Genomic DNA, 288,358 nt, shown 5'->3' on the forward strand with positions numbered 1-288,358 from the left:
TAGTTTATGATATTTGACACTGTTTAATATGATAATGGCTGACACTGTTCTGATATCTGTGTGTTAGGGACAGGAATAGGGACAGTCAGTGGCAGTGGTAGGTCTGCATTGGTAAAGGTACCTTCACACTGAACGATATCGCTAGCGATCCGTGATGTTGCAGCGTCCTGGATAGCGATATCGTTCAGTTTGACAGGCAGCAGCGATCAGGATCCTGCTGTGCCATCGTTGGTCGGCGCAGAAAGTCCAGAACTTTATTTCATCGCTGGACCTCCCGCAGACATCGCTGAATCGGCGTGTGTGACGCCAATTCAGCGATGTCTTCACTGGTAACCAGGGTAAACATCGGGTTACTAAGCGCAGGGCCGCGCTTAGTAACCCGATGTTTACCCTGGTTACCAGTGTAAATGTAAGAAAAAACAAAAACTACATACTTACATTCCGGCGTCTGTCCTCTTCGGCGTTCTGCTTCTCTGCACTGTGTAAGCGCAGCGGCCGGAAAGCACAGCGGTGACGTCACCGCAGTGCTCTGCTTTCCGGCCGGCGCTCACAGTGCAGAGAAGCACAGCGCCGGGGGACAGACACCGGAATGTAAGTATGTAGTGTTTGTTTTTTTTACGTTTACGCTGGTAACCAGGGTAAACATCGGGTTACTAAGCGCGGCCCTGCGCTTAGTAACCCGATGTTTACCCTGGTTACCAGGGGACTTCGGCATTGTTGGTCGCTGGATAGCTGTCTGTGTGACAGCTCTCCAGCGACCACACAGCGACGCTGCAGCGATCGGGATCGTTGTCTAGATCGCTGCAGCGTCGCTTAATGTGACGGTACCTTAAGGGTTATGGCAGTGTAGTTGTGGGTTAGTGTTAAGGGGGAACTGTAGAGTAGGAGATTAGATTGTGTTGAGAACTGGTTTCAGTCAGAGTAGTGACAGCTGAGAAAGGGGGCGGAGCCAGTGTAGTTGCAGGGAGAGTGTCTTTCTGAGGTAATTTCCAGGTAGTGGGAGGAGCTAAAGCTGTGTGAGGAGAATTGTTCTAGAAGGAATTGTGAGAGAAAGCTGAACAGAGCAACAGTGTAGAGTTAAGAGAGCGAGGCAGCCTGGAAGAATCAGAGGCTAGTCTGTGGCTTACCTCCCGTGACGTCCGAGACTTATGGTCCGAACAGGAATTGCGGAAGCAACCTGAATTTTCACCCAAGATGGGGAAAGTGGACGGGGAGCACTCAGTATCAGCTAGCTGGATGGTTCAGGAAGCTGCGGGCCTGGGAGCCATGGTGCAGGAAGAAAAGCTGAGGGAGCAGACCAGGGAAAACGCAAGAGATGGATTACTCATCTATTGGGAAAATGGATGGACTGTAACTGTTATGAAGATGCACGAGTTAAGTAAAGTTTTATTGAAAATGAATCAGGACTTTGATAACATTTGTGTGTGTCTGCGACGGATTGGAGCCCTGTATGCAGTGAAAGAAGGGGGGCTGTAATGGGCGCAGCTGGATGAAAGCCCCCACATGACTGCGTTGCCAAGAAGGGAGTTTTAGAGTTTTGAATAAAAAAAGGGATCTTATAGGTGATTGGTGGAAATTTTTGAATAAGGGGTGGACCTAGTGGGGAAAGGAGGCAGGGGCTGGAGAAGTGCGGGAAGGATCACTTGTGAGGTGAATCATCAGGAGAGAAGAAGTGTGCAGCTACTCACCATGGCCTCCATAGACAGCCTCGTGGAGCAGCTGCGCAGGGAATCCAGGTCCAGGAGCGATGGATGGCTGGAAGAGCAGCTCACCAGGCTGCTGGGCGACTGCGGGAGCCGGGGCAGCAGGACCAGGAGAACCCGGCCCCCAGAAAGATTGTCCCCCGACATGTCACCGCGCGGCAGGCGCAGGCCGCGGAGCCCCTCCGGGGACCCTGCGGGGGCTGCGGGACGCGGCGCGACCATCCTGCCCGTCCCCCCCTCCGGCAGGAATCCACCCGACGGCTCTGCCGGCGCGAGGCGGCGACGTGGAGCGGCGACCAGCCAGGCACGGCCCGATGCCAGGGCCGCAGCGGAAGCCAGGGCCGCAACGGAAGTGCGGCCTAGTCCGGGAGCGAGCGGCGGTGCGGCGCCCTCTAGCGGTGCCAGAAGCAGCCGGAGCACAGCGCGGGCAGCGGCGGCAGAGTCAGGAGGAGAAGGGAGCACAGCGACGTCAGCGGTGAGGGCCGCACAGGTAGTGCGGCCTAGTCCGGGATCGAGGGGAAGTGCGGCGCCCCCCAGCGGCGCCAGGAACAGCAGACTTACAGCACAGTTAGCGGCGGCGACAACAGGAGGAGCCAGGAGTCCAGCGACGGCAGCAGTGAGGGGGAGCTATGGAGCAGCGGTGACAGCGGCGGGCTCACCTCCCCTAGGTGGGCCTGGCAGCGGCACGAGACGACAGAGTAGGGCGACGGGCAGGCTGGCATCGGTGGTTCAGCTGGGCCCGGGACGCGTTGGTCGTGGGGCAGGTGCCGGTCGGGCAAGTAGGCCAGGAGGCCGAGGTGGATTGCAAACAGCCGTCAGGTCAAGATCCGCCAGGAGGTCCAGCGACAGGAGTGTATCGCCAGTCTCGGTCCCCCCTGGTGACGTGGAGGCCAGGGGCGCGGGCCTGGGGCAATTCAGCGGCAGCGACGACCCCGGATCTGAGAGCGAACATCCAGAAGATGGCGAACAGCGGGATTCCGGAGACACGGCTGGTGGGGACACAGCACCTGCGCAGCCTCGTGAGTACATGTCTATTCCTATTTCGGTGCCGGGTACGGTGGGGTTAGTGGAGGGGGTAGGGGACGCTGGTTCTGGGCTTCCTGGCGTTAGAGAGCTTTTGGCAGGTATGTCGCATATTTTGAGGCGATTGGACGCGGGGCCAGCAAGTAATATGGGAGGGTCACCTGCTGGGGCTTGGTTGGTGGATCCTGTTAGTACAGCCGGGGGAGGGGGCTCCGGTGAATTAGTGAGGTCTGGGGCGGCCGCGTCGGCCCAGGCAGCTGGGGTGTCAGTGTCGGTTCAAACGGAGACGGGTAAGAAGGATGAGATAAAGTTGGATGATCGGGCAAAAGGGGAGGTCTTTGTGTGCTTTGAGGGTCCCCTCGGTGCCCATTTAAAGAAGGAGGTGAAGGAGAAGATCTGGAAGGATGAATTTGTCGAGATTTTCTCCCTCCTCCCTTTGGAAAAATTTAATCTGGACAAAGGGAAAAAAGATGATAGCAAAAAGGAAGAGGAGGAAAAAAGGCGTTGGCGCCTGATTCCGCAAACGTTTGTTAATTGGCAACAGGCTTTTGCTATCTTGGCCAGTGTGATAGGAGAAAAATTCCCGGAAAATTGCTCGGGTCTTTTCTGTTACTTTGATTCTATTGGTGAGGCACATCGTACGTATGGGGGCCAGGCTTGGCAGCGTTACGATGAACAATTCAGGCAGCGGAAGGCGGTTAGGCCTGAGATAAAATGGGAGCATAAGGACATTGGATTGTGGCTGAAGGTGATGGCCCCTGTGAGGTACGGGCAGTCCTTTCAAGGGGGCGCGGGGAGTAGTAGTCAGCAATCAGGACAAGGGGGAGGAGGAGGACAGGGGTATCAAGGGGCGAAGGAAAAAACGGGAACGTGCTGGCAGTTCAACGACGGCCAGTGCAAGTATGGCAATACCTGCAGGTTTAAGCACGTGTGTTCCCATTGTAGCGGAGCTTCACACGGGGCTTCAAAATGTTTCAGAAAAGCAAGGGGCAAGCCAGCAGGGGGTAGCGGTCATGGGGGTGACGCCGGTGAGGCTTCAAAAGATGGCCCCTTATCTAAGTAGATATCCGGACCGGTTGAAGGCGGTGGTGATTAGGGACGGTTTTGCTGAAGGTTTTAGGATTCCTCACCCGAATCATACGGTCCCCTTTTCTACAAAAAATCTGAGGTCAGCAAGTTTACATGCGGATGTTGTTTCGAGTAAGTTAGCAAAAGAGGTGGAGTTAGGAAGAATGGCGGGCCCGTTTAGTTCGCTGCCTATGGAAGGGGTGATCGTTTCTCCATTGGGGGTGGTGCCCAAGAAGGAGCCAAATAAGTTTCGTTTAATCCAGCACCTATCGTACCCAAAAGGTTGTTCTGTTAACGATGGCATTGCGGAGGAATTATGCTCGGTTGTATACACGTCGTTCGATGCGGCAGTGCAATGGGTTCGTATGTACGGAGCGGGGGCCTTGATGGCGAAGACAGACATCGAGTCTGCCTTTCGGCTTCTGCCGGTACATCCGGAGAGCATTCCGTTACTAGGTTGTTTTTGGAATGGAGAATTTTATTTAGACAGGTGTTTGCCGATGGGCTGTTCCATTTCTTGCTCGTTGTTTGAAACTTTCAGTACTTTTTTGGAATGGGTTGTTAGAGACGTTTCTGATGTTGCTTCGGTCATTCATTATTTGGATGACTTCATGTTTGTGGGCCCCCCGGACTCTGCGGTTTGCGGTAATTTATTGGCCACCATGGAATGGGTGTCCGGGCATTTCGGGGTCCCTTTGGCGCAGGAGAAAACAGAGGGTCCCTGTACGGTCTTAAGTTTTCTCGGGATTCTTATCGATTCTAGAAAGATGGAATGCAGGTTGCCCGACGACAAATTGTTGTTGCTGAAGCAGGAGGTGTCCAGAATCGGAAAATTGAGGAAAGTGACGTTGAAGGAGTTACAGTCGTTGCTAGGGCGCTTAAATTTTGCGTGCCGGATCATGCCTATGGGCCGGATTTTTTGCCGAAGGTTGTCCAGAGCTACGGCGGGAGTCCGTGCAGCTCATCATTTCATACGTTTGAGCCGGGAGCACAAGGACGATCTGTTGGTTTGGCAGCGTTTCTTGGAAAATTATAATGGCAGATCATTGATTCAGCAGGAGGATTTGAACGCCTTTGATTGTGAAATTTATACGGACGCAGCAGGGGGAGCCGGTTATGGCGCCTACTGTGCAGGCAAATGGAGTGTCGGAGTGTGGCCGGAAGAATGGCGGCAAAACGGGCTAACCAAAAATTTGGCATTGTTGGAGTTGTTCCCAATTGTAGTGGCAGCGTTTATTTGGGGCGAGAATTTTAAGGATCGTCGGGTACGATTCCATTGTGATAACTTGAGTGTCGTGTCAGTTATCAACAGTTTATCTTCCTCTTCTCCCCCCGTGATTAGGTTGGTTAGGGAATTGGTGTTGAGGTGTTTGGAATTGAATTCGTGGATTTCGGCGGTGCATGTACCAGGTGTCCAAAACAATATAGCTGATGCTTTATCTCGTTTTCAGTGGGACCGATTCCGGGAACTGGCGCCAGATTCGGAACCTACAGGAGCGGGATGTCCTTCGCATCTGTGGCAGATTGTTGCGGAAGGGGAGGTCGCTTGATACAGGCCTCACTGTCGAGCAGGACATGGTCGGATTATGCAGCGGCGTGGGAGATGTGGGAAGGTTGGTTGGTCCAATGCGGCCCAGTGGAATCCGACGGCGATAAGATTATGGCTCTGCTGGCTTTGATGGGTAAGGCGGCCGAATGGGGATGGTCCGTTTCGAGGTTAAACAAAGTTGTTGCGGGTCTGGCCTTTGGTTTTCGGTTGCAAGGTTCAGCTGATCTGACAAAAGATTTTTTGATAAGGCAGGCTTTGAAGGGTTTTCGGAAGGGCAATGTGTCTTTTGATAAGCGTAGGCCGATTTCTTTTGGTATGCTGGAACGGCTTGGGGAGGCTTTGGGCGGTATTTGTAGTTCGCAGTTTGAGGTTGTATTGTTTAGGTTAGCCTTCTCTTTAGCGTTCTTTGGCGCTTTGCGCCTGGGGGAGCTGGTGTCCCCAAATAAAAATAAGGTGGGTGGTCTGTTAGCGGAAGATGTTGACTTTTGGGCAGGAGGTATTGTATTTTGGATCAGGCGTTCTAAGACTGATCAGCTTGGTAGGGGTAGGCGAGTGGTGCTGGGGAGAGTTGACGGTAGCGGGATGTGCCCGCAGCACTGTTTGGAATCTTATTGGCGTCTGTCGGCACTGAGGGCAGGCCCTTTGTTACGACATCAGAACGGGGAATTTTTGTCGCGCTACCAATTTACGGCGCTGTTGAAGAGGGGTTTGGGATCGTTGGGTGTTGACCCGAAGAATTTCGGGTCGCATTCATTTCGAATTGGTGCTGCGTCCGAGGCGGATGGTCTGGGCCTAGGCGTTGATGTTATCAAAAGAATAGGCAGATGGAGTTCGGATCGATATCTGTCTTATATTAGGAATTAGGTCTGTGGGGGAGAGAGCCTTGTTATGGTGTTAATCATTGTTGTGTTTTTTCAGGTCGAACCTCCCTCCTGGCATGGATTATCGGACATTCATTTGTTCATTGGGGTGCGCTTCGTGCGGATGTCAGGCGAAATGGTAGGCAATTAGGCTTTGTAAGGGATTCGGTGGTTATTAGATGGTTGGGATTTCGGGGTATGTTATGGCGGAGTTTGTTGCCGGCAGTTGCCAACGCCGCTAGATTGGATCGACCCCCGGACATTTTGGTGGTTCACCTTGGAGGAAATGATTTGGGAGTTAGGCCAGTGAGGGAGTTGATCAGAGACATTCGTTTTGATTTTTTACGGTTGTGGGTATCTTTCCCGGGTGTTGTGACGGTGTGGTCGGACATTGTACCAAGGCGGAAGTGGCGTGATGTACGGTCCCATAGAGGGATCAATAGAGCCCGGGTGAAGCTGAATAGGGCGGTGGCAGGATTTGTGTCTCGGAACGGGGGTATTGCCGTTAGACATTTGGAGCTGGAGGATGGGATTGGCAATTATTGGAGGGATGATGGAGTGCATCTTAATGATGTTGGTATGGATTTATGGGCACTCGGGCTACAGGAAGGAGTCGAGAGAGCTTTGGTGGCGGTGGGGCACTCACGAGCCTGAGGTGGTCAGGGCTGTTCGTGTGTGGCGGGGGGTGGGGTTCTTGGAGGTGGTGATGACGTTTTTACGGGGTTGATCTGGCTTTTGTTTACGGGCTCTGGACGGGGAATTTACCTCGGGAGCTTTGGGGTTTTGGTTTGCCCGAAATGGGTTACATGGTGCCCTTGAGCTGGTGGTCACGGCTGAGGGTAAAGAAGTGTTTGGTTTTAAAGTTGGTGGTGGCTTTATGCCTATTTTTGAGCCAGATTTCTTACCCCCAAGAACCCTCCCCTCCAGGTTTTTACATATGGTATATATGTTGTTATTTATGTTATTGTTTGTTTAATAAAATGGCCGCTGTGGCCAAAATTATCCAAAGAAATTTACGTGTTGGTGTTTAATTTAAATTTACAGGAGAAGGGGAGAATGGCCCCCTGGGGATGGGGTGGGGGTCAGGAAGATTGAGTACGGGAAAGACCCTGTTTTGGCGATACGCGGTCAAGAAGGGGGGCTGTAATGGGCGCAGCTGGATGAAAGCCCCCACATGACTGCGTTGCCAAGAAGGGAGTTTTAGAGTTTTGAATAAAAAAAGGGATCTTATAGGTGATTGGTGGAAATTTTTGAATAAGGGGTGGACCTAGTGGGGAAAGGAGGCAGGGGCTGGAGAAGTGCGGGAAGGATCACTTGTGAGGTGAATCATCAGGAGAGAAGCCCACCCTCCCTCCCTTTATTGTGGATTAGTTTAAGTGAACAGTTTGATGGAGGGGTAGCCGGGGAGTTGGGTTTTTTCTCATCTCGGTTTTTTAATCAGTTATTGCCAGAGGGGAGTTTTCGTTATCATTGTCACAGTGGCAGTTTTGGCGGGGGGTGGGGTTCTTGGAGGTGGTGATGACGTTTTTACGGGGTTGATCTGGCTTTTGTTTACGGGCTCTGGACGGGGAATTTACCTCGGGAGCTTTGGGGTTTTGGTTTGCCCGAAATGGGTTACATGGTGCCCTTGAGCTGGTGGTCACGGCTGAGGGTAAAGAAGTGTTTGGTTTTAAAGTTGGTGGTGGCTTTATGCCTATTTTTGAGCCAGATTTCTTACCCCCAAGAACCCTCCCCTCCAGGTTTTTACATATGGTATATATGTTGTTATTTATGTTATTGTTTGTTTAATAAAATGGCCGCTGTGGCCAAAATTATCCAAAGAAATTTACGTGTTGGTGTTTAATTTAAATTTACAGGAGAAGGGGAGAATGGCCCCCTGGGGATGGGGTGGGGGTCAGGAAGATTGAGTACGGGAAAGACCCTGTTTTGGCGATACGCGGTCAGGATTCTGACTCACAGGCGGGTGAACTACTTGACACACAGCACACCACAAAATGGACATGATATTTCTGTAGCGGAGCGTCAGGGTGTGATGAGGAAGCAGCAGCAATCCCTCGGTACGGCTACCACCCTGGCCCCCGTTACAGGCACATGAGTGGTTAATGCATCTGGCCACTAATCAGTGTTTTCCTGGAGGAGGTCATGCAGGTATCCTCTGCAGGACCAGGTGTCCATTCATTATGTGTTGGAGACCCTGACCTTTGTGATCTGCAGCTCTCTTCGCAGCCGGCCAGAACTGGAAGCAAAGCGCGAGGCCACAGCCGCAGCTCCATCTATTAGCGAGCGCGCGTCGGGTACAGCACTAACTAGGAAAATTAAATCAAACACCATTGCTTATGGAGCATTAGAAAACCAGGAATTATTCAACTTGAGCTTCGTTGCTCCATGTTCTGCGCTGGCAAAATCTGATTTCACAAATTACCATTTTCATTTGCCTCATTTTAGAAAAAAAGCTTTAATAGGTGAAAATCTCCAGTAAAACAAGCGAAAAAAATGGCATTTCCGCTTATTGCTACATCTTGCGTAAACGACGGCTGTTTCTCAGGCCGCTTGTTAAAATTAAAGCACGCGAGGTGAGCGCCAGCTAAATTACTGCTACAGAAACATATGCCGGGTCCTGGATCTGCAACAACCTGCTCCGATTAATGGGACCCATTCCATTAAGCGTGTAGCGTGCCTGCTGTTTTCAATTCATTGCTCAATAAATAGATTAGATTTTTATAGGAACCGCTCACGGGTGCATTTACTTATTCCAAATTATTTACATAGTGCAAACATATACTGTAGCATTGTACAGAGAACGCACTCGCAGCAGCTCCCGTCCTGATAAGAGCGCACTGACTAACAGTAAAACAGATATAATACAACTTTACCGCACCAATGTAGAGCAGAATCCATGTAATCTGGAATCCTCCGTCTGTCATACTTCCAGTGTGTTCATCAAATGATATTATTGATCAGCCGCGACCAGCAGTTCCACAAGCGTTCATCACCAACAATACGGTCATGATTTTCTAAAAATTCTATTAAAAAATATTTTAAACATGCCATATGCCAGCTTCTACCCGACTCTGGGTTTCACCTGTTTACCTCTTCAGAAGCTTACCCCAGGTAGAAGCCGACGGGCGAAACTTAGGGCAGAGTAGAAGCTGGCAAGTTCCGTGTTTGATATACGATTTGTGTTGTATTTGACCTCTTTTTACTGCGAAGCATCATGGATCGCTTTATTGATCTTTGCCTTGCTCTTATTTCTCTGTTGTCCTTGAGGTCTGTTGTCTCTCGTCTTCCTCTTGACAATACTCCATAGATTCTCTATGGGGTTAAGGTCAGGTGAGTTTGCTGCCAATCAAGCCCAGTGATACTGTTGTTTTTACACCAGGTATTGGTACTTTTGGCAGTGTGGACAGGGACCAAGTCCTGCTGGAGAATAACATTTCCATCTCCATAAAGCTTATTGTCAGAGGGAAGCATGAAGTGCTGTAAAATCTCCTGGTAGACGGCTGCGCTGACTTTGGTCTTGATAAAACACAGTGGACCTACACCAGCAGATGACATGGCCCCCAAACCATCACTGATTGTGGAGACTTCACACCAGACCTCCAGCAGCTTGGATTGTGGCCTCTCCACTCTTCCTCCAGACTCTGGGACCTGGATTTCCAAATGAAATGCAGAATTTACTTTCATCTGAACACAACACCTTGGACCACTGACAGCAGTCCGGTTCTTTTCCTCCTTGGCCCAGGTAAGACGCTTCTAGTGTTGTCTATTGGTCATGAGTGGCCGGACACAAGGAATGTGACACTTGTAGCCCATGTCCTGGAGACGTCTGTGTGTGGTGAAGCAATGACTCCAGCAGCAGTCCGCTCCTTGTGAATCTCCCCCACATTATTGAATGGCCTTTTCTTACCAATCCTTTCCAGGCTGCGGTTATCCCGGTTGCTTGTGCACTTTTTTCTACCACACTTTTTCCTCCTATTCCACTTTCCATTCCATTAATATTCTTGGATACAGCACTCTGTGAACAGCCAGATTCTTTACCAATGACCTTTTGTGGCTTCCCCTCCTCGTGGAGTGTTTCAATGACGCCTTCTGGACATTTCTCTGGTCAGCAGTCTTCCCCATGATTGTGGAGCTACTGAAAGAGACTAAGGGACCTTTATAAACACTTAGGAGCCTTTACAGGTGTTTTTCTTAATTATTCTAATTTACTGAGATTATGACTTTTGGGTTTTCATTGGGTGTAAGCCATAATCATCAACATTAACAGAAATAAACACGTGAAATAGATCACTCTGTGTGTAATGACTCTATAGAACATATGTGTTTCACCTTTTGTATTGAAGAACTGAAATAAATTAACCTTTTGATGATATTCTAATTTTATGAGAAGCCCCTGTAACAGTGCAGCCACAATGCCCCAGAGCAGTGCCAGAATCTACCCCATAACAGAGCAGCCACATACCTCCATAGCGATGCCAGAATTTTTCCACACACCTGAGCAGCCACAAAGCTTAATGACAAGCAGTCACATGCACCATAAGTGACAGAATTTCACCCCATCTCAGCGCAGCTACATCTCAATAATAGTCCCTGAATCTTTCTACTTAACAGTTTAGCCTCATCTCTCAATAAAAGTGCAATGTCTTTACGCATAAGAGAAACGTTACCCCTTAGATCTCAGTCCAGAGCTTTTCACCTAGCCAAATCAGTTCTCATACTTTGCACTGAAGAGGGGAAACAGCCTGAAACACTATCTGCACAAGTTGAGATTCTGATTTGGCCTTTATCCTAAGTCAAATTACAAGACTCGTTAAAGGGTCAATAGTGAATTGTAGGATCGCTGCTTCCAACAAGTGGCGCTATAGAGTTCTGGTCCTCTTCCTCTCTGAAGTGTCACTTTGCATATTTAATTTCCCAGAGGAGCATTGCACAGCGAATAAGCCTCCTTACATTGTCATGCCAGAGCTGGTATGTCCCTCTCCACAAGTAGAAATGTTACCCCTTAGATCTCAGTCCAGAGCCTCTCACCTAGCCAAATCAGTTCTCATACTTTGCACTGATGAGGGGCAACAGCCTGAAACACCATCTGTACAAATTGAGATTCTGATTTGGCCTTTATCCCAAGTCATATTACAAGACTCGTGAAAGGGTCAATAGTGAATTGTAGGATTGCTGCTTCCAACAAGTGCTATAGAGTTCTGGTCCTCTTCCTCTCTGAAGAGTCATTTTGCATATTTAATTTCCCAGAGGAGCATTGCACAGTGAATAAGCCTCCTTACATTGTCATGCCAGAGCTGGTATGTCCCTCTCCACAAGGAGACACGTTACCCCTAAGATCTCAGTCCAGAGCTTTTCACCTAGCCAAATCAGTTCTCATACTTTACACTGATGAGGGGCAAAAGCCTGAAACAACGTGCTGCAAATTGAGATTCTGATTTGGCTTTTATTCTAATTCATATTATAAGGTTTGTTCAAGGGTCGATAGTGACTTGTTGGATTGATTCTTTCAGGTGGCGCTATAGAGTTCTGGTCCTCTTCCTCTCTGATGAGGTAATTTGCATATTTACGCCTAATGGCGCTGTCACAAGACTTAATGCAGTCATATCACTCAATACCAGTGTCAGAATCTTTCCCTTTAATAGCGCAGCCATATGACCTATTCACGCACACCCTGCATTTATTCCGAGTGCTGCTCTTCCCCTCTGGTCCTAGTAGGCGGCAGGGATGCTTTAACGTCATTTGTTTAGGTAGAGTACTTGGCTTAGAAGATTCTTAATCACAACTTTACAGCTGTTATTCCTCCCCCTGCTGATTCTGCCCCAGACGATACAGCAAAGCAGGAAACATAAAGCGTTAATCCAGTGTGTGTTCCTTTACTTCCACTGTACAAATTACAGTATGTCGCCTATTTTCATGCGTTGATAGCTAAATACAATTGAAAAAACAACTAACAAACAATAATGATACATTCCCATTACTCGGGTCACTTTGTTTTCTTGCTTTCTTCCACGAATTACATTGTGTCTGAAATGCAGAAATATAAATATTTTTCCAAGGTGTTAATTATAACGAGTTCCCTTCTTTTTGCATAAATGAATCTGTGAATTTTTCTGCAGGTCGTGAAAGTAAATAGCAACAGAAAGTATCAGTACTTGATTCCGGCATAGAAGACAATTAGCTTTTTTTTTTGTTTTTGTTTTGTTTTTTGTTTTTTTACCAGAAATAATTAGCTTTTTTCCTCAAAAGGTGCGGAATCATTTGTTTCACTGCAACATATTTGTAGGTGGATATTAAAAAAAAAAATGGAAAAGTTTAGAATGAATCACTGGGGATTTTGTGCCGGGGCATCTGCTGGATCTGCAAGTTTTAATTAGAAAACCTGGCGACTGATTTACATGGCCGCCATCGAACATCATAAAAATAATGGAAAGTTGACAATGAGACAAAACAATTAGCAAGAGGAAAATGGTTCGGTTAATAATAACGTAAATGCAACAATCCAGACACTGAGACATCGCTCGGAATATTAATGGATTTGATCCCCTCCGAGTGTTTGGTTGACATCAGTACATGCACTATATAATTATCCCAATTGGTGCCCCCAGATCTTGATTTTGTGGTCCTGATGTTTGCCACGGCAATTCATGACCAAATAGCGGCCTCAGAGTCTGACGGCTGTTGTAACCTGTTCAGAAGTTAGCGGCATTTAGGTGGTGTAACGGGGTCTAACTAGCTGGGGTACCTCTTTCAGTACCACCCCGTGTTTCAGGAGGTCCACTCTGCTTTTGCTGGATTCTGAATGAAGGACGCTGGCTGGAATTCCTTGATTACGTGAGAGCATATAAAAGCTGACTGCTACCCCATGTATTTCCAGTCTAAAAGAACTCACTTTATTTACAGCACACAGAATATATAACACAGATACACAGGGCAGGCCAATAGAAAAAGCAGGCCAGACATACATTACAATAGCCGCAGGGGGCCGGAGCCTGCTGATATTTACTGGGGGAATTACAAAGGTGGAGGAGGACAGAAGGGGGATATCTTGTCCTCTCTGCCCAGGGGCGCAGCCTGTGGAATGATGCATTTCACATGGAACCTATTATACATAATATATACTGCATAACATATTCTTCGTGCTGGGGGTTCTGTAACAGGTGGTAAAAATACACATTTTCATTCTTATCATGCCACTTTGCATTAATTCCTGAAAATAACCTGAAGGGTTAATAAACGACCTGACTGCAGTTTTCAATATGTCAGGGGGGTGCTGTTTTTAAAATGGTATAACTTTTTTGGGGTTTACCAATATATAGGACCCCTAAAGTCACTTCAAACATGGATAGGTCCCTAAAAAAAAAAAAATATTGTAAATTTCCATGAAAAAAAATGAAAAAATGAGGCTACATTATTAAACCTCCTAAAATGCTAACAAAATAAAATAACATTTTACAAATGGCGCTGATATAAAGCAGACACGAGGAAAATGTTATTTATTAATGCTTTTCTGTGGTATGACTATCTGGATTAAAGGGATAGTCATTCAAAGTTTTGAAAATTGCTAATTTTTTAACATTTTTCTCAAATTTTTTATATTTTTTTTTTTTAGAAATAAACAAAACATAATCGACCTAAATTTATCATTATCATAAAGTATAATGTGTCATGAAAAAAACATTCTCAAAATCACTGGGATTTGTTGAAGCGTTCCAGAGTTATTACCACATAAAGTGACACTGGTCAGATTTTCAAAATTTGGCTCTGTCACTAAGGGGTTAAAGCTTTACACCACTCCATCCGACGCTCGGCATTGTGCTTGGTGATGTATGGCTGCACGCAGCTGCTCGGCCAGGAAGGTCTTGGCAGGAGCATAGTTTTTGGCTTTTGTTGAGTCCAGCAGATAATGATTTGATTAAACTGAAACGCCCTTTTAATAGAATTCCCAAATGAAGAGCTTCCTCCAATAAACAGATCAGGGAGCGATTGCGGAGAACAGATATTAGTCAGTAGAAGTGATGGGGTCCATGTATTACTGGACGCCCATTGAATTTACTGTGCACCATCTGAGAACATGCAGAGAAGACCCCTACAAGTGTAGAAAATGGAACAAAAGTAGACGAGCCCTTTAGGGTATGTGCACACGTCAGGATTTGCAGAAATTTTCCTGACAAAAACCGGACATTTCTGCCAGAAATCCGCATGCGTTTTTTTTGCGTTTTTTATGCATTTTTGGTGCGTTTTTTTGTGCGTCTTTTCCAAATGCATAGAATAGCGGGAAAAACGCAGAAAATCTGCAAAATTAATGAACATGCTGTTTTTTTTTTTTTACCGCAATGCGTTTTTTTTTCGCAGAAAAAAACGCATCATGTGCACAAAACATGCAGAATGCATTCTAAATGATAGGATGCATAATGTATGCGTTTTTAATGAGTTTTTATAGCGTTTTTATTGCAAAAAAAAGGCAAAATAAAACTGAACGTGTGCACATGGCCTTCATCTGCACATGACACGTCTCATGGATGAGATTTCTACTTGCTTTATTAGAAGATCTGCCGCGCTGCCTACATCTCCGAAGATCTAAGCCTCCTTCAGACAGAACGACTCATTAAATGACTAGTTGTGAGCGTCGTCTCCACAGCCGCGGTCCTTGGCTAAAAATACCCACTGAGCCGACGAACTGAACACACACTTAAAAATATTTCATCTGCACTTACCGACCTCTCTGCGGATGAGCTGCGACACGACAAAAATGAAAAAAAAAAAAACAACACAAAAATGAGCAGTTTTCGGAGCCGGCAGTATAGAATTTTCCACGTCTTTCCTCTGCTGCAGAAGTGTCTCTTGACTTCCATATACTCTTATTACTAGATATCCATGGGAGGTTTCGTCAGTGTTCACAGCGGTCGCCCATGAGGAGCAATTTGTAACTTGCTTTTTACTCACCGCCGGCAATGCCTTTCCTGAAATCATCCTACAGCAAGAGAGGCCACTTGGGCCTGGATGTGGCTAGCGTTTTCGTAGGGGAAGCCAGCGGCTCAGGGCACTAATCCTACCAGCCAACTTCCATTGCAAAGCACCAGGAAGTAGTGTCCTTCTACCGGAAGATTGCAATTATAGCCACGCCCATTTGGAGGCCACGCCCTTCCACAACCATTCCACGCCCCCTTGACAAAAGAATACGCAGAACAGCTGTTTTTGTTGGCGAGGTGCCGGAGATTTTCTGGGAGTTCAGGACACTTTACTTATTGCAGGAAAATCTCCAGAGGAGAGCGGCCGATGAGATCTCAACAAGCACACAAACAGTCTCTCCCTTCCACTAAGATAATTGAAAGCTAAAAAAAAAGTGGATTTACTGTTTATTAAAGAAAAAGTGAATCCTTGTGATGTCCCAATGACAACACTTGCTGTCGTACATTCTGCCTGGAAGTTCAGCCAGATCTTTACACATTCTAGCTAGGGGGCCTGTACATACTGTAGGTTTTGGACTATAAGACATACGATATAGCAGTAAACAAAGTGTGCATGAGTCTGTTGGTGTAAAAACCTGTGTGTGAGGATGTAGCAGAGCAGTATGTGTGCATGTAGCAGAGCTGCATGCCTGTAGTACAGTTGTTTGTCTTTATAGCAGAGCTGTGTGTTTGTGTGTATGTGTCAGAGCTGTGGGTGTATGTAGTATAGCTGTGTTAGTGTATCAGAGCTGTAGGTGTATGGATCAGTGCTGTGTGTATGTGTGTATGTACCTGAGCTATAGGTGTATGTAGTATGAGCGCTGTGTGTATGTAGCAGAACTGTGGGTATGGATCAGAGCTGTGCGTGTATGTAGTATAGCTGTGTTAGTGTATCAAAGCTGTATGTATATGTAGCAGAGCTGTGTGTTTGTGTGTATGTGTCAGAGCTGTGGGTGTACGTAGTATAGCTGTGTTAGTGTATCAGAGCTGTAGGTGTATGGATCAGTGCTGTGTGTTTGTGTGTATGTACCTGAGCTGTAGGTGTATGTAGTATGAGCGCTGTGTGTGTATGTAGCAGGACTGTGGGTATGGATCAGAGCTGTATGTATATGTAGCAGAGCTGTGTGTTTTTTACCAAAGCCAAGAAGTAATGTTTCTCCTTGCGGAGAGTGACATGTTAAGTATGCCAAGATGAAAAGACTTAAAGCCGCAATGCTCCTCTGGGAAAGATGCAAATTGTCTCTCCAGAGAGGAAGAGGACTAGAACTCTAGTGCCACCTATTGGAAGTAGCAATCCTAAAAGTCAATGTTGACCCTTTAATGCAGGGGTCCCCAACTCCAGTCCTCAAGGCCCACCAACAGGTCATGTTTTCAGGATTTCCTTTGCATTGCACAGGTGATGCAATTATTACCTGGGCAAGACTAAGGAAATCCTGAAAACATGACATGTTGGTGGGCCTTGAGGACCCCTGCTTTAATGAGTCTTGTCACATGACTTAGGATAAACGCCAAAACCAGAATCTCCATTTCCAGACACTGTGTTTCGGGGTACTGCCCATCAGTGCAGACTTAAGAGATCTGGTTTGGGTGTGTGAGAGGCATCTAACCAGGATCCAAGAAGTATCATTTCTCCATGCGGAAACTGACATGTTAGGCATGCTGAGATGAGGAGACTTAAAGCCGCAATGCTCCTCTGGGGAATATGCAAATTCCCAATTTCCACCTAGCTACACCCAGTTTTAGGGCTCATACTCACTTGCGAGAAACTCGTATGAGTCTCGCATGGCAATACCCCGCACTGCATGTATTCCTATGCGGCCGCACGCTCCGATGTGAGTGCCGGGTGCAGTGCGTATTGCTGTGCGAGACTCATCCGAGTTTCTCACAAGTGAGTATGAGCCCTTTCTCTTTAAGCCTTACATGCATCATCCATGTCGTATAATGCACAACCCATAGTCATCCATGTAGTATAATACACATACCATAGCCATGCATGCAGTATAATGCACAGCCCATAGTCATCCATGTAGTATAATGCACAGCCCATAGTCATCCATGTAGTATAATGCACAGCCCATAGTCATCCATGTAGTATAATGCACAGCCCATAGTCACCCATGTAGTATAATGCACAGCCCATAGTCATCCATGTAGTATAACGCACAGCCCATAGTCATCCATGTAGTATAATGCACAGCCCATAGTCATCCATGTAGTATAATGCACAGCCCATAGTCATCCATATATAATAATGTACAGCCCATAGTCCTCCATGTAGTATAATGCAGGGGTCCCCAACTCCAGTCCTCAAGGCCCACCAACATGTCATGTTTTCAGGATTTCCTTAGTCTTGCCCAGGTAATAATTGCATCACCTGTGCAATGCAAAGGAAATCCTGAAAACATGACCTGTTGGTGGGCCTTGAGGACTGGAGTTGGGGACCCCTGGTATAATGCACAGCCCATAATCATCCATATAGTATAATTCACAGCTCACAGTCATCGATGAAGTATAATGCACAACTCATGGTCATCCATGTAGAATAATGCACAGCCCATAGTCATCTATGTAGTATAACGCATAGCTCATAGTCATCCATATAGTATAATGCACAGCCCATAGTCATCCATGTAGTATAATGCACAGCCCATAGTCATTCATGTAGTATAATGTACAACCAATAGTTATCCATATAGTATAATTCACAGCTCATAGTCATCCATATAGAATAATGCACAGCTTATAGTCATCTATGTAGTATAATGCACAGCCCATAGTCATCCATGTAGTATAATGCACAGCCCATGGTCATCCATGTAGTATAATGTACAACCAATAGTTATCCATATAGTATAATTCACAGCTCATAGTCATCCATATAGAATAATCCACAGCTTATAGTCATCTATGTAGTATAATGCACAGCCCATAGTCATCCATGTAGTATAATGCACAGCCCATAGTCATCCATGTAGTATAATGCACAGCTTATAGTCATCTATGTAGTATAATGCACAGCCCATAGTCATCCATGTAGTTTAATGCACAGCCCATGGTCATCCATGTAGTATAATGTACAGCTTATAGTCATCTATGTAGTATAATGTACAGCTTATAGTCATCTATGTAGAATAATTCACAGCCCATAGTCATCCATAAAGTATAATGTACAGCCCATAATCATCTATGTAGTAGTGGCCACCATGTTCCCCCTTTTTTAAAAAAAAAAAAATAAATACTCACCTTCTTTATGCTCCTGAAGTTAACAGCTGCCTTCAGTGTGCAAGCGTTGGGAGCACATGATGTCACTGCCATGAGTCCCCGGTCACGTGTGTGTCGTCAGAGGACGCACATCCAGCTGAAACATTTGCTGGCATCGGCAGACCCCACACCCGCCGGGCCTGGTCGCAATGGCGAGTGGGCCCTCAGTTTGTCCAGGGCCCTGGCACTTGCCCAGGTGTGCCAAGTGGTGATGCCGGACCTGATGTATTATTTGTTATTTTTATTTTTTAGACCTTCTTTTTCTTACTTTTTTTCCTGGAGAGAACTCATGAATGAGGCGCCGGTGATAAGAGGACAGGCTCTTTCATCTGTGATGCATTTGTATCTGAGATATTTAATAAAAAGCGATGTCACTTCAAGCAAGAAAATGGTTTAGATGCAGAAAACTAATATCTGAGGAATGAGCCCGGGCCTGACTCACCTCACACCTCGGTCTTTTCAATCTCAATCAGATCAGTGATCTCTGCTCTTGCCAGACGGTAAAAATGTGCATCCGGGGAGCCGGCGATCACTGCAAGTACCAGGCATGAAATTGGTGAGAAAATAGCAAAAGTACAAGCCTCAGTCCCTGGGTCGTAAGCACTTATGTCTCATGCCCTGGGCGCTAATCTGACCACGGCCTTGTGTACACAGCTGGAGGTTGTGTGGGGTCCCTACAGCTCTGTACTACGATGTCAAGACCCAGCGTGGCGGCTCTCAGAGCTAAAGAGGAGCCCAATAGTGAGGATCAGAGGCTACGTCTTACTTTTAAGAAGGGCTCTTAAAGAGGACAGAACAGTGTTTGGTGTAAGTCTGAGGGAAAGATAGAGGTTTTTTTCTTTTCTTAGCAGTTCGGGTATACTTTATTTTCAATGGGGTTTGGGTAAAAGTTTAGATACCAGAACGGAACTTTCAAAAAAGTTTGGGTCAGGTCCCAGAACTCGAACTTCCATGTGCCCTCCCATTCCTACTTATAAACAATATATTCTAATTTTCTCTTCAACCAAGGGGGCTTTATCAGAAATTCATCTCTGGGGGTGTGGACTTCTTCCCCTGCATGACATTGCACAATCATAACAGGAGGTGTCCTACAGGAGAAAAAAAAGAAGCCACCTATAGTGAAGTTTAGGGCAGGTTTTGTCCTGTGAGACATGTAATGAATGACACACAGCCCTGCACTCATCTGTGATCTCTGCACTTACTGTGTAGAGAAGAGCAGAGCTATGAGTCATTATAAACACCTCAAGCTTTCATCTCAAGGCAGTCAGTGTGGGAGAAGAGAGGACAGCAGAACTGATAGTGCTGTCAGAGGACAGCTGCAATAGGTGTTTATAATGACAATGTACTACCCTTACTCTCACACTGACTGCTGTGATATAAAAGCTGGCAGTGTTTGTAATCACACTCAGCTCTGCTTTACACAGTAGATACAGAGATCAGGGCTGAAAGCTGGACTGTGTGTTGTTACATCTCACTAGAGAAAGCACATTCTTCTGATCTTCTAGGGACATGTTCTTTTTTTCCACCTGCATGACGCTTCCTGCTTATTATTGGTCAATAATACGCAGGGAAAAATTACATGCCCCCATTTCTGAATCTAATATGGGGAAGCATTTGGCCATTATTTTTCGAGACACTCTTTAGATCGTATTATTGACTTTAGGAGTGCTGTCTTTGTGGCATTATATTTTAGAGGATAAATATCATAATGGCACCAATATATCTAGGGGTAATGGCAGAACGGTGAATTGGGAATTGGTTAGGAATTGGATGGGTTGCTTCTGGAAATCTGATAAGTGGAATGAGTCTTGAGTTGTAAACTTTGCAGACCAGTCATGGCTGTAAGAAGAAGTCATTATGGATGAGTCCCCTCCCATGCGGACCTACCAGCTTCTGGTGAAGAGCGGTGTTATTATTGCCTATTGGATACGCTGCCTTTCTCTCCAGTATTGTCCCCTTCCCACCTCTTCAGCTATTGGCAGCTACATTCTCCCCCATTGGAAGCTGCACCAACGTCTCTACCCACATCTCATCGATTGCCTTTAGTATTTTTCCCCAAGCCAGCAGAATTCGAGGGCATACTGGCTTAGCGGAGGGAGAGGATCAGCAGAGCTCTCCTGGCTCCTCTCTTACAGCTGAGTCCTTTCTTACCTTTCCTCTTGGCTTGACATATAAGTAATGCATGAAAAAAACATGACTTAATGATGCCCTTTGGGATGTATTTATCCTATATATGTGTATAAATTGGATTTGCCAGCTTAGTTTTTTCCAATCGCTAATGCAATATTCTGCTTTGTGACAAATGGAAGCGGACATTTTTTTGCTGATCCATGATCGACTGACACATTTTTCGGATTCACCAGGTCTAGCAAATGTCATTAAACTCGATACAAATTCGATTCGCATCAAGTCGATTTGCTAATACCTAGCGTCAGGATTTAGCCACCCAGTGGTTGTGATGTCGATTGCAGCCTGTTGAAGATGTTGCTGTCACGTCGCCATCATGTGTCTTTCTTTATGTGTTGAGAAATTGGATTTTAAATGGAAATTAGCAAATGACGAGTGTGAACACACCTGTACTCCCTCTGCCGTGGGCTGATATTCTAAAAAGGACTCGATACCTCAATAATTGACATACCCGCTTTTCTTCGTTTTTCATCCGTAACGATACATCCTAGAAACATAAATGACTAAAGCTTAGATACATTGAGGATTCTTTACTAAGCTAAATGCACAAGAGCTATGGCACAATTTATACAAAACCAACGCGCTTTTATATGTTTTAGAACATTTTTCAGAGTGTGGTTTAACAGATAAGGGTTGTAGTTTTGCAAGAAAGGATGTGGATTAAGATACATTGAAATTGTGCCAAGAGTTTAACAATTTATCAGTGTCATTATCCAGCGCAGGCTACAATGTGCATTTCAGGACTGTATCTTTTAAACTCTAAAAGTTTATGTTATTTGCCATAAATATGTAACTTTTGTCTTGATGCAAATGCCGCTGTTTTCCTGATTCCGGCGAAGTTTTTCTTTTGTTTTTGCGCCTCTCTGTTCATGAGATACGGCCCCTTCTTCCCTGTATATAAATCTAGTCTTGTTAGAAAACTAGGCGTGGCTATAAAGAAGACGCCCACAGACAAAAGTTGTGGACCACACCCACTTAGATAAAAACACTAGATTTACATACAGGGAAGAAGGGGACATATATCAGGAACGGAAAGGAGTAGAAACAAAAGAAAAACATCGTCGGATTCAGGAGAACAGCGGGAATTACACCAGGTTAAAAAAAAACATATTTATGGCAAGTGACAAATCCCCTTTAACTAACCTTCTGTTTTAAAAAATAATCCCATTTAGCTCTGCTTTCACTCCTCCATGCTTTGCTCTGCTTTTTCAGATTTGCTTATGAACGCATGTACAAGCTCAGTGTAAGCAAAGCTGATTTCTATTACAACAAGGACTAAATTATTCTACATTGCAAGCTACTAGACTCCTTGAAAGGAAAAAAAACGTCAAGGAACAGACTAAGACTAAAGGGAGGAGCATTAATAATGAGGAGGAGCTTGGAGAATAACAGGATATCCCACTAGTAACCCAACAATCAGCATTACAGCCACGTCATCCACAGGTCAGAGTCTTGGAGGTTGGATCTCCACCAATTGGCAAGCAATGTCATATCCCTTATAGGATGGGAACACCCCTATAATAATAGGTACAGGAGGCGAACTATTGAAATACTCAAAATTTTTAAAGGCGGTTGTGTGTAGATGATCCAATTCACCTCTCTGACATTGAAGGTGGAGAATAACCGGGGTCGTAGCCAGAAAGGGGCAATTGGGGCAAGTGCACTCATTGTTGCGTTCCACAGGGGGGCAAACAAGCCACTTTGCTTTATAGAGGATATTTAGATTCAGGGCTATGCCCTGAGTAGGAGAAGCTGAGCCATGGCTCGGGGAAACCTCTACTTTGTACCTTCTTTCCATATATCAAGCCTAGAAATACATGAAATCCTCCCCACGGTTCTGTCACAATCTTTCTGCCTTCAGGAGGGAAATTTTCCAAGTTGTTCGCCGCCATCAGTGATCTCTTTGGGAGACGTCGCAGTCGTGATCCACAAAACGCCGGCGTCTCTCTCGCTCCATTAATATTTCCCGGCATGAATAATAGATTTATTACATTTATATGGGACACAATAAAAGTCCGGTGCTTACTGCCGGCTGACTGATGTGTGAAACGTGCGGCCCGAAAAAACATTTACCGCTTAGGATTATTTATATTTGGCGCAGTTGTTTTATTGATGGATCGGCGCGGTTTTCTAGAAATATTCATGCAGAATCTCAGAGATTACAAGGAATTGATGTAAACATTAATGTGCCGCATTATTTCACGTTTCCGCCGTCGTCAGAGTCGCGTGACTTGCCTCTTTATAAAAGCCCCCTGGGCTATTACCCCCTAAGGACCAGCCATATCAGTCACAAAACATGCGGAGATTGCCCAGCCTTCTCAGAATCCCCATATGTTGTGTTGTTGTCTAACAGCTGCAGAACATGCGGCCGCGCGGGACACGAACATCTCACTCAAGACCCTGCAATACTCAGTGCAGACCCCAGAATCCTCGACAAACTCTAGTAACCAGCACTTGTGCTCATCACTGGTAATCGCATCCTGTCAGTATCCTAGATTTGTGTCTCCACCTCCTGTAAAACCCCTTAGCTGATGTGGTCGATATTGGAAGCAGCATCTAAATGGTTTAATGGCTGAGATCGAGGAGTCATAGGTATAGGAGTTGTGTACAGTATTGGACTGGGGTGCCAAGGGCCCACCAGTAACATTGACTTTGAGGGGCCACTTTTCACCTGCATGCAAATATTACACTTTCCTCTATCTCTATATAATAATAAATTGGACAGTTTGGGTAATGAATGATGAGATGCTGCTTTTTTGCACAGAGTAAATCAAATGAATTATGCCAAGTGCTGCCCATACAGTGAGGTTGGGGGTCCATATTTGCACAAGGGCCCACCAGGGGTTTCCCCTATTCTCCTATGGGCCAGTCCGAGACTGGTTGCATATCACATACTCTCCATAGAGTCTGTGCAAGAAAGTGGTTAAAGAGGGCAGGTACAATTAAAATCATAGATCCTTGAGTCCTTAAAGGGATTGTCTTCTTCTTAACAACCCCATTTGAATTAGACTGAGGTTGGGGGCCACAACACACTGGAGGTCTCTCAAGGATACAGGGACTGTCTTTCCATGTTCAGACAACCCCTTCCCAATCCGAATATTTCACTCTTTTAAATCAACAACCCTTATGTTCACTTCCGGTCAGGGCCGTATTTAGAGTTTCTGCTGCCCTAGGCACTTTTAGTGCTGCCTCCCCCTTTGGTGAGTATAACACTATCGGCAGTGACTTTGGCAAAAATCGCTGATGTGAAAGTCGCCTTTTGCAGCAGATCCGACAGTTTTTCCGCATCTGCCGCGTAATGGATCACTTAGGGCAACACTGCGTTCGGCCTCATTCATTCCCTATGGGACTTACAGACATGTGCGGCTCTTGCGGTTTTGCCGCCATCCGGCAAATGCGGTACTTGCAGCAATGAGAAAAAACACTACTAGCAGTGTTTTATGTATCATCGTAAGTGCAAAACCGCAATTGCCGCACATGTTCGCAAGTAGCCATCATTACCTGTCCCTGCACCTTGCTAGCTCATCCCTATCCAACCCTCCCTGACCTAAAACTACACTATAAAGCTTCAGAAAAGCAATTTATTAACTGCCATATTCCTATGATAATGAGGGCTCTAGGCTACGGCGTAGACTGGGACGGGCAGTCTCCGGGTCTCCATCCTCTCTGTGCACACCCTCAGTCCCTGCCTCACTGCCTGTGCACAGACCTCCCTCCACCGCACCCGGTAATCGCCGCTCGCAGTAGCATACCAGCAGAGGTGTATCTAGGGTTTCTGGCACCCGGGGAAAGAATTCATTTTGGTGCCCCCCCTCCGCCAAGGACATATGTGATTTGCACACTCAGTCATGTGCCCACGAGCTCCTCTCCCTAATGCTCTCAATGTTCAGTGAAAAACTAAGAGAAGCAGAAGAGAAGCTCGTTGTCGCAGGACCATAAGAGTATGTGTCCACGTTCAGGATTGCATCAGGATTTGGTCATGATTTTTCATCAGTATTTGTAGCCAAAACCAGGAGTGGAACAATTAGAGGAAAACTATAATAGAACCATATGCTCCACTTCTGTATTTATCACCCACTCCTGGTTTTGGCTTACAAATACTGATGAAAAATCCTGACCAAATCCTGATGCAATCCTGAACGTGGACACACACCCTAAGTCTGAAAATCACATATGAGTGACGTGTCCATGTGACGACTACTGGAACTTGCAGAGCTGAATCCTGACATCGCAGCTTCTGAATTCTCACAACGCATGCACTGCACTTTTAGGATTCTCCCTTGCCGGTGGACGGTCATGTCAGCACAAGTATGTGATTTGTAGACTTCTGACCACATTCTGACTAGATGTGCCCGGCCTCGCTCAGTTCATTTTCATTGACGGAGGTCACGCATGTCTAGTCAGCACGTGATCGCATTAATGTAAATCCCCAGCATGAGAGAATCCTGACAGCGTGCAGTGTGCACTGTGAGAATTCAGAAGTCTGCAGTCACAAAGAATGACTGCAGACTCATCACAAGCCTGGACATCCCCTTTAAAAGGGACTCTGTCACCTGAATTTGGAGGGAACAATTTTCAGCCATAGGGGCGGGGCTTTCGGGTGTTTGATTCACCCTTTCCTTACCCGCTGGCTGCATGCTGGCTGCAATATTGGATTGAAGCTCATTCTCTGTCCTCCATAGTACACGCCTGCGCAAGGCAAGATTGCAGATTGTGCAGGTACAGTATGTACTACGGAGGACAGAGAATGAGCTTCAATCCAATATTGCAGCCAGCATGCAGCCAGCGGGTATGGAAAGGGTGAATCAAACACCCGAAAACCCCACCCCTATGGCTGAAAATTGTTCCCTCCAAATTCAGGTGACAGTGTCCCTTTAAATCTCCTAACATATATAAAAACATGAGAGTTAGCATCACAAATAACATTTACATCCAGGTACCTGATAGATGACGTCGCCTCTGGAGCCGTTCTCCTTTTCTTCATCTTGTCCAGATCCCATGATGAGTTTTCTCATCCACAGCCGTCTCTGCAGACTTCCATCTTCGCCGCTCTTTTGCAGAAAGTCTCCACATGACGCCCTTAAAGATACAAGTGTCATTATAATGCTCCCAAATAAAAAATTGCCCCTCACTATATTGTCTGCACAAAGTATGACCCCCACACTGTCCCTCTTATGGTACATGCTCTTCACACTGTCCTCTCCTTTCTATACCAGTCCCCTCTTCACACTGTCCTCTCACACTGTGTCCCCCTTATAGGGCCCAGTATTTATACTCCATATTTATACTCCATCCTCCCACACTGCGTTCATGGCTCCCCCATCCTTCTCCCCTGCAAGCATGGCTCCCCCATCCTCCCACTCTGCGTTCATGGCTCCCCATCCTTCTCCCCTGCGTTCATGGCTCCCCCATCCTTCTCCCCTGCGTTCATGGCTCCCCCATCCTCCCACTCTGCGTTCATGGCTCCCCCATCCTCCCACTCTGCGTTCATGGCTCCCCCATCCTCCCACTCTGCGTTCATGGCTCCCCATCCTTCTCCCCTGCGTTCATGGCTCCCCATCCTTCTCCCCTGTATGCACGGCTCCCCATCCTTCTCCCCTGTATGCACGGCTCCCCATCCTTCTCCCCTGTATGCACGGCTCCCCATCCTTCTCCCCTGTGTGCACGGCTCCCCATCCTTCTCCCCTGTGTGCACGGCTCCCCATCCTTCTCCCCTGTGTACATGGCTCCCCATCCTTCTCCCCTGTGTGCACGGCTCCCCATCCTTCTCCCCTGTGTGCACGGCTCCCCAACCTTCTCCCCTGTGTGCACGGCTCCCCATCCTTCTCCCCTGTGTACATGGCTCCCCATCCTTCTCCCCTGTGTGCACGGCTCCCCATCCTTCTCCCCTGTATGCACGACTCCCCATCCTCCCCTGTATGCACGGCTCCCCATCCTTCTCCCCTGTATGCACGGCTCCCCATCCTTCTCCCCTGTGTGCACGGCTCCCCATCATTCTCCCCTGTATGCACGACTCCCCATCCTTCTCCCCTATATGCACGGCTCCCCATCCTTCTCCCCTGTATGCATGGCTCCCCATCCTCCTCCCCTGTGTGCACGGCACCCCACTTTTTTCCCTGTCATACTTACCTCTCACCGGCGCGCAGCACAGAACTTCCTGGCATCTCAGCGTCTTCCTTCCTGTCTTCAGCGGTCACATGGTAGCGCTAATTAAGGGTGATGAATATGCGCATATTCATCACCCTTAATGATCGGTACCATGTGACCGCTGAAGACAGGACGGCGCTGAGACGCAGTTGCAGCCACCGCTGGAGGAAGGTGAGTATTACGTCTTCAGGGAGGGAGGGAGGGGGGCGGGAAGGAGGGAGGAGGGGGGGCGGGAAGGGGGGAGGGAGGAGGGGGGGCGGAAACTTGACCCCGGAGTTTTATAAAATAAAAAAAATAAAAAAAAGGAAAAAACCTAGCTCAAGGGCGCCCCCCCGCATCCCGCCGCCCTAGGCACGTGCCCTCAAGTGCCTAGTGGCAAATACGGCCCTGCTTCCGGTGGCGGCGCCATTCCAGCGGTGTCGACACTGTATCTCCGTGGTCACGTAACCGGTAATTGAGTGATGAACTCTGTGTCCGCATCACTTTCCCCACCCTCAGACGTATCACTTACACCCGGAGGAAGAGAGAGAGTTGTAGCGCTCATTTAATCCGGATACAAGCGTTTTGTCCGAAGGCGGGGAGTGTGAAGAAGCCGCTGATTGTCCGCAGGGTTCACGTGACGTCACACTGTTACATGATTGCTGGATCTGCGCCGGCACCGGAGGGGAGTGTAAGTGCTATTATTTTACAAGAGGGAGACTTACGGATTGAGAAGAGGTTGCCCAAGAAGTGGACAACCCCTTTTATGGGCAGCACGGTGGCTATGGGCAGCACGGTGGCTTAGTGGTTAGCCTTACAGTGTTGGGGCCCTGGGTTCAAATCCCACCAAGGACAACATCTGCAAGGAGTTTGTATGTTCTCCCTGTGTTTGCGTGGGTTTCCTCCGGGTACTCCGGTTTCCTCCCACATTCCAAAAACATACTGATAGGGATTCTTGATTGTGAGCCCCATCAGGGACAGTGATGATGATAATATGTGCAAACTGTAAAGCGTTGCGGAATATGTTCGCGCTATATAAAAAGAAAGATTATTATTTAAAGGAAAAAGTGCGAAATATGGCTACGTTCACATTAGCATTATGCTAGTTTGCGTCGGGTTTGCGTCGGGCGACGCAGCGGCGACGCATGCGTCATGCGCCCCTATATTTAACATGGGGGACGCATGTGTTTTTGTTTGTTGCGTTGTGCGACGCATGCGTCTTTTTTGCCGCAAGCATCGGACCAAGAAAATGCAACAAGTTGCATTTTTCTTGCGTCCAAATTTCGGCAAAAAACGACGCATGCGTCGCAAAACGCAGCGCTTTTGCGTGCGTTTTGGTGCGTTTTTATTTGCGTTGTGCGTTGCATCGCAGAAGCAGCGGCGCACAACGCAAATGTGAACGTAGCCTATCACATGATTTGAAGAAACATATTTTATAGGCTGTTCACTGTCATTTCCAGCTGATTTTAAAACATAAAGGGTTAATTGTTAATCCTATCTGTCCGGTCATAGTCAGAGCCTGCACAGAGAGTTTGGGGAGGTCCAATCCAAAAACTGCAGGAACAATTGCGCAAAAATTGTTTGAAAAACTATTCCTATTCATTTAATAAAACCTCTTTGCCGTTTAGATGATCAGACTTTTGACTTTTTTTTTTCCTCTTCAGGTTTTGAAGAATTATGCAAAAAAGAGAGAGTACAGTTACTCCTTTGATGCAGGATCTGATGGAATCCATTCGAATCTAGAACTGTCCAATCAAAAAGTTGCAACGAACACTTTAGGTATAAAGAAAACTCTTCCAAAAATGCTGTGAAAACTTTATAAAACTTCTCCAAAAACTCCCGAAAGACGAAGCATTTCCTTAAGCAACTTCCACAAGAAAACTATGGGCTTCTAGAGGAGTTGGGAGTCACAACCATCGGACTAATCGCCCTGTGCGGTGAGGATCACTTTGAAAGTAGCACAAGAATCCTTTAAAGTATCGACTCGAGGAGTTGATTTCATCTTAATGGACTTTCTGTGTAACTTCCTTTTGCAGGGACGAGAAATGTCTCATTAATGAAAGACCAGCAGCTCAAAGAAAGGAAAAAAAGAGTAAAAAAAAATCCAATTCTTCTTGACGGATGTTCTCAATTCACTGAAGTTACAATATTTCCCTTTAAACTTTACAAGGTCTATTGAGTTAGGCAGAATGAGTGCGAACGGTTGCCAGTGACAGGCGGCATCATCTGCCGGGGAACAGAGGAGAAAAACGAGTCTATCTGCAGATACAAGGTATCAACGTGAAATAAAGGGGAGATACATTGTAACAGATAATGTCATTTATTATCTCGCCTCCGAGGATTTACCGCCGTGGCTTTCTAGGAAAACTTAATGGAACTTTAAACATGTAAAATATATGAATTGAGAGAAGGAAAGCAGCGCGGCGGCAAATATGTCAGGACGCTGATGGGAAAAATCCATTAGAGAATTTATTTTGCTGGTTGATATGACGTGTGAAAAAGGGAATCTGCTGAGGGAACGGTTCACGAAGCGCAACCCGGGGCAAGGACAAATTGGAGCATTTTCTGCTGTCGTGTGGAATAGCTGTAGATTTATCTCACCGGGAAGAACAGTACGACATGCGGCGCTCTGCAAGTAAAAACTATCATACATATCATTGACATAAACACTGGAGTCGTTATACTTCAGAGCTGCGCTCACAAGACTTCATCATGCTCCTGAGCTGTGTCTTGGAAACTCTTCCTTTTCCGCAAGTAAGGACTCATCACTGACGGCCATATTGGCTTGCATGGACCTGTTGGTCACTTAAAAGCTCCTTCCTGTTCCCCCAGCTAGCACTTTCTGGAACTTAAATTATAGATCTTTGTTCCACTTTCCTCTCCCAGTGACAAGATCAGATAAAATTATGAAGAAAGAGTAGATTAAAATGCAGTTTAATGGTGACATCATTGATGAAGGAAGTAGCTAACGTCTCACCCTGCTCGAATCTCCGTGCATTTCAAGACATCATTGTAAGGTTCGATGAGAGGGTAAGAGTTTATTGGCAAGTTCGGTTCTGGCTGAGATCCAGGGGAGGTTGAAGTAGCTGGAGATACAAAGCAGAGGTAGCAGGCAAGGGTGGCAGAGATGACATTGGAAATGAAATGTGCCATGGACTCGATAATGCTGCTGACCACATGTGTTGAGTTAAGGTAGACGGCAGAGTGGAGTCCATGGATGCCAGAAGGGTCTCGGCAGGTGCACAAGGATTCAAGCTCAAATCCAGGGGATCCACATTCAGGTTTTGGGGTACAAGGAACAAGAACAGTAAACAGAGTTTGATTTTTTTTCTCTGTTCCAGATTTCTGCTATCAGCAAAATCATCAGCAGTCAGAAATTGCTTCATAACGAACTGTTTTACTTGGGATGTACAGCAACCATTATATTCATCTTCACAACATGGAGGGTACAGTAAAGAATTGACTAAAAAGCACTGATGGGTCATACAATACGGACTAAAGAGGGCCCACACTCATATCAACAAACTGTAATAGTTAACACACTTCCATTTGCTTTCTGCTTAACACGTCTCCTCAGCATAAGCCTGCAGCTGCTGCATAGTCTAGCAACCCCATGGGCCATGTCCCTTTTCTGTAAGCCTAAAGGGTTTCTGGATATAGGCAAAGACCAGGAATTATTTATACATACTTTGGTCTAAGGAATAAGGATTCAGCATACAGACTGGGTCAAGGGTTTGAGTCTGGCAACTAGCAGGGTCTCAGCAGACTCGTAAGGATGAAAGGACTTAAACCCAGGTGTCCCACTTTCAGCATTTAAGTGGCCATACACATTGGCTGATCATTTGTCCAATGGCAAATTCTCATGACACTCTTTCTTGTGAAGGCTCAGATTGGCAAAACTTTAGTGTGTTCTCTATTAGAGAGCAGCTGCCAGACTCCTCTGTCCTCTCCAGACTCATCTCAAGACACCTCTGTCCTCTCCAGACTCTTCTATACCCTTCAGACTCCTCTGTCCTCTCCAGACTCCTCTCAAGACACCTCTGTCCTCTCCAGACTCTTCTATACCCTTCAGACTCCTCTGTCCTCTCCAGACTCTTCTATACCCGGCAGACTAATCTGTCCTCTCCTGACTCATATGTCCTCTTCCACATTTCTCTGCCTCCTCCAGATTCCTCTGTTCTACATATTCCTCTGTTCTCCGCCAGGCTACTGTGTCCTCTCCAGACATTTCTGTCCTCCTCCAGAATCTTCAGACACTCCTCTGAGTTCTTCCAAAATCCTCTGTCTCCTGTTGTGAATTCTGTGGCAGAGCTCCCTCCTGTGGTCACAAGTGGTACTTCGGCTGATTCTCTCTGTGAGCTTCTGTTGGTGGAGGGAAGTGGTACTGCGGCTTCTGAGTTTCCTCCCTCAGGTGATCTGGTGAGGTCGTTAGGTGCTTCTCTACTTAACTCCACCTAATGCTTTGATCCTGGCTTCCTGTCAATGTTCCAGTGTTGGACTTGCTTTTTCCTGGATCATTCCTGTGGCCTGCTGCTCTGCATAGCTAAGTTCTTCTTTGCTATTTGTTTGCTATTTTTTCTGTCCAGCTTGTCTATTTTGTTGCTGGAAGCTCTGGGACGCAAAGGGTGTACCTCCGTGCCGTTAGTTCGGTACGGAGGGTCTTTTTGCCCCCTTTGCGTGGTTTTCTTTAGGGTTTTGTGTAGACCGCAAAGTTACCTTTTCTATCCTCGATCTGTTAAGAAAGTCGGGCCTCACTTTGCTGAATCTATTTCATCTCTACGTTTGTCTTTTCATCTTAACTCACAGTCATTATATGTGGGGGGCTGCCTTTTCCTTTGGGGTATTTCTCTGAGGCAAGGTAGGCTTATTTTCTATCTTCAGGCTAGTTAGTTTCTCAGGCTGTGCCGAGTTGCATAGGCAGAGTTAGGCGCAATCCACGGCTGCCTCTAGTGTTGTTTGGAGAGGATTAGGGATTGCGGTCTGCAGAGTTCCCACGTCTCAGAGCTCGTTCTATGATTTTGGGTTATTGTCAGATCACTGTATGTGCTCTGACCGCTATGTCCATTGTAGTACTGAATTGCCTTTCATAACAGTACAGGAAGCCCAAAGTACTAATGATTCTCAATAGAGGGAAAGGAGAAGTTCTGAGACCATTTTTTTTTCTTTGCACTGTGTTTTGCCTTTTTTTTCCCCTAGACATTTGGGTGGTTCAGTACACAGGTGTAGCGATGGACATTAGAAGTCTGTCTTCATCTGTGGATCAGCTCTCGGCAAGAGTACAAAAGATTCAAGACACTATTGATCAGAAAGCTATGTTGGAACCAAGAATTCCTATTCCTGATTTGTTTTTTGGAGATAGAACTAAGTTTCTGAGTTTCAAAAATAATTGTAAATTATTTCTGGCCTTGAAACCTCGCTCCTCTGATGATCCAGTTCAACAGGTTTTGATTGTTATTTCTTTTTTGCGCGGCGACCCTCAGGACTGGGCATTTTCTCTTGCGCCAGGAGATCCTGCATTGAGTAATATCGATGCGTTTTTCCTGGCGCTCGGATTGCTGTACGATGAACCTAATTCAGTGGATCAGGCAGAGAAAAATTTGCTGGCTCTTTGTCAGGGTCAGGATGAGATAGAGGTATATTGTCAGAAATTTAGAAAGTGGTCCGTGCTCACTCAATGGAAGGAATATGCGCTGGCAGCTATGTTCAGAAAGGGTCTCTCTGAAGCCCTTAAGGATGTCATGGTGGGATTTCCTATGCCTGCTGGTTTGAATGAGTCTATGTCTTTGGCCATTCAGATCGGTCGACGCTTGCGTGAGCGTAAATCTGTGCACCATTTGGCGGTATTACCTGAGCTTAAAACTGAGCCTATGCAGTGCGATAGGACTTTGACCAGAGTTAAACGGCAAGAACACAGACGTCTGAATGGGCTGTGTTTCTACTGTGGTGATTCCACTCATGCTATCTCTGATTGTCCTAAGCGCACTAAGCGGTTCGCTAGGTCTGCCACCATTGGTACGGTACAGTCAAAATTTCTTCTGTCCGTTACCTTGATCTGCTCTTTGTCATCGTATTCTGTCATGGCATTTGTGGATTCAGGCGCTGCCCTGAATTTGATGGACTTGGAGTATGCTAAGCGTTGTGGGTTTCTCTTAGAGCCCTTGCAGTGTCCTATTCCATTGAGAGGAATTGATGCTACGCCTTTGGCCAAGAATAAGCCTCAATACTGGACCCAGCTGACCATGTGCATGGCTCCTGCACATCAGGAGCTTATTCGCTTTCTGGTGTTGCATAATCTGCATGATGTGGTCGTGTTGGGGTTGCCATGGCTACAAGCCCATAATCCAGTATTAGATTGGAAATCCATGTCGGTGTCCAGCTGGGGTTGTCAGGGGGTACATGGTGATGTTCCATTTCTGTCAACTTCGTCATCCACCCCTTCTGAGGTTCCAGAGTTCTTGTCTGATTACCGGGATGTATTTGATGAGCCCAAGTCCGATGCCCTACCTCCGCATAGGGATTGTGATTGTGCTATCAATTTGATTCCTGGTAGTAAATTCCCAAAAGGTCGACTGTTTAATTTATCCGTGCCTGAGCACGCCGCTATGCGCAGTTATGTGAAGGAATCCCTGGAGAAGGGGCACATTCGCCCGTCATCGTCACCATTAGGAGCAGGGTTCTTTTTTGTAGCCAAGAAGGATGGTTCGCTGAGACCTTGTATAGATTACCGCCTTCTAAATAAGATCACGGTTAAATTTCAGTACCCCTTGCCATTGTTATCTGATTTGTTTGCTCGGATTAAGGGGGCTAGTTGGTTCACCAAGATAGATCTTCGTGGTGCGTATAATCTGGTGCGAATCAGGCGAGGAGATGAATGGAAAACTGCATTTAATACGCCCGATGATCATTTTGAGTATCTAGTGATGCCATTCGGACTTGCCAATGCTCCATCAGTGTTTCAGTCCTTTATGCATGACATCTTCCGAGAGTACCTGGATAAATTCCTGATTGTGTACTTGGATGACATTTTGATCTTCTCGGATGATTGGGAGTCTCATGTGAAGCAGGTCAGAACAGTTTTTCAGGTCCTGCGTGCTAATTCTTTGTTTGTGAAGGGATCAAAGTGTCTCTTTGGTGTGCAGAAGGTTTCATTTTTGGGGTTCATCTTTTCCCCTTCTACTATCGAGATGGATCCTGTTAAGGTCCAAGCCATCCATGATTGGACTCAGCCGACATCTCTGAAAAGCCTGCAAAAGTTCCTGGGCTTTGCTAATTTTTATCGTCGCTTCATCTGCAATTTTTCTAGTATTGCCAAACCATTGACCGATTTGACCAAGAAGGGTGCTGATTTGGTCAATTGGTCTTCTGCTGCTGTGGAAGCTTTTCAAGACTTGAAGCGTCGTTTTTCTTCTGCCCCTGTGTTGTGTCAACCAGATGTTTCTCTTCCGTTCCAGGTCGAGGTTGATGCTTCTGAGATTGGAGCAGGGGCTGTTTTGTCGCAGAGAGGTTCTGATTGCTCAGTGATGAAACCATGCGCTTTTTTTTCCAGGAAGTTTTTGCCTGCTGAGCGAAATTATGATGTGGGCAACCGAGAGTTACTGGCCATGAAGTGGGCATTCGAGGAGTGGCGTCATTGGCTTGAAGGAGCTAAGCATCGCGTGGTGGTATTGACTGATCATAAGAACTTGACTTATCTTGAGTCTGCTAAGCGGTTGAATCCTAGACAGGCTCGTTGGTCGCTGTTTTTTGCCCGTTTTGACTTTGTGATTTCGAACCTTCCGGGCTTTAAAAATGTGAAGGCGGATGATCTGTTTAGGAGTTTTGTGCCCGACTCTCCGGGTTTGTCTGAGCCGGCGGGTATCCTCAAGGAAGGAGTAATTGTGTCTGCCATCTCCCCTGATTTGCGGCGGGTGCTGCAAAAATTTCAGGCTAATAAACCTGATCGTTGTCCAGCGGAGAGACTGTTTGTCCCTGATAGGTGGACCAATAAAGTTATCTCTGAGGTTCATTGTTCGGTGTTGGCTGGTCATCCTGGAATCTTTGGTACCAGAGAGTTGGTGGCTAGATCCTTTTGGTGGCTGTCTCTGTCGCGGGATGTGCGTGTTTTTGTGCAGTCCTGTGGGATTTGTGCTCGGGCTAAGCCCTGCTGTTCTCATGCCAGTGGGTTGCTTTTGCCCTTGCCGGTCCCGAAGAGGCCTTGGACACATATCTCTATGGATTTTATTTCTGATCTTCCCGTTTCTCAAAAGATGTCAGTCATTTGGGTGGTCTGTGATCGCTTTTCTAAGATGGTCCATCTGGTACCCTTGTCTAAATTGCCTTCCTCCTCTGATTTGGTGCCATTGTTCTTCCAGCATGTGGTTCGTTTACATGGCATTCCAGAGAATATCGTTTCTGACAGAGGTTCCCAGTTTGTTTCAAGGTTTTGGCGAGCCTTTTGTGGTAGGATGGGCATTGACTTGTCTTTTTCCTCGGCTTTCCATCCTCAGACTAATGGCCAGACCGAACGAACCAATCAGACCTTGGAAACATATCTGAGATGCTTTGTTTCTGCCGATCAGGATGACTGGGTGTCCTTTTTGCCTTTGGCTGAGTTCGCCCTTAATAATCGGGCCAGCTCGGCTACCTTGGTTTCGCCATTTTTCTGCAATTCTGGGTTCCATCCTCGTTTCTCTTCAGGACAGGTTGAGTCTTCGGACTGTCCTGGTGTGGATACTGTGGTGGACAGGTTGCAGCAGATTTGGACTCATGTAGTGGACAATTTGACCTTGTCCCAGGAGAAGGCTCAACGTTTCGCTAATCGCAGATGCCGTGTGGGTCCCGGACTTCGTGTTGGGGATCTGGTTTGGTTATCTTCTTGTCATATTCCTATGAAGGTTTCCTCTCCTAAGTTTAAACCTCGTTTCATTGGTCCATATAGGATTTCTGAGGTTCTTAATCCTGTGTCTTTTCGTCTGACCCTTCCAGATTCTTTTTCCATACATAACGTATTCCATAGGTCATTGTTGCGGAGATACGTGGCACCTATGGTTCCATCTGTTGATCCTCCTGCCCCGCTGTTGGTGGAGGGGGAATTGGAGTATATTGTGGAGAAGATTTTGGATTCTCGTGTTTCTAGACGGAAACTCCAGTATCTGGTTAAATGGAAGGGTTATGCTCAGGAAGATAATTCCTGGGTTTTTGCCTCTGATGTCCATGCTCCCGATCTTGTTCGTGCCTTTCATGTGGCTCATCCTGGTCGGCCTGGGGGCTCTGGTGAGGGTTCGGTGACCCCTCCTCAAGGGGGGGTACTGTTGTGAATTCTGTGGCAGAGCTCCCTCCTTTGGTCACAAGTGGTACATTGGCTGATTCTCTCTGTGAGCTTCTGTTGGTGGAGGGAAGTGGTACTGCGGCTTCTGAGTTTCCTCCCTCAGGTGATCTGGTGAGGTTGTTAGGTGCTTCTCTACTTAACTCCACCTAATGCTTTGATCCTGGCTTCCTGTCAATGTTCCAGTGTTGGACTTGCTTTTTCCTGGATCATTCCTGTGGCCTGCTGCTCTGCATAGCTAAGTACTTCTTTGCTGTTTGTTTGGTATTTTTTCTGTCCAGCTTGTCTATTTTGTTGCTGGAAGCTCTGGGACGCAAAGGGTGTACCTCCGTGCCGTTAGTTCAGTACGGAGGGTCTTTTTGCCCCCTTTGCGTGGTTTTCTTTAGGGTTTTGTGTAGACCGCAAAGTTACCTTTTCTATCCTCGATCTGTTAAGAAAGTCGGGCCTCACTTTGCTGAATCTATTTCATCTCTACGTTTGTCTTTTCATCTTAACTCACAGTCATTATATGTGGGGGGCTGCCTTTTCCTTTGGGGTATTTCTCTGAAGCAAGGTAGGCTTATTTTCTATCTTCAGGCTAGTTAGTTTCTCAGGCTGTGCCGAGTTGCCTAGGCAGAGTTAGGCGCAATCCACGGCTGCCTCTAGTGTTGTTTGGAGAGGATTAGGGATTGCGGTCTGCTGAGTTCCCACGTCTCAGAGCTCGTTCTATGATTTTGGGTTATTGTCAGATCACTGTATGTGCTCTGACCGCTATGTCCATTGTAGTACTGAATTGCCTTTCATAACAGTCTCCTTCAGATTCCCCTGTACCCTCCAGACTCTCTAGTCCCCTCCACACTTTCCTGTTCCCCTCTAGACTCTCCTGTCATCCTCCAGAGTTTTCTTGCCTATCCTCCAGATTCCTGTTTCCGCACCATACTCCCCTCCAGACTGTTTTGTCTCCTCGAGATTTTTCTGTCCTCTGAACTCCTCTTCCCCTCCAGATTCCCCTCTCTTGTTCAGACTTCTCCACACTGTGATGTTGATAGATTTGGCCATTTTTTGTCCAATCTGTATGGGGGCCTTTTGAGGTATAGACTTCAGGCACATATCTCAGACTTAGCCTTATTCCCCCATGGCACCTTTCCTGATGTGTACAGGGCTCAGGATACATACTAAGGTATACAAAGACAATGAGAATGACAGTGGAGCTGATCGCGGTAAACAACAAAATCCCTGCATGCTCATCCTTACGATACAAGGACACAAGATCAGTCTGAGTGGTTTCGGATATATTAGGAAGATATTGGAGAAGACTCCAAGAAGTTGACCAAGGCATCAATGTTCTGCAGCCAATCTCTGCAGGATCGTATTAAAATGTTGGCCAAAGGCAAAAGTTAAGAATAAGACGCAGCCCAGATCCAACGCGTTTAGCTCCAGGATGTGGGTACAAATTCACAGCTTTATACCCCAAGGTTTCCCTTCTAGTAGAACTGAGCAGTCTTCTAGTAACGTCCTGTACTAGGAATGAGCTTGATGATCCCAGCACATTGCAGCAAGGTAAGATACGGGCAAAGTCGTAAAGGTCAACAGCAAGAGTTGGAGAATGACAATACTGACAGTGGGGACCCTTTAAACTTGGTTATTGTCACTTTGAAGCTCCTAAACTCCCAAATCTCACATGCGTCCTCAAAACTGAATCAACTTTGCAATTGTACATGTTCACAAAGAGAATTTTGGAGGTGGAATTTCTAAGAGGAATCTATTTTAGAAAATGCTGTTTTTTTTAATTATCGAAAACTTTTCGGTTTCTTTTTTTTTAAGAAGAAGAAGAAGAAGAAGTATTGGAAAAAAAATGTTTCTTTTTCCCATATTTGTCAACTCTGGAGCAGATTCCGTTAGAAATCTGCCTCAAAAAAGTAGGACATGGCTTCCTACTCATTCCACAGTAATTAGGAAAAAAGTGTGTGGAAAACTCCTTACAGGAAAAGCAAACTTATTTTTTGGGTGGAAAAGGTGACAACTGGTAGAGGGAGGTCCATGAGCTTCATGGTGGTAAAATACCATAGTCTACCACTGACGTAGAGGTTAACCAGCAAAATATAGACACATAGAAGTGTTGATTGTCGAGGCTCGTATAATATTAATGCTCTGGAATGTTTTATGTATCGGCTTAGGCTGTTGGGAATATTTAGAGTAATTAGTTTTGACTTTCCCTTCCGTTCCCATGTAGACAACGTTGGTGAAACTGTCGGCACATTTGCATACGGGTGTACGGTCCCATCAGCTGCATTCTGAGAGGCGGCTTCCAGTGGAAGTGACGGTAATTGTGACCGACAGGAGCGGCAAGACGTTTAGTCAGTGACATGACACCGCGCGTTACGATCACGCTAACGAGGATTTGCTCTTTTAGGTTTCCGGCAAGAAACAAGAAAATTTTACCTTTTAAATATCCCCCAAAACTAAAACAAAATATTTATGGCGTCACTTGGTTTCAATACGTTTTGCAACTCTTGGGAATATTTTAAAACAACGTTTCATACATTTTTCTAAGGTCGACCAGAAGGAAAGGGATCAATGCACAAACATTTAAGCTGAGAGCAACAGCAGAAGAGACGTGTCGTAGTGATCCATCGCGTTTACCCAGCAATAAATTTGTAACAAAATCTGCATCATAGGTTTCAAAGCAAAATCCGTACATTATATTCCAAACATTAAACTACGGAAAATCTCTGAGAAGGTGGATGGGGAGCACGGAAACTCAGACAGGGAAAGTCCTGTGTACTGTTTGATCATAGAGTACGGAGTAGCAGATGAAAGCAGCTTCTAAAGGACCATAAAATGGACCTTGAAACAAAACTGCAACATCGTGTTTGGGAGAAAAGGAAGAAAAAGAAGTAAACAATGTCATATGCGTTAGATTTTTACATATTCCTCACTAATAATGTTAGAAGTGTCTGTCTGTAAAATTTAGGAGCTGTAGGTGTTAAATTAAACGGTTAATGCACGGAAAAAACTGTCGTGGGCTCCCGCGCAACTTTCTCCTCCAGAGAGGGAAAGCCAGTGACTGAGGGCAGATATTAATAGCTTAGAGAGGGACTATGGTTATTGCCCCCCCCCCCCCCCTCCCGGCTAAAGACATCTACCCCCAGCCACCCCAGAAAAGGCACATCTGGAAGATGTGCCTATTCTAGCACTAAGAATCTCTCCCCCCATTGCCCTGTGGCTTTGGCATAAGGGGCAATAAGGGGTTAATGTCACCTTGCTATTGTAAGGTGACATTAAGCCTGGTTAATATTGGAGAGGTGTCAATAGCAAGGCGACATTAACCCCTTATTGCCACATATGCCAAAGCCACAGGGCAATGGGAGGAGAGATTCTTAGTGCCAGAATAGGCGCATCTTCCAGATGTGCCTTTTCTGGGGTGGCTGGGGGCACATGTTTTAGCCAGGGGGGGACCAATAAACATGGACCCTCTCCAGGCTATTAATATCTGCCCTCAGTCACTGGCTTTCCCTCTCTGGCGGAGAAAATTGCACGGGAGCCCACGCCAATTTTTTCCGTGAATTAACCCTTTAATTTAACACCTACAGCTCCAAAATGTTATACACAAACAGTTCTAACATTATTAGTGAGGAATATGTAAAAATCTAACGAATGTGAAATGGTTTACTGTATGTAATCATGTCTCATATCCTGTCGGGTTTGATAGTGATTTAGCAAAAGCAGACAATTGAGTTATCTGCTTTTCTGCTATCTAGCTCTGTATTAAATATAAATATATATATACATATATATATATATATCACCTACTGTATCCTCACCCATCCCTTGTAGATTGTGAGCCTTCGCGGGCAGGGTCCTCATTCCTCCTGTACCAGTTATGACTTGTATTGTTTAAGATTATTGTACTTGTTTTTATTATGTATACCCCTCCTCACATGTAAAGCGCCATGGAATAAATGGCGCTATAACAATAAATAATAATAATAATATATGTGTCTCACTGACATATATACAGTATATATATATAGACTATATATGTTTTCAAGAATATTTGAGCCCATGGATCCATTATATGTCCATTTTGCAAGCCATCGAGAAAATTTCGCCATACAGATGTCATATGGATATTTTTTTGGGAGAAAAAAAATCGCATACTCGCACTACACACGGATCACTGTTCAGGAAACATTTGTGCGATACTCGTCCGTGTAAAACGGACCGATTTTTTATACGTTGTGTGTGACGCCGGCCTAAGACAGCTTGTTTGATGATTATCAGATTTAACGTAGGACCCCTTAGCCCCCTGAAATACTGGGTCTTCTAGCAGCTGCCATGTTCTAGATAAAGAAACAATCTGCCAAGCCTTTCTCTGTCCTCGGTGACAGGCAGAAGCTTTAATTGAAACCCAATGTTTCCATTCTGAGTCATTGACGATGGATATGTCACTACATGATGACACAATCGTGCCAGTGTGAACAAGACGCAGCGGCTGCCAGCCCCGTCCTCCATAGACCAGTGCGAAATCACGATTAGCCTTTTTTTGTCTGAGCCCGGAGAAGGCAAATAAATCATTGATCGCAGCGATTACTTATCCTGTTCCTTTTTTAATTTCCACAATCATGTTTTATTCTTATTCCGTACGGAGCTGCCAAGTCAAACTTTTACTCTGCCATTTCGCCCGGGGCTCCAGGATTAGCATTAGGTTTGCTTTTTCTATTATCCATTAGATTCCTTTGACTCCGGCAGTTTCCAGGACCCAGAACTCTTTTAATGACCCTCACAATTGTTGTAACAGACTACTTTTATTTCTTGGGCGAGTGATTGATAAAGACATCAGTCCGTCTGCTCCGTGGGGTACTCGGGCCGGGTCCGATGGTTCTTAAGGGGGTCGTCACGACAGCAGCGACCCGATCCGTGCCCCTGGGCGTCCAATAAAATGGAAATTAAAGGTGAGTAAAGTTTATGGGGGATTAGTTCGTGATGCCACCCGTGGTATTCGGCAATAAGTAGATGGCCGACGCTGCGGTTCAGGTCCACCGGGGCAGTTGGTGACGCAGCAGACATGTTACCGCTCTCCATGGGTAGAGCTAGGCCCCGGGGCAGTTAAAGTGTTAAAGTCAGTGGTGATGACAGTTGTAGTGCAGGGCAGGTGATGCAGCAATAATTCGAAGGACACAGCAGGGTGCAGTTTCCACACTTTACTCACAGTTCTTATATGCAATCCCCAGTCGGGTGCTGTGTCCTCCAGGTGTGTGGTCCAGTCATCTCTCAGGTAATTTGGGGTACATTTTGCCAGAACCCCCTCCTTATGTTCCTTCTCTGGCCGTCTCACTGTGCTGGCTCCTGCCTCTCCAGCCCTGCACCTTCACACACAGTGTCCCAAGCCAGCAGCCTCAGGTCCTGTCGGGCGACTCTTTCTCTTGATCTCCTTTATCCTATGTGGCTGCCTTTTCAGGAAAAGCATGTGGATGTGGCTGTGGCACATACAGATGCCACAGCCTCCGGTTTGCTAGCTGAGTCTTGTAGTTCTCCTCTAGTCTGGGGCCGTTCCCCTACTGCGACCTGGTCCTTCCACCCAACTACAGTCGGCATGGATTCGGGCCCCACGGGTGGATTTCTCTCTACCCGTGCCCCTGGGACCCCTTCTTCCTCTCTCCCGATCTGGAACTTCTCTCTATCTTTCTTGTTCTCTCTCTCTGTCCTCTGGTGCTGGGACGAGCTCCTCACTGCTCAAGTCCCCAGCTCCAACTGACTAACTCCCTAACCAACTCCTCCCTCTTGTTTCCATGACAAATCCTCACCACTGACACTCTCTCCACCCACACCTTCTACTTAGTTCCTCCTTGGCCTGGAGAGGTCTAATGTTGGGTGCTAATGAGTGGGTCCTGGGTAGTGTCCCCTCCTTACCCGAGAGTGGGGTACCACACCTCTGGCTGAGGTGCCGTACCTCTGTGGGACAGGACCCTCAGGGGCGCCACATCTCAACTTGCTCACTGTCCCGATATTTATCTTTATTCCCCCTCTACATCCCAAGTGCAATGGCCATTTATTTCGACTTGGCTCTGTATCTTGGGAGGTGACATAATCGGTGCAGCCTCCATCATATAAGACTGATCCTGCCGTTACGGATCTGAAACACAGGACTAAGGTAGAAAGGGGAAAACTGACCCTGCACTATGACTAGGCTGAAACCCTACGATGGATTCCTTGTGAATAGACCCACCAACGATCCTAGGTTAATCTCAAACGAAGAGTTACTGTATAGATAAGGGGAAGGAGTTCCCTAAAAGAACTAAGGACTGGGTACATAAACTGGTCACCTCCTAATAGAAAACACAGAAAAGGCTGCAGAAACCAATAGAAAACAGAAATTAAGGCTAGCAGAACCAGAGTTACCAGCACTGCACAAATAACACACACAGAAAACAAAGCAAAGCACCAAGCTAGAGCTCAAGCAGATTAACACTGTTGTCCAGCAAGGACTGGGAGGCAAGTGCTGGTTAATAGAGTGAAACAAACACCTGACCCAAGACAAACCCAGCACCAGAGGAAAATGACCAGCAGCCAGAACTCCACAAGAAAATGTCGGATAGTCACAAACTAAACAGATTCTAACAGTACCTCCCCTTTAACGAGGATCCCCCGGATCTTCTAGGCCGGGCCTTATTCGGAAATGTCCTGTGAAAAGCCTTAAATAACCTTGAAGCTGAGACGTCCACAGCTTTCACCCAGGAATTGTCCTAGGACCGAAACCATTCCAGGACACAAGATACTGTAACCCTCTTCTATGCCACCTGGAATCAAGAATGCATGAAATCTCAAACTAACAATCCTCATCAATTGGAGGAGCAGACAGCATAGCCACCTTACCTGGTGTGTCAACCTTCTTCAGCAAAAATACATGAAAAACTAAATTAATTTTCCAGGACGAAGGAATGTCTAATCTCTCCGCTGCCGAGTTGACAATGTGAACCACTTTGAAAGGTCCTACAAACTTCAGCCCCAACTTTTTAGAAGGGATCTTCAAACGCAGATTCCTAGAGGACAACCAAACCATGTCCCCAACAACAAACCTCGCTTCTCTTCTTCTCTTGTCAAAATATTTCTTAGATCTCCTATTAGCCTGTTTAAGATTATGTTACACACTGGTCCAAACCCTTTCCAAATTTCCAGAAAAACTCTCCTCCTCGGGCACCACCGCCCCAATCCTAGAAAAAGGACAGAAAGATGGATTCTTCCCAGTACAACAAAAGAAAGGAGAACACCCAGCTGAAGAAGACGTATGATTATTGAGAGCAAACTCAGCTAATGGTAGATATTCCGACCACATCTCCTGATTGTCCACTACAAAACATCTCAAAAACTGCTCAACATCCTGGTGCTTCCTCTCAGTCTGTCCATTGGACTGCGGATGATAGCCCGACGAAAGTGACAAATGAACCTTAAGTCTGTCACAAAAGGCACGTCAAAAGCGAGCCACAAACTGTGGTCCCCTATCGGAGACAATGTCCGTGGGAACACCATGGAGTCTGACAATCTCTTTCACAAATGCCCTGGCAAGTGTCTTAGCGCAGGGTAATTTATTGAACGGGACCAGATGACACATCTTGCTAAACCAGTCCACAACAACCCAGATAACAGAAAAAACCCCAGAGACCAGCAGATGCAAGATGCGTCCATGGAGAACTAGTAACCTCTAATGGGCAAAGCAACCCTGCCACCGGAGCATGAGAAGCCTTAGACCTAGCGCACACCATACACTGACGCACCTACTTGACAATTTCTCTTAGCCACCCCGGCCACAAGAAACTCCAACCGATCGACTTTCTTGTTTCGGCAATCCCTGGATGACCCGCCAAACAAGACTCATGACATTCCGTAAACAAAGCTCTCCTCAGGGCTTTAGGCACAAATAATTTCCCATACGGAGTGTTAGTTGGTGCCGCATCCTGGGCTTTAAGAATGCTATTTTCCAACTCAGAACTTAATGCTGCCACCACCACCCCTCTCTGTAGAATAGATTCTTCCTTTTCAGTATTAACCGCTGAGGAGATTCTTTGAGACAAAGCATCAGCTTTAACATTTATTGTCACAGGGATATATATCACAGAGAAATGGAACCAGGCAAAAAACAATGCGCACCTAGCTTGATGGGCATTCAAACATTTAGCAGCATCCACATAGATCAGGTTCTTATGATCAGTAAAGACTTGTATGGGATGTCTAGTGCCCTCCAAAAAAATGTTGCCAAAGCTCAAACGCGAGTTTAATGGCCGGCAATTCTCGGTTCCCAACATCGTAGTTGAGCTCCGCCTCTGAAAATTTCTTAGAAAAGAAAGCACAGGGATGCACCCCATCCTCTCCCTCCTGGGACAGAACAGCCCCCTCTCCTACTGATGAGGCGTCTACCTCTACCAGAAAGGGCTTAGTCTCACCTGTCTGGATTAAAGCAGGAGCAGAGATAAACCTCTCCTTGAGATGCTCAAAAGCCTTAACAGCCTCAGGGGACCATTGGACAGTATTGGAACCCTTCCTAGTAAGATCAGTAAATTCTTTATGAATTTTCTACAATAATTAGCAAACCCCAAAAATCTCTGAATCGACTTCAAGCATTCAGGTCTAGACCACTCCAATACCGCCTGAACCTTCACCGGGTCCATCTCAAAACCCTACGATGGAGTGGGCGACCCATTCCCTGCGAATAGATCCACCGACGATACTTGGTTAATGTCAACGAAGACCTATAGATAAGGGGAAGGGGTTCCCTAAAAGAACTAAGGACTGAATACAAAAACGGGTCACCTCCTAATAGAAAACACAGAGAAGGCTGCAGAAACCAATAGAAAACAGAAACTAAGGCTAGCAGAACCACTGCACAAATAACACACACAGAACACAAAGCAAAGCATCAAGCTAGAGCGCAAGCAGATTAACACTGTTGCCCAGCAAGGACTGGGAGGCAGGTGCTGGTTAATAAAGAGTGAAACAAACACCTGACCCAAGACAAACCCAACACCAGAGGAAAAAGTCCAGCAGCCAAAACTCCCCTCTTTTGCTTTGATATTGGTACGTGGCTGACCACCACTGTTGCCGTGCGCGCCGGGTTACGTGCGCCATTCTTTCTGTGTTTCTATGATTGATAGGCTGCTGTACACACATACAGCAGCCCTGCCCTGCCCTAGGCTTTGTTTAATTATGCACCTGTGTCTCAGCCTGTCTCACTCTTTATCTGTGGTGCTGGATGGGCAGTGTGGAGGTTGGACCTGAAATGTCTATGCTTGGACCTGGTCAACCTTTGTCCTCACTTGCCCCTCTGGCACCATGGGAGTGATTCAGTAATGCTCCAGGTACAGCTTGCATTTAATGTGGTCTTGCTTTTAACTCGTTTAGGAGGCCTTTATGGCACAGCAAATATAAAAAACGTAGAGTAGGACTGCCCCAATATGAGAATGCCGTGAAGTGGCGGGGTGGCTCAAAGAATTGATCAATTGTTTGCTAAATGTCTCATTTTGAAAATACAGTTAGAAATTAATATGTGCATTTGCACTTTGTATATTGCGTTTTAACCATAGGCAGCGCTGGCTTCTCCCCTCTTTTGCTATCTTATTTTTGAAGTGCGTGGCAAAGTCCTCGGCAACGATTAGGGAACTCAGAGGTGGCAGTGGTGGATGGAGGAAGGAGTTAAAAGTGTTGAACAACTATTTGGGGTGGTGGGATAAAGAAGATATGAGGGATGTAAAGTAGGCCTATTTAGCAGAGGTGAGATCTGATTTGAATGCGAGTGTTGCTTGTTTGAGTGCAGTGAAATCATCTTGCGATCAGCGGGTCCACGAAGTCTGCGGTGCAGAGCCTTGTGGAGAATAGCTGCAGGTGCATCTAGAGGTTCTGCAGCAGCTGCAGTGGCAGCAGCAGCGGCTTGTGATTGGCAGCCGGAGGTTTGTAACTGCAGCAGGAGCTGTGGCAGTACCAGCAGGAGCTGGTGAGGTGTCAAAAAGACATTGTTGGTTCAGGTCATGCAGACTCTTAAAGGGCCAGTGCAAGTCCAGAGACATATTAGAGTACTGTGCGAACTGGGGCCTGAGCGTACCGTGGGGGAGTCCACGGGGTGTACCCCAGGGAAAGGGTGGTGTCCCTAAAAGGGGTGGTGTCGCTAACAAGGGTAGTGTCCCTAAAAGTGGGCGGTGACCCAAACAGGGATTGTTGCCCAAAAAAGGATGGAGTCCCAAAAAGAGGTGGTAGCCCAAACAGGGATGGTTGCCCAAAGAGAGGTAGACTCCCAAAAGGGGGTGGTAACCCGAAAAGGGATAGTTGCCCAAAAGGGGGTGGAGATCCCAAAGGGGGTGGTGTCCAAACACAGAGCAGTTGCCCAAATGGGGCGGAGTCCAAAAAGGGGCAGTAACCCAAATTGGGGTAGTGGCAAAAAATGAGGTGGCGGCGAATGCGCCATTGGACTGTAGCCAGGAGCAGCGAAGTTCCTATGCAGGACCATGCTATACAGTGGATTGCTCGGTCAGTGAACTGACACAACACTGTCCCTTCTGGCTAGATGGGGAAATTGTGATGGCTGATAGACCCTGGGAGTAGAGTGTCTTTGCTGATGATCTCTCCTGAACAATCTGTGTCACCTGGAATGGGGTCAAGAGTGAATGGCTATGGTGGGGACATTAAAGGACAAAGTCTACCTCTACATGGAAAAATGCAAAGTATTACAGCTGGGCAATAAAAATGAAAAAAGCATATACAGAATGGGAGGAATAGGGCTAAGCAACAGCACATGTGAAAAAGACTTGGGTATACTAATAGATCACAGACTGAAAAAGAGTCAACAGTGTGATGCAGCAGCAAAAAGGGCAAATGCAATTCTGGGATGTATTAACAGAAGCATACAGTCTAGATTACGCGAAGTCATTATTGCCCCCTACTCCTCTTTGGTCAGACCTCATCTGGAATACTGTGTCCAGTTTTGGGCACCACATTTTAAAAAAGACATCAACAAACTGGAGCAAGTTCAGAGAAGAGTGACCAGAATGGTGACTGGTCTGAAAACCATGTCCTATGAGGAACGTTTACAGGATTTAGGAATGCTTAGCTTGCAAAAAAGAAGACAGAGAGGAGACTTAATAGCTGTCTACAAATATCTCCAGGGCTGTCACATTGTAGAAGGATCATCTTTATTCTCATTTGCACAAGTAAAGACTAGAAGCAATGGGATGAAACTGAATGTTAGAAGACACAGATTAGATATTGGAAAAAACTTTTTGACAGTTAGGGTGATCAATGAGTGGAACAGGCTGCCACGAGATGTGGTGAGTTCTCCTTCGATGGAAGTCTTCAAACAGAGGCTGGACAGACATCTGTCTGAGATGATTTAGTGAATCCTGCTTTGAGCAGGGGATTGGACCAGATGACACAGGAGGTCCCTTCCAACTGTAACATTCTATGATTCTATGATGCTATGATATATTGATGCGACAGAGGGGTCTATGTGCCAGGAAGTGATGGTAGTCCCGGACTTACTATACAGGATGGTAATAGGGTGGGACTTGGAAGCCCTATGGGATTGGTGGATAAAAGGGAAAGTCTCTGTAGAAATAATGTGTATGGGAGGTAGTAAGGTGGAGAATGCGCCCTCTAGGGTTCAGAGTCCTAAGGTAGGCATGACCAAGGAAAATGGTGGACGGGCCCAACTTAGTGACACGACGGTGGCAGTAACACCTCCCAAAACTGATGGGTCAGATATACTGGTGACCAGAGGAAAAGATGCGTCTGCCCAACTTACTGACCTGAGGTCCCCTGAAGTGTACCACAATGTGACTGATAATGATGTGGTAGATAAAACGAGTGGAGTTGACAACCCAGATAGAGAGTGACTTGGGGGTTCACCATGCTGTGGGGTGTGACACAGACTGCGGGGGTGACTGTGACTGTGAGGAAGTAAGGGAGTACAGTAAAGAAGAGCCCCACAAGAAGGGCAAGTCCTCCCGGCACCAGAGACGTAAAGGGCGCAAAGAAGTTGAACCAGTTGCACATGGTGAAGAAAGGAATAAAGGAAAAACAGTGTCTTGCGCTTTTGTTCAAGATGTGAATTCTGTTCCAGACTGTACAAGGAAGATAGATGCGTTTATGTTGCCCCTAGCAACCGCTAGGTTGGAGTCAGATGACTGGCCAGTTGATGGCGCTGTAGGAGAAGAAAACCTGGAGAGCACTGGTGGAGTGAGAATCCACGGAGGTAATGAGGAACTGACCTGTTGTAGACCCAGTCTGCGGTGACAGAGAGGGGTAAAATAGCGGAGTGTGGTGAATGCTCCATAGTACCAGATGCAGAAGAGCTGGGGTACCCGCATACCCAAGAGAGGGCTGAAGATGCCATTGCTGAATCCCAGGTGAAGACCGAGGGTGCAGAAGTGGAGGAGGCCACCAAAGAAGTTCGGCCTGAAGCAGATACCTCCTCAAGTGATGAAAGCTCAACCAATCCAGAGGATGGAGGAAGCGAGCTAAGGACGGTCCAGGAGACTGTAGAAGCCCGGTTAAAGCAAGAGGACCTTCAGAGACAGGCTGCTGAGTGCCCTGTGGGTGCCTTAGAGAAAGAGGTGGCAGAGCTCAGAGGTCGCCTGGCAGAAAGCCAGTCGATGAATGTAACAGCCTTGAAGAAGATGGAACGGCAGGTGCCCTAGCCAAACTTCTGGAAGCAGGTGACATTTAGAGGAAGATGGCCCTGAGAACGGAACAAGATGGGTGTCTAATGACTACAGGAGAGAAAGAGACTTCTCTGTTTACATGCTTGATAGACGTACCTGAAGAGAGGCATGTGCCAGGGAGTCTATGCATGAATGAGTTCAAGAAGGCTGTGGGGGCGTGTAAGGTGAACTGGACCCTGGAAACTAGTCAGTTAGTGATACTGTCCACAACTGATGCAACAGCGAAGAGAGTAGCTACCCTGAGTGACATGCACTTGAGATATGTGCGTACAAAGTGGATAGTCCAATTGAGGAATGAAGATGCTGCTAGGCGGCTGGAGCATGTGAGAAAAGCGCAGAATCTTCTGGAAGGTGTAATACAGGTGCCCATCTCTATGGTGAAGAAAGTCATTGGAAGGAATGGTCAAGCCATGCAAGAGATGGTGGATAAGTCTGGAGTGGTGAGGTTGAGAATTCCAGGTGTCCATGAAGAACAGTTATCCCGGGAAAAGGGTATGGTCCCCATTTTCGTTGTGGGAACAGAGGAGAGTCTTGGAAATGTACAGACTCTGCTGGAGTACCGTGTGGCATATCTAAGAGAGAAAGAGCAGTTAAGGCTTGACAGACGGCACCTTACAGGACTGCTGCACCCAATTGATCAAAGATGGCAGCCACCTTCAACCCAAGTTACAGGGAACGGAAGGAGCTTCCAAATAATGGAATGGCTTACAGCTAAAGACGCTCAGCGATACTAGGAGGCCGAGAATCTGCAAGTGTCAGTTCTATTCCCGTTACGAGGCTGAGAGACCTGGACAGTAGCCCCTGTCAATTGTTAGATGGGTCAGACTCAGACCCAGACCAGACAGCAGGCTTGACTGTAAGTGGGTCTCATGACCACACCAACCGTGGGTGGCAGCCATGAAGATAAAGGTCGGGTAAAGGAGCGTACGGGAAAAATGTGGTGACTAAAGGTCTAGTGACACAGACAGACTGTGACTTAAGGGCCAAAGCTCAAGACTTCAATACTGACTGCTGGGGGCAGGGAAGGCCTAACAAAGGTATGATGATGAAGGATGCCCAAAACCGACTGAGATGGTCCTCTCTACTGGTAGGGCAAGGTGACTTGGGTACCCGGTCTCAAGATCCCTGGTGTGTGACAAATGTTCAACCCCACAGGATTGAACAGAGGGGGAAGATATGTGATGCAGTGACCCCTGTTACAGGTAGGGGGTGCTGCATGGTCTCCCCCAGAATACGCATGGAGGGTATTGATGCCATAGGAATGCATGGCAGTCGAAGGCATAACTATGGTGATGAGACAAAGTCCGGCATTATTGTGAATGATCGGTATGTGTGTCTCAGAGGAAGATACTCTGCGCTGTAAGCCTGAAGTAAGGTTGTTCTGGGACCTGTAGTCAGTCACACAAGTAATTGTGTTGTTTTAGAGGGAGGCTGGCAGGGCTAGTTTGAGAGCTGGGCAGGTTGAACTAGCCACACACACACACACCACCCATCTATGGGAGTGGTTACAAGTATGTAATGTGACCAGGGTGGGGGTGACATGGTTCCTGTGTATGGACCTGAATGGTTCTGGGCTGGAAGGTCCTGTGAGAGGAAAGGCCTGGGTGTTGGGAGTCCTGTGTGTGGACCGAATCCCTGAAGAGTACCTGGTGAGGCCATGATCCTGAGTGGCCTAGGTGTTGGGAAGTGTGGACGTGATTTCTGAAGAGCACCTAGTGAGGCCGTGATCCTGAGTGGCCTGAGTGTTGGGAGGTACTGTGTGTGGACCAGATCCCTGAAGAGCAGCTGGTGAGGCCGTGGTCCTGAGTGGCCTTAGTGTTGGGAGGTCCTGTGTGTAGACCGGATCCCTGAAGAGCACGAGGTGAAGCCAAGGACCTGCAGAGCTGGTGATGGCTACTGTGTTGGGGAAGACACAGTCCTTCGGTGGGTCTGGAACCGACTGGTGTATGCCTGTCAGGCAAGTTGGTGATCCCCGAAAGGCAGTTTTTCCAGGGAGAGAGGACTGACAAGGAGTCAGCAGGTGGAGCAGGAGCTCCCGTAAGGTACCTCCATAGGCTGTTGGTGCTTATTGTGTCTATGAACTAATGAACTGTGCGGCATGCGGTCACCAATGGCAACTGGACAAAGTAAGGTCCAGCATGTTTAGTGTCTGCGAGATGAAGCCGTATGTGAAGTGATGTACTGAACTGTTCGTGGTTGCAGTTTATGATACCTGAATAAACCGGATAGACTGTTTTGTGTTAAAAACCTTGCCCGTGTGCATTTATCCCGTTGCCAAGCGAGTATTCCCCAACACGTTAGTGAGTGCTATCCACAGCTGTTTTACGAGTGAGAGGCATATGACAGCCCTTGTAACACCCTTAAACCAGCACCCAGTATGCAGGACAGGAGAAGCTGAATACTGCCTCCTCTCCAGTAGCTACAAGACTGGTAAAGCCCTTTTCTGTCCCCCATGACTGTGTCCAGTGCACAAGGTACATACAAATATGGGGGTGGTAAACATGACTGGCCGCACAGAGCTCGGACCCCACCTCCATCCAACATCGGACATGGAGACCATGAACCCGGCCGTCTGGTCCAGCACCCAGTATACAGGATAGGAGAAGTGGTACTCTGCCTTCCTCCTGTAGATACAACACTAGTAAGACTTTTTTCTGTCCCCCATGACTGTGGCCAGTGCACAAGATCCATACAGACATGTCGTTAGGGACATGAGTGGCCGCACAAAGCCTGGACCTCAGTCGCACTCAACATCTATAATGTAGATGGTGAGCCTGGTCCTCTAGTCAAGCACCAAGTATAAAGGACATGGGAAGTGGGACTCTTCCTCCTCTTCCGGTAGCTACACTTCTTCCCTTTTGTGGCTCCCATGACTGTGCAAAGTGCACAAAATCCATACCAACCTGGTTGAGGGAGTTTGGTGGAAAAGCATGGCTGGCCGAATGATGCCCGGTCCTCAGCCCCATCCAACACCATTGGGATGAATTAGACCAGAGATTGTGATCCTGACCTCTCCCCAATACCAGCATGTGACCCCACAAATGCTCTTTTTTGGATGAAGGGGCAAAACCCCCCATGGATAGAATTCATGAGTACACAATGCCATCCAAACATGATCCATGTGCTGGCTATGGCACACGTGCACAGGTCCTAGGTGGCAACGTCCAGCCTGGCAATCTCTAAGAAAAATTAAAACATTTTTGATTTGTACATATGAAATCCTCAGGTCACTAAACAATATATCTTACAGAAAAAATGGAAAATAGCCTACTTGGCTTTATCAAGTTATATTCCGCGAGGCGGAGGAGTTACGAGGAGCGCTCTAAAAATGTAATTACATAATATTTCAGTTTAATGTCCTCTTAAGCATCAGCCAGACCAAGGTTCAGACATATTGTTCACTCCTGCTGATAATGAGAGGCTTCATCACACAACACGACTAATCTCAGGAACAAATGACTAATTAGCCGCGGTGTAAAGTACAATTCCACATCTACCACGCAACACTCGGGCTCCGCAATCTGATTGCAATTAGTGCTGTGTTGACCTCGTCTTCAACGCCAATGTTACATATAAATCTCTAATATCTACGTTAATGTGCTCCAGTCATCTGCAGATGGCTTCTATCATTTCTTGTCTCACAGTTGTTCTTGATGGTTTCTGATTTTACACCGTGTCACATCACAACATCAAGAAGTTCTCATCACCAACACTAAGAAGTGGCGCTCCACCCAAAACACTCTTCTCGCTCGCTTCTATTTATCACTTTCCTTTAAACCTTGGTGACTTCAGGTCAGGTACTTCAGTACACGGCGCCATATTGTTCTGCATCTACAGGGATTATTCCCACATGAATTTCCTCTGGCTTCTCATAATCCACTCCTGGACGTCTGCACCATCACGTCGGCATCAGCCATGGATCCTATGTGATGCCACCTCTGCGCCAAACCCTGTGCATGGCTTATTAATGGAACTAGAATATCTGGAAATTGAGCAACAAGACATTCTTGTGTTTCTGTAAATTATTTTGTGCGTACCTCGCTTGCATTAACACAATCCGCCATGATGGACACTCACACATCACTACTGCCCTCTGAAGAGAAACACTGAACATAGGAAGGAGACAATGGCCTCCGTCATCACTTGTAAAGCTGAAAACTCATCTCTGGTTGCTCTGGTTTTCCTATAAGATTGTTCTTATGAATCGAAGCATGCCTAATGTCAACATATACAAACCACCCTCCGCCTTGACCATACTTTCCTAACCACACTCTATCAAGTGGCCATTTTTTCCTTTTCACTGACTATTTTTGTGATAGCCATGCCTTGTTCAGTGAAACATCCAAATAGCTTCACTCAAGTCTACCTCAAAAACAGGCTACCTACCACATAGCTTCTTTCCAGGCCCTTGTCCCATCTTAGTAACATAGTAACATAGTTAGTAAGGCCGAAAAAAGACATTTGTCCATCCAGTTCAGCCTATATTCCATCATAATAAATACCCAGATCTACGTCCTTCTACAGAACCTAATAATTGTATGATACAATATTGTTCTGCTCCAGGAAGACATCCAGGCCTCTCTTGAACCCCTCGACTGAGTTCGCCATCACCACCTCCTCAGGCAAGCAATTCCAGATTCTCACTGCCCTAACAGTAAAGAATTCTCTTCTATGTTGGTGGAAAAACCTTCTCTCCTCCAGACGCAAAGAATGCCCCCTTGTGCCCGTCACCTTCCTTGGTATAAACAGATCCTCAGCGAGATATTTGTATTGTCCCCTTATATACTTATACATGGTTATTAGATCGCCCCTCAGTCGTCTTTTTTCTAGACTAAATAATCCTAATTTCGCTAATCTATCTGGGTATTGTAGTTCTCCCATCCCCTTTATTAATTTTGTTGCCCTCCTTTGTACTCTCTCTAGTTCCATTATATCCTTCCTGAGCACCGGTGCCCAAAACTGGACACAGTACTCCATGTGCGGTCTAACTAGGGATTTGTACAGAGGCAGTATAATGCTCTCATCATGTGTATCCAGACCTCTTTTAATGCACCCCATGATCCTGTTTGCCTTGGCAGCTGCTGCCTGGCACTGGCTGCTCCAGGTAAGTTTATCATTAATCTTCTGGCCTCCAGGCCACTGACAACTAAACTTCATCTTCTCCTGACCCTACACTGCTACTCTAGCTTCCGGGAGGCAAAAATGTGCTATAAGCTTTCCACAGGTTCTCCAAGAACTTCTCACACACCTCTTTAGCCTAACACCACTTCCATCTATTACAACATTAATGCGCCACTTATGCACCATGTGTTACTGCATCAGGACCACATGCCACGACTTGGGTCAGCATCAGACTCTGACAAAACCATGCTGCCAAAAACACCCACACCTAAAAGGAAAGTATGGGACCGTATGAAAGCACCACTGATTACTGTGCTTGGAAATTGTTATATGCCTTTGGCCAAGTTTCTTGCTTTTTTTTTCAGCACAGGGGACTTCATCCCACCATGTGGCTTCAGCCACACTTTTGCCTCACTTCCTGGAAAACAGCTCTTTATATAATCTCCCGGTTTCTGCTACAGCAGGAACATCTAGTGACATCTAGTGACAGCAGTTTTACGTTATTACATTTTACACATTAGATTACAGTACAACACAGTATATACTGTATGTACAGCGCCATAACAGATACCCTGCCGTTTTTTTTACTATAGGAAGCCAATGTATGAAGTTTATCACCCTTACAAGCACTCCATGCTGATATAGACTCATCTTATAACAATATGTACCGCAAGTTAATAAAAACTGAATTAACTAAACCAGCATGGACTCCCAAAAAATAATGACACAAATCTACTGTATGTCGGATACAGAGAGCTGAATTTAATCAAGCTAAATGATATAAATACCACTGAAATAATATGTCTTCCTAATGAAGCCGGCTCTCTAATAAGGTAAATGTCACTCCATACGGAGAGAAGAGATGGAGCCGCGCTGCTCTAATGAGCTTCATTTATGGCTTTAAACAATAATGTTTATTGAAGAAATTACAAGACACATCTGACGAAGGACGCTTCATTCACTTAAGACAATAGGATTAACGGCGCGCTAATTAATGCTCCGAATGCACGCTCTTCACATTCATCGGTAATGTGCTGCAGATCTCTGATAATCGTCTATGTACCGGGCACCGGTTACACTGTATTATGCATACACTTCTTCCTCTTTCATACAAGGTGTATAATGTGCATTCTTCTAGTGGAGAAGAACACATCAAATAGCAAGAAATCACATTTGTTGCGAATTTCCGGAATCCAAATATTTGGGCTTTGATTCACATGAGCACGGAAAAATGGCCTCTTGCCTGTCGTGACGATGAAGCTCCCCGCCCAATTATCCGATCACTCACTTTAATGTTTGTTCTTTGGATCTTGATCAGGACCCATGTGGTCAATCAGAGAAAACTAAAAGTTTTTCAGGGAACTTTTGGTTCGGATTGAAATTCATTCTGACCAAATCGAATCTGCCAGAAGCAAATTTTTGGACATTCACTCATCTGTGCCTCTTAGTCCCACACTGCCTTCATGCCCTATATACATGCAATATACAGCTCTGGCAAAAATTAAGAGATCACTGCACAGTTTTATAAAATTCAGCTTCTCTACATGTCTGACAGCCATTCCATTCCAGTGTCAGTTGAATTCCAACCAGAGGACACCTCATTCTACTTACTGTGCATCTGATTAGGTGATCACCTGAACCAAATCTTATATAACGAAGGAAAGTATAAATAACCCTGCTGTGGTGTTCACAATTCTCTAGCAATAGGACAAGTTGGATGACAAAACAAGTGCTAGAAATATCCCAAAAGTAGTAGGAATGAAAAAATAACTTTTAACCATGTCAAAGGAGTTGAAAAGAAAAGTCTTGAGTGAGGAAAAGAAGGGCTCAATTCTGGCACATGGAACCAGTGAGCGTCATGTTGCCTCCATCCTTAAAATTTGTAAGATGGCAGTCCATTACAACAAGGTCAAGCAGCAGACATTGGGGACAACAAAGCTACAGACCAGCAGAGGACGAAAACGACTCTCCACTGACCGGGATGGCCATCATATTATTCGAATATCACTCAGCAACCGCAGGATGACTACAAGTGACCTACAAAAGGAATGGCAAATGGCAGCTGGGGTGAAGTGCACGGCAAGAACAGTTCGTAACATGCTCCTAGCGGCAGGAGTCAAGTCATGTAAAGGTAGAAAAAAGCCTTTCATCAATGAGAAGCAAAGGAGAGCCAGGCTGAAGTTTGCCAAAGACCATAAGGATTGGACTATAGAGGACAGGAGTAAGGTAATCTTCTCTGATGAGTCTAATTTTCAGCTTTGCCCAACACCCTGGTCGTCTAATGGTTAGACGGAGACCTGGAGAGGCGTACAAGCCATAGTGTCTTGCATTTCAGCAAGGCTGGAATTGGGCAGGTTGTTCTTTGTGAAGGACGTATGAATCAAGTTGCATACAAGGTTATCCTGGAAAAACAGTTGATCTCTTCTGCTGAGGCAATGTTCTCCAGCTCTGAGGACTGTTTTTTTCAGCAGGACAATGCGCCATGTCGCACAGCTAGGTCAATCAAGGTGTGGAAGAAAGACCAGCACATCAAATCCCTGTCATGGCCGCCCAATCTCCAGACCTGAACCCCATTGAAAACCTCTGGAATGTAGTTAAGAGGAAGGATAGTCACAAGCCATCAAAGACAGAAGAACTGCTTAAATATTTGTACCAGGAGCGGCATAAAGTCACCCAAAAGCAGTGTGAAAGACTGGTGGAAAGCATGCCAAGACGGATGAAATCTGTGATTAACAATCATGGCTATTCCACAAAATATTGATTTCAGAACTCTTCCTGAGTTAAAACACTAGTATTGTTGTTTCTAAATGATTATGAACTTGTTTTTTTTTTTTTGCATTATTTGAAGTCTACAAGCAATTTTCTTGTTATTTTCACCATTTCTCATTTTCAGAAAATAAATACAAAATTTAATGCTTGGAAATTCAGAGACATGTTGTCAGTAGTTTATAAAATAAAAGAACAATTTATATTTTACTCAAAAATATACCTATAAAGAGAAAAATCAGACAAACTGAACATTTTGCAGTGGTCTCTTATTTTTTTGCCAGTGCTGTATACCGGTACAGGAACATACAATGCCCATTGGCTCCTATGCAAAATAAACTAGTAGTACTTTTGCAAGATGCCACCAAATAGAATCGCGCTGTCTACCCTGCCCTTCTATACAGCAAAGGAAAGATTACCAGTCCGATAAAAGCCAGGTAGACACTTTTATGACATTCATCAGATGCCCTATAGACATACCATGGAGCTTTCCCGCCACATATATCAAACATATTACTGAAACGTGATGTCAACAGAGTCAGGGAGGAACAACTGAATATGTAGTAAAAATGTGGAGTTTAGTCTGTTGTTTGGTAATTTAGGGGTTTGGTCCGAAGACTGATAATTTTTGGGTCTATTCCATGGTCTGATGATTTAGAGATCTGGTCTTTGACCTAATGACTCAGGGGTTTGGTCAGGAATCTAATAATTTTTGAGTCTGGTATCTGATAATTTAAGGATCTAATTTGTGGCTTTATACTTTTTTTCATTTGGAAAAGGAACTGATCACTCAAGAGTTTTCTTCCTCTGGTTTTCTAATTAAGGTGGACAGATATGAGGTCTTTTTCTTTTTAAGAATCATATAGTTTTTGGCTCTGATCTCGGGGCCGATAATTTGGGAGTCTGGTCTGAAGTCTGACAATTTAGGGTTCAGTGGTTTAATAATTAGTCTGTCTTGATTGGGGTCTAAAAATTATTGGGACTGGTCTGGGGTGTGTTAATTTGGAGGTTTGGTCTGAGGTCTGATAATTTAGGGTTCTGGTCTGGGGTCAGAGTTAAATTAGAGATCTGGACTGGGGTAACAAAACATATCAGAGTTTGACTGTTATTTTCATTATTCTTACACTTGGTGGTCTAGAACCAAAAACACATGGGCTACTTGCACGCTGCTTTTTCTCTTGTTTTTACAAGACTGGGGAGTCCACCACTCTTATGTGGGTCATTTGCATTGTAGCTGTTCCACCCAGGATGTCCACATGGATATTCCCTCTCTGAACCCTGTTCATACAGGTACTATACAGATGATCAGGTTTTTAAATACATCAAATAGGGATTATATACATTAGATAGGACTGCTCTATTATGGGTATACCTTGACGATTGGTGGAGCAGCTTAATATACATTTTTTTTGCAAAAAACGTATTAACTAAATACCCTGTATTTTTTTCATTTTTTGACTAGCACTTGCTCATTTACTGTGACTTCTTTACAACAGAGTAGTTTTGACCTCGCTCTGCTCCATTTGGTGGTCTAGTAGTATTTTATCTTTATGTCACTCGTTAGGAAAGTGCGCTCTTGCCTTAAATTTCACATGGATGATGATTGTTCATACAGCTTCCAATAATACTCTGCTACAGTATATGGACCAGCCATTTCTAGTTTCTGTATAGCAGTGGAGAGTGAGTGACCAAAAGAGCAGTCTCCATGGGAGCCAACATGGCCGACAGGAAGAGCTGTAAGTGTTACTTCCTCTTCCGGGCAGAGGTGCGGCCAGTGCCTCGCTGATAACCCGCAGTCCGGCATTCTTCACCAATGATATGATGATGGGCTATCGATGTCTGGACTAATTTACTTCTGGGAATATTCATTTAATTGCAGCTACTTGAACCTTAAGAGTCACCCGACCAGCAGAAAGCGGGCGGTAATGGTTTCCAATGCTGTCATCTATAATTAGCCGACACTTCCAGTAAGAGCGATTGTTATCCAGCAACAACCCATAGACTCAGGAAAGGTGATTGTCACCGCAGGAAGCAAATACATCGCCCATGTCGAAGCAGAGCCTTAATCACTGCAACTCGGGAAGATTATTGTATCTATGAAAGGCGAGAATCTACAAAGGATGTAAAGTAACAGAAGCGGAATCATTCTCACAAAGTTAGAAGTAAAGTGGCTGCATGAGGAGGACGACAGAGGGAACAGGAAGAGGGACAGAGATCGGGGCCAAAAAATCAGCATTATTCGGATCCAGCATTTACAGAGAAAGCCTGTAAGCCCTACCCCTCACCCACATATAGGAAAAGACTGTGAGTCCTGCCCTCGTCCACATATAGGAAAAGCCTGTGAGTCCTGCCCTCGCTCACATATAGGAAAAGCCTGTGAGTCCTGCCCTCATCCACATATAGGAAAAGCCTGTGAGTCCTGCCCTCATCCACATATAGGAAAAGACTGTGAGTCCTGCCCTCATCCACATATAGGAAAAGCCTGTGAGTCCTGCCCTCATCCACATATAGGAAAAGACTGTGAGTCCTGCCCTCGCTCACATATAGGAAAAGACTGTGAGTCCTGCCCTCATCCACATATAGGAAAAGACTGTGAGTCCTGCCCTCGCTCACATATAGGAAAAGACTGTGAGTCCTGGCCTCGTCCAAATATAGGAAAAGCCTGTGAGTCCTGCTCCACCGTCTACATATTGAAAAGCCTGTGAGTCCTGCCCTCGCCCACATATAGGAAAAGACTGTGAGTCCTGCCCTCGTCCGCATATAGAAAAGCCTGTGAGTCCTGCCCTCGCCCACATATAGGAAAAGCGTGTGAGTCCTGCCATCGTCCACATATAGGAAAAGCCTGTGAGTCCTGCCCTCGCCCACATATAGGAAAAGTCTGTGAGTCCTGCCCTCGCCCACATATAGGAAAAGCGTGTGAGTCCTGCCATTTTCCACATATAGGAAAAGAGTGTGAATCCTGCTCCACAATCTACATATAGAAAAGCCTGTGAGTCCTGCCCTCGCTCACATACAGGAAAAGCTTGTGAGTCCTGCCCTCATCCACATATAGCAAAAGCCTGTGAGTCCTGCCCTCATCGACATATAGGAAAAGACTGTGAGTCCTGGCCTCGTCCAAATATAGGAAAAGCCTGTGAGTCCTGCTCCACCGTCTACATATAGAAAAGCCTGTGAGTCATGCCCTCGCCCACATATAGGAAAAGTGTGTGAGTCCTGCCCTCGCTCACATATAGGAAAAGCCTGTGAGTCATGCCCTTGCCCACATATAGGAAAAGCGTGTGAGTCCTGCCATCATCCGCATATAGGAAAAGCCTGTGAGTCCTGCCCTCGCTCACATATAGGAAAAGCCTGTGAGTCCTGCCCTCGTCCGCATACAGGAAAAGCCTGTGAGTCCTGCCCTCATCTACATATAGGAAAAGACTGTGAGTCCTGCCCTCGCTCACATATAGGAAAAGACTGTGAGTCCTGCCCTCGCTCACATATAGGAAAAGACTGTGAGTTCTGACCTCGCTCACATATAGGAAAAGACTGTGAGTCCTGCCCTCGCTCACATATAGGAAAAGACTGTGAGTCCTGCCCTCGCTCACATATAGGAAAAGCCTGTGAATCCTGCCCTTATCCACATATAGAAAAAACCTGTGAGTCCTGCCCTCATCTACATATAGGAAAAGCCTGTGAGTCTTGCCCTCATCTACATATAGGAAAAGCCTGTGAGTCTTGCCCTCATCTACATATAGGAAAAGCCTGTGAGTCTTGCCCTCATCTACATATAGGAAAAGCCTGTGAGTCCTGCCCTCATCCACATATAGGAAAAGCCTGTGAGTCCTGTCCGCGCCCACATGTGGGAAAAGACTGTGAGTCTTGCCCTCATCTACCAATAGGAAAAGCCTGTGAGTCCTGCCCTCATCCACATATAGGAAAAGCCTGTGAGTCCTGCTCCACTGTCCACATATAGAAAAGCCTGTGAGTCCTTCCTCTTGGCAACATATAGGAAAAACCTGTGAGTCCTGCCCTTGTCCACATATAGGAAAAGCCTGTGAGCCTTTTTCCATCGTCAACATATAGAAAAGCCTGTGAGTCCTACTTCTCACCCACATATGGGAAAAGCCTGTGACACCTGCCCACTTCCACATATAGGAAAAGCCTGTGAGTCCTGCTCCACCACCCACATATAGAAAAGCCTGTGAGTCCTTCCCCTTGGCAACAGATAGGAAAAACCTGTGGGTCCTACCCCTCCCATATAGGAAAAGCCTGTGAGCCCTTCTCCACTGTCCACATATAGAAAAGCCTGTGAGTCCTACTTCTCACCCACATATAGGAAAAGGCTGTGAGCCCTCCTCCACCGTCCACATATAGAAAAACCTGTGAGTTCTGCCCCACGTCCACATATGGGAAGAGCCTTTGAGTCCTACTCCATATATAGAAAAGTCTGTGAGTCCTGCTCCACTGTCAAAATAATGGGAAAGCCTGTGAGTCCTGCTCCTCTATCTACATATAGGAAGAATCTGTGAGTCCTTCTCCCTCATCCATATATAGGAAAAGCATGTGAGTCCTTATCCCCTATCTACATATAGGAAAAGCCTGTGAGTCATTCTCCATCATCCACACATAGGTAGAGCCTGTAAGTCGTGCTCCACTGTCCATATAAAGAAAAAGCCTGTGAGTCCTACTTGCCCTCACAGACAGCTTTTTATGGCTATGCCAATAAATGCCCCATACTTCCCTGTATTATCTCTATATGACCAATCCCTTTAATTCCTGGACATAGTGTTCCCTTATTAACACTGCAGCAGATGTTACAATGTATGGAGTGGGGGATACTTGTGATTACATGTGACCTTTCCTTGATTGGACTCCATTGTTGATGTAAATTACCCACTTACATTAGATCGTTAATACTGAGTGTAATCAGCCGCGTCCTGCTTGGTGCATGAGATCAGTCATCACTTTCCTCTCTGAAGCCTCATTAATATTTTATAGATGGTGTTTACACAGCGTTGTTTATCCAACATGATACCACCATTAATCTGAAAAAAGGACACATCTGCAGGCTAAACTGAGAAAGCTGGACGCCATTGCATCGACTTTCAGGTCAGTGTTGTCCATGCAACCACCACTAGGGGGAGCTCACTCAATCTAAGGTTTAGTTCAGTAGAATCTGTGAAAATCCACATTACAGAGAGCTCCCCCTAGTGATGGCTACAGGTAAAAAGAAATCAACATTTACCACATTGCTAAATATAAAGAAAGTAATTTGGAAATTTTCACACAGTAAAAGGCGTCATCTGAGGGCACAGAACTGCTGAAAAAGCAGGTATAGATAAAACTCAAGGATTTACCGAAGCATTCAGTATCCATGCTGCATTATATCTAGTACATTTATAGCTGGAGATTAGAGATTTTGACATTTTTTGACACTTTTTGGTTTAGGCAAGACCCAAGAACACTGAGTGAGTCTGGTTGGAAGAAACTATGTCTAACAATTGAATAAGTGGTGACCTATACGTCTGACAGCTGCTTATCCCCATACTGAAATAAAAAAATAAAGATGAAAACTCAACTTAAAAACTGCCCAGTTTCCTTCAAACACGGATTTTTTTTCAGCATTTTTTGTGTGATTAATAATAATAATAATAATACTTTAAACAGTACATATTAAACAATATCACTCCATGACAGTATGCTAGACTCATCAGGTGAGGCGGATCCTCCAATGTCAAGGTATGGATGGCTACATGGACCTCCGGGGTCTGCACAGCAGGAGGGCAAGGGAAATGGATAGCCAAGGAACAGGGGACCATAGGCAGGTAGGCGGGAGACATCAGGAAACTGCAGACAGATTTAGAATGTCAAGAAACCGCAGCCAGGCAGAGGATGTCAGGAAACCGCAGGAAAGCACAAGACATCAGGAAACAGCAGACAGGTGAAGAACATCAGGAAACTGCAGGCAGGCGATGGACGTTAGGAAACCGCAGGCAGATGTCAGGAAACCTCGGGCAGGCGGAGAACATATGGAAGCCACAGCCAGGCAGGGGATGTCAGGAAACCGCAGGAAAGCACAAGACATCAGAAACCACAAGCAGGTGAAGGACATCAGGAAACTGCAGGCAGGCGAAGGACGTTAGGAAACCACAGGCAGGCAAAGGATGTCAGGAAACCTCGGACAGGCAGAGAACATATGGAAACCGCAGCCAAGCAGAGGATGTCATGAAACCAAAGGCAGGCGGAGAACATAATGAAACTGCAGGCAGGCGGAGAACATAAGGAAACTACAGGAAGACAGAAGACATCAGGAAACCAAATGCAGATGGAGAATGTCAGGAAACTACAGGCAGGCAGAGGTTGTCAGGAATCTGCAGGCAGGTGGAGGACATCTGAAACCGCAGGCAGGCGGTGGATGTCAGGAAATTTCAGGCAGGTGTAGGATGTCAGGAAACTGCAGGCAGGTGGAGAACGTCAGGAAAACACAGGCAGGCAGAGGATGTCAAGGAATGTCAGGTAGATGGAGGATGTCAGGAAACTGCAGGCAGGTGGAAGACATCTGAAACTGCAGGCAGGCGGAGGATGTCAAGAAACCTCAGGCAGGTGGAGGATGTCAGGAAACTGCAGGCAGGTGGAGGACATCTGAAACCGCAGGCAGGCGGAGGATGTGAAGAAACCTCAGGCAGGTGGAGGATGTCAGGAAACTGCAGGCAGGTGAAGGACATCTGAAACCGCAGGCAGGCAGTGGATGTCAGGAAATTTCAGGCAGGTGTAGGATGTCAGGAAACTGCAGGCAGGTGGAGAGCATCTGGAACTGCAGGCAGGGGGTGTATGTCAGGAAAATGCCGGCAGGCGGAGGACATCTGAAACAACAGTCAGATGTAGAACATCAGGAAACCGCAGGCAAGCATAAAATGTGAGGAAACCACAGGTACTAAAGATGGCCCAGCGAAGAATACACCAACGACCAGAACAATAAAGACAGGAGAAACTTTGGGCGAGTATTAATTTTTTTAACCTCTTTCCAGACCTTTACGTATCCAGCAATAGGGTGGATTTTATTTGCCCATTTTGTGGACAAAGTACAGGGACATAAAAGGATTCATCGGTGCTCTAATGATCAATTACGGCCTGGATCATTTCCCTTTTTCGTACTCGGTTAATGTTGGGAGGTTTTTTATTTATGTTGAACCAACTTAGTATCCAAACATAAAGAAAAAGGCTTTATAAACTTCAACCATGAACCTTTTGACTTGATTTTTTAAGCTTTTGCAAATTCTTTAAACTATAAAACTTTAAGCTCTTATTTGTTTTGTTTCATTTTTTATTTGCAATCTACTGTATTATGGGGAAAATAAATTCATGAGGGTGCAAAATATTTCAAAGGACAAGATCCGAACCTGACACTGAAATCCAGGTGCTTCATTTTATAAAACAAGTGCAAAGATTGACGGCAATTTTCCTCCATTTATAAACACCCACGCGAAGACTAAAAAATCTTCCGATGCTGTGAGCGCTATTAGATGTGTCAGCTCAGAGGGTGAAAGGGAAATGAGCAGACAATATAACAATCCCCAACCAGGAAAGTTTATTGTTTTCATTTTTGGATTTGTTTTCTAAATGTCACATATTACAAAGTCATAAAAATATTCATCAAAGAAAACGATGGCCTAAAAACTCAGAATTAATTTTCATCTCTTAAAGTATTTTATTAAAGAATTAAAGAGAATCTGAAAGATTTACACAATATTTACATTTTATGCTCTATTTGTTATTCTCCAAATAAAAAAGAAAAGATATAATAAATGTCAAAATAACCACAAGATCACACTGACACATCTTCTTTTTTCCTTCCCTATTGCACAAGACACAACGACATGTATAAATTATGAGTTCTATAAGTTGCACATACATAATTACAGTGCCTACAAATAGTATTCAACCCCCTGCAGATTTAGCAGGTTTACACATTTGGAATTAACTTGGCATTGTGACATTTGGACTGTAGATCAGCCTGGAAGTGTGAAATGCACTGCAGCAAAAAAGAATGTTATTTCTTTGTTTATTTTTTTTTTTTAAATTGTGAAAAGTCTTTTCAGAGGGTCATTTATTATTCAACCCCTCAACCCACCAGAATTCTGTTTGGGTCCCCTAAAGTATTAAGAAGTAGTTCAGGCACAAAGAACAATGAGCTTCACATGTTTGGATTAATTATCTCTTTTTCCAGCCTTTTCTGACTATTTAAGACCCTCCCCAAACTTGTGAACAGCACTCAAACATGGTCGACATGGGAAAGACAAAGGAGCATTCCAAGGCCATCAGAGACAAGATCGTGGAGGGTCACAAGGCTGGCAAGGGGTACAAAACCCTTTCCAAGCAGTTGGGCCTACCTGTCTCCACTGTTGGGAGCATCATCCGGAAGTGGAAGGCTTATGGAACTACTGTTAGCCTTCCACGGCCTGGACAGCCTTTGAAAGTTTCCTCCCGTGCCGAGGCCAGGCTTGTCCGAAGAGTCAAGGCTAACCCAAGGACAACAAGGAAGGAGCTCCGGGAAGATCTCATGGCAGTGGGGACATTGGTTTCAGTCAATACCATAAGTAACGTACTCCACCGCAATGGTCTCCGTTCCAGACGAGCCCGTAAGGTACCTTTACTTTCAAAGCGTCATGTCAAGGCTCGTCTACAGTTTGCTCATGATCACTTGGAGGACTCTGAGACTGACTGGTTCAAGGTTCTCTGGTCTGATGAGACCAAGATCGAAATCTTTGGTGCCAACCACACACATGACGTTTGGAGACCGGATGGCACTGCATACGACCCCAAGAATACCATCCCTACAGTCAAGCATGGTGGTGGCAGCATCATGCTGTGGGGCTGTTTCTCAGCCAAGGGGCCTGGTCATCTGGTCCGCATCCATGGGAAGATGGATAGCACGGCCTACCTGGAGATTTTGGCCAAGAACCTCTGCTCCTCCATCAAGGATCTTAAGATGGGTCGTCATTTCATCTTCCAACAAGACAACGACCCAAAGCACACAGCCAAGAAAACCAAGGCCTGGTTCAAGAGGCAAAAAATCAAGGTGTTGCAGTGGAGTCAGTCTCCTGACCTTAACCCAATTGAAAACTTGTGGAAGGAGCTCAAGATTAAAGTCCACATGAGACACCCAAAGAACCTAGATAACTTGGAGAAGATCTGCATGGAGGAGTGGGCCAAGATAACTCCAGAGACCTGTGCCGGCCTGATCAGGTCTTATAAAAGACGATTATTAGCTGTAATTGCAAACAAAGGTTATTCCACAAAATATTAAACCTAGGGGTTGAATAATAATTGACCCACACTTTTATGTTTAAAATTGATAAAAATTTAACTGAGCAACAAAACTTTTTGGTTTGTAAGATTTATGCATCTGTTAATAAATCCTGCTCTTGTTTGAAGTTTGAAGGCTCTAACTTATTTGCATCTTATTAAACCTGCTAAATCTGCAGGGGGTTGAATACTACTTGTAGGCACTGTATATATAGGAGATGCCCAGGTTATACCAGCTGTACATATATAATTATATACAGGAGATGCCCAGGTTATACCGGCTGTACATATATAATTATATACAGGAGATGCCCAGGTTATATCAGCTGTACATATATAATTATATACAGGAGATGCCCAGGTTATACCAGCTGTACATATATAATTATATACAGGAGATGCCCAGGTTATACCGGCTGTACATATATAATTACAGTGGGGCAAAAAAGTATTTAGTCAGTCAGCAATAGTGCAAGTTCCACCACTTAAAAAGATGAGAGGCGTCTGTAATTTACATCATAGGTAGACCTCAACTATGAGAGACAAACTGAGAAAAAAAAATCCAGAAAATCACATTGTCTGTTTTTTTATCATTTTTTTTGCATATTATGGTGGAAAATAGGTATTTGGTCAGAAACAAACAATCAAGATTTCTGGCTCTCACAGACCTGTAACTTCTTCTTTAAGAGTCTCCTCTTTCCTCCACTCATTACCTGTAGTAATGGCACCTGTTTAAACTTGTTATCAGTATAAAAAGACACCTGTGCACACCCTCAAACAGTCTGACTCCAAACTCCACTATGGTAAAGACCAAAGAGCTGTCAAAGGACACCAGAAACAAAATTGTAGCCCTGCACCAGGCTGGGAAGACTGAATCTGCAATAGCCAACCAGCTTGGAGTGAAGAAATCAACAGTGGGAGCAATAATTAGAAAATGGAAGACATACAAGACCACTGATAATCTCCCTCGATCTGGGGCTCCACGCAAAATCCCACCCCGAGGGGTCAGAATGATCACAAGAACAGTGAGCAAAAATCCCAGAACCACGCGGGGGGACCTAGTGAATGAACTGCAGAGAGCTGGGACCAATGTAACAAGGCCTACCATAAGTAACACACTACGCCACCATGGACTCAGATCCTGCAGTGCCAGACGTGTCCCACTGCTTAAGCCAGTACATGTCCGGGCCCGTCTGAAGTTTGCTAGAGAGCATTTGGATGATCCAGAGGAGTTTTGGGAGAATGTCCTATGGTCTGATGAAACCAAACTGGAACTGTTTGGTAGAAACACAACTTGTCGTGTTTGGAGGAAAAAGAATACTGAGTTGCATCCATCAAACACCATACCTACTGTAAAGCATGGTGGTGGAAACATCATGCTTTGGGGCTGTTTCTCTGCAAAGGGGCCAGGACGACTGATCCGGGTACATGAAAGAATGAATGGGGCCATGTATCGTGAGATTTTGAGTGCAAACCTCCTTCCATCAGCAAGGGCATTGAAGATGAAACGTGGCTGGGTCTTTCAACATGACAATGATCCAAAGCACACCGCCAGGGCAACGAAGGAGTGGCTTCGTAAGAAGCATTTCAAGGTCCTGGAGTGGCCTAGCCAGTCTCCAGATCTCAACCCTATAGAAAACCTTTGGAGGGAGTTGAAAGTCCGTGTTGCCAAGCGAAAAGCCAAAAACATCACAGCTCTAGAGGAGATCTGCATGGAGGAATGGGCCAACATACCAACAACAGTGTGTGAAAACCTTGTGAAGACTTACAGAAAACGTTTGACCTCTGTCATTGCCAACAAAGGATATATTACAAAGTATTGAGATGAAATTTTGTTTCTGACCAAATACTTATTTTCCACCATAATTTGCAACTAAAATGTTAAAAAAACAGACATTGTGATTTTCTGGATTTTTTTTCTCAGTTTGCCTCCCATAGTTGAGGTCTACCTATGATGTAAATTACAGACGCCTCTCATCTTTTTAAGTGGTGGAACTTGCACTATTGCTGACTGACTAAATACTTTTTTGCCCCACTGTATATACAGGAGATGCCCAGGTTATACCGGCTGTACATATATAATTATAAACAGGAGATGCTCAGGTTATAGCAGCTGTACATATATAATTATATACAGGAGATGCCCAGGTTATACCGGCTGTACATATATAATTATATACAGGAGATGACCAGGTTATACCGGCTGTACATATATAATTATATACAGGAGATGCCCAGGTTATACCGGCCATACATATATAATTATATACAGGAGATGCACAGGTTATAGCAGCTGTACATATATAATTATATACAGGAGATGCACAGGTTATAGCAGCTGTACATATATAATTATATACAGGAGATGCCCAGGCTATACCGGCTGTACATATATAATTATATACAGGAGATGCCCAGGTTATACCGGCTGTACATATATAATTATATACAGGAGATGACCAGGTTATACCGGCTGTACATATATAATTATATACAGGAGATGACCAGGTTATACCGGCTGTACATATATAATTATATACAGGAGATACCCAGGTTATGCCAGCTGTGCATATATAATTATATACAGGAGATGCCCAGGTTATACCGGCTGTACATATATAATTATATACAGGAGATGACCAGGTTATACCGGCTGTACATATATAATTATATACAGGAGATACCCAGGTTATGCCAGCTGTGCATATATAATTATATACAGGAGATGCCCAGGTTATACCGGCTGTGCATATATAATTATACACAGGAGATGCTCAGGTTATAGCAGCTGTACATATATAATTATATACAGGAGATGCACAGGTTATACCGGCTGTACATATATAATTATATACAGGAGATGACCAGGTTATACCGGCTGTACATATATAATTATATACAGGAGATGCCCAGGTTATACCGGCTGTACATATATAATTATATACAGGAGATGCCCAGGTTATACCGGCTGTACATATATAATTATATACAGGAGATGCCCAGGTTATACCGGCTGTACATATATAATTATATACAGAAGATACCCAGGTTATGCCAGCTGTACATATATAATTATATATAGGAGATGCCCAGGTTATACCGGCTGTACATATATAATTATATACAGGAGATGCCCAGGTTATACCAGCTGTACATATATAATTATATATAGGAGATGCCCAGGTTATGCCAGCTATACATATATAATTATACATAGGAGATGCCCAGGTTATGCCAGCTGTACATATATAATTATATACAGGAGATGCCCAGGTTATACCAGCTGTACATATATAATTATATATAGGAGATGCCCAGGTTATGCCAGCTGTGCATATATAATTATATACAGGAGATGCCCATGTTATATCAGCTGTACATATATAATTATATACAGGAGATGCCCAGGTTATACCAGCCGTACATGTATAATTATATACAGGAGATGTCCAGGTTATACCAGCTGTACATATATAATTATATACAAGAGAGGCCCAGGTTATACCAGCTGTACATATATAATTATATATAGGAGATACCCAGGTTATGCCAGCTGTACATATATAATTATATACAGGAGATGCCCAGGTTATACCAGCTATACATATATAATTATATACAGGAGATGCCCAGGTTATACCAGCTGTACATATATAATTATATACAGGAGATGCCCAGGTTATACCAGCTGTACATATATAATCATATATAGGAGATGCCCAGGTTATGCCAGCTGTACATATATAATTATATACAGGAGATGCACAGGTTACACCAGCTGTACATATATAATTATATACATGCCCAGGTTATACCAGCTGTACATATATAATTATATACATGCCCAGGTTATACCAGCTGTACATATATTTTATAATTACATAAGTTCGTATGACATATCCTCTTTGCTGTCAGGCTGTGATATCAATCATTGCAGTCACTTTTTGCTCTATAATAAGTACAATCATAATTGGAAGAGAAAACAGATTTTCGTTGAATTATGCGTCCGGTTCTCAGGGTTATTTTATATTTCCGCTGTAATTGAAAAGCTGAGCACCAGAGCGCGGCCAATTATGAGCCCAACATTAGGAGCACTGCGCAGGACACTACTCTCCATATACCTCGCCTGTGGACACTTGTCATCTCCGCGGGCATCGGATAATCGGCGATTTATCAGAAAATACAAATCTATTTTTTTCTAAATAAATATTTATTCAAAGACATCGATCAGTTTTATATGGAAATTCTGAAAATTCATTGTAGGTGGAAGAACAAGAAATGAGAATATATGACCACAACATAAGAAAAATCAAAATGAATCATTCTCCTATGTCGTATACTCCAGACTGTAGCAACATTCATATTAATATTACCATGTGTAACTGCTACTATGTATGAGTGCAGCTCTGGAGTATAATACAGGAGGTCACTCAGGATCAGTAATGTAATGTATGTACACAGTGACAGCACCAGCAGAATGGTGAGTGCAGCTCTGGAGTATAATACAGGATGTAACTCAGGATCAATAATGTAATGTATGTACACAGTGACTGCACCAGCAGAATAGCGAGTGCAGCTCTGGAGTATAATACAGGATGTAACTCAGGATCAGTAATGTAATGTATGTACACGGTGACTGCACCAGCAGAATAGTGAGTGCAGCTCTGGGGTATAATACAGGGTGTAACTCAGGATCAGTAATGTAATGTATGTACACAGTGACTGCACCAGCAGAATAGTGAGTGCAGCTCTGGGGTATAATACAGATGTAACTCAGGATCAGTAATGTAATGTATGTACACAGTGACTGCACCAGCAGAATAGTGAGTGCAGCTCTGGGGTATAATACAGGGTGTAACTCAGGATCAGTAATGTAATGTATGTACACAGGGAATGCACCAGCAGAATAGTGAGTGCAGCTCTGGGGTATAATACAGGATGTAACTCAGGGTCAGTAATGTGATGTATGTGCACAGTGACTGCACCAGCAGAATAGTGAGTGCAGCTCTGGAGTATAATACAGGATGTAACTCAGGATCAGTAATGTAATGTATGTACACAGGGAATGCACCAGCAGAATAGTGAGTGCAGCTCTGGGGTATAATACAGGATGTAACTCAGGATCAGTAATGTAATGTATGTACACAGTGACTGCACCAGCAGAATAGTGAGTGCAGCTCTGGGGTATAATACAGGGTGTAACTCAGGATCAGTAATGTAATGTATGTACACAGGGAATGCACCAGCAGAATAGTGAGTGCAGCTCTGGGGTATAATACAGGATGTAACTCAGGGTCAGTAATGTGATGTATGTACACAGTGACTGCACCAGCAGAATAGTGAGTACAGCTCTGGGGTATAATACAGGGTGTAACTCAGGATCAGTAATGTAATGTATGTACACAGTGACTGCACCAGCAGAATAGTGAGTGCAGCTCTGGGGTATAATACAGGAGGTCACTCAGGATCAGTGATGTAATGTATGTACACAGTGACTGCACCAGCAGAATAGTGAGTGCAGCTCTGGAGTATAATACAGGATGTAACTCAGGATCAGTAATGTGATGTATGTACACAATGACTGCACCAGCAGAATAGTGAGTGCAGCTCTGGAGAATAATACAGGATGTAATTCAGGATTAGTAATGTAATGTATGTACACAGTGACTGCACCAGCAGAATAGTGAGTGCAGCTCTGGAGTATAATACAGGATGTAACTCAGGATCAGTAATGTACGTACACAGTGACTGCACCAGCAGAATAGTGAGTGCATCTCTGGGGTATAATACAGGATATAATTCAGGATCAGTAATGTGATGTATGTACACAGTGACTGCACCAGCAGAATAGTGCGTCCAGCTCTGGAGTATAATACAGGGTGTAACTCAGGATCAGTAATGTAATGTGTGGACACAGTGACTGCACCAGCACAATAGTGAGTGCAGCTCTGGAGTAAAATAAAGGATGTAATTTAGGATCAGTAATGTAATGTATGTACACAGTGACTGCACCAGCAGAATAGTGAGTGCAGCTCTGGAGTATAATACAAGATGTAACTCAGGATCAGTAATGTAATGTAAGTACACAGTGACTGCACCAGCAGAATAGTGAGTGCAGCTCTGGGGTATAATACAGGTTGTAACTCAGGATCAGTAATGTGATGTATGTACACAGTGACTGCACCAGCAGAATAGTGCGTCCAGCTCTGGAGTATAATACAGGGTGTAACTCAGGATCAGTAATGTAATGTATGTACACAGGGAATGCACCAGCAGAATAGTGACTGCAGCTCTGGAGGATAATACAGGATGTAACTCAGGGTCAGTAATGTGATGTATGTACACAGTGACTGCACCAGCAGAATAGTGAGTACAGCTCTGGGGTATAATACAGGGTGTAACTCAGGATCAGTAATGTAATGTATGTACACAGTGACTGCACCAGCAGAATAGTGAGTGCAGCTCTGGGGTATAATACTGGAGGTCACTCAGGATCAGTAATATAATGCATGTACACAGTGACTGCACCAGCAGAATAGTGAGTGCAGCTCTGGGGTATATTACAGGAGGTAACTCAGGATCAGTAATGTAATGTATGCACACAGTGACTGCACCAGTAGAATAGTGAGTGTAGCTCTGGAGTATAATACAGGATGTAACTCGGGATCAGTGATGTAATGTATGTACACAGTGACTGCACCAGCAGAATAGTGAGTGCAGCTCTGGAGTATAATACAGGATGTAACTCAGGATCAGTAATGTGATGTATGTACACAATGACTGCACCAGCAGAATAGTGAGTGCAGCTCTGGAGAATAATACAGGATGTAATTCAGGATCAGTAATGTAATGTATGTACACAGTGACTGCACCATCAGAATAGTGAGTGCAGCTCTGGAGTATAATACAGGATGTAACTCAGGATCAGTAATGTAATGTATGTACACAGTGACTGCACCAGCAGAATAGTGAGTGCATCTCTGGGGTATAATACAGGATATAATTCAGGATCAGTAATGTGATGTATGTACACAGTGACTGCATCAGCAGAATAGTGCGTCCAGCTCTGGACTATAATACAGGATGTAACTCAGGATCAGTAATGTAATGTGTGGACACAGTGACTGTACCAGCACAATAGTGAGTGCAGCTCTGGAGTAAAATAAAGGATGTAATTTAGGATCAGTAATGTAATGTATGTACACAGTGACTGCACCAGCAGAATAGTGAGTGCAGCTCTGGAGTATAATACAGGAGGTCACTCAGGATCAGTAATGTAATGTATGTACACAGTGAATGCACCAGCAGAATAGTGAGTGCAGCTCTGGATTATAATACAAGAGGTCACTCAGGATCAGTAATTTAATATATTTACAGTGATTGCACCAGCAGAATAGTGAATGCAGCTCTGGAGTATAATACAGGATGTAATTTAGGATCAGTAATGTCATGTATGTACACAGTGATTGCACCAGCAGAATAGTGAGTGCAGCTCTGGAGTATAATACAGGATGTAACTCAGGATCAGTAATGTAATATATGTACAAAGTGACTGCACCAGCAGAATAGTGAGCGCAGGTCTGGAGTATAATACAGGATGTAACTCAGGATCAGTATCACAATGTACGTACACAGTGACAACACCTGCAGAATAGTGAGTGCAACTCTGGAGTATAATACAGGATGTAACTCAGGATCAGTAATGCAATGCATGTACACAGTGACTGCACCAGCAGAATAGTGAGTGCAGATCTGGGGTATAGTACAGGATGTAACTCAGGATCAGTAATGTAATGTATGTACACAGTGACAACACCTGCAGAATAGTGAGTGCAACTCAGGAGTATAATACAGGATGTAAGTCAGGATCAGTAATGTAATGCATGTACACAGTGATTGCACCAGCAGAATAGTGAGTGCAGCTCTGGGGTATAATACAGGATGTAACTCAGGATCAGTAATGTAATGTATGTACAAAGTGACTGCACCAGCAGAATAGTGAGTGCAGCTCTGGAGTATAATACAGGAGGTCACTCAGGATCAGTAATGTAATGTATGTACACAGTGAATGCACCAGCAGAATAGTGAGTGCAGCTTTGGAGTATAATGCAGGAGGTAACTCAGAATCAGTAATGCAATGTATGTAAACAGTGACAACACCTGCAGAATAGTGAGTGCAGCTCTGGAATATAATACAGGATGCAACTCAGAATCAGTAATGCAATGTACGTACACAGTGACAACACCTGCAGAATAGTGAGTGCAGCTCTGCTCAGCTGCTGCTCATTGTGCTAATTGTGGGTGCGGTCGCTGCTGATCCTGCTGTGTGCTCCTGAGCTCCTGGGAACCACCTCTCCACCCAGGGACCTGCTCTCTCTCTTGCCCAGGGAGGGAGTGGGTTTTCTGGCATGAGTGAGGGAGCCAAGTCCCAGGCTTCTGCTTCCCGAACAAGGCTGGTGGGGGGCAGAAGGAACCAGCCTGCACATCAGAGGACTCGGGGGTGAGACGCTCCACCAGGAGTCGCAGCAATGTGGCTCCTACTCCCCCCAGGTCTGCAGAGACCCAGAGAAGCCGCAAGACTTCCAGCATGGAGGAGAAGCCTGCTAGTGTGCAAGATGGCGGCCCTTCCGGAGGAAAGCTGAGTGCTCATGGAGGTGACGCCGACCTCACTGAGGAGGGTGGGGCGCTGCAGAGACCTCGGGAGTCTGTGTCCACCTATGCCTCCCAGGTCATGAGCCACCTCCGTGAGGATGAAGAGGCGAGTAAGACCCTGAGGAGGCTCCGGAAGGAGCTGCGCTGCACAAGCGCTAAGGCTGCAGGTGCCTCCAGGCCCAGGAAGACGCAATTCCAGGTGGAGGAACAGAGGCTGAAGCTTGAAATTAATGATCTGGAGGTAAGAAAAGCGTTTATTCAAGAAAAAAGTGGACCATTTAAAGAAAAATTGCCAAATGAAGACAGATTCAGAGAAATGGCTGATAACAGAGCAAAGGCAGATGGGGCTGCAGCCTGAGAGCCAGGTGGATGATGATGATGAGGAGGAGGATGACCAGCAGAAAGCCCCACCTGGCAGCCTCCATAGTCACTCACAGGCCACGTGCAGCGAGCTCCCTGCAGGAAAGGCAATAATGACATCTCGTCACAGTTCTGCTGGCTCTGGGGAGGACAGTGACAACAGCGGCCAGAGAGGGGCGCTAATGGCAGAGATCAAGCTGCTGTAGTCCCCAGTGTGCCTTCAGAACTTCCATCTTGGTGATGATTTACCAGAGGAGGCACCTAGGGGCAAGAAGAAAAAGGTAAAGAAGATCAAACCTAAGCTGCAGGAAGTGGTAAGCTATGTGTATGCTCCCCTCCCTGTACCTTCTGAGTTGGCTGCAGGGTCAGCTCGCTGTATAAGCCCCATTGCCCAGCCCAGCCCGGGATCTGCTGTGGATCCGGTGCAAAGGCACGGGGAGATTACAGAGCATGGTAATGAGGTGCAGAGCTCCATCTCTGCTTGTAGTAGCGGTAGCAGATGCATCAGACGATAGGCTGGACAGTGAGGGCGGCCCGGAGGCGGGCATACGGTCAGGCTACGATGCTGTGGTGCACTCCTCAGTGGGAGGGGGGAGCGGCCCAGTGTCGAGGGCAGGTCCAGTAGCTTCGGTGCCCCTGAATGCTGTTGACGCTGATCACTTAGCTGAGAAGCGGCAGCAGTGTGAGGGGGTTGCTGGGGCTGGGAGTTCCGGTCCTCCCAAAGTTCTATTTTGTGTTGGCGCCGCTGGTCAACAAGATCCTGATACTAAGGATCAGTGGTGCCTCACAGCAGCTAAAGAACAACGGCACCTGGTAACATCCATGAATCAGCAGAAAATGTCAACTGATGATGCGGAAGGCACACATAAAACCAGGGGTGAGGTCACTTCCAGTTCTGTGGAGGAGACTCAGCCCCTTGTACCTGATGATGCGGAGGTCAAAATGTCACCCCCTATTGTCACTGGTCCAGCAGGAGTGAATGTGGTGGTGGGTATGGATGAAAATTCTTTGTCTAGTGGTGTGGTTGCTGGTTTGGTAGAGGGTGACGGAGTTATGGAGGTGGGTAATAGTGATGCTGCTGGTGTGGATGTGGTCACTGGTCCAGCTCCCCCCCCCCCAGTGGTGGCAGCACCTATCAGGAGTTTTGCCCCTGTCACCTCCGGTGGAAATAGGGCATCCTCCTCATCTCCGGGCTCTGGGGACAGCATGTTGCAACGGCATCTCCTGGAGGCTCTAAAGAAGGAAGAGAGTTCACTAATGGTAGAGGGTCGAGAGGTTGATCTATCCTTCTGGATAGAGAGGCATGGCCTTGGGGCCTTCCGAGAACAAAGAGGGGGGATACAGTGTGGTCCCTCCCAACAGCTGGGCCGGGTAGTGTGCATAGGAATGTGGTCCGTTTTCGGTGGAGGGGCAGTGATGCGTATCCTCCAAGGTGTAAAGTTGTGGAGCTCCTGCTGAGGATGGGCTTCAAGGCGATTGACATCTATGCCATGATACATCCCTATTCCAAACCGGAGATTGATGTCGGCTTTGTTCGGCCAGAGGGGCTTGAGATCTTCTGGTCGAACTATGAGTTGGCAAAAAATGAGCCTGGCTGGCGAGACTTTCCCGTTCAAGTGGTGTCTCGCCAAAACAAAGTCAAGAAAGTGACCATGATGACTTGTAACAAGTCGCTTTCTTGTTATGACATCATGACGTGGCTTGGCCGGTATGGAGAGGTGGTAGAAATGCCAAAGAAAAACCGTGACGAGTTTGGTATCTGGTCAGTGGCCTGGACGTTTATGGTAAAACTTAAGTGTTCAGGTGGTACAGTTGCCCACATACCATCGTCTGCCTTCCTGGGTAGGGATCGTATCCTTGTCTTCTACCAGGGGCAACTGAAGCTCTGTCACAGGTGCGGCAACCCCACACACTTCAGCGCAAACTGCACTGTGCAGAAATGTGCATTGTGTGGGGATATCGGCCATCTTGCTGCATCTTGTGTGGAGATTAGGTGCCACCTGTGTGGTGAGTTAGGTCACCTATTCAGCCTTTGTCCTCACTCCTTCGCTAATGCAGTTGTGACCCCAGTGGGAGAAAGCCGTGAGGCTGATTCTGCTGGGGACGGGACTAGCAGGGGTGAGGGAGCTGAAGGGCCAAGGAAGAAAAGCAATAAAAAGACTCCTGCCCTGCTAAGGCGTCTAGACAAGCGCAGACAGGATAGGGAACTGGGCAAGCCTCGGGCTACTGGGGCAGCCTCTGTTCTGGACGCCAGTCTTGATGTTGAGGCCCCGAGGGATGATGAGTTGGATGAGGAGGTCAGGACGATCCACAGGGAGGAAAGTGCCACTGCCTTAGAGTCCTCCCATTATGAGGATTATAGGCAGTGGCTAGAGGACAAGCGTAAGCTCGGCACCAAAAAGAAGAGAAAGAAGAGAGATAAAAAATCTTGTCCCACTCTGACCAAGGTACCTAAGGAAGGAAATACCGACTCCCCTCTGGTTGGTCGTTCTAACCGGTTCCCAGCCCTTGAAAACATTTCTTCCTATGAGGATGAAGCTGAGGGTGAGGTTCTGGCTTCGGCGGGGCTCACAGGAGACGCCGAGTCTCCTTCTTCTGGGAATGTAAGATCTTTGGAGGGAGGGACTGGCCCAGAGTCCGGAGACGAGAACGATAAAAATAAAAAACACGTGGGAATGGATACCTCATTGTCATTAAAGAGGGGGAAGGATTCCTCCTCTGAGGCAGAGGATAAGGGGAGTGGGAAAACGAAAGCCATCTAACTCAATCACCAATGATGGCGGAACCCACTCCGTTGATGCTGGCGTCCATTAATGTCGCCAGCATAAAGTCAAATACAGCTAGATTTGCTGCCTTTGATTTTCTCAGCCGGGTTGAAGCTGACATTTTCTTTTTGCAAGAGACCTGGCTGCCAAACATGGCAGACGTGTTTAAAGCGAAGAGGGAGTGGAGACTCGGGCCCTCCTATTGGTCTCTTGCGGCCGAGCCGTATAGAGGAGAGGCGGTCCTTTTTACCGCATCGGTGGAATGCCGATGGGTTATTGAGTTAGAAATGGTGAGGTGCCTGATCTTTGATGTCCTCATGAAGGGACAAGAGCTCCGGCTCATCAACATCTATGGTCCCCAATCTAAGTGGGACTGGAAGTGTCACTTTATGAGGATCAAGCCCTACCTTTTTACAAGTCAGCAGGTTGTCTTTGGAAGGGACTTCAATGCTGTCACGAGGCCCCGAGATAGAGGAGGTTCCAGAGACAAGCTGACTTATGATAGCGTCGCCCTTAATAGTATAGTTAGTGAGGCTCGCCTGATAGATGTCCACATTCGGCACACCCCAGGCCACGAGGGGTTCAGCTATCATAGATGTAATTGTAGGTCTAGGATAGATAGGTTTTATTTAAAGGAGGAAGCTGTCTCTTCAGCAGTGTCTGTTGTTGAGGTGGAGTTCTCCGACCACTGTTTAAAAGGGTGGCGAGATTCTTCCACCAGCTCTCGAGCCTCAGGAGTCTGAGCAGGTTCCGCCTGTATCAGGGTCTGAGGAGGAAACTCGAGCATCTTGTCTCATCTGGAGGTAGCCGCGAGGAGATCTCCAGAGTGAAATCTTTGCTTATGAGGTGTCAGTACGATAGACACGCATCTTTGGTTATTGAGAGGGATTACGGGAAGTACCGCTAGCCCGACCCTTACAGAAACTGCAAGATGTCAGTGAATAGTAAAGTAGTTACAGGACTGGTCGACACTACGGGGTTCCTGAGGCGATCCAGATCAGGGATCTTGGAGGTTATCAGATCCTTCTACTCGCACCTCTTGGGGAAAAGGGATCTTGATTGGGATGAGATGTCGGCTTTCCTGGCTGAAGCCATCCCCGAACCAGGGGTAGACCCCTCTCTTGACGTTTTGACAGAAATGATCAGGGAAGAGGAAGTTCAGTTAGCGATTGAAGGGCTTGCCCCCCAAAAATCGCCTGGTCCAGATGGCTTAACATCTGAATTCTATTAGACCTTTAAGGACATTTTGGTTCCCCTCTTGGCTGAGGTATTCAATGAGTGTCTTTCCTCGGGCACTCTGCCGAAGTCAATGAGGAGGTCTGCTCTGATCATCTTGTCAAAGGGTAAGGACCCGTCTTGCATTGAGAATTGGCATCCCATAGCGCTTCTCAATGCAGACAGGAAGGTTCTGGCAAAGGTGCTGTTTAATCGGCTGGTTAAATTTGCGCCCCTACTCTTTTCGGAGGCCCAGCATTGCTCTGTACCAGGCCGCAGCACATTTAGTGCTGTGCTCTGTGTCCGAGAGGCAGTGGAGCAGGGTAGGGCTGGTGTTGTGAATTCTGTTGTCGAACTCCCTCCTGTGGTCGTGAATGGTACTTCGGCGAGTTCTGACAATGGACTCCCTCTGGTGGCTGTGAGTGAAGCTGCTGCTTCTGAGGTTCCTTACAAAGGTGACATGGTTTATCCTTTGGTTGGCTGCTCTATTTAACTCCACTCAGATCGTTACTCCATGCCAGCTGTCAATGTTCCTGCATTGGTTCAGTTCGCTCTTGGATCTTTCTGGTGACCTGTCTTCTCCAGCAGAAGCTAAGTTCCTGATAGTTATTATTTGTTCTTTGTTTCCTTGTCCAGCTGGTTATCATGATTTTGTCTTGCTAGCTGGAAGCTCTGGGATGCAGAGTGGCACCTCCGCACCGTGAGTCAGTGCGGAGGTCTTTTTGCACACTCTGCGTGGTCTTTTGTAGTTTTTGTGCTGACCGCAAAGATACCTTTCCTATCCTCTGTCTGTTTAGTAAGTCTGGCCTCCCTTTGCTGAAACCTGTTTCATTTCTGCGTTTGTGACTTTCATCTTTACTCACAGTCAATATATGTGGGGGGCTGCCTTTTCCTTTGGGGAATTTCTCTGAGGCAAGGTAGGCTATATTTTCTATCTCTAGGGCTAGCTAGCTCTTAGGCTGTGAAGAGGCGTCTAGGGAGTGTCAGGAACGCTCCACGGCTATTTCTAGTTGTTGTGATAGGATTAGGGCTTGCGGTCAGCAGAGCTCCCACATCCCAGAGCTTGTCCTGTGTGAGTTTAACTATCAGGTCGTGCCGGGTGCTCCTAACCACCAGGTCCATAACAGTACAGCTGGCCCAAAGTATTAATGCATCTCAATAGAGGGATAAGAGAAGTTCTGAGACCATTTTTTTTCTTTGCACTGTGTTTTGTCTTTCTTTTCCCCTAAACCTTTGGGTGGTTCAGGACACAGGTGTAGATATGGACATTCAAGGTCTGTCCTCTTGTGTGGATCATCTCACTGCAAGGGTACAAAACATTCAAGATTTTGTGGTTCAGAATCCTATGTCAGAGCCTAGAATTCCTATTCCTGATTTATTTTCTGGGGATAGATCTAAGTTCTTGAATTTCAAAAATAATTGTAAACTATTTCTAGCTTTGAAACCCCGCTCCTCTGGTGACCCCGTTCAACAAGTAAAAATCATTATTTCTTTGTTGTGTGGTGACCTTCAAGACTGGGCATTTTCCCTTGCGCCAGGAGATCCTGCATTGCGTGATGTTGATGCGTTTTTTCTGGCGCTTTGATTGCTTTATGATGAACCAAATTCAGTGGATCAGGCAGAGAAAATCTTGCTGGCTTTGTGTCAGGGTCAGGATGAAGCGGAGGTGTATTGTCAGAAGTTTAGAAAGTGGTCTGTGCTTACTCAGTGGAATGAGTGTGCCCTGGCGGCAATTTTCAGAAAGGGTCTTTCTGAAGCCCTTAAGGATGTCATGGTGGGATTTCCCACGCCTGCTGGTCTGAATGAGTCTATGTCCTTGGCCATTCAGATCGATCGGCGCTTGCGTGAGCGCAAAGCTGTGCACCATCTGGCGGTATTCTCTGAGCATAGGCCTGAGCCTATGCAGTGTGATAGGACTTTGACCAGAGCTGAACGGCAAGAACACAGACGTCGGAATGGGCTGTGTTTTTACTGTGGTGAATCCACTCATGCTATCTCCGACTGTCCTAAGCGCACTAAGCGGTTCGCTAGGTCTGCCACCATTGGTACGGTACAGTCTAAATTTCTTTTGTCCGTTACTCTGATTTGCTCTCTATCGTCCTATTCTGTTATGGCATTTGTGGATTCAGGCGCTGCCCTGAATTTGATGGACTTGGAGTTTGCCAGGCGCTGTGGTTTTTTCTTGGAGCCCTTGCAGTATCCTATTCCATTGAGAGGAATTGATGCTACGCCGTTGGCCAAGAATAAGCCTCAGTACTGGACACAATTGACCATGTGCATGGCTCCTGCACATCAGGAGGATATTCGCTTTTTGGTGTTGCATAATCTGCATGATGTGGTCGTTTTGGGGTTGTCATGGCTACAGGTCCATAATCCAGTGTTGGATTGGAAATCTATGTCTGTGTCCGGCTGGGGTTGTCAGGGGTTACATGGTGATGTTCCATTATTGTCAATTTCGCCTTCCACTCCTTCTGAAGTCCCTGAGTTTTTATCAGATTACCGGGATGTATTTGAAGAGCCCAAATCCGGTGCCCTACCTCCTCATAGGGATTGCGATTGTGCTATTAATTTGATTCCTGGTAGTAAGTTTCCTAAGGGCCGTCTGTTTAATTTATCTGTGCCAGAGCACGCCGCTATGCGGAGTTATATAAAGGAATCCTTGGAGAAGGGTCATATTTGCCCGTCGTCATCACCGTTGGGAGCAGGGTTCTTTTTTGTGGCCAAGAAGGATGGCTCTTTGAGACCTTGTATTGATTACCGCCTTCTTAATAAGATCACAGTCAAATTTCAGTATCCTTTGCCGCTGCTGTCTGATTTGTTTGCTCGGATTAAGGGGGCTAGTTGGTTCACCAAGATAGATCTTCGAGGGGCGTATAATCTTGTGCAAATTAAAATGGACGATGAATGAAAAACAGCATTTAATACGCCCGAGGGCCATTTTGAGTACCTGGTTATGCCATTCGGGCTTTCTAATGCTCCATCTGTGTTTCAGTCCTTTATGCATGACATCTTCCGAGAGTCCCTGGATAGATTCATGATTGTATATTTGGATGACATTTTCGTCTTTTCGGATGATTGGGAGTCTCATGTGAAGCAGGTCAGAATGGTGTTCCAGGTCCTTCGTGCGAATTCCTTGTTTGTGAAAAGGTCAAAGTGTCTCTTTGGAGTTCTGAGGGTTTCATTTTTGGGTTTCATTTTTTCCCCTTCTACTATCGAGATGGACCCTGTTAAAGTTCAGGCCTATGATTGGACTCAGCCGACATCTGTGAAGAGCCTGCAGAAGTTCCTGGGCTTTGCTAATTTTTACCGTCGCTTCATCGCTAATTTTTCTAGTATTGCTAAACCGTTGACTGATTTGACCAAGAAAGGTGCTGATGTGGTCAATTGGTCCTCTGCGGCTGTAGAGGTTTTTCAGGAGTTGAAGCGTCGTTTTTCTTCTGCCCCTGTGTTGTGCCAGCCAGATGTTTCGCTTCCGTTTCAGGTCGAGGTTGATGCTTCTGAGATTGGAGCAGGGGCTGTTTTGTCGCAAAGAAGTTCTGATGGCTCGGTGATGAAACCATGTGCCTTCTTTTCTAGAAAATTCTCGCCTGCTGAGCGCAATTATGATGTTGGCAATCGAGAGTTGTTGGCCATGAAGTGGGCATTCGAGGAGTGGCGACATTGGCTTGAAGGAGCTAAACATCGCGTGGTGGTCTTGACGGATCACAAGAATTTGACTTATCTTGAGTCTGCCAAACGGTTGAATCCTAGACAGGCTCGATGGTCGCTCTTTTTCTCCCGTTTTGATTTTGTGGTTTCATACCTTCCGGGATCTAAGAATGTGAAGGCTGATGCCCTGTCAAGGAGTTTTGTGCCTGATTCTCCGGGTGTTCCGGAGCCGGCGGGTATTCTTAAAGAGGGGGTAATTTTGTCTGCAATCTCCCCTGATTTGCGGCGCGTGCTGCAGAAGTTTCAGGCTGATAGACCTGACCGTTGTCCTACGGAGAAACTGTTTGTCCCTGATAGATGGACTAGTAGAGTTATCTCTGAGGTTTATTGTTCGGTGTTGGCTGGTCATCCTGGAATCTTTGGTACCAGAGATTTGGTGGCTAGATCCTTTTGGTGGCCTTCTTTGTCGCGGGATGTGCGTTCTTTTGTGCAGTCCTGTGGGACTTGTGCTCGGGCTAAGCCCTGCTGTTCTCGTGCCAGTGGGTTGCTTTTGCCCTTGCCGGTCCCGAAGAGGCCCTGGATGCATATTTCCATGGATTTTATTTCTGATCTCCCTGTTTCTCAAAGGATGTCGGTCATTTGGGTGGTTTGTGATCGCTTCTCTAAGATGGTCCATTTGGTACCCTTGTCTAAATTGCCTTCCTCCTCTGATTTGGTGCCATTGTTTTTCCAGCATGTGGTTCGTTTGCATGGCATTCCAGAGAACATCGTCTCGGACAGAGGTTCCCAGTTTGTTTCGAGGTTTTGGCGGTCCTTTTGTGCTAAGATGGGCATTGATTTGTCTTTTTCTTCGGCTTTCCATCCTCAGACTAATGGCCAAACCGAACGAACTAATCAGACTTTGGAAACATCTGAGATGCTTTGTTTCTGCTGATTAGGATGATTGGGTGTCCTTCTTGCCTTTGGCTGAGTTCGCCCTTAATAATCGAGCCAGCTCGGCTACTTTAGTTTCTCCTTTTTTCTGTAATTCTGGTTTCCATCCTCGTTTCTCTTCAGGGCAGGTTGAGCCTTCGGACTGTCCTGGTGTGGATACGGTGGTGGACAGGTTGCAGCAGATTTGGACTCATGTGGTGGACAATTTGACATTGTCCCAGGAGAAGGCTCAACGTTTCACTAACCGCCGGCGCTGTGTTGGTCCCCGACTTCGTGTTGGGGATTTGGTTTGGTTGTCATCTCGTCATGTTCCTATGAAGGTTTCCTCTCCTAAGTTTAAGCCTCGTTTCATTGGGCCATATAAGATTTCTGAAGTTCTTAATCCTGTGTCATTTCGTTTGGACCTTCCAGCTTCTTTTGCCATCCATAATGTGTTCCATAGGTCGTTGTTGCGGAGATACGTGGCGCCTATGGTTCCCTCCGTTGATCCTCCTGCCCCGGTGTTGGTCGAGGGGGAGTTGGAGTATGTGGTGGAGAAGATTTTGGATTCTCGTGTTTCGAGACGGAAACTCCAGTACCTGGTCAAGTGGAAGGGTTATGGTCAGGAAGATAATTCCTGGGTTTTTGCCTCTGATGTTCATGCTGCCGATCTAGTTCGTGCCTTTCATTTGGCTCATCCTGATCGGCCTGGGGGCTCTGGTGAGGGTTCGGTGACCCCTCCTCAAGGGGGGGGTACTGTTGTGAATTCTGTTGTCGAACTCCCTCCTGTGGTCGTGAATGGTACTTCGGCGAGTTCTGTCCATGGACTCCCTCTGGTGGCTGTGAGTGAAGCTGCTGCTTCTGAGGTTCCTTACACAGGTGACGTGGTTTATCCTTTGGTTGGCTGCTCTATTTAACTCCACTCAGATCGTTACTCCATGCCAGCTGTCAATGTTCCTGCATTGGTTCAGTTCGCTCTTGGATCTTTCTGGTGACCTGTCTTCTCCAGCAGAAGCTAAGTTCCTGATAGTTATTATTTGTTCTTTGTTTCCTTGTCCAGCTGGTTATCATGATTTTGTCTTGCTAGCTGGAAGCTCTGGGATGCAGAGTGGCACCTCCGCACCGTGAGTCGGTACGGAGGTCTTTTTGCACACTCTGTGTGGTCTTTTGTAGTTTTTGTGCTGACCGCAAAGATACCTTTCCTATCCTCTGTCTGTTTAGTAAGTCTGGCCTCCCTTTGCTGAAACCTGTTTCATTTCTGCGTTTGTGACTTTCATCTTTACTCACAGTCAATATATGTGGGGGGCTACCTTTTCCTTTGGGGAATTTCTCTGAGGCAAGGTAGGCTATATTTTCTATCTCTAGGGCTAGCTAGCTCTTAGGCTGTGAAGAGGCATCTAGGGAGTGTCAGGAACGCTCCACGGCTATTTCTAGTTGTTGTGATAGGATTAGGGCTTGCGGTCAGCAGAGCTCCCACATCCCAGAGCTTGTCCTGTGTGAGTTTAACTATCAGGTCGTGCCGGGTGCTCCTAACCACCAGGTCCATAACAGGCTGGTCACTGGAAGGGGTACATGCTGTCACTGGACCAGGCAAAAGCGTTTGAACGGGTTAATCACGAGTACCTCTGGTCTGTCCTTCGGAGATATGGCATGCCGGGGGGTATGTTGATTGGCTTAAGACCTTGTACAGTGGGGCAGAGAGTTTCCCGCTTGTGAATGGTTGGATTGGCTGGCAGCTCTTTTGAGGTTGGGTCCGGTGTTCACCAGGGTTGTCCCTTGATCCCGCTGCTGTACGTGTTTGCGATTGACCCTCTTCTTAGGAGGGTTTAGCGAGGACCGTTGGCCGGGATCGGGATGGACCAGGCAGCACCCGAAGCCACTCTGAGGGTGGTGGCGTATGCCAATGATGTCAATGTGTTTGTTTCCTCTCAGGAGGAGGCAGGGTGGCTGATGTCAGAGGTAGATCGCTACTCGGAGGCATTCGGGTCCAATATCAACCGGGATAAGTGTGAGAGTGTCTGGCTGGGAGGAGGAGATCCTGGTTTTGATCTCCCAGACACCCTTCCAGGACCCAATGTCTCTGCAAAAGTCCTTGGCATCGAATTTGGCCAGGGGGATTACCCCAAACAAAATTGGTAAAGCAGGCTAGAGATCGCCACTCAGAAGGTGAACCAATGGTTGGTCTTTGACCTTAAGAGAAAGGGTAAACCTGATCAAAACTTACCTGCTCCCTTTACTGATTTATCTGGGCAGTGTGTGCATCTTGCCGGAATCTCTCTGGACTTGGGTCTACAGTTTGTTCTTCCAACTTTTATGGGGGAATAGACTGAACCTGGTCAACAGGGAGGTTACTTACCGTACGAGGAGACTAGGAGGGTTGGTATTCCTTGTGGATACCTTCATTAAGATCAATATTGCAAACCTCTAGAAAGAGAGGGCTCCTCCGTGGGTATTCTACTGTAGGGGATCGTTTCAGCCTTTCTTCCAGGAATGGGAGACAGGAGGGCAAGTGTAGGATCTTTGTACACCGCATGGACATCTTCTGGTTTACGTTACCTTGGTTCTGAAGGTAATCCGTTGGTGGGGTCTGGGAATGTGGGAGATCAGGACTCTGCCAAGGAAACTCCTTGACAATAGGGTTCTGTTGACCCATTTCCAGAGGCCTCTGGCGCTCAGGGATTGCCCAAGTCAGGATCTTGGGGTGGGTTTGCACCTTTTGAATTCTATCAGGATCCCCTTGAAGTTTTTGGACTTGGCTTGGTGCTGCTTCCATGGGAAACTGTGTGTGAGGGACAATCTGAAGTGTAGGAGCTCTGAAGACAGGAATTGGCCTCGGGAGCATTGTGGTACCTTGCTTGAAAGCATGGACCACTTCCTGCTTCATTGTCCGTTCAGAACATAGGTGTACAATAGGGTGGGCGCCTTCATTGGCTGATCTCTCCTATGCGGAATGGGCCTGTGGGGCATTCGGAGACCATGGTGGTTAGGACCGCTGCACCTTATTTCTAGTTAGCGCAGTGGTTAGGTATCACACATGGAACGCACGGTGCTTAGTATCGACGCAACGAAAAATCCTCCCAGTGGAAGATGTGTTTAGGACCATACTCGGTGACCTGGTGAAGGTGCGCTCTCTGGAGTATGGGAGACTGGGCGCACGGAGGGCCGCTCTCCTCTGGAGGAACTTTCCTTTTAGTGTGCCCTAGTCTGGTCATCTCCTTTCCTGGTGGTGGGCTGCTGCTGACACTGTAGATTTTTGTTTTGTTTGATCATTACACAGTGATGTAGGGCTGCAGGCGCCGAACTTGGGCTTTGTGTTTTGTGATTATTGTAGTGTTTGCTGCTGTATATAATGTATATATTGTATATAGGGTATAGATTTGGGTGTAGGTGTTAGGTTGGGTGGTGAAAAAAGGGGGGAGGTGGGATTATCTTGTGGGACTATGGAACACTGGGGTGTTAGGGGGAAAAACTGGCACTGCCTGATCTGGCCTATGGATGTTGGACATGGACTGAGGCATGAGATGCAGGACCAGCTCTCAGGTCAGTGCGGGGGGTTGGGAATGGAGGATAGATTTGTATTGTATACATTTGTTTAATTTGTGGTTATTTTATTTAAAACTAAAAAAATATATAAAAAAATAAAAAAGTTTAAGTATATAGTTTTTGTTTGCCATTGTTTATTTGTTTGCTATTATTATTTTGTTTGGCAACCGGACCAGAAGGTCAAAGTAGTTATTATTCTGTATATATAATATGTGTGAGAGGAGAGAATGAGCGGACCAGTGTTCAGTATACTGATTCTGGCTGATATTTTTGTTATGTTTCTGTTACTATTATTGTTATGTTTTTCATTTTTATAATAAAAGATCTACAGGATGAGCAGATTCCCTTTCTCTGTACCACATTGTTTACCAGTTAAGACCCTATTGTGCTTTTTTCTCCCAGTCTACATACCCTGATAAGCTCCAGAATTGGCGCATCGAGTGAATGTGCCATTTCTGGGATGGCTCAGAGCCGGTCTTATTAGGTTGGGAAGGGGACAATATCCATTGACCTTCCCAGTCTATAAATATCAGTCCACAGCAGTTTGCTTAGCCTTTGCTGGTTATTAAAAATAGAAGGACCCCACACCATTTTTCTTGGGTCTCCCCTTTTTCATAACCAGTAAAGGCCAAGCAGATAGCTGTGAGCTGATATTAATAGGCTGGGAAGGTGCATGGAGATTGGTCCCTTGCCAGCATAATAAGACCAGCTCACATCTGTAGGGGAAACCTACACTATTTTTTAATTTATTGTCTAAATGCATGTACAATAAACTACACATGCACGGCACTAATTATGTATCTCACTGACATCTCTCTATTTATTTTATCTATCTATATCTGTATATAAGATTACTTTATTAGTTTGTAAACTAGCTTTAAATTACATAGAAATGTTATCATGTAAAAGATGATGTTAAAAACACATTGCATACGGATGTCAGTTCTGGAAAATTGCACTATAATCGCATGACACTCGTCCTACTTTTACGGATCAACATCGGACTCAGTTTTTGCACGCTAGTGTGACTCCAGTCTGATAGAGTGCGGGACCAATGGAGGGTGCGGAACTGATGGGAGAGTGCGGGACTTATGGGAGAGTGCAGAACCGATGGAGGGTGCGGGACCGGTGTCGGGTGCGGGACTTATAGGAGAGTGCAGAACCGATGGAGGGTGCGGGACCGGTGTCGGGTGCGGGACTTATAGGAGAGTTCAGAACCGATGGAGGGTGCAGAACTGATTGAGAGTGCGGGACTGATGGAGGGTGTGGGACCAATGGGAGAGTGTGGGACCGATTGAGAGTGTGGGACCAATGGATGGTGTGGGACCGATGGAGGGTGCGGGATTGATGGAGGGTGGGGAAACGATTGAGAGTGTGGAACTGATTGAGAGTGCAGGACCAATGGAGGGTGCAGGATGGATGGAGGGTGTGGGTCCAATGGGAGAGTGTGGGACCGATGGAGGGTGCGGGACCAATGGGAGAGTGTCGGACTGATGGAGTGTGCGGGACCAATGGAGTGTGCGGAACCGACTGAGAGTGTGGGACCGATGGAGGGTGTGGAACAACTTGAGAGTGCGGGACCGATGGAGGGCGTGGGACCAATTGCTAGAGTGCAGGACCGATTGAGAGTGTGGGACCGATTGAGAGTGCGGGACCGATGGAGGGTGTGGGACCAATGGGAAAGTGTGGGACCGATTGAGAGTGTGGGACCAATGGAGGGTGTGGGACTGATGGGAGAGTGTGGGACTGATGGAGGGTACGGGACCGATGGAGGGTGCGGAACCGATTGAGAGTGCGGGACTGATGGAGGGTGTGGAACCGATGGGAGAGTGTGGGACTGATTGAGAGTGTGGGACCAATGGAGGGTGTGGGGCCGATGGGAGAGTGCGGGACCGATGGGAGAGCATGGGACCGATTGAGGGTGCGGGACCAATGGGAGAGTGCGGGACCAATTGAGAGTGTGGGACTGATGGAGGGTGCGGAACCGATTGAGAGTGTGGGACTGATGGAGGGTGTGGAACCGATGGGAGAGTGTGGGACTGATGGAGGGTGCGGGACCGATGGAGGGTGCGGAACCGATTGAGAGTGCGGGACTGATGGAGGGTGTGGAACTGATGGGAGAGTGTGGGACTGATTGAGAGTCTGGGACCAATTGAGGGTGTGGGACCGATGGGAGAGTGCGGGACCGATGGGAGAGCATGGGACCGATGGAGGGTGCGGGACCAATGGGAGAGTGCGGGACCAATTGAGAGTGTGGGACCGATGGAGGGTGCGGGACCTATTGAGAGTGTGGGACCGATGGAGGGTACAGGACCGATGGGAGAGCATGGAACCGATGGAGGGTGCAGGACCAATGGAGGGTGCGGAACCAATTGAGAGTGTGGGACCGATGGAGGGTGCGGGACCTATTGAGAGTGTGGGACCGATGGAGGGTACAGGACCGATGGGAGAGCATGGGACCGATGGAGGGTGCGGGACCAATGGGAGAGTGCGGGACCAATTGAGAGTGTGGGACCGATGGAGGGTGTGGGACCAATGGGAGAGTGTCGGACTGATGGAGTGTGCGGGACCAATGGAGTGTGCGGAACCGACTGAGAGTGTGGGACCGATGGAGGGTGTGGAACAACTTGAGAGTGCGGGACCGATGGAGGGCGTGGGACCAATTGCTAGAGTGCAGGACCGATTGAGAGTGTGGGACCGATTGAGAGTGCGGGACCGATGGAGGGTGTGGGACCAATGGGAAAGTGTGGGACCGATTGAGAGTGTGGGACCAATGGAGGGTGTGGGACTGATGGGAGAGTGTGGGACTGATGGAGGGTGCGGGACCGATGGAGGGTGCGGAACTGATTGAGAGTGCGGGACTGATGGAGGGTGTGGAACCGATGGGAGAGTGTGGGACTGATTGAGAGTGTGGGACCAATGGAGGGTGTGGGGCCGATGGGAGAGTGCGGGACCGATGGGAGAGCATGGGACCGATGGAGGGTGCGGGACCAATGGGAGAGTGCGGGACCAATTAAGAGTGTGGGACCGATGGAGGGTGCGGAACCGATTGAGAGTGTGGGACTGATGGAGGGTGTGGAACTGATGGGAGAGTGTGGGACTGATGGAGGGTGCGGGACCGATGGAGGGTGCGGAACCGATTGAGAGTGCGGGACTGATGGAGGGTGTGGAACCGATGGGAGAGTGTGGGACTGATTGAGAGTGTGGGACCAATGGAGGGTGTGGGACCGATGGGAGAGTGCGGGACCGATGGGAGAGCATGGGACCGATGGAGGGTGCGGGACCAATGGGAGAGTGCGGGACCAATTGAGAGTGTGGGACCGATGGAGGGTGCGGGACCTATTGAGAGTGTGGGACCGATGGAGGGTACAGGACCGATGGGAGAGCATGGGACCAATGGAGGGTGCGGGACCAATGGGAGAGTGCGGGACCAATTGAGAGTGTGGGACCGATGGAGGGTGCGGGACCTTTTGAGAGTGTGGGACCGATGGAGGGTACAGGACCGATGGGAGAGCATGGGACCGATGGAGGGTGCGGGACCAATGGGAGAGTGCGGGACCAATTGAGAGTGTGGGACCGATGGAGGGTGCGGGACCGATAGAAGAGTGCCTGACTGATTGAGAGTGTGGGACCGATGGGGAGCGCGAGACCTATGGGAGAGCGTGGGACTGATTTAGGGTACCGGACTATTGGCGATGACTGAGCATTTGTGGCTGTGCAGGTCATATTGGCTGATTGGAGGGACTGTCTTAGAGATTTGACATTTGTCCAAGTGAGATTGAAATGTGACATCTGATGATCGCTCTTTGGTCGCTGGTGGACGAGTTCAGCCTCCGATTGTAGACGCAGACAGCAAGCAGAGAGGTGGAGGAGATGAAACACAAAGAGTGATGGAAAGCTGCAGACATTTCTCCGGTTTGGGTCACTTTGCTGCTGCACATCGATGTGTTTTGTGAGCGCTGGATCGGAGGCGGTAATAAAGCGAGTGCTTCGCTGCCGATTCCCGTCCGGGCGCAGATGAAGCGACTACAAGTGTCTCATTAGCGTCGTGCAGACAGCGCTGCGGCTCATTCACAGGTAATTGCTTCTGAGGGGCATTCTGTGACTACTTTCCGCAGTTTGTCAGACTTTGGAGCTCGTCTCTGTGATACGTGACGTTTGATCAGCGAGATCCCCCCGGACTCCCACCTGCTCCCAGGACTAAAAAAGACGAAAGCAGAAGAAAGAAATAATTAAGAGGAAACTTCACAGAGAGAAGACGTCAGATCTCACCCAGGAAAGAAGTCCCAGCGTTATCTGCACAGAATCAGCCGCATAATGGAAGTCTCCTCCTCATCCTCCGAAAGATTCATCAGGACGGCAGAATCCTGGGGACCGGACACAAGAGGGAGGGATCTGATGTATCTAATCCTCTCCTGTGTGATACTGACTGCTGAGCCGTGTATCTAATCCTATCCTGTGTTATACTGACTGCTGAGCTGTGTATCTAATCCTCTCCTGTGTGATACTGACTGCTGAGCTGTGTATCTAATCCTATCCTGTGTTATACTGACTGCTGAGCCGTGTATCTAATCCTCTCCTGTGTGATACTGACTGCTGAGCCGTGTATCTAATCCTCTCCTGTGTGATACTGTCTGCTAAGCTATGTATCTAATCCTCTCCTGTGTGATACTGTCTGCTGAGCCGTGTATCTAATCCTCTCCTGTGTGATACTGACTGCTGAGCCGTGTATCTAATCCTCTCCTGTGTGATACTGACTGCTGAGCTGTATATCTAATCCTCTCCTGTGTGATACTGACTGCTGAGCTCTGTATCTAATCCTATCCTGTGTGATACTGTCTGCTGAGCTGTGTATCTAATCCTCTCCTCTGTGATACTGACTGCTGAGCCGTGTATCTAATCCTATCCTGTGTGATACTGACTGCTAAGCCGTGTATCTAATCCTCTCCTGTGTGATACTGTCTGCTAAGCTATGTATCTAATCCTAACCTGTGTGATACTGACTGCTGAGCCGTGTATCTAATCCTCTCCTGTGTGATACTGTCTGCTGAGCCGTGTATCTAATCCTCTCCTGTGTGATACTGTCTGCTGAGCCGTGTATCTAATCCTCTCCTGTGTGATACTGTCTGCTGAGCTGTGTATCTAATCCTCTCCTGTGTGATACTGACTGCTGAGCTGTGTATCTAATCCTCTCCTGTGTGATACTGATTGCTGAGCTGTGTATCTAATCCTCTCCTGTGTGATACTGTCTGCTGAGCCGTGTATCTAATCCTCTCCTGTGTGATACTGACTGCTGAGCCGTGTATCTAATCCTCTCCTGTGTGATACTGACTGCTGAGCCGTGTATCTAATCCTCTCCTGTGTGATACTGTCTGCTGAGCCGTGTATCTAATCCTCTCCTGTGTGATACTGACTGCTGAGCCGTGTATCTAATCCTCTCCTGTGTGATACTGTCTGCTGAGCCGTGTATCTAATCCTCTCCTGTGTGATACTGTCTGCTGAGCTGTGTATCTAATCCTCTCCTGTGTGATACTGACTGCTGAGCTGTGTATCTAATCCTCTCCTGTGTGATACTGATTGCTGAGCTGTGTATCTAATCCTCTCCTGTGTGATACTGTCTGCTGAGCCGTGTATCTAATCCTCTCCTGTGTGATACTGACTGCTGAGCCGTGTATCTAATCCTCTCCTGTGTGATACTGACTGCTGAGCCGTGTATCTAATCCTCTCCTGTGTGATACTGTCTGCTGAGCCGTGTATCTAATCCTCTCCTGTGTGATACTGACTGCTGAGCCGTGTATCTAATCCTCTCCTGTGTGATACTGTCTGCTGAGCCGTGTATCTAATCCTCTCCTGTGTGATACTGTCTGCTGAGCCATGTATCTAATCCTCTCCTGTGTGATACTGTCTGCTGAGCTGTGTATCTAATCCTCTCCTGTGTGATACTGACTGCTGAGCTGTGTATCTAATCCTCTCCTGTGTGATACTGATTGCTGAGCTGTGTATCTAATCCTCTCCTGTGTGATACTGATTGCTGAGCTGTGTATCTAATCCTCTCCTGTGTGATACTGTCTGCTGAGCTGTGTATCTAATCCTCTCCTGTGTGATACTGACTGCTGAGCTGTGTATCTAATCCTCTCCTATGTGATACTGATTGCTGAGCTGTGTATCTAATCCTCTCCTGTGTGATACTGTCTGCTGAGCTGTGTATCTAATCCTCTCCTGTGTGATACTGATTGCTGAGCTGTGTATCTAATCCTCTCCTGTGTGATACTGACTGCTGAGCTGTGCATCTAATCCTCTCCTGTGTGATACTGACTGCTGAGCCGTGTATCTAATCCTCTCCTGTGTGATACTGATTGCTGAGCTGTGTATCTAATCCTCTCCTGTGTGATACTGTCTGCTGAGCTGTGTATCTAATCCTCTCCTGTGTGATACTGACTGCTGAGCCGTGTATCTAATCCTCTCCTGTGTGATACTGACTGCTGAGCTGTGTATCTAATCCTCTCCTGTGTGATACTGACTGCTGAGCCGTGTATCTAATCCTCTCCTGTGTGATACTGACTGCTGAGCCGTGTATCTAATCCTCTCCTGTGTGATACTGACTGCTGAGCCGTGTATCTAATCCTATCCTGTGTGATACTGACTGCTAAGCCGTGTATCTAATCCTCTCCTGTGTGATACTGTCTGCTAAGCTATGTATCTAATCCTAACCTGTGTGATACTGACTGCTGAGCCGTGTATCTAATCCTCTCCTGTGTGATACTGTCTGCTGAGCCGTGTATCTAATCCTCTCCTGTGTGATACTGTCTGCTGAGCTGTGTATCTAATCCTCTCCTGTGTGATACTGACTGCTGAGCTGTGTATCTAATCCTCTCCTGTGTGATACTGATTGCTGAGCTGTGTATCTAATCCTCTCCTGTGTGATACTGTCTGCTGAGCCGTGTATCTAATCCTCTCCTGTGTGATACTGACTGCTGAGCCGTGTATCTAATCCTCTCCTGTGTGATACTGACTGCTGAGCCGTGTATCTAATCCTCTCCTGTGTGATACTGTCTGCTGAGCCGTGTATCTAATCCTCTCCTGTGTGATACTGACTGCTGAGCCGTGTATCTAATCCTCTCCTGTGTGATACTGTCTGCTGAGCCGTGTATCTAATCCTCTCCTGTGTGATACTGTCTGCTGAGCCATGTATCTAATCCTCTCCTGTGTGATACTGTCTGCTGAGCTGTGTATCTAATCCTCTCCTGTGTGATACTGACTGCTGAGCTGTGTATCTAATCCTCTCCTGTGTGATACTGATTGCTGAGCTGTGTATCTAATCCTCTCCTGTGTGATACTGATTGCTGAGCTGTGTATCTAATCCTCTCCTGTGTGATACTGTCTGCTGAGCTGTGTATCTAATCCTCTCCTGTGTGATACTGACTGCTGAGCTGTGTATCTAATCCTCTCCTGTGTGATACTGATTGCTGAGCTGTGTATCTAATCCTCTCCTGTGTGATACTGTCTGCTGAGCTGTGTATCTAATCCTCTCCTGTGTGATACTGATTGCTGAGCTGTGTATCTAATCCTCTCCTGTGTGATACTGACTGCTGAGCTGTGCATCTAATCCTCTCCTGTGTGATACTGACTGCTGAGCCGTGTATCTAATCCTCTCCTGTGTGATACTGATTGCTGAGCTGTGTATCTAATCCTCTCCTGTGTGATACTGATTGCTGAGCTGTGTATCTAATCCTCTCCTGTGTGATACTGATTGCTGAGCTGTGTATCTAATCCTCTCCTGTGTGATACTGACTGCTGAGCTGTGTATCTAATCCTCTCCTGTGTGATACTGACTGCTGAGCTGTGTATCTAATCCTCTCCTGTGTGATACTGACTGCTGAGCCGTGTATCTAATCCTATCCTGTGTGATACTGACTGCTGAGCTGTGTATCTAATCCTCTCCTGTGTGATACTGACTGCTGAGCCGTGTATCTAATCCTCTCCTGTGTGATACTGACTGCTGAGCCGTGTATCTAATCCTATCCTGTGTGATACTGACTGCTGAGCCGTGTATCTAATCCTCTCCTGTGTGATACTGACTGCTGAGCTGTGTATCTAATCCTCTCCTGTGTGATACTGTCTGCTGAGCCGTGTATCTAATCCTCTCCTGTGTGATACTGTCTGCTGAGCTGTGTATCTAATCCTCTCCTGTGTGATACTGACTGCTGAGCTGTGTATCTAATCCTCTCCTGTGTGATACTGATTGCTGAGCTGTGTATCTAATCCTCTCCTGTGTGATACTGTCTGCTGAGCTGTGTATCTAATCCTCTCCTGTGTGATACTGACTGCTGAGCTGTGTATCTAATCCTCTCCTGTGTGATACTGATTGCTGAGCTGTGTATCTAATCCTCTCCTGTGTGATACTGTCTGCTGAGCTGTGTATCTAATCCTCTCCTGTGTGATACTGATTGCTGAGCTGTGTATCTAATCCTCTCCTGTGTGATACTGACTGCTGAGCTGTGTATCTAATCCTCTCCTGTGTGATACTGACTGCTGAGCCGTGTATCTAATCCTCTCCTGTGTGATACTGATTGCTGAGCTGTGTATCTAATCCTCTCCTGTGTGATACTGATTGCTGAGCTGTGTATCTAATCCTCTCCTGTGTGATACTGACTGCTGAGCTGTGTATCTAATCCTCTCCTGTGTGATACTGACTGCTGAGCTGTGTATCTAATCCTCTCCTGTGTGATACTGACTGCTGAGCCGTGTATCTAATCCTATCCTGTGTGATACTGATTGCTGAGCTGTGTATCTAATCCTCTCCTGTGTGATACTGTCTGCTGAGCTGTGTATCTAATCCTCTCCTGTGTGATACTGATTGCTGAGCTGTGTATCTAATCCTCTCCTGTGTGATACTGACTGCTGAGCTGTGTATCTAATCCTCTCCTGTGTGATACTGACTGCTGAGCCGTGTATCTAATCCTCTCCTGTGTGATACTGACTGCTGAGCCGTGTATCTAATCCTCTCCTGTGTGATACTGACTGCTGAGCCGTGTATCTAATCCTCTCCTGTGTGATACTGACTGCTGAGCCGTGTATCTAATCCTCTCCTGTGTGATACTGACTGCTGAGCTGTGTATCTAATCCTATCCTGTGTGATACTGACTGCTAAGCCGTGTATCTAATCCTCTCCTGTGTGATACTGTCTGCTAAGCTATGTATCTAATCCTAACCTGTGTGATACTGACTGCTGAGCCGTGTATCTAATCCTCTCCTGTGTGATACTGTCTGCTGAGCCGTGTATCTAATCCTCTCCTGTGTGATACTGTCTGCTGAGCTGTGTATCTAATCCTCTCCTGTGTGATACTGTCTGCTGAGCTGTGTATCTAATCCTCTCCTGTGTGATACTGACTGCTGAGCTGTGTATCTAATCCTCTCCTGTGTGATACTGATTGCTGAGCTGTGTATCTAATCCTCTCCTGTGTGATACTGTCTGCTGAGCCGTGTATCTAATCCTCTCCTGTGTGATACTGACTGCTGAGCCGTGTATCTAATCCTCTCCTGTGTGATACTGACTGCTGAGCCGTGTATCTAATCCTCTCCTGTGTGATACTGTCTGCTGAGCCGTGTATCTAATCCTCTCCTGTGTGATACTGACTGCTGAGCTGTGTATCTAATCCTCTCCTGTGTGATACTGTCTGCTGAGCCGTGTATCTAATCCTCTCCTGTGTGATACTGTCTGCTGAGCTGTGTATCTAATCCTCTCCTGTGTGATACTGACTGCTGAGCTGTGTATCTAATCCTCTCCTGTGTGATACTGATTGCTGAGCTGTGTATCTAATCCTCTCCTGTGTGATACTGATTGCTGAGCTGTGTATCTAATCCTCTCCTGTGTGATACTGTCTGCTGAGCTGTGTATCTAATCCTCTCCTGTGTGATACTGACTGCTGAGCTGTGTATCTAATCCTCTCCTGTGTGATACTGATTGCTGAGCTGTGTATCTAATCCTCTCCTGTGTGATACTGTCTGCTGAGCTGTGTATCTAATCCTCTCCTGTGTGATACTGATTGCTGAGCTGTGTATCTAATCCTCTCCTGTGTGATACTGACTGCTGAGCTGTGCATCTAATCCTCTCCTGTGTGATACTGACTGCTGAGCCGTGTATCTAATCCTCTCCTGTGTGATACTGATTGCTGAGCTGTGTATCTAATCCTCTCCTGTGTGATACTGATTGCTGAGCTGTGTATCTAATCCTCTCCTGTGTGATACTGATTGCTGAGCTGTGTATCTAATCCTCTCCTGTGTGATACTGACTGCTGAGCTGTGTATCTAATCCTCTCCTCTGTGATACTGACTGCTGAGCTGTGTATCTAATCCTCTCCTGTGTGATACTGACTGCTGAGCCGTGTATCTAATCCTATCCTGTGTGATACTGACTGCTGAGCTGTGTATCTAATCCTCTCCTGTGTGATACTGACTGCTGAGCCGTGTATCTAATCCTCTCCTGTGTGATACTGACTGCTGAGCCGTGTATCTAATCCTATCCTGTGTGATACTGACTGCTGAGCCGTGTATCTAATCCTCTCCTGTGTGATACTGACTGCTGAGCCGTGTATCTAATCCTCTCCTGTGTGATACTGTCTGCTGAGCCGTGTATCTAATCCTCTCCTGTGTGATACTGTCTGCTGAGCTGTGTATCTAATCCTCTCCTGTGTGATACTGACTGCTGAGCTGTGTATCTAATCCTCTCCTGTGTGATACTGATTGCTGAGCTGTGTATCTAATCCTCTCCTGTGTGATACTGTCTGCTGAGCTGTGTATCTAATCCTCTCCTGTGTGATACTGACTGCTGAGCTGTATATCTAATCCTCTCCTGTGTGATACTGATTGCTGAGCTGTGTATCTAATCCTCTCCTGTGTGATACTGTCTGCTGAGCTGTGTATCTAATCCTCTCCTGTGTGATACTGATTGCTGAGCTGTGTATCTAATCCTCTCCTGTGTGATACTGACTGCTGAGCTGTGTATCTAATCCTCTCCTGTGTGATACTGACTGCTGAGCCGTGTATCTAATCCTCTCCTGTGTGATACTGATTGCTGAGCTGTGTATCTAATCCTCTCCTGTGTGATACTGATTGCTGAGCTGTGTATCTAATCCTCTCCTGTGTGATACTGACTGCTGAGCTGTGTATCTAATCCTCTCCTGTGTGATACTGACTGCTGAGCTGTGTATCTAATCCTCTCCTGTGTGATACTGACTGCTGAGCCGTGTATCTAATCCTATCCTGTGTGATACTGATTGCTGAGCTGTGTATCTAATCCTCTCCTGTGTGATACTGTCTGCTGAGCTGTGTATCTAATCCTCTCCTGTGTGATACTGATTGCTGAGCTGTGTATCTAATCCTCTCCTGTGTGATACTGACTGCTGAGCTGTGTATCTAATCCTCTCCTGTGTGATACTGACTGCTGAGCCGTGTATCTAATCCTCTCCTGTGTGATACTGACTGCTGAGCCGTGTATCTAATCCTCTCCTGTGTGATACTGACTGCTGAGCCGTGTATCTAATCCTCTCCTGTGTGATACTGACTGCTGAGCCGTGTATCTAATCCTCTCCTGTGTGATACTGACTGCTGAGCTGTGTATCTAATCCTATCCTGTGTGATACTGACTGCTAAGCCGTGTATCTAATCCTCTCCTGTGTGATACTGTCTGCTAAGCTATGTATCTAATCCTAACCTGTGTGATACTGACTGCTGAGCCGTGTATCTAATCCTCTCCTGTGTGATACTGTCTGCTGAGCCGTGTATCTAATCCTCTCCTGTGTGATACTGTCTGCTGAGCTGTGTATCTAATCCTCTCCTGTGTGATACTGTCTGCTGAGCTGTGTATCTAATCCTCTCCTGTGTGATACTGACTGCTGAGCTGTGTATCTAATCCTCTCCTGTGTGATACTGATTGCTGAGCTGTGTATCTAATCCTCTCCTGTGTGATACTGTCTGCTGAGCCGTGTATCTAATCCTCTCCTGTGTGATACTGACTGCTGAGCCGTGTATCTAATCCTCTCCTGTGTGATACTGACTGCTGAGCCGTGTATCTAATCCTCTCCTGTGTGATACTGTCTGCTGAGCCGTGTATCTAATCCTCTCCTGTGTGATACTGACTGCTGAGCTGTGTATCTAATCCTCTCCTGTGTGATACTGTCTGCTGAGCCGTGTATCTAATCCTCTCCTGTGTGATACTGTCTGCTGAGCCATGTATCTAATCCTCTCCTGTGTGATACTGTCTGCTGAGCTGTGTATCTAATCCTCTCCTGTGTGATACTGACTGCTGAGCTGTGTATCTAATCCTCTCCTGTGTGATACTGATTGCTGAGCTGTGTATCTAATCCTCTCCTGTGTGATACTGTCTGCTGAGCTGTGTATCTAATCCTCTCCTGTGTGATACTGACTGCTGAGCTGTGTATCTAATCCTCTCCTGTGTGATACTGATTGCTGAGCTGTGTATCTAATCCTCTCCTGTGTGATACTGTCTGCTGAGCTGTGTATCTAATCCTCTCCTGTGTGATACTGATTGCTGAGCTGTGTATCTAATCCTCTCCTGTGTGATACTGACTGCTGAGCTGTGCATCTAATCCTCTCCTGTGTGATACTGACTGCTGAGCCGTGTATCTAATCCTCTCCTGTGTGATACTGATTGCTGAGCTGTGTATCTAATCCTCTCCTGTGTGATACTGATTGCTGAGCTGTGTATCTAATCCTCTCCTGTGTGATACTGATTGCTGAGCTGTGTATCTAATCCTCTCCTGTGTGATACTGACTGCTGAGCTGTGTATCTAATCCTCTCCTGTGTGATACTGACTGCTGAGCTGTATATCTAATCCTCTCCTGTGTGATACTGACTGCTGAGCTGTGTATCTAATCCTATCCTGTGTGATACTGACTGCTGAGCTGTGTATCTAATCCTCTCCTGTGTGATACTGACTGCTGAGCCGTGTATCTAATCCTCTCCTGTGTGATACTGACTGCTGAGCTGTGTATCTAATCCTATCCTGTGTGATACTGACTGCTGAGCCGTGTATCTAATCCTCTCCTGTGTGATACTGACTGCTGAGCCGTGTATCTAATCCTCTCCTGTGTGATACTGTCTGCTGAGCCGTGTATCTAATCCTCTCCTGTGTGATACTGTCTGCTGAGCTGTGTATCTAATCCTCTCCTGTGTGATACTGACTGCTGAGCTGTGTATCTAATCCTCTCCTGTGTGATACTGATTGCTGAGCTGTGTATCTAATCCTCTCCTGTGTGATACTGTCTGCTGAGCTGTGTATCTAATCCTCTCCTGTGTGATACTGACTGCTGAGCTGTGTATCTAATCCTCTCCTGAGTGATACTGATTGCTGAGCTGTGTATCTAATCCTCTCCTGTGTGATACTGTCTGCTGAGCTGTGTATCTAATCCTCTCCTGTGTGATACTGATTGCTGAGCTGTGTATCTAATCCTCTCCTGTGTGATACTGACTGCTGAGCTGTGTATCTAATCCTCTCCTGTGTGATACTGACTGCTGAGCCGTGTATCTAATCCTCTCCTGTGTGATACTGATTGCTGAGCTGTGTATCTAATCCTCTCCTGTGTGATACTGATTGCTGAGCTGTGTATCTAATCCTCTCCTGTGTGATACTGACTGCTGAGCTGTGTATCTAATCCTCTCCTGTGTGATACTGACTGCTGAGCTGTGTATCTAATCCTCTCCTGTGTGATACTGACTGCTGAGCCGTGTATCTAATCCTATCCTGTGTGATACTGATTGCTGAGCTGTGTATCTAATCCTCTCCTGTGTGATACTGTCTGCTGAGCTGTGTATCTAATCCTCTCCTGTGTGATACTGATTGCTGAGCTGTGTATCTAATCCTCTCCTGTGTGATACTGACTGCTGAGCTGTGTATCTAATCCTCTCCTGTGTGATACTGACTGCTGAGCCGTGTATCTAATCCTCTCCTGTGTGATACTGATTGCTGAGCTGTGTATCTAATACTCTCCTGTGTGATACTGATTGCTGAGCTGTGTATCTAATCCTCTCCTGTGTGATACTGACTGCTGAGCTGTGTATCTAATCCTCTCCTGTGTGATACTGACTGCTGAGCTGTGTATCTAATCCTCTCCTGTGTGATACTGACTGCTGAGCCGTGTATCTAATCCTATCCTGTGTGATACTGATTGCTGAGCTGTGTATCTAATCCTCTCCTGTGTGATACTGACTGCTGAGCCGTGTATCTAATCCTATCTTGTGTGATACTGATTGCTGAGCTGTGTATCTAATCCTCTCCTGTGTGATACTGTCTGCTGAGCTGTGTATCTAATCCTCTCCTGGTGATACTGATTGCTGAGCTGTGTATCTAATCCTCTCCTGTGTGATACTGACTGCTGAGCCGTGTATCTAATCCTCTCCTGTGTGATACTGATTGCTGAGCTGTGTATCTAATCCTCTCCTGTGTGATACTGATTGCTGAGCTGTGTATCTAATCCTCTCCTGTGTGATACTGACTGCTGAGCTGTGTATCTAATCCTCTCCTGTGTGATACTGACTGCTGAGCTGTGTATCTAATCCTCTCCTGTGTGATACTGACTGCTGAGCCGTGTATCTAATCCTATCCTGTGTGATACTGATTGCTGAGCTGTGTATCTAATCCTCTCCTGTGTGATACTGACTGCTGAGCTGTGTATCTAATCCTCTCCTGTGTGATACTGATTGCTGAGCTGTGTATCTAATCCTCTCCTGTGTGATACTGACTGCTGAGCTGTGTATCTAATCCTCTCCTGTGTGATACTGATTGCTGAGCTGTGTATCTAATCCTCTCTTGTGTGATACTGTCTGCTGAGCTGTGTATCTAATCCTCTCCTGTGTGATACTGATTGCTGAGCTGTGTATCTAATCCTCTCCTGTGTGATACTGTCTGCTGAGCTGTGTATCTAATCCTCTCCTGTGTGATACTGTCTGCTGAGCTGTGTATCTAATCCTCTCCTGTGTGATACTGATTGCTGAGCTGTGTATCTAATCCTCTCCTGTGTGATACTGACTGCTGAGCTGTGTATCTAATCCTATCCTGTGTGATACTGATTTCTGAGCTGTGTATCTAATCCTATCCTGTGTGATACTGATTGCTGAGCTGTGTATCTAATCCTCTCCTGTGTGATACTGTCTGCTGAGCTGTGTATCTAATCCTCTCCTGTGTGATACTGATTGCTGAGCTGTGTATCTAATCCTCTCCTGTGTGATACTGTCTGCTGAGCTGTGTATCTAATCCTCTCCTGTGTGATACTGTCTGCTGAGCTGTGTATCTAATTCTCTCCTGTGTGATACTGATTGCTGAGCTGTGTATCTAATCCTCTCCTGTGTGATACTGTCTGCTGAGCTGTGTATCTAATCCTCTCCTGTGTGATACTGTCTGCTGAGCTGTGTATCTAATCCTCTCCTGTGTGATACTGACTGCTGAGCTGTGTATCTAATCCTCTCCTGTGTGATACTGATTGCTGAGCTGTGTATCTAATCCTCTCCTGTGTGATACTGTCTGCTGAGCTGTGTATCTAATCCTCTCCTGTGTGATACTGACTGCTGAGCCGTGTATCTAATCCTCTCCTGTGTGATACTGTCTGCTGAGCCGTGTATCTAATCCTCTCCTGTGTGATACTGTCTGCTGAGCTGTGTATCTAATCCTCTCCTGTGTGATACTGTCTGCTGAGCTGTGTATCTAATCCTCTCCTGTGTGATACTGACTGCTGAGCTGTGTATCTAATCCTCTCCTGTGTGATACTGATTGCTGAGCTGTGTATCTAATCCTCTCCTGTGTGATACTGTCTGCTGAGCTGTGTATCTAATCCTCTCCTGTGTGATACTGATTGCTGAGCTGTGTATCTAATCCTCTCCTGTGTGATACTGTCTGCTGAGCTGTGTATCTAATCCTCTCCTGTGTGATACTGATTGCTGAGCTGTGTATCTAATCCTCTCCTGTGTGATACTGACTGCTGAGCTGTGCATCTAATCCTCTCCTGTGTGATACTGACTGCTGAGCCGTGTATCTAATCCTCTCCTGTGTGATACTGATTGCTGAGCTGTGTATCTAATCCTCTCCTGTGTGATACTGATTGCTGAGCTGTGTATCTAATCCTTTCCTGTGTGATACTGACTGCTGAGCTGTGTATCTAATCCTCTCCTGTGTGATACTGACTGCTGAGCTGTGTATCTAATCCTCTCCTGTGTGATACTGACTGCTGAGCCGTGTATCTAATCCTATCCTGTGTGATACTGACTGCTCTGCTGTGTATCTAATCCTCTCCTGTGTGATACTGACTGCTGAGCCGTGTATCTAATCCTCTCCTGTGTGATACTGACTGCTGAGCTGTGTATATAATCCTATCCTGTGTGATACTGACTGCTGAGCCGTGTATCTAATCCTCTCCTGTGTGATACTGACTGCTGAGCCGTGTATCTAATCCTCTCCTGTGTGATACTGTCTGCTGAGCCGTGTATCTAATCCTCTCCTGTGTGATACTGTCTGCTGAGCTGTGTATCTAATCCTCTCCTGTGTGATACTGTCTGCTGAGCTGTGTATCTAATCCTCTCCTGTGTGATACTGACTGCTGAGCTGTGTATCTAATCCTCTCCTGTGTGATACTGATTGCTGAGCTGTGTATCTAATCCTCTCCTGTGTGATACTGTCTGCTGAGCTGTGTATCTAATCCTCTCCTGTGTGATACTGACTGCTGAGCTGTGTATCTAATCCTCTCCTGTGTGATACTGATTGCTGAGCTGTGTATCTAATCCTCTCCTGTGTGATACTGTCTGCTGAGCTGTGTATCTAATCCTCTCCTGTGTGATACTGATTGCTGAGCTGTGTATCTAATCCTCTCCTGTGTGATACTGACTGCTGAGCCGTGTATCTAATCCTCTCCTGTGTGATACTGACTGCTGAGCCGTGTATCTAATCCTCTCCTGTGTGATACTGATTGCTGAGCTGTGTATCTAATCCTCTCCTGTGTGATACTGACTGCTGAGCTGTGTATCTAATCCTCTCCTGTGTGATACTGACTGCTGAGCTGTGTATCTAATCCTCTCCTGTGTGATACTGACTGCTGAGCCGTGTATCTAATCCTATCCTGTGTGATACTGATTGCTGAGCTGTGTATCTAATCCTCTCCTGTGTGATACTGTCTGCTGAGCTGTGTATCTAATCCTCTCCTGTGTGATACTGATTGCTGAGCTGTGTATCTAATCCTCTCCTGTGTGATACTGACTGCTGAGCTGTGTATCTAATCCTCTCCTGTGTGATACTGACTGCTGAGCCGTGTATCTAATCCTCTCCTGTGTGATACTGATTGCTGAGCTGTGTATCTAATACTCTCCTGTGTGATACTGATTGCTGAGCTGTGTATCTAATCCTCTCCTGTGTGATACTGACTGCTGAGCTGTGTATCTAATCCTCTCCTGTGTGATACTGACTGCTGAGCTGTGTATCTAATCCTCTCCTGTGTGATACTGACTGCTGAGCCGTGTATCTAATCCTATCCTGTGTGATACTGATTGCTGAGCTGTGTATCTAATCCTCTCCTGTGTGATACTGACTGCTGAGCCGTGTATCTAATCCTATCCTGTGTGATACTGATTGCTGAGCTGTGTATCTAATCCTCTCCTGTGTGATACTGTCTGCTGAGCTGTGTATCTATTCCTCTCCTGTGTGATACTGATTGCTGAGCTGTGTATCTAATCCTCTCCTGTGTGATACTGACTGCTGAGCCGTGTATCTAATCCTCTCCTGTGTGATACTGATTGCTGAGCTGTGTATCTAATCCTCTCCTGTGTGATACTGATTGCTGAGCTGTGTATCTAATCCTCTCCTGTGTGATACTGACTGCTGAGCTGTGTATCTAATCCTCTCCTGTGTGATACTGACTGCTGAGCCGTGTATCTAATCCTCTCCTGTGTGATACTGACTGCTGAGCCGTGTATCTAATCCTATCCTGTGTGATACTGATTGCTGAGCTGTGTATCTAATCCTCTCCTGTGTGATACTGACTGCTGAGCTGTGTATCTAATCCTCTCCTTTGTGATACTGATTGCTGAGCTGTGTATCTAATCCTCTCCTGTGTGATACTGACTGCTGAGCTGTGTATCTAATCCTCTCCTGTGTGATACTGATTGCTGAGCTGTGTATCTAATCCTCTCCTGTGTGATACTGTCTGCTGAGCTGTGTATCTAATCCTCTCCTGTGTGATACTGATTGCTGAGCTGTGTATCTAATCCTCTCCTGTGTGATACTGTCTGCTGAGCTGTGTATCTAATCCTCTCCTGTGTGATACTGTCTGCTGAGCTGTGTATCTAATCCTCTCCTGTGTGATACTGATTGCTGAGCTGTGTATCTAATCCTCTCCTGTGTGATACTGACTGCTGAGCTGTGTATCTAATCCTATCCTGTGTGATACTGATTGCTGAGCTGTGTATCTAATCCTATCCTGTGTGATACTGATTGCTGAGCTGTGTATCTAATCATCTCCTGTGTGATACTGTCTGCTGAGCTGTGTATCCAATCCTCTACTGTGTGATACTGATTGCTGAGCTGTGTATCTAATCCTCTCCTGTGTGATACTGACTGCTGAGCCGTGTATCTAATCCTCTCCTGTGTGATACTGATTGCTGAGCTGTGTATCTAATCCTCTCCTGTGTGATACTGTCTGCTGAGCTGTGTATCTAATCCTCTCCTGTGTGATACTGATTGCTGAGCTGTGTATCTAATCCTCTCCTGTGTGATACTGTCTGCTGAGCTTTGTATCTAATCCTCTCCTGTGTGATACTGTCTGCTGAGCTGTGTATCTAATCCTCTCCTGTGTGATACTGATTGCTGAGCTGTGTATCTAATCCTCTCCTGTGTGATACTGACTGCTGAGCTGTGTATCTAATCCTATCCTGTGTGATACTGATTGCTGAGCTGTGTATCTAATCCTATCCTGTGTGATACTGATTGCTGAGCTGTGTATCTAATCCTATCCTGTGTGATACTGATTGCTGAGCTGTGTATCTAATCTTCTCCTGTGTGATACTGACTGCTGAGCTGTGTATCTAATCCTCTCCTGTATGATACTGACTGCTGAGCCGTGTATCTAATCCTCTCCTGTGTGATACTGATTGCTGAGCCGTGTATCTAATCCTATCCTGTGTGATACTGTCTGCTAAGCTATGTATCTAATCCTCTCATGTGTGATACTGTGCTGAGATGCGTATCTAATCCTCTCATGTGTGATACTGTGCTGAGATGTGTATCTAATCCTCTCATGTGTGATACTGTGCTGAGATGTGTATCTAATCCTCTCCTGTGTGATACTGACTTCTGCGCTGTGTATCTAATCCTATCCTGTGTGATGCTGTCTGCTAAGCTATGTATCTAATCCTCTCATGTGTGATACTGTGCTGAGACGTGTATCTAATCCTATCCTGTGATACTGACTGCTGAGCAGTGTATCTAATCCTATCCTGTGTGATACTGACTGCTGAGCTGTGTATCTAATCCTATCTTGTGTGATACTGTCTGCTGAGCTGTGTATCTAATCCTATCCTGTGTGATACTGTCTGCTGAGCTGTGTATCTATACCTACGGTATATTGTGGGATACTGACTGCTGAATTGTGTATCTAATCCTATCCTGTGTGATACTGTCTGCTGAACCGTGTATCTAATCCTATCCTGTGTGATACTGACTGCTAAACTGTGTATCCAATCCTATCCGGAGTGATACTGACTGCTGAGCTGTGTATCTAATCCTATCCTGTGTGATACTCTCTGCTGAGCCGTGTATCTAATCCTATCCTGTGTGATACTGTCTGCTGAGCTGTGTATCTAATCCTATCTTGTGTGATACTATCTGCTGAGCCGCGTATCTAATCCTCTCCTGTGTGATACTGTCTGCTGAGCTGTGTATCTAATCCTATCTTGTGTGATACCATCTGCTGAGCCGTGTATTTAATCCTCTCCTGTGTGATACTGATTGCTGAGCCGTGTATCTAATCCTCTCCTGTGTGATACTGACTGCTGAGCTGTGTATCTAATCCTATCCTGTGTGATACTGTCTGCTGAGCCGTGTATCTAATCCTATCCTGTGTGATACTGACTGCTGAGCTGTGTATCTAATCCTATCTTGTGTGATACTGACTGCTGAGCTGTGTATCTAATCCTATCCTGTGTGATACTGACTGCCGAGCTGTGTATTTAATCCTATCCTGTGTGATACTGTCTGCTGAGCTGTGTATCTAATCCTATCTTGTGTGATACTGACTGCTGAGCTGTGTATCTAATCCTATCCTGTGTGATACTGACTGCCGAGCTGTGTATCTAATCCTATCCTGTGTGATAGTGACTGCTGAGCTGTGTATCTAATCCTATCTTGTGTGATACTGACTGCTGAGCTGTGTATCTAATCCTATCCTGTGTGATACTGACTGCCGAGCTGTGTATTTAATCCTATCCTGTGTGATAGTGACTGCTGAGCTGTGTATCTAATCCTATCATGTATGATGCTGGCTCACACAGCGTCTCCTCATTACATCTGATCATTAGAAGATGATCTCACTTGCTCTCTTGTCCGTTCCATGCTTTTTGGTCAATAGAGGGGACGTCTTGGAGCTCTGACTTGGAGTCCATCAGCGTTCAGTGTGCGCCTTGTAGGCTCACCTGGGAGGGGGATCCTCCAGCTCAAGGTTCGGGTGGGCACAGGGACCATGGGCATCAATGCAGAAGTTGGGTGAGGCACACTGGAAACAGGTATCAGAGGTCCTGGAGAACACTGGCAGGCAGGAAATAAGGAAAAGGTAGCAGAGGTTCAGGTGACTTCAGACAGGAGACCAGGAACAGAAAGCAGAGATCCTTGAGACTGTATGCAGACATGAGAACGGGAACAGGTAGCAGATGTTCCAGGAGACTGCAGGCAGACATGAAAATGGGAACAGGTAGCAGATGACCTGGAGACTACAGGCAGACAGTAGACTGGGAACAGGTAGCAAACGTCCTGGAGACTGCAGGCAGACAGGAGACTGGGAACAGATAGCAGACGTCCTGGAGACTGCAGGCAGACAGGAGACCAGGAACAGGTAGCAGACGTCCTGGAGACTGCAGGCAGACAGGAGACCAGGAACAGATAGCAGACGTCCTGGAGACTGCAGGCAGACAGGAGACCAGGAACAGGTAGCAGAGATCCTGGAGACTGCAGGCAGGCAGAAGATCGAGAACAGGTAGCAGACTTCCTGAAGGCTGCAGGCAGACAGGAGACCAGGAACAGGTAGCAGACGTCCTGAAGGCTGCAGGCAGACAGGAGACCAGAAACAGGTAGCAGATGTCCTGGAGTCTGCTGGCATACAGGAGAACGGGAACAGGAGGCAGACGTCCTGGAGACTGCAGGCAGACAGGAGACCGGAACAGGTAGCAGAGTCATGGAGTCTGCAGGCAGACAGGAGACCGGGAACAGGTAGCAGAGATCCTGGAGACTGCTGGCAGATAGGGGACCGGGAACAGGAGCCAGACGTCCTGGAGACTGCAGGCAGACAGGAGACCGGGAACAGGTAGCAGACGTCCTGGAGACTGCAGACAGACAGGAAATCGCGAACAGGTAGCAGAGGTTCAGGTGACCTCTGGCAGGAGAATGAAAACAAGTAGCAGAGATCCTGGAGATTGTAGGCAGACAGGAGACCGGGAACAGGTAGCTGACATCCTGGAGACTGCAGGAAGACAGGAAATTGGGAACAGTATCCATGGCCCCTTCCAAGGCTATTAATGTCAGTCCGTAGCTGTCTGCATAGCCTTTGCTGATTATTAATTATAGGGGGACCCTACATTATTTATTTTAGGGTACCCTATTTTAGTAGCCAGTAAAGGCTAAGTATACAGCTGTGAGCTGATAATAATAGCCTGGGAAGCTCCATGGGTATTACCTTCTTCCCTGGCTATAAAAATTGGCCCCCAGCTATCCCTCTGCTGTTTAAGAAAATTACACGGGCCTACGCCATTTTTTAAAGAAAAATAATCTTTTATTAATTAAACACATGTACTGTACAGTAAGCTGCCCACACACTGCACTAATTGTTTTTGTCACAGTCATCTGTATATCTATCTATTCTATGTGTACTTACTGTATGTAATCCATCTCTTCTATCCTGTCGGCTCCTGCTGTGATTTTACTGTACACGGCACATGAATTGCCGGCTTTTCTTCTATCTACCTATGTAATATATATACATACATATATATATATATATGTGTGTGTGTGTGTGTGTGTGTGTGTGTGTGTGTGTGTGTGTGTCACTGACATCTATGTATTTATTATGATGCAGCGGTAGGACCATAAACAGTGAAACGGCAGCGACCCAAGCAAATTCAAACAAAACGTTCTTGCATTGTGTTACTTCACACAGTCAATATAGTATACGGCTTCTTCATACAGTCCATTAATAATGCATATGCTATATGATGCAGTCAATACACAGACCGAACTTCCCTCTGTCCAGTTTCCCTGGGTGACCGCACGCCGGTAACAAGTCTCTGTACTCACTCAGCGTACGGCACTCTTTATCCTCTGGAGTGCAGCGGGTACACATAAGACAGCCCAAGACGCAGGGTGTCTGTCTCTCTGGTTCCTTTAGCCTCTGTGTTGCTCCACACAGAGAGAGTTCTGCAGACAACTGCCCTGTCTGCTTCCAAGAACACACTGACACACCTCCCCCACTACTACAGGGCTTTTTAATCAATCACTGCTTCACTATTCTAATTACAGCCACACCTGTGTCTGTAGTACGCCCTCATGGCCTCATTACGCTTCCATGCACATTCTGGAGAGCACATACAGTGCCCCCAAGCTGTAACAGGGGTCATTGCCTCACATATCCTCCCCCCTGTTCATACCTGTGGGGTTGAACATTTGTTACCCCGTAAGGCTGAAAGACAGGGCATCGGTATGCCCCCCTGACATCCCCACTCGACACTACATTAAGAAACCAAAGTAGGGACCGGAACCATTGATCGGCACACGCATCCCTCCCCTTTGCGTTTCTCCTCAGTATTTCATTACGGGACCACACACCCGTATCTCCATTGCAGAAGACAAACCCTCTTTTCTGATTAACCGCAGATTTGGGCCTGTTTTGGGTGGTCTTTACTTTGTTTACTTCAGGTTCACTAACCCCACGGGTCATCCAGTCACCTAAGTATCTGCTTTTGGGCCCCTGGTACCGTTTCCTCTGTACCATTACCCGTGCCTCAGTGACTATATCACTCTAAAACGCTGTCGACCGCGCTGGCAACTCTGAGCATATATCTGTACTACGCCGCACCCAAACGTGAGCCTCCCAACACTGCTGTCTAGCGAGCGCTCTATCTAATATATCCTGAGCCCCGGCCCCATCCTTGACCGGTGCCAGAGGGTTCCTCGTGTGCACGTCCCCAGTCGCCTCTGCGACCATACACTCTCGGCTCTTCTCATACCTGCATCTTTTATATCTGCGTCTCCGAAAGGGACCCTGGATCTGAGCTGTCCCAATCTTACCAGGGAACACCTCCAGCTCAGGGTTCAATGGGATCCCCACAACCTCTACTGCCACAACCTCTAGAGAGAGCCTATCGTGATTACACTCTGTCCCTAGGTTGGCAACCCCTATGGCAGGTATCTCAATAACTTTGGGTTCTGCACCCGGTACAACACTTTCCTTGAGAGGGTTGACTCTGGTCTCCCACAGGGACAAATCTCTCCCCAACACAGCCCCATATGGAAGCGTCTTCACCACTCCCACCACATGTTTAATGTCCCCACATGGTGTGGAAAAATTAACCTCCATGGTCGGGTACTCTCCCGGATTTCCCCGTGGATACCCATCACCTCCACTTTCGGTCCTTTGGGGTTGTCAGCGGCCACAAGGGACCCATGAGCCAAGGTCACTATGCTCCCCAAGTCTAGGAGGACCTCTGTTTGGTACCCTTTCACAAGTACCTGGCACAGCTGGGGTTCGCTTTCGGCGGTGCCTGTAGTGGTGGTACCGACTGGCTGAGCATACAGGGAAATACGGTGACCATACCTGCAGTCCATGGGTTCAGACACCCACGGGCAGTTAGCAGCCACAAGGCCGGGCCCTTGGCAGCACCAACACCTGATCGTTGTGGCACGACTATGCCCAGGAGCCGTTTTAGTTTTCCCCAGCTCCTGGGCTGAGGAAACCTTACGTGACAGCCAAAATGAAGCAGTGTCCCGTATAAAGTCCTGAGTGGCAGTATATTGCTCTACCAGTCCCACCACTTCATCCAGAGTGCATGGGTCCCCTTGTCCCACCCAACACTGTATGGCTGCTGGCAGAGCCCTCACCAGGCGTTCAACCACCACACTCTCTACCATCTGGAACGGGGTTAATGTCTCAGGCTGAAGCCATTTTTTAACCAGTTGCAGCAAGTCATGTGCCTGAGATCAGGCAGGGCGAGTCTCGGAAAAAGACTACTGGAACACCCGTTGGGCTTGCACGTATGTATTAACTCCCAGTCTAGCAAGGATCTCACCTTTCAGCTTCCCATAGTCCAGGGCATCGTCCCGACTGAGGTCTATGAAGGCTTTCTGGGCATCACCCATCAAGAAATTGGACACCACCTCAGCCCACTGAGTCACCGGCAAGCTCTCCAGCTCCTCAGTACGTTCAAAGATGGTGAGAAAAGCCTCCATGTCATCCTGAGGCTACTTTCACACTTCCGTCTTCTGGGCTCCGTCGCAATCCATCGTTTTGGGCAAAAAACGCATCCTGCAAATGTGCTTGCAGGATGCGTTTTTTGCCCATAGACTTGTATTAGCGACAGATCGCGACGGATGGACACATGTCGCATTCATCGTGCGATGGATCCGTCGTGTTTTGGTGGATGCGACGCACAAAAAAAGTTCAATGTAACTTTTTTTGTGTGACGTGTCCGCCATTTCCGACCGCGCATGCGCGGCCGGAACTCCACTCCATCCTCCCCGCTCATCACAATGGGCAGCGGATGCGTTGTAAAACTGCATCCGCTGCCCACGTTGTGCTAAATTTAGCACAACGTCCGTCGGTACGCCGGACCGACGGTTTGCGAGGGCCCCGTACCGACGGAAGTGTGAAAGTAGCCTTAGGCTCCATCTTCCTCAGCGCTGACCGGACCTTGTACCGAGCCTCAGACCGGAATGCTGTCCCTGGTGGACCTGCCTCTCACATAGCCGCGATCTGCTGCATCAACAAATCAGTAGTCTGCTGCTGCTGCTTTCGTAGCTCCAACTGTTGCCACTGCAACTGCAGCGCCTCTTGCTGCTGCTGCTGTGATTGTGAAACTGCTTCAAAAGCTCCTCCATTTTATCAGCTGGCATAAACTGTAGCTTTGCAGGCTTAATCACTGACATGCAGCACTCTTTGGGTATGCCTCAGTTCACATTGCCCGCATTCTCCACCATATGTGATGCAGCGGTAGGACCATACACAGTGAAACGGCAGCGACCCAAGCAAGTTCAAACAAAACGTTCTTTTATTGTGTTACTTCACACAGTCAATATAGTATATGGCTTCTTCATACAGTCCATTAATAATGCATGGCTATATGATGCAGTCAATACACAGGCCAAACTTCCCTCTGTCCAGTTTCCCTGGGTGATTGCACGCCGGTAACAAGTCTCTGTACTTTCTCAGCGCACTGCACTCTTTATCCTCTGGAGTGCAGCCGGGTATACATTAGACAGCCCAAGACGCAGGGTGTCAGTCTCTCTGGTTCCTTTAGCCTCTGTGTTGCTCCACACAGAGAGAGTTCTGCAGACAACTGCCCTGTCTGCTTCCAAGAACACACTGACACACCTCCCCCACTACTATTGGGCTTTTTAATCAGTCACTGCTTCACTATTCTAATTACAGCCACAGTACGCCCTCTGTAGTACGCCCTCATGTCCTCACTACACTTCCATGCACATTCTGGAGAGCACATACAGCGCCCCCTAGCTGTAACAGTGGTCACTGCCTCACACTATGTATTCTATGTGTATATGCCTATTCCATCTATTCTAACCTGTCAGTTTGATATTACTGTACACGGCACATGAATTGACGGCTTTTATTCTATCTATCTATCTATCTATCTATCTATCTATCTATCTATCTATCTATCTATCTATCTATCTATCTATCTATTATATACAGTATATCTATGTGGGTGTGTATTTTGAAGAATGTTTCCTTTGAAAACGATGTGTAAATGACAGAGAATTGCTCTATGTAAAAGCTCATGTTCAAATCGCATTGCAATCGAATGTAAATTGGATGCTAGGTGTGAAAAATCAAATTGTACTCGCATTACAGTTGTGCGACTCTCGGCAGAGAGACTCGGATCGATTTTTCATACATTTAGTGTGACTCTGGCCTAAAGGTACCTTCACACTAAACGACGCTGCAGCGATCCAGACAACGATCCGGATCGCTGCAGCGTCGCTGATTTGTCGCTGGAGAGCTGTCACACAGACAGCTCTCCAGCGACCAACGATGCCAGTAACCAGGGTAAACATCGGGTTACTAAGCGCAGGGCCGCGCTTAGTAACCCGATGTTTACCCTGGATACCATCCTAAAAGTAAAAAAAACAAACACTACATACTTACCTTCGGCTGTCTGTCCCTCGGCGCTCTGCTTCTCTGTACTGGCTGTGAGCACAGCGGTGACGTCACCGCTCTGCTTTCCGGCCGCTGTGCTCACAGTGAGTACAGAGAAGCAGAGCGCCGGGGACAGACAGCCGAAGGTAAGTATGAAGCGTTTGTTTTTTTTACTTTTAGGATGGTATCCAGGGTAAACATCGGGTTACTAAGCGCGGCCCTGCGCTTAGTAACCCGATGTTTACCCTGGTTACCAGCGAAGACATCGCTGAATCGGTGTCATACACGCCGATTCAGCGATGTCAGCGGGAGAGCCAGCGACCAAAGAAAGTGCTGGCCCTCTAGCCCCGACCAACGACATCACAGCAGGATTCTGATCACTGCTGCGTGTCACACTGAACGATATCGCTAGCCAGGACGCTGCAACGTCACAGATCGCTAACGATATCGTTTAGTGTGAAGGTACCTTTACTCTGCTATCTGCTTGAGGTCTCCACGTGCTCAGTACTGGACACCGGCACGTGCTCAGTATTGGACACCGACACATGCTCAGTACTGGACACCGGCACGTGCTCAGTACTGGACACCGGCACGTGCTCAGTACTGGACACCGGCACATGCTCAGTACTGGACACCGACACATGCTCAGTACTGGACACCAGCACATGCTCAGTACTGGACGCCGGCACGTGCTCAGTACTGGACACCGGCACGTGCTCAGTACTGGACACCGGCACGTGCTCAGTATTGGACACCGAAATGCTCAGTACTGGACACCGGCACATGCTCAGTACTGGACACCAGCACGTGCTCAGTACTGGACACCGACACATGCTCAGTACTGGACACCGGCACGTGCTCAGTACTGGTCACCGGCACGTGCTCAGTACTGGACACCGGCACGTGCTCAGTACTGGACACCGGCATGTGCTCAGTATTGGACACCGGCATGTGCTCAGTACTGGACACCGGTACATGCTCAGTACTGGACACGGGAACATGCTCAGTACTGGACATCGGCCATGCTCAGTACTGGACACCAGCACGTGCTCAGTACTGGACACCGACACATGCTCAGTACTGGACACCGGCACGTGCTCAGTACTGGTCACCGGCACGTGCTCAGTACTGGACACCGGCACGTGCTCAGTACTGGACACCGGCATGTGCTCAGTATTGGACACCGGCATGTGCTCAGTACTGGACACCGGCACGTGCTCAGTACTGGACACGGGAACATGCTCAGTACTGGACACCGGCCATGCTCAGTACTGGACACCGGCACATGCTCAATGTTGGACACTGGCATATGCTCAGTAAAGCAAAGTACAGCTGAGCTCCTACAAGGGTCATCCCTGATGATGCTCTTTTTCAAGGTGAGGACAGTGACTGCAGCCCCAACTCCCCTATGACATTTCATTTGCAAATCCCCAGTACATGCCTGGAGACTCAAAGCAAAGATGCTGTAAGTAGAGGGAGAAGAAAAAAGCACAGGAAGTTAGAGTAAAGAGGAAGGGTAGGGATTGTTTTTTTATTGGAGTATGTTAGAAAACTGCTTAGTCTTTTACAATTAATAGTTTAGACTGTTAGGTTTCGGACTGTTCCTTTAATTTTCTGGACCACTCATTTGACAACCCAATAATATTAGTGACCAAGAGGAATAGGCTAAGATTGCTCAGGAACGCTGCCAGAAGATGATGTCTGGCTTTGCATCATGTTTGCAGCAGGTTATAACAGCCAGAGAGGTTCTACTAAGTGCTAAAGATGCTTGTAATGAAGGGGAAAATAATCCTAAAATTGCAGGAGACAGAAAAAGTTGTATTTTGTGTTGAGCCAAAGAATCCAGTTGTTCCATTAGTTTATGTTCAGCCAGTTACATTGTTCTTGTATCATTAGATTATTGCAACAAAAAAAAAAATGTACTAAGAACCCAAATTTGTAATGGGGGTGTTGGTACTTGTATGTGGCGGAGGAGCCTGTGGGTCCGGCATATTGTGAACCCACCATGAGTTTTCACTTATGAGGTTCAGCACATATACAGAAGGTGGTGGAAACTCTTCTCTGTGACACAAACCAACCTTCTATAAATGACCCCGTGTGACAGTGCACCTGAGCCCACAGGACCGTGGTGTGGCCGCGATGCCAGGGCCGGGTGTCACTTCTGTGTCTGGATTATCAGATAACTGGCTGATTCCATTTCGGAGCTGATTCCATCAGTGTCTGCATTTGGCAGATGCACAATTCACTTTCGACCTTGGCAGTGAATGGTTTTTGCTTTGGGAAATAAAGCTGCAGCAGATGTGTTTGGTGCCTGCACCGCTCTACAGGGAGGAGGTTATGACCAGTGACCGCAGCATATGTCAGCAGGCAGGCGGGTGATGAGGAGGCGGGTGATGAGGAGGCGGTGCAGTCACAGCTCTGCTTGTACAGTAAATCTTATTCACAAATTGCCATGAACTCATCTCCTCTAGAAGTAACTACACTGCAACATGAAAACTGGTAATGGGTTCCTCCAAAATCCTCCAGACCCAATCAGATTATAGAGTTCCCTATATACACGCAGCGTCCCCAAGTGGAGGCTGCAGACAGAATCTTATCATGTATCTCTGTATACAGGGAGCTCCCCCTAGTGGTGGCTGCAGACAGAATCTTATCATGTATCTCTGTATACAGGGAGCTCCCCCTAGTGGTGACTGCAGACAGGATCTTATCATGTATCTCTGTATACAGGGAGCTCCCCCTAGTGGTGGCTGCAGACAGAATCTTATCATGTATCTCTGTATACAGGGAGCTCCCCCTAGTGGTGGCTGCAGACAGGATCTTATCATATATCTCTGTATACAGGGAGCTCCCCCTAGTGGTGGCTGCAGACAGGATCTTATCATGTATCTCTGTATACAGGGAGCTCCCCCTAGTGGTGGCTGCAGACAGGATCTTATCATGTATCTCTGTATACAGGGAGCTCCCCCTAGTGGTGGCTGCAGACAGGATCTTATCATGTATCTCTGTATACAGGGAGCTCCCCCTAGTGGTGGCTGCAGACAGGATCTTATCATGTATCTCTGTATACAGGGAGCTCCCCCTAGTGGTGGCTGCAGACAGAATATTATCATGTATCTCTGTATACAGGGAGCTCCCCCTAGTGGTGACTGCAGACAGGATCTTATCATGTATCTCTGTATACAGGGAGCTCCCCCTAGTGGTGGCTGCAGACAGGATCTTATCATGTATCTCTGTATACAGGGAGCTCCCCCTAGTGGTGGCTGCAGACAGGATCTTATCATGTATCTCTGTATACAGGGAGCTCCCCCTAGTGGTGGCTGCAGACAGGATCTTATCATGTATCTCTGTATACAGGGAGCTCCCCCTAGTGGTGGCTGCAGACAGGATCTTATCATGTATCTCTGTATACAGGGAGCTCCCCCTAGTGGTGGCTGCAGACAGGATCTTATCATGTATCTCTGTATACAGGGAGCTCCCCCTAGTGGTGACTGCAGACAGAATCTTATCATATATCTCTGTATACAGGGAGCTCCCCCTAGTGGTGGCTGCAGACAGGATCTTATCATGTATCTCTATATACAGGGAGCTTCCCCTAGTGGTGACTGCAGACAGGATCTTATCATGTATCTCTGTATACAGGGAGCTCCCCCTAGTGGTGGCTGCAGACAGGATCTTATCATGTATCTCTGTATACAGTGAGCTCCCCCTAGTGGTGGCTGCAGACAGGATCTTGTCATGTATCTCTGTATACAGGGAGCTCCCCCTAGTGGTGACTGCAGACAGAATCTTATCATGTATCTCTGTATACAGGGAGCTCCCCCTAGTGGTGGATGCAGACAGGATCTTATCATGTATCTCTATATACAGGGAGCTCCCCCTAGTGGTGGCTGCAGACAGGATCTTATCATGTATCTCTATATACAGGGAGCTCCCCATAGTGGTGGCTGCAGACAGGATGTTATCATGTATCTCTATATACAGGGAGCTCCCCCTAGTGATGACTGCAGACAGGATCTTATCATGTATCTCTGTATACAGGGAGCTCCCCCTAGTGGTGGCTGCAGACAGGATCTTATCATGTGTCTCTGTATACAGGGAGCTCCCCCTAGTGGTGACTGCAGACAGGATGTTATCATGTATCTCTATATACAGGGAGCTCCCCCTAGTGATGACTGCAGACAGGATCTTATCATGTATCTCTGTATACAGGGAGCTCCCCCTAGTGGTGGCTGCAGACAGGATCTTATCATGTGTCTCTGTATACAGGGAGCTCCCCCTAGTGGTGGCTGCAGACAGGATCTTATCATGTATCTCTGTATACAGGGAGCTCCCCCTAGTGGTGGCTGCAGACAGGATCTTATCATGTATCTCTGTATACAGGGAGCTCCCTCTAGTGGTGGCTGCAGACAGGATCTTATCATGTATCTCTGTATACAGGGAGCTCCCCCTAGTGGTGACTGCAGACAGGATCTTATCATGTATCTCTGTATACAGGGAGCTCCCCCTAGTGGTGGCTGCAGACAGGATCTTATCATGTATCTCTGTATACAGGGAGCTCCCCCTAGTGGTGGCTGCAGACAGGATCTTATCATGTATCTCTGTATACAGGGAGCTCCCCCTAGTGGTGACTGCAGACAGGATCTTATCATGTATCTCTATATACAGTGAGCTCCTCCTAGTGGTGGCTGCAGACAGGATCTTATCATGTATCTCTGTATACAGGGAGCTCCCCCTAGTGGTGGCTGCAGACAGGATCTTATCATGTATCTCTGTATACAGGGAGCTCCCCCTAGTGGTGGCTGCAGACAGGATCTTATCATGTATCTCTGTATACAGGGAGCTCCCCCTAGTGGTGGCTGCAGACAGGATCTTATCATGTATCTCTGTATACAGGGAGCTCCCCCTAGTGGTGGCTGCAGACAGGATCTTATCATGTATCTCTGTATACAGGGAGCTCCCCCTAGTGGTGGCTGCAGACAGGATCTTATCATGTATCTCTGTATACAGGGAGCTCCCCCTAGTGGTGGCTGCAGACAGGATCTTATCATGTATCTCTGTATACAGGGAGCTCCCCCTAGTGGTGACTGCAGACAGGATGTTATCATGTATCTCTGTATACAGGGAGCTCCCCCTAGTGGTGACTGCAGACAGGATCTTATCATGTATCTCTGTATACAGGGAGCTCCCCATAGTGGTGGCTGCAGACAGGATGTTATCATGTATCTCTGTATACAGGGAGCTCCCCCTAGTGGTGACTGCAGACAGGATCTTATCATGTATCTCTATATACAGGGAGCTCCCCCTAGTGATGACTGCAGACAGGATCTTATCATGTATCTCTGTATACAGGGAGCTCCCCCTAGTGGTGGCTGCAGACAGGATCTTATCATGTGTCTCTGTATACAGGGAGCTCCCCCTAGTGGTGGCTGCAGACAGGATCTTATCATGTATCTCTGTATACAGGGAGCTCCCCCTAGTGGTGACTGCAGACAGAATCTTATCATGTATCTCTGTATACAGGGAGCTCCCCCTAGTGGTGGCTGCAGACAGGATCTTATCATGTATCTCTATATACAGGGAGCTCCCCCTAGTGGTGGCTGCAGACAGGATCTTATCATGTATCTCTATATACAGGGAGCTCCCCCTAGTGGTGGCTGCAGACAGGATCTTATCATGTATCTCTATATACAGGGAGCTCCCCCTAGTGGTGGCTGCAGACAGGATCTTATCATGTATCTCTATATACAGGGAGCTCCCCCTAGTGGTGGCTGCAGACAGGATCTTATCATGTATCTCTATATACAGGGAGCTCCCCCTAGTGGTGACTGCAGACAGAATCTTATCATGTATCTCTGTATACAGGGAGCTCCCCCTAGTGGTGGCTGCAGACAGGATCTTATCATGTATCTCTATATACAGGGAGCTCCCCCTAGTGGTGACTGCAGACAGAATCTTATCATGTATCTCTATATACAGGGAGCTCCCCCTAGTGATGACTGCAGACAGGATCTTATCATGTATCTCTGTATACAGGGAGCTCCCCCTAGTGGTGGCTGCAGACAGGATCTTATCATGTATCTATGTATAGAGTGAGCTCCCCCTAGTGGTGGCTGCAGACAGGATCTTGTCATGTATCTCTGTATACAGGGAGCTCCCCCTAGTGGTGACTGCAGACAGAATCTTATCATGTATCTCTGTATACAGGGAGCTCCCCCTAGTGGTGGATGCAGACAGGATCTTATCATGTATCTCTATATACAGGGAGCTCCCCCTAGTGGTGGCTGCAGACAGGATCTTATCATGTATCTCTATATACAGGGAGCTCCCCATAGTGGTGGCTGCAGACAGGATGTTATCATGTATCTCTATATACAGGGAGCTCCCCCTAGTGATGACTGCAGACAGGATCTTATCATGTATCTCTGTATACAGGGAGCTCCCCCTAGTGGTGGCTGCAGACAGGATCTTATCATGTGTCTCTGTATACAGGGAGCTCCCCCTAGTGGTGACTGCAGACAGGATGTTATCATGTATCTCTATATACAGGGAGCTCCCCCTAGTGATGACTGCAGACAGGATCTTATCATGTATCTCTGTATACAGGGAGCTCCCCCTAGTGGTGGCTGCAGACAGGATCTTATCATGTGTCTCTGTATACAGGGAGCTCCCCCTAGTGGTGGCTGCAGACAGGATCTTATCATGTATCTATGTATACAGTGAGCTCCCCCTAGTGGTGGCTGCAGACAGGATCTTGTCATGTATCTCTGTATACAGGGAGCTCCCCCTAGTGGTGACTGCAGACAGAATCTTATCATGTATCTCTGTATACAGGGAGCTCCCCCTAGTGGTGGATGCAGACAGGATCTTATCATGTATCTCTATATACAGGGAGCTCCCCCTAGTGGTGGCTGCAGACAGGATCTTATCATGTATCTCTATATACAGGGAGCTCCCCATAGTGGTGGCTGCAGACAGGATGTTATCATGTATCTCTATATACAGGGAGCTCCCCCTAGTGATGACTGCAGACAGGATCTTATCATGTATCTCTGTATACAGGGAGCTCCCCCTAGTGGTGGCTGCAGACAGGATCTTATCATGTGTCTCTGTATACAGGGAGCTCCCCCTAGTGGTGACTGCAGACAGGATGTTATCATGTATCTCTATATACAGGGAGCTCCCCCTAGTGATGACTGCAGACAGGATCTTATCATGTATCTCTGTATACAGGGAGCTCCCCCTAGTGGTGGCTGCAGACAGGATCTTATCATGTGTCTCTGTATACAGGAAGCTCCCCCTAGTGGTGGCTGCAGACAGGATCTTATCATGTATCTCTGTATACAGGGAGCTCCCCCTAGTGGTGGCTGCAGACAGGATCTTATCATGTATCTCTGTATACAGGGAGCTCCCCCTAGTGGTGGCTGCAGACAGGATCTTATCATGTATCTCTGTATACAGGGAGCTCCCCCTAGTGGTGACTGCAGACAGGATCTTATCATGTATCTCTGTATACAGGGAGCTCCCCCTAGTGGTGGCTGCAGACAGGATCTTATCATGTGTCTCTGTATACAGGGAGCTCCCCCTAGTGATGACTGCAGACAGGATCTTATCATGTATCTCTGTATACAGGGAGTTCCCCCTAGTGGTGGCTGCAGACAGGATCTTATCATGTATCTCTGTATACAGGGAGCTCCCCCTAGTGGTGACTGCAGACAGGATCTTATCATGTATCTCTGTATACAGGGAGCTCCCCCTAGTGGTGACTGCAGACAGGATCTTATCATGTATCTCTGTATACAGGGAGCTCCCCCTAGTGGAGGCTGCAGACAGGATCTTATCATGTATCTCTGTATACAGGGAGCTCCCCCAAGTGGAGGCTGCAGACAGGATCTTATCATGTATCTCTGTATACAGGGAGCTCCCCCTAGTGGTGGCTGCAGACAAGATCTTATCATGTATCTCTGTATACAGGGAGCTCCCCCTAGTGGTGACTACAGACAGGATCTTATCATGTATCTCTGTATACAGGGAGCTCCCCCTAGTGGTGACTGCAGACAGGATCTTATCATGTATCTCTGTATACAGGGAGCTCCCCCTAGTGGTGGCTGCAGACAGGATCTTATCATGTATCTCTGTATACAGGGAGCTCCCCCTAGTGGTGGCTGCAGACAGGATCTTATCATGTATCTCTGTATACAGGGAGCTCCCCCTAGTGGTGGCTGCAGACAGAATATTATCATGTATCTCTGTATACAGGGAGCTCCCCCTAGTGTTGACTACAGACAGGATCTTATCATGTATCTCTGTATACAGGGAGCTCCCCCTAGTGGTGACTGCAGACAGGATCTTATCATGTATCTCTGTATACAGGGAGCTCCCCCTAGTGGTGGCTGCAGACAGGATCTTATCATGTATCTCTGTATACAGGGAGCTCCCCCTAGTGGTGACTACAGACAGGATCTTATCATGTATCTCTGTATACAGGGAGCTCCCCCTAGTGGTGACTGCAGACAGGATCTTATCATGTATCTCTGTATACAGGGAGCTCCCCCTAGTGGTGGCTGCAGACAGGATCTTATCATGTATCTCTGTATACAGGGAGCTCCCCCTAGTGGTCACTACAGACAGGATCTTATCATGTATCTCTGTATACAGGGAGCTCCCCCTAGTGGTGGCTGCAGACAGGATCTTATCATGTATCTCTGTATACAGGGAGCTCCCCCTAGTGGTGACTGCAGACAGGATCTTATCATGTATCTCTGTATACAGGGAGCTCCCCCTAGTGGTGGCTGCAGACAGGATCTTATCATGTATCTCTGTATACAGGGAGCTCCCCCTAGTGGTGACTGCAGACAGGATCTTATCATGTATCTCTGTATACAGGGAGCTCCTCCTAGTGGTGGCTGCAGACAGGATCTTATCATGTATCTCTGTATACAGGGAGCTCCCCCTAGTGGTGGCTGCAGACAGGATCTTATCATGTATCTCTGTATACAGGGAGCTCCCCCTACTGGTCACTACAGACAGGATCTTATCATGTATCTCTGTATACAGGGAGCTCCCCCTAGTGGTGGCTGCAGACAGGATCTTATCATGTATCTCTGTATACAGGGAGCTCCCCCTAGTGGTGACTGCAGACAGGATCTTATCATGTATCTCTGTATACAGGGAGCTCCCCCTAGTGGTGGCTGCAGACAGGATCTTATCATGTATCTCTGTATACAGGGAGCTCCCCCTAGTGGTGACTGCAGACAGGATCTTATCTTGTATCTCTGTATACAGGGAGCTCCCCCTAGTGGTGGCTGCAGACAGGATCTTATCATGTATCTCTGTATACAGGGAGCTCCCCCTAGTGGTGGCTGCAGACAGGATCTTATCATGTATCTCTGTATACAGGGAGCTCCCCCTAGTGGTGGCTGCAGACAGGATCTTATCATGTATCTCTGTATACAGGGAGCTCCCCCTAGTGGTGGCTGAAGACAGGATCTTATCATGTATCTCTGTATACAGGGAGCTCCCCCTAGTGGTGGCTGCAGACAGGATCTTATCATGTATCTCTGTATACAGGGAGCTCCCCCTAGTGGTGGCTGCAGACAGAATCTTATCATGTATCTCTGTATACAGGGAGCTCCCCCTAGTGGTGGCTGCAGACAGGATCTTATCATGTATCTATGTATACAGTGAGCTCCCCCTAGTGGTGGCTGCAGGCAGAATCTTATCATGTATCTCTGTATACAGGGTGCTCAACCTCTTTGTTTATGCAGAAAATGGCTGTTTTTTCTTCCTTAAATAGCGCCTTTCTTTTCTACAAGTTGTGTCTAGTGTTGTATTTTTACTCTATTGAATTGAGTAGTGCAGAGCTGCATTGCTACACAATTCCTTTAGACTGCTGTGATGATCATAGACAATACTGAAAAAATGGAGATTACCTTTTGACCTCATGTTAAACAAATGAAAGCAAGATTCAGTAATGTTCTCTGTGTTTTCTTATGGTTTCCTCCAGGCTCCCTCTTATTTTCTAAGCTGTAGACTTCACTTTTGTTATGTAGATAACAGATCAGAATAATTGACGTTTGGAGCAGAATTACTCAAACCTTTTCTTTACCGAGTCTCGGCAACTATCTAAATAAAGAGGTTGTGAGGAGGCTTCATGTGCATGACAATCCACCACCAATCGCCCCCTCCAAGCATCAGGAATAGATGATGAATTGGTTCTTTGTCTTCGATGAAATAAACCTGTAGCCTAAAGTCCGGATCTTTCCCATGAAAGAACCCCCTGACCTTACCTTTGTTTCCTGCCACATTTATAATCATTGCATTCTCCTGCTACAAGTGAATATTTTTTCCAGTAACTCAGAAATAGAAAAACATGAATATTAATTACCCATCAGCCCGTACACTTTATACACCAGGTGACTTGGACAGAGCGGGGTCTCAGTAGATACTTCGCTTTAAAGGATATTAATGTAAGTTTCAGAAAGCTCCATGTCGGTCACTTGCATTTTATACAGTAAAGGTAAGTGCTCACTGCATCTTATTCAGGGGATTCTGCTTGGAAACCCCCTGAAAAAGAGCTCAATAAGCGTGAAACACAATGAACATATACACAATGTCAAATGACTTGCTGTACACACGTTCCATTTTTTTTGGCTTCGAAAAGTCTTGAAGTAGTTAAAATTAGTGACTAGAATATTTTGGTGGCGCCCTCCACTTGGAAGCCCCCATTATGCTATATATCACATCATTAAAAAATAACGTAGCAAGTTCTGTAAAAGATGTAGAAGAGGGCACTAGAAAAGGTGCCACAGGTAGAATATGTCTTCTGCTTCAAAACTGATACAGGTAAGGTACGCGGACATCTAAAGGCCTCAGTGCGCATGTACCCTGAGTGCATATTGTCATGATCCAGTTCTGAGATTATGTTCAGCTCTCTTGTCTCTGGACTGGTCATGTGGGAGTTAATCCTCTCTGCCTCACCCTGGAGCTGGCTGTGCTATTTAAGTCCTCTGCAGCCTGGTGCCAGTGTCAGCTATAGTTCATGCTGCACTGTTTGAGCTCCTGACCTGATCCCTGTTATAGTGTTCCTGTTTGCCTCTGACTGCCTGCACCCGTTTATGACTTGTTCTGACCTCTGGCCTGTACCCCGACTCCGTCTTACGTCTTACGTTTTGGTTACCACGTTCCCGGTAGGTTCTGACGTCTTGCTTGTCCCCGACGATTCTCTGCTCGTCCCTTCTGTACCGCGCCGCTATCTCCGTGTATGACCTTGGCTTGTTTCATGTCCCTTTCATTACCTGTGACACCTGTGTTGTTGCTCAGTTTTGCTGCACTGTGTGTGCAACCTCCTTTCCTTAGCCAGCACCCCCTGGTGGAGGTTGCTCCATACTGCACTGCAGCAGCACATTACACATATACCCTTATTTTGGCTTTATTCATCTTATAAAGTCTATATTTCACAATTTATGCATGTAATAATACAAACATTTAAAAAATGATGCTGTCCAGAAAAGATTTTTGATTTTGAGAACTTTAGATCAGTCACGGACAGCTTCCTTTCTAGGATCTGAAGAAAGATGCTCTTCCTGCCTCTAACGCAGCAGGAACTCACAGCGCGGCCCTAGAAAAGCAATGCATTGCTACAAGCAGTTGAATGTAACCAAACCATTGTCATTACTGGTTCCTGCAGCTGACCGACCATCTTGCTCCATACAAAAGTGTTACAAATTATCCGACCCCGCTCTTGCCCTCCGGTGCTAGATGCCACCGCTTCAGTCCTGACAAGGGTCTTAGGGCTCCTTTCCACTTGCGAGATAAACATCCGAGTCTTGCTTGTGAAAACAAGGCTGTGGTGCCGGCACTCCAGAGCGGAGCGTGCGGCTACATAGTGCCGGCGCCACAGCTTGGTTTTCACATGCGAGACTCGGACGTTTATCTCGCAAGTGGAAAGGAGCCCTTAGAGGTGTTTCCAGTCACTGTACAACATACGACCCTCATGAAGAACTCGGGCTCTTTGATTGACCACACTGATAGCATTAGTAAAGGTCGTCCGGACCTCTCACAGGGGCCAGTGACTAGTCCAATTAGAAGCCATGGCATCCGATTTAAATCTCATAGTCCACCTTGTCATTAACAGCTACTTTATTCTGATGGGCTTCTTGTAAAATTGACATATTCTAACTAGTGAAAAGCTGATTCCAGCAGAATTTCGTCGATGCAAATTGAATGTGTCTCATTCAGCTCTAGAATTTCTCCAGACCATAAACCATAAAAATATAGAGGTTAAAAAATTAAAAAATAATATGCTTCCCGCACAGCTTTATTGTCCTATCACCACAGCGCCTGGTTCGGTCTGCCACTTGCTCCCCCTGGCTCCAGTTACTTCTGTTCTTCACGGCAGGCGACTTCTTCCGCGTCGTATTTCACTCTGCACTCCGATCCATGAGATTACCTTGACGATGGTGGATGGGCTCACATTTCTTGGACAAATCTTGTGCTAAGCATCTCATGTGTTTTTTCATGGATTTCACGAGCCATTATGCTATTCACATTTTGCCCTGCGACATCGCGACGTCAGTCACACATGACCTACTCAGGCTAGAGCAGAGTGAGGGTTGAGGCAGAAGAGGATACCACACCTGTCGTCAAGATCAGAAGAGACTGGAGCCAGAGGGAGTCACCGAAACATTTTCTTAAAAAATGTTTTCTCCTGTGGAGGATTGGCTCTCTCGGAAGACACAGAGGTAAACACGTGCACCTTTCTTTTGCTGGTTTATTTAAACCACGGCATAAACCACTGCATGCTCAACAAAATAAACATGGCCTTTCTGGCATAACAGGAAGACAAAAGATAAAGTGTAGCACAGTCCATGTGCCTGCGGGGATCTGCCCTCTTTAGATACAACTAGTTTACCACAATACTGTTTACCACAAAACATTTCTCTGGAGCTGCGGGATCCAGACACACTGAACACCGAATAACTCAAAAGGATGACTATTTACCTTCTAAACACCACCCTGGGGAAGAGATATGGTCAACAGACTCCCACTTGCTCTTCAGCTGTTCACTTAAAAGCATAGCCCTTAAAATGGCCAATTAACCCCTCTCAGCACTTAGTGTGCTGGAGAAAACGTCCATGTTTCAAATCACTGAAGCTGATAGCCTCAGTGAAACATATGTTCCCTCCAGTACTTCGCCAGTGACTTTGTTACATATCCCCCTTCTGCCCAATGCTGGGGGTTTTGGCACCTTCAGTCACCAAACAGGGAAGTCTAGACAGGCAATCTGCATTACCATGTAGCTTCATGGGCCTCCTGTGCTCTACATGAAAACTAAAGTCTAGGCGCACTAGAAACCACCTAGTCAACCGGGCATTCTTCCCCTTCTTTCCCTCATCCATCTCAGGGGCACATGATCTAACACCAGCCTGAACTTCCAAACGAACAGGTAGTGCTTCAGGGTGTCAATGGCCCTCTTTCTCTACAATGACATAGTTCTTTTCACAAGAGGAGGGTTTCCTTCTGAGATATAGGACTGGATGTTCATCCCCATCTATTTCCTGGAACACACAGCTCCCAAACCGACCTCGGAGGCGTCCATCTGGACCATTAACTCCTTAGTGAAGCCAGGTGCGACCAAGACCAGCTGTTTACAAAGGGCGAGCTTCAACTCCTGGAATGCCATCTCCGCTTTAGAGGACCATTTGGCTATCGACATGCCTTTAAGTGCCTTTAAGAAGATCAGTCAGGGGGGCAGCTATCAAGGTGAAATTCAGGATAAATCACCAATAGTATCACACAATTCCCAGAAACACCCCAACCTGCTTCTTGGAGACTGATTGCGGCAATTTCTGGATTGCCTCCACCTTCTTCACTTGTGGCTTTATTTTGCCCCTTCCAATGACGTAGCCCAAGTATTTGTCTCTTCTTTCCCCATACCGCACTTCTTTGGGTTTATGGTGAATCCTACCTTCCTCAGCGCATCTGACTCGCCCACAGGGCAGGGGATACCCAGTACCGGGTCCAGTCGCAAAGGGGGATGTCACGTGGCTGCGACCCAGTCTGTGGCCCTGGGCATCAACATTAAAGGGGGTTAATGTTCAAAGTTTGTCGTGACACCACCTGTGGGGTTTGGTCAATAGAGGGACCGACACTGCATTAAATGGGTCCCCTGGGGGATGTTGTGGCAGCCCAGATGTTACACTTCCCACAGGTGAAGCGGGGTCCCCAGGGGTCCTTTGGTGTGTGGCGTAGATGGTGTAGCCCGTGAATAAATGGAGGAGACTAGTGATAAGTCTTTACCTGGTTTACTTGTGGGTGACAGGCCACAGTCCAGGGTACAAGGCACGGGTGATGGTGGTGCGGCCGGCTCAGAAGCAAGTGAGAGTTCTCTTTTCCCAGTAGAGGTCCATGAGCCTTTCCTACTTGCACCTTTCTAAGTGAGGTCCCTGCTGCTTTAAGCTTCCTACAAGATCCTCCAGTTTCCCCCTGTCCTAGGACAGGTACCAGCACGACGGGCAGCTTGAACCTTTTAACAGGGACTCTAAGATGCCCCGGGCTCCTCAGGTGCTGCTGCGTCTCAGGCGTGGTGCAGGTAGGTAACGTATAGTGTAGTGCCCTCCGGTTCTGCTCCGTGTCCTAGAGTCCACGAAAGCCTCGGGCTCCCGATTACTGCGATTTAGCACCGAGGGTGCCCTGACATAGTTCCCCTCTGAGCTCTGGTTCTCTCCGGTGCTCCTTCCCTTCCGGCTGCTTCTCATGCAACCCAACAGGTTTCTCCTTCCCAGAGGCTGCAGCTCCACGTGGCTGCCAGGCCTCTCACGTCTGCTCCAGACGTCCTTCTCCTTCTGTGTCTCTCCCAGACTGAACTAACTCCTCCTCCAGGTCAGGAAACATAAAGCATACGGAGGCTCCCCTGAATCCGGGTCTTGAGCTCCCCCTCCTGACCTGGATTCAGAATGTGTTGAATGTGTGTGCCTTACCTGGTGAAGAGAACTCCTTTGCCTCTGAGTATGACATCACCTTCCCCAAAGGAAAAGCAACATCACTGGAGCAACCGGTAACTTGGGGTGCTGCACATCCAGTACTGCCTCGACCTTCTGAAGGTGACTTCCCCAATCAAGCCTGAAGATCACAATGTCGTCCAGGTAAGCTGCAATGTACTTTTTTGTGACGAGCTATGATCCGGCCCATGGCAGTCTGGAAGTTAGCTGGGACATCCTGGTATACTGGAAGCAACCATCAAGTGTCGAGAAGGCAGTCATCTCCTTGGAACTTTGGTACAGGAGGATTTGCCAGTACCAGGGTGGTGATGTATCTGGCTGATCCTAGCCTCTCAGTGAATTCATGGACCCGAGGCATCAGATATTTGTCAAATTTAGAAACCTCATTCACCTTTCTGTAGTCGTTACAGAAAACCAATCTCTATCCGGCTTCGGCACAAGGATAATGGGGCTGGACCAGCCACTCTGACTTCTCGATGATACCCAGGCTCAATATTCTCCTCACCTCATTTGAAATCACCTTGTGGTGGGCTTCGGGGTTCAATATGGCTTTTGATTCACTCGGACATACGGTTCCATCAAGATTTCATGTTCAACAACCTAGTTATGTCCTGGCAACTCGGAAAACAGGTCTTGGTTCCGCTGAAGCATTTCTCAGTAGTGTTATTTCTGGGCCAGTGACAGTGTCTCTGCCGCTGTGACATCCACGACCTTGGCTTCAGGACTGGCCCCCAGGCAAGTTGCTTCTATTGGTTCCCTGTTTCACCATGGGTTGGTTTTAGCATGTTGGTGTAGTACACCTGGCACGGCTTTCGTCTCCCTGGCTGGTGGACCTTGTAGTTGACCTCACTCAGCTTTTCGACCACCTCATATGGTCCTTGCTACTTGGCAAGAAATTCACTTTCCACCATGGAGATCAACACCCGATCTCCAGGGATGAACTGTCTCTTTCTCGCCGACCGATTATAGACCCTTCCCTGGGCCTCTTGTGCTTAAAAGAGGCTCTCCCTCACAATTGGCATCACCTTTGTGATCCTGTCCTGCATCTGGGCCAAATGCTCAATGATGCTGAAGTGGGATATAATCTCTGCTTCCCAGGTCTCCTTCGTAATGCTCAGAAGTCCCCGACGGTGCTGTCCATATAGTAGCTTGAACGGCGAGAACCCTGTAGAGGCCTGTGGCACTTTCCTAATAGAGAATAACCGGTAAGGGAGTAGGCAATCCCAGTCTCGGCCATCCTTCTCCATGACCTTTTTAAGCATGGACTTTAGGGTCTTGAACCTCTCCACCAGGCGGTCTGTCTGCTGATGGTACACTGACGTCCTGATTTATGAAATCTGGAAAGCCTTAAACAACTCTCTCATCACTTTGGACATAAAAGGAGTTCCTTGGTCTATCAGGATCTCCTTGAGAAGTGCATCCAGGAGAAAATATGGACTAGCTCTCGAGTTAGTACCTCCGGGTACTATGTTGCATAGTCCATCACCACCAGGACGTACTTGTGCCCCCTGGTGGACTTAACTAGGGACCTGACAAGGTCCATTGCAATCCAGTCAAATGGGACCTCTATTATGGACAGCGGCACTAAGCAACTGCAGAAATGGGATACCAGAGCAGTTAGCTGACAGGTAAGGTAGGATGAGCAGAAATTAACAACGTCTTGGTGATATTCAGGTCAGTAGATCCTATGAAGGCACCGCTCTTGAGTTTTGTCTACTTCCAGATGCATACTCATGGCGTATGAATGGGCCAGGTCTAGTGCCCTATGCTTATAGGAAATCGGTATTAACAACTGCCGTATTAAGCCCCTCTTAGCTTAGTGATTCAATATAATAGCTACTAATTTAAAATGAAATAGGGAAACTTGGTGTCAGTCCCCGGGTCTTGAGCAACCCCATTTATCACAGTCACATTGTCAATTGCAAAATGTATTCCAAATGGAAGAATTCCATGGTTAAAAAGTAGACATAACAACGCATTTTGAATGCACACACTGCATTTTTTATCAGAGCTCTGATTAAGAACTTAGTGTGTGCGTTCGAAACACGTTGTTATGTCTACTTTTTAACCATGGAATTCTTCAATTTGGAATACATTTTGCAATTGATGAAGCAGGAATCCCTTTCTCCTTTTTGCATGTCATTACAAGTGGCCCCTTGAGTTCCGTGCCTCAGGACGCCTCTGATTTGGGTGAGCTACTTATCTTTTCTTTTTGGCACATTGTCAAATGCACCTTTTAACATAAGATGCTGCATTTCAGCACTCCCAAAATTCCACCCAGACACCCCCAACTTAGGAATCTCAGCCTCATTGGTCACGTCTCATCGTCATGCCCAACAAGGACACACAGGGGAAACTCATCCACCTCCGACTGCTATGGGGATTCATCATGGTATAACCAGCTCCTGTCTAGTCACTTTGTACCCCTGTCTTTTGCCATAAGTCCTAAAACAAGCTAAAGTCTTCCGACCTAATATCACTAGGTGTAACAGGTCTTAAAAACAGTTTGTTTTTATAGTCACTCTGGCAACAGGGCATTCCTTGTTGTCCCCGTGAATACAGCGGATTCCCACTTGTTTTCCGGGGATCAACAGGTGGGGAAGTGTGGCCCTAACCAGGGTCACCAAAATCTGAGTTCAAAAGTCCCGACACCAGTACCCCATATATGGTTACGGGATAGGCTTGCGGCCCCTTACTGGGCTGATAGTCCACACTGCAGGTGGAGTAGGCATAGTATGAACAGCACCTCCTTAGACTCCAGTCCATTTATACATAGGACAACGGGTGGGTATGTGTCCAGGACAGTGACATCTCTACCAGTGCAAGTCTTTACCAGTGGCCTTCGATAACCCCTCAGTGACCCCTTGGGACCTTGGATCTCCCCCCAGTGGTGGCTCTACTATTCTAGCACCAACTGTGGAAGATTGGCTCACTCGACTGTTCAGAGATAGACACAGGCACATTTCTTCTACTGGTTTATGTAACACATGGCATAAACCACCGCAGGCTCAACAAAAATAAACACGGCCTTTCTGGCATAATTGGAAAACAAAAGATACAACAACCGGGTTCAGTACGGTTTAACAAAAAACACTTCTCTGGAGCTGCAGGCTCCAGACACACTGAACACTGAATGACTCAGAAAGTTGACTATTTACCTTCTAAACTCCACCTTGGGGAGGAGAAATGGTGAACAGCCTCCCACCCACTCTTCAGCTGTTCACTTAAAAGCCTAGCCCTTAAAATGGCCGATTAACCCTGCTCAGCACTTAGTGTGCTGAAGCAAACTTCATGGTTTCAAATCACTGAAGCTAATAGCCTCAGTGAAACATATCTCCCCTCCAGTGCTTTGCCAGTGACTTTGTTACACCCTTTAAATCTTATTTGAGGTTCACTTTCAAGTTTGGTCATTAATCATTAAAGCAGCAGAATTTTGTATTTGAATAAGTGATGTATTTTCTGTGGAAAACGCTCTCAAGTTTCATTTACCAGCGCTATTCCTAACTAGGAAATCCTCTGCACTTTCCACTCACGGCTTGAATGTCGGAGGCTGCACTATTACCGTCCCCTAAATCATTAAAATTGAAAATGCAAAAGTCTAAATTGTATTGTTTCATCTGCGCATTGTATTTCTAGACAAGACAAGAGCTTGGTATTACACACGCTGCAGAGTTATGTCAGCCGCTAAAAGGGTTAGGTGGGTGAAATTACAGGGCGGATTTTACAAATCAGTTTACTCCGTTTGCGTTGTTACTAATATTGTAGAGTGTTTATTCCTGAAACTAAGATGTCTAGATATAAAAGGCCTGGAGTTCAGCTGTCTGGAAGACATGGACACCTTTCTTAAAGGGAACCTGTCACCAAAAAGAATGCTATTAACCTGCAGATATGGGGTTAATCTGCAGGTTAATAGTTTATAATGCTGCCCGACACCCACATTTAGCCTAAATTAACTTTAATCTCCCCAGGTGCGTTCCTGTTTCAGTCACTGGGTGGTAGCGGCACTGGTTCAGTCACCGCTCTGAGAATACAGAATGGGGGCTATAACCGCACCTCTGGTCTTGAGTGACTGCTGAGCCCCAATGTAGAAGGAGTGTCAGTCAGGGCTGGGGGCGCAGTTACAACCACCATTCTGTAATCTCAGAGCGGTGACTAAACTAGCACCAGAGCTGCCTACATGACTGATATTGCACCCCCGGCCCTGACTGACACTTGCTATGAATTGGGGCTGCCTGTCAGTCAGGGCCGGAGGATGCAGTTTTAGTCACAGACGCGGCGCCAGCGCTCGTTCAGTCACCGCTCTGAGAATACACTGTCTGATCACTAGAGGCAGCTCACTTTAGTGCACACTATGCAGTCACCACTAGGGGGAGCTCACTATATTGTACACTATGCAGTCACCACTAGGAGGAGCTCACTATATTGTACACTATGCAGTCACCACTAGGGGGAGCTCAGAATACTGTACACTATGCAGTCACCACTAGGGGGAGCTCACTATATTGTATACTTTGCAGTCACCACTAGGGGGAGCTCAGTATACTGTACACCAGGGGTCCCCAACCTGTAGCTTGGGAGCCACATGTGATCGTGGTCCCATGAATTGTGGCTCCCGGCTGTCTGCCAGCTTGGTGCATTAGCTACAGGTCTAGGAAACAGGTGTGAAGACGACATCTCAAAATGGTGAGTTTTGGGAGTAGTCCTGCACAGAAGAGCAGATCTGGATGCACATACACTGTTCTTAGGGGTTTAGAGATAATTTGAGTATGGTAGGCTGGAGACAGAATGATACTACCTGTCAGAGGAGATGCTTGAAGCTGGATGTAGCATTGTGTTGGAAGAAAACTGAATGGGGTATTGTGAGAACTCTTGGATCTTGGTGTTTTGCTTCGGGATGATTTCTGTGGAAAAGCTTTGGTTATCATTGCACCCATAATGGGGGCTTTGGTTGCCACTGCTGTGAGGGGGCAGTACCTGGATGTGGCTCGTGACCCTCTCTCAGAGCTGAATGTGGCTCTCAAGGTCAGGAAGGTTGGGAACCACTGCTGTACACAGGGCCGTATTTGCCACTAGGCACCTGAGCAAGGTTTTTTTTTTTTAATTTAAGTCCTGGGTCACCTCCCGACCAACCGCCCCCCCAGCCCTTCCCCCAGCTACCCGCCCGCCTGCCTGACTCCCACCCACCCTCCTTGAAGACGTCATACTCACCCTGCTCCAGCCGTGCCTGGTCTCAGCGTCTGCAGCTCGTCCTGAGTGAGCGGTCACGTGGTACCCCTCATTAAGGTCATGGATATGCGCATATTCATGACCTTAATGAGCGGTACCACATGACCGCTCACTAAGGAAGAAGGTGCTGCGCCGGGAGTCGGGAAAGAGCCAGAGGAATGTTCGGCGCGGCATGGGAAAGGTGAGTATGAGGGACGGGGGGGCGGGGAGATGAAGGAGGACAGTAAGCCAAGCCATGCAAGATGGGAGCAGGAGTGTTGAGAGATGAGCCATGCATACAAAGGGGGGGAATATGAGCCATGCATCCAGGATGGGGGGAATATGAGCCATGCATACAGGAGGGGGGGGAATATGAGCCATGCATCCAGGAGGGGGGGGGGAATATGAGCCATGCGTACAAGGGGGGGAATATAAGCCATGCATCCAGGAGGGGGGGAATATGAGCCATACATACAGGAGGGGGGAATATGAGCCATGTATACAGGAGGGGGGATATGAGCCATGCATACAAGGGGGGGAATATAAGCCATGCATCCAGGAGGGGGGAATATGAGCCATACATACAGGAGGGGGGAATATGAGCCATGTATACAGGAGGGGGGAATATGAGCCATGCATCCAGGAGGGGGGCGGAATATGAGCCATGCATACAGGAGGGGGGGAATTTAAGCCATGCATACAGGAGGGGGGGAATATGAGCCATGCATACAGGAGGGGGGGAATATGAGCCATGTATACAGGAGTGGGGGGAATATGAGCCATGCATCCAGGAGGTGGGGGAATATGAGCCATGCATACAGGAGGGGAATATGAGCCATGCATACAGGAGGGGGGGAATATGAGCCATGTATACAAGGGGGGAATATGAGCCATGCATACAGGAGGGGGGATATGAGCCATGAATACAGGAGGGGGGAATATGAGCTGTGCATACAGGAGGGGGGGAATATGAGCCATGCATATGGGATGGGAGAGAGATGAGCCATGCATACAGGAGGGGGGATATGAGCCATGCATACAGGATGGGGGAAGATGAGCCATGCATACAAGATGGGAGGGGGGCACTATACAGTATTGAGCATCATGTGGGGTCATTATGCAGTATGGAGCATCATGTGTGGCCATTATACAGTATTGAGCATCATGTGGGATCATTATACAGTATGGAGAACTGTGTGTGGCCATTATACAGTATAGACCAACCGCGCCCCCCGACCAACCGCCCCCAGCCCTTCCCCCAGCTACCCGCCCGCCTGCCTGACTCCCACCCACCCTCCTTGAAGACGTCATACTCACCCTGCTCCAGCCGTGCCTGTTCTCAGCGTCTGCAGCTCGTCCTGAGTGAGCGGTCACGTGGTACCCCTCATTAAGGTCATGGATATGCGCATATTCATGACCTTAATGACCGCTCACTAAGGAAGAAGGTGCTGCGCCGGGAGTCGGGACAGAGCCAGAGGAATGTTTGGCGCGGCGTGGGAAAGGTGAGTATGAGGGACGGGGGGGCGGGGAGATGAAGGAGGACAGTAAGCCAAGCCATGCAAGATGGGAGCAGTAGTGTTGAGAGATGAGCCATGCATACAAAGGGGGGGAATATGAGCCATGCATCCAGGAGGGGGGGAATATGAGCCATGCATACAGGATGGGGGAAGATGAGCCATGCATACAAGATGGGAGGGGGGCACTATACAGTATTGAGCATCATGTGGGGTCATTATGCAGTATGGAGCATCATGTGTGGCCATTATACAGTATTGAGCATCATGTGGGATCATTATACAGTATGGAGAACTGTGTGTGGCCATTATACAGTATAGAGCATCATGTGTGGCCATTATACAGAATGGAGCATCATGTGTGGCCATTATACAGTACGGAGCATCAGTTGTGGCCATTATACAGTATGGAGCATCATGTGTGGCCATTATACAATATGGAGCATCATGTGTGGTCATTATACAGTATGGAGCACTGTGTGGCCATTATACAGTATGGAGCATCATGTGTGGCCATTATACAGTATTGAGCATCATGTGTTGTCATTATACAGTATGGAGCATCATGTGTGGCCATTATACAGTATGGAGCATCAGTTGTGGCCATTATACAGTATGGAGCATTATGTGTGGCCATTATACAGTATGGAGCATCATGTGTGGCCATTATACAGTATTGAGCATCATGTGGGATCATTATACAGTATGGAGCACTGTGTGGCCATTATACAGTATGGAGCATCAGTTGTGGCCATTATACAGTATGGAGCATTATGTGTGGCCATTATACAGTATGGAGCATCAGTTGTGGCCATTATAAAGTATGGAGCATCATGTGTGGCCATTATACAGTATTGAGCATCATGTGGGATCATTATACAGTATGGAGCACTGTGTGGCCATTATACAGTATGGAGCATCAGTTGTGGCCATTATACAGTATGGAGCATCATGTGTGGCCATTATACAGTATGGAGCATCAGTTGTGGCCATTATACAGTATGGAGCATTATGTGTGGCCATTATACAGTATGGAGCATCATGTGTGACCATTATACTGTATGGAGCATCATGTGTGGCCATTATACAGTATTGAGCATCATGTGCGGCCATTATACAGTATGGAGCATTATGTGTGGCCATTATACAGTATTGAGCATCATGTGGGATCATTATACAGTATGGAGCACTGTGTGGCCATTATACAGTATGGAGCATCAGTTGTGGCCATTATACAGTATGGAGCATCATGTGTGGCCATTATACAGTATTGAGCATCATGTGTGGCCATTATACAGTATGGAACATCATGTGTGGCCATTATACAGTATGGAGCATCAGTTGTGGCCATTATACAGTATGGAGCATTATGTGTGGCCATTATACAGTATGGAGCATCATGTGTGACCATTATACAGTATGGAGCATCATGTGTGGCCATTATACAGTATTGAGCATCATGTGCGGCCATTATACAGTATGGAGCATCATGTGTGGCCATTATACACTATGGAGCATCATGTGTGGCCATTATACAGTATTGAGCATCATGTGGGATCATTATACAGTATGGAGAACTGTATGTGGTCATTATACAGTATTGAGCATCATGTGTGGCCATTATACAGTATGGAGCACTGTGTGGCCATTATACAGTATTGAGCATCATGTGTGGCCATTATACAGTATGGAGCATTATGTGTGGCCATTATACAGTATGGAGCATCATGTGTGACCATTATACAGTATGGAGCATCATGTGTGGCCATTATACAGTATTGAGCATCATGTGCGGCCATTATACAGTATCGAGCATCATGTGCGGCCATTATACACTATGGAGCATCATGTGTGGCCATTATACAGTATTGAGCATCATGTGGGATCATTATACAGTATGGAGAACTGTATGTGGTCATTATACAGTATTGAGCATCATGTGTGGCCATTATACAGTATGGAGCATCATGTGTGGCCATTATACAGTATGGAGCATCAGTTGTGGCCATTATACAGTATGGAGCATTATGTGTGGTCATTATACAGTACGGAGCATCATGTGTGGCCATTATACAGTATGGAGCATCATGTGTGGCCATTATATAGTATTGAGCATCATGAGCGGCCATTATACAGTATGGAGCATCATGTGTGACCATTATACACTATGGAGCATCATGTGTGGCCGTTATACAGTATTGATCATCATGTGTGGCCATTATACAGTATGGAACATCATGTGTGGCCATTATACAGTATGGAGCATCAGTTGTGGCCATTATACAGTATGGAGCATTATGTGTGGCCATTATACAGTATGGAGCATCATGTGTGACCATTATACAGTATGGAGCATCATGTGTGGCCATTATACAGTATTGAGCATCATGTGCGGCCATTATACAGTATGGAGCATCATGTGTGGCCATTATACACTATGGAGCATCATGTGTGGCCATTATACAGTATTGAGCATCATCTGGGATCATTATACAGTATGGAGAACTGTATGTGGTCATTATACAGTATTCAGCATCATGTGTGGCCATTATACAGTATGGAGCACTGTGTGGCCATTATACAGTATTGAGCATCATGTGTGGCCATTATACAGTATGGAGCATTATGTGTGGCCATTATACAGTATGGAGCATCATGTGTGACCATTATACAGTATGGAGCATCATGTGTGGCCATTATACAGTATTGAGCATCATGTGCGGCCATTATACAGTATGGAGCATCATGTGCGGCCATTATACACTATAGAGCATCATGTGTGGCCATTATACAGTATTGAGCATCATGTGGGATCATTATACAGTATGGAGAACTGTATGTGGTCATTATACAGTATTGAGCATCATGTGTGGCCATTATACAGTATGGAGCATCATGTGTGGCCATTATACCACGGTGGACCACGGTGAGTCATTGGACGTGGTATATCTCGATTTTTCCAAAGCGTTTGATACCGTGCCGCACAAGAGGTTGGTACACAAAATGAGAATGCTTGGTCTGGGGGAAAATGTGTGTAAATGGGTTAGTAACTGGCTTAGTGATAGAAAGCAGAGGGTGGTTATAAATGGTATAGTCTCTAACTGGGTCGCTGTGACCAGTGGGGTACCGCAGGGGTCAGTATTGGGACCTGTTCTCTTCAACATATTCATTAATGATCTGGTAGAAGGTTTACACAGTAAAATATCGATATTTGCAGATGATACAAAACTATGTAAAGCAGTTAATACAAGAGAAGATAGTATTCTGCTACAGATGGATCTGGATAAGTTGGAAACTTGGGCTGAAAGGTGGCAGATGAGGTTTAACAATGATAAATGTAAGGTTATACACATGGGAAGAGGGAATCAATATCACCATTACACACTGAACAGGAAACCACTGGGTAAATCTGACAGGGAGAAGGACTTGGGGATCCTAGTTAATGATAAACTTACCTGGAGCAGCCAGTGCCAGGCAGCAGCTGCCAAGGCAAACAGGATCATGGGGTGCATTAAAAGAGGTCTGGATACACATGATGAGAGCATTATACTGCCTCTGTACAAATCCCTAGTTAGACCGCACATGGAGTACTGTGTCCAGTTTTGGGCACCGGTGCTCAGGAAGGATATAATGGAACTAGAGAGAGTACAAAGGAGGGCAACAAAATTAATAAAGGGGATGGGAGAACTACAATACCCAGATAGATTAGCGAAATTAGGATTATTTAGTCTAGAAAAAAGACGACTGAGGGGCGATCTAATAACCATGTATAAGTATATAAGGGGACAATACAAATATCTCGCTGAGGATCTGTTTATACCAAGGAAGGTGACGGGCACAAGGGGGCATTCTTTGCGTCTGGAGGAGAGAAGGTTTTTCCACCAACATAGAAGAGGATTTTTTACTGTTAGGGCGGTGAGAATCTGGAATTGCTTGCCTGAGGAGGTGGTGATGGCGAACTCAGTCGAGGGGTTCAAGAGAGGCCTGGATGTCTTCCTGGAGCAGAACAATATTGTATCATACAATTATTAGGTTCTGTAGAAGGACGTAGATCTGGGTATTTATTATGATGGAATATAGGCTGAACTAGATGGACAAATGTCTTTTTTCGGCCTTACTAACTATGTTACTATGTTACTATACAGTATGGAGCATCAGTTGTGGCCATTATACAGTATGGAGCATTATGTGTGGTCATTATACAGTACGGAGCATCATGTGTGGCCATTATACAGTATGGAGCATCATGTGTGACCATTATATAGTATTGAGCATCATGAGCGGCCATTATACAGTATGGAGCATCATGTGTGACCATTATACACTATGGAGCATCATGTGTGGCCGTTATACAGTATTGATCATCATGTGTGGCCATTATACAGTATGGAGCACTGTGTGGCCATATTATTTTTTGGTTATAATTATTGTACTGTATATGAAACAGTGTGATCAGCAGTGCTAAATAGGTGTGGTTGGGACTTGGATATGGGACTTTATACCTCTTTCCCGTCTTCAAAAGTTGGGAGGTATGGTACCGCATTTGCCAGATCACAGCAAGTGCAGCAAATCCCATAGGGAATGAATGAAGCCAAATGCAGTGTTGCCGTAAGTGATCCGTTACGCGGCAGATGCAGAAAAACTGCCGGGTCTGCTGAAAAAGGCTACTTTCACAACAGCGATTCTTGCCAAAGTCACTGCCGATAGTGTCATACTCACCAAAGGGGGAGGCAGCACTAAAAGTGCCTAGGTCAGCAGAAACTCTAAATACGGCCCTGGCTGTACAATATGCAGTCACCACTAGGGAAAGCTCTGTATCTTGTACACTATGCAGTCACCACTGGAGGAGTTACACTATGCAGTCACCTCTAGGGGGAGCTCACTATATTGTAGACTATGCAGTCACCACTAGGGGGAGCTCAGTATACTGTATGGTACACTATGCAGTCACCACTAGGGGGAGCTCAGTATACTGTACACTATCCAGTCACCACTAGGGGGAGTTACACTATGCAGTCACCACTAGGGGGAGCTCACAATATTGTATACTATGCAGTCACCACTAGGGAAAGCTCTGTATGCTGTACACTATGCAGTCACCGCTAGGGGGAGTTACACTATGCAGTCACCACTAGGGAAAGCTCTGTATGCTGTACACTATGCAGTCACTATGCATTAGGGGGAGTTCACTGTAGTGTACACTATGCAGTTACTACTAGTGGGAGCCCACTATACTATACACTATGTAGCCACCACTAGGGGGAGCTCACTATACTGTACACTATGCCATCACCACTAGGCAGAGTTCACTATAGTCTACACTATGCAGTCACTATTAGGGGGAGTCCCTATACTAAACACTATGTAGCCACCACTAGGGGATCTCACTGTACTTTACACTAAGCAGTCATCACTAGGGGAAGCTCACTATACTGTTCACTTTGCATTCACTACTAGGGGGAGCCCCCTATACTCTATACCATGCAGTCACCACTAGGGGGATCTTCCTATACTATACACTATGTAGCCACCACTAGGGGGAGCTCACTATACTGTACACTATGCCATCACCACTAGGCAGAGTTCACTATAGTGTACACTATGCAGTCACTACTAGGGGGAGCCCCTATACTATACACTATGTAGCTACCACTAGGGGATCTCACTGTACTATACACTATGTAGCCACCACTAGGGGAAGCTCACTATACTGTACACTATGCCATCACCACTAGGCAGAGTTCACTATAGTGTACACTATGCAGTCACTACTAGGGGGAGCCCCTATACTAAACACTATATAGCCACCACTAGGGGATCTCACTGTACTATACACTAAGCAGTCATCACTAGGGGAAGCTCACTATACTGTTCACTTTGCAGTCACTACTAGGGGGAGCCCCCTATACTCTATACCATGCAGTCACCACTAGGGGGATCTTCCTATACTATACACTATGCAGCCACCACTAGGGGGAGCTCACTATACCAACTACAAGAAGCTTGTGCTTTAGTAATGTCTTGGCACTACACCAATCCAAGCGAAAAATCAATGCTGATTAGGTGATGGTAATTGGCATTTTGTCCCAATATTCATCTATAAAGGACTCCACAAGTCATGTATGATAACTAGGACAAGTTAGTCAGTGATGTTGCCTCGGCTGTGTGTTTTTTGAAGTGATAGAGAAGGCAATGCACTATAGGTGTTAATATTTGGCCAAGTTCCCCATCTGGAATGGCCTCAGAGGTGGATTTGTGAGATCTATAACATCTAGCAGACATTTCCAGTTGCTTTTTGAAAAGGTCAAAGTTAGAAGTCGATATGGACCGTAGCTGCTGACGATCCTATATGGAGCCTATTGACCTAAGTCAAGGATATTAGTGTCTTCACGCTGGCACTAAGCCCCGCTTGTCCATCCTGAGCGTATGGAAGTGTCAGCTTTATAATTTACCACTAGACGGTTATATTGCTTGGCGAAAGGAGAGGTAATAAGCTGTCTCCTGATGGGGGGGCTCCCCGGTGATTTGTGCCTTTGGCCATACTTACGACTTTTGTCGTTTTTTATATTTTTATGCTGTTTTTATCTTCTTATTAATGAGCTTGGAGTCGGGATACATCGAATATGTGACTCTATGGAAGTTTAATTATCTCTCGTACAGAAATGGAGCCGATAGTAAAATTTCTCAGTATGCCAGATGTTGCCTTTTCCTTTTTTCTTTTTTTGGATTGTGCACTCGTTTTTTGGTAGTAACGTAAAGGGAATCTTAAAAAATATATTTTACCTTAATATACACAGTTGTGGATCCTCTAGGCTCCTGATAATGAAAATTAGTCCTGAGAAATCAAATCACAGATTATACTATTATTATTATTATTATTATTATTATGTAATACTTCCTTTTTTAACAACTTAAGGATTGTTTAGCTTTTTTTTGGCACTTTTGTTTGTTTGTTTTTTGTCGTATTTTTTCCAAGACAAGTTGTAGTTTTGAACGATGCTTTTTATTTTGTCATTCAATATACTAAAAAGAAAAAAAAAGACTGAAAAAAATGTAAATGTGAAATTGTAAAAAAATAAATCTACTTTTGTTTTTGTTTTTTTAAGGATTTGATTAGACAGCGATCATTGTGTTCTAAAAGCGACTTGAGAACACTTTCTAGAATATTTTCATTATGGTAATACTTGTTCCTTTTTTTATATTATTTTAGTGTTGGAAATAAAATCAAAATTATGTAAACAACCAAAAAATAAAAGTGTAAAAAATCTGCTGCCGTTTTTGGAGACCTGCAACGGTTTTACATTTCCGTTCATGGAGTTGTTTTTTTGGAGTTTGATTTTGCGCTTTGATCTGACATTTGTTAACATTTTGGATTATATTTGACATTTTAATTTCCCTTTTTTGCACTTTTATATCGGAAATGCGACGTCTTTAAAATGACAATGCTTTTTTTTTCTATTCAGCGCTTTTAGCGCTGGTTTGAACAATTTTATACTTTGACAGATCTGATTTGTTTTAGACACAATGATGCTTATATTTTTATTTTTTTATTTCTATATTTTTAACGGGGGGGAGAAGTAAGATTTTTTTTAACTCTTAAATGGAATTAAACGATACATTTATTTGATTAATTTAAAACCAATTCATGTTCCCCAAAAAATAAGAAAAAGGTGCAAACAAGACTGTCAGTGCTTTACACTCAGTGTTCAGGATGGTTATTACTAAATAGACAAGGCACAAATAAGAGGAAAACCGGAACGCGATGTGGCTTCACACTCGCCTGTTGCCACTTGCCTTGTTATAAAGAGGCTCAGAACCAAACTCTTCGCGCAATCTACACCTCAATGTTGGCTCTACTGAGCTGTACATGACAGGTGGCGGCTTATGTTTCTCTTATACACACCTTACAGTGGTATTAATGCATTCTCTGTGCCTTGCAGGTTTTCAAACAAATTGCATTCATGCAAATCACAAAAAAAAGGCCCTCTGCCATTTTTCACAAAACAGAAGATTGCATTAGATTGCCAGAGAATGGTCACATGGCCCCAGAAGTATCTGTGCTGGCTTCCCCATAATGCCTTGCAAATATCAAATCACATGGTACAGCACATCAAATCAGGAGGGACTATCATAGTCTGCATAAAAGCTGAGGCAGAGAATGCAGCGGCCATTTTAGTGTGAATCTGTATAGTGAGAGGACGTCACAGATCAACAATAGTAATAAGAAGAGAAGGCAAAATATACTGAATAAAATAGTGTGAGACAGCTCAGCAGTGAAGAAAATCGGTGTGTAAGGATCAGATTATTTATTCTATGTACGTTGATGTCACTTTGACATTACTATCACTGTTTACACTAAAAAATCTTGAAAGGGGCTGAATACAGTCCTAGGAGACCCCAGAGCATTACAAGCGTCTTTGCAGGTAAATTTGAGGCTTTAACCAATTGATTCAGAATGAATTGACTATTATTATAAGGGCACTGCATAAAGATCATTATACGTTTGTTCTATGTCCTTTATCATCCAAAAATTACGAGTTTTTCAAGTGATCTATTTCATGTATTTATTTCTCCTAATGTTGATGATTCTGGCTTACAGACAATGAAAACCCAAAAGTCATCATCTCAGTAAATTAGAATAATTAACAAAAAACACCTGCAAAGGCTTCTTAAGCGTTTACAAAGGTCCCTTATTCTGTTTCAGTATCTCCACAATCATGGGGAAGACTGCTGACCTGATGGATGTCCAGAAGGCGTCACTGACACACTCCACAAGGAGGGGAAGCCACAAAAGGTCATTGTTAAAGAAGCCGGAAAGAGGAGTGGAAGGAAAAAGTGTGGTAGAAAAAGGTGCACAAGCAACCGGGATAACCGCAGTCTTGAAAGGATTGTTAAGAAAAGGCCATTCAAAAATGTGGGGGAGATTCACAAGGAGTGGACTGCTGCTGGAGTCATTGCTTCACCACACACAGACGTCTCCAGGACATGGGCTACAAGTGTCACATTCCTTGTGTCCGGCCACTCATGACCAATAGACAACACCAGAAGCGTCTTACCTGGGCCAAGGAGAAAAAGTACTGGACTGTTGTCAGTGGTCCAAGGTGTTGTTTTCAACTGAAAGTAAATTTTGCATTTCATTTGGAAATCAAGGTCCCAGAGTCTGGAGGAAGAGTGGAGAGGCCTCAATCCAAGCTGCTGGAGGTCTAATGTGAAGTTTCCACAATCAGTGATGGTTTGGGGAGCCATGTCATCTGCTGGTGTAGGTCCACTATGTTTTTATCAAGACCAAAGTCAGCGCAGTGGTGATCAATGTATTTCCTGTACACTATATAGAGAACTTCTGTGTATAATGTCACTGATGATCACTGTATAACCTGTACACTGACACTATAAACAGAGCTCCTGTGTATAATGTCACTGGTGATCACTGTATTACCTGTACACTGACACTATATGCAGAGCTCCTGTGTATAATGTCACTGGTGATCACTGTATTACCTGTACACTGACACTATATGCAGAGCTCCTGTGTATAATGTCACTGGTGATCACTGTATTACCTGTACACTGACACTATAAACAGAGCTCCTGTGTATAATGTCACTGGTGATCACTGTATTACCTGTACACTGACACTATAAACAGAGCTCCTGTGTATAATGTCACTTGTGATCACTATATTACCTGTACACTATACACTATATCCAGAGCTCCTGTGTATAATGTCACTGGTGATCACTGTATTATCTGTACACTGTCACTATATATAGAGCTCCTTTCTGTAATGTTACTGGTGATCCCTGTATTACCTGTACACTATACACTATATACAGAGCTTATGTGTATAATGTCACTGGTGATCACTTTATTACCGGTACACTATATACTATATAGAGAACTCCTGTGTATAATGTCACTGGTGATCCCTGAGTTACCTGTATACATAGCTCCTGTATATAATGTCACTGGTGATCCCTGTATTACCTGTACACTGACACTATATACAGAGCGCCTGTGTATAATGTCACTGGTGATCACTGTATTACCTGTACACTATACACTATATCTAGAGCTCCTGTGCATAATGTGTATAATGTCACTGGTGATCCCTGTATTACCTGTACACTTTATACTATATACAGAACTCCTGTCTATAATGTCACTGGTGATCACTGTATTACCAGTACACTATATACTATATAGAGAACTCCTGTCACTGATGATCACTGTACAGGGAGGGCCATTTATATGGATATACCTAAATAAAATGGGACTGGTTGGTGATATCAACTTCCTGTTTGTGGCACATTAGTATATGGGAGGAGGAAAACTTTTCAAGATGGGTGGTGAACGTGGCGGCCATTTTGAAGTTGGCCATTTTGGATCCAACTTTATTTTTTTCAATGGGGAGAGGGTCATGTGACACATCAAACTTATTGAGAATTTCACAAGAAAAACAATGGTGTGATTGGTTTTAGGATGGCTTCATTCTTGCATGAGTTATTTACAAGTTTATGACCACTTATAAAATGTGTTTAGAGTGCTGCCCATTGTGTTGGATTGTCAATGCAACCCTCTTCTCCCACTCTTGACACACTGATAGCAACACCACAGAAAAAATGTTAGCACAGGCTTCCAGTATCCGTTGTATCAGATGCTGCACATCTCGTATCTTCACAGCATAGACAATTGCCTTCAGATGACCCCAAAAGATAAAAGTCTAAAGGGGGTCAGATCGGGAAAACTTGGTGGCCATTCAGCTGGCCCAAGATGACCAATCCACTTTCCAGGAAACTGTTCATGTAGGAATGCTCGGACCTGACACCCATAATGTGGTGGTGCGCCATCTTGGGTGTCAGGTAAACAGCACCAGGCACTATTTTTCTAAAATTTTAAACGCAACTAAACCAAGAATAGAAGCCACTAACAAGATGAACTTTTCCCGGAGAAGTACTTGTAGGAAATCTAGCCTCGACATGATTAACTAATTTTCTTCTTCATTAAAAAATAATTAAAAGCTTTGAGAAATTGGAGTATTTGTATCATGAAGGTGCAGCTGAGGATTACACTCATTACGCCGGAACCTTCGTTTTTTCACAAACTCTCTCTCATATTTCTAATTATAAAATACATATAAAAAGAAAAACTCTCAAAACCCAGACGAGCTGATAATGGAACAGAAATAATATTAACCGCTGAGCACACAGCCATCGAGAAGGAGCTGGCGCGATGAAGACCCCCTGAGATGTCCAAATTGGCCGGGACTAGGAAAGTGGAACACTGGAGGTGGGAGGAGAACGTTTTCGCTCAGGAAAGTGTTTTTTTTTTTTCTTCTGTTTTTCACTTTAACTCTACAAATATAGCAGCCACCATCATTACAGACAGCGTGCTACTTTAGTGGGATGGTGGAAAACGGCGCGCTACGCTATTTTTGTTGCTGTTCTCATTAAGTTTTATGACGAGGAGCGCTATGACCAGTTTTCGGTTTTTCTCCTTTTTTTACGGGGAAGGACGAGCTGTAGATTTTATTGGTGTCATTTTGCCAAACACACAGCCTATTCTATGGTTTTCACTAAACGTGATAAATAATGGGGTGCTTTAAAAGTTTGAGTTCTCACTGACGTGGCAATAACAAATATGTTTAATTACTTTTTTTTTTTTTCAGATTATAAAGACTTTGTTTTATGATTTTTTTATGTTTATACAATTATTACATTTTTTTTTAGACAATACTTCTTTAGTTTAATGCATGGTCCGCTATGTGATCTTCTAATAAGTGCCACCATAGGGTTCCAAATATGGCGGACCTGAAGCTCTTTATTTGACATGACAATGACAACCCATCCACACCAAGTATGTCTATAAAAAGGGTGGTGATTGGGTGACTGAAGAGGAATTGTGTCTATGGCATCTAAGTGGTTAAGTGGGAAGATGACAAGTGGGTGTCAGCTGTTTAACACAGCTGGCAGGGGCGGACTGGGCCGGGTGGCAGGAATGCATATGCCCCCCGGGCCGGTGCATGAGAAGCGCCGCGGCGGCCGTGCTAGTGCACGAGCACGGCCGCGTTCCTAGGTCCTGTGCGTGCTCATCTGCTGCCTGTGCCAGCGCGGGCACGCAGGAGATCAGACCACGCGCGCGCATTGAAAGATTTGAAATGTCCGGCACCTCCACCTGACTGTGTGTGTGTCTGACGCTGGCCGGCCTGCACCAGCGTCAGAGAAAACTGCTCACCAATGCCTGGGATCCTCTTCACCGCCGACGCTGTCACGCTGGACAGGACCCGTCCCACCTCAGCCCTTCATCCTCCCGACCTCACCAGGGACCTGGGTGAGTCCCAAGATTATTTTTTTTTTATGTATATACAGCAGTTGCACCTATATAATGTGTATAGACTGCTATATATACATTATATAGGTGATACTGCTGTGTATAATCACTATACTACCTATATAATGTATGTATAGCAATCTATATCTTATATAGGTGACAGCTACTGATGCATATATACCTTATATAGGTGACAATGTGGGGTGTGTTTATGTATATATATATATATATATAAATGTATACACAACAGCAGTATCATCTATATAACATATATACATCAGTAGCAGTATTGCCTATATAACATATAGACTGCTATACGTAAATTATATAGGTGGTATAGTGATTATATACAGCAGTTGCACCTATATAATGTGTATAGACTGCTATATATACATTATATAGGTGATACTGCTGTATATAATCACTATACCACCTATGTAATGTACGTATAGCAGTCTATATGTTATATAGGTGACACTCTGCTACTGATGCGTATATACCTTATATAGGTGACACTGTGGGGTGTGTGTGTGTGTATATATCACACCACTGTATACACAGCAGTATCACCTATATAACGTATATACACATCAGTAGCAGTATTGCCCACATATATAAGATACAGACTGCTATATATACATTATATAGGTGATACTGGCTGCTACTGCTGTATATAATCACAATATCACCTATATAATGTATATACAGCAGTCTATATATAGGCAATACTGCTACTGATGTGTATATACATTATATAGGTGATACTCTGCTGTGTCTATACTGTATATCGTTATATAGGCAATACTGGTGTGTGTGTGTGTGTGTGTATATATACACACACGTACATATATACACAGCAGTATCACCTATATATAATGTATATACACACCAGTAGCAGTATTGCCTATATAATGTATATAGACTGCTGTATATACACTATATAGGTGATACTATCATACACAGCAGTAGCAGTATCGCCTATATAATGTGTATCCAACATTTGCAGTATCACCTGTATAATATGTAGACTACTGCATATACGTTATATAGGCGACACTGCTGTGTATAGTCGCAGTATATATTTATATATGTATACACACACACACACACACACTAGATGGTGGCCCGATTCTAACTCATCGGGTATTCTAGAATATGCATGTGTCCACGTAGTATATTGCCCAGCCACGTAGTATACAGCACAGAGCCGCGTAGTATATTGCTCAGTGACGTAGTATATTGCCCAGGCAGTTTTGTCACAGGTTAAAAAATAAACATATACTCACCTTTCCTAGGGCCCCTTGTAGTCCACGGCAGCTTCCGGTCCCAGGGTTGGTATGAGCGCAGGACCTGTGATGATGTCGCGGTCACATGACCGTGACGTCATGGCAGGTCCTTCTCCCATACCATCTTTGCCACCGGAACCTGCAACGGAAGAAGGCGGCCGGCGCGATCGACTACGGAGGGTGAGTATAGCAGGTTTTTTTTTATTATTATTATTTTTAACATTACATTTTTTACTATTGATGCCGCATAGGCAGCGTCAATAGTAAAAAGTTGGGGACACACAGGGTTAATAGCAGCGGGAACGGAGTGCGTTACCCGCGGCATAACGCGGTCCGTTACTGCCGGCATTAACCCTGTGTTAGCGGTGACCGGAGGGGAGTATGCGGGTGACAGGCACTGACTGCGGGGATTAAGGACTGTGCCCGTCGCTGATTGGTCGCGGCAGCCATGACAGGCAGCTGGCGAGACCAATCAGCGAATGAATAACCGTGACAGACAGACAGACGGAAGTGACCCTTAGACAACAATTATATAGTGTATATATATATATATATATCAGTTTCACCTATATAATGTATGTACAGCAGTCACAGTATCGCATACAATATACAGTGGGGCAAAAAAGTATTTAGTCAGTCAGCAATAGTGCAAGTTCCACCACTTAAAAAGATGAGAGGCGTCTGTAATTTACATCATAGGTAGACCTCAACTATGGGAGACAAACTGAGAAAAAAAAATCCAGAAAATCACATTGTCTGTTTTTTTAACAATTTATTTGCATATTATGGTGGAAAATAAGTATTTGGTCAGAAACAAAATTTCATCTCAATACTTTGTAATATATCCTTTGTTGGCAATGACAGAGGTCAAACGTTTTCTGTAAGTCTTCACAAGGTTGCCACACACTGTTGTTGGTATGTTGGCCCATTCCTCCATGCAGATCTCCTCTAGAGCAGTGATGTTTTTGGCTTTTCGCTTGGCAACACGGACTTTCAACTCCCTCCAAAGGTTTTCTATAGGGTTGAGATCTGGAGACTGGCTAGGCCACTCCAGGACCTTGAAATGCTTCTTACGAAGCCACTCCTTCGTTGCCCTGGCGGTGTGCTTTGGATCATTGTCATGTTGAAAGACCCAGCCACGTTTCATCTTCAATGCCCTTGCTGATGGAAGGAGGTTTGCACTCAAAATCTCACGATACATGGCCCCATTCATTCTTTCATGTACCCGGATCAGTCGTCCTGGCCCCTTTGCAGAGAAACAGCCCCAAAGCATGATGTTTCCACCACCATGCTTTACAGTAGGTATGGTGTTTGATGGATGCAACTCAGTATTCTTTTTCCTCCAAACACGACAAGTTGTGTTTCTACCAAACAGTTACAGTTTGGTTTCATCAGACCATAGGACATTCTCCCAAAACTCCTCTGGATCATCCAAATGCTCTCTAGCAAACTTCAGACGGGCCCGGACATGTACTGGCTTAAGCAGTGGGACACGTCTGTCACTGCAGGATCTGAGTCCATGGTGGCGTAGTGTGTTACTTATGGTAGGCCTTGTTACATTGGTCCCAGCTCTCTGCAGTTCATTCACTAGGTCCCCCCGCGTGGTTCTGGGATTTTTGCTCACCGTTCTTGTGATCATTCTGACCCCACGGGGTGGGATTTTGCGTGGAGCCCCAGATCGAGGGAGATTATCAGTGGTCTTGTATGTCTTCCATTTTCTAATTATTGCTCCCACTGTTGATTTCTTCACTCCAAGCTGGTTGGCTATTGCAGATTCAGTCTTCCCAGCCTGGTGCAGGGCTACAATTTTGTTTCTGGTGTCCTTTGACCGCTCTTTGGTCTTCACCATAGTGGAGTTTGGAGTCAGACTGTTTGAGGGTGTGCACAGGTGTCTTTTTATACTGATAACAAGTTTAAACAGGTGCCATTACTACAGGTAATGAGTGGAGGAAAGAGGAGACTCTTAAAGAAGAAGTTACAGGTCTGTGAGAGCCAGAAATCTTGATTGTTTGTTTCTGACCAAATACTTAATTTCCACCATAATATGCAAATAAATTGTTAAAAAAAACAGACAATGAGATTTTCTGGATTTTTTTTTCTCAGTTTGTCTCCCATAGTTGAGGTCTACCTATGATGTAAATTACAGACGCCTCTCATCTTTTTAAGTGGTGGAACTTGCACTATTGCTGACTGACTAAATACTTTTTTGCCCCACTGTATAGGTGATACTACAACTATACACATCAGTCGCAGTATCAACTATATATTGTATATACAGTAGTTTCAATGTGATATATATTCAGCAGTCGCAGTGTCTCTTATGTAATGTATGCATCATAACATAGTATAATGCTGTCTTAAATATATATATATATATATATACTAACTATATAATTGTCTAAGGGTCACTTCCGTCTTTCTGTCCTTCTTTCTTTCTGTCACAGTTATTCATTCGCTGATTGGTCTCACCAGCTGCCTGTCATAGCTGCCGCGACCAATCAGCGACGGCCACAGTCCGGAAGAAAATGGCCGCTCCTTCCTCCCCGCAGTCAGTGCTTGGCGTCCGCATACTCCCCTCCGGTCAGCGCTCACACAGGGTTAATGGCAGCATTGACCGCGGTGTAACGCACTCCGTTAACGCTGCTATTAACCCTGTGTGACCACATTTTTACTATTCATGCTGCCTATGCAGCATGAATAGTAAAAATATCTAATGTTAAAAATAAGAAAAAAATATAAAATAGTTACATACTCACCCTCCGGTGGCCCCCCCGGATCAAGAACCGGCCTTTTCCGCTCCGCGCGACGTCCCGGTGACCGCTGCATGCATTGCGGTCTCGAGAGATGATGACGTACGTTCTCGCGAGACCGCAATGCAATCTTCAAACCGGACCGCGCGCCAAGCATCGGGGAACGGACGCTTCGATCCGGAGGCTCCAGGAGGTGAGTATGTAACTATTTTTTATTTTAATTCTTTTTTTTTAACAGGGATATGGTGCATACTACGTGACTGGCCAATATACTACGTGATTGTGCTGTATACTACGTAACTGGGCAGTATACTACGTGGCTCTGTGCTGTATACTACGTGGCTGGGCAATATACTACGTGGCTGGGCAATATACTACGTGGCTCTGTGCTGTATACTACGTGGCTAGGCAATATACTACGTGGCTGGGCAATATACTACGTGATTGGGCAATATACTACGTGACTGGGCAGTATACTACGTGGCTGGACAATATACTACGTGGCTCTGTGCTGTATACTACGTGGCTAGGCAATATACTACGTGGCTGGGCAATATACTACGTGACTGGGCAATATACTACGTGACTGGGCAGTATACTACGTGGCTGGACAATATACTACGTGGCTCTGTGCTGTATACTACGTGGCTAGGCAATATACTACGTGGCTGGGCAATATACTACGTGGCTGGGCAATATACTACGTGGCTGGCCAATATACTACGTGATTGTGCTGTATACTACGTAACTGGGTAGTATACTACGTGGCTCTGTGCTGTATACTACGTGGCTGGGCAATATACTACGTGGCTCTATGCTGTATACTACGTGGCTGGGCAATATACTACGTGGCTGGGCAATATACTACGTGACTGGGCAATATACTACATGACTGGGCAGTATACTACGTGGCTGGACAATATACTATGTGGCTCTGTGCTGTATACTACGTGGCTAGGCAATATACTACGTGGCTAGGCAATATACTACGTGGCTGGGCAATATACTACGTGGCTGGCCACTATACTACGTGATAGTACTGTATACTACGTAACTGGGCAATATACTACGTGGCTCTGTGCTGTATACTACGTGGCTGGGCAATATACTACGTGGCTCTGTGCTGTATACTACGTGGCTGGGCAATATACTATGTGGCTGGGCAATATACTACGTGACTGGGCAATATACGACGTGACTGGGCAGTATACTACGTGGCTGGACAATATACTACGTGGCTCTGTGCTGTATACTACGTGGCTAGGCAATATACTACGTGGCTAGGCAATATACTACGTGGCTGGGCAATATACTACGTGGCTGGGCAATATACTACGTGGCTGGCCAATATACTACGTGATTGTGCTGTATACTACGTAACTGGGCAGTATACTACGTGGCTCTGTGCTGTATACTACGTGGCTGGGCAATATACTACGTGGCTCTGTGCTGTATACTACGTGGCTGGGCAATATACTACGTGGCTGGGCAATATACTACGTGACTGGGCAACATACTACGTGACTGGGCAGTATACTACGTGGCTGGACAATATACTACGTGGCTCTGTGCTGTATACTACGTGGCTAGGCAATATACTACGTGGCTAGGCAATATACTACGTGGCTGGGCAATATACTACGTGGCTGGGCAATATACTACGTGGCTGGGCAGTATACTACGTGGCTGGACAATATACTACGTGGCTCTGTGCTGTATACTACGTGGCTGGGCAATATACTACGTGGCTGGGCAATATACTACGTGACTGGGCAATATACTACGTGACTGAGCAATATACTACGTGGCTGGGCAATATACTACGTGGCTGGGCAATATACTACGTGACTGGGCAGTATACTACGTGGCTGGACAATATACTACGTGGCTGGGCAATATACTACGTGACTGGGCAGTATACTACGTGGCTGGACAATATACTATGTGGCTCTGTGCTGTATACTACGTGGCTGGGCAATATACTACGTGGCTGGGCAATATATTACGTGACTGGGCAATATACTACGTGGCTGGGCAATATACTACGTGACTGGGCAGTATACTACGTGGCTGGACAATATACTACGTGGCTCTGTGCTGTATACTACGTGGCTGGGCAATATACTACGTGGCTGGGCAATATACTACGTGACTGAGCAATATACTACGTGGCTGGGCAATATACAACGTGGCTGGGCAATATACTACGTGACCGGGCAATATACTACGTGGCTGGGCAATATACTACGTGACTGAGCAATATACTACGTGGCTGGGCAATATACTACGTGGCTGGGCAATATACTACGTGACTAGGCAATATACTACGTGGCTGGGCAATATACTACGTGGCTGGGCAATATACTACGTGGCTGGGCAGTATACTACGTGGCTGGACAATATACTACGTGGCTCTGTGCTGTATACTACGTGGCTGGGCAATATACTACGTGGCTGGGCAATATACTACGTGACTGGGCAATATACTACGTGACTGAGCAATATACTACGTGGCTGGGCAATATACTACGTGGCTGGGCAATATACTACATGACTGGGCAATATACTACGTGACTGAGCAATATACTACGTGGCTGGGCAATATACTACGTGGCTGGGCAATATACTACGTGACTGGGCAGTATACTACGTGGCTGGACAATATACTACGTGGCTCTGTGCTGTATACTACGTGGCTGGGCAATATACTACGTGACTGGGCAATATACTACGTGACTGAGCAATATACTACGTGACTGGGCAGTATACTACGTGGCTCTGTGCTGTATACTACGTGGCTGGGCAATATACTACGTGACTGAGCAATATACTACGTGGCTGGGCAATATACTACGTGGCTGGGCAATATACTACGTGACTGGGCAATATACTACGTGGCTGGGCAATATACTACGTGACTGAGCAATATACTACGTGGCTGGGCAATATACTACGTGGCTGGGCAATATACTACGTGGCTGGGCAATATACTACGTGACTGGGCAATATACTACGTGGCTGGGCAATATACTACGTGGCTGGGCAATATACTACGTGACTGGGCAGTATACTACGTGGCTGGACAATATACTACGTGGCTCTGTGCTGTATACTACGTGGCTGGGCAATATACTACGTGGCTGGGCAATATACTACATGACTGAGCAATATACTACGTGGCTGGGCAATATACTACGTGGCTGGGCAGTATACTACGTGGCTGGACAATATACTACGTGGCTCTGTGCTGTATACTACGTGGCTGGGCAATATACTACGTGACTGGGCAATATACTACGTGACTGAGCAATATACTACGTGACTGGGCAGTATACTACGTGGCTCTGTGCTGTATACTACGTGGCTGGGCAATATACTACGTGGCTGGGCAACATACTACGTGGCTGGGCAATATACTACGTGGCTGGGCAATATACTACGTGACTGGGCAATATACTACGTGGCTGGGCAGTATACTACGTGGCTCTGGGCAATATACTACGTGACTGGGCAATATACTACGTGGCTGGGCAATATACTACGTGGCTGGGCAGTATACTACGTGGCTGGGCAGTATAATACGTCGCTGGGCAGTATACTACATGGCTCTGTGCTGTATACTACGTGGCTCTGTGCTGTATACTACGTGGCTCTGTGCTGTATACTACGTGCCTCTGTGCTGTATACTACGTGGCTCTGTGCTGTATACTACGTGGCTCTGTGCTGTATACTACGTGGCTCTGTGCTGTATACTACGTGGCTCTGTGCTGTATACTACGTGGCTCTGTGCTGTATACTACGTGGCTCTGTGCTGTATACTACGTGGATCTGTGCTGTATACTACGTGGCTCTGTGCTGTATACTACGTGGCTCTGTGCTGTATACTACGTGGCTCTGTGCGTAGCTGGGCAATATACTACGTGAACTACGTGGCTGGGCAATATGCTACGTGGCTAAAGAGCACCATGTAAATGGACCTGTGGTCGATCATGCGCACTTCAGCGCCATTCACATGTGGCTCTTCAAATAACGCCTTTAAGAGGAGTGTTGAAGGGCAGGACAAAGTATAGCAAAATTCACTGATTGGGGGTGGGGAGTGTTTGAGTATGTGGACTGGTGGGGTTTTTTTTTGGCAGGGCTGCTTTTTTGTCCCTGTCCGGCCCTGTGTGTGTGTGTGATTATACAGTGGGATTGTGCGTGTGTGCACTATATATACAGTGGGGCTGTGCGTGTGTCAATTATACATTGGGACTGTGCGTGTGTGTTATATATATATATATATCTCTCGCATGTTTGCCGTCACAGGACAACCTGTCCCCGGCGCAGGCACCGGAGAATCCTCACAGCGCACAGTGCGCACGATATGAGGATTCACACATAGTGACTGTAGACATGTAGCTTTAGATCCGACAACCCCTTTAAGGATGGGCCGCTACTCATGGGCCACTGCTGTGTACTTGCCCCCCAGGCTAAAATTTGCCAGTCAGCCCCTGACAGCTGGCATCCACAGAGTGTGGATTCGTCTCATCCCCTGGGCTCACTCCATATACCATATACCCACCATATAGCCACTCCGTATACCTGTACTCTAAGGGCCGAATTCATAATTTAAGATTTTTTTTTAATTTGATTCTTTTGTGGCTCGGTACATCAATTTGGTCATTTTAGTTAAATAATTTCTTTATTTTTGTCTGAAACAAAACTAGTGAACATAAAATCACCTTAGGGGGAAAAAAACACCTAAACTAGATTTAAAAAAGGGGCAAATGTCATAATTAATTAGGTTCTATTTCTATAGATAGCGGAGAGCAGTTATGAAGATTTGATTGATTTTAATGGAAACTGTAATACTTCATTTCTCCAATGGTGGCGCTGCTGGGAAATTTACTGAAAGGTCACAGCTGATCCCTGGGGGTTCCAGTAGGGGGCACTGTGAGATCAGCCTGTAGTCATTTGACCTTCCTAACAAGTGGTGATTATCAAAAAAAAAAAAAAACCCTATTAACCCGTTCAAGACCAGGCCATCTACCCCCATCTGATCAGTCAAGTGCTGGACATGTTTTACTCTTTCAGATATTCAAATAATTTGCCCATAATTTTTGTGTGATACATGGGGGATAATTATTATGTTATTTTCACATTATTTTATTTATTTATTTGCCAATATGAGGTTGGATTTAATAAGGATAATGTGTGTTTGTTTTTCACAATTTATTTTTCCTTTTTTGAGGACCACAAAGGACCACTAAGATACATTTTCATTACTGTTTCTCTTTCAGTAATAAGTATTTATTGATTTCGGACACGTGTTTTAATTTGTCGATGGGGGGAGGGGATAGATTTTCAAATTTTTTTTTTTTTCATGCTTTTTATTTATTTAATCATTCATTCATTTATTTCACATATTGTGCTGCCCATAAAATCATTAAAAAAAAAACCCTTTGAGGCATTTCAACACTTAAATACTGTTTTGTATCTGAATCCGACTTTCCCTGTAACTAGGGCGGGCATATTCGCTCCGGTTACAGGGTAAATTCAGCCTTCCGACTGCGCAGCAGACTTGATCTTGGTCTTTTCCGGACCCTGCAGCTTTTGCTCTGTCCCTACACTTGACGATCACGTGTTTGCTGGGTCTGGAGGATGAAGTCCTGTCAACGCCTCCTCTACCGTACACACGGCACTCGATCAGAAGTGTGTTCATCAGCAATAGGGAAGTCAGGAATGGTCATAATAACCCATCTCTGCCTTTTCTACGGGGAGTCTGGCTGTGTCTGACAATCTTGTGCAGCTGCTATGCTGCGCAGAGAAATTTTATAACATCTTTACAGAGGGAATTGTAGACCGCTTAGATATTTAGAGTAATGCAGCACAGCCCCCATAGAATGTAATGCAGCCATCCCCCATAGAATGTAATGCAGCACAGCCCCCATAGAATGTAATACAGTCAGCCCCCATAGAATGTAATACAGCACAGCCCCCATAAAATGTAATACAGTCAGCCCCCATAGAATGTAATACAGCACAGCCCCCATAAAATGTAATACAGTCAGCCCCCATAGAATGTAATACAGCACAGCCCCCATAGAATGTAATGCAGCACAGCCCCCATAGAATGTAATGCAGCACAGCCCCCATAGAATGTAATGCAGCACAGCCTCCATAGAATGTAATGCAGCACAGCCCCCATAGAATGTAATGCAGCCAGCCCCCATAGAATGTAATACAGCCAGCCCCCATAGAATGTAATACAGCACAGCCCCCATAGAATGTAATGCAGCACAGCCCCCATAGAATGTAATACAGCACAGCCCCCATAGAATGTAATGCAGCACAGCCTCCATAGAATGTAATTACTGTAGTCCAACAAATATTAATAAGGAGCCGGCGCACTCTGATATTGGTAATAAGTGGGGGTGCGAACCCAAGTGGCAAAAATAATATGCAAACAAGAAAAAAAGAGATGCCACTAGAACATATTCGCACACCACCAATAACATATATCAAAAAGGAACAACTTAATTGGAAGCATAGTTAAAAACAATTAAAACCAGTACAATCACCAGCTGCCTACCCCCCATATATACGGCCTGTACATCCCTCACATGCTGCAAATAATACCCCAAGATAATAGCAAATACATATATACGAATCACTATAATAAGCCACTCCGATAGATCCAAATATATACAAAATTAGCGTAATCACCACATGTAAGGAGTAATTATAAACACGCCTAAATACTCCCCTCAGTATCCCACTGATGAACAGATACAAACCAAAAATTGGTGCACCATTAGGGAACAAAAAAATGCAGAGAAGAAAGGCGAGTGAGCTCTAGACCGCCTTATAGTAAAGGCCAGTAGCAGAAAGGTCCCAAAGGGAAACGTACCCTAAATGGAGCAGCATGCCGCGCCAACACCTAGAAATCACCTCACCTAGGGAGGGTGAAGGCAGCAGCAAGAGGTAGCAGCCAGGGGTGTAACAGGCCCGGGAGGCAGCTGAACCCAACGCGTGTCGCGGCAAAAACAAGCCGCTTCGTCAGGGGAAGTGCTTACCTCCATCAGTTCACTCCTTAAATAATGAACTGCAGTGAGCTCCAGACGCCGCCGAGTGCACAGCCGTGGACCGGAAGTCCAGAGACCGGAAACAGAAATCCCAAGTGCCGAACAAGATGCACCTGCGCAAAAGACCAAGTGTGTACAAAGTGGGCAGACGTCTCCGCCCACAGTGGTCAAATGCGCACGCGCCGGTATAATAGCCGGCCGTCCGCATGAGACCTAAGGAGAAAGGAAGTACGCATGCGCCAATGATGAAACTAATGGCTCCATATGGGACCCATAGCGAGAGACACCACAAAACTCTGGGCAAGGGGTTATCCAAGGAAATGGTTATGGGAACAGTCCCCACAAGAGGCACCCATGAACAAGAAAAGTAAAACCATATCCGGAACAAGCAGGTTGTTAAGGTAACTGTGAATAAATATATAACATTAGCCATAACATATACAGCACAACAATATAACCTAAAAAATAAGTAGATATACAACAAACAAATAATAATAATGCAACAAAAAAACAACAAAAACAAGTCCGCTCTTTGTCATGTTGGCTGTTATGGCTCTGATCAGCAACCGGCCGCTCATGAAACCCGATATTCTTGTTCCAGCATCTGCAGGCCTCCCTCCACCTTTTATATCCAGACCTCTAAGAAAATGAACACACAGGATGCCCAGGGGAATCAGTCCAAACCCTGTCCTTAAAAACCGGTAAAGAGCAAATCTTCATTAATTCCCTGGGGTGCTGTGGACTTGAGGGAATAAATCCAACGTGCCTCCATTTGTAGTAATCGCTTATGTAGAGAACCACCTCTACCCGAGCTCCTTATATGTTCCAGGCCAATAACCTTAATCTTGGCGCAGCTGCCCCCATGATGTAAGAGAAAATGAGAAGCCACCGTGCTGAGAGTCTTGCCTCTTCGGCTGTCCACTGCTGCTGTATTGATTGTAGAAAGATGGCTTTGTATCCTGCGCCGCAATTCTTGTGAAGTCTGGCCTACATAGATACAAGGACATGGACAGATCAAAGCATAAATGACATGGGAGGTTTTGCAGTTTATATAAGTCTTTAATTTATGCTGTACTTGGTCAACGGGGTTACGAAAAACCTCACGTGTGGGGTGCATGAACTGACAAATGTTGCAATCTCCACATGGAAAGGAGCCCCTCAAAATTATACCACGATTGAGTCTCTGTGTTGGTCTCCTATAATGGCTCTGAGTGAGAATATCTTTGAAGTTTGGTGCCCTTCTAGCCGTAATCAACGGTTGGGTACTGATAACCTGAGATGTTTGTGAGTCGGAGATCAAAATTCTCCAATGTTTATTAAAAATCCTACTCACCTCAGACCAACGGGTATGATAACCCATAATGAAACGTGCAACACCCTCCGATTTCCTTTTGTTGACGACCAATAAAGAATCCTGCGACTGTTGATTTGCCCTCCGAAATGCACGAGAAACACATCTTTTGGGGTAATTCCTAGCTTTAAATCTGATGGTAAGATCCTGAGCCTCTCTCCTAAGGTCCTCATCCAGAGTGCAGTTGCGCCTTGCTCTAAGGAATTGGCCCGTCGGAATACCATCCCTCGTATGCTTAGGGTGAAAACTTTGGTAATCCAAAAATCCATTTGCCGCTGTGGGCTTACGATAGAGGCATGTGGAGAGTGCGCCATCCTGACACCTGATCTCCAAATCTAGAAAATTAACCAAAATAGGAGAAGAGTGGTAAGTAAAAAAAATATTAATGGAGTTGTTATTGAGAAAATCCATAAATTGAAGAAGTTCCTCCGATGACCCGGACCAAATGAAAAAAACGTCATCGATAAAGCGCGACCACTGCCGCACCTTATCCTTGAAGTAATCAGAAACAAAAACAAAAGTAGCTTCCCACCACCCTAAAAAAAGATTAGCAAACGAGGGGGCACAACGCGCCCCCATCGCCACACCAGATGTCTGTAAATAATAAACCCTATCAAATAAGAAAAAATTGTGCCTCAAAGCAAAATCAAGCAGGTCAACAACAAATGAATCATGTAACCTATCTGAATTTTCCTGCAAATCAAGAAAAAATAAGACCGCCTGCATACCGTCGTCATGATTGATATTTGAGTACAACGACTCAACATCACACGTGACCATAAGGTCCCCTGGATCCAGCCGAATCCCCCTATGCCTACTGATAAAGTGTGAGGAATCCCTTACGTATGATGGAAGTGTAGTCACCAAAGGTTGTAAAAAGAAGTCTATGTAAGAACATGCTTTTTCACACAAACTTCCAATGCTCGAGACTATCGGACGACCGGGGGGCTTGATGGTACACTTATGAATTTTGGGCAACATATAAAAAGTTGGCGTCGTGGGTTGATCCACCCAAATAAAATCACGCTCATGTAAATTAATGATACCCAAATCAAAAGTTCTATCCAGAAGTGCTCTGAGCTTGACGGAATAAATCCCTGTTGGATCCGAGGGTAATCTGCGATAAAACCGCACATTATCAAGTTGCCTGTGGGCCTCCTCCACATACATCTGATGAGGCCAAAGGATGATATTCCCCCCCTTATCCGCCTCTCTGATAACAAAATCTTTGTTATTCCACAGGTCATAGAGAGCCTTCCGTTCTTGTTTAGTCAAGTTACCCCCAACATGAGAATAGCTGGAAAGTGCCTCAATATCTTGTTTAACCATTTCAAAGAAAATTTTTACAGCCGGCACTGTAGACAGGGGAGGACACACCATGGATCTATTTTTATGTGGAAATCTTGGCCTACCTCCAGAAGAGTCCCCATCTTGCAACAAGTCCAATAGATCCTGGAGAACTCTCTGTTCAGTCTGATCAGGAGCAGATGCAGGGCCTGGTTGATTATGCAGGACCTGTAGAATGATCTTTCTACAAAAGAGAAACAAGTCTTTAATAAGCGTAAATTTGTCCATTTCCTGTGATGGAGAAAAAGTCAAGCCTCTCCTAAGTACTGACGTTTCAATGGAACTAAGCTGGTGTTCAGATAGATTGATAATTTGTAAGGAATCATTCACTGTGGAGTTTATATACTCACGGGCGTCATTGGTGGTCTCAGGGATCATTTGCGATTCTTCTTCCGTTGGTTGTGATACACTGGCCTGTAGCCTCCGTTCCTGGTAATCCGGGTGAAGAGATTTGTGTCTCCCCCGCCCGCGCCTGGTCTTGGCCCTCCTTCTGAGTCGCTTTCCGCGGAAGATAAAAAATCGCTTGATGACTGTCTATCAAGATTTGAGCCATTATGAGATGACTCACTGACATTAACCCTAACATCATGACCCCGCCGCTGATTCCCCCGATGTCTCCATTTGAAAGCCATGTTCTGGTCAAAATCTGATTTGTCCCTCAAAAATTTGGACCTCTTTTTATCCATGATTTCTCGGTCATATTTATCTAGAACCTCTTTTAATTTGATTTTGAAAGGCTGAATCTGTGACACTTCGTCAAATTTACTAAGATCACCTTCCAGGCTCTTGATCTCCGTTTTCACCTGACCTAAGAGGTCCCTATCGTGGGAAACTAACAAATTGATCAAGATGTGTGAGCACTGCATAAGTCCCCCTTCCCAAATGGTTCGAAAACTATCAGATGGTTCCCAAGCGGGGAAAATCGAGATTCTCAAACCCCTTGGCACCAATTTCAATTTAAGGTATTCCTCCAAACACCTGATGTTCCATAACAGCTTGATCCCCCGTTTCTGGGCTGCCATGAGCTTTGAGGTAACACGGGTGAAGTCCGAATCAGGACCACTCTGTGTATTGTCCATGAAGGCCGTGGAGGCCGAGGCCCTCCATGCGGCCTCTCTAGTATCCCAGTCCATACTGCACACACAGAAAGACGTCTGGCTGAAAACTGCACAAAAATACAAAATATATAAATTAGAAAATATTAATAATGTATATCAACGGTACTAATATACCGTGTGCTGCCAAGCAAGAAAAAACATCAAAGGGATGTTTCAAGGAATGAAGTCCAACAAATATTAATAAGGAGCCGGCGCACTCTGATATTGGTAATAAGTGGGGGTGCGAACCCAAGTGGCAAAAATAATATGCAAACAAGAAAAAAAGAGATGCCACTAGAACATATTCGCACACCACCAATAACATATATCAAAAAGGAACAACTTAATTGGAAGCATAGTTAAAAACAATTAAAACCAGTACAATCACCAGCTGCCTACCCCCCATATATACGGCCTGTACATCCCTCACATGCTGCAAATAATACCTCAAGATAATAGCAAATACATATATACGAATCACTATAATAAGCCACTCCGATAGATCCAAATATATACAAAATTAGCGTAATCACCACATGTAAGGAGTAATTATAAACACGCCTAAATACTCCCCTCAGTATCCCACTGATGAACAGATACAAACCAAAAATTGGTGCACCATTAGGGAACAAAAAAATGCAGAGAAGAAAGGCGAGTGAGCTCTAGACCGCCTTATAGTAAAGGCCAGTAGCAGAAAGGTCCCAAAGGGAAACGTACCCTAAATGGAACAGTGGTCGCGCTTTATCGATGACGTTTTTTTCATTTGGTCCGGGTCATCGGAGGAACTTCTTCAATTTATGGATTTTCTCAATAACAACTCCATTAATATTTTTTTGACTTACCACTCTTCTCCTATTTTGGTTAATTTTCTAGATTTGGAGATCAGGTGTCAGGATGGCGCACTCTCCACATGCCTCTATCGTAAGCCCACAGCGGCAAATGGATTTTTGGATTACCAAAGTTTTCACCCTAAGCATACGAGGGATGGTATTCCGACGGGCCAATTCCTTAGAGCAAGGCGCAACTGCACTCTGGATGAGGACTTTAGGAGAGAGGCTCAGGATCTTACCATCAGATTTAAAGCTAGGAATTACCCCAAAAGATGTGTTTCTCGTGCATTTCGGAGGGCAAATCAACAGTCGCAGGATTCTTTATTGGTCGTCAACAAAAGGAAATCGGAGGGTGTTGCACGTTTCATTACGGGTTATCATACCCGTTGGTCTGAGGTGAGTAGGATTTTTAATAAACATTGGAGAATTTTGATCTCCGACTCACAAACATCTCAGGTTATCAGTACCCAACCGTTGATTACGGCTAGAAGGGCACCAAACTTCAAAGATATTCTCACTCAGAGCCATTATAGGAGACCAACACAGAGACTCAATCGTGGTATAATTTTGAGGGGCTCCTTTCCATGTGGAGATTGCAACATTTGTCAGTTCATGCACCCCACACGTGAGGTTTTTCGTAACCCCGTTGACCAAGTACAGCATAAATTAAAGACTTATATAAACTGCAAAACCTCCCATGTCATTTATGCTTTGATCTGTCCATGTCCTTGTATCTATGTAGGCCAGACTTCACAAGAATTGCGGCGCAGGATACAAAGCCATCTTTCTACAATCAATACAGCAGCAGTGGACAGCCGAAGAGGCAAGACTCTCAGCACGGTGGCTTCTCATTTTCTCTTACATCATGGGGGCAGCTGCGCCAAGATTAAGGTTATTGGCCTGGAACATATAAGGAGCTCGGGTAGAGGTGGTTCTCTACATAAGCGATTACTACAAATGGAGGCACGTTGGATTTATTCCCTCAAGTCCACAGCACCCCAGGGAATTAATGAAGATTTGCTCTTTACCGTTTTTTTGGGATAAATCTCTTTAAGGACAGGGTTTGGACTGATTCCCCTGGGCATCCTGTGTGTTCATTTTCTTAGAGGTCTGGATATAAAAGGTGGAGGGAGGCCTGCAGATGCTGGAACAAGAATATCGGGTTTCATGAGCGGCCGGTTGCTGATCAGAGCCATAACAGCCAACATGACAAAGAGCGGACTTGTTTTTGTTGTTTTTTTGTTGCATTATTATTATTTGTTTGTTGTATATCTACTTATTTTTTAGGTTATATTGTTGTGCTGTATATGTTATGGCTAATGTTATATATTTATTCACAGTTACCTTAACAACCTGCTTGTTCCGGATATGGTTTTACTTTTCTTGTTCATGGGTGCCTCTTGTGGGGACTGTTCCCATAACCATTTCCTTGGATAACCCCTTGCCCAGAGTTTTGTGGTGTCTCTCGCTATGGGTCCCATATGGAGCCATTAGTTTCATCATTGGCGCATGCGTACTTCCTTTCTCCTTAGGTCTCATGCGGACGGCCGGCTATTATACCGGCGCGTGCGCATTTGACCACTGTGGGCGGAGACGTCTGCCCACTTTGTACACACTTGGTCTTTTGCGCAGGTGCATCTTGTTCGGCACTTGGGATTTCTGTTTCCGGTCTCTGGACTTCCGGTCCACGGCTGTGCACTCGGCGGCGTCTGGAGCTCACTGCAGTTCATTATTTAAGGAGTGAACTGATGGAGGTAAGCACTTCCCCTGATGAAGCGGCTTGTTTTTGCCGCGACACGCGTTGGGTTCAGCTGCCTCCCGGGCCTGTTACACCCCTGGCTGCTACCTCTTGCTGCTGCCTTCACCCTCCCTAGGTGAGGTGATTTCTAGGTGTTGGCGCGGCATGCTGCTCCATTTAGGGTACGTTTCCCTTTGGGACCTTTCTGCTACTGGCCTTTACTATAAGGCGGTCTAGAGCTCACTCGCCTTTCTTCTCTGCATTTTTTTGTTCCCTAATGGTGCACCAATTTTTGGTTTGTATCTGTTCATCAGTGGGATACTGAGGGGAGTATTTAGGCGTGTTTATAATTACTCCTTACATGTGGTGATTACGCTAATTTTGTATATATTTGGATCTATCGGAGTGGCTTATTATAGTGATTCGTATATATGTATTTGCTATTATCTTGGGGTATTATTTGCAGCATGTGAGGGATGTACAGGCCGTATATATGGGGGGTAGGCAGCTGGTGATTGTACTGGTTTTAATTGTTTTTAACTATGCTTCCAATTAAGTTGTTCCTTTTTGATATATGTTATTGGTGGTGTGCGAATATGTTCTAGTGGCATCTCTTTTTTCTTGTTTGCAATGTAATTAATGTACACACGGCACTCGTTCAGAAGTGTGTTTATCAGCAATAGGGAAGTCAGGAATGGTCATAAACCATCTCTTTCTTTTCTATGGGGAGTCTGGCTGTGTCTGACAATCTTGTGCAGCTGCTATGCTGCGCAGAGAAATTTTATAACATCGTTACAGAGGGAATTGTAGACCGCTTAGACATTTAGAGTCTTGGGATGGTCCGGAAGTAGTTAAAGATGTTTTCCAGGACTGTAATATTAATAGGCTAACCTTAGGACAGATCAGTGGGGCGCAACTCCCCAAATTCCATCCATTCAGCTGACTCTAGGGGTCTAGACCCTTCAGCACAGTCACCCCTTCGTTGTTTACCATGCACAGCGCTGTACATTTTGTAGCAGCTGCACCGGACATTTACATTCCTCTTTCCTTGCGCTTGCGGCCCCTTGAATTATGCTAATCAGAGAAAGTGCCAGAGATCGGTTCTGACTAATCCGACATTAATGGTCGATACACAGGTTAACCCTTCAACATTAGAGTTTTTAATGAGAAACCGTCTTGGGTATTTTGCAGTCGAAATGAAATGCAAGTTATTTCGTATCGATAGTTTGCCCTTAGATTGTTTTTTTTTAAAGCAGATCTGTAAAAACAACAAAAAGAGAGTAGAGGACGGCACTAGAGCAGAACAAGCTCCACTGGACTTGAGCTCACTAATAAGCAGCCGAATCGCAGATGTCACGAAAGTTCTGGGTCTGGTGCTCTGCACTAGTAGCATGTAGCTTAGTTAACAACGTAGCAGAAGAAGAAGCATGAATGCGGCACTCACCCTTTTCGTAGCTGTGTAATCGTGCTCTTTATTGGACAAAAATGTTAATACATCCGTTAGGACATCAGGACTGCAAGAGGGTGCGGGAATGGAGTGTGGACGACGGCCGTTTCGCACGGCTTGTGCTTCAACGGGTCCAGGCCGTGCGAAACGGCCGTCGTCCACACTCCATTCCCGCACCCTCTTGCAGTCCTGATGTCCTAACGGATGTATTAATATTTTTGTCCAATAAAGAGCACGTTTACACAGCTACGAATAGGGTGAGTGCCGCATTCATGCTTCTTCTTCTGCTACGTTGTTAACTAAGATCTGTAAAAACGTTGCCCAAAGACCACACGCATCGCATGCAAATTAGGAGGCCTATATTGGCGGCGTCCAATATTTCTATCAGGACACTTCCAGGAGGCGAAGATGGAGTTGGTTACCTGAATTATGACTACTCGGAACGCCTTGGTCTGCAATGCCCAGTGGACTTTTTTGGCTCCTTTAAAAAGTTTAATAAAATACCAAACAGGTAACGACATTTACAATCTAGTTGATGAATAAGAATAATCGCTTTACTTGCGCAGATCCGACTTTGTGTGCAAAAATGGCCGTGTCTGGTTACTTTCAAGACTTGTGTTAGACCGAATAACTATGGACACTGAAAATGTTGAGCTGCAATATGAATTCACTTGTGTGAATATACAAATAGGAGGGGTTTGGATAAATCTCACCTATCATTTCAAGTGACTTTTCAGATTAAGCTGTCATGCGTGTATATGAGGAATAACTTCATGTTTGTCTATTATCTTGCATTTTCACCAGATTCACTTTTTTGCAGGCTTCACTTCTAGTTTTCAGTTGTCTCTGAGCTAGTGAGTGTTGACTAGCTGTTAGGATGTCTCCCACACACAGCACATGCATAATATAAACATAAACAACATATGCTTTACATAAGCATAACAAAACATAAAACAAAAAAACATAAGGGATTCCAGCTCTTCAATCACTATAAAGCACCTGCTCAGTAGTTGCAGAAAGGGGGACATTATACAGCAGTACTGAGCTGTGTAGCCGTGAATCCAGTAATTAAATGATATAAACATTAAATGGAAAGCAGCAGCTGGGTGGCATTATACAGCAGTACTGAGCTGTGTAGCTGTGAATCCAGTAATTGAATGATATAAACATTAAATGGAAAGCAGCAGTTGGGTGACATTATACAGCAGTACTGAGCTGTGTAGCTGTGAATCCAGTAATTGAATGATATAAACATTAAATGGAAAGCAGCAGCTGGGTGACATTATACAGCAGTACTGAGCTGTGTAGCTGTGACTCCAGTAATTGAATGATATAAACATTAAATGGAAAGCAGCAGCTGGGTGACACTATACAGCAGTACTGATCTGTGTAGCTGTGAATCCAGTAATTGAATGATATAAACATTAAATGGAAAGCAGCAGCTGGGTGACATTATACAGCAGTACTGATCTGTGTAGCTGTGAATCCAGTAATTGAATGATATAAAGATTAAATGGAAAGCAGCAGCTGGGTGACATTATACAGCAGTACTGAGCTGTGTAGCTGTCAATCCAGTAATTGAATGATATAAACATTAAATAGAAAGCAGCAGCTGGGTGACATTATTCAGCAGTACTGAGCTGTGTAGCTGTGAATCCAGTAATTGAATGATATAAACATTAAATGGAAAGCAGCAGCTGGGTGACATTTTACAGCAGTACTAAGCTGTGTAGCTGTGAATCCAGCAGTTGAGTTAGATAAACACTAAATGGAAAGCCGCAGCATGGAGGACAATATACGGCAGTACAAAGCAGCAAAGCTATTAATCCCACTCAGAGGTGGGTGAGAGTCTGAAAATCAGCAGCATGAAGGACAATATAATGAAGTGTAGCTGTGAATTCATCTTTGGGGTGACTTGAAACACTAAAATTCAGAAGATGTCTGTTTTTCATAGACTTCAATAGGCAGCAGTAATCAGACTACTCAGAGCTGGAAGAGTCCAAGCTGTAGGTGTAGAAGTGGCTCATATATGGAGAAAGGAGAAGCTATCTCATGACATATATTACACAGTTTCTTAATCCCTTGTACTATGGATTTATGCAAAGTTTCTTGAAACCACAATGACCATTTATTTAGCAATAATTAAATTTCTTTTATAAAACGTGAGGTTGCACTTTTTCTGCTTTAAATTCTCACTTGCATGAAAATAATCTCCACTGAAGAATTCATTAAAAGGAGAACCAATTATCTTCACGTAACAATGGGGATTGATGTTATTGATGAGGACTCCATGTTGTGATAAGATGTCGAGCTGCTCATTACATACAGAGGGGCTTAATTGGGGAAGAGTAATTGTGCATCATTTATAAGATGTGAGATTGCACTTTTTCTGCTTGTGAATCTTACTTAAGTCATGATGAAATAAATATAAAATGAGGATTTCATTACAAAGAGATACAATTAGCGTCATTTAACCATCGAGATTGATGTTCGTGGCAAGTTTTAGTGAAGAAAATGTTCTGACGACAATAAGTATGCAGCTAAAAGTCTTCGGATTCCTTAAGTCGATACATCGAGATATATAAACTGTAGAGAATAATCCCAAATGTGCTCAGGGTAGTTGTCACTTCCCTTCCCCCACTCCTGTTGGCATACACCCCCAGGTCAGAGGAAAATATCTGCGCCCCAGCGTAAGCTATGGTAACGTAATGGGAGATAATTAGTACTAATTAGTTTTCTGTAATTACCTGTAACGATGCAGCATCAGATGGTGAGAGTCTATCCTACTGGCAGCAAGAAAACTATTGGTAACCAGTTATGACTTACTGTCCATAGCTCTACCAAGGCTGATGGTCCAGGTCAATGAAAAAAGTCACTGGATAAATCAATCTATGTCAACAAGACCAAAGTAATGAGATACCAAGGATAGTTGACCAAAATCAGGAAAACATAGAAAAACTAGGAGGGAATAAAGGGCAGAAAACAAAGACTGGAAACAAAGTTGTTGGATCAGGTCCTTCACCATCCGCAGATACACCCAACCCAAGGGTGACTAAACTCAACAGCTGTCAAGCAAAGTTTATTGAGTAGCAACATGTAAATGAGGCCATGTTAATGAGTATGCTGGAGTCTTACTTTCTGCTACACCTTATGTATTTGCAGCGCCCCAGAGTCCTGGTCGTTGCAGTAATGTCGCTCTTCCACCAGGGGGAGCGATGTTACGTGTGATGGCACTAAAGGAGTTCACCCTGCCAGGTATCACAGCCACACACACACTTCACATGCCGGTCCACCAGGGGGAGCTAAGGGTTCTGTTCACTAGGCCACTCCTCACATAGGGTGAAACTGGTGGGTTGGTTAGGAAGTGAGGCAGTTGGAGGGAGAGCCAGAAGGAGAAGGAGAGAAGCAGACTGGGCTCGACCCCGGGAATTCCTAACAGGCAGACAGAGGAAAAAGGGAAAGAACATCAGCAGCTCAGTAGGAAAGAAGGACACGGAGCTGCTCCTGCAACCCATGCGGCAGCCTCTTAAGGAAGGACACGAAAAGAAGTGTGCCGTAGTGAGTGAGCACAGAAGTCATAGCACAGGAGTGAAACATCAGTGGGAGACCAGTTAGAAGCAGGCTGCCTCCATCTGAAGCGCAGATCCGGTGGCCGGAACACCGAGGGAGTAATAGACTCTACGCTTTACTTCAGAGACCGGCAGGGCAGTCGATTCCAAGTTGGCTGTCCGACCTAAACACCTAAGCAGACAAGGTGGCAACGCGGAGGAGGGGTGACACTAGGGTCCATATTAAATAGCCTCAGGCCACCACCGTCATACGGGTTTGTCCTATCCATCTGGGGGACAGAGAGAGAGAAGTAACATCAGAGAGGACCTTATGGTAGCTAATGCAAGTAGGGACCTACTACGTTGCTGTGCACAAGGGGAAGGCTACTGATTTCCACCTGGATAAGGGGACTCTGGGATTGCCATCAGACCAGCCGGACTCTGCCTACCCTGTCATCTGGCACCCTGGACTGTGGATGCTGAAGCCTTCAGTAAAGGGAAAGAGACTGCACCCCTCGTGTCCTCGTCCTTGTTATTCACCACGCCTTGCACCATCCACCATCAACATCTACACTTCTGGGAAGCCCTGGAGAAACACTTCACCTGTGGGAAGGTATACCATCTAGCTGCCATTCCATCACCCCAGCGGACCCCTAAGCAGCGTCAGTCACTCTGACCGAATACCACAGGTGGCGTCACGAACACTACAGTTATCTACAAACTCTGCCTTTTATTGGGTGCCCCTCATAGGGCCACGGTCCGGGTCGGGCCACCGTGACATCCCCGCTGAGGGAACTGAAGGACCCGATACCGAATACCCATTGCCCTTTTGTGGGGGCGATCCATATTCATGATCATGATGGAGCCCTGGTCACTGGAAGATCCTTTGGTGGTGACAGAGCTCTGACCATGGTCAAGTGGAGGATTCTCAAAATGTAGTTTGTATTGCCTTAAGGAAGAGAAGAGAGTACACAAATGCACTTTTAAGGAAGTTTACTGAGAACTTGACCTTTAGCAGTAGATCCACCTATGGTGGGGAACACAGTTGTCAATATACAAATATATGTCCGCAATGTACATCTACACCACCTCAGGACATTATGGGGTGCCTAAGTTTTACCCCAACACCAGTCTCTTGCAACTGGAAGTTTGGCTATTACTTTCCCACTCCATTGTTCACTAGTCGGGGGGCAGAGACTGGTTCAATGAGTATCTGGAACAAGGTGTTGTTGCCTTGAGCTAGGAACCCAGAAAACAAGTCGAGCCTAGTGTATCTGCAAACTCCTTCAGGTCACTCCTAACTGGCTCATTTCAGCAACCACAAACTGATCCAGCGCAACATGTACTGTGGCGACAAAGTGCACAAAATGTTGGCTCAAATTATTGGCACAAAGTAGGTAAAATAATCCATGGTGTAAAATTAGGGTAAAGTGTGAAGGGATGCACCAATTTAATCATCACTCACATGAGCCACTGTGTAGAAATTGGACAGTTTTAGCAAATAAGCTCTGATAGAAAACGGCACTCTGGTTCAATTTGTTCAAAAAAACCACACAGGCTCGGTGCCACATTTATTATGGGTTAGGCACTGTTTCCATTTCGCTCAATAAGGAGAGGTGTCTTACTCAGGCCGTGAGTGTGACCCGAAACGCGTCAACTTTCTCCCAGAATTGCTCCAAAAGTTTTTACTATGTGAAAAACTTCCACAGTGTCCTAATGAAACACATCGGGGGGGAAGTTTTCAATCACTGCCGTACAGTCGGCTGAAATGCTATCCCTATGGGACCCAAACTGATACCACCATAATGGGACCGGTTGAAACTGTGGCATTTTGGGATCTATCAAATGCGTGGAATACGAAAATGAAGATTGGGTCGTGGTTCTATTTTGCACTGTAGATGTGAATATATATTCTTATGTGAACCCGTCCCCGCTAATTCTGTAGCTGTGAAGCGCGCAGCCCTGAATAAGCAATCTGTAGCCTTTAGATTACATTGTAACACCCGAGGATCTGCATTAGTTTCAGACAATGTGAGAACACTGGAGCTGCCTGGAAATCATAGGATATTAAGTGACCACCTGGGCGCACATCTATTTGCCAAAGTTCCTGCGCTATTCTCAGCATCTGATCAAGCAGAACATCACCCGAGGTAACATGTTGATAGAAAATAACTAGACAAATAAGCTCCATTTTACGCGGCACAATGCAACACATCAAATCCAAAACAAATTGTGACTGCGGCAGAAAAGATGGATTTTATCACTGGCACGTAGCACATTAAAGGAGCGCGGTGAACGGATCGGCCCGGAATGTAAAGAGCAGATTGATTATTATAGTAGTCGAGGACCTCAACATTGAGACCTTGTGTAAGGCTACAGACCCCACTGAGAGCAGGTTCAGGAGGCTTCACATTGTAGACCCTAGCAGAGCTTTCACACAGGTGGTCTGCTGCCTCCTTTACACAATCAGAATGTGCGACCTACCAAAAGAAATGGCTCCCTTCTCAGGAATGACGACTCTTTCTCACCCCGTTTTCTACCAAGTCGCATAGACAGAAATTTCCATCCACTTCCCCACATTTTTCCTGCCGTGTCTTCTACTTGGTTGCCAACGTTTATTGTATCTCTGCATCTCCTCTCTGGGTTTTACCTCTTCCTCGTCCTCTCTCATGGTCCCCATACTCATTAGATGAAAGTCTACGACTATGGCGGTAACAGACGACTATCATGTGTATAAGGGGACAGAGGCGTAACAATAGAAGGGGGCAAGGGTTCGCACATGAGTCCTGGTGTGTGGTGCAGGTCACCAGAAGATGTTTTTGGCTTATATGAGAAAACCAATAACATCAAACACTTGTGATAGTTGAGGGCCCTGTTGGAGATTTTGTATTGGGGCCGCAAGGTTCACGTTACATCACTTTATGGTGTGAGCATTCGGTCATCAGTTCCCCTCAGTGCATCGCGAGATGCCACCTTCATTCATTGCAGCACAGTGAACTTCCCACACTAAGACATGTTGATCGCGCATGTTTCAGTTTATGCATGTCATTGTCAAATTATTGCAATTTTTGCCTCTACCGAGTTTTTTTTGCAAATTTGATAGATAACGTGTGTTGGGTCATCCTTTGTGGTCTCAAAAAATACCCAGGCTAGGCAACCCTTGCCGCCCCTGAGAACTGCACACTCGTTACCGATGCTGGCCACAGCCAGAGATGGGTCTGAAGATGCAGTGCTTGTCGTGGTTGCATTACTTCGTGTTTGTGTGGGAATTCGCAACGTAACTTCCTCATCTACCTCCTCCTCCACCTCCTCTGCTGAGCTGCTCAGCTGTGTACCTCTGGGTTCACACCAAGTGGGATCTATAATCTCTTCGTCTTTGTGGGTGTGCAGGTCCTTTAGTCGGTACCGCATGGACCAGGGATCGTCCCGCCTAATGCCCGCTCTCCCATTAACGTGGGCATAACGCTACTCAGACATCACAAAGTGAGGGTAACACAGTGTGGCAATGCTTTATTGAACCACAAAAAGGCAGATAACACATAGAACAGTCCCAGCAAAATACCCCAAGATGGTGCACATTACAGATTCTCACCCTTCTGCTGACTCGCCGGGATAATGGCAGCTGTTAATTCAGAGCTCCCAGGGTCATCTGCCCCACCTGTGGCACGCACACAGAGAGGAGGTAAAGACAAGCATAGGAAGCATAGGAAGAGGACAGTCCATTGAGGTACAAGGCCAGTTAATCCTAGGATCACACCCTGGCTTCTCCGACCATCTCCATGGAGCCAGGCAACCAGTGGGTCCCAATCCTGGCTTTCTCCAAACGTATCCAGGGTTCAACGATGGTCAATGGAGCAAATCTGCTTTCTTCCAACCTGAGCCCAAAGTCCCTAGGTTAAAACAAAGGGGTGGAGGGCCCCATCAAACTATAATACACAACTGGGATCAACCTGGAGTATGTCAAAGCAGACTGTGATGAATAAAAGAAACATACTAGAACCAGGGATCACCAAAATAAATAGGAATAACAATTTTATTTGAGTCAACTAAACAGCTTAATTAAAAACATTTAAAAACAGGATAACAAATACCCCCTATTGGGGTAAGCCCCCCGAGACCGATACACTATCACAAATGAATCATTCAATTGTACTACTACAATAAATATGCAAATGATCTATTATTTAGGCTATGAAGGCTTTACATTGTATTTGCGTTGTTATACTTACATATGGGCCTCTTTGCTTGTTGAGTTAGCCCTTGCTGCACGCACATAGGGGGTGAAATAAGGGATCCCTTTTGCCTGTATCTTCCATACTGACACATTGTTCACATAGTGTTTTTGACATTGTATTTTCATTTCATAGCCTAAATAATAGATCATTTGCATATTTATTGTATTTAATAAATGTAGAATGATAGATCTGTGTCCCTCGTGATGGTGCCAAGATCAATTGGCTGCTTTCCTGTCTCTGCTCCTTTAGATGTATATCTCTTGGCAGAATCTCTGGCTCTCTCACTCTCTGTCTCTCAGTCTCTTTATAGAGTGGCATGTAACCTATTTTTAGATTTACCCAGTGCCCTTTAGTCCATTCTCACAGATAAAGGGAAGAATGGTCACAACCAAGTCACCTTGTTTGATTATGTAATCTATTTGCATAGATTTTCCTCCTCTGTTTTAAAAATCATCAAACTATCTGGGCTAGATAATGTATAATTAGCATATCAGTAGACCTTACTATTCATCAAGGATAAGAGCACACTATGTTATATCAAATATCAACTTACAAGTCAATATTCCAGGCCTATACAAACAAAAGTCTGTTTTCTTGACCAACCAGAAATCATCACTTAAGTCCAAAAGCCAACATATAGATAAAAAGTCAATTCTTCTTGGAATGCTAAAAATAGTTGTCTGGGTAATTAAGATCTAATACGGATTCTTCACAGACATCCTCTCTGTTCTCACACTCCTCATCCTGAGAGTCACTCTCCTCCTGCCCTGAGACCACAGTACAGTTTTTGTGCACCTCTGGTATCTGAGTCTCATCATGGTCATTTCCACCCTTGGTGGATAACATATAGTAATGAGGGTCTGAATTCTTCTCGGACCCTACCTCGTCCAGCCCCAGATCCAACATGAAAAAATGTTGGGCATCCTTGCAGATGCTTTCCTCCTCTGGATCCTGTGATTCTTATGAGCCACCTCTGATGCAGCTGGAGAACAGTGTGTGAACAGCTCTTCAGAATGGCCCATCTGAAGTTCGTTTGGAAAGTTTTGACTTGGGAGAAAACGAGGGTGATTGGGGTTCCACCTCTCTGGATTGTACTGTGTGTGATGTTAAGGTGGAGGAAGAGTAGGAGAGGTTACTTGATGCAGCGCTTGCCATCCGCTGTAGCACATGCTCTTTCTGAGCTTCGTCTACAAGGCGTATGGCTGTGCATCTGACAAAGAAATGTAGTCAAGTGCGCCAGCCCGTAACAGATCTCGTCAGTGGTCTTTGGATAGGATGAGGTAATTAGAAAAACACTGCACTTTTGGAATTCTGGTGGTGCACAAGTAGGATAAGGAAAGGATGAGACGCTGTTTGTTCAGTTGAGCCTTCATTCACATTAACACCTAACCCACGTACACATTGAACACCAAGTCTATTCCCCCTTCTAACACAACCTCGCCATTTCCCACTCATGCTGTAAGTAGCTTTCCCCTCTTGTACCCTGTGTTTTCACAACCTTAGGCCCGCACCTGTCAGTCACCTGTCACTAAATGAATAATCACTATTTATTTTCTTAGATAGTGTGCCTGAACAACACTGTTATACCGATCGATGTTAATTGGAAATCTTTCAGCACCAGCACGAGCGCAGGACAGACCTGTCTGCACTGTGACACTGTGCAAATGGCACCAGCAAAACAAGATGTCCGCTTTTTAAATGGCCAGGGACATGTGACTATGGCAACCAATCACAGAAGACCCTTTGTCATGCCGTGTATGATTTCTGAACGCTGATTGGTTGCCGGAATCAACACACATATAGTTAAGCGAACAAAAAAGAAAAGCGCGCAGCTGCTGTAATCTCAGGAGCCTCTCCACACCACCTCCCCTCATCAACATGTCCTCCCACCCCCCCACTCGTTATACAGCACCACTATCCTAGCCACAGTCAGACAAAAGAATTAGTAGAAATATGATGATTTCCCGAACGGTGAGCGATTTTGGCCGACTTTAAGTAACAATGCTCGTGAAAGCGAACACGAATCCAAATGTGCTACGTTCACGCCGAATTTGAGATTGGCGAACGTTTTTTGAACAAGTTTGCTCATCTCTACCCAAGATGCACAGAGTCATTCGGAAGAGCAGAGCGCTCGTTTCCTGATGGGCAGTGACAGGCTGCGGGGCCGGACCCAGGACTGAAGCTAGTAAAGAGTTAAAATTCAAGACTCGAATTCTTAGTCACAGTAAAATTAAAGAAAAAATAATAACATTTCTTACTATTTAGATTTCAAACATTGAATTTAGTAATGTTGACAGAACGAACGTCCAAATCCTACCTGTAATAAACCAGTCACACCGCAGAATAGCCGTGTGAAATTGAGAAAATAATTGCATTTTCACACTATGATGAGCGCACTGCTAATTTATAGCCAAAGAGAGAAGACATTAGTGGGGTGACGAAGGAAAGTAACACAAGAAAAATCACCCCAGACATACCATAAACATTAATAATATAGGCTAGCGTTATAGTAGTTATATTCTTGTACATAGGGGCAGTATTATAGTAGTTATATTCCTGTACATAGGAGCAGTATGATAGTAGTTATATTCCTGTACATAGGAGCAGTATGATAGTAGTTATATTCTTGTACATAGGAGCAGTATTATAGTAGTTATATTCTTGTACATAGGAGCAGTATTATAGTAGTTATATTCCTGTACCTAGGAGCAGTAATATAGTAGTTATATTCTTGTACATAGGAGCAGTATTATAGTAGTTATATTCTTGTACATGGGGCAGTATTATAGTAGTTATATTCTTGCACATAGGAGTAGTATTATAGTAGTTATATTCTTGTACATGGGGCAGTATTATAGTAGTTATATTCTTGTACATAGGAGCAGTATTATAGTAGTTATATTCTTGTACATAGGGGCAGTATTATAGTAATTATATTCTTGTACATGGGGCAGTATTATAGTAGTTATATTCTTGCACATAGGAGTAGTATTATAGTAGTTATATTCTTGTACATAGGGGGCAGTATTATAGTAGTTATATTCTTGTACATAGGATCAGTATTATAGTAGATATATTCTTGTACCTAGAGGACAGTATTATAGTAGTTATATTCTTGTACATAGGGGCAGTATTATAGTAGTTATATTCTTGTACATAGGGGCAGTATTATAGTAGTTATATTCTTGTACATAGGGGCAGTGTTATAGTAGTTATATTCTTGTACATAGGGGCAGTATTATAGTAGTTATATTCTTGTACAAAGGGGGGAGTATTATATTAGTTATATTCTTGTACATGGGGCAGTATTATAGTAGTTATATTCTTGCACATAGGAGTAGTATTATAGTAGTTATATTCTTGTATACAGCGGCAGTATTATAGTAGTTATATTCTTGTACATAGGGGCAGTATTATAGTAGTCATATTCTTGTACATAGGAGCAGTATTATAGTAGTTATATTCTTGTGCATAGGAGCAGTATTATAGTAGCTATATTCTTGTACATACGGGCAGTATTATAGCAGTTATATTCTTGTACATAGGAGCAGTATTATAGTAGTTATATTCTTGTGCATAGGGGCAGTATTATAGTAGTTATATTCTTGTACATAGGGGCAGAATTATAGCAGTTATATTCTTGTACATAGGAGCAGTATTATAGTAGTTATATTCTTGTACATACGGGCAGTATTATAGTAGTTATATTCCTGTACATAGGAGCAGTATTATAGTAGTTATATTCTTGTACATAGGGGCAGTATTATAGTAGTTATATTCCTGTACATAGGAGCAGTATTATAGTAGTTATATTCTTGTACATAGGAGCAGTATTATAGTACCTATATTCTTGTACATAGGAGCAGTATTATAGCAGTTATATTCTTGTACATAGGAGCAGTATTATAGCAGTTATATTCTTATACATAGGGGCAGTATTATAGCAGTTATATTCTTGTACATAGGGGCAGTATTATAGTAGTTATATTCTTGTACATAGGAGCAGTATTATAGCAGTTATATTCTTGTACATAGCGGCAGTATTATAGTAGTTATATTCTTGTACATAGGAGCAGTATTATAGTAGTTATATTCCTGTACATAGGGGCAGTATTATAGTAGTTATATTCTTGTACATAGGAGCAGTATTATAGTAGTTACAGTATATTCCTGTACATAGGGGCAGTATTATAGAAGTTATATTCTTGTACATAGGAGCAGTATTATAGCAGTTATATTCTTATACATAGGAGCAGTATTATAGCAGTTGTATTCTTGTATATAGGGGCAGTATTATAGCAATTACATTCTTGTACATAGGAGCAGTATTATAGTAGTTATATTCCTGTACATAGGGGCAGTATTATAGTAGTTATATTCTTGTACGTAGGAGCAGTATTATAGCAGTTATATTCTTGTACATAGGAGCAGTATTATAGCAGTTATATTCTTGTACATAGGGGCAGTATTATAGCAGTTATATTCTTGTACATAGGAGCAGTATTATAGTAGTTATATTCTTGTATATAGGAGCAGTATTATAGTAGTTATATTCTTGTACATAGTGGCAGTATTATAGTAGTTACATTCTTGTACATAGGAGCAGTATTATAGTAGTTATATTCTTGTACATAGGAGCAGTATTATAGTAGCTATATTCTTGTATATAGGAGCAGTATTATAGTAGTTACATTCTTGTACATAGGGGCAGTATTATAGCAGTTATATTCTTGTACATGGGGCAGTATTATAGTAGTTATATTCTTGCACATAGGAGCAGTATTATAGCAGTTATATTCTTGTACATAGGAGCAGTATTATAGTAGTTATATTCTTGTATATAGGGGCAGTATTATAGTAGTTATATTCTTGTACATAGGGGCAGTATTATAGCAGTTATATTCTTGTACATGGGGCAGTATTATAGTAGTTATATTCTTGCACATAGGAGCAGTGTTATAGCAGTTACATTCTTGTACATAGGAGCAGTATTATAGTAGTTATATTCTTGCATATAGGGGCAGTATTATAGTAGTTATATTCTTGTACATAGGGGCAGTATTATAGCAGTTACATTCCTGTACATAGGAGCAGTATTATAGTAGTTATATTCTTGTATATAGGGGCAGTATTATAGTAGTTATATTCTTGTACATAGGGGCAGTATTATAGTAGTTATATTCCTGTACATAGGGGCAGCATTATAGTAGTTATATTCTTGTACATAGGAGCAGTATTATAGTAGTTATATTCTTGTACATAGGAGCAGTATTATAGTAGTTATATTCTTGTACATAGGGGCAGTATTATAGCAGTTATATTCTTGTACATAGGAGCAGTATTATAGCAGTTATTTTCTTGTACATAGGGGCAGTATTATAGCAGTTACATTCCTGTACATAGGAGCAGTATTATAGTAGTTATATTCTTGTACATAGGTGCAGTATTATAGTAGTTATATTCTTGTACATAGGTGCAGTATTATAGCAGTTATATTCTTGTACATAGGGGCAGTATTATAGCAGTTATATTCTTGTACATAGGAGCAGTATTATAGTAGTTATATTCTTGTACATAGGAGCAGTATTATAGTAGTTATATTCCTGTACATAGGGGCAGTATTATAGTAGTTATATTCTTGTACATAGGAGCAGTATTATAGCAGTTATATTCTTGTACATTGGAGCAGTATTATAGCAGTTATATTCTTGTACATAGGGGCAGTATTATAGTAGTTACATTCTTGTACGTAGGAGCAGTATTATAGTAGTTATATTCTTGTATATAGGAGCAGTATTATAGTAGTTATATTCTTGTACATAGGGGCAGTATTATAGTAGTTATATTCTTGTATATAGGGGCAGTATTATAGTAGTTATATTCTTGTACATAGGGGCAGTATTATAGCAGTTATATTCTTGTACATAGGAGCAGTATTATAGTAGTTATATTCTTGTATATAGGGGCAGTATTATAGTAGTTATAGTCTTGTACATAGGAGCAGTATTATAGCAGTTATATTCTTGTACATAGGAGCAGTATTATAGTAGTTATATTCTTGTATATAGGGGCAGTATTATAGTAGTTATATTCTTGTACATAGGTGGCAGTATTATAGTAGTTATATTCTTGTACATAGGGGCAGTATTATAGTAGTTATATTCTTGTACATAGGGGCAGTATTATAGTAGTTACATTCTTGTACATAGGAGCAGTATTATAGTAGTTATATTCTTGTACATAGGGACAGTATTATAGTAGTTATATTCTTGTACATAGGAGGCAGTATTATAGTAGTTATATTACTGTACATAGGAGGCAGTACTATAGTAGTTATATTCTTGTACATAGGAGCAGTATTATAGTAGTTATATTCTTGTATATAGGGGCAGTATTATAGTAGTTATATTCTTGTACATAGGGGCAGTATTATAGCAGTTATATTCTTGTACATAGGGGCAGTATTATAGTAGTTATATTGTTGTACATAGGAGCAGTATTATAGTAGTTATATTCTTGTACATGGGGCAGTATTATAGTAGTTATATTCTTACATAGGAGTAGTATTATAGTAGTTATATTCTTGTATATAGGGGCAGTACTATAGTAGTTATATTCTTGTACATAGGGGCAGTATTATAGTAGTTATATTCTTTTACATAGGAGGCAGTATTATAGTAGTTAAATTCTTGTACATAGGAGCAGTATTATAGCAGTTATATTCTTGTACATAGGAGCAGTATTATAGTAGTTATATTCTTGTACATAGGAGCAGTATTATAGTAGTTATATTCTTGTACATAGGGGCAGTATTATAGTAGTTATATTCTTGTACATAGGGGCAGTGCTATAGTCGTTATATTCTTATACATAGGAGCAGTATTATAGTAGTTATATTCTTGTACATAGGAGCAGTAGTATAGTAGTTATATTCTTGCACATAGGGGCAGTATTATAGTAGTTATATTCTTGTACATAGGAGCAGTATTATAGTAGTTATATTCTTGCACATAGGAGCAGTAGTATAGTAGTTATATTCTTGCACATAGGGGCAGTATTATAGTAGTTATATTCTTGTACATAGGGGCAGTATTATTATAGTAGTTATATTCTTGTACATAGGGAGCAGCATTATAGTAGTTATAATCTTGTACATAGGGGCAGTATTATAGTAGTTATATTATTGTACATGGGGCAGTATTATAGTAGTTATATTCTTACATAGGAGTAGTATTATAGTAGTTATATTCTTGTATATAGGGGCAGTACTATAGTAGTTATATTCTTGTACATAGGGGCAGTATTATAGTAGTTATATTCTTTTACATAGGAGGCAGTATTATAGTAGTTAAATTCTTGTACATAGGAGCAGTATTATAGCAGTTATATTCTTGTACATAGGAGCAGTATTATAGTAGTTATATTCTTGTACATAGGAGCAGTATTATAGTAGTTATATTCTTGTACATAGGGGCAGTATTATAGTAGTTATATTCTTGTACATAGGGGCAGTGCTATAGTCGTTATATTCTTATACATAGGAGCAGTATTATAGTAGTTATATTCTTGTACATAGGAGCAGTAGTATAGTAGTTATATTCTTGCACATAGGAGCAGTATTATAGTAGTTATATTCTTGTACATAGGAGCAGTATTATAGTAGTTATATTCTTGTACATAGGAGCAGTATTATAGTAGTTATATTCTTGCACATAGGAGCAGTAGTATAGTAGTTATATTCTTGCACATAGGGGCAGTATTATAGTAGTTATATTCTTGTACATAGGGGCAGTATTATTATAGTAGTTATATTCTTGTACATAGGGAGCAGCATTATAGTAGTTATAATCTTGTACATAGGGGCAGTATTATAGTAGTTATATTATTGTACATTTCCATTAATCAATTATACCCAAGGCCCTTCATTACTAGTTATACTTGATCATCTCTCCTACAAGTCTTTGATGAAGGGTAAACCAGCACTGTTCTAGCCCTTCTGAGGGTTCTCCATTTTCTATCTTTGCTTTTTTTGTGCTCACTTTGCCGTTTTTGATCATTTTTGTAGCTTTTTTGTTAATTATATACAGTATATATGGTCACCTATCTAAATGCTTCTACTATAGAGATTGGAAACTAAGTGAGAACAGATTGTGCAAGGTGCAATTATTCTCTGAGACTGATTCACTTTTATCATGTAACACTGTGTGAAATTGCAGCAATAAGAGAGAATTGGTTTCAGGCTGATGAGAAGAGTTGTCTTCTCCGAACCTTCAATTGCCGATAGCTCTGCACGTGACATGGAACGATATTGACTTGTAAAGCTAATAGATGGGTTGCTGAAATGCCACAGAATGTTTGGAATATAATGTTATTTGCTCGCAATATGTTCTTTATTTTCCTATATAGTCAGAATTAGTTGAGCAAAATAAGTTAATTTACTGCTTTTTTTTTGTTAACAAAATGTTATGTTAATGAAAAACCATTTTAAACTATATCTGAACTTTTAAGTGACTTTTCTTCATAATCCATTCTGTGTTCATGAAGAATAACACCATTTCTGGTCATTACATGACTTCTTGACTCCATTTTTCACCACTAGTTTTCTATTCTTCAGGCTCTATCTTTAATTTTTAGTTATCTCTAAGCTAGTGGGTGGAGACAAACATGTTCAGAAGCAGGCACAGCATCAGGAAATTATATAGCAGTACTTAGCAGTGTAGATGTGAATGCAGCTCTGGAATGAGATAAAATACAACAAATACTTGAAATACTTACAGAAGCAGCATGAAGACCATTGTATAACAGTAGTAGTGATCCCATCACTAGAAATGGATAAAACAGTAAAAATCTAGTAGCAGTATGAATTAATATGAATTATACCGCAGTATTAATCAGTGTAGCTGTGTATGGACACTGGATTGAGAGAAAACACTTGCTAGAAATCAGCAGAATGAATGACATTATATAGGAGTAGCTGTGAATCCAGCACTGGGATAAGATAAAACACTGCCTAGAAATCTGTAGCTTAGATGACATGATACTGCAGTATTGAGCAGTGTAGCTGAGAATCCTGCTCTGTGTTCACTTACCAGAAGCTGCAGCATGATCTGTCTTTTTCTCTGCCTCTCTTATTTATTTTCAGTTTTCCTTCTCTCTTCATCCCCTATTTTAATGGTCAGTTTTAATCTGATCCCTCAATTTGAACACAATGTCTTATGTTTAGCTTCTATCAATTTTACTTGTTTTGCAAAGTAAATGAAGAGCTGAAGATGGCAGTGGGAGAAAAAAAAGTGGCTTATTAGTGGAGGAAGCAGCATATTTATGCAAATTTGTTGGACAGTGGCTGTCATAATTATACCATGACAGAGAGGGGCCAGAAGACCACGGTGTGCGGTTTAATGTACTCCTTCACTAGTTAGAAGCACTTCAACATTATATTAAACAGTGCAGGCTTTCTCCTTGCTGGTAGTGCAGAGACAAATATCTTCAGTTGAGAGCTCCTGAAGCTTTCCTGCTTTGTTGGTCTCAGCTGTTCAGTGTTGTCCACTCCCCTCTGCTGTATATACTGGCCTCTGGCACTTAGTATTGTCAGTGTTAGTTTCATACTGCATGGTATGGAGTTGGATGTGTTGATTGTTTGAGGAGGCGTTTGGAGTGTTGTTCAGAATACTGTTGCTTGGTGATTTGTGGTGTGTGCATTTGCTCATCCTTTCATGTTTGATTTTTCCTTCATATACGACCCAGTGTTCCACTCTGTTGTTTGTATGTACATTTTTGTATGATTGATATTTTCATTTATACCTGTACGTCTCACCTTGTTAGTCTGGTTTGTGTATTCGTATACACTACAACTCCCCACTTCTCTGGGCAGATTTAGGAGCTCAGCAAGGCACATGGTCCCAGTGTCTTCAACATCAGAAGTAATCCGGGGAGCAGGGATAGACTAGGGAACCCCTAGCTCTAAGGATAGGGAAGGAGCCCCTAGCCCAGGGATATCCTGCAAAAGTGTTGTAATCGTGACCATATAAATAAAACCTATTATGGCTCACATATATAGGTTTTTACTGTGATTGTCATTTATGGGAATGCCAAAACTTTGCGTTTGGTGAAGGTTCCTATTACTGTACATATTATAGACTTAAATGGAGACATATGCACATACATCTACCGTATTTTTCGGACTACAAGACGCACTTTTTCCCCCCTGTCACGATATGGTATGAAATATCATAAGTTGTTCTCTTGCTAGCCTGCGTGGGCTAGGCCCCCCTTCTTGGAGTAAAAGTTTGTAGCTGCCAATTCCTGGCTTTCCTTCCACTCCCGTGACCAAGAAACAGGTGATGTCCTTCTTGGGCACTGCAGGGTACTATAGGCGCTTCGTAAAGCACTATAGTAGCCTGGCAAAACCTTTGACGGACCTCACCAGGAAGAAGCTACCTCACATTGTCAACTGGACAGATGGCTCTGAGGGGGCCTTCCAGGCGTTGAAAACCGCACTGTGCAACGCCCCTGTGTTGAAAGCAGTCGACAGCAGTCGACTGTTCTTGGTGCAGACCGACGCCAGCGAGTTTGGCCTTGGTGCTGTGCTCAGCCAGGTTGACTCGGAGGACCAAGAGCACCCCGTGTTATACCTGAGCCGGAAACTTTTGCTGAGGGAAGTGGCCTACTCCACCATCGAGAAGGAGTGCCTGGCCATAGTCTGGGCCCTGCAGCGCTTGCAGCCCTACTTGTACGGTCACCCCTTCACTGTGGTGACCAACCACGACCCTCTGCGCTGGCTAAACGCCATGTGTGGAACCAAGGGCAGGTTGCTACGCTGGAGCCTTGCCCTTCAGCAGTTTGACTTCACCATTGAACACAAAACGGGCAGGGAGCATGGGAATGCAGATGGACTCTCCCGCCAGGGTGAACCTACAGAGGTGCCCATGGAGGCATACCGTCGGGTCCTACCTCCCTAGCGCACACCAAAAGGGGGAGGTGTCACGATATGGTATGAAATATCATAAGTAGTTCTCTTGCTAGCCTGCGTGGGCTAGGCCCCCCTTCTTGGAGTAACAGTTTGTAGCTGCCAATTCCTGGCTTTCCTTCTCAGAGAGTGTGGGGGAGTTTTATGGCCGAATGGTATTTACGACCAGGTTAGAATCTTCCACTAGCTAGAACTGAAAAGTGGCTCCAAAAATTCATGAAAGATTCTTTGTTTAGTTTTTGTTAGATATTAGGCAAACGATTTAAGCTAGAAATACGAAAATATATATTCTTATTCTCACTCGGTGTATCTACCCATCCCTTGAAACTCGGGCTTCTAACTCCGTCTGGTAAAGAAGTAGGGTTTTCTCTGGAAATATGTATCCCAGATAGGACGTATTTGATCTCATTAGAATGCTCACGTTAATCCGAGATGAATTATGAGTATGTTAGGACTCTGACATGTTTTGTAGTGAAGTTATAGAAATCAGAGAAAATAGTTTAAAGTTTACTCAGAAGGTAGAGAGAGGAGGGTCTGGATAAGCCAGCCTTTCTGTGATGTCACAGCCTTGAAGTTATAACTGGCTGCACACATCCCCAGCTCAGTCTTTCTGCTTGATTTCTTGTCTTCTCCTGGAAGAGCCCTGCTCACGTCCAAATGAGCTGGGACGTATGGGAAAAACTCCACTAGCCTGGTTGCCTGTCATGCTTTGAACATGTAAGTGTTGCTTTTTCTCATTTATTCCCTTTATGTTATAATTACCCTTGTACATATTTGCAATTGTCTCATTTGTAACCTCTTTGTAAACTATTTTTTTGATAAAGCACTGCCTAATTTTTTTTTATGGGATATAATATTATATATTAGTTCGTTCTCCTGTTCTAAACCGTACCCTAAGTCTTCTGAAGAGAAATACGCTACTGTTACTGCTGTGTTGGGTTAGCTTCGGACCCGTTTAATCGAAGCTGGTGGCAGCATACGTTTTGTACCGGGTAGTTGGGTGGCGTTATAGCGACTGCGGCATTGATAATTATTGATCCTGCCTAAGTGGGAGTAGTTATTGCGTCGCTGCAGCGTGCCCAATAGCCAGTACATAGCAGGCAGCCTTTCTGGCGACTAATTACCCAGGGTGCAGTACTTAATCTGACCTGAGAGTAAGGGGGCGCCAGAGAGCTGCAAGTGTTAAGTGGAACTGTAAGCGGGATATACATAAATCCCTGCAGGTTGTGGTATATTGAAAGCAGTGGGATACCTAGAATAAGCCCCTGCTGTAAATTAAGAGGTCAATAGCCCTGTGTGTGGTTGTTCATCACATCGTGGAGTGGAGGGATAACTAAGATAAGCCCCCCTGCACATGTGATAGCCGTCTGATGGCCTAAAGTCACCTCAATCCTGGACATAGGGGTGACGGTCACGGTGTGAATCCTGACCCATTGGTGACAGCGGTCAGGGGAATCGTGACACCCCCCAAAAAAGGGGGGAAAATGGGGGGGGGCTAATAGTCGCAATGCAGGTTTACCGTGGCGGCAGAGGTGCGGTGGCAGAGGTGCAGCGGCAGAGGTGCGGCGGCAGAGGTGTGGCGGCAGAGGAGGCGCAGTAAGCGGGGTCCCTTTCTCCGGTGAGGTGATGCAGCAGCCCGGTATGCAGCAGTGCCGGGTGAATCCTGTTGTTATCGGTGGTGGCGGCCATTTTCCTGAGGCCGCGCGTGAGCAGATGGAGCGCTCTGCTTCCTGGGGCTTCAGGAAAATGGCCGCTGCGATCTCCATCAGCGCACGCGCGGCCTCCCGCGGCCATTTTCCTGAAGCCCCGGGAAGCAAAGCGCTTCATCTGCACACACGCGGCCTCAGGAAGATGGCCGCGCCCACCGATAACAACAGGATTCACCCGGCTCTGCTGCTTACCGGGCTGCTGCATCACCATACCGGGGAAAGGGACCCCGCTGCACCTCTGCCACCGCACCTCTGCCACCACACCTCTGCCACCGCACCTCTGCCACCACGGTAAGCCTGCATTGCCTGCACGGTAAGCCTGGGACCCCTCTCATGCCATACCTCTCACTGCACCTCCTGATCCCAGCACCTCCTGATCCCAGCACCTCCTGATCCCAGCACCTCCTCATCCCAGCACCTCCTCATCCCAGCACCTTCTCATCCCAGCACCTCCTCATCCCAGCATCACCCCACCTCTGCCGACACCTTGCCTCCTGTGACCCTGCTCTGCCACCGTCAGCCCTCAGGTAAGATACTGTAAATTCGGACAATAAGACGGACCCCCATCTTATAAAAAATCTTTTTTTCTGCAATTTTCACCCCAAATTTGGGGTGCGTCTTATGGTCCGGTGCGTCTTATAGTCCGAAAAATACGGTACATATATTTTTGCAGGCAATACCTTTGCTATTCTTAGTTTATAACATCCCTGTGAATATGACAATAATGTCTAAGGAGGGAAAAGTCACACAAAAAATAGGATCACTTAAAACAGGGAAGTCCCAACCAATGGGTGATATGACCAGAAGTTAATTACCTAATAAATGGGAAAGCACATTCAATAGCATGTAAAATACATGTGGCATAAGTGATAAAAATCAGCACTAAAGTAAGATATCAGCCCCCATATAAACACGAGGATGGATTCCTGTAGTAGGGCTGTCAATCACAAGCCATGAAAATGGATCAGCTCTGATTGAGCCGCCTGGCAGAGGAAATAATCGGGAACCAATATACACAATTTTGACAGTCATTATTTTCTACTTTTTTTCCTATCCCAAATATCTGCAGGTTCGTTTCATCTTCTCCATTCAGACTTCTCTATAATAATAGGACAAATGCAATGAGGAAAATATAGAGGAAGAAAAGTAAAGAGAAAGGAAAAGGAGGAATAGAAATCAGGATGTATAGAAGAAAAAAAAAGAAAAGAAATATGAAGAGGAAGAAAAGCATATGAAACTGGAGGAAGGAAAAAAATAACTAGAATAGACAGTCGAGAGAAGATGAAGAAAAGGAAAGGGAAGGAGTAAAGAGTGATAAAGAAAGAAAAAAGAAGAAGAGAAGGAATACAAAGAATAGGAAAAAAATTGGAAAGGCAATAGATGAGTAATAATAGGGCAAGGAAAAGAAAAACAGAAAGAAGAGGAGGAAGAAGACAATGGATGGGAAGAAGTAGAAGATCAAGAGGAAAGAGTAAAAATGGTGAAGGACAAAAAAAGATAGAGACTAAAACAGGAGAAAGAATGAAGAAGAATAGAAAGGAGATGAAGAAAGAAGAGGAAGAAAACAGAACAGTGAAAGATGAAGAGGAAAGAGTAGAAATTGGAGTAGAATGAAAGACGAAATCTGTTTCCGATTCATTGAAGGAGGAAGAAGAACCATGAAAAGGCTCCACTGGTCCCATCATCTCCCAGAGCTCAATGTGCCTCATTAGTTTGTGTATGAGACGTTTTCTCCAGCTTCTCCCATAAAACGAACATTAAAATCAGAGAGCACATGGAAGGACTCTGATATCCATTCTTTTTTTCATAGAACTATTGATGAGTTTGATCTATGACCTGAATCAAAATCAGACTGGTCTCCGCGTATTGGTGCCGACCACTTGGTAAAAAGACACAGACTCATAGACAATACTGGATACGAGCATGTTCAGTGGAAAACATGGCTAAAACTCATACGCAAAAAACTGACGTCTGAACAAGCCTTTAGAAGAGGAAGGAGAATAGGAAGAAGAAATGACGAGAAAACAGGAAAAAGAGAATGAAAAAGAGGAAGAAGAAAAAGATGAAGCTGCCGAGTTCCTCCGACAATAGAAACAACAGATAAGGAAGCTGAATATGATGATTTATCCAACGTGATAAACATCTCCAGATTAAAGCTCGGGTGGGAATATTAGGTTTGGAGGGGATAGGATGCGTTTGTAGGTTAATCACAAAAAAAGAATTAAAGCTGAACGCAAATACAATACAAAACTTACGTGAGATTTTATGAGTCATTTCTAAAAGCTCGGGAACTTTTGGCCATTTGTTCTAAGCTTAATCCTTTCAGCAGAGCGGCTCCGGGAGAAGATTTTTACAAAAGTTTCCTCCAAGACTTCATAACACATAATGCACAAACAGGTGTGAAATGGAAGACACAGGCGCAGATGGGAGAAATACAACTTATCATGTAACGACAAGCCCAAGGCTCGGCTCGGGGGCCTTAGAGAAGACGTAAAAACAGAGAGAGATGATGTCACCGGGACCTTCGTAAATAAAACAAAAACACATTACAGGCAAATCCCCGGAGCTAAACATTATAGAACGCACAGAACAATGGGATTTATAATGGTGCAATTCTCCTGCTCCACTCAACAATGGAAAGGAACATTAGAGCGAGAAGGGTGACTGCTCCGATACCATAATAGCGGAGGAGAAATGTCAGCAAAATATTACAGTAAGATCTCCGATAAAAACACACAACTTCATAGCAATCCTCTAACCTGCTGCTGAAACAAGCGGTTTAACACTTTGTCGTCTCAGCTGCCAGGAATGGACAATTTATGCTTTGGTTCTTTTATTTTTACCATCAGAATCGCATTTCAAGGTCTTGTTTATTTCAACAGTAAGATTTCGTGTAACATATAATATATTGGAAAACTTTTCATCATATTTTGGGGGAACGGAAAACTTCTGCAATATTTTAGGTTTGACTTTTTGATGCTCAACATTCAATATAAATGACACGGCTCCGTAATTCTTCGTCAGTTTTGTAACAGTGATACCAAATTTGAAGAGTTTATGTTTTTCTTTTAATAATTTCTTTCATGGTTTGTCTGGGTTGGTTCTTCTAGGGTTAATTCCTGTGGCCTCACATTAATCCTGCGTGGACTTCTTATAGCCTCCATCTGGGAGTTTCCTTTGTCAGTGATACTTCCGCCCTTGGCAAAGTGTATATTGACCCCTGAGTGTGTTTTGTGCTGTGTGCTGTTTGCTTGATTCTTTGGCTTTTGACTCGGTCTGTTCTCTGGTTACTGTTTGTTGGATTCCATCTCTGTACTTTCTCTGTCCGTTTGGTATTGACCTCTGCTTGGCCCCTACTATCCTTTCTGTCTAGTCCCTTGGTACCGTTACGATATCCCTTGCTTTGACCCCGGCCTGGTCTGTTTATGTCTCTGTCTGTGCCCCTTGGTAGCTCAGTTCTTTAGTTGCCTTTCTAGGAGTTTTCCTTCAGCTTCTAGCTCCCTGGAGCTTAGGCCACACCCTCCAGCAGTCAGGTGATTCAGGTCCTGTCAGGTCTGAAGCAATCTCTCTCCAGTCTGGCTTGCCTCGCATTCCTGGGAGTCTGTGGCTATCTCCAGGTCCTGTCTTCCCAGGAGATAGCATCGGTGAATGTCACTTATAACTCCCTTCGTGATAATTTCCTTCTTTTGCACTGTAAAAACATTTTTTACACAATGTCCTACTTTTTGTGACAGTGTGACGCCCCAGGGTCCTGGTTGTCATAGTGGCCTTGCTTTCCTCATGGTGAAAGTGATGTCACGCTTGGAAGCGATGGAAGATTCCTCTTAACAGGAAATTAGCGCATACAACACCGCTCTGACTCCAGGCCAAAAGGGAGAGCTCTACACCCGACTTCAGGGGAGCTAGTCTCTCTGGTTGTGAGGAGGAGTTAGTTGTTAGGCAGTTAGGAAGGGTTAGATAGTTGGTGCCGGAAAGCAGACTGGAGCAGTCTGAGGCAGAAGGACAGGTGAAGGGCTGTACAGCCTAAAGTGCTGTAGCCCCTGGATAGCGATATACAGAAGGAAGAACAGCTTTCAGTGAACGTACTGGACAGCAAAGCACAGGAGAGTGACAACAAGGGAGAATAGATGTGACAGGGCTACCTCCCTGATAGAGTTCAAATACCGGTAACCGGAAGACCGAGGTTGTGTCATACTCTAGGAGGCACAGCAGAAACCGGTAAGAAAGTTAGACTACATGTAACCTGTCCGCCTTAACACCCAGGAGACACAGTGACACATAGAGCCCAGATCATGATAGAGACCCCGTAAAAAGGCTCGAGCCACCTGTCATATGGGTTTGTGTCCCACTTCAATAAAGGACTGAGATAACTGAGAGGACCTTGCTAAAAAGCCACAGGCAGTAAGGAACTACACCACAACGCTAGAAGGAAGGCTTTTAACTTCACCTTGTAAAGCTGGACTCTGAACTCGTTTCCAAGCTGGCCGGACCCTGCCTGACCTGTGATCTAGTGCCCTGGACTGTGGCTGCCTGCTACATCAGTAAACCAGGTAATGAGACTGCAAACCTGTGTCCTCTGTTCTTTACTGTACCATAATCTCCATCTACACACGGGAGCCCTCTGGACCTATTTCACCTGTGGGAAGTTATACCATCTAGCTGCCATAACGTCCCCCCAGAGGACCCCTTTAAGCAATGCCGGTCCCTACTGACTGAATACCACCGGTGGCGTCACGATCTTTCTTTATTTCAAAAACCCCTTTAAAGACCTTTCCTTTAATATGGGCGCCCAGGGCCACGGACCGGGTCACCGCCGCCGTGACACATCCCTTTAAGTACCAGACCCAGAATCGAGTACCCCACGGCCCTGGCGAGCGTTCCAACACCATATTTCAAGGGCCATAACTTTTTAACTTTCTTATTGCTGGGGCCCTGGGAGAGCTTATTTCTTTTGTTTGTTTGTTTTTTGGATGATTTCTAGACTTTTTCTTTTTGCATACAATTTTTTGGAACATGCTCTTTTGGTGTTTTTTTATGTTTTTATATTGTTCTTTGTGTGTGGGTTGAATTAATAAGTAATTTCATTATTTCATGGGTCTTCATCTTCATATTTTGTAAGAAGATTTACAAAACTTTGCTCTGATTTTCACATCGATAATCCGTTGCAGGTTGACTAGCGCACTGCATTCTAAGGCTGGCATCCCTTACTAGACCATGCAAGGTCCTCATGATGTCGCAGGGGCCTGATAATCATGACAGACACCCATGATGTTGGTATTTCAATGCTGGCTGAGGAAGTGCGCTCAACGTGGAAATCGGATCTGGGTCCTGCAAAGATTTTTGATCAACAGATCCAGCAATAGCAATGTAGTTTAAACCTTTGACATATTTTTTTTAGTGGGAAAATAGATTTTTGTGATTTTTTTTTCTTTTTTTGAGCTATTTTATGAAACTTATTTTCCCATTAGGGGACCTGAATGTTCCTCATTACCTTTGAGTTGTGATGTCTAATTTCTATGAAGACATCGCATTCATCTTAAAGGGCTAGGTTCATTTTTTATGTTCCCTGTGGCACAAAGCACTATCTCTGAGTAGACACTTGAGAGTGGACAACCCAGACTCAATCATTGTTTCCATCGTTTCTTCACTCTTTCACCTTCCCTGGTTGATATTTTAAGAGATTATGAACCTCAGAGAAGATGTGAAGCCTCAAGATGAATGTTGGTGGAATGAGAGAAAAGAAGTTGAACAGGAGGGTACTATTACTTGTCCCAAAACTTGTACTTTGTAGTGTTCTTATTCTGACTCATGGATATGTAGAACGTAGTGGTGCCTGGATAGACCCTTCTTTTTAGGCGCTTCCGTATTCACCTGTACTCACGTTCATACCAATTAATCAGACAGCTTAACTCAGCCACGATCTCATGTAAGAAGACTCCAGGAAAAGAGAGTTGCTTTAACTGAAATTCTTGTATTATGATGAAAGTAGCAGGTAAAAAGGAATATTCAACAGAGGACATGTAGTAGGATGCATACAGATGGAGGAATGATGACAAAATGGAGAATAAGGGCGTGAACAAACATACATCACAAGACTACAGTGAGAGAGTTGGGACAAAATACAGGGAAAGGCAAACTTCTGCCTAGAAAGAAGGAACGAACACAAGCAATGCAAATATTAAATGATTTCTCAAGTCGTGAGACATGACACTCCCCGTCTGAAGTCCTTGGATTTCACGATGTCCGTAATTCTTCGAAGTCGTTCGAAGCTGAAAAAGAAAAACAATAGGAAAGAAAACATGCATGCAATAATAAACATCAAAGATTTTAAAGTCCAAACTCGTTGTGTCGACCCGTAGATCACACCGAAAGATAAGTCCAAATATATTAAACCCATCTTCAGATTGGGGAAGCCGCAAACATGCCAACTCTTCCACCAACCCAGAATCCAATGGGAATGTTAACAGTTCAATCCAATGGAAAATGTCAATATTCAATAAAATGGGAGACGAGGAGGAATGCTCCCCGCCGTGAGCAACGTCCAGGAGCATGTTCAGTTCATGTAATGTCCTCCTTTCGTAGAAGCAGCACGAGTTCAGTGACCGGGCGGAAGAAGGTTCGGGTAGAGCCCCCTTTTGTCACCTTAACTTCTACCTTACGAGTCTTTCCGTCCTCACTGGGTAGGACCTTGGCGATAAGTCCCATTGGCCAGTCATTACGATGAGCCTCTTTGTCCTTTAAGAGAACAAGGTCTCCTTCTTGGAGATTGGGACTGGGCGTCTGCCATTTGTGACGGTTTTGAAGCAAGTGCAAATATTCGGTCTTCCAGCGATGCCAAAACACCTTAGCCAGATGTTGTACTTGCCTCCACTGACGTTTGTAAATGTCCTTGTTATCGAAATTCCCAGGCGGAACTGTAGCAGCTCCAGTCTTCTGTGTAAGAAGTGTAGCCGGAGTAAGGATCGTTGGAGCATCGGGGTCGGATGATACTGGAACCAAAGGTCTAGCATTTATTATGGCCGACACTTCTGCGAGGAAAGTGACCAGAACTTCATGAATAAGGGGAAGTTTATGGTCCAGCAACATGGAGTCGAGGATCCTTCGTGCAACACCAATCATGCGTTCCCAAGATCCGCCCATGTGTGAAGAGTGTGGAGGGTTGAATACCCAAGTGCATCCATTGTCGGACAAGAATTTGTCAAACTGCAGTTCCTTGCAGGCTCCTACAAAGTTTGCGCCGCAGTCGGACCGGAGTTGCTTGGCAGGTCCCCGGATGGAAAAGAATCTTCTTAGGGCAATGATGAAGCTGGAGGTATCCATGGATTCAATTGTAATGTCCATTTCGTCTCGTACAACTTCAGCAATTTCTACTGCCAATACCGCAGCGCAAAGCTCGAGTCTGGGTACAGAGTGTGCAGGCTTTGGAGTTAATTTGGTCGTACCCAGGATGAAACCACAATGTACCTTATTGGCTCCTAAGGTCATCAGATAAGCTACTGCGGCTATGGCTTCTGTAGATGCATCGGAGAAAATATGGACTCCTCTTCTGATTGCAGTCAAAGGTGATCTTGGAGAATAACAACGTGGAACTTGGAGTTGCTGTAAGAACTCCAGAGACTTCTTCCATGCTTCCCACCTTTGCTGTTTCTGAGTTGGAAGTGGGGTGTCCCAATCCGTGTTCTCGGCCGTAAGCTGTCTTAACAGTATCTTGCCTTGAATAGTGATGGGTGCTACAAACCCGAGAGGATCATAGATGCTATTTATGACAGATAGGACTCCTCGTTTGGTAAAGGGTTTGTCATAGGGTGACACTTGGAAGGTGAAGGTGTCCCGTTTGATATCCCACAATAGACCAAGGCTGCGCTGTGTTGGAGGAACATCAGAACCCAAGTCGAGGTCTTTTAGGTTTGTGGCATGGTCTTCAGATGGAAACGCGTTCATTACCTCTTGACTGTTAGAGATAATCTTGTGGAGTCTGAGGTTTGATGTGGATAGCATTTCCTGTGTCCTGGAGAGTAAGTCAATTGCATCTTCAATTGTGGGCAAGGACTTGAGCCCATCGTCCACGTAGAAGTTCTTCTCTACAAATTGCCGAGCATCGGATCCGTACTCTCTCTCACCTTCCTGGGCTGTCCGTCTCAGACCATAGATCGCCACAGCAGGTGAGGGACTGTTGCCGAAGACATGGACCTTCATCCGGTAGTCTATGACCTGATTGTTGACATTGTTGTCTTTGTGCCATAGGAACCTAAGATAGTTTCTGTTGTCTTCTTTCACGATGAAGCAATGAAACATCTGCTGAATGTCGGCCATTATGGCGACAGGTTCTTGTCTGAAGCGGATCAATACTCCAAGGAGGCTGTTGTTCAGTTTGGGCCCAGTTAGGAGCAGGTTATTGAGAGAGAGGCCTTCAAACTGAGCACTGGAGTCAAACACCACTCTGATCTGATTAGGCTTGCGAGGGTGATAGACACCAAAGGATGGAAGATACCAACATTCTTCTCCCTCCCTCAGTGGTGGCGCAGGTTCGGCATGATCTCTGTCAAAGATGTTCTGCATAAAGTCAATGAAATGCTTCTCCATCTCTGGTTTCCTCTTTAGGGTACGCTTTAAGGATGAGAACCTTGCAGTAGCTTGTTGCAGGTTGTTCGGCAACCTCACTCTTGGGAAACGAAAGGGTAAAGGAGCTACCCAACTGTTGGAGTCATCTTGAGCAAATTCTTTATCCATAACCTTTATGAATACTTTATCTTCCCTTGTGGGTGCCAACTTGTTGTCACTACTTATAGAGTCGAACACTGATGACCCGAGGTTTTCATCCCAGGGCTGGTGCGTGTTCATGTTGTTGAAGGATTCCTGTTGCCACTTGGTGTTGCTCACTTTCTCTTTCACCCAGTAGTGATGTGGGCATGGTTGGAAATGGGTGCTGCGACCATTTGACAAGATGTGTGTTTGGTAAGAGGAGATGTTGTTAGGTCTCTTCATCTTATGTATGCAAACATTGCCTACGATTACCCAGCCTAGATCTAAGCGTTGGGCAAATGGTGCATCGTGTGGTCCGTTAATTTGCTGACGTACCTTGTGCAGCCGGAGAATGTCTCCGCCCAGCAGAATCAGGATATCTGCTTTGTTGTTGAGGGCTGGTATCTTGTTTGCTATCCTCTTGAGATGTCGATAATGAAGAGCAGCCTCTGGCATTGGGATCTTTTCTCGATTGGATGGAATCTGGTTGCACTCGACCAGTGTAGGTAACGGTATCTCGACGGTGTTCTCGAGAGATGTCGCTGTAAGACCACTGGCCCTTCTTCCAGAAACCTCTGTAACACCACTGCAGGTACCTAAGGTGTAAGGGTAAGCATTTCCCTTTAAGTTAAACATATCAAAGAGTTCTGACCTTGCAAGTGATCGGTTGCTCTGATCATCCAGAAGGACATACACCTTCACGGCTTTCTCTGGGTGACCGTTGGGATACACGTTCACCAGGCAAATCTTCGCACAGGACTTGTCCCAGAGGTCTTCTCCGCAGACTTCTGTGCATGAAGAAGATATTGTGGTATGGCTTGCAGTTTGAGCTGCATCCTCCCCGCCATGGCTCATGGTGAGGGAAGGAGTAAGTGTAGAGTCAGGACGGAATGGTTGGAGTGCTTGTACTTGGTCCTCACTGTCACACTCCATGCACTTAATTGTAGTTTTACAGTCTTTAGCAAGGTGTTCAGTAGAAGCACAAAATCTTAGCATACCCCGAACTTCCTTAGAAGCTCCTTGCGTTCTTGGAGCGGTTTCTTCCTGAAGCCGATGCACTTTTTTAAGGGATGTGGCTTCTTGTGGATGGGACATTCACGATTTGGGTTCTCTATCTTTTCACCCTTGTTGCTCTTGCCTGGGGCTGATGTTGGTGAGGGAAGAATATCCGTCTTCTTCACTGACACTGGACCCCTGCGGTTTCTGTCATTCGAGCGTGCGCTGACGTACTTAGAAGGAGGTGAAGCTGGGCCACTGGATTCTTCGTAGGAAAAGCTTGGGTCGTTCTTACGCTCTGCCACGTCTTTTATAAACTCACAGAAGTAGGAGAATGGAGGAAATGACACTTGATGGTCTTTCTTGTATTTTGACCCTAGTATAGTCCACTTTTCTTGTACATTGTACGGTAGCTTGGAGATAATGGGATTTACTCCACGAGCAGTGTCCAGGTAGCTGAGGCCAGGTAGGTGGGTGTCTGCCTTGGCCAGCTGGAGCTCTAACAGCAAGTCACTGAGCTCTAGGAACTTTGAACTGTCTTTGCTTGATATCTTTGGAAAACTCTGTAATCGCTTGAACAGTGCATCCTCTATGGCTTCTGGACTGCCAAAGTTTTTCTCTAGTCTTTCCCATGCAGCCATGAGACCAGCCATTGGATTACTGATATGTACAGACCTGAGTCTCTTAACACGCTCTGTGGATTGTGGTCCTAGCCATCTGATTAGCAGGTCCAGCTCTTCGGTAGCAGTGATGCCGAGGTCACTAGTTACGGTTCTAAAGGCATTTTTCCAACCTCTGTAATTTTCAGGTTGGTCGTCAAACCTTGTGAGACCGGTTTTAGTAAGTTTGCGGCGAATCATGTACCTTGCGAAGTCGGACATGTCTGTTCTTTCTGACTTAGGATGCACAAATGTAGGCTGAGCAGTGTTGTACATAGGGGTGGAGACGTCCTGGCCTTGAAACGTGGGTAAGTATGGAGTGGCATATGCATTTAGTCCAGCAACCGGTTTGGTGGGTATAGTCTCTGCTACATGCGGAGCTGGCACTGCGCGGTTGTCGAGAGTATAATGACCTGCCGGCATATTGGGTTGTCTGTAGATAATAGCCTGTGGAGTTTGGTGAGATGCGGGGTCTTGGCGCATACTGGAATACGAAGGAAGTTCAAGTTTGGGAGCATTGTACTGACCTTGAATGCAGGGTTCTGTAAGTGGATCGGCATCCTGGTGCCCTGGAGAAGCATGAACGCCACCAGGAGTGTTAGTAATGATCTGCGGTTCGCCATTTTGGCTTAGCACGTAGTCTCTTGTGCGTTCACTAGGGTCTTCTGCCTCCACTTCACACAAACTGATGCTGTCTCTTTGACTCCCACTGATAGCTCGCTCCAGGATCCTTAACTCTGCCATGGCTGTCGCATGCTCGCATTCCTTCTCCAGAGCTTCCTTGCGTGCTGCATCCGCACCCATTTCTGCTCTCTTTTGTGCTGCGGCTGCATCCATTTCTGCTCTCCTTTGTGCTGCGGCTGCATCCATTTCTGCTCTCCTTTGTGCTGCGGCTGCATCCATTTCTGCTCTCTTTTGTGCTGTGGCTGCATCCATTTCTGCTCTCTTTTGTGCTGTGGCTGCATCCATTTCTGCTCTCCTTTGTGCTGCGGCTGCATCCATTTCTGCTCTCTTTTGTGCTGTGGCTGCATCCATTTCTGCTCTCCTTTGCGCAAAGGCAGCTTGTATCTTAGACGTTTCAGCCTTAGCACGTGCTCTTATAAGCTGCTCGCTGAGAGTGGAATATTTTGATGAACTTGACCTAGATGAGCGTTTTGAGTGCTTGGACAATTTGGATGAGCGAGTTGATGCATCTGGTGTCCGTGCAATTTTAGCCTCTAACTTGGTTTTAATGTCACGTACGGTGCAGTCTCTTTCAGAATTAAGCTGCTGGAAACTTTGCAATTCGATTAAAGTCTCTGGCAGATTCAGTTTTTTCAGGAGAATAATGTATTGGTCAGTCTTCTCCATATACATTTGGTATGCTGTGCATAATTGTTCTAGGACTCCCTCAAGTGGTAACTCATGAGAAGCAGGCCTTGATACAGTGTCTATGTGATTCAGCACTTTCTCCCACAGTGAAGACACATCACTATATACGACACATTTTGCAGTCTCTAAATTCTCCATGACTTTCCATGTAGGTTTGACTGTACGTTTTCCCCTTTCACTAGCTGTTGGATGGGGATCTGGGTCTCTTTCCTGTGTTTGTAAGTCTGGTAGGGACATTGTATTCCTTGCTTCAGACATGATTTGATTGCAGGCAGGAAGAGTGGAGGATGAGGGTTATACTTCTCCCTGTTTATCTGCAGTGTGTGCTTCTATGCACGCTGGGGTCTGGCTGGGAACTGGGTTACTATCTATCTAGGAAATGTCCTTTTCCACTGAGGTTCAGCACAGACCTTGAGTTACTGTCTCTGAAGGCAGGCTATTCCTTTTTACTATTCTGACTCATGGATATGTAGAACGTAGTGGTGCCTGGATAGACCCTTCTTTTTAGGCGCTTCCGTATTCACCTGTACTCACGTTCATACCGATTAATCAGACAGCTTAACTCAGCCACGATCTCATGTAAGAAGACTCCAGGAAAAGAGGGTTGCTTTAACTGAAATTCTTGTATTATGATGAAAGTAGCAGGTAAAAAGGAATATTCAACAGAGGACATGTAGTAGGATGCATACAGATGGAGGAATGATGACAAAATGGAGAATAAGGGCGTGAACAAACATACATCACAAGACTACAGTGAGAGAGTTGGGACAAAATACAGGGAAAGGCAAACTTCTGCCTAGAAAGAAGGAACGAACACAAGCAATGCAAATATTAAATGATTTCTCAAGTCGTGAGACATGACAGTTCTCACATAATTCAGTCTCTGAGAAGAGCCGCTCATCCTCATTCCCTTGCAGAACTATTTATGAGCCAGTTGTGTTTGAGCCATTCTGAGGACAGGAAATCTGGCATATCCCATAAGAGCAACTTTCATCATCAGCTGTTTCCAACGCTTCAAAGAACTACTTGATAGTAGAAGAACTACCGGTGAGGCCTGCTCTATATTTCCTCTTGACTTGACGTATCCCAAGTTGAATGGCTCAACTCAATTTATCCCCTTTCCATGGGATAATGGATAACTTGCCGATTGCTTGGGGTCTGACCAATGGGAGACCAAACGATCTCAAAAATGGAGCTCTGAATCTTCAAGGATGGTGCTTTGCAGCCACATCCTGAGAGGAGCCAAAGTGTGCTTGTGAAGCGCCCCCAGACACAGGGCCACGAGTTCTCGGTACCGGGCCTCTCTGGTTCGGTTCTGAGGCTGTCACGGTGGCTAGACCTGATCCGCGACCCTGCTAAGGGGCGTCCAATAAAGGTGGTACAGTCTGTCAGGGATTCGTGACGCCACCTGTGGTATTCGGTCAGGGTGACCGACGATGCTGTGGGGTCCGCTGGGGTGATGGAATGGCAGCTGGATGGTATACCTTCCCACAGGTGTAGTATGTCCCCAGGGCTTCCCAGTAAGGTAGATGGTGATGGTGTGAGGTGCAGTCAATAACGAGGACACAGGGTTGCAGTCTCTTTACCTCTTTACTAAAGACTTCAGGATCCTCAATCCAGAGCACGCTTAACAGGGCTGTCTGAGACCGGCCGGTCCGATGGGCACATCCAGAGTTCCCTTTGCAGATGGAAATCGTTGCCTACCACTAGCGCCTGTGTGTTGTAGTGCTACCCAGCTGAGCATTTAGAATAGTCCTCACAACTGCTGTTCTCGTTCGTTCGTACTTTCTAGTTCTCTTTATTTCTCTCTCGTTAGTTCCAGATGTTACTAGTCTCTCGTCCCCCAGGTATGTTATGGCTAGGACGCACCCGTATGACGGGAAGGCTCGGAGCTCTTCCGGGACCCTAGAGACGCCCCTCTCCATGCGTTGCCCCCTATGTCTTTGTAGGAAATTTAAGGTAGACAGCCAACCTATAATTAACTGTCCTGCGGAGTTCGAAGTAAGGCCACCCGGTGTCTGGATCCGAATGTCAGCTTTGGTTGCAAGTTCAGTAGCGGCAATGATGCACACTGTGGTGACAGGGGTGGAATTCGTCAAATCAGGGTTAGTCGTAGTCAGGACAGCAGGTGGCGCTATTACCGTCTCGCATCGGTAGACGTTTCGAGCGCACCACCCTTGCGCACTCTGATGGCGGGTGTACGTCACCTGGTCCCCTTTATATAGCAGCCGATTATCACATCTATTGCGGCGCGGGGTCTTCACATTGTAACTAGTAAAGAAGATTTCCGTCGGTAGTCCCGGTTCCTGTATATAGCCCCAACCCCGCTTTGGGTGAAAGCCTAGCACAGTTCCCCGCTTTACTGGACTTCCTTTACTGCGTTCTGTCTTTGGTCCTTGTACTTTCGGTCGGTCACTTTGTTCTGTCTCTTTTCGGTCTTTCCAGTGTAAAATTAGGCATTGTTTATATTGTTACCAAGTGAGCGCAGCGATGCTGAGGCCCTCCTGCCTGGTTCCGTCTGTCCCAATCCTTGGGGTGTCCCACTGGAAGATCACCCCCTCTGAGCTTATATCCAGTGGTATCCCCATAGTCATCGGTAGTCGAGGCATCAGCTTCTCCATGGTGCCGGGGGCTATAACCACCAGCTCAGGAGCAAGGAATCGGTCACTGTCAGGACAGGGAGCGGTCACGGGAGGCGGATCGGTCAGGAGGGCAGAGGCGTTTTCCATACCTCCGTCTGATGTGGTTCCACCGATGCCGATCGGTTCCATTGATGAGGACACTAGAGTCGGCTGCGGCTCGGACCGCGGTTCTCCCGATGCGGCCCTCGGTGACGGCTCCGACCTCCATTGCTTTACATCGGCTGGTTCCACACTCGGGATAGGCTGACTCGGCTCCTCCACCCGCGGCTCCAAGAAGTCCGAGTCCTCCAGCCGCGGCAGATTCGAGTCCGGATCCTCCTCCGGCTGATGGGGACAGGCCAGGATCACTCCTTCGTCATTCGGGCACCTGCTGGTCGTCATCCCCACTTCGGGATCTGCGATGGCACTCACACGCTGTTCCTCCATTTTCTGGGGTGGAGCTCCTTCTTGTCTTGGTTCCCGCCGTTGCAAATCAGGGGGCGGTTCTCCTCTGCTTTGGGGCAGATCGTCCTCCTGCAACAGTAATCGGAGGGGGCGGTCAGCACTTCTGGCGCCACTTTGGTAGTCTCCTCCCATGGCACGCCCTCCTTCTTCCCCTGCGCTCCTCGTGGCGCGGCAATGGCGGCAGTTTTGGCGGGAATCTTGCGGCAGATAGCAATACACAGTCTTTGCAATAAATCACAGTCCAAACACGTTTCAATCACAGTTCCAAGGCACACATGACCTGCTTCTCAGGCTTAAGTACGATCCTGTTCGTGACGCCAAGTTGAAGCGCCCCCAGACACAGGACCACGAGTTCTCGGTACCGGGCCTCTCTGGTTCGGCTCTGAGGCTGTCACGGTGGCTAGACCCGGTCCGCGACCTTGCTAAGGGGCGTCCAATAAAGGTGGTACAGTCTGTCAGGGATTTGTGACGCCACCTGTGGTGTTCGGTCAGGGTGACCGACGCTGCTGTGGGGTCCGCTGGGGTGATGGAATGGCAGCTAGATGGTATACCTTCCCACAGGTGAAGTATGTCCCCAGGGCTTCCCAGTAAGGTAGATGGTGATGGTGTGAGGTGCAGTCAATAACGAGGACACAAGGTTGCAGTCTCTTTACCTCTTTACTGAAGACTTCAGGATCCTCAATCCAGAGCACGCTTAACAGGGCTGTCTGAGACCGGCCGGTCCGATGGGCACATCCAGAGTTCCCTTTGCAGGTGGAAATCAGTGCCTACCACTAGCACCTGTGTGTTGTAGTGCTACCCTGCTGAGCATTCAGAATAGTCCTCACAACTGCTGTTCTCGTTCGTTCGTACTTTCTAGTTCTCTCTCGTTAGTTCCAGATGTTACTAGTTTCTCGTCCCCCAGGTATGTTATGGCTAGGACGCACCCGTATGACGGGAAGACTCGGAGCTCTACTGGGACCCTAGAGATGCCCCTCTCCACGCGTTGCCCCCTATGTCTTCGTAGGAAATTTAATTTAGACAGCCAACCTATAATCAACTGTCCTGCGGAGTTCGAAGTAAGGCCTAGAGTCAGTTACTCCCGCGGTGTTCCGGCCACCGGCTACGTGCCTCAGTAGGATGTTGCCTCGGTCACACGGCATGACTCCTACTGGCTCTCCTTTGTGCTTGATCTCATTTCTCACTGTTCCACAATATCCTTCCCTTCATGTCTCTCTCTTAGGATACCGCCGCGGGGTGTGCAGGCGCAGTTCCGTATCGTTCTGCTCTGTTTGCTAGGTACCTGCCAGGTTCCCACGCCCGACAGGGACCCCCCTGTGTCTTCTCCCTGCAACTCCCCCTGCCACGGGATGTTGCCTGAATCCAACCCAGTCAGCTTCTGACTAACATCCTATCCAACCCCTAGTTTTACCAGTGTGAGGAGTGGCCCAATAAATAAAGCCTTTTTCTCCCCCTAGTGGCCAGAGTGTGAAGTGTAATGTGTGCTGGTGATACCTGGTCAGTAGAATTCCTTCAGTGCCATCAGACGTACCATCACTCCCCTTGGTGGCAGAGTGTCATACTGCAACGACCAGATCTCTGGGGCGCTGCACTTGCATGGTCTCTACTACATTCAGTGGAGCACCCCCAGACACAGGGCCACAAGTCACTCGGTACCGGTCCCTTCTCCTTCTGTTCTGCGGTTGTCACGGTGGCTGGACCCGGTCGTGACCCTGCTAAGGGGCGTCCAATGAAAATGGTAGTACAGTCTGTCAGTAGTTCGAGACGCCACCTGTGGTGTTCGGTCAGGGCGACCGACGCTGCTGTGGGGTCCGCTGTGGTGATGGACTGGCAGCTGGATGGTATAACTTCCCATAGGTGAAGTATGTCCCCAGGGCTTCCCAGTAAGGTGGATGGTGATGGTGTGAGGTGCAGGCAATAACGAGGAGACAGAGTTGCAGTCTCTTTACCTTTTACTGAAGGCTTCAGTACACTCAGTCCAGAGCACGTTCAACCGGGCTATCAGAGACGGGCCGGTCCGATGGGCACATCCAGAGTTTCCCTCGCAGATGGAAATCGTTGCCTACCAATAGCGCCTGTGTGTTGTAGTCCTACCCTGCTGAGCATTCGGAATAGTCCTCACAACTGCTGTTCTCTTTCATTAGTTCTCTACAGCTCTCTCTCTTTCTCTCGTTCTTTGGTTCCAGATGTTACTAGTTTCTAACGTCCCCCAGATAAAGTATGGCTAGGACGCCACCCGTTTGACGGGAAGGATTGGAGGTCTTCCGGGACCCTAGAGACGCCCCTCACCCAATGTTGCCCCCTATGTCTTCGTAGGTGTAAAAGGTAGACAGCCAACCTATAATCAACTGTCCAGCGGAATTTGAAGTAAGGCCTGAAGTCAGTTACTCCTACGGTGATCCGGCCACCGACTACGCGCCTCAGTAAGATGTCGCCTTCCTCTCTCGGCACGACTCTTACTGGCTCTCCTTTGTGCTGATCTCATTTACACTGTTCCACAATATTCTTCCCCTCTTGTCTCTTCCTTAGGATACCGCCACAAGGTGTGCAGGCGCGGTTCTGTTACGTTCTGTTCTGTCGCTAGGCACCTGCCAGGTTCCCACGCCTGACAGGGACCCCCCTGTGTCTTCTCCCCGCAACACCCCCTGCCACGGGATGTTGCCTGGTTCCAACCCAGTCAGCTTCTGACTAACTTCCTCCCCAGCCCCTAGTTTTACCAGTGTGAGGAGTGGCCCAATAAATAAAGCCTTTTGCTCCCCCTAGTGGCCAGAGTGTGAAGTGTAATGTGTTCTGGTGATACCTGGTCAGGAGAACTCTTTAGTGCCATCGGACGTACCGCTACTCGCCTTGGGGCCATACTGCAACGACCAGGTCTCTGGGGCGCTGCACTAGCATCTGTGGGACTGCCAAGCATATCATTCGGGTCCATAGATAATAAAAGAAATGGAGGCATCTCCGCTCAAATCAGAGTAGGGCCGTAGAGTCCAGTACTTGAAGGTTCAAGGTCTCAATATGAGCCCCATCAAGCGATAATCCAGCAATCAGCAAATTATTCCTTGATTATAATATTGGGGATAACTTCATTTTTTGGGAATAACACATTAGAAAAGTTGATGGAAAGTTAAAACTGGATAAAAGATTCAGGGCTTATATAAATTTACGCAAGTTCAGAACTGTTAAGAACTAAGAACTTACGTGTTCTAGGATTTGCATTAGATTTTGGAAGGTATGTTCCTCTCAATGAAAGAGGAGGATGGTGAAGGTCTTGATGTCAATAGATTTCCTAAAAATTGTTCTTTTCTGGCTTTTAGAAGATATAAAAATGATGATCCTAATAAGTGTAAGACATGATATCATTAAAATTGTGCTGTTCACCGCGCAACCAGCTGATATGCGATGTGTCCCAGCATCCTCCGCACCTACGTCCTTTGAGATGGATCCTGTTAGGTGTTCAGTCAGGCTCGAAATGTATATATCTTATACTGGTGACACCGGTGAGGGAAGGGATTTACATCTAGTCCCAGTCACTGGTATAACACTGCAGGCATCTATAGACAACCCATCACAACTCCATCATCGTCAGTGATCACTGCGGTTCACAGAGGACTCTCCGGTGACATTGTGGCGCTCTGCGCTCCGGATGATGCAACTCTTCACCTTCACTTGTCATTGACAGGAGAAGATTGTCCCCTCAACACACAATGATGTCACCTCCACAGACTCTATGAGAAGTATTCACTCCCAAGATGCATCATATTGTCAGAGGATTTATAAAGATTTGTGAAGAAGATACAAATCTCTACAATGTGGTCACCAGATACCACATTGTCAATGGGGGTGTAGTAAGGAATGGTTGGATACTAGCGTCTTCTGGGAATTCGTATGGAAAACTGTAATAATGGACTTATATCCAGAGACAAAAAAGACAGAATTGTTTCTTAAAATAATTGATCAATGCGTTTATTAAATCCTTCCGCCCCTTGTGTGTTGTGTTGTTTTCAGATGAAAGTAAATTTTGCATTTCATTTGGAAATCCAGGTCCCAGAGTCTGGAGGAAGAGTGGAGGCCACAATCCGAGCTGCTGGAGGTCTGGTGTGAAGTCTCCACAATCAGTGATGGTTTGTGGAGCCATGTCATCTGCTGGTGAAGGTCCACTGTGTTTTATCAAGACCAAGGTCAACGCAGCCATCTACCAGGACATTTTAGAGCACTTCATGCTTCCCTCTGCCGACAAGCTTTTTGGAGATGGAAATGTCATTCTCCAGCAGGACTTGGCCCCTGTCCACACTGCCAAAAGTACCAATACCTGGTGTAAAAACAACAGCAAACTCGCCTGACCTTAACCACATAGAGAATCTATGGAGTATTGTCAAGAGGAAGATGAGACACCAGACCCAACAATGCAGACGAGCTGAAGGCTGCTATCAAAGCAACCTGGGCTTCCATAACCCCTCAGCAGTGCCACAGGCTGATCGCCTCCATGCCTCACCGCATTGATGCAGTAATTGATGCAAAAGGAGCCGCAATCAAGTATTGAGTGCATTTACCGAACATACATTTCAGTAGGCCAACATATCAGATTTTAAAATAATTTTTCAAGCTGGTGTTATAAAGAATTTTAATTTTCTGAGATAATGACTTTTAGGTTTTCATTATCTGTAAGCCATAATCATCAACATTAACAGAAATAAACACGTGAATTAGATCACTCTGTGTGTAGTGACTCTATATAATATATAAGTTTCACTTTTTGTATTGAAAAACTGAAATAAATTAACTTTTTGATGATATTCTAATTTTGTGAGAAGCACCTGTATGTCATGGGTGGGTTGGTAATGTACAGGCCATCTGTGGGTGTAATGGGGTCTACCAAGCTGGGGTACCTCTTTCAGTACCACCCCGTGTTTCAGGAGGTCCACTCTGCTTTTGCTGGATTCTGAATGAAGGAAGCTGGCTGGAATTCCTTGATTACGTGAGAGCATATAAAAGCTGACTGCTACGCCACGTATTTCCAGTCTAAAGAACACACTTTATTCACACCACACAGAATATATAACACAGATACAGAGGGCAGGCCAATAGAAAAAAACAGGCCAGATATACATTACAATAGCCGCAGGGGGCCAGAGCCTGCTGATATTTACTGTGGGAATTACAAAGGTGGGGGAGGACAAAAGGGGAATAGCGTGTCCCCTCTGCCCAGGGGCGCAGCCTGTGGACTGATGCATTTCACATGGAACCTATTATACATAATATATACTGCATAACATATTCTTGGTGCTGGGGGTTCTGTAACAGTGGGTATTTAATTCCTACCTGAATTTCTGCTCGGTTCCTCCCCGGATTGGCCGGGCACACACAGTGCTCCCATTATTGGACAGGATTTCTATAAACTACATCCTCACGTCTCCCAGGAAATTGGAAAAGTTGCCAATTATGCAGGAACAGCCAGGATAAGAGCAAGCTCCTAACACACTTTTACCGAACAACCCCATTCAGATATCCCCATTTTCCCCACTCTCTTTGCTGAGAGAGATTCCTAAAAAATTAGGACAGTCTTGTCAAATTTAGGACTGTTGGCAGCTACATTACGTATTAAAAAGCACCAGAATTCTGAAGTTTGTGTCTTACACATGAAGAACACCTAAAAAATGTGGCGCCCGGCACGGTCATCACAATTCTGCTGTATTTGGAATACAACAAACCCAGGTTTGCCAGGGGTGCCCTAATTTTTTGGCACTGATTCCCCGGCAAAAGTTGTGGGTGAGTGTCTGACTGGGACAAGCATCAGTTGTTGTTCACAATTTAGGGACGCTTTAGTTCTGGAAATACTGATTTATGGGCAAACTTTGCGTAAATCCTGCCTCTTTTTATGACTGAGGACAATGCAAAATTTTGGAAAAATCAAGACCTTCCTCAGTTTCTTGCTCCGGGCACCAAACACTGTTTATTTTTTTAGGCGTCAAGTCTTCTAGAAAGTTGTAGAAGTTTTCTTTTTTATGATTCTTGCAATAAGACATGAAATGTTCTCCCATTTCCGATGGTTTCAGATTTTCGGGTCGGATGAGCGCGGCGATGGCTCGGTGCGTTGCGTATGGCAGCCGTTGCTCGTTAGCGATGTGTCAGATTTCTGCTGTCGCCAGCCATTTATTCTCTAGGACATCAATCGTTGCTCATCGAGGGGGACCTTTCCCGGATGGCAGGTGTCAGGCCTCCATCTCCGTTGACTGCCTGTTGTTAGCCGCCGCTTTGTTGCTGGCATTGCCATTTTTTCGCTGCTAGTTTAGGTAGAAGAATGCATTTATTATCCGCAGTGAGCCTCGCCTCGCTCGTCCACCTGTCTCTTCTGGATTCAGCCAGTCTCCGGAGCCTCTGATATTTAGCGACACGCGTCTCATTAGTGCTTCAACCCTTCAGTCATCCTTTACTGCACTGCCTGCTGGAGCTGTCAGCGCGGAGCTCGCTCATTGCTATTGTTTATAGTGCACGGCGGCAACGGTGGCTCCTATGGGTATACAGAACCAAAGCTGGGAAATAAAGGCACTGTGCATGCTCTGGGAGGGGAACCACAAGTCACAGCATTTCTGTTTATACAGCCAGAGCAGGCGTCGTGTCGGATAGCGTCCTGTGTAGGCATCTTCCTTTAATGCCCTTCCCAATGGGGACAGTGGTTTTTTTTTTTCCAAATCATATGAGGACTTGATTTTTGGGGTAGAGTTATAGTTTTTAATGACATCCTTTAGGTTTGTTTTTTTTTCCAAAGGTCTTCAAAAGCTGAGTTTTCTAATGGAAGCCACGTAGTAAATCTTTTTTTGAGGAGTTTTTGGAGTTTTTGCTTTTCCTGAAAAGTTTTTTTTTTTCCTGAATGATGTATTTTGTAGCCTTCTGATTGGAGCGTTTTCCATCAGGAGACACTTCGAACAAGCCACGCGCTCATTCTTATTTTTTCTCTGAATCCAAAACAGAAAAATTCTTTAATGAACGTACGGACAGCAAATTGGTTTTGCAACCCAAAGGAATAGGAGGAGTCGTTTGAGTATTTTTGAGAGATTTTTGAAACCTTTTTTGGAACGAGAGCGCTAAAAAAAAAGTTACTAAAAGCTCTGCGTTCACAAAGCCTAACTTTTGCCAGGGCCGACCCCAGGTCCTGGGAGTCACTTTGGGCCACACTTCCCTTCTCGACTTTTCCATCTCGCCTTCCAACAGCCATAATAGTTAGTTTTTTCAAGAACTTCCTCAAGGTTTGTGTTTCTTAGGAACAATTTGGACGTGTTTTTTTTTTTTTTACCATTTTGGGGTCCATATGACTTTCTGATATTTTTAATCTATTTTTGGAGGGAGGAAAAGTGACCAAAAAAGAGCAATTCTACCATTTGGTGTTTTTTTTTTCAAACTCCTGTTGAAAAATACCTTATGAATTATATGTTATTAGTTCGGACAGTTACTCACATGGTGATAACAGATTATATTTATCTTTTCAGAAGATTGAGGGGTTTTTCATGTTTGTCTTTGTTTTTACACATTTGTGTTCGAAACGCGTTGTGACAGCATATGATCGTACAAGGGAGCTGTGTTTGGATTTGTAATGACACAACTCAATTTAAAGTCTGGATTTTATGGACATGATGGACAACAACAACCTATCAGTTTAACATATTGGAAAACTGAAAAAATATTATTGTGGTGTGATATTGATTGCTGTCTAAATAATGTGATAATTTACTAACATCTGCTTCTATGGATGAGGCAATGCCAAGCTATGTTTGTTTTTAGGCTTTTTTTTAATAACCAATTTTTTTTCTACTTCTTTTATCCATTTTTTATCCCCCTACAGGACTTCAAATCCTTGATGGAAGGCAGAATACATTACGATTCTTCTGTATTTTAGTAAATGGTCATGTTGGAGTACAAAGATGGCAGACACAGGGGCTTTCAGATGAGGTACAGCTCCGCACATTGTGTAATGGCCGTGAATGGTACTTCAAGCTGTCTCCTATAGCAGTCAATAGGAGAAACCTTGCGGTACCATTCATGGCCATTACACAATGTATGAAGCTATGTGACATCGACTGCACCAAGGCTGGTGGGGTGGGGGTGCAGGAAATGTACAGATGATCAACGGGTGGCAGGAGTCAATCAGCTAATCGGTGGAAGTGTAGGAGTTAATCAGCTGAACGGGGGTATAGGAGTCAATCAGCTGATCAGTGGAGTGTAGAAGTTAATCAGCTGATCGGTGGGGTGTAGGAGTCAATCAGCTGATCGGTGGGGGTGTAGGAGTCAATCAGCTGATCGTGGGGGGGTGTAGGAGTCAATCAGCTGATCGGTGGGGTGTAGGAGTCAATCAGCTGATCAGTGGGGTGTAGAAGTTAATCAGCTGATCGGTGGGGTGTAGGAGTCAATCAGCTGATTGGTGGGGGTGTAGGAGTCAATCAGCTGATCGTTGGGGGGTGTAGGAGTCAACCAGCTGATCGGTGGGGGTGTAGGAGTCAATCAGCTGATCGGTGGGGGTGTAGGAGTCAATCAGCTGATCGGTGGGGGTGTAGGAGTCAATCAGCTGATCGTGGGGGTGTAGGAGTCAATCAGCTGATCGGTGGGGGTGTAGGAGTTAATCAGCTGATCGTGGGGGGTAGGAGTTAATCAGCTGATCGGTGGGGGTGTAGGAGTTAATCAGCTGATCAGTGGGGTGTAGGAGTTAATCAGCTGATCAGTGGGGTGTAGGAGTCAATCAGCTGATTGTGGGGGGTAGGAGTCAATCAGCTGATCGGTGGGGGTGTAGGAGTCAATCAGCTGATCATTGGGGGTATAGGAGTCAATCAGCTGATCAGTGGGGGTGTAGGAGTCAATCAGCTGATCGGTGGGGGTGTAGGAGTCAATCAGCTGATCGGTGGGGGTGTAGGAGTTAATCAGCTGATCGTGGGGGATAGGAGTCAATCAGCTGATCAGTTGGGGTATAGGAGTCAATCAGCTGATTGGTGGTGGTATAGTATAGGAGTCAATCCACTGATTGGAAGGGGAGTAGGAGTCAATCAGCTGATTGGTGGAAGTGTAGGAGTGAATCAGCTGATGGGTGGGGTATAGGAGTCAATCCACTGATTGGTGCTGTAGGAGTCAATCAGCTGATCAGTTGAAGTGTAGGAGTGAATCAGCTGATCGGAGGGGCTATAGGCGTCAATCAGCTGATCGGTGGGGTGTAGGCGTGAATCAGCTGATCGGTGGGGTGTAGAAGTCAGCTCTTTAATGGCGGAGCAGGTATCAATCAGTTGATTATTGCGGGGTGCAGAAGTGAATCAGATGATCGGTAGAGGTGCAGGAGTCAATCAGTTGTTTGGTGGGGGTGTTGCGTCAGGCCACCACACATCTGATATTAATTACCTGTCTTAGGGATAAGTCTTTAATATTAAAGTAGAAAAAAATCCCATTAATGTAGGCCAATCCACAGAAGCATCTCAGGATCTGAAAGCTTTTTGCCCTCCTAACCCCTTAAGGGGATCTTCAGCATAAAACGTGGACAGCTGTATCTGCAGTAAACGTACAAAACTGTCCTTACTTACCTAATAAATCTCCTGCGGCTTCATCCGGTGGTCGTCTCCTGCTGATCTCTGTTGACTTTGGAGCAACACTCAATTGTCTTACAATTATTATTCCCATTGAAACCAGCTTTGGGGGGGAAATTATTTTGCGATACTCTGTTGGGAGATGATTATGCTGAATGTGTCTATGAATAGCCGCCCAGTGGTTGTGATGTGAATTGCGGTTTCCTAGCAGAACTTGGGGAATTTTTTTCTGGAGAGATTGGAGTCCTTAGCCAAATCTGACCAAAGGTAAGAGTGAATAAATCCATAGGTGCCCCCCGAAACACATTAAATACATAAATATTCCCCATTAATAGATCTGAACAGATTTTGATGAGTTGTTGATCTATACAACCAACAGCCCATAAAAAGTGATTATTAGCCTCAGCCAACGCATCGTACAAGAGCCATAGAATATAATTATCACACCGCCGTCCCTGCTGTCCTCACCACCGTCCTCACTGCCCTACACTCTCAAACATACACAAATTATATCTGACATTTAATTTGGGCCTCAAGGTGCCATAGATGAAAATCCTCTCTGTGATGATGACAATAAATATTCGGAGACCTCTCTATGACTTGTAGATCTTTCTAGTTCATTTCAAGGCTCACGACGGCAATGTTACACATAACCGTAGCTGATGCCGCGTACAGAAATGACAAAGTGGCACAAGAATAAACTGTTATCCGTGACGTGGAGATGCCCCAATGTGGAGGTCAATGGATCGAGCTGAGGTTAGACCAACCAAACCGGTCTCAGAGCTCAGAGAATGAATCCTTAATTGGATTAGATAAGTGGTGTGAAAGTTTTATAGTCCCAATATCCAAGTAAGATCAGAGGCCTAGTGCCCTCACTGTCTCTGGAGCAGATTCCTGGTGCCCTCACTGTCTCTGGAGCAGATTCCTGGTGCCCTCACTGTCTCTGGAGCAGATTCCTGGTGCCCTCACTGTCTCTGGAGTAGATTCCTGGTGCCCTCACTGTCTCTGGAGAAGATTCCTGGTGCCCTCACTGTCTCTGGAGGAGATTCCTGGTGCCCTCACTGTCTCTGGAGCAGATTCCTGGTGCCCTCACTGTCTCTGGAGCAGATTCCTGGTGCTCTCACTGTCTCTGGAGCAGATTCCTGGTGCCCTCACTGTCTCTGGAGCAGATTCCTGGTGCCCTCACTGTCTCTGGAGCAGATTCCTGGTGCCCTCACTGTCTCTGGAGCAGATTCCTGGTGTCCTCACTGTCTCTGGAGGAGAGTCCGGTGCCCTCACTGTCTCTGGAGGAGATTCCGGTGCCCTCACTGTCTCTGGAGCAGAATCCTGCTGCCCTCACTGTCTCTGGAGGAGAGTCCGGGTGCTCTCACTGTCTCTGGAGCAGATTCCCGGTGTCCTCACTGTCTCTGGAGCAGATTCCTGGTGCCCTCACTGTCTCTGGAGCAGATTCCCGGTGCCCTCCCTGTCTCTGGAGCAGATTCCCGGTGCCCTCACTGTCTCTGGAGGAGAGTCCGGGTGCTCTCACTGTCTCTGGAGCAGATTCCCGGTGCCCTCCCTGTCTCTGGAGCAGATTCCCGGTGTCCTCACTGTCTCTGGAGAAGATTCCCGGTGCCCTCACTGTCTCTGGAGCAGATTCCTGGTGCTCTCACTGTCTCTGGAGCAGATTCCTGGTGCCCTCACTGTCTCTGGAGGAGAGTCCGGGTGCCCTCACTGTCTCTGGAGCAGATTCCTGGTGCCCTCACTGTCTCTGGAGGAGAGTCCGGGTGCCTTCACTGTCTCTGGAGAAGATTCCTGGTGCCCTCACTGTCTCTGGAGCAGATTCCTGGTGCCCTCACTGTCTCTGGAGCAGATTCCTGGTGCCCTCACTGTCTTTGGAGGAGAGTCCGGGTGCCCTCACTGTCTCTGGAGAAGATTCCTGGTGCCCTCACTGTCTCTGGAGCAGATTCCTGGTGCCCTCACTGTCTCTGGAGGAGATTCCGGTGCCCTCACTGTCTCTGGAGGAGATTCCGGTGCCCTCACTGTCTCTGGAGCAGAATCCTGCTGCCCTCACTGTCTCTGGAGCAGATTCCCGGTGTCCTCACTGTCTCTGGAGCAGATTCCTGGTGCCCTCACTGTCTCTGGAGCAGATTCCTGGTGTTCTCACTGTCTCTGGAGCAGATTCCCGGTGCCCTCACTGTCTCTGGAGGAGAGTCCGGGTGCCCTCACTGTCTCTGGAGAAGATTCCTGGTGCCCTCACTGTCTCTGGAGCAGATTCCTGGTGCCCTCAATGTCTCTGGAGCAGATTCCTGGTGCCCTCACTGTCTCTGGAGGAGATTCCTGGTGCCCTCACTGTCTCTGGAGGAGATTCCGGTGCCCTCACTGTCTCTGGAGGAGATTCCGGTGCCCTCACTGTCTCTGGAGCAGAATCCTGGTGCCCTCACTGTCTCTGGAGGAGATTCCGGTGCCCTCACTGTCTCTGGAGCAGGGTCCTGGTGCCCTCACTGTCTCTGGAGCAGAAGCCTGGTGCCCTCACTGTCTCTGGAGTAGATTCCTGGTGCCGTCACTGTCTCTGGAGCAGATTCCTGGTGTCCTCACTGTCTCTGGAGTAGATTCCTGATGTTCTCACTGTCTCTGGAGTAGATTCCTGGTGTCCTCACTGTCTCTGGAGTAGATTCCTGGTGTCCTCACTGTCTCTGGAGTAGATTCCTGGTGTCCTCACTGTCTCTGGAGTAGATTCCTGGTGTCCTCACTGTCTCTGGAGTACATTCCTGGTGTCCTCACTGTCTCTGGAGTACATTCCTGGTGTCCTCACTGTCTCTGGAGTAGATTCCTAGTGCCCTCCCTGTCTCTGGAGCAGATTCCTGGTGTCCTCACTGTCTCTGGAGTAGATTCCTGGTGCCCTCACTGTCTCTGGAGCAGATTCCCGGTGCCCTCACTGTCTCTGGAGGAGAGTCCGGGTGCTCTCACTGTCTCTGGAGCAGATTCCTGGTGCCCTCACTGTCTCTGGAGTAGATTCCTGGTGCCCTCACTGTCTCTGGAGAAGATTCCTGGTGCCCTCACTGTCTCTGGAGCAGATTCCTGGTGCCCTCACTGTCTCTGGAGAAGATTCCTGGTGCCCTCACTGTCTCTGGAGCAGATTCCTGGTGCCCTCATTGTCTCTGGAGCAGATTCCTGGTGCTCTCACTGTCTCTGGAGCAGATTCCTGGTGCCCTCACTGTCTCTGGAGGAGATTCCGGTGCCCTCACTGTCTCTGGAGCAGAATCCTGCTGCCCTCACTGTCTCTGGAGGAGAGTCCGGGTGCTCTCACTGTCTCTGGAGCAGATTCCCGGTGTCCTCACTGTCTCTGGAGCAGATTCCTGGTGCCCTCACTGTCTCTGGAGCAGATTCCTGGTGTTCTCACTGTCTCTGGAGCAGATTCCCGGTGCCCTCCCTGTCTCTGGAGCAGATTCCCGGTGCCCTCACTGTCTCTGGAGGAGAGTCCGGGTGCTCTCACTGTCTCTGGAGCAGATTCCCGGTGCCCTCCCTGTCTCTGGAACAGATTCCCGGTGTCCTCACTGTCTCTGGAGAAGATTCCTGGTGCCCTCACTGTCTCTGGAGCAGATTCCTGGTGCTCTCACTGTCTCTGGAGCAGATTCCTGGTGCCCTCACTGTCTCTGGAGGAGAGTCCGGGTGCCCTCACTGTCTCTGGAGAAGATTCCTGGTGCCCTCACTGTCTCTGGAGGAGAGTCCGGGTGCCCTCACTGTCTCTGGAGAAGATTCCTGGTGCCCTCACTGTCTCTGGAGCAGATTCCTGGTGCCCTCACTGTCTCTGGAGGAGAGTCCGGGTGCCCTCACTGTCTCTGGAGAAGATTCCTGGTGCCCTCACTGTCTCTGGAGCAGATTCCTGGTGCCCTCACTGTTTCTGGAGCAGATTCCTGGTGCCCTCACTGTCTCTGGAGGAGATTCCGGTGCCCTCACTGTCTCTGGAGCAGAATCCTGCTGCCCTCACTGTCTCTGGAGCAGAATCCTGCTGCCCTCACTGTCTCTGGAGCAGATTCCCGGTGTCCTCACTGTCTCTGGAGCAGATTCCTGGTGCCCTCACTGTCTCTGGAGCAGATTCCTGGTGTTCTCACTGTCTCTGGAGCAGATTCCCGGTGCCCTCACTGTCTCTGGAGTAGAGTCCGGGTGCCCTCACTGTCTCTGGAGAAGATTCCTGGTGCCCTCACTGTCTCTGGAGCAGATTCCTGGTGCCCTCACTGTCTCTGGAGCAGATTCCTGGTGCCCTCACTGTCTCTGGAGGAGATTCCTGGTGCCCTCACTGTCTCTGGAGGAGATTCCGGTGCCCTCACTGTCTCTGGAGGAGATTCCGGTGCCCTCACTGTCTCTGGAGCAGGGTCCTGGTGCCCTCACTGTCTCTGGAGCAGAAGCCTGGTGCCCTCACTGTCTCTGGAGTAGATTCCTGGTGCCGTCACTGTCTCTGGAGCAGATTCCTGGTGTCCTCACTGTCTCTGGAGTAGATTCCTGATGTTCTCACTGTCTCTGGAGTAGATTCCTGGTGTCCTCACTGTCTCTGGAGTAGATTCCTGGTGTCCTCACTGTCTCTGGAGTAGATTCCTGGTGTCCTCACTGTCTCTGGAGTAGATTCCTGGTGTCCTCACTGTCTCTGGAGTAGATTCCTAGTGCCCTCCCTGTCTCTGGAGCAGATTCCTGGTGTCCTCACTGTCTCTGGAGTAGATTCCTGGTGTCCTCACTGTCTCTGGAGTAGATTCCTGGTGTCCTCACTGTCTCTGCAGTAGATTCCTGGTGCCGTCACTGCCTCTGGAGCAGAGGCCTGGTGCCCTCACTGTCTCTGGAGAAGAGGCCTGGTGCCCTCACTGAGTCTTGAGCAGAGTCCGGGTGCCCTCACTGTCTCTGGAGAAGAGGCCTGGTGCCCTCACTGAGTCTTGAGCAGAGGCCTGGTGCCCTCCCTGTCTCTGGAGCAGATTCCTGGTGCCGTCACTGTCTCTGGAGCAGAGGCCTGGTGCCCTCACTGTCTCTGGAGCAGATTCCTGGTGCCGTCACTGTCTCTGGAGCAGAGGCCTGGTGCCCTCACTGAGTCTTGAGCAGAGGCCTGGTGCCCTCCCTGTCTCTGGAGCAGATTCCTGGTGCCGTCACTGTCTCTGGAGCAGAGGCCTGGTGCCCTCACTGTCTCTGGAGCAGAGGCCTGGTGCCCTCACTGTCTCTGGAGCAGATTCCTGGTGCCCTCATTGTCTCTGGAGGAGAGGACTGGTGCCCTCACTGTCTCTGGCGCAGATTCCTCGGATTCTGCAGTCATAAATCCTCCTGGCAGATTTAGTCCTGTGTGGATGGAATCAAAGACTCTAATAAGTTTGCATTCCCAAACCCTGCAATGTTTAGGCAATTTAAAATTGCCTTTTAATATGACAACTTCCATATTGTTAATGTTGCGTCCTGGACCAAAGAAATGTTTGGCCACCGGTAAATGTTTGTTTTTTTCATTTGTAATTGTGTGGTGATGAGATCTTATTCTTTCTCTCAGTTTTTTCCACATAGAGGCCTCCAACAGGAGCTCATGGCACATTCACAAATGGGGAAAGTCAATGTCGTCAATAGATTGACAACAGTTGTGTGAAGGTAAGATGTAAAACTCATTTTATTTACCATCCGGTTAAGTCAACATGTTTTTTTACAATTGTGGAGGGAAATTACGGAAGACCTGAGGAGGCCTAATGTGACCTGTCAATGAAATAAGTTCTCCAGTTAATAAAGTTTAGAAAAACAATTAGGAGACGCTAATAAGAGAATCCAGAGTTAATAGAGGAGAGACTTCAGCTCGGGATCCTCATCTCTAGGTGCAGAACCGTTATGAAGGGCGTCTCTTGCTCTGGAGGACCCGTGCTGTCCTGTTTTACACAGACCAAACCATTGATGTGAATGGAGAAGGTGCAATGCTTATGATCTCCAGAGGGGGTGCTGCTGGGAAATGAAACAATTAAATGACCCAGGTTTGGTTTCCCTACAGACTAAAGCTGATCAGTTGAGATCCCAATATTGAAGCCACGTTATGATCTGCGTCAAGGGATGCTACTAACAGGCAGAAGAGGAGCACTTTTAGGATTGTTACACTTTCTGAATTAAAGAGCTTTGGGATCTTTGAAGAAGATCTGGGGCTGACTAGACTTTGATGTCATAGTGCGTGTTAAGACATAGCCATGCCGAAAGTGATACCAGAGTAGGTGCCTTATGGAGCAAGCAGAGGACCTGCGAGGAGCTGCGGCAGCAAGGACAGCTGAGGGGCACAATGACTATGATATTTAATTGTTTTGAACCCTTTTATGTCCTATGTGAATCAAGAAAAGTAGCAGCCACTGACTTGTTTAAATGGATTCCCGCAAATCAAACTCTCAAAAATTCAGAATCACTTGAACCCAAGAATTTTAGGAAATTCGTTTTGAATTTGTCCAATTAGGAATCAATTTGTTCATTCTTAATGCTGACCTACTTCTTGCATCTTATAATAAGAATTCTAATTGCAACCATTCAAAGGAATGACGTTATCCACCGCACATATTTCTTGCGTGATCACATAAATGTCCCCAGAGGAGACTCCAGTGTTGGTCAATTGTTGATTTTAGCTCCAGTTATTCTCCCACACTTTATATAATGGTCCAGTCACATCGGATGATGATCGGCAAATGAGTGTTCACAACAGCGTAAACCTGCCGCCGATTGGCAAAATGCTTGTTCGTTGGGCAACTGGATTATTTATGCTGGCGAGCTGATTGACAGTTGATCAATGACGTCTAAATGGGTTTTAGGAAAATAAAAACAACTAATCTGAAAAGCATAAAATCTCCAAGTCATGGGGGATAATTTTTTAGAAAGAGAATAGAGAGGAAAGCAAGAAAGCAATGAGAGAATAAACTCGACACAGGACTCTGGGGGGAAGAAGGAAGAAAGAAGTTGAGGAAGGAGGAAGAGTGGGAAAAATCAACGTATCCAGATAACCAAAAAACAGTCCGGCATCCGAGGAGCATCCAATGAGCAATGCATGAAGACATCCAGCTTTACTCCAACCACATGATAATCCATATGGATGGAGAAGTGTACAGAGTCTCGCCAACGTGATTTGGATTGGATAAGTCCATACTTGTGGTTTACCATGAGTGACTAACCAATGGCTAATCCATGAGGGAAGACTGAAGCTCTCTGATATATGTTGGCGAGACGCTACGCACAGATCCATATGGATTATCATGTTTGAGTAAAACTGCTTGTTTTTATGAAGACTCCTCTGGATGATGGACTTTCTTTTTTGGTTTCGAGATGTCTGAACACCGGAGGAACTCTCGACAATAGTGGTGAGATGATAATACTGGTTGGGTTTGTTGCTCAGCGTATCCTGATAGGTGACAGTGCAGATTACAAAAAAATGGTAATAAACTTGAGGTTAGGGAATCTAACAAAAATTCTATTTGCCAGAATTTGGCTCTTCGATTCCATTTATATCAAATGTATTCAGTGCGGAATCGAATTGCTGGTGAAAGCCATTTATTGTTCTCTGAGACTCTCCAGAGTCAGTCCTCTGCTGGCTTCCTCCTTCCTGTTCGATCTTCTCTTCGATCTTCCATCTGTTTCATTCTTTGGCGCCTTCAGCATTCACCAGGTTTTATGTGACGGTCGTACGCGCATCATCCCATGATGTCATGATGGCACTTGAGCGTACTGAGCTCTGGAGGCACCAAAGAGTGAGGACACAAGAGAAGAACAGAGCTGTAGGAAGGAAGCTTGTCAGCGGAGGACCGGAGCTTCGCACTGTTACAGGTAAGGGGTAAGTAAAAACTTTTTAATTTTTTTACCATTTGCTAGCCATAGATATAATTAAGCAAAGCTGAAAAAGCAGGATACTGTTTAGCAGAATTGAAGAAATTGGAATTCTGGCAAATCAAATTTTTTTTTTGTAAAACTAGAAGTGATTTTTATTTGCCTTAAATTAATTCACTCACCTCTAGAATAAAGCAACGAAAAAAGATGAGACTTCTATAATTGGTTGGCGTAGCATAATTCACAGAGCATAAATAATATAATTAGCTGGTTGGACGGTCGGTTGGTTGGTTGGCTGGTTGGGTGTTTGGATTACATGTAACATCGGAGCTTCTGTGATTTCATCTCCACAATTCTGCCTCCATTGATCTTGGGAGTTTTTGGAGAGTGTTCTGCGTCAATTTCTTGTGATCGCCCCCTCCCCCACCTCATAGATCTTTTTTCTTAGGATACTCCATAGTTTCTCAATAGGGTTGATAGGCTACAGATGGCGCAATTATTCTTTTTGGATCATGGACGAAGGTGGTCAGTCAGAAACACTATATATTTTGCCTAAGTAATTTACACACTTTCAGGACCATAATGGGGCCCATTAGCTCTGTCCCCATGATTCAGGCTAAACCATGACTCTGCCACCTCCATGCTGAAATCACAGCCTTGTTGGGACATGGTTGATGAATTTCTCTTGCAGAAACCTTCCTCATTATGCTTTTATCTGCACAAACCCATCAATGTTCTGTATCAGCCACACATCTCTTCACAGTACGATGATCACGCTTATGTTTTCGTGAAATATTTAATGTTTTCATACCCTGTCTGAACCATTGTACTATGTGACCTGGCAACTAATGATCACAGGGGTCTGAGATTGATTTCAAAGACCCTGAGACAGAAACCGTCCATGAGGTTATGTGAAAAATACAAAATTACATCTTTATGACACTTAAAACTAATTTGCAAAAAAATTTGTAATGCGGTGTCTGTTCAACAACTATTAGGAAAAGGTTAAATTCCGCATATTATCCAAAAAAGAGGCGTCTTCAGAAAAGGTCAGATCATACAGAACAGTTGCGGTGCCATATTTTCAGACCAGACTCTAAAGAAATAAGGACAATATAGATCGATAGACCCAGATCTGAAAACATGGACGGACCCCTTGTGAGCACATGTAATGCACGCGGTTCAGAATCTTTCTGCTATGGCCATGGATGAATTTGAGAAGTTTCTTTGCTTGTTCTGTACTAAGCCGCTCATATTGCTTTATTGCCATAATTTACATGTCTCTTACTAACGTATCACACAGAGAAAAACATTTCTAAGTTGTCAGGCCGGAGATGCGTTAAATACCGTACATGACATAGGTAGGAATGATTTCATACCCGGCGCGCTTCTCCCAGATTAACCTGAGATTATCTTCAGGAAAGTTGCAGGTTTGAAACATAAATTAGAGAGAGGCTGTCATAAAATCGAACAAGTAACATCAGGGTTTTTTTTATTCCCAGGCTGATGATTGCTTGTTTTCTTCCCAGGTCTTGAGTCATTGTCAAAAAAAATAGATTCAAGCACTGAGATATTTAAAAAAAAATTGTGTCAGAAAATCATAAGTTTTTGCTTAAAACTTGCATATTTCTCATTGGCCTTCAAGCTGCACAATATACGCACACTTCTGGTCTTTCACTTACATCCTCCCCCTCTCTGCACTGTGACCTCTGCACAGGTCACTGAGCGTGCTCACAACCCTGTACTATATAAAATAATAGGTGATAGTCACTACTCACCTCCTCATCTCCTGGGATAATGACCCCTGTACAGATCAATGAGCATGCTCACAACATTCTCCTATAAAACATTATAGAAGATGGTCACAGCTCACCTTCTTCTGTCCCGGGATAATAACCACTGTACAGATCACCGAGCATGCTCACAACATTCTCCTATAGAACATAATAGAAGATGGTCACAGCTCACCTCTTTCTCTCCTGGGATAATGACCACTGTAAAGATCACTGAGCATGCTCACAACACTCTCCTATAGAGCATAATAGGAGATGGTCACAGGTCACCTCCTCCTCTTCTCAGATAATGAACTCTATACAGAACACTGAGCATGCTCACAACACTCTCCTATAGAACATAGTAGGAGATAGTCACCGCTCATCTCCTCCTCTTCTCAGATAATGAACTCTATACAGAACACTGAGCATGCTCACAACACTCTCCTATAGAACATAGTAGGAGATAGTCACCGCTCATCTCCTCCTCTTCTCAGATAATGAACTCTATACAGAACACTGAGCATGCTCACAACACTCTCCTATAGAACATAGTAGGAGATATTCACCGCTCATCTCCTCCTCTTCTCAGATAATGAACTCTATACAGAACACTGAGCGTGCTCACAACACTCTCCTATAGAACATAGTAGGAGATAGTCACCGCTCATCTCCTCCTCTTCTCAGATAATTATCCCTATACAGAACACTGAGCATGCTCACAACACTCTCCTATAATAATCTTTATTTTTATATAGTGCTAACATATTCCGCAGCGCTTTACAGGTTGCACACATTATCATCGTTGTCCCCGTTGGGGCTCACAATCTACATTCCCAATCAGTATGTCTTTGGAATGTGGGAGGAAACTGGAGAACCCGGAGGAAACCCACGCAACACGGAGAGAACATACAAACTCTTTGCAGATGTTGTCCTTAGTGGGGCTTGAACCATTCTTGTCGCTGCTCCTCAGCGTCCCGTCTCTCCGCCTCCTGGGATCCAACGGCGCTGTGTCGATGGGCGCGCGGCTGCCGCCATCTTCCGTTCCCAGGATGCATTGCGAAATTACCCAGATGACTTAGCGGTCTCGCGAGACCGCTAGGTCTTCTGGGTAATTTCGCAATGCATCGCTGGGAAAGGAAGATGGCGGCAGGAGCGAGCGGACAACGGAGGGTGAGTATAGCAGGTTTTTTTGTTTTTTTTACTATTTTTAACATTACTTTTTTTACTATTGATGCCGCATAGGCAGCATCAATAGTAAAACGTTGGGGACACACAGGGTTAATAGCGGCGGTAACGGAGTGCGTTACCCGTGGCATAACGCGGTCCGTTACTGCCGGCATTAACCCTGTGTTAGCGGTGTCCGGAGGGGAGTATGGAGCAGGTGCCGGGGACAGTGACTGTGGGGAGTATGGAGCGGGCGCCGGGGACAGTGACTGCGGGGAGTATGGAGCAGGCGCCGGGGACAGTGACTGCGGGGAGTATGGAGCAGGCGCCGGGGACAGTGACTGTGGGGAGTATGGAGCGGAGCGCCAGGGACACTGCGAGGAGTATGGAGCGGGCGCCGGGGACAGTGACTGTGTGGAGTATGGAGCGGAGCGCCGGGGACACTGCGGGGAGTATGGAGCGGGCGCCGGGGACAGTGACTGTGTGGAGTATGGAGCGGAGCGCCGGGGACACTGCGGGGAGTATGGAGCGGGCGCCGGGGACAGTGACTGTGGGGAGTATGGAGCGGGCGCCAGGGACACTGCGAGGAGTATGGAGCGGGCGCCGGGGACAGTGACTGTGTGGAGTATGGAGCGGAGCGCCGGGGACACTGCGGGGAGTATGGAGCGGGCGCCGGGGACAGTGACTGTGGGGAGTATGGAGCGGAGCGCCGGGAACACTGCGGGGAGTATGGAGCGGGCGCCGGGGACAGTGACTGTGGGGAGTATGGAGCGGAGCGCTGGGGACAGTGACTGCGGGGAGTATGGAGCGGAGCACCGGGAACACTGCGGGGAGTATGGAGCGGAGCACCGGGAACACTGCGGGGAGTATGGAGCGGAGCACCGGGAACACTGCGGGGAGTATGGAGCGGAGCGCCGGGGACACTGACTGCGGGGAGTAAGGAGCGGCCGTTTTCTTCCGGACTGTGCCCGTCGCTGATTGGTCGCGGCAGCCATGACAGGCAGCTGGTGAGACCAATCAGCGAATGAATAACCGTGACAGAAGGACAGACAGACGGAAGTGACCCTTAGACAATTATATAGGAGATTGTCACAGCTCACATTCTCCTCCTTCCTGAACAATAATCTCCATCATTCTCCAATATAAGATGTGATGTCACAGCATTTTTCCTCCTGTCCCTGCACAATGACCTCAGATCATAGAGCATGCCCACATCTCTCTTCCAAAGATTTCAATCAGTCCATTTAAAGAAGTTTCCACAAGCCGCCCCCCATGATGATCAGATGAAATTCAGGAGCCTACAGAAGTGGGACGCTGCTGGCTCCTACATGGGAGACCATGTATGTCCGCAATCTTCCAATATTAGAGCTGTTACCATCAGGGGTGTCCTCTGACCCTGAGTCCATTATGCACTACGTTGCTTCTAGCTGCGCTTAGTGTGGCCGCGGCCCCATTACCTACGGGGACCTGAACAGGTTGCACATATGATATGTCCTAGATTCACTTCTTGGAATATTTTCCATCTTTTCCGGCTATGATTTTGCGGATTTATTTCGCGCACACCATGCTGTTTGCAGATTAGGGCAGTATTATTCTGCATCTTTACGACCCCGGCAATGTGGTACTGATGTGATGACACACGTCTGCCATTAATGCACTGAATTAAAGCATGTAAAGAATCAACCGCCAGTGAAATCGGCCCCCTCTGCGTTCAGGTGGAGCAGCTCCAGGCTTTTGTGCCTTTTATCTTGCTGCATGGGCCATGGCTGGAGGCTTTGTGCTTTCGCACTCAATAAGCAGATTGTGCTGTCTATCATATCAGCGGAGGATAATGGAGGATGTGCCATCTAGAGGATTCACATGCAAATGACATCTCACCGCTCCATGGGTTTATTTTTCATCACAGGATTGTGATTTCTGCATAATTTCAGCTGATTTACATGTAAAGAATTTTCCTTTTTGCACCTAATAGAATAGGAGACGGCGATTTTAATCATCTAAACCACTACGATTGGTTGTGAATTGTGGTTCATTTCTGCAGCAAAAAAAAACACAGATATATATCATGACATACGCTATTCTGGGGACTTACAAGGCATTTGAATGAAGACAGCATGGCGCCATCTAGTGGCCACACACAGAAATTTATTTTCCATTTACCGACATTGGACTTAAAGGGAACCTGTCACCCCGGTTTTTCAGAATGAGATAAAAATACTGTTAAATAGGGCCTGCAGTGTGCGTTACAATAGTGTATGTAGTGTACCCTGATTCCCCACCTATGCTGCAAAATAACTTACCAAAGTCGCCGTTTTCGCCTGTCAATCAGGCTGGTCTGGTCAGGTGGGCGTGGTGACATCGCTCTTTTCTTCCCCAGCTTTCCGTTGGTGGCGTAGTGGTGTGCGCATGTCCAAGTTCCGAATTCCCTGCGCGCATGTGAAGAAACAGCGCGCGATCTGCGCTGTTATCCCTGTCATCGGTGGAGGCGGCCATCTTCCTGGGGCCGTGCGTGCGCAGATGGAGTGCTCTGCTGCACGGGGCTTCAGGAAAATGGCCGTGGGATGCCGCGCGTGCGCAGAAGAGATCGCGGTGGCCATTTTCTCAAAGCCGAGTTTGCATCTCGGCTTTGGGAAAATGGCCGCCGCGATCTCTAATGCGCACGCGCGGCAACCCGCGGCCATTTTCCTGAAGCCCCGTGCAGCAGAGCACTCCATCTGCGCACGCACGGCCCCAGGAAGATGGCCGCCCCCACCGATGACAGGGATAACAGCGCAGATCGCGCGCTGTTTCTTCACGTGCGCGCAGGGAATTCGGAACTTGGACATGCGCACACCACTACGCCACCAACAGAAAGCTGGGGAAGAAACAGCGCTGTGACCACGCCCACCTGACCTGACCAGCCTGATTGACAGGCGAAAACGGCGACTTTGGTAAGTTATTTTGCAGCATAGGTGGGGAATCAGGGTACACTACATACACTATAGTAACACACAGCGCAGGCCCTATTTAACAGTATTTATATCTCATTCTGAAAAACCGGGGTGACAGGTTCCCTTTAAATAAACATTAAAAGACGCCATCTGGTGGCCAAAAAGGCATCTGATTGAACACAACATCAGAACATGGATGTGGTATATCTCGATTTTTCCAAAGCGTTTGATACCGTGCCGCACAAGAGGTTGGTACACAAAATGAGAATGCTTGGTCTGGGGGAAAATGTGTGTAAATGGGTTAGTAACTGGCTTAGTGATAGAAAGCAGAGGGTGGTTATAAATGGTATAGTCTCTAACTGGGTCGCTGTGACCAGTGGGGTACCGCAGGGGTCAGTATTGGGACCTGTTCTCTTCAACATATTCATTAATGATCTGGTAGAAGGTTTACACAGTAAAATATCGATATTTGCAGATGATACAAAACTATGTAAAGCAGTTAATACAAGAGAAGATAGTATTCTGCTACAGATGGATCTGGATAAGTTGGAAACTTGGGCTGAAAGGTGGCAGATGAGGTTTAACAATGATAAATGTAAGGTTATACACATGGGAAGAGGGAATCAATGTCACCATTACACACTGAACGGGAAACCACTGGGTAAATCTGACAGGGAGAAGGACTTGGGGATCCTAGTTAATGATAAACTTACCTGGAGCAGCCAGTGCCAGGCAGCAGCTGCCAAGGCAAACAGGATCATGGGGTGCATTAAAAGAGGTCTGGATACACATGATGAGAGCATTATACTGCCTCTGTACAAATCCCTAGTTAGACCGCACATGGAGTACTGTGTCCAGTTTTGGGCACCGGTGCTCAGGAAGGATATAATGGAACTAGAGAGAGTACAAATGAGGGCAACAAAATTAATAAAGGGGATGGGAGAACTACAATACCCAGATAGATTAGCGAAATTAGGATTATTTAGTCTAGAAAAAAGACGACTGAGGGGCGATCTAATAACCATGTATAAGTATATAAGGGGACAATACAAATATCTCGCTGAGGATCTGTTTATACCAAGGAAGGTGACGGGCACAAGGGGGCATTCTTTGCGTCTGGAGGAGAGAAGGTTTTTCCACCAACATAGAAGAGGATTCTTTACTGTTAGGGCAGTGAGAATCTGGAATTGCTTGCCTGAGGAGGTGGTGATGGCGAACTCAGTCGAGGGGTTCAAGAGAGGCCTGGATGTCTTCCTGGAGCAGAACAATATTGTATCATACAATTATTAGGTTCTGTAGAAGGACGTAGATCTGGGGATTTATTATGATGGAATATAGGCTGAACTGGATGGACAAATGTCTTTTTTCGGCCTTACTAACTATGTTACTATGTTACTATGTAACATCTGCTAGCCAAACACAACATTACACGATCTGCTGGCTAAACACAACATCAGACCAACTGGTGGCCAAACACAACATCACACCATCTGGTGGCATAACACAACATCACGCCATCTGGTGGCCAAACACAACATCACATCATCTGGTGGCATAACACAAGATCACGCCATCTGGTGGCCAAACAACATCACACCATCTGGTGACCAAACACAACATCACACCATCTGGTGGCCGAACACAACATCACACCATCTGGTGGCCGAACACAACATCACACCATCTGGTGGCCGAACACAACAACGCACCATCTGGTGGCCAAACACAACATCACACCATCTGGTGGCCAAACACAACATCACACCATCTGGTGGCCGAACACAACATCACACCATCTGGTGGCCGAACACAACAACACACCATCTGGTGGCATAACACAACATCACACCATCAGGTGGCCAAGCACAACATCACACCATCTGGTGGCATAACACAACATCACACCATCAGGTGGCCGAACACAACATCATACCATCTGGTGGCATAACACAACATCAGACCATCTGGTGGCATAACACAACATCACACCATCTGGTGGCCGAACACAACATCACACCATCTGGTGGCCGAACACAACATCATACCATCTGGTGGCCAAGCACAACATCACACCATCTGGTGGCATAACACAACATCACACCATCAGGTGGCCGAACACAACATCATACCATCTGGTGGCATAACACAACATCAGACCATCTGGTGACATAACACAACATCACACCATCTGGTGGCCGAACACAACATCACACCATCTGGTGGCCGAACACAACATCACACCATCTGGTGGCATAACACAACATCGCACCATCTGGTGGCCGAACACAACATCAGACCATCTGGTGGCCGAACACAACATCACACCATCAGGTGGCCAAACACAACATCACACCATCTGGTGGCCGAACACAACAACACACCATCTGGTGGCCAAGCACAACATCACACCATCTGGTGGCATAACACAACATCACACCATCTGGTGGCATAACACAACATCGCACCATCTGGTGGCCGAACACAACATCACACCATCTGGTGGCATAACACAACATCGCACCATCTGGTGGCCGAACACAACATCACACCATCTGGTGGCATAACACAACATCGCACCATCTGGTGGCCGAACACAACATCAGACCATCTGGTGGCCGAACACAACATCACACCATCAGGTGGCCAAACACAACATCACACCATCTGGTGGCCGAACACAACAACACACCATCTGGTGGCCAAGCACAACATCACACCATCTGGTGGCATAACACAACATCACACCATCTGGTGGCATAACACAACATCGCACCATCTGGTGGCCGAACACAACATCACACCATCTGGTGGCATAACACAACATCGCACCATCTGGTGGCCGAACACAACATCAGACCATCTGGTGGCCGAACACAACATCACACCATCAGGTGGCCAAACACAACATCACACCATCTGGTGGCCGAACACAACAACACACCATCTGGTGGCCAAGCACAACATCACACCATCTGGTGGCATAACACAACATCACACCATCTGGTGGCATAACACAACATCGCACCATCTGGTGGCCGAACACAACATCAGACCATCTGGTGGCCGAACACAACATCACACCATCAGGTGGCCAAACACAACATCACACCATCTGGTGGCCGAACACAACAACACACCATCTGGTGGCCAAGCACAACATCACACCATCTGGTGGCATAACACAACATCACACCATCTGGTGGCCGAACACAACATCACACCATCTGGTGACTGAACACAACATCACACCATCTGGTGGCATAACACAACATCGCACCATCTGGTGGCCGAACACAACATCACACCATCTGGTGGCCGAACACAACAACACACCATCTGGTGGCCAAGCACAACATCAGACCATCTGGTGGCATAACACAACATCACACCATCAGGTGGCCAAGCACAACATCACACCATCTGGTGGCATAACACAACATCACACCATCTGGTGGCCGAACACAACATCACACCATCTGGTGGCCGAACACAACATCACACCATCTGGTGGCCGAACACAACATCACACCATCTGGTGGCATAACACAACATCACACCATCTGGTGGCATAACACAACATCAGACCATCTGGTGGCCAAACACAACCTCACACCATTTAGTGGCCAAACACAACCTCACACCATCTGGTGGCCTTATTAAGCCAAAACTAAAAGTAACTTTTATAACAATTGTTTTTCTGAGCACAAAGAAAGAACACAATATGGCACCATCTAGTGGCTAACCAATACATCTGGATGAATGCTGAATGTCACCATCTAGAGGCCAGATATTCATGTGCCCGAACACAACATCATGCCATCTGGTGGTCTTACTGGCCACAGCTGTAGGTTATATCCATGGCATTGGTCTTATCACAAACCATGTATTCGAATAAACACAACATGATCCATCTGTTGGCCAAATACAATGGCTTTTCTAATTGCCAGAGATACATTTGGATGAATACAACCTGTTGGTAGCTTTAGGCTTTCCATGACAATGCTTTTTTCTGATCTTTAGTAAAGTCTGTAAATAAACATTAAGCCATTTTACAGGCTCATTTATAGCTACATTTCATGGCAAAGGCTTTTCTGATCACCAATTTCAATTTTATTTAACTAAAACATGGCACCGCCTTACGGCAGCTTGAAGAAATGGCTTTAATAATTGCCAACAATGTATTTGAATAGATGCAGCTGTCTGGTCTGCCCACCAAATACATGTAACTGAACACAACATGACGCCATCTGGTAACCACCTAAGGCCATGGCTCATCTGATATGGCCATTCACATGTTTGCATCTTCATGGGCGGAGCTTATGCTCCTCATGGGTGGAGTCATGACAGTGATTGGTGAGCTGTTACTACCAGTGAGGTTTCAGCATTTCTGAACTACGTCAAACTTTCTAATAGATCTTTATGGTCAAATATTGTTTTGCTTCCTCTAAGTGAATTTCTATATTTTATTTTCTTCTGTACTTTTGATATAATTTAGACTGTAGAGATTACAATGTCGATCTGCAGGTTTATGACTGTTTTTTTTTTTTTTTTTTTGTCCATGAAATAATTTAACACACGGAATAAAACTAATAAATTGCTTAGCGATCTACGGAATATTTGCAGAGTTGCTATGACGATGTCATAATAAGTTCCGAAGAGAAGATCTGAGAAATTGTTTAATCAAGTCTGAAATGTTTAATATATGAGTGCTAAATGTAGAACATTATCTGACGAGAGGCCTCGTCACAGCGGGAGACTTCAGGCTCGGTCTCCGGAGATGGAGGCTGTAGAATGTGGACGGAAAGGAGCTGAAAAACAGAAGGTCGCACTGAGGTCAGTATTGAGGATATGGGCCCTGGTGGCCCCTACAATCAATGGTCCCACATAGGTCCATCCATTGGTTCCATCTCTGACTTCTGTACCTTGACTCCAATCTTACCTGTTGATTCCGGCATTATTCCAATATTTGATTGTTATTCAGTGTGAACATTATCATAGACCTCCATTACTGCACTAGTCCCCCAGGAATATTATAGATCCCTTCACTACACTAGCCCACCAGGGATATTAACATGAACTTATTTCTTCCAATAGCCCACCAGGGATGTTATTACTATATATTATCGATCTCTTCACTACACTAGCCCACCAGAGATATTAACATGAACTTATTTCTTCCACTAGCCCACCAGGGATGTTATTACTATATACCTCTAGCCCATCACAGCTACTATTATAGACTTCTTCTCCGCACTAATAAAATAGTGATATTACCATAGATTTCTTTACAGCACTAGCCCACCAGGGATGTTATGGACAAAAAAAAACCTTTGGTCCCCTAGACACAAAGGATCTCTGTATTTATTGTTTCACTGCCTAGACCACTATCAATGCAAAAATTAACCCCATCACTGGCCTAAATCACTATACCAGGAAAGTTCGCATCCCCGAATCAACCTCTTCAATAACCAAGACCACCAGGGATGTTATTAATGGCTGGACGGGAGATTAAGACTTTGAATATATAAATAAATGAATTGATTAATTAAAACAAATATATATATAGAAATGTATGAGACATCCACGTGCAGATTTTTTCACGGGGTCCCTCGGTTGTCGCGTGCCCCTCCCCTCTGACACCCCTGACTACACTAAAGTCACACTTGGACGCTCAGTTTCTCCACAGCCTCCTCTGATTAAAGGGTTAATCTGGCCCCTCACCTGGACCTGCTCAGTAGATATTTCCAGCCAGGGATGAATTTGAAAAATGACATTGACTTTGAAACAGGAGAGGCCAATGTAAATGTCAATCCTCGGCGCTGGTGACCTTGGACACTTTGTCTCTGTGGGCCTCGGGCACAGAAATCACGGGTTATAAGCATGTCAGCGCAGGCCGTGCTACTGTAAATTTCCAGGTACAAGGCCGCTCGCAGCTCCTTATATTGGATTTGTGGCGTCTTGGAGAAGAGAAATGTCGCAGCTATAATGTCATTAACTCCTGACTGCCCGGAGCCATCTCTTCACCTGGAAGCAGCAGTCGGATCTCCATTCTCATGCATGTGGCGGGGCCGCGGCGCCTTACGCATGCCTCCTCTCCTGCGGTGGCCGAGCGCTCATCTTCTCCAGGGGCTTCCAGTTTCATTATAACCCTTTAATGACCCTTTAAATAAATTGCTTCAAAATGTAAAAAAAAAAAAAATTCTAAATAATAAATCTATGTGCACAAAGAATCAGCTGCAAATAGGAGCATTAACCACGCACGTCAAGGGGGAAATTAGTGTAAAATACTGAACATTTGCGCTATGACTCAATACGCAAAAAATGTTGGATCTAAAAAAGGCGGAAGGAGGAGGATTGATATCCCGTGTCCCTATCCTATCTTATAGCCATACGAGAGTGTCAGTGCCTTCACAAGAGTCCTTGTAAAATGGCAGGAGTTGGTAGGTACTTGCAGGACCTGTGTGACATCCGCACTAACGGGATGGTGACGTGATCGAGAACGGTAGATGAAAAGGACCACAAACCAACGCGTTCCGGAGATCTATCGGTTTCCTTCTTCAGGGAGGGTCCTTGATGCATCCATGTGAGTTTAGATACCTGTTGTGTCCCGGTTTCAGTGTTTGTCATTAGAAGGCAAAAAGGTAAATTTCATTGTTTAGATCTTGGCCATAATGTGTCAACTTGGTTGATGCAGCGACTCTCAGCCCTTGACATCTGTTTAATAAAATCTTACCGAACCGGTCTAGTTCACCCCGCGCACTGCCGAACAACCTCCGCTCCTGGGTTCAGCAGCGGCTTCCAAGACTTCATTAAACTTCAAGGACCATCCCTGAAGAAGGAAACCGACAGATTTCCGAAACGCGTTGGTTTGTGGTCCTTTTCGTCTACCGTACTCGATCATGTCATCATTTTACAAGGACTCTTGAAGGCACCGACATTCTCGTATGGTTATAAGGTGACCAGCCTAGATCTAAGCATCTTTGTATCTTGGCTTACAGATACCACTGCCAATCCTGCCTCCTATTTGGGCTAGGCACATGGGATATCAATCCTCCCTCCTCCTCCTTCCCCCTATTTTAGATCATAGCGCAGATATTCAGTATTTTACAACAAATATTCTAGTATACGGTAATTAGCGGTGATGTCAGCCGAGGTGGTGACAAATCCTCCTACTGCAAGATCTCTGCTTGCTGTCACTGCACCGATTTCCTCATAAATAGTCAAATAGAATAAATAGTCAGAAAATGAACTATTGTGTTAGTCAGGTTATTGTGTTCAATGTACGGTATTTTTTGAAATTTTCATCAATTGTTTTATTTTCTTAACACGATATGTGAAAATAAAATTAGTCATCTACAATTTTCCCATTGGTCACTGGGAACATTGTAGAATCAAACTTCCTGTTCTTTCAGGAAGAAATTTTAACACAAATCAAAATAGGTGATGTCACAGCTCACCTCCTCCTCATCCCATACAATGACTGATAACACCTCTATATACAGTAGATAACACAGGATCCACCATTCACAATAGGTGATGTCACAGCTCACCTCCTTCTCCTGTACAATGACTGATAACACCTCTGTATGCAGTAGATAACACAGGATCCACCATTCACAATAGGTGATGTCACTGCTCACCTCCTCCTCCTGTACAATGACTGATAACACCTCTATATAAAGCTGACACAGGATCCACCATTCACAATAGATGATATTACAGCTCACCTCCTCCTCCTGTACAATGACTGATAACACCTCTATATACAGTAGATAACACAGGATCCACCATTCACAAAAGGTGATGTCACAGCTCACCTCCTCCTCCTGTACAATGACTGATAACACCTCTATATACAGTAGATAACACAGGATCCAACATTCACAATGGGTGATGTCACAGCTCACCTCCTCCTGTACAATGACTGATAACACCTTTATATACAGTAGATGACACAGGATCCACCATTCACAATAGGTGATGTCACAGCTCACCTCCTCCTCCTGTACAATGACTGATAACACCTCTATATACAGTAGATAACACAGGATCCACTATTCACAATAGGTGATGTCACAGCTCACCTCCTCCTCCTGTACAATGACTGATAACACCTCTATATACAGTAGATAACACAGGATCCACCATTCACAATAGGTGATGTCACAGCTCACCTCCTCCTCCTGTACAATGACTGATAACACCTCTATATACAGTAGATAACACAGGATCCACCATTCACAATAGGTGATGTCACAGCTCACCTCATCCTCCTGTACAATGACTGATAACATCTCTATATACAGCTGACACAGGATCCACCATTCACAATAGGTGATGTCACAGCTCACCTCCTCTTCCTGCACAATGACTGATAACACCTCTATATACAGCTGACACAGGATCCACCATTCACAATAGGTGATGTCACAGCTCACCTCCTCCTCCTGTACAATGACTGATAACACCTCTATATACAGCTGACACAGGATCCACCATTCACAAGAGATGATATTACAGCTCACCTCCTCCTCCTGTACAATGACTGATAACACCTCTATATATATATACAGTAGATAACACAGGATCCACCATTCACAATAGGTGATGTCACAGCTCACCTCCTCCTCCTGTACAATGACTGATAACTCCTCTATATACAGTAGATAACACAGTATCCACCATTCACAATAGATGATATTACAGCTCACCTCCTCCTCCTGTACAATGACTGATAACACTGCTATATACAGTAGATAACACAGGATCCACCATTCACAAAAGGTGATGTCACAGCTCACCTCCTCCTCCTGTACAATGACTGCTAACGCCTCTATATACAGTAGATAACACAGGATCCACCATTCACAATAGGTGATGTCACAGCTCACCTCCTCCTCCTGTACAATGACTGATAACACCTCTATATACAGTAGATAACACAGGATCCACCATTCACAATAGGTGATATTACAGCTCACCTCCTACTCCAGTACAATGACTGATAGCATCTGTATATACAGTAGATAACACAGGATCCACCATTCACAATAGGTGATATCACAGCTCACTTCCTCCTCCTCCTGTACAATGACTGATAACACCTCTATATACAGTAGATAACACAGGATCCACCATTCACAATAGGTGATGTCACAGCTCACCTCCTCCTCCTGTACAATGACTGATAACACCTCTATATACAGTAGATAACACAGGATCCACCATTCACAATAGGTGATGTCACAGCTCACCTCCTCCTCCTGTACAATGACTGATAACACCTCTATATACAGTTGATAACACAGGATCCACCATTCACAATAGGTGATGTCACAGCTCACCTCCTCCTCCTGTACAATGACTGGTAACACCTCTATATACAGTAGATGACACAGGATCCACCATTCACAATAGGTGATGTCACAGCTCACCTCCTCCTCTTGTACAATGACTGATAAAACCTCTATATACAGTAGATTACACAGCATCCACCATTCACAATAGGTGATGTCACAGCTCACCTCCTCCTCCTGTACAATGACTGATAACACCTCTATATACAGTTGATAACACAGGATCCACCATTCACAATAGGTGATGTCACAGCTCACCTCCTCCTCCTGTACAATGACTGATAACACCTCTATATACAGTAGATGACACAGGATCCACCATTCACAATAGGTGATGTCACAGCTCACCTCCTCCTCTTGTACAATGACTGATAAAACCTCTATATACAGTAGATTACACAGCATCCACCATTCACAATAGGTGATATCACAGCTCACCTCATCCTCCTGTAAAATGACTGATAACACCTCTATATACAGTAGATAACACAGGATCCACCATTCACAATAGGTGATGTCACAGCTCACCTCCTCCTCCTGTACAATGACTGATAACACCTCTATATACAGTAGATGACACAGGATCCACCATTCACAATAGGTGATGTCACAGCTCACCTCCTCCTCTTGTACAATGACTGATAAAACCTCTATATACAGTAGATTACACAGCATCCACCATTCACAATAGGTGATATCACAGCTCACCTCATCCTCCTGTAAAATGACTGATAACACCTCTATATACAGTAGATAACACAGGATCCACCATTCACAATAGGTGATGTCACAGCTCACCTCCTCCTCCTGTACAATGACTGATAACACCTCTATATACAGTAGATAACACAGGATCCACCATTCACAATAGGTGATGTCACAGCTCACCTCCTCCTCCTGTACAATGACTGATAACACCTCTATATACAGTAGATTACATAGGATCCACCATTCACAATAGGTGATGTCACAGCTCACCTCATCCTCCTGTACAATGACTGATAACACCTCTATATATATATACAGTAGATAACACAGGATCCACCATTCACAATAGGTGATGTCACAGCTCACCTCCTCCTCCTGTACAATGACTGATAACTCCTCTATATACAGTAGATAACACAGTATCCACCATTCACAATAGATGATATTACAGCTCACCTCCTCCTCCTGTACAATGACTGATAACACTGCTATATACAGTAGATAACACAGGATCCACCATTCACAAAAGGTGATGTCACAGCTCACCTCCTCCTCCTGTACAATGACTGCTAACGCCTCTATATACAGTAGATAACACAGGATCCACCATTCACAATAGGTGATGTCACAGCTCACCTCCTCCTCCTGTACAATGACTGATAACACCTCTATATACAGTAGATAACACAGGATCCACCATTCACAATAGGTGATATTACAGCTCACCTCCTACTCCAGTACAATGACTGATAGCATCTGTATATACAGTAGATAACACAGGATCCACCATTCACAATAGGTGATATCACAGCTCACTTCCTCCTCCTCCTGTACAATGACTGATAACACCTCTATATACAGTAGATAACACAGGATCCACCATTCACAATAGGTGATGTCACAGCTCACCTCCTCCTCCTGTACAATGACTGATAACACCTCTATATACAGTAGATAACACAGGATCCACCATTCACAATAGGTGATGTCACAGCTCACCTCCTCCTCCTGTACAATGACTGATAACACCTCTATATACAGTTGATAACACAGGATCCACCATTCACAATAGGTGATGTCACAGCTCACCTCCTCCTCCTGTACAATGACTGATAACACCTCTATATACAGCTGACACAGGATCCACCATTCACAAGAGATGATATTACAGCTCACCTCCTCCTCCTGTACAATGACTGATAACACCTCTATATATATATACAGTAGATAACACAGGATCCACCATTCACAATAGGTGATGTCACAGCTCACCTCCTCCTCCTGTACAATGACTGATAACTCCTCTATATACAGTAGATAACACAGTATCCACCATTCACAATAGATGATATTACAGCTCACCTCCTCCTCCTGTACAATGACTGATAACACTGCTATATACAGTAGATAACACAGGATCCACCATTCACAAAAGGTGATGTCACAGCTCACCTCCTCCTCCTGTACAATGACTGCTAACGCCTCTATATACAGTAGATAACACAGGATCCACCATTCACAATAGGTGATGTCACAGCTCACCTCCTCCTCCTGTACAATGACTGATAACACCTCTATATACAGTAGATAACACAGGATCCACCATTCACAATAGGTGATATTACAGCTCACCTCCTACTCCAGTACAATGACTGATAGCATCTGTATATACAGTAGATAACACAGGATCCACCATTCACAATAGGTGATATCACAGCTCACTTCCTCCTCCTCCTGTACAATGACTGATAACACCTCTATATACAGTAGATAACACAGGATCCACCATTCACAATAGGTGATGTCACAGCTCACCTCCTCCTCCTGTACAATGACTGATAACACCTCTATATACAGTAGATAACACAGGATCCACCATTCACAATAGGTGATGTCACAGCTCACCTCCTCCTCCTGTACAATGACTGATAACACCTCTATATACAGTTGATAACACAGGATCCACCATTCACAATAGGTGATGTCACAGCTCACCTCCTCCTCCTGTACAATGACTGGTAACACCTCTATATACAGTAGATGACACAGGATCCACCATTCACAATAGGTGATGTCACAGCTCACCTCCTCCTCTTGTACAATGACTGATAAAACCTCTATATACAGTAGATTACACAGCATCCACCATTCACAATAGGTGATGTCACAGCTCACCTCCTCCTCCTGTACAATGACTGATAACACCTCTATATACAGTTGATAACACAGGATCCACCATTCACAATAGGTGATGTCACAGCTCACCTCCTCCTCCTGTACAATGACTGATAACACCTCTATATACAGTAGATGACACAGGATCCACCATTCACAATAGGTGATGTCACAGCTCACCTCCTCCTCTTGTACAATGACTGATAAAACCTCTATATACAGTAGATTACACAGCATCCACCATTCACAATAGGTGATATCACAGCTCACCTCATCCTCCTGTAAAATGACTGATAACACCTCTATATACAGTAGATAACACAGGATCCACCATTCACAATAGGTGATGTCACAGCTCACCTCCTCCTCCTGTACAATGACTGATAACACCTCTATATACAGTAGATGACACAGGATCCACCATTCACAATAGGTGATGTCACAGCTCACCTCCTCCTCTTGTACAATGACTGATAAAACCTCTATATACAGTAGATTACACAGCATCCACCATTCACAATAGGTGATATCACAGCTCACCTCATCCTCCTGTAAAATGACTGATAACACCTCTATATACAGTAGATAACACAGGATCCACCATTCACAATAGGTGATGTCACAGCTCACCTCCTCCTCCTGTACAATGACTGATAACACCTCTATATACAGTAGATAACACAGGATCCACCATTCACAATAGGTGATGTCACAGCTCACCTCCTCCTCCTGTACAATGACTGATAACACCTCTATATACAGTAGATTACATAGGATCCACCATTCACAATAGGTGATGTCACAGCTCACCTCATCCTCCTGTACAATGACTGATAACACCTCTATATATATATACAGTAGATAACACAGGATCCACCATTCACAATAGGTGATGTCACAGCTCACCTCCTCCTCCTGTACAATGACTGATAACTCCTCTATATACAGTAGATAACACAGTATCCACCATTCACAATAGATGATATTACAGCTCACCTCCTCCTCCTGTACAATGACTGATAACACTGCTATATACAGTAGATAACACAGGATCCACCATTCACAAAAGGTGATGTCACAGCTCACCTCCTCCTCCTGTACAATGACTGCTAACGCCTCTATATACAGTAGATAACACAGGATCCACCATTCACAATAGGTGATGTCACAGCTCACCTCCTCCTCCTGTACAATGACTGATAACACCTCTATATACAGTAGATAACACAGGATCCACCATTCACAATAGGTGATATTACAGCTCACCTCCTACTCCAGTACAATGACTGATAGCATCTGTATATACAGTAGATAACACAGGATCCACCATTCACAATAGGTGATATCACAGCTCACTTCCTCCTCCTCCTGTACAATGACTGATAACACCTCTATATACAGTAGATAACACAGGATCCACCATTCACAATAGGTGATGTCACAGCTCACCTCCTCCTCCTGTACAATGACTGATAACACCTCTATATACAGTAGATAACACAGGATCCACCATTCACAATAGGTGATGTCACAGCTCACCTCCTCCTCCTGTACAATGACTGATAACACCTCTATATACAGTTGATAACACAGGATCCACCATTCACAATAGGTGATGTCACAGCTCACCTCCTCCTCCTGTACAATGACTGATAACACCTCTATATACAGTAGATGACACAGGATCCACCATTCACAATAGGTGATGTCACAGCTCACCTCCTCCTCTTGTACAATGACTGATAAAACCTCTATATACAGTAGATTACACAGCATCCACCATTCACAATAGGTGATATCACAGCTCACCTCATCCTCCTGTAAAATGACTGATAACACCTCTATATACAGTAGATAACACAGGATCCACCATTCACAATAGGTGATGTCACAGCTCACCTCCTCCTCCTGTACAATGACTGATAACACCTCTATATACAGTAGATAACACAGGATCCACCATTCACAATAGGTGATGTCACAGCTCACCTCCTCCTCCTGTACAATGACTGATAACACCTCTATATACAGTAGATTACATAGGATCCACCATTCACAATAGGTGATGTCACAGCTCACCTCCTCATCCTGTACAATGACTGATAACACCTCTATATACAGTAGATTACACAGGATCCACCATTCACAATAGGTGGTATCACATCTCACCTCCTCCTCCTCCTGTACAATGACTGATAACACCTCTATATACAGTAGATAACACAGGATCCACCATTCACAATAGGGGATGTCACAGCTCACGTCCTCCTCCTGCACAATGACTGATAACACCTCTATATACAGTAGATAACACAGGATCCACCATTCACAATAGGTGATGTAACAGTTCACCTCCTCCTCCTCCTGTACAATGACTGATAACACTTCTATATACAGCTGATAACACAGGATCCACCATTCATAATAGGTGATGTCACAGCTCTCCTCCTCCTGTACAATGACTGATAACACCTTTATATACAGTAGATAACTGTTGTGAATTCTGTTATCGAACTCCCTCCTGTGGTCATGAATGGTACTTCGGCGAGTTCTGTCCATGGACTCCCTCTGGTGGCTGTGAGTGGAGCTGCTGCTTCTGAGGTTCCTTCCACAGGTGACGTAGTTTATTCTTTGGCTGGCTGTTCTATTTAACTCCACTCAGATCGTTACTCTATGCCAGCTGTCAATGTTCTTGTACTGGTTCAGTTTGCTCTTGGATCTTTCTGGTGACCTGTCTACTCCAGCAGAAGCTAAGTTCCTGCTAGTTTATTATTTGTTCTTTGTTTTCTTGTCCAGCTTGCTATCATGATTTTGCCTTGCTAGCTGGAAGCTCTGGGATGCAGAGTGGCACCTCCGCACCGTGAGTCGGCGTGGAGGTCTTTTTGCACACTCTGCGTGGTCTTTTTGTAGGGTTTTGTGCTGACCGCAAAGATACCTTTCCTATCCTCAGTCTGTTTAGTAAGTCTGGCCTCCCTTTGCTGAAACCTGTTTCATTTCTGTGTTTGTGACTTTCATCTTAACTCACAGTCAATATATGTGGGGGGCTGCCTTTTCCTTTGGGGAATTTCTCTGAGGCAAGGTAGGCTTTATTTTCTATCTTTACGGCTAGTTAGCTCTTAGGCTGTGAAGAGGCATCTAGTTCGTGTTAGGTACGCTCCACGGCTATTTCTAGTTGTGTTATAGGATTAGGGGTTGCGGTCAGCAGAGCTCCCACTTCCCAGAGCTTGTCCTGTGTGAGTTTAACCATCAGGTCGTTCCGGGTGCTCCTAACCACCAGGTCCATAACAGATAACACAGGATCCACCATTTACAATAGATGATGTCACAGCTCACCTCCTCCTGTACAATGACTGATAACACCTCTATACACAGTAGATTACACAGGATCCACCATTCACAATAGGTGATGTCACAGCTCACGTCCTCCTCCTGTACAATGACTGATAACACCTCTATATACAGAAGATAACACAGGATCCACCATTCACAATAGGTGATGTCACAGCTCACATCCTCCTCCTGTACAATGACTGATAACACCTCTATATACAGTAGATAACACAGGATCCACCATTCACAATAGGCGATGTCACAGCTCACCTGCTCCTCCTGTACAATGACTGATAACACAGTGTGGCACCCCTAGGGGTATTTGCCACAAAAATAGTTACTGACAGTAAATACAAATACTAAATTAGCAAGACTGCACTACCACCTCCGGCCAGAAGGGGGAGCTCCAGAGACTCCCCTTGATCCATTCTGGTCTGAGAGAAGAAATGGCAGTTGGGCCAAGGAGCTGAAAGTGAGAGGTCATACAGTTGAATCTCTAACAGCCCTGTGACTGTTACCAGGCCTAAATCACCGGCCTGGGGAGAAGAGGGATAGAGAAAAAGGACATTGTGAGAACCGGGTAGCATTAATCACTACCCAGAACAGGCGCAAAGACGGATACCGGATCCGTGGCTGTATTCATTATATATAATACAGCAACCGGAAAAACGTGAGGTGATATCAGCTTCACTAGGGCCGGACGCAGCAACAGGCACAGAGTTCAGCGGTACTCCCAGAGGGGGTAAACCGATAAAAGGACTCGGGTTGCCCGTCGAACCAGGACCCGGAGGGGACAGATTGGGCCGGCAGCCAGTTCACATACAGCAGCAGGGCCACACAGAAATTGCGCACAATAAGAGGCGAAGACCCCGGCAGGGTCAAAGTAACTCAGAGTTCCCATACAGACTCCGGTGACAGGACTGGTTGTAAATCCTTTTATGTTAAAGTAAACTGGTTAAACGTTTCAGTGCCTCAGTCTTTCATTTGGACAATAGCCATCTATCCAGGATCGAGATCGTCACCGCTGGGAGAACCTGCTGCTGATCAAGTAAGTGCCTGCTCCCTCACGATACCCCTTACACTGTGCATTGCCTGAGGCTACAGCACCGGGTCAAGCCACCCGTGACATCCCCCTCAAGAGACAGACTCCATTGGTCCGGTGCTGGGTATCCCGGTCTCCTGGGCGTCACAATTGGCGTCACGAACAGGATCTAGCCAGCCCGTATACCGGGTATTGTGTGCCGTGATTGGAGCCCAAAACTGTGAAAACTGGGATGAAAAATCTTGAAAATTGACTTTATTAAAGAAAAATCCATTCCCCATTGAAAACTATTGAAAGTGACTTTTCCCCATTGGTTATAATGGAGTAAAGATGGCCGCCATCCCCTGAGGTAATCACTTCATAACTGTTAGGCACGAGACTGTTAATTGAGCTACGCCATCACCTGAGCCTCAGTCTAACTGAAAAACTTCAGAATCCGCCATTACAGAGCGCGGTGGGTGGGAGCAGCAGGGGGCGTGTCATTGTGGGCGGCACCAAGCTGAGCGCTCTGACATCAGAGCAAGGGGAAAATCGATCCTGCTGCACAGCGGAACGAATCTACACTATCCCGACGGAAGCGGAGGACCGGAAGGGTCCGGATTAACTAAGGGGGCACAGTATGTCGCAGCACGGAGACGCCGCAGCACTCGGCCACGCTAATGCAGCTGAAAGACAGAGTGTCAATAGAGAGTCCGGCAGCGCAGCGGTGCAAGGAGTGGCGCCCATCATGCCGGTGCTGATGCCATATACCCCGGGTGGCCCATGGCTTCCAATGTATGAAGGTGAGCCTAATACCCTTGACGATTTCAGAGAAAAGATGCTGGCCCATTTTGACATGTTCCCTGTGGGTGAAGTTCAGCGTGTTAGTCTCCTGATGATGCAGTTAAGTGGCCATGCTAAGCGAGAAGTCACAGCATGGGCAGCTGATCTAAAAGGCACTGTTGAACGCATATTTGCTGGATTAAAAGCTACATTTGAAACCACGGCCAGCAGCAAAGCTAAAATACGATTCTTTAGTTGCAAACAAAAAGCTAATGAGGGCGTGAGAGACTTTGCCTTAAACCTGCAGGAAGCCCTTAAATCACTTACACTGGCTGAACCCATTTTTAACACCGGAGCGGATAAACTGCTAAGAGATCAATTTATTGAGGGACTCTACACCCCTTCTCACCGGGGGCATGTGAGCATGCTTGTTTTTAAGAACCCTGAATTGACATTTGCCCAATTAAAGGAGAGCGCTATACGTCTCCAGCTGGCAGAGGCACCTCGGGATCAGGATCCTGCGCAACCCATGGCAGAGGCACATCAACAACATGGAGTACCAGTGACATCAGCTATGTCCGGGGCCATTGCTAAGCCCCTGGGGCCCAGTACTAATGAGGCTCTTCAACAAAAGCTTGACTCTTTAGCTGATGTTGTTGCTTCAATGGCTAAAACCATGCAGGAGATGAGAGGACACAAGATGGAGTTGGCAAACTGTAGAGAGGATGTTCCATGGATGAGACCCCGGAGATACCCGACATGGAGAGGACGACCCCGCGACCGCTACCAACCGGATGGACAGCCCATTTGCCGCCGTTGCCAGCAGCCGGGCCACTTTGCACGAGATTGTGATTTAAACGGGAATCCCCTGGGAATGCGGGCCGCTTCGCAGGAATGAACTTTCAAGGCCCAACACCCTGGCACGACAGGTACATCGGAGGACGACCCATTATCCCTATCGTGCTGGACGGAATTCCCCTCAACGCTTTGCTGGACACAGGTTCCCAGATTTCATCTATACCGTATATCCTTTATAAGAGGTACTGGGCTGATGCAGATATTGATAAAGGGCCCTCTGATGTTGAACTAGATATATGGGCCAGTAATGGTAAGTTGGTACCGAAACTAGGATTCAGGGAGATGACCATAAAGATTGGTAAAGTAGAACTGAAGAAACAGGGTATAATTGTTGTTGATGTTGACCGGCGGAACTGTGAACCAACTGTATTGATAGGAATGAATGTGTTAGAGAACTGCTTTTCCGAAGTCATTTCTGTCTTACAGCAAATTGCTGAAACTGCCCAATCCTGCCAGCAGAGAGTTCTCTGGAGGGAAATAAAAGTATTGATGTTAAGGCAACAGGTAGAAGTTGCAGGTGGAGAAATCGGCAGTGTGAGGGTAAGTGATCCAACGTCTATTGTAATCCCACCAAAAACAGAAATGCTGGTATGGTGTAGAGCAGCCATTGGTACTAAGGGACGAGATTATCAAGCCTTAATAGAACCAGTGTACACCGACAGCAGGCCCACTATACTCACAGCACGAGGGATAGTCGAGGTACACCGGGGACGAGTGCCGGTACGACTTTTGAACTGTGGAGAGGAAGAGGTCACTTTGCCAAGGTATGCTACAATGGCAAAGCTATATACTGTTGACAACAATGCCATCACAACCATTGAGCCCTTAGAACCAACCTGTCAGGTGGAAGGCAATGGCTCAGATGGAGAAATGGAGGATTGGTGCCAACAGCTACACGTGGGCATAAATTCAACACCTACCCATCAAAAACAAGGGGTGTATAGGCTAGTGACGGAATATGAACAAGTCTTCAGTAAACACCCATTGGACTTCGGACGGATAGAAGGGGTAGAACACACAATCCCCACAGGTGACCATCCCCCAATAAAAGAAAGATATAGACCCATACCGCCCGCTCACTATCAATGTGCAAAAGATATGCTGAGGGAAATGAAACAGGCCGGGGTAATAAGAGACAGCTGTAGCCCCTGGGCGGCCCCTCTAGTGATTGTCAAAAAAAAGGACGGAACCATGAGAATGTGCGTAGACTACCGGAAGATTAATAACATCACCCATAAAGACGCCTACCCCTTGCCTAGGATAGAAGAGTCCTTAACTGCTTTGAAATCTGCTAATTATTTTTCCACCTTAGACTTAACAAGCGGGTATTGGCAAGTCCCTGTGGCTGAGAGAGATAAGGAAAAGACGGCATTCACCACACCAATGGGTCTATGTGAATTTAATCGCATGCCGTTCGGACTCTGCAACGCATCCGGTACCTTCCAGCGGCTGATGGAATGCTGCCTCGGACACAAGAACTTCGAGACCGTCCTCCTGTACCTAGATGATGTGATCGTCTACTCAAAGACTTACGAACAACACTTAATAGACCTGGCAGAAGTGTTCGAAGCCTTATCCAGGTATGGCATGAAAGTCAAGCCATCCAAATGTCACCTTCTCAAGCCAAAGGTACAGTACCTGGGACACATCGTGAGTTCGGAGGGAGTAGCACCAGATCCCGAGAAAATAAGCGCCATAAGGGATTGGCCAAGACCTACCAGCGCAAAAGAAGTGAGACAATTCCTGGGATTGGTGGGTTACTATCGCAGATTTATAAAAGGATTTACCAAGTTGGCAGCACCCTTGCAAGACACCTTGGTAGGGCAGACGAAGAAACCTTCAAACCGAAACCCTCCTTTTCAGTGGAACGACGAAAGGGAAGACTCCTTTGAACAACTAAAGAAGGCACTAACCGGAGAAGAGGTTCTGGCATACCCAGATTACCATAAACCTTTCATCCTCTACACCGATGCCAGTAATGTGGGACTAGGAGCGGTGCTGTCACAAAAGCAAGAAGGTCGGGAGAAAGTCATCGCCTTTGCAAGTAGAAAGCTCCGGCCTACTGAAAGAAATTCAGAAAATTACAGCTCCTTCAAATTGGAACTACTGGCAGTAGTTTGGGCTGTGACGGAGCGTTTCAAACACTATCTGGCCGCTGCAGAATTTATTGTCTATACTGACAACAATCCGTTGACCCACCTGGACACAGCCAAATTAGGTGCGTTAGAACAGCGATGGATAGCCCGGTTATCTAATTACAACTTCATAATCAAGTATCGAGCAGGTCGCAAAAATGGAAATGCCGATGCCCTATCCCGGATGCCACACTTGAGAGATGTAGAAGAGGAAACGGGGGAGCTTGAAGAAATTGAACTACCAGCCTTCCATCGTCCCAAGGCAAAACATCATCAGTCAAGTACCTATCAGAAACAACAAGAGGTGAATTTTAATCCGTTAGCACACCATAGATGGGCTGACACCCAAGACAGCAATCCGGCTGTGAAGTTGGTGAAGGAACTGTTGACTGAGCAAAGTGCATATCCCTATGAGGATGCCCCAGAAGAGACCCATCAACTCTGGAAAGAGAGAGGCAAAATGTTCCTGTATCAAGGGAAGCTCTGTAGAAGATACACCAATCCGAAAACACATGAATTGGTTTGGCAGATTATTGTGCCTAAACAAGATGTGAAGATGGTCCTCGAAGCTTACCATAATGGTGCTGGTCACTTCGGTTGGAAAAAGTTAGAAGTACTTCTAAGAGAAAGATTTTATTGGGTCGGGATGAGAAAATCAATCGAACAGTGGTGCAGAAATTGTGGCCCGTGTAACCTCAGAAGAAACGATCAAAAGAACCAAAGAGCACCACTGCAGCCCATAATCACCAAACAACCACTTGAACTTGTAGCCATGGACCACGTGAAGTTGACACCAAGCCGGTCCGGCTATGTCTATGCCTTGACCATCGTGGACCATTATTCACGTTTCTTGGTAGTAGTACCCGTAAAAGATCTGACAGCAAAAACAGCAGCCAAAGCGTTCCAAACGTACTTTTGTAGACCCCATGGATATCCGGAACAGGTTCTCACCGACCAAGGTACAGCCTTTGAATCAGAGATCTTCAGAGAATTCTGTAATATGTATGGTTGCAAAAAGATCCGGACGACGGCCTATCATCCACAAACAAACGGCTTATGCGAGAAGATGAACCATATTGTAATAGACCTACTAAAGACTTTACCTGAGACAGAAAGGAATCAATGGCCAGAGAAATTGCCTGACTTGGTGGATCTGTATAATCATGTCCCGGTGAGCTCCACCAACTGCACCCCAGCTTACCTTATGCGTGCAAGACCCGGCCAATTACCAATCGATCTAGAAATGGGAATTCTGAAACCAGACGCAGAAGTTCAAGACTCCAATTGGGATATCATACGGCAAAAGCAGTATCGCCAAGTGCAAGAGAGTGTGGAAAGAAGCCTTCAGCAAACTAGAGAAAGACAAGAGCGAACTTTCAACCAGAATGCTCTAGCGACCCCATTAAGACCGGGTGACCAAGTGCTCAAGAGAAATCGTCGAACCAATAAACTGGACAATCAGTGGGAAGCCGTACCCTACACAGTTTTACCAACAAGAGTGGATAATCCTAAAATGTGTCTCATTAGCAAAAACGGAGGCTTAACATCTGTACTAGTGTCAAGAGACAATCTTAAATTATGTCCGGAAGCATTGAAAGAGCCAGACGTTGTCCAGCCAGAACCAGAAGTTATTCAACCCATACAGGTTCAACCAGTAAAGGAAAAAGAAGAGGAAGTGTATCACACCTGTATAGGAGACTTTCCCAAAACCCTACTAACATACCATGGTGCAGTAGTGGTTCCCATGGTGGCCTTTTACCCAACACCGAACCCAATACCAGAAGTCCCAAGACAGGAAGAGGCTGACCCCGTACTACAGGAGGTTCCAGGCCAGGAAGAACAGATTCCTGGTCAGAGTAATCCCATTCACGGTGGACTTGCCAACTCCATAGTTATGGAATTATCTTTAGCAGAGCAGGCAGATACTACATCCGCAGTAGACAGTAGTACACCACATGAAGAGACACCGCTATTACGTAGATCACAGCGTAGTACCCAGGGTCAATTACCGGCCAGGTATGCAGATTACCAACTATAAAGCTCATAATGTGAATTGTATATATGTTATGCCGTATATAGTTACAGAAAATGTAGTATAGTCATTGCTATCAGTCTGCAACGTTTAAGCCCAGTGCCTACAGAGACTTGTCTGTATGAACTTATTGCATATTCTTGAACTTTTTATCAGCCCGGAGGCACTAAATCAAAGCTCCGGAAAGACTGCTTTTTGAACTTTGCTTTTTGCTCTTTTTGAACTTTCTTTAGACTTTATATTGATAACTCCGTTGGAAAAATGGAACTAAATTCCTGGACACTAAGTACAGTGCCGTTCCTAATACCTTCAAGGATAGAACTGTATTAATGGACGCTATTTGAAGTGACTTTTTACAGAACTCTATTTTTGTTTCCTTGAGTGGTTTTTGTAACTTTTCATTTTTAAGACTCTGTACATATTAATTGTTATTTCAAAATGTTATTGTCCCACAGTCCCGGAGTACTGTTCTTAACTAAGGGGGAATGTGGCACCCCTAGGGGTATTTGCCACAAAAATAGTTACTGACAGTAAATACAAATACTAAATTAGCAAGACTGCACTACCACCTCCGGCCAGAAGGGGGGGCTCCAGAGACTCCCCTTGATCCATTCTGGTCTGAGAGAAGAAATGGCAGTTGGGCCAAGGAGCTGAAAGTGAGAGGTCATACAGTTGAATCTCTAACAGCCCTGTGACTGTTACCAGGCCTAAATCACCGGCCTGAGGAGAAGAGGGATAGAGAAAAAGGACATTGTGAGAACCGGGTAGCATTAATCACTACCCAGAACAGGCGCAAAGACGGATACCGGATCCATGGCTGTATTCATTATATATAATACAGCAACCGGAAAAACGTGAGGTGATATCAGCTTCACTAGGGTCGGATGCAGCAACAGACACAGAGTTCAGCGGTACTCCCGGAGAGGGTAAACCGATAAAAGGACTCGGGTTGCCCGTCGAACCAGGACCCGGAGGGGACAGATTGGGCCGGCAGCCAGTTCACATACAGCAGCAGGGCCACACAGAAATTGCGCACAATAAGAGGCGAAGACCCCGGCAGGGTCAAAGTAACTCAGAGTTCCCATACAGACTCCGGTGACAGGACTGGTTGTAAATCCTTTTATGTTAAAGTAAACTGGTTAAACGTTTCAGTGCCTCAGTCTTTCATTTGGACAATAGCCATCTATCCAGGATCGAGATCGTCACCGCTGGGAGAACCTGCTGCTGATCAAGTAAGTGCCTGCTCCCTCACGATACCCCTTACACTGTGCATTGCCTGAGGCTACAGCACCGGGTCAAGCCACCCGTGACATCCCCCTCAAGAGACAGACTCCATTGGTCCGGTGCTGGGTATCCCGGTCTCCTGGGCGTCACAACAGGATCCACCATTCACAGTAGGTGATGTCACAGCTCACCTCCTCCTCCTCCTGTACAATGACTGATAACGCCTCTATATACAGCTGATAACACAGGATCCACCATTTACAATAGGTGATGTCACAGCTCACCTCCTCCTCCTCCTGTACAATGACTGATAACACCTCTATATACAGCAGATTACACAGGATCCACCATTTACAATAGGTTATGTCACAGATCACCTCCTCCTCCCGTACAATGACTGATAACACCTCTAGATACAGTAGATAACACAGGATCCACCATTCCCAATAGGTGATGTCACAGCTCACTTCCTCCCCCTGTACAATGTCTGATAACACCTCTATATACAGTAGATAACACAGGATCCACCATTCACAATAGGTGATGTCACAGCTCACCTCCTCCTCCCGTACAATGACTGATAACTCCACTATATACAGTAGATAACACAGGATCCACCATTCACAATAGGCGATGTCACAGCTCACCTCCTCCTCCTGTACAATGACTGATAACACCTCTATATACAGTAGATAGCACAGGATCCACCATTCACAATAGGTGATGTCACAGCTCACCTCCTCCTGTACAATGATTGATAATAACACCTCTATATACAGTACATAACACATGATCCACCATCTACAATAGGTGATGTCACAGCTCACCTCCTCCTCCTGTACAATGACTGATAACACCTCTATATACAGTAGATAACACAGGATCCACCATTCCCAATAGGTGATGTCACAGCTCACCTCCCCCCCTGTACAATGTCTGATAACACCTCTATATACAGTAGATAACACAGGATCCACCATTCACAATAGGTGATGTCACAGCTCACCTCCTCCTCCCATACAATGACTGATAACACCTCTATATACAGTATATAGCACAAGATCCATGAACCCATACTTGAATATCGCTACTTCTCCAATCTATGGCTCTTGACAAGAAAATTATTATTAGAGTGAAAGATTTAGATTAATTCCAATAGCAACAAGTGTTTGAATTTCCGATTGATCCTTCCATGAGATTTTATATTTCGCTCCCTTCTGTGGCTCATTATTGAGATGTTACTGACGATTGAGAAAATTGTTGAATTTAATGAACTCAGGTAAATATCGATTCTCATAAAAAAATGGAAAAAAGGAAAAAGAAGAACGATGAGTAATAAACAGGGGAATGGACGTCGGTGGGAGGTATGAGGCTCCGTGGAGTCATCATCATGAACACCCGACGACTCCCCACTGAATGGTTATTAAATGCCGGATCATTTACCAAGAAAACCGTAAACTGTAACATAATAATTCCAGGTATTGTCTGCGGTCACGTTACTGATGAGTTTACTGCGCTCGGTGATTTTTGATAATTTTTTTTATCTTTATATAAAGGGAAATTCTGGTTGTCACCCATCGTTATTCTTCTTTATTTTTCACTTTTTTGACGAGAATTGATATTTCCCTGAAATGATTTTCTCCGTCCTCAGTAACATCTTAATAATGAGCCTCAGAAGGGAGTGAAGTATTCGACTTTATGAATTGATCGATCAGTAATTTTTGTGCTCATCGTTATTTGAATTAATCTTTTTATTTACCGTATTTATTTTTTCCTTGTGGGAATCCATATTTTGTAGAAAGAGAATTTATCTTCATCCTTAATGGGGCTGCCAGGACTTTTATTATAATGGACAATCCTTAGGATGGATATCTTATTAGGGTTGGTGCAAAACTCCGATCACACCACCCCACGCCCCTCCGATCACACCACCCCACGCCCCTCCGATCACGCAACCCCACGCCCCTCCGATCACGCAACCCCACGCCCCTCCGATCACACCACCCCACGCCCCTCTGATCACACCACCCCACGCCCCTCTGATCACACCACCCCACGCCCCTCAGATCACACCACCCCACGCACCTCTGATCACACCACCCCATGCCCCTCTGATCACACCACCCCACGCCCCTCTGATCACACCACCCCACGCCCCTCTGATCACACCACCCCACGCCCCTCCGATCACACCACCCCACGCCCCTCCGGTCACACCACCCAACGCCCCTCCGGTCACACAACCCCATGCCCCTCTGATCACACCACCCCACGCCCCTCTGATCACACCACCCCACGCCCATACGATCACACCACCCCACGCCCATACGATCACGCAACCCCACGCCCCTCCGATCACCCCACCCCACGCCCCTCCAATCATCTGCTCCCAGCATCCAGATGTGATCAGTTGTGGAGCAGAACAGCTCCATCTACTGTATAGTGGCTGCACCAGGTACTGCACATTCGCTCCCATATGAATACATAGGAGTAAATCTGCAGGACCCAGTTGTGGCTACTATACAGTTGTCAGAGCTGTGCTGTCCTGCTCTAGGAACAGCAGATTGGCATACCCTCACCAATTTCATATTGATGCCCTAAATGTAATGGACAACACTTTAAAAGGGTTAATTTGGGGGGAAAAGGCCTTCTGCAGTGCTGGAACTAAGGATTTTACCCATAGCAGTTCCATCAGGACTACAGTAAATAGCTACAAATACCAAGAGATAGATAGAGTCACGGTAGAAAGTGTTGGTACCCATGAAATTGTTCCAGAAAATTAAGTGTTTCTCCCAGAAAAGTATTTCAATTACACACGTTTTGTTATAAACATGTTTATAAAAACAGAGAAAAAAAGGCAAATAGGACATAATTTCACACAAAACCCCCAAAATGGATACTTTTCTAAAATTGTGGCTATGTAACTTATTTTCAAGCATGTGATGCTTGTTCAGACTCACCTGTGGCAAGGAACAGATGTGAATAATATGAAAATCACATCTGAAACCAAATAAAAAAAGGAGAAGTTGACTCAATCTTCACATTCCATTCCACTAACCATGGAAAACAGAAAGAGGAGAAGAGAACTGTCTGAGGACTTGACAAGCAAAATTGTTGAATATCAACAATCTCAATATTACAAGTCCATCTCCAGAGATCTTAACTTTGTCCACGGAGTGCAACATAACCAAGAAGTTTACAACCCATGGCAATGTAGCTAATCTCCCTGAATGTGGATGGCAGAGAGACATTGATGAAAGATCGCAACACATGATAGCCCAGATGGTGGATAAGCAGCCCCAATCAAGGTCCAAAGAAATTCCAGCTGTCCTGCAGGCTCAGGATGCATCAGTGTCAGTGCAAACCCACTGCAGGACCCCACTGCTGACAGAGACATAAAAATCCAGACTGCAGTTTACCAAAATGTACATGAGTAAGCAAAAATAATTCTGGGAAAGCGTCTTGTGGACAGATGAGACCAAGATAGGTGGTAAAGCACATCACTCTAGTGTTTACCAAAAATGGAATGAGGCCTACAAGGAAAAGAACACATTACCTACAGTCAAGTATGGTGGAGGTTCACAGATGCTTTGGGGTTGTTTTGCTGTCTCTGGCACTGGGTGTTTTGTCTGTGCAAGGCATCATGAAATCTGAAGATTACCAAAGGATTATATGTGGCAATGTAGTGTCCAGTGTCAGAAAGTGGGTTTGTGTCCTAGGTCACGGAACCTCCAGTAGGACAATAAACCTAAACATACTACAAGAAGCCCCCAGAAATGGATGGAAACAAAGCGCTGGAGAGTTGTGAAGTGGCAGCAATGTATAACGATCAACTGCGGCCAGCAATGCGGCCCAGCCCATAGACGTCTCCAAGCCGACCAACCTCAGAAGGCGTGGGGCGCGCGTCCCTTGGGGACTAAATACGGACCCTTTAAACCACAGAGGGGGACCCGGCCTACCCAAACTAGGGGAGGGCAGAGACCGGGGTTCTGTGGCAGCTGAGCATGTGGACAAGGAGAGAGACACGTAGGACTTGATTACACCGATACTTTAGGTATAGAGAAAGTAAAGTTTACTAAAGTAAAGTCACACAGTACATAAATAAAACATGACGATGTCAGGCTCCTGATTCCACACCTCAGAAGGGTACCACCCAGTGGACCCCAAGGCACTAACGGATCACCGAGGCACACATAGACGGAACATCAGGACCCAGGCAGGAAATCAGGGTACACGAGGACATCAGGGTGCAGGCAAGACATCAGGATACAGACAGGACATCAGGTAATCTGGACTCAGGAAAGACATCAGGACACGGGCAGGGCATCAGGACACAGTAATACTGGACAGACATCTGGGACACTGGCGTGGCAGCCCAGGTCATCAGCTGGGACACTGGCGTGGCAGCCCAGGTAATCAGGTTACATCAGGACATCAGGAATACCGGATAGACAACTGGGACACTGACGTGGCAGCCCAGGTCGTCGGCTGGGACACTGGCGTGGCAGCCCATGGCATCAGTTACATCAGGATATGAGACAGGGAGGACATCAGGACATCATCAAACAGACAGGATATCAAGACATCAGGGTCCATGAGGTCATCAAGACACAGGCAGAACATCAGGGTACACACAGGACATCATGACATCTGGACCCAGGGTCACCGGCAGACATCAGACAGGAGTCGTTCGGTTCCAGACATCCGACACGACCTACAGGCACCACCAGAGTCATCCAGCTCCAAGCTCCAGACAGCGGTCATCAGGTTCCAGACTGCGGTCGTCAGGCTCCGGGCATCGGACCTAGGAAGGAACTCAAGCATGATAGTGCAAACACCGCCGTACTGAACATGAGCCAGACAGGGTTAACACCGCATGGTAGTCAGAGCACAGAGTACTAGATGCTCAGCAGAAACACTGGTTTCAAGAGACTCAAAGTCACTGGGTGTGAAGATCCAGATGCAGAGGGATTCCAGGAACATAACACAGCAGACACAGTTCAGACAGGGTCAGGTACAGGATCAAGGATTCGGGCCTGGATATACCGCCTCCTGGACAGGCGACAGAACAGGACAAAACAGGAATCAAGGCAAGGACTTTGGTACCAAAACATAGACAGGAGAGGTGCAGGAACACAAACACACATAGCAAAGTTGAGGAGCTTTGTGAGTAGCTCAGGCCAGGGGAACTTTATATATGAGCTGCCCCTCAGCAATTGGCTTGGGACAGCATTTGAAGTACACACCCTCACCCTGATAAAAGCAGGGTAGGTATGGCCGCGCACGCCCTAAGCACAAACAGAAACCATTACAGCACACAGTGCAGGATCTGAGGCTCAGGGCACCTGACTGAAAATGCATGAACTGACCCACGTGGAAAGCCATGCACCAGCTGCAAATGACCTCACAACCCACGGACAGCTTCACAGCAACAACCAGGGACCGCACATGAGGAAGGTCATGCAGGAGGGCAAAGACCTAAAAACCCATGTACGACTGTGCAGCAGAGCAGGGAACTGAGAAGCCTCCATCCAAGTAACAGCCAACAGTATCCGAGCTCAAATTAGGGGGAAAAGAGTAAAGGGTTAAAGCAAACATATGCATTGTCATGCCGAAAACCAGAAACAGACAGAACCGCATGACACAATGAGTTCGAATCTAAATCTCATTTATGACCTGTGAGCAGTTTGTAAGAGGAGTCGTCCAAAATCCCAGCTGAGAGGTGTAAGAAGCTTGTGGATGGTTGTAGGAAGTGATTGACTGCAGATATTTATTCCAAAGGGCGCAACTAATTATTAACCTGAAAGTGGCAACAATTTTGTCCGGCTCATTTTTGCGGTTTTGTGTGAAATTATGTCCAATTTTAGTTTTTTTCCTCAGTTTTTTTTTTTGCGTTGTTCCAATAAACACAAAGGAAATAAACCTGCGTAATTGTCATAATATTCCGGGAGAAATACTTCATGTTCTAGAACAATTTCAAGGGTGCCAACACTTTCTACCATGACTGTGGATGGATGGTAGAGTTTATCTTATTTCCAGAGGGACAATACATATAGCCACATAAATCCAAAAACATAGTTTTGAAGACATGATTTTTTTTCATCTATGGTATTTTTTCAGAAAACTATTGATTTGTAGAAGAAGCACTCTTAGTCAGGAGTTAATTATTTATATCTGATATTAAATATTCCTGTTGATCTTGTGGAATATTGTCTGTGCCAGCTCCTGCCTACCCCGCAAGGTGAACAGTCGTATATCAGTCGTCTGCATCACAATCATTCCTCTCCTCACTATCCTGTATCAGTATTAGCATCCATAAACCACAAGCGACCAGAGCTATAATCAATAGGGACGGCACAAGTGGCACATTCCCGGGAGGGACCTCCACCATTACATGTCACTGATGGCCAGGTGGAGATTCTATGCATCACTTAGTAATGCAACGAAAGACACAAGAATCAATAACCAAAAATCTATTGATTTACATATAACTGTACATAGGGGCAGCATTATAGCAGTTATATTCTTGTACATAGGGGCAGTAGTATAACAGTTATATTCTTGTATATAGGAGCAGTATTATAGTAGTTATATTCTTGTACAGAGGGGCAGTATTATAGTAGTTATATTCTTGTACATAGGGGCAGTATTATAGTAGTTATATTCTTGTATATAGAGGCAGTATTATAGTAGTTATATTCTTGTACATAGGGGCAGTATTATAGTAGTTATATTCCTGTACATAGAGGCAGTATTATAGTAGTTATATTCTTGTACATAGGAGCAGTATTATAGTAGTTATATTCTTGTACATAGGGGGCAGTATTATAGTAGTTATATTCTTGTATATAGGAGCAGTATTATAGTAGTTATATTCTTGTACATAAGGAGCAGTATTATAGTAGTTATATTCTTGTACATAGGAGCAGTATTATAGTAGTTATATTCTTGTACATAGAAGCAGTATTATAGTAGTTATATTCTTGTACATAGGAGCAGTATTATAGTAGTTATATTCTTGTACATAGGGAGCAGTATTATAGTAGTTATATTCTTGTACATAGGAGCAGTATTATAGTAGTTATATTCTTGTACATAGGGAGCAGTATTATAGTAGTTATATTCTTGTACATAGGAGCAGTATTATAGTAGTTATATTCTTGTACATAGGGAGCAGTATTATAGTAGTTATATTCTTGTACATAGGAGCAGTATTATAGTAGTTATATTCTTGTACATTGGGGCAGTATTATAGTAGTTATATTCTTGTACATAGAAGCAGTATTATAGTAGTTATATTCTTGTACATAGGAGCAGTATTATAGTAGTTATATTCTTGTACATAGGGAGCAGTATTATAGTAGTTATATTCTTGTACATAGGAGCAGTATTATAGTAGTTATATTCTTGTACATAGGGAGCAGTATTATAGTAGTTATATTCTTGTACATAGGAGCAGTATTATAGTAGATATATTCTTGTACGTAGGAGCAGTATTATAGTAGCTATATTCTTGTACATAGGGGCAGTATTATAGTAGTTATATTCTTGTACATAGGGAGCAGTATTATAGTAGTTACATTCATGTACATAGGGGCAGTATTATAGTAGTTATATTCTTGTACATAGGAGCAGTATTATAGTTGTTATATTCTTGTACATAGGAGCAGTATTATAGTAGTTATATTCTTGTACATAGGGAGCAGTATTATAGTAGTTATATTCTTGTACATAGGAGCAGTATTATAGTAGTTATATTCTTGTACATAGGGAGCAGTATTATAGTAGTTATATTCTTGTACATAGGAGCATGTTATGACCTGGTGGTAAGGACAATAATGGACCTGGTGGTTAAGAGCACACGGAATGACCTGATAGTTACTAATAATATAAGACGAGCTCTGAGACGTGGGAACTCTGCTGACCGCAATCCCTGATCCTATCACACACACTAGAAATAGCCGTGGATTGCGCCTAACGCTCCCTATGCAACTCGACACAGCCTAAGAAACTAGCTAGCCCTAGAGATAGAAAAATAAAGCCTCCCTTGCCTCAGAGAAATTCCCCAAAGGAAAAGGCAGCCCCCCACATATAATGACTGTGAGTAAAGATGAAAATTACAAACACAGAGATGAGATAGATTTAGCAAAGTGAGGCCCGACTTACTGAACAGACAGAGGATAGGAAAGGTAACTTTGCGATCAGCACAAAAAACTACAAAAAGACCACGCAGAGGGTGCAAAAAGACCCGCCGCACCGACTCACGGTGCGGAGGCGCTCCCTCTGCGTCCCAGAGCTTCCAGCAAGCAAGACAAAAATCAAAATAGCAAGCTGGACAGAAAAATAGCAAACCAGAGAAAAACAAGTGGAACTTAGCTTCTGCTGGGAAGACAGGTCACAAGAACGATCCAGGAGAGAACTAGAGCAATGCTAGAACATTGACAGGTGGCATGGAGCAATGATCTAAGTGGAGTTAAATAGAGCAGCCAGCTAACGAATTAACCTCTTCACCTGTGGAAGGAAACTCAGAAGCCGCAGCTCCACTCACAACCACCAGAGGAAGCCCATGGACAGAACCAGCCGAAGTACCATTCATGACCACAGGAGGGAGCTCGACAACAGAATTCACAACAGGAGCAGTATTATAGTAGTTATATTCTTGTACATAGGAGCAGTATTATAGTAGTTATATTCTTGCACATAGGGGCAGTATTATAGTAGTTATATTCTTGTACATAGGGAGCAGTATTATAGTAGTTATATTCTTGTACATAGAGGCAGTATTATAGTAGTTATATTCTTGTACATAGGGAGCAGTATTATAGTAGTTACATTCATGTACATAGGGGCAGTATTATAGTAGTTATATTCTTGTACATAGGGGCAGTATTATAGTAGTTATATTCTTGTACATAGGAGCAGTATTATAGTAGTTACATTCTTGTACATAGGGAGCAGTATTATAGTAGTTATATTCTTGTACATAGGGGCAGTATTATAGTAGTTACATTCTTGTACATAGGGGCAGTATTATAGTAGTTATATTCTTGCACTTAGGGGCAGTATTATAGTAGTGATATTCTTGTACATAGGGAGCTGTATTATAGTAGTGATATTCTTGTACATAGGGAGCAGTATTATAGTAGTTATATTCTTGTACATAAGGGCAGTATTATAGCAGTGATATTATTGTACATAGGGGCAGTATTTTAGTAGTTATATTCTTGTACATAGGGGGCAGTATTATAGTAGTGATATTCTTGTACATAGGGAGCAGTATTATAGTAGTGATATTCTTGTACATAGAAGGTAGTATTATAGTAGTTATATTCTTGTACATAGGGGCAGTATTATAGGAGTGATATTCTTGTACATAAAAGGTAGTATTATAGTAGTTATATTCTTGTACATAGGGGCAGTATTATAGCAGTTATATTCTTGTACATAGGGAGCAGTATTATAGTAGTTATATTCTTGTACATAGGAGCAGTATAATAGTAGTTATATTCTTGTACATAGGGGCAGTATTATTGTAGTTATATTCTTGTACATAGGAGCAGTATAATAGTAGTTATATTCTTGTACATAGGAGCAGTATTATAGTAGTTATATTCTTGTACATAGGGGCAGTATTATAGTAGTCATATTCTTGTACATAGGGGCAGTATTATAGTAGTTATATTCTTGTACATAGGAGCAGTATTATAGTAGTAACATAGTAACATAGTAACATAGTTAGTAAGGCCGAAAAAAGACATTTGTCCATCCATAGTTATATTCTTGTATATAGGGGCAGTATTATAGTAGTTATATTCTTGTACATAGGGGCAGTATTATAGTAGTTATATTCTTGTACATAGGGGAGTGTATTATAGTAGTTATATTCTTGTACATAGGAGCAGTATTATAGTAGTTATATTCTTGTACATAGGGGCAGTATTATAGTAGTTATTTTCCGGTACATAGGAGCTTCCATATTATGGCCCTAATATCAACTAATACCTTACATATATTTATATGTTTTTTTTTTGCACGTATATTTTTTGCAGGGTGCAGCTGGGCCCAAATTGTTCTGTACACTGTGGCCTCTGTTCGCACGGGATGCATTTTAGCACTGGGCAGCCCGCCATATGGCGTCATTAATAGGCTGTATCCAGACGCTTTGTTTTCCTTGTGTGAACACGCCACATACAGAGTATTTTATCTTAGTGCATTGGTGTACCACACGGCCAAACCCTTATTGAAGGCTGGCTGTTTCATTAGGTATTGCACCTGTGCACTTGCTATTTTGTTTGGGTCCGCTGCACCCTGCTTGTGCATTTGTATTGAGGCCTATTTAGACAGGTAAGCATCTTTGCCTGTTTTTTGGTGTTTAGTCATATTCTTGTACATAGGGGCAGTATTATAGTAGTTATATTCTTGTACATAGGAGCAGTATTATAGTAGTTATATTCTTGTATATAGGGGCAGTATTATAGTAGTTATATTCTTGTACATAGGAGCAGTATTATAGTAGTTATAATCTTGTACATAGGAGCAGTATTATAGTAGTTATATTCTTGTACATAGGAGCAGTATTATAGTAGTTATATTCTTGTACATAGGGGCAGTATTATAGTAGTTATATTATTGTACATAGGAGCAGTATTATAGTAGTTATATTCTTGTATATAGGGGCAGTATTATAGTAGTTATATTCTTGTACATAGGGGAGTGTATTATAGTAGTTATATTCTTGTACATAGGGGGCAGTATTATAGTAGTTATATTCTTGTACATAGGAGGCAGTATTATAGTAGTTATAATCTTGTACATAGGGGCAGTATTATAGCAGTTATATTCTTGTACATAGGGGCAGTATTATAGTAGTTATAATCTTGTACATAGGGGCAGTATTATAGTAGTTATATTCTTGTATATAGGAGCAGTATTATAGTAGTTATATTCTTGTACATAGGGGCAGTATTATAGTAGTTATATTCTTGTACATAGGGGAGTGTATTATAGTAGTTATATTCTTGTACATAGGGGGCAGTATTATAGTAGTTATATTCTTGTACATAGGGGCAGTATTATAGTAGTTATAATCTTGTACATAGGGGCAGTATTATAGCAGTTATATTCTTGTACATAGGAGCAGTATTATAGTAGTTATATTCTTGTACATAGGGGCAGTATTATAGTAGTTATATTCTTGTACATAGGAGCAGTATTATAGTAGTTATAATCTTGTACATAGGAGCAGTATTATAGTAGTTATATTCTTGTATATAGGGGCAGTATTATAGTAGTTATATTCTTGTACATAGGGGAGTGTATTATAGTAGTTATATTCTTGTACATAGGGGGCAGTATTATAGTAGTTATATTCTTGTACATAGGAGGCAGTATTATAGCAGTTATAATCTTTTACATAGGGGCAGTATTATAGCAGTTATATTCTTGTACATAGGGGCAGTATTATAGTAGTTATAATCTTGTACATAGGGGCAGTATTATAGTAGTTATATTCTTGTATATAGGAGCAGTATTATAGTAGTTATATTCTTGTACATAGGGGCAGTATTATAGTAGTTATATTTTTGTACATAGGGGAGTGTATTATAGTAGTTATATTCTTGTACATAGGGGGCAGTATTATAGTAGTTATATTCTTGTACATAGGGGCAGTATTATAGTAGTTATAATCTTGTACATAGGGGCAGTATTATAGCAGTTATATTCTTGTACATAGGAGCAGTATTATAGTAGTTATATTCTTGTACATAGGAGGCAGTATTATAGTAGTTATATTCTTGTACATAGGAGCAGTATTATAGTAGTTATATTCTTGTACATAGGGGCAGTATTATAGTAGTTATATTCTTGTACATAGGGGAGTGTATTATAGTAGTTATATTCTTGTACATAGGGGGCAGTATTATAGTAGTTATATTCTTGTACATAGGGGCAGTATTATAGTAGTTATAATCTTGTACATAGGGGCAGTATTATAGCAGTTATATTCTTGTACATAGGAGCAGTATTATAGTAGTTATATTCTTGTACATAGGAGGCAGTATTATAGTAGTTATATTCTTGTACATAGGAGCAGTATTATAGTAGTTATATTCTTGTACATAGGGGCAGTATTATAGTAGTTATATTCTTGTACATAGGGGAGTGTATTATAGTAGTTATATTCTTGTACATAGGGGGCAGTATTATAGTAGTTATATTCTTGTACATAGGGGCAGTATTATAGTAGTTATATTCTTGTACATAGGAGCAGTATTATAGTAGTTATATTCTTGTACATAGGGGCAGTATTATAGTAGTTATATTCTTGTACATAGGGGCAGTATTATAGTAGTTATATTCTTGTACATAGGAGCAGTATTATAGTAGTTATATTCTTGTACATAGGGGCAGTATTATAGTAGTTATATTCTTGTACATAGGAGCAGTATTATAGTAGTTATATTCTTGTACATAGGAGCAGTATTATAGTAGTTATTTTCCGGTACATAGGAGCAATATTATAATAGTTTTATTCTTGCACATAGGGGCAGTATTATAGTAGTTATATTCTTGTACATAGGGGCAGTATTATAGTAGTTATTTTCCGGTACATAGGAGCAATATTATAATAGTTTTATTCTTGCACATAGGGGCAGTATTATAGTAGTTATATTCTTGTACATAGGGGCAGTATTATAGTAGTTATTTTCCGGTACATAGGAGCAATATTATAATAGTTTTATTCTTGCACATAGGGGCAGTATTATAGCAGTTGGAAGGAATTTAAAAGTTTTGCTGAATGTTGTTTAATTATGTGCAGGAAGGAGTGGTGTTTTTTTATTCCATAATTTCATTCCCTCTTCTTATCATCTTGTTACCTTCTCACACATATATTATATTATCCATTGTTTCCATCCAGATACATTTTCCTTTATTACAGCAGTTTCTTGTATCTCGGCCATTATGTTCCTCTTTGTGCGTTCTGGTGATACTGCAGAATTGTGAAACCACATTGATAAGGCAGTGGAAGCTCCATTAAGACTTTCCCTTTCAGTCGGAATAAAATATTAAAGAATTGAATTATTTTAGCGTTTTTTTCAGCGTAAGTGAATATGGCAGATGGTAGCTCCACCGTCAGAGACAGCATTAGAAAGATTTCTTCATCAGTAATGAGCACAGAATGAATATACGCTCAGACTAATGCAGGTATATGGCTGATGTCAGCAAATAGTGTCCAATCATTCATTATTGAAGATCTGGAAACTTTCTGTTATACTTTGTTGATCAATTTTTCCCCTTTTTTCAATATCTCTGCTTGCTGTCAGTGAACGGAAGATTCCTGTTTCCCATCTCTCTGACACTGGACATGAGAATGATAAATTTTATCTTCACTGATACATTGTAACAAACTAACAGGGCGGGAGATATTTAAGAAATGAAATAAATATTGAAATATTGAAAAAAAACAAAAAAAAAAAAACGATTATGGAGGCCCTTGTCTGCAACCTCTTTTTCCCACAATCATTCGTGGATCTTATGTAATAGCACCTCAGTCGCATGGGAAATATTGCCGCCCAGGGCGGGTGCCTGACTGTCATAGAAAAAATCATATTTATTTTTAAAAATTCATAATAAATATTGATAAAAAATAATAATAAAACAATGCGATTTATAAATAAATCCGTCTCCAATACTAGGATTCAGGATATACTAAAATTCTGATCACTCATTGATAGAAGAAAAACATATTTTAGATTTTTACATCGCTCAAAAAAAATATGGTAGATTAAAAGCGAGAAAAAAAATATTTTACATTTTTTTACTCAGTAAAATGGTAATATTGCTGGAAAATGCTACTGCTATGTGGTCAAAAATAGTAAAAGAGTAAAAGGTGAAAGATGAAAATAGAACATTTTAGATGTCTGATCAATAAATGTAATTCAAAATAATAAAAATTTGTATTAAATGATTAAAGTCTTTGCAAAATCAATAGTACAAACAAACATAAGAAACTTTGTAATATATCTCACCAGAAATATCTGCTTCTTTCTCCACTTATGAGCTCCTTCTTCTCCATCTTGATAATCAACTTATCCTGAAATATTGCCGAAATCCATACTTTTCAAGAAATTATGGTTCAATAATGGGTCAGATTACATCTGTTTATTGATGTTTATGGATAAAAGAATAGTAGGGAAGGTATTAGATCAGTGAGAGAGGGCCACAAAGATGCTGTTCTTGTTTTCTAGTAAGTTTTTTTTTTTCTCACTCCAGTGCTGGATTCACAGCTATACTGATCACTACTACTGTATAATGTCTTCCTCTGCTTTCTGGAATTGTTTCTTTTTTTCTCTTGCTAGAGTTGGATTTACATATACACTGCTCAGTACTTGGGAATAATGCCCTCCATGCTACTGCTTCTTTCTAAAACTTATATATACTTAAATATACTTTATAAATTAATTTATAAACTTATATATACTTTATCCAACCCCAGAAATGGATTCACATCTATACTGTTCAGTACTGATGTAGAATGGCCTCAATGTTGAGGCATTTTCAATTTTTTTTTCTCTTGCTAAAGCTGGATTCACAGCTTTACTGCTCAGTACTGCTATATAATGTTCTTCATGCTGCTGATTCTTCTGAACATGTGCAAAATAGAGACAGGAGTTCAGGAATCCTTCATGTCTGTGTGCTGTGTATGGGAGAAATCACGAGAGCTGGTCTCCACTCACCATCTGAGAGATAGCTGAGGATGAGATGGAGTCTGCAGAGGAGATACAAGCCATATAATATCCACAATTAGTATTATCTCTCATATCCTCACACATTGCAGCTTATTTTGAGCAGTTACCTGAAACAACAGTTAATGTGCAAAATTATTCTGGGGGAAAGGGTTAATATTAAGGGCCAGGGTTAGGGTTGGTGACTCTTATTCCTCAATGCTGCCCCCTACAGTCTGAATATTGGCCATTCAGCACATAAATCTTGGTCTGAACTGTAATAAAACTTCTTGACAATTTTCTTGTCCGTTCTCTCCGGTCTGTGATTTCTGCTCCTCCGCACTTGACACCTTTCTTCCATTTAGTCTGCAGAAATCTAATGACACAAACAGCGAGTCCTCAGGAAACGCCACGTCGTTATGTTGCCACTTTGGTGTCTTCAGGGAGATGTTTTTTTTTTCTTGTTGTCCTCACACTGTAAAATATAAAGCAACCTCTGTCTGAGCTCTTAGTCTTGGGAAAACAGAGATCCTGTGTGACATTTCACAAAGTATCCGCTGCCGCAGAGCCTCAAACATCTGCTGTCTGGGAAGACGCTTTATGTCAGAACGTCTGGACACGACGTGCTTCAGTCCGCAGAGAAAGACGAGCTGTCACACTGACTGCTATCGCTCCATTCACATCATGGGTCTGATGCTATAGGATTTGATTGTAAGCTTTTCTGACCCTGAATATGAATTCATAGCATCAGATACTGGATGTTCTCAGAAATGTTCACTGCCGCCTACAAATCAAGCTCATTATTGGGCATCGCCAGCTGGGACAAGAGCAAAATCACAGTTACGCCATCCAAGATCCAAAATCATAGACACGCCATCCGAGATCCAACATCACAGACATGCCTCCAAGATCCAAAATCACAGACACGCCATCCAAGATCCAACATCACAGACACGCCATCCAAGTTCCAAAATCATAGACACGCCATCCAAGATCAAACATCACAGACATGCCTCCAAGTTCCAAAATCATAGACACGCCATCCAAGATCAAACATCACAGACATGCCTCCAAGATCCAAAATCACAGACACGCCATCCAAGATCCAACATCACAGACATGCCTCCAAGATCCAAAATCACAGACACGCCATCCAAGATCCAAAATCACAGACATGCCTCCAAGATCCAAAATCACAGACACGCCATCCAAGATCCAAAATCACAGACATGCCTCCAAGATCCAAAATCACAGACATGCCTCCAAGATCCAAAATCACAGACACGCCATCCAAGATCCAAAATCACAGACACGCCATCCAAGATCCAAAATCACAGACATGCCTCCAAGATCCAAAATCACAGACACGCCATCCAAGATCCAACATCACAGACACGCCATCCAAGATCCAAAACCACAGACACGCCATCCAAGATCCAGCATCACAGACACACCATCCAAGATCCAAAATCACAGACATGCCTCCAAGATCCAAAATCACAGACACGCCATCCAAGATCAAAAACCACAGACACACCATCCAAGATCCAAAATCACAGACATGCCTCCAAGATCCAACATCACAGACACACCATCCAAGATCCAAAATCACAGACATGCCTCCAAGATCCAAAATCACAGACATGCCTCCAAGATCCAAAACCACAGACACACCATCCAATATCCAACATCACAGACACGCCATCCAAGATCTAAAATCACAGACATGCCTCCAAGATCCAAAATCACAGACACGCCATCCAAGATCCAAAACCACAGACATGCCTCCAAGATCCAAAATCACAGACACATCATCCAAGATCCAAAATCACAGACACACCATCCAAGGTCCAAAATCACAGACACATCATCCAAGATCCAAAATCACAGACACACCATCCAAGGTCCAAAATCACAGACACATCATCCAAGATCCAAAATCACAGACACGCCATCCAAGATCCAAAATCACAGACACATCATCCAAGATCCAAAATCACAGACACACCATCCAAGGTCCAAAATCACAGGCATGCCATCTAAGATCCAAAACCACAGACATGCCATCCAAGATCCAAAATCATAGACACCCCATCCAAGATCCAACATCACAGACCATCCAAAAACTGAAAATGGGCTCCCATCCATGATACAAAAACGTACAACTCTTAGAAGACCCAATAATGACCACTACTGGGGACCTCGCTTGATGCAATGCTTCGAAAGAAGTCATTACTCTGCACTGTACAGTGCCGATACCCGGGGAGTTGCTTACATCCTTGCTCATCATGGCATTGACCTGGGTCCCAAAAAGTTTGTCTTTAATGGTTAAACTTCTCAGATGCCAGAATCAGTAGCAACTGTAAAATCTAATGTGTTTGATGGAATCTGAGAGCTACGTTTGTCCACACATCAGTCAATGCATTAATGCAGCAACCGAGGGTCTATGAAATATGTCTCTAGTTGTCCTCCCATGCACCTGCCTTATACTATACACTGTAGAAGTGCAGAACTTGTGTTATTTCTTGCTTTGTGGGGATATGGACTCCTCTTGGGCTGTGCATCCTCATCTATCCATATTTTCCCGACAGGATTTAATTGAAGCTAAGCTAGATATTTCAATCCCAGCTAGGCACAAAGAGAGGTGTCACTGGAATTAGGGTCTATGCAATGAGGTTTCCTTACTTTGGTTTATACCTCATGTTTATAAAAAAAAATTGCAAGAAAATCAGATTGATGTATTTATTAATTGCAGAGGGATGTAACATAATGTGTAATATATATATATATATATATATATATATACACTGCTCAAAAAATCCCACATCCTAGATATCACTGAATGAAATATTCAAGTTGTAAATCTTTATTCATTACCTGGTGGAATGTGTTGAGAACAATAAAACCTAAAAATTATTAACATAAATCACAACTAATATCCCACGGAGGTCTGGAATTGGTATGATACTCAAAATCAAAGTGGAAAATAAAGTTACAGGCTGATCCAACTTCAGTGGAAACGCCTCAAGACAAGGAAATGATGCTCAGTTGTGTGTGTGGCCTCCATGTGCCTGTATGATCTCCCTACAATGCCTGGGCATGCTCCTGATGAGGCGGTGGATGGTCTCCTGAGGGATCTCCTCCCAGACCTGGACTAAAGCATCTGCCAACTCCTGGACAGTCTATGGTGCAACGTGACGTTGGTGGATGGAGCGAGACATGATGTCCCAGATGTGTTCAATCGGATTCAGCTCTGGGGAACAGGCAGGCCAGTCCATAGCTTCAATGCCTTCATCATGCAAGAACTGCTGACACACTCCAGCCACATGAGGTCTGGCACTGTCCTGCATTAGGAGGAACCCAGGGCCAACCGCACCAGCATATGGTCTCACCAGCGGTCTGAGGATCTCATCTCGTTACCTAGTGGCAGTCAGGCTACCTCTGGCGAGCACATGGAGGGCTGTGCGGCCCTCCAAAGAAATGCCACCCCACACCATTACTGACCCCAGGCTCAGACTGGCCCACCGGAGTTCTGGAGGATTCTCTGGTGGGCCCAGGCACTGACACTTGCTGGCATACTGGCCAGCAACTGCCTAGGTCTCCCACTGCTCCAGGGGCCTCCAGCCAGTGGCTATGGGGCCCCTGAGTCAAGGGCGCCCGCCCTGTGCCAGTGTAGCAGCAGCTGGAGACAGGATCCTGTCCCTGCTGCTAAAGCAAAATGAATATTCACACTTCCCCACGCCCCTATGGGCGTGGAGAGGCGTGAATACCATTTCTCTTTAATTGCGGGCAGCGTTAGCTGCAGGCTGCAGCTAACACTACCCGCATGTAAAGCCCCACCACCACACACACAGCACTGCACACCCACACAGCAACACACACACATGCAGGCACAGAGACTCACACAGAGCAGCTCACCTCCTGGCGTCCGGCTTCCTGTCTGAGACAGCCCAGCTGGATGACGTCATCATCCAGCGTGCTGCTGTCTCAGACAGAAAGCTTCCAGCGAGGAAGAAGCTGCTGGGATGAGCTGCTGCTGCGGGGAGGTGAACTGTGCTGTGTGTCTGCATGCATGTGCGTGCGAGTGAGTGTGTCTGTCTGTGCCTGCGCGTGTGTGTGAGAGTGTGTGTGTGCCTGCATGTGTGTATGATGAGCTGCTGCTGCTGCGGTGAGGTGTGTGTGTCTGTGTGGTGGTGAAGGACAATGATATTGGTGGGGGGAGACAATGATGGAGGTGATGGGCAATGATGGTGGTGAATGGGAGACAATGATGGAGGTGATGGGCAATGATGGAGGTGATAGGCAATGGAGGTGATAGGCAATGATGGTGGGGAGGCAATGATGGAGGTGATGGGCAATGGTGGTGGTGTGAGGCAATGATGGAGCTGATGAAATGGGCAATGATGGTGGTGGGGGGAGGCAATGATGGAGGTGATGGGCAATGATGGTGGTGGGGGAGGCAATGGGCAATGATGGAAGTGATGAAATGGACAATATGGTAGGGGAGGAGGCAATGATGCAGGTGGTGGAATGGGCAGTGATGGAGGTGGTGGGGAGAATGATAGGGGTGGAGGGGGAGAAGGCAAGGATGGAGGTGGTGATGAGGACAATGATGGGGTGGAGAGGGGGTGCATTATACTTTATGAAGGGGCTAAATTATTTTCTGTGGGGGGACTGCATTATTCTCAGGGTACTACATTATATTATGGGGGGCTACATCATACTATATGAGAGGGGCTACAGTATACTCTATGGGGGAGCTGCATTATATTCTGTGGTGGGGCTACATTTTCTCAGGGGACTACATTATATTCTGTGGTGGGGACTGCGTTATACCTGGGGGGGTTGCATTGTATTTTGTGGGGTGCTACATTATATTCTATGAGAGGGGACTGCATTATATTTTATGAGGGGGCTACATTATATTCTGTGAGGGGGGCTACCCCAACCCTTGCTACATAATTAAGACGTGAACTACCTTATATTATACCCTAATATTAGCGCTTTTTACCACACAATTGGTGGTCTTGTATCTATTTCTATGTAGCTACATAGTGGACCCCAAGAATGATTTTCTATGGTGGGCCCAAGGTGCTCCAGTCCGACGCTGACTGACCCACTGCAAAACCGTTCATGCTGAAGGATGTTTCAGGCAGCAGACCGCTCTCCATAGCATCTCGAGACTCTGTCACATGTGCTCAGTGTGAACATGCTTTCATCTGTGAAGAGCACAAGGCGCCAGTGGCGAATTTGCCAATCCTGGTGTTCTGTGGCAAATGCCAAGCATCCTGCATGGTGTTGGGCTGTGAGCACAACCCCCATCTGTGCACGTCGGGCACTCAGATCATCCTCATGGAGTCGGTTTCTAAACGTTTGTGCAGACACATGCACATTTGTGGCCTGCTGGAGGTCATTTTGCAGGGCTCTGGCAGTGCTCCTCCTGTTCCTCCTTGCACAAAGGCTGAGGTAGTGGTCCTGCTGCTGGGTTGTTGTCCTCCTACGGTCCCCTTCACATCTCCTGGTGTACTGACCTGTCTCCTGGTAGCACCTCCAGCCTCTGGACACTACGTTGACAGATACAGCAAACCTTCTTGCCACAGCTTGCATTGATGTGCCATCCTGGATGAGCTGCAATACTTGAGCCAATAGTGTGGGTTGTAGAGTCCGTCTCATGCTACCACGAGTGCATTGGTACTGAGATGTGGTCAGTGGTCCCCACCTGCAGAACCACTCCTTTATTGAGTGTGTCTTGATAATTGCCAATAATTTCCATCTGTTGTCTATTCCATTAGCACAACAGCATGTGAAATTGATTGTCAGTCAGTGTTGCTTCCTAAGTGGACAGTTTGATTTCACAGAAATTTGATTTACTTGGAGTTATATTCTGTTATTTAAGTGTTCCTTTATTTTTTTGAGCAGTGTATCTATAATATAATGCTGGGAGCGTCACTCTGTCCGAAGCCTTTATAGACTGCGCAAGCGCAAGCGCCGGCGCAGTCTGGGCCTCACAGAGTGACGCTCCCAGGAGGTCGCGGTATGCGTAAACACTGAACGCACACCGCGATCTCCACCGGAGAGTCAGGGACCGCCAGGAGGGTAAGTATATTCACCTGTCCCCCGTTCCAGCGCTGCGTGTGGCTCCGTCTCCCGGGTCCTCTGCTGTGACGTTCCCAGTTCAGAAGGCGCAATGACACGCTTAATTCGCGCCGACGCCGCCCTCTGACTGAACAGTCACAGCCAGAGGAGCCGGAAGATGGCGGCACGCAGCGCTGGAACGGGACAGACAGGTGAGTATAGCAAGTGCTGGGGGCCTGAGCTAGCGGTGACTCCGGCACCTGACCCCCACAGCGCGCCGGTGTCCCCGCCTGCTCAGTCCCCCAGCACTCGGCGCCCAGCGACGATAGGTGAGTATGGTATTTTTTTTTATATATGGCAGCAGCATACGGGGCATATATAATGGAGCATCTTATGGGGGGCATATAATACAATGGTGGCGTAGGATGGCAGCAGCACATGACAGAACGGGCGCAGGATGGCAGCAGCACATGACAGAACAGGCGCAGGATGGCAGCACATGACAGAACGGGCGCAGGATGGCAGGAGCACATGACAGAACGGGCGCAGGATGGCAGCAGCACATGACAGAACAGGCGCAGGATGGTAGCAGCACATGACAGAACGGGCGCAGGATGGTAGCAGCACATGACAGAACGGGCACAGGATGGTAGCAGCACATGACAGAACGGGGGCGCAGGATGGCAGCAGCACATGACAGAACGGGGGCGCAGGATGGGAGCAGCACATGACAGAACAGGGGCGCAGGATGGGAGCAGCACATGACAGAACAGGGGCGCAGGATGGCAGCAGCACATGACAGAACAGGCGCAGGATGGTAGCAGCACATGACAGAACGGGCGCAGGATGGTAGCAGCACATGACAGAACGGGCACAGGATGGTAGCAGCACATGACAGAACGGGGGCACAGGATGGCAGCAGCACATGACAGAACGGGGGCGCAGGATGGGAGCAGCACATGACAGAACAGGGACGCATGATGGGAGCAGCACATGACAGAACAGGGGCGCAGGATGGCAGCAGCACATGACAGAACGGGGCGCAGGATGCGAGCAGCACATGACAGAATTGGGGCGCAGGATGGCAGCAGCACATGACAGAACGGGTGCAGGATGGGAGCAGCACATGACAGAACAGGGGCGCAGGATGGGAGCAGCACATGACAGAACAGGGGCGCAGGATGGCAGCAGCACATGACAGAACGGGCGCAGGATGGGAGCAGCACATGACAGAACGGGTGCAGGATGGCAGCAGCACATGACAAAACGGGCGCAGGATGGGAGCAGCAAATGACAGAACGGGGGCGCAGGATGGCAGCAGCACATGACAGAACGGGCGCAGGATGAGAGCAGCACATGACAGAACGGGGGCGCAGGATGGGAGCAGCACATGACAGAACGGGGGCGCAGGATGGCAGCAGCACATGACAGAACGGGCGCATGATGGGAGCAGCACATGACAGAACAGGGGCGCAGGATGGGAGCAGCACATGAAAGAACGGGGGCACAGGATGGGTGCAGAACATGTCAGAATGGAGGCGCAGGATGGGAGCAGCACATGTCACAATGGGGACGCAGGATGGGAGCAGCACATGACAGAATGGGGGCGCAGGATGGGTGCAACACATGACAGAATGGGGGCGCAAGATGGGTGCAGAACATGTCAGAATGGAGGCGCAGGATGGGTGCAGAACATGTCAGAATGGGGGCGCAGGATGGGAGCAGCACATGTCACAATGGGGGCGCAGGATGGAAGCAGCACATGACAGAATGGGGGCGCAGGATGGGTGCAACACATGACAGAATGGGGGCGCAAGATGGGTGCAACACATGGCAGGATGGGGGCGCAGGATGGGTGCAGCACATGACAGGATGGGGACGCAGGATGGAGCAGCACATGTCAGAATAGGGGTGCAGGATGGGAGCAGCACATGTCAGAATGGGGGTGCAGGATGGGTGCAGCACATGTCAGGATGGGGACGCAGGATGGAGCAGCTGATGACAGGATGGGGACGCAGGATGGAGCAGCACATACCAGGATGGAGACCATATACCAATATAGATGCTAGCACCCGGGCGTAAAACGGGTTCAATAGCTAATATATATATATATATATATATATATATATATCAATGAGCATCTAGTATCCACCCACCAGCTCAGAGACAGCTGTAAATTAGAGAATGGGCCTTCAGAAGGGAAAACTGGTGAGAATACAGGTTAAAAGTCATATTATGTCTAGTAATAGTGTTATTTCTCATGTAATATCCACCATGCTGCTGCTCCTTCTAAACATAGACTGTTTAGAGACAGGAGAGCATGAATCCATCATGTCTGTGTGTGTCTGTGTATGGGAGACATCATAGCAGCTCATCTCCTCCACCAGCTCAGAGACAACTGGAAATAAGTCATAGAGCCTGCAGAGGAGAAAACTGATGAAAGCGCAGGACACAAGTTATATTATGGCCAGAAATAGTGTTATTTCCCATGTACACACATATCAGGATCAGTCATGCACAGAAGAGGTCACTGAGCAAGCACAGTATATGGGCTCCTTGCATTCCAACAGCTCCTCACAAAGAACGATCCCACCTGCTTTGGAGGTGGATGTGGCCCCTTGACCTTGTGGGATCCTGTACGTCTGCACAGTCTGCACCTTTGCTAGGCACGCCGCTGACGCATATGACTGTATAATGTCCTCCATGCTACTGCTGCAGCTTCTGAACATGTGTTATAAAGAGACAAAAGAGCAGGAATCCCTCATGTCTGTGTGTGCTGTGTATGGGAGACATAATATCATCTAGTTTCCACTCACTAGCCAAGAGACAGCTGAAAATTAGCGCCTGTAGAGGGGAACACCGGTGCGAATGCAGGCTGAAAGTCATTTAATGGTTATTCTTCATGTACACGCACGGCAGCTGAAATGACGGGTTCAATTTGCATATTTAGAAGGTGCAAATACTTTTTGCAGATAAGATGCCCTGGAAAGTAAATGGATGATGGCCGTCCCCTTGTAGCGTAGCTGATCATTTACATTGTCACTCATTCGCTGATCTCGGTTTGCTCTATTTATCCACTTCGCATAAAAGCAAATAGCCCGCCGCTCGGCTAGTGTTATCTATTTCATTCTCAATATCTCCGACTTTCCAGGAAAACTCAGGGGGACGGTGAGAAAACGAGCAAACACGCAACTGCTGTCACCGGCAGATGGAAGGATAATCCTGCCGCAGCCATGGCGGGCTCGCCGTGCGCCCGCCATATCCCTTCCCGTAATCCCGCTGACTAGCATTTAGTATTAACAGTTTTTTTAGGAAGCATGTGACAGCACCCCAGACGCAAGGAGACATTTTGCATATTAGAAAACAGCAATTAGAGGAACACAAAAATATAATAAGCAAGATCTGAAGGGAAATAAGCAGAGACGCAGCGGAAGGAAAAGTCAAAACTTTTTTTTTTTTTTCCGTAAATCTTGCCTTTCCCGTGACTTTGTGTCTCGCTGCGGAGTTGACGTTGAGCGCCTGATTATGCAGAATTGAAATGTGTCTTGGTTTTTCCCTGTTATCCTTGGAAAAGAAGCAAAATCTCATCTTCTTGTCTTCGAGATTTACGCTGGAAGATCTTGACAGTCTCAATTTTTTTTTTCTTCTTATATGGAAATAGAAACTTTCCTCCAAGTTCTGTTAATTAACTGGAGCATAATGAGAAGCGCGCACCTGGGATACAACATATCGTAAAATCCAAAGTCTGATTAATCAGGGCTGACGACGGATGAGGGGCTTCACGGGGGTCTCACTTTACTATGATTGAATTGAGATGGATTGGCTTAGGATGTAGAAATACAATTTTCACAGAGTTCTGGCTTAGAAAAAAAAAAACTTTATTATATGATAAAGAGAAATACCAATTTCCTATTATGTCTGTAAAATCAAGAGGAAGTTACCTTTATGCCCGATGCAGTAGATCCATCATCAACATGGATCCGTCATCAGCCTTAAAGGGAAACTGCCTATTAAATATTTTTAGGCTGGATTTTTGAAAATGTAGTAGAAGTGAATGGTGATATGAAAAGCAGGAAACACAACAGATCTATCGCATCCATCATTGAGATAACATAAAACTAAAAGCCTTTAAAGAGGTTGTCTGGCTTTTCAGTCTATTTTCATGCACCTTATTAGGGAATTAATAGTTAATATAGGGGGATATTGTGTTCAGGATACTAATCTCATGGCCATAGTGGTTGCAAAGAGTGTAAGATGATCTCCCCCCTCCTGCATTACACAGACAAGTTAATCATATAAAGGCTGCATTTTACTCTTTCAAGGACTATGGGGAGTGAATTATACTATGTGTACTTTATGGGGGCTGCATTTTACTCCATTGAGGACTATTGGGTGTGCATTATACTATATGGAAGACTATGGGGTGCATTATACTATGCGGATGACTATAGGAAGTGCATTATACTATATGATGGGTTATGGGGGGCATTATATTATGTGGAGGTCTATGGAGCACATTATACTATAAAGAGGACTATGTATGGGGTAGATTATACTATAAGGAGGACTGTGGGGTAGATTATACTATAAGGGGTGCATTATAATATGTGGAGAACTATGGGCTGCATTATACTATATGGAAGACTATAGGGTGCATTATACTATGTGGAGAGCTGTGGGGTGCATTATACTATATGGAGGACTATAGGGTGCATTATACTATAAGGGGGACTATGGGGTGCATTATAATATGTGGAGAACTATGAGGTGCATTATACTATTTGGAGGACTATGGGATGCATTATACTATGTGGAGAACTATGAAGTGCATTATACAGTATTACATGGAGGACTATGGGGTGCATTATACTATTATACTGGTACCAGAACCCCTCATGCACTTTCGTCCTGTTGCCTCCGGAGTTATTTTTAGCGTGTCTAATAAATGTTAAGTTCTACCTATTTGGAATGCAGCCTGACGCTGGATCGCAAACCCGACTTTCTTCCATGATATGCTAGACTCTAATTTCCTGTCCTTTGGGGAAAAGTTTCCAGCAATCTCCTTATCATCAGAGGCACGATAATAATGACTGATAACAACTGTATATACAGCAGATATCACCTATTGTTAATGATGGAACCTGTGTTATCACAGCTCACCTCCTCCTTCTGTACAATGACTGATAACACCTATATATACAACAGATAACACAGGATCCACCATTCACAACAGGTGATGTCACAGCTCACCTCCTCCTCCTGTACAATGACTGATAACACCTCTATATACAGTAGATAACACAGGATCCACCATTCACAACAGGTGATGTCACAGCTCACCTCCTCCTCCTCCTCCTGTACAATGACTGATAACACAGGATCCACCATTCACAATAGGTGATATCACAGCTCAGCTCTCCTCTTCCCTTTATACAATGACTTATAATACCTCTATATACAGTCACATCTCACCTCCTCCTCCTGTACAATGACTGATAACACCTCTATATACAGTAGATAACACAGGATTCACCATTCACAATAGGTGATATCACAGCTCTCCTCTTCCTCTTATACAATGACTTACAATACCTCTATATACAGTAGATAACATAGGATCCACCAGTTACAATAGGTGATATCACAGCTCACCTTCTCCTCCTGTACAATCACTAATATCACCTCTATACACAGCAGATAACACAGGATCCACCATTCACAATAGGTGATGTCACAACTCACCTGCTCCTCCTGTACAACAACTGATAACACCTCTATATACAGTGGATAACACAGGATCCACCATTCACAATAAGTGATGTCACAGCTCACCTCCTCCTCCTGTACAATGACTGATAACACCTCTATATACAGTAGATAACATAGGATCCACCAGTTACAATAGGTGATATCACAGCTCACCTCCTCCCCCTGCACAATGACTGATAACACCTCTATATACAGTAGATAATACACGATCCACCATTCACAATAGGTGATATCACAGCTCACCTCCTCCTCCTGTACAATCACTGATAACACCTCTATATACAGTAGTTAACACGGGATCCACCATTCACAATAGGTGATGTCACAGCTCACCTCCTCCTGTACAATGACTGATAAAACCTCTATATACAGTAGATAACACATGATCCACCATTCACAATAGGTGATGTCACAGCTCACCTCCTCTTTTATAATGACTAATAGCACATCTAGATAGCAAAAACTAAAAACGTTCTCACCCTACAAAATCTGAACCTCACTCATGACAAGCTACAGTATATCCATGCCAGGAGCATTTTCCCTCCAGGTCAGTAGAGTAGCTACTAGGGGGTAATCGCCCCGGGCCCCGCGCTCTGAGGGGGCCCACCCGGAGCTACGCTACTGTAACTGTATCGGCATGTGCACATTCTGCGGAAGAGTAGGGAGAATCGATCTCCATGCTCTGCCGCCTGGATGCTATGGGGCACCTGAGCAGGCGGGGGGCCCGGTGCCAGCAGTGGGCCCTCCTTCTGCCATCGCAGGTTCAGCTGTATCAGCATCTAGCCGATACAGCTGACCACATTGATGAGAAAGGGAGCGTTACGCTCCTCCCATCATCCCCCTGTCAGCATCTGCCTCAGACACTGACAGCGGGCGCGATGATGTCACTACCTGGCGCCCACTGTCAGGAGATGAGCTGGAGCTCGGAGCAGCGGAAGAGCCAGGAGGAAGAGAGGTGAGTATTTATTTATTTTTATGGGGTCTGCCTTTTACTACAGAGTCTGCCTATGGGGGTCTGCCTTATACTACAGAGTCTTCCTAGGGGGGTCTGCCGAATACTACAGAGTCTGCCTATGGGGGGTCTGCCTTATACTACAGGGTCTGCCTATGGGGGGTCTGCCTTATATTACAGAATCAGCCTATAGGGGGATCTGCCTTATACTACAGAATCTGCCTATGGGGGGTTCTGCCTTATGCTACAGAATCTGCCTATGGGGGATCTGCCTTATACTACAGGGTCTGCCTATGGGGGATCTGCCTTATACTACAGAATCTGCCTATGGGGGATCTGCCTTATACTACAGAGTCTGCCTATGGGGGGTCTGCCTTATACTACAGGTTCTGCCTATGGGAAGTCTGCCTTATACTACAGGGTCTGCCTATGGGGGGTCTGCCTTATATTACAGAATCAGCCTATAGGGGGGATCTGCCTTATGCTACAGAATCTGCCTATGGGGGATCTGCCTTATACTACAGAATCTGCCAATGGGGGGTTCTGCCTTATGCTACAGAATCTGCCTATGGGGGATCTGCCTTATACTACAGGGTCTGCCTATGGGGGATCTGCCTTATACTACAGAATCTGCCTATGGGGGATCTGCCTTATACTACAGGGTCTGCCTATGGGGGATCTGCCTTATACTACAGAATCTGCCTATAGGGGTCTGCTTTATACTACAAAATCTGCCTATGGGGGATCTGCCTTATACTACAGGGTCTACCTATGGGGGGTCTGCCTTATACTACAGAGTCTGTCTATTGGGTGGTCTGCCTTAACTACAGAGTCTGCCTATGGGGGCTGCCTTATACTACAGAGTCTGCCTATAGGGGCTGCCTTATACTACAGAGTCTGCCTATGGGAGCTTCCTTATACTACAGAGTCTGCCTAAGGGGAGCTTCCTTATACTACAGAGTCTGCCTATGGGAGGCTTACTTATACTACAGAGTCTGCCTATGGGAGGCTTACTTATACTACAGAGTCTGCCTATGGGGGCTGCCTTGTGCTATAGAGTCTGCCTAAATGGGCTGCCTTATGCTATAGAGTCTGCCTATGTGGGCTGCATTATGTTGTAGAGTCTTCCTATGGGGGCTGCTTATGCTATAGTCTGCCTATGGGGGCTGCCTTATGCTATAGAGTCTGCCTATGGGGGTGCATTATACAATATAGAGTCTACCTATGGGGAGTGCATCATACTATATGAAGGCCTAAGGGGAGTGCATTATACTATATTGAGGACTATCTGGTGCATTATACTATATGGAGGCTATCTAGGGCGCCATCATACAGTGTGGAGATTACAGTGAGGGGGTCATCTTACAGTGTTGGAGCCATCAAACAGTTTGGGGATACTAAGGGGTCAGTATACTGTGTCGGTGGTACTATACAGTGAGGGGGCATTATACTGTGTGTAAGAGAGCATCATGCTGTGTATAGGGGAGCTCTGTAGGAGGCAGACTCGGGACATTATTATGTAAAGTGAACACTTATTGTTATAGGGAAACTCAGGTTACTGTGACTATCAAAGGGGCAAACAGAAAGCAATTTTACTTTCTAGGGGACAAAATGTGGGCTCTGTTTTCTAGGGCACTTGCACCCGGCATTAGTATATTATAGAGGGGTGCTTTAAAATTTTGAAGGCACAGAGAACCACAGAGTAGGTGCAGTAATAGGGACACATACGGCAGCAGCGGCTCAGTATTGGGGTATCAGGTGCAGTAATAGGGACACATACAGCAGCAGCGGCTCAGTATTGGGGTATCAGGTGCAGTAATAGGGACACATACGGCAGCAGCGGCTCAGTATTGGGGTATCAGGTGCAGTAATAGGGACACATACGGCAGCAGCGGCTCAGTATTGGGGTATCAGGTGCAGTAATAGGGACACATACGGCAGCAGCGGCTCAGTATTGGGGTATCAGGTGCAGTAATAGGGACACATATGGCAGCAGCGGCTCAGTATTGGGGTATCAGGTGCAGTAATAGGGACACATACGGCAGCAGCGGCTCAGTATTGGGGTATCAGGTGCAGTAATAGGGACACATATGGCAGCAGTGGCTCAGTATTGGGGTATCAGGGGCAGTAATAGGGACACATACGGCAGCAGTGGCTCAGTATTGGGGTATCAGGTGCAGTAATAGGGACACATATGGCAGCAGCGGCTCAGTATTGGGGTATCAGGGGCAGTAATAGGGACACATATGGCAGCAGAGGCTCAGCATTGGGGTATCAGGGGCAGTAATAGGGACACATACGGCAGCAGAGGCTCAGTATTGGGGTATCAGGTGCAGTAATAGGGACACATATGGCAGCAGTGGCTCAGTATTGGGGTATCAGGGGCAGTAATAGGGACACATACGGCAGCAGTGGCTCAGTATTGGGGTATCAGGTGCAGTAATAGGGACACATATGGCAGCAGTGGCTCAGTATTGGGGTATCAGGGGCAGTAATAGGGACACATACGGCAGCAGTGGCTCAGTATTGGGGTATCAGGTGCAGTAATAGGGACACATATGGCAGCAGCGGCTCAGTATTGGGGTATCAGGGGCAGTAATAGGGACACATACGGCAGCAGCGGCTCAGCATTGGGGTATCAGGGGCAGTAATAGGGACACATACGGCAGCAGAGGCTCAGTATTGGGGTATCAGGTGCAGTAATAGGGACACATACGGCAGCAGTGGCTCAGTATTGGGGTATCAGGGGCAGTAATAGGGTCACATACGGCAGCAGCGGCTCAGTATTGGGGTATCAGGTGCAGTAATAGGGACACATACGGCAGCAGCGGCTCAGTATTGGGGTATCAGAGGCAGTAATAGGGTCACATACGGCAGCAGCGGCTCAGTATTGGGGTATCAGGTGCAGTAATAGGGACACATACGGCAGCAGCGGCTCAGTATTGGGGTATCAGGGGCAGTAATAGGGACACATATGGCAGCAGCGGCTCAGTATTGAGGTATCAGCAGGATGAGGAGTTTGTGCAGGTTGGGAATAGATGGTGATGGGGCTGGAATATGAGAAGTGAAATGTGTCTTTGTTGTTTTCTCTGCAGCCGAGTCCTGGGTGGGAGAAGTTGTCATGTCGGTCTGGATGGAAAAGACGGCCAAAAATGAACGATTCCATCATAAAGAACGTCAGCGGTAAGTCATTATCTATAACTGTGCTGTGATCTCTTATATGCTCTGTAGGACTGGTATCTACCACTGACCATATGGCGGTAATATCCATGTTGGTCGTTATATAGAGATTATCTTCAGTAACAGCGCGGTCATCTGCTGAGGTTCTCCTCCACTATTAGGGTGCGTTACCCAGTTGTAATCAAGGTTACCTGGTTAGGGGCCCACTCAGGAGCTTCGCCCCCCCTGAACCAAACCCCAGCTACTCCTCTGCTCCAGGTCCGGCTGGCAGTGCTGCCTCATCACATTGAAGCACCGATCTTATGACCTCCTTATACTGCTCATATTCATCTCTAGCTCCACTGTGACACATTTACAGATTTTCTCCCTGTACTTTTCAGCTGTGTACAATTACGACACAATTAATACATCGGCCCCACTGTTTACAGCCAGTGTTCTGATGGCGGGTGATCCCCCCGTACCCTCCGCTCTATTTCAGGGGATATTCCTGGAGGACATGTTTATTATATTTATCTGCTTCTCTACACAGGTTCCCACACTGGAGGGAACATTTTATTCAGACCTGCGCGCTGTTTGAAGACTTTCCAAGGCACTTGTGCATATTCATGATGGAACCGCCTAGAGAGACTCAGTGATTCTACCGCCATCTGTCCAACACCGGATCATCACACTCACTTCCAGGGCTTTATACATTCTATTCGGGATTTTATGTATGATAGCAAGGTAGATAGATAGATAGATAGATAATAGATAGATAGATAATAGATAGATAGATAGATAGATAGATAGATAGATAGATAGATAGATAGATAGATAGATAGAGTGGGGGAAATAAGTATATGATCCATGAGACATGAGCAGTCTATAATTTTAAGGAAAGGTTCATTTTAACATTGAGAGATAGAATATCAAAAATAAAATCCAGAAAATCACATTGTATAAATTATATACATTTATTTGCATTTTGCAGTGAGAAATAAGTATTTGATCCCCTACCAACCATTAAGAGTTCTGGCTCCTACAGACCAGTCCTGGCTCCTAATCAACTTGTTACCTGCATTACAGACAGCTGTCTTACATAGTCACCTTTATAAAAGACTCCTGTCCACAGACTCAATCAGTCAGACTCTAACCTAAACAACATGGGCAAGACCAAAGAGCTTTATAAGGATGTCAGGGACAAGATCATAGACCTGCACAAAGCTGGAATGGGCTACAAAACCATAAGTAAGACACTGGGTGAGAAAGAGACAACTGTTGAAATAGTAAGAAAATGGAAGAAATACAAAATGACTGTCAGTCGACATCGATCTGGGGCACCATGCAAAATCTCTCCTCGTGGGGTATCCTTGATCATGAGGAAGGTGAGAGATCAGCCTAAAACTACACGGGGGGAACTTGTTAATGATCTCAAGGCAGCTGGGACCACAAACACCAAGAAAACCATTGGTATCACATTACACCGTAAAGGTTTAAAATCCTGCAGTGCCCGCAAGGTCGCCCTGCTCAAGAAGGCACATGTGCAGCCCGTCTGAAGTTTGCTAATGAACACCGGGATGATTCTCTCAGTGATTGGGAGAAGGTGCTGTGGTCAGATGAGACATTTGGCATTAACTCAACTCGCCGTGTTTGGAGGAAGAGAAATGCTGCATATGACCCAAAGAACACCATCCCCATTGTCAAGCATGGAGGTGGAAACATTATGATTTGGGGATGTTTCTCTGCTAAGGGCACAGGACTACTTCACCGCATCAATGGGAGAATGGATGGAGCCATGTACCGTAACATCCTTCCCTTCACCATTCATTAAAAATGAGTCGTAGCTGGGTCTTCCAGCAAGACAATGACCCAAAACATACAGCCAAGGCAACAAAGGAGTGGCTCCAAAAGAAGCCCATTAAGGTCATGGAGTCTCCTAGCCAGTCTACAGACCTTAATCCCATAGAAAACTTATGGAGGGAGGTGAAGCTCCGAGTTGCCAAGCGACAGCCTCAGAATCTTAATGATTTAGAGATGATCTGCAAAAAGGAGTGGAGCAAAATTCCTCCTGACATGTGCGCAAACCTCATCATCAACTACAAAAAATGTCTTTGTCAGTGGGCAAACTTACAAAATCAGCAAGGAATCAAATACTTATTTCTCCCAGTGTAGATAGATGGATAAATAGATAGATAGATACATAGATAGATAAATGATAGATAGATAGATAGATAGATAGATAGATAGATAGATAGATAGATAGATAGATAGATAGAGAAAAAGAAAACAAAGGGTGCAAAAAATCCTTCCAGGTATGTACCAAACCTCATGCTATAATCCAGAAAAACGAAGGCAGCACTTCAATAGAAAAAAATATGTGTAATTTATTGGCCGATGTGCGACGTTTCAGTCCAGGTTGTGGGCTTGAGAAAGGTCAATATCCTGGACTGAAACGTCACACATGGGCCAATAAATTACAAATATTTTTTCTATTGAAGTGCTGCCTTCGTTTTTCTGGATAATAGATAGATAGATAGATAGATAATAGAAAGATAGATAGATAATAGATAGATAGATAGATAATACATAGATAGATAGATAGATAGATAGTGTGGTAGATTGGCTCACTCGGCTGCACATGGAGGTAGTCACAGGAACGCTGCATCTTTAACAGCTTCACCCCGCAGCCCTTTTTCATTTTTGCGTTTTCGTTTTTCGCTCCCCTCCTTCCCAGAGCCATAACTTTTTTATTTTTCCGTCAATATGGCCATGTGAGGGCTCATTTTTTTGCGGGACGAGTTGTACTTTTTGAACGTAATTCTGGCATTTCGAGTTTTTTTCTCACTATGCTGTTTAGCGATCAGGTTAATGCTTTTTTTATTGATAGTTCGGGTGATTCTGAATGCGGCGATACCAAATATGTGTATGTTTGATTTTTTTTATTATTGTTTTATTTTGAATGGGGCGAAAGGGGGGTGATTTAAACTTACATTTTTTTTTTTTTTTTTTTCATATTTTTTAAAACATTTTTTTAAATACTTTTGCCATGCTTCAAAAGCCTCCATGGGAGGCTAGAAGCTGGCACAACTGGATCGGCTCTGCTACATTGCAGCGATCGTCAGATCGCTGCTATGTAGCTGAATTGCAGGCTTGCTATGAGCGCCGACCACAGGGTGGCGCTCACAGCAAATCGGCATCAGTAACCTTAGAGGTCTCAAGGACCTTTATGGTTACTATCCTGACACATCGCTGACCCCCGATCATGTGACGGGGTTGGCGATGCGATCATTTCCGGGCACACGCGGCCGGAAGCGGTAGTTAAATGCCGCTGTTAGCGTTTGACAGCGGCATTTAACTGGTTATTAGCGGCAGGTGGATCGTGATTCCACCTGCCGCTATTGCGCGCACATGTCAGCTGTACAAAACAGCTGACATGTCGCGACTTTGATGTGGGCTCAGCGACGAAGCCCACATGAAAGGGGGAGACACGACATGTGCCGTACTAGTACGGGTCATGTCGTGAAGGGGTTAAGTATGCACTTGGTTTATTGGATACAGCATGAATCAAGTTTTGAGCACAAAATAAACACGGCCCTCTGGGCAAAACAGCAAAAACAAAATAAAACGGCAGCACTATGTGCAGTCCTTGCGTTAGTTCAGCTATTTAAACTCAGACCATGTGAGTCATCACCCATGTGACTGAACACATGACTGTGACATCACACAGGTCTTGCCAGCACAAGGCGGTGCCGTCTCTGCTGGTGGAGTTAAGGTGGACATCCTCCCACCCGCTCTATGGTTGTCCACAATCAAACCTGCCCATTATGCAACTTATCTTAAACCTCACAACTAGAGTTGAGCGACCTTGACCTTTTTAGAGTCGAGCCGGGTTTTGCGAAACCCGACTATGTCCAAAGTCGGGTCGAGTGAAATCGGCCGATTATGACGTAAAGTCGGGATCGACCGAAACACGAAACCCAATGCAAGTCAATGGGGCAGCATAGTCGGCAGTGAGTGGGGGCCAGGAAAACACCTAGAGTGGCCATTTTAATGTCAAAACCATCCATTCTTCTTAATGAAGCTTGTCAAGCGTAATTTACCTTATAATAATTGGAAGGCATTTGAAATTGGGGGTCATTTGGCTAAAGTTGTGGGGGGTAGGGCTGGTTCAAGTAATTAGTGGGCCCAGGAAATCTGGACCACGTCACGGCAGTGGAGCAGGGAGAGGTAAGTATTTCAACTTTGCAAGTGCTGTGAACCTGAGCAAGCAGGGGGGGCCCACTCGTTGGCATTGGCACTGGCACAGGGCCCCTCAAAGTACAGCGGTGTGTTTGCACGGCGGGGGCGCCTCCCACCGGCAGCAACACTTTTGCGTACTATGAGAGGCCCTGTGCCAGTGACGTCGCCAACTAGTATTCCTCCCCCCACCTGATGAAGGAACCTGCACTTTCATCTGCACCTTCCTCTTTGTCCCCGTGTAAGGTGGTATGGTATGCGGGAAGAGCAACCTGACTTTCAGCAGGGTCACAATGTTGTTGTGTAGCGTGCACGGGGAATGTTGCGTTATGGGTCAATGTACCAGCAGACTCATCTATCACTGGCTGGGCAATGGGCACGATGAAGTGGAAACACAGATATAGGCCCAAAGAAGAAAGTGGGCTAAATGCAGTTCAAAATTGGTAACACAGGAATAACCAGGGGGCATTGCAGTGGAGGACAACTGGAATGAGAGGCTGACACAGAGAGTAGGGCCAAATCAGTAAGTAGTCGAAATGCAGTTCAAAATTGGCAACCGTAGTAAACAGGCGGCACAGCTTTGTTCAGTGGAGGAGAACAGCAAGGAGTGGCAGACACCGATAGTAGGCCCCAAACCAACTAGTACGCCAAATGCAGTTGTTCCATTTAACCACAATTTAATGAGAGCCTGAAGATAGAAGCTCAGGAAAGGCAACCTGGGGAACACCTTGGAGTGTAACACACCATCTCTCTCCACCCCATACCCATTTTGTATGGCCTAATGCAGTGTACTTTTCTACAACTACTAAACGAGAGTCGGAAGACCGAAGCAATGGCAAGGAAACCTGGGGAACACCTTAGAGTGTAACACACCCTCTCTCTACACCCCATACCCAATTTGAAGGCCTAATGCAGTGTAGTTTCCAAGAACTACTAAACGAGAGCCGGAAGATCGAAGCTCAGGAAAGGCAACCTGGGGAACACCTTGGAGTGTAACACACCCTCTCGCTACACCCCATACCCAATTTGAAGGCCTAATGCAGCGTAGTTTCCAACAACTACTAAACGAGAGCCGGAAGATCGAAGCTCAGGAAAGGCAACCTGGGGAACACCTTGGAGTGGAACACACCATCTCTCTACACCCCATACCCAATTTGAAGGCCTAATGCAGAGTAGTTTCCAAGAACTACTAAACGAGAGCCGGAAGATCGAAGCTCAGGAAAGGCAACCTGGGGAACACCTTGGAGTGTAACACAACGTCTCTCTACACGACGGAAGGGCTGATTCTTAGGAAGGAAGGCTGTTGGAAATAAGCATTGCGCGTCCGAGGGTGATTATATTCTTATTAGGTATATACTCACCCTCGGACGCGCCCTGCTTCTTTATTTGGAATGAATGTTTATTTGCAATGTGGTGTTGACTTTCTCTATTATTTTGGTAATTAATGATTTTATTATTTTCATTATTTTGCATCTTCTCGGCAATAATATAAAGAAGACGCGACAGGACAACACTCGGTGGATGCCATATGTGTGTTTTCAATTTAAAAAAACTTTCAGTTAACTACTTGCAGGAGAAAGTAATTGTAGCTGGTGGCCATTTTTAGTACTGTACCAGATTAGAGTTGTGTGTTTGTTTTTAATGTTAAAATGTCTGCATTTGATATCTCACCAGTATTTTCTTTTTTATAAGCAAAATACTTATTTTTATATTTTCTGATGTTGGTTCCAGGGGTACACGGCCAGCAGTGCCCTGGTCAGTGTAGTAGTAGTTGAAAGAATGGACCGCAGACAGGCATCGAAGGCCTAAAATAATAACACATGGCTGTAGGCAATTTTAAATTGGTTCCAGGGGTACACGGACAGCAGTGGTGTGGTCAGTGGAGGCCTAGTGGAAGGAGTGACCGCAGACAGGCATCGAAGGCCTAAAATAATAACACATGGCTGTAGGCAATTTTAAATTGGTTCCAGGGGTACACGGACAGCAGTGGTGTGGTCAGTGGAGGCCTAGTGGAAGGAGTGACCGCAGACAGGCATCGAAGGCCTAAAATAATAACACATGGCTGTAGGCAATTTTAAATTGGTTCCAGGGGTACACGGGCAGCAGTGACCTGGTCAGTGTAGTAGTAGTTGAAAGAATGGACCGCAGACAGGCATCGAAGGCCTAAAATAAAAAAATTGGGCTGGCTGTAGGCAATTTTAAATTGGTTCCAGGGGTACACGGGCAGCAGTGACCTGGTCAGTGTAGTAGTAGTTGAAAGAATGGACCGCAGACAGGCATCGAAGGCCTAAAATAAAAAAATTGGGCTGGCTGTAGGCAATTTTAAATTGGTTCCAGGGGTACACGGGCAGCAGTGACCTGGTCAGTGTAGTAGTAGTTGAAAGAATGGACCGCAGACAGGCATCGAAGGCCTAAAATAAAAAAATTGGGCTGGCTGTAGGCAATTTTAAATTGGTTCCAGGGGTACACGGGCAGCAGTGGTGTGGTCAGTGGAGGCCTAGTGGAAGGAGTGACCGCAGACAGGCATCGAAGGCCTAAAATAATAACACATGGCTGTAGGCACTTTTAAATTGGTTCCAGGGGTACACGGGCAGCAGTGGTCTGGTCAGTGGAAGTCTAGTGGAAGGAGTGACCGCAGACAGGCTTCGAAGGCCTAACATAACAAAATTGGGCTGGCTGTAGGCACTTTAAATTGGTTCCAGGGGTACATGGGCAGCAGTGTATGGTCAGTGGAAGTCTAGTGGAAGGAGTGACGGCAGACAGTCTTCGAAGGCCTAACATAACAAAATTGGGCTGACTGTAGGCACTTTTAAATTGGTTCCAGGGTAACACGGCCAGCAGTGGCCTGGTCAGTGTAGTAGTTGTAGAAAGAAGGGACCGCAGACAGGCTTCGAAGGCCTAACATAACAAAAATGTCAAAACAATGGTATTGTCAGTGCCAGGCATTGAAGGATGTCAGCGGCTAGACTACACATTGGTGAAGCTGTGAGAGATAATTTTGCTAGTGGTAGAGCACTGTTTGAGCTGGGGGGGGGAACTGTCTTGTGGCCGGCGGTACAGGCACAGGGCCCCTCATATTACAACGGTGTGTCTGACGTTGGGTGCGCACCACCACCGCCAGAGACACTTTATTGTACTATGAGGGACCCAGTGGCAGTGCCGTCGACCAAAAGCGGCCACACCCACCTCTTCAGACAAACAGCACTCTCAAGGGTCCAAGCGCAAAGTGGCGATAGCACGGCCCCGTGTGGGGAGTTTGGCCATTTCGTGAGGTGGAAACATGTCGTATGCTGGACAATCAGGTGAAGAAAATTACGAGATTGGAAAAGTCATTCAGAATAGTCCACAGGCAAGACCTTTTCATAGGAAAGCTAGGTGTCAGCCGGGCAGGGTGGGGCAAAAGATTTTGAAATCCAGTTGTGGTTCATTTTAATGAAGGTTAGATCATCTACATTTTGGGTAGCCAGACGAGTCCTTTTTTCTGTTAGTATTGAACCTGCAGCACTGAATACTCTTTCTGATAGGACACTAGCTGCCGGGCAAGCAAGCTCCTGCAATGCATATTCTGCCAATTCTGGCCAGGTGTCTAATTTGGATGCCCAGTAATCAAATGGGAATGACGGTTGAGGGAGAACGTCGATAAGGGATGAAAAATAGTTTGTAACCATACTGGACAAATGTTGTCTCCTGTCACTTTGAATTGATGCTGCAGTACCTGTCCTGTCTGCGGTCATAGAAAAATCACTCCACAACCTGGTCAGAAAACCCCTCTGTCCAACGCCACTTCTGATTTCTGCCCCTCTAACACCTCTGGTCTGCTGGCCCCTGGAGCTCGTGTGAGAACGATCACGGGCGCTGTGTGCAGGGAATGCCAGAAGCAAACGGTCAACAAGAGTTGATTGTTTTGTTGCTAATATTAGTTCCAAGTTCTCATGTGGCATAATATTTTGCAATTTGCCTTTATAGCGAGGATCAAGGAGGCAGGCCAACCAGTAATCGTCATCGTTCATCATTTTTGTAATGCGTGTGTCCCTTTTGAGGATACGCAAGGCATAATCCGCCATGTGGGCCAAAGTTCCCGTTGTCAAATCTGCGGTTGTGCTTGGTTGAGGGGCAGTTGCAGGCAAATCTACGTCACTTGTGTCCCTCAAAAAACCAGAACCCGGCCTTGCCACGCCACCAATTTCCCGTGCCCCCGGGAAAGCTTCCTCATTAAAAATATACTCATCCCCATCATCCTCCTCATCCTCCACCTCCTCTTCGCCCGGTACCTCGTCATGTACACTGCCCTGACCAGACAATCGCTGACTGTCATCAAGGCTTTCCTCTTCCTCTGGTGCAGACGCCTGATCCTTTATGTGCGTCAAACTTTGCATCAGCAGACGCATTAGGGGGATGCTCATGCTTATTATGGCGTTGTCTGCACTAACCAGCCGTGTGCATTCCTCAAAACACTGAAGGACTTGACACATGTCTTGAATCTTCGACCACTGCACACCTGACAACTCCATGTCTGCCATCCTACTGCCTGCCCGTGTATGTGTATCCTCCCACAAAAACATAACAGCCCGCCTCTGTTCGCACAGTCTCTGAAGCATGTGCAGTGTTGAGTTCCACCTTGTTGCAACGTCTATGATTAGGCGATGCTGGGGAAGGTTCAAAGAACGCTGATAGGTCTGCATACGGCTGGAGTGTACAGGCGAACGGCGGATATGTGCGCAAAGTCCACGCACT

Source organism: Ranitomeya imitator, chromosome 5 (assembly GCF_032444005.1).
Source record: "Ranitomeya imitator isolate aRanImi1 chromosome 5, aRanImi1.pri, whole genome shotgun sequence".
Taxonomy (NCBI): Eukaryota; Metazoa; Chordata; class Amphibia; order Anura; family Dendrobatidae; genus Ranitomeya; species Ranitomeya imitator.